A 213,211-nucleotide genomic window follows, 5' to 3' on the forward strand; every position below is an offset into this window, starting at 1 on the left:
GTTGGCTGCTGACAATTACAGAACTGCCGGGCCGGAGTGCACCGTTGACTGGGCTCAAAGCAGCATTTTTCAGTTGTAAAGTGGAAGAAGTGAGTTGTGGGCTTTGACAGCTGGATCTATAAATTATTCGAGAAATGGGCTCTCGTCCAGTTCCCTTACGTAGCTACTTACTTTGACGGAGCCGCAGCCCGTGAAACTAAAAGAACATCAACCTCCAAGGGTGCCAGACCAGATAGAATAGCCTTGAAGAAATAAATAAGAAAAGGAATATAATAATTTTATAGAAAATAAAATAAAAATTAAATTTTTAATTTGATAAAATTACAAAAAAAATTAAACTCTTCAAACCCACGAACTGGCGATAAACTTTCTAAAATTTAATAATAAATATTTATTTCAAAATTAATTTTTTAACTAATAAAAGATAAATTATCACATAATTAAATTTTATTATAAAAAAATATCTCGTTAAACCTTCAAACTGAGGCAAACAGGTAATCTTGCCAAGCTCGCAAATTAGACAATTGACTCTAAAAAGCTTAGTAAACTAATTTTTTAAAAAATTATTTTTTATTTAACTAATTTATTTTTATAATAAATAATATTGCATTGCTATGATATTTTTTAATACAAACTCACTGTTAAAATATTTTTTAAAACTACAGTAACTATATAAAAAATAAATTATTAACTCTAAATTCATCACCAAGTAGAAAGATTAACTTAAACAAAATACAAAAAACAAAAACACACTATAAATTACTATTGGTGTCCATTAAATGGTGTCGTATCAACTTCCGGTTTTACACTTCATACTTAATAATAATAAAAATAATAATGATAAAGCATAAATTGACAAAATCACCTGAAAAGTAGACTTATCTTTCCTTCTTTATTATTATTTTATAAAATAATAATAATAATAGAGCACAAAACGACAAAATCACCAAAAGAGTAAACTTTCCTTTTCTTTATTATTATTATTATTATTATTTCGGAATGGAGTTCCTAATCATTGACGTAATCATTATCAATTCACTAAGAGATTGAACATTTCAAGTTCACGAGTCACCAAACATTTTAATTTATGTTGCCGACGAGTAATTACATACCTAATCATCAGTGTTGCCCATCATAAATAATTAATCAATAACCTTAACTTAGGATTAATGTAATTATTCATTTTCCACTACGAAATGAGTGACTATATATAAACATACCAGGACACCTGATAGTGGATTTTTTATTTTAAAAATAGAATAGTTTGCTAAAATTCACGGAAAATAATACTAAAATACCCCCTTGTAGTGATAAACTTGTCATTTAAAGGATCGTCCATCCTTTACACCAAGAAATTGTAGTAACCAACACAATCTGGGTTCATAAAAACAACTGTAAACACGCAAGATTACAAAGCATGAAGCAATTACAGGATACTCGCTAGGGATACATTAATAAGTTTGGTGACGTAGCAATCAACAAATCAAATATATTAACACCTCATAATATCGCGTGCAAGCTACCTTGATAAAGACATGTTCTGCTCGGTGCTCACGCTTCCCTCATCGGTACTGCAGCGTACAATGCCCATGCCATTATTACTGATAGTTTGATAGACAGTAATTGTGCAAACATATGATAAATGGCCTAGATATTGACCTCAGCTTACCAACAAAAGATGCATGCTGATAAGTAGTTAAGAAAGATGGTTCGGCCTTCAGAACAAACTAGAACTTTAAACCATGACAATGCAACTTCTGCTCAGTGATCATGTCAATTTTTTCCACCATCTCAGCCGTGAGATAATTCATGGAATCGCCAACTTCGCCTCGTCGAAAAAAGGCCTGATGCTCCTGTCCGGAATGCAGCCTTCCGATCTTGTTCACTTCTAAATTGCTCAGGTTTTCAAAACTACACAGCTCCAAGATTTCATCCAAGACACCGCTATTCTCTTCTTCGAGGGAAAATGGACACCCCAAGAATTCAGACAGTCTCCTCAATTGAATCCTGGGCTCCCTTTTCATTTCCTCGTACTTCAAGAAAAATACCCTATGAGGCCTTTCCAGGCTCTCCTTCCAATAACCCAAAACATGGTCCCAAAATGGCCCGTACAAACTCACTCCCCTACAGAATTTATCAAAGGTCTCTTCAAGTGAACTTGCAACCCAATCTATGGGTGTCAACTTGTTACTGAAGTGCCAAAAGGACACGAAAGTGTCCTTAGGATTCCTGCACAAGTAAACAAGCTTGCAATCAGAGTCCTCCACAGATCTCGGAAGTGATGAGAGTGGAAGATGAGTTGAAAACAGCCTAGGAAAAGTGTAGTTGGTGAAGTCAAGATTCTCTTCGCCAATGTATTCCATCTCCAAGAAAGGCACAAGAGCATGAGGGTTGTTAGTGAGCAAAGGGTGTTGTTTGGTGTCAGGAAAGGAAACCCGATTCACCAAGGAAAACATCACCGCCTTTAACCAAGTAGAGCCTGATTTAGGAGTGGTGACAAGAAAGATATCGCCATCTTGGGCTTGAAAGTGTTTTTGGCAAGCTAGAATCCCTGGAAGTTGCCTCGTTGAGTACCAAAAACCGTGGTATTGATGCATATGTTTTGTAATCCAGCCTTTCTCAGTGGGCATTGAGGCTATCAAGTCTTTGAATTCTTGGGAGGTTTCATTTTCTTGCAAGAATATGGGAAGAGAAAGAGATTGCTCGGGGCTTGTCATTGCAGTTCAAGAAGAAGTGCTTTGAGATTTTTAGGGTCGAGTAATATATTTTGAAAGGGAAATAAATTTAAGTTGATCCTTAGATGATTCCCATTAACATTATATAGACCTGTAAATTCCCATTAACATTATGTAGACCTGTAAAAACCCACCTCGTTCATACTTTCAATGATATGATGACAAATAAATAAATAACAAAATAATTTATACTAAAGTACAGAAGCAGGCAAGGGAGAGGGTGAACTTGTGCCGACAACCCTTGACCTTTGGTTCCTTTTAAGATCCTTCTGAAAATCATGTTTGATTTGTTAGTTGAGAGGCTGTATTCAAAAGACCCTCCTTCATTTTTTTTTAATTATTTTATATTAAATTGGGTACAATTAAAAGGTTGAACGAAAAACCTTATGGTCTCTGGGCACCATTGCCTTGACACGTGTTGTTATGGCAATTATTTAGTCTATATTTTGCTGCGTGAATGAATGAATTTCACCATGTGATCGCCTTGCATTGATTGTTATGATTTTGCTCCAAACAATAATTTTGCCCAGCTGCCAAGCAGTATATATGCTCCAAACATTAGCATTTATCGTAGAATGACGGGTTGATGTGGACTGCCTAGCTAGAGCTTATCAAATTTATTTTTAAAAGGACCAGATATAAATATTCAGGAATTGTTTTTTTTATTCGGGTCTAAAAAGAAAACTTCAGAACACCAGGTTTTTTATTTTATTTTCTTGACGTGGATAAAAGGCACATTTAATGTTTCAATGATATTTTAATATCCCAGAGCTAGTATGTGAAGTTAATTTAAAGGTATTTTTAGCAACATTTATATCTGCTCTATCATAGGTATATGATATTAAGAAACAGAATATTCAAGATAATATTAATCTGCAGAATATTTATGGAAGGAAAATATTCAATATATGTTAATTAGTCTGAAAGGTAATTAAAATACTCTTTCAACTAACCAATTAAAAATTCACATCCTGTATTCCAGACCAAACATAACTACAGTACATTCTGTTCCGTGTAATAATATTGTTTGTTTGCATGGTTAGATCTTGTTTTTAAGATTGTTTTTTTAAAGAAATTGTGTTAAATTAATTTTTCTCGTGTTGTTAACTGTTTTAATATATTTAAATATTAAAAATAAAAAATATTGAAAAATATTTTTCTCGTAATTCTAAACACACTAATTATCTTGCCTCCGCTATCACGTCTCGTTTCTCTTGTCTTCAAATCATACTCTACCACGGGAAGGGTGGCAAAAACATGAGAGGGGACTGGGGAAGGTAGACATATTTTGACCCAGCAAGCTCACGAGGACCCAAGAAAATAGTGGGCCGGAGTGCATCGTTGATTGGGCTCTAGAAATTGAAACTGATAGTCCAAATTCATTCGCTCTAGAAAGCCCAAAGCAGCATTTTTCAGTTGTAAAGTGGAAGATGTGAGTTGTGGGCTTTGACAGCTGGATCTATAACTTATTTGAGAAATGGGCTCTCGGAACTCCCTTTCGTAGCTACTTACTTTGACGGAGCCGCAGCCCGTGAAACTAAAAGAACATCAACCTCCAAGGGTGCCAAACTAGATAGAATAGCCTTGAAGAAATAAATAAATAAAAAAAGAATATAATAATTTTATAGAAAATAAATAAAATAAATTATAAAATTTAATTTTCAATTTGATAAAATTTTAAAAAAAATTTAAAAAATTAAACTTTTCAAATACACGAAATGCCTATGAACTTTCTAAAATTTAATAATAAATTTTTTTAAAAAAATATTTTTTTAACTAATAAAAAACATAATTAATGACATAATTAAATTTTAATTGAAAAAAATATCTCCATAGACCTTTAAACTTAGATATACAAGATAATCTTGCCAAGCTCGCAAATTGAACAAATGACTCAACAAAACTTAGTAAACAAGTTTTTTTTAAAATTAATTTTTATTTAACTAATTTTTTTATAATAAAAAATATTGCATTGCTATGATATTTTTTAATACCAACTCAAAGCGAAAATATTTTTTTTATACTACAATTAACTTTAAATTCATCACAAAGTAGAAAGATTAAGTTAAAAAAAAACAATATAAAAAATGTTCAAAATAATAAATAAAAAAACACACTATAAATTACTATCGCTGTCCATTAAATGGTGTCGTATCAACTTCCGGCTTTACACTTCATACTTGATAACAATAACAATAATGAAGGAGCACAAATTGACAAAACCACAAAAAGTAGACTTGCCTTTCCTTTATTATTACTACTATTGTTATTATATTATTATTCTTATTTTGGATCGGAGTTCCTAATCATTGACGTATTATTATTATATTGTTATATTTGCCATAACGGGACACCTGGTAGTGGATTTTTTTTATAGAAATAGAATAGCTTGCCGAAAGGTATAGGACAACGACAAAAACATGTTAAAAAAATATTTGAAAAGTAATATAGTTTGAATATGAAGATGTTTAAAATATTATTTATATATATAAATGTTATTTGGAATAATAATTACATCTCAAATATGTTTTTTTACACAATTATTATTTAAAAATAGTAGTTATTCAGTGAATGTTTAAAAATATTTTAATCTTACAAATTAATTAATCTAAACAAAAATCAATCAAATAATCTATGAAGATTCAATAATCAATAGTTAAGATTAAAAATCAAATGGTTAATAAAAAAAGGTCATTAGAAACACACTTTGATCACTGGATATTCATAGAATTTTAGATTTACTTTTTATATATTAATTAAACTGAGAAAGAGATGATTTGTATAGAAACTATTATTCTCAACAACAATTATGTTCAACCATTATTCTCAATAAAAGTTGTGTTTAAATTGTGTTATTTACCAAAAAAAACTTAATATATATTTTTTTTCTAAAAGTTTTATGAAAACGCATTAAAATTCTAAAATAATCCCTTCAGTGATAAACTTGTCATTTAAAGGATCGTCCATTTTACACCAAGAAATTGTAGTAACCAACACAAACTGGGTCATAAAAATAATTGTAAACAAGCAAGATTACAAAGCATAGAGCAATGGCAGGAAACTCAGTAGGGATACGTTAATAAGTTTGGTGACGTAGCACTCAACAAATCAAATATATTAAAACCCCCGAATATCACGTGCAAGCTACCTTGATAAAGACATATTCTGCTCGGTGCTCACGCTTCCCTCATCGGTACTGCAGCGTACAATGCCCATGCCATTATTGCTGCCAGTTGTGATCGACAGTAATAGTGCAACATATGATAAATGGCGCCTAGATGTTGACCTCAGCTTACCAACAAAAGATGCATGTTGATAAACAGTAAAGGAAGATGGTGCGGCCTTCAGAACGAACTAGAACTTTAAACCATGACCATGCAACTTCTGCTCAGTGATCATGTCAATTTTTTCCACCATCTCAGCCGTGAGATAATTCATGGAATCACCAACTTCGCCTCGTCGAAAAAAGGCCTGGTGCTCCTCTCCTGAATGCAGCCTTCCGATAATATTCACTTCTAAATTGCTCAGGTTTTCAAAACTACACAGCTCCAAAATTTCATCCAAGACACCGCTATTCTCTTCTTCGAGGGAAAATGGACACCCCAAGAATTCAGACAGTCTCCTCAACTGAATCCTGGGCTCCCTTTTCATTTCCTCGTACTTCAAGAAAAATACCCTATGATGCCTTTCCAGGCTCTCCTTCCAATAACCCAAAACATGGTCCCAAAATGGCCCATACAAATTCACTCCCCTACAAAATTTATCAAAGGTCTCTTCAAGTGAACTAGCACCCCAATCAATGGGTCTCAACTTGTTAGTGAAGTGCCAAAGGGACACGAAACTGTCCTTAGGATTCCTACACAAGTAAACAAGCTTGCAATCAGAGTCCTCCACAGATCTGGGAAGTGACAAGAGTGGGAGATGAGTTGAAAACAGCCTAGGAAAAGTGTAGTTGGTGAAGTCAAGATTCTCTTTGCCAATGTATTCCATCTCCAAGAAAGGCACAAGAGCATGAGGGTTGTTAGTGAGCAAAGGGTGTTGTTTAGTGTCAGGAAAGGAAACCCGATTCACCAAGGCAAACATCACCGCCTTTAACCAAGTAGAGCCTGATTTAGGAGTGGTGACAAGAAAGATATCGCCATCTTGTGCTTGAAAGTGTTTTTGGCAAGCTAGAACCCCTTGAAGTTGCCTAGTTGTGTGCCAAAAACCTTGGTATTGATGGAGATGATTTGCAATCCAGCCCTTCTCAGTGGGTATGGAGACTATCAAGTCTCTAAATTCTTGGGAGGTTTCATTTTCTTGCAAGTATCCGGGAAGAGAAAGAGATTGCTCGGGCCTTGTCATTGCAGTTCAAGAAGAAATGCTTTGAGATTTTTAGGGTTGAGTACTATATTTGAAAGGGAAATATATTTAAGTTGATCCTTAGACCATTCCCATTACCAATATATAGACTTGTAAAAACCAACCTCACACTTTCAATGATATGATGACAAATAAATAAATAACAAAATAATATGTACAAAAGTACAGAAGCAGGCAAGGGAGAGGTGAACTTGTGCCAACAACTCTTGGACCTTTCAATGACATTAATAAGTGGCCAGTGGGTGCTGCTATTGAGGAAGGGACACCCACTAGCAAGCATAGTTACTCTGTATTTGACAGTGAATGGTCTACTCTCATAAACGAAGTGCCCTTTATGGCTGTAGAAAGTGCCCTTTATGGCTGTAGAAAGTGCCCTTATAGCTTTAGAAAAAGAATACATGATTGGATCCCAAGTGACTTCATCAACGCGTTAAAGGGAATCCTATGGTTTATTCTAGGCACGTTGATCTTTTAAAGATGCAAAAGTTCACATATGATTGACAATTATAGTCAAAATGAGAACAATATTGCATTATTTTATGTAAAGCAGCCTTTGCTCGCGCACTATAGAGAGAAGGGTTGCTTTCCAGCCACTAAGACCAAACCTGTGGGTATAACGGGTTCTGTATCATCTTGCACATGGTAATATGATATGTCCCTGCAGAAGAATGCAGTCCAGATAGATTTCTTCATACCCTAAACCTGAAGCCCAGAATGATCGTGCATAGAAGAAGATGTTTAACAAGTAAACCAGGGCAAGCTGTTCCCATTCGATAAGTTGCCTACCAAGATTTACAAGTTCGCAATGTAAAATTATCAAGATTCACACGATCTTACACAATTGGAAAAATCTGGGATAAACAGAAAGGGAGCGTTTCAAAATTCTCATTTAAGCATCGTGTCATTTGATCTGTGGAAGGATTTCATTGCTTCAAATTCAAGCATTAGCACCACAGTTACTTGCAGCTCCTTTCAAACTCTTCAAGGAACTATTTCCCTTAATGTCTAGCAAATTATGTCTGCCTCTTTGCAACACCATGACTGTCTATCACAAATATTGCAGCAAAGTTAAGAAAATAGTAGGACGATTCAAGTCAATTACTACGAAGCCCCTTTACTTGCAAAGAGCAATGACAGTACCGTAATTAAGTATTCTCGTAGCTGTTTGAACTACAGTTATCCTCCGACCGAAGAGAAAGTTAACATCTCTCATCGGCACCCTCTATGAGGTACTTTTTAAGGTTGTGCTCATAAAAAAGAACGATTGATAAATAGTAAGCGTTGGAAATAGAGAAGATTTAGAAGTTTTGGATATGTATCATTCTCTTACTAAACAAAGTGAACAACCAATCCTTCGCTTCTCACAGTTCATCCCTCGTCCACGCCCTAAGAAATCGCAATACATGTCTGGACCACTCCTTACAAACACACCCTGATAATTCATATGAAGGTTAGGTGCACTTTCACATGGATCCTGGCAATGGCACAGTGCAGGTGGTCCTAGCCATTTTCTGATCCTTGAGCTACAGGTGTAATAGACAATGAATGGTCTACTCTAATGAACGAAGTGCCCTTTATGGCTTTAGAAAAAGAGCACATGATTGGATCCCAAGTGACTTGATCAACGCGATAACGGGAAGCCTTTGGTTTATTCTAGGCGCATTGATCTCTTAAAGATGCAAAAGTTCACTTGTGATTGACAATTATAGTCAAAATGAGAACAACATTGCATTATTTTATGTAACGCAGCCTTTGCTCGCGTACCATAGAGAGAAGGGTTGCTAACCAGCCACTAAGACCACTCCTGTGGGTCTAGCGGGTTCTTTATCATATTGCACATGGTAATATGATATGTCCGTGCGGAAGAATGCAGTCCAGATAGATTTCTTCATACCCTAAACCTGAAGCCCAGAACGATTGTGCATAGAAGAAGATGTTTAACAAGTAAACCAGGGCAAGCTGTTCCCATTCGATAAGTTGCCTACCAAGATTTTTACAAGTTCGCAATGTAAAATTACCAAAATTTACACGATCTTACACAAATGGCAAACTCTGGGATAAACAGAAAGGGAGCGTTTCAAAATTCTCATTTAAGCATCGTGTCATTTGATCTTTGGAAGGATTTCATTGCTTCAAATTCAAGCATTAGCAGCACAGTTACTTGCAGCTCCTTTCAAACTCTTCAAGGAACTATTTCCCTTAAGGCCCAGCAAATTATGTCTGCCTCTTTGCAACACCATGACTGTCTATCACAAATATTGCAGCATATGAACAAACTAGATTTCCTAGGAAGTAGATTTGCAAGGAAGGGGAGGAGGTCATGTGGACAAATCTTGCCCCCATAAGTGATTCAAAATCTTTCCATTGGCAAGGTAAAAAAAAAACTTCTCTTCTAAGCATTACTGGACAAAGAGAATGCCCTGCATCAGGGGAAAATCCAGTGCAACTAGCATAAAATTAACCAAGAAAAAGGTACCGTAGGTAGTAGAAAGAGAAAAAAGTATCTCAGAGAAGAAAATACTTTATAATTCGACATCAGATACCCTCAACAAAAAAGAACTTGGCTCACTGGATCCCAGCAGCGGGGTATATTCAGATCCTCTCACATGGACACCATAGCAAGCTGCAACAATAACACGATTAAAAGATGCAGTAAAACCTGACTAGAAACATACGGAGGCAAAGTCTTCTCTGCCATTTTCTAGCTCAATTGAAAAAAATTTAACAGCCTGATAACATATGCTCATCCAAGATAATAGGTGTAAATACCAATACACTATTGTTTAATTTCAAAACATGCTGAAATGGAAGAGGACATATACAAGATACCTCCACAAAATCCTGTTTCCTTCACTTACTCTAGGAAATTAAACAGACTCATTCATGGCTTTTTACCGCTATACAGGCATCGAATTATAAGTTATAACATGTCACTTCATTAGAAGTTTGAATAAATGTCTAAACAATGCAGAAAAAAAAAAACAGCATGGATTGACAAGGATGAAAGATGTATCATGCAAAACTGTAACCACCATTGACACGAAAAATCATCATACCATTGTTATATCTTCAATGAACTGAAGATAAGCAAGCAAACACCAATATAAATACTGCTCAGGTTTAAAAACAAATTTTTATCATACTTAGAACACTATACTTTGATTAGTAATTGTCCAATCAGCCTAATTCTATTCACAATATATCAATACATGGAATTCAGGTGTGATACTACTTCAACGAGTTAACATCTTCTATACATGTGCACTTGTAAAGTAGGATATGATTAATCACTTTTCACAATTATGGGCAAGCAAATTTGAATCAAATACCATTCTCTATTTTCACCACGCTTTGGAGCATTGTATCCATCTTTGTTTTCATGTCAGAACTATCATCCATATATGGGACAATAAGGGTCAGCTCCCTGTAGATATCACGAACAAACTGACATATCTTCTTGGCATATTCAAGCTCGCCATCTGATATTCGCCCAATCGCCAATCGCATCAGCTCTCCGGTCAAATCTGCAAGCTGTACCAGCAGACTAAGCACCTCTTCCAACACACGCGCACGCAATCATGTTATTGAAAGAGTAGAACACCTTGGGAGTGTTTTGGTAATCATATATATGCTAGTATACTTTGTCAACGCAGATTTGTTTTTTAGTGCTGGAAGTGTGAGCAGCTTGCTTGGATGATAAAATGACATTGGTTCACAAGTTACTGTGCAAATATAAAGTGCTACACCCTTCAAGTGATTGATTTCATATGCTAGAAATAAGAGGCGATATCACTTAACTGTTCACAATTTCATGTTACAAGATAGAATGTCTGGAATTGGGATATAGTTCAAGCAATTACCCCCAGCAAATAGTCAAGGACATTTATTTGCAAAGGCTCAACGGATGGTTCACTTAGCGGCAACAGAGTAGCATTTATTTCATCCAGATTTAAAAGAGTCCCAGTTCTGCAGAATTTACAGAATGTTGCGGCTTCAACGTATTCCTGTACCTGCAAAGACACCAAGCATAATTAGCCAATACAATACTGCACATCTGGCCTCAATAGGGACAGGGAAAAATATACAACCCCAGGAGAGTATGCTCGTCTTAGCTTCCAGATATCGGTCCCTTGCAGTTCTTTCACCAACTTGAGCATATACTGTTCTGTCACAGCAGCTAAATCCTTTTCTGCCTTGTCAAGAACTTCGTCTCTGTTGTCCTTGCTGATTCTATTATTACATGAAGAATACAACGTTTACAATCCAGAAGAATCACAAAATCAAGAATTTGGAGTGTGTCCTAAAGTGAACCTCAACTGATATCGTATGACCCCAAAAAATGACTTAATCACACCGGGAAGGTTAAAAGCTATTATGACAAGGAAAACCAGATATCCAAAGACGTTACCTATGAACTTGAAATATGACCTTTTTGCTGTTCATGGTGATATCCCGGCTCGCTTTTACCACTCTTTCGCGTTTTTCATTCTACAAGCATACATGATTTCAGTCAAGTGTTACGGAAGCTTCAATAATTTACAGCAAGAAAATGTATCGAACTACATAATAGTTCACAATCCACTCATGCAAATTGTAGAAGTCATCTTAACAACAATGAAGCTGCCATGACACAGTGTTTGATAATGAAATCAGAGAACTCATCTCATGGACCCGACTCGACCTGACCAGACCCAGATCCATATCGACGGATTTGAAACAGCAATCTCGAATATAAAAATACCTATTTTTTTAATGAAAAATAACCATTCCTTCACGTATTATATAATAAACAGAAATAATTGCATATTTTCTTAAAATTGAAACATGATAATTAAAATAAAATGGGAAAAAAACAGAGAGAAAAGGAAATAATTATTTACAAGGTTATTGAGATAATTAGCGTAATTTCCAAACGCGTCCTTAAAGGAGGAGGAGGAAGACTCCGAAGTGCTGCTCATTGTCCTCGCTCTCTTCGCTGAGCTCTGTAACGTCGCCGCCGTCCCTGCAACTGACTGGTTAGTGTTCCATTCAGTCATTCATTTTTGTGCTAGGGTTTTTTCTTTCTTTACTGGCAATTTCTCAAAAAAAAAAAAGTAAATAGTAATTAGTTACCTTGATGGAGAAGATGAGGTTTGGGTTTATTGGCCATGGTAAAGAGCCAGTGGACAGTATAGGAGGCGAGTCTTGTCAATAACATCTCCTAGCCTTCTTTTCCTGTATTTGTTTTTTGTTTTTTTTTGTTTTTTTTTTTTTGAACGCTTTCTCCATCAAAATTTGGAAAAATGCCGCTGCTTCTTTTATTATTATTATTATTGCAGAATCAAAAGATGTAATGGGTGGGCTTATTGATGGATTTTGGACAAGGCCCACCAATTTAGCCCAAGCAGAAATTGAGCTAAATGTCCATGGGCTCCTTGTTCTTCTCTACTGTTACCACCCATTATTTTTATAAAATTATCATAAGAAGGCAATCCAATATTAACATGCTTCACAATATTGACATCCACTAAATTTGAGATTATTAATAAAGCATGATAAATTTTGTTTCTTGTCTTTCTATGATCTTACGTACTCCATAACATGTTGATAATGATGTTTTTTTCAAGATCAGCAATGAAAAATAGGTTTCGACAGGCTCCACTCTCATGGGGACTCTGGCCTTTCCTGTGTACGTACTCATGGGCCTTTTGCCTATATTCATATATCCATCAAGGTTGTTTCTGCTCCTTTAAAAAAGAAAAAAAAGTCACCGGAGCAGGCAGTGACACCGGACGTGGTGATTAACACTGTTTATAGGAGGAAAAAAAATAGGAAATTGAAGGAGAGGGTTGCCTGAATCTAGGAACTTCAGATTTCTGTCTTCTAGGTCAAGGTAACACCATGTGTGTGTATTGCTTAAAAAATCTTTATCAAAACAAGCTTTGAAATATGCAACGGGTTGCCCTGAAGACAGCGAGGAAGATCAAGGCTCCAGCAAAAAATGAATGATTAAGAGTTTTAAAAGTCAACGGGAGAACACCGTCTCTTGGTTTTATACACGCCGGAATCACTTGTTCCTTGAGTTCGAAGTTAAAAAAGGACATAGCAGTTGATATTGGAGATGAATTTAACGGTAGTTTGATACCGCGGGAGTTGTTTTTTATAAATATATTAAAATAATATTTTTTATTTTTATAAAATTATTTTTTTAATTTACAAATCAAAACCACCTAAAAACATAAAAAAATAATTTTAAATTAAAATATTTATTTTTAATAAAGTTTTATTTGAAATCATTAACGATGCCTTAAACTCACATAAAAATAAGAATAATATAATCTTGATGTGATAATTGATCAAACCTTGAGTTTGCTTCTCAATAATCAAGAGTTTTGAGTCCCCTTGGAGCTACTAAAAACTTACATGCATAGTTTTTAAACTTGGCGCGGTCCAAGGCCCGGATTCCGGGTTTTGAATGGGTCACCGAGTCAATCTCTATTTTTTTAAAAAATCAAAACGGCGTTGTTTTAGTTAAAAAAAAACAAATGTCAGCGGGTTGCAACCGGGTTTTGTCGAGTCACCCGGGTTGCCGGGTCACACCGGGTCATGGCTTATCCTATTTTTTCATCAACTCAGCCCCGTTCCAGCCCCGGGTAGGTCGGGTCCCGGGTCAACCCGCTGTGCCGGGTTTTAAAACTATGCTTATATAGTCGTTGACTTGAAGGACCGCAGAATTAATCGAGGTATGCATAAGCTGGTCTAGATATCTAAGTTAATAAAAACAATGAGTGTGTTTTATATATTTTTAAACAGCTTTTTAAAATATATTTAAATTACAAAAAATCATCTTAATATTTTCTACATGATTTTAAAAGATACTAAAAAAAACATCGCCGCATGTTTTTTCGATCCAGATAAACTTTTGTAAGAATTCCTCCACCACATTATCGGAACGCATGCTAATCGTAATCGTGCTATATCTTGTTTTTTATTGGAGTGGATGGTCATTGACCAGTGCAGTGGAAGTGTCCGATGATTTTTACACCGTAGAATATGGACGACTTATTATAAAATTATAACATGTAACCAAATATTCGAGCCTTTTCTGTTTTTGGAAGCATTTAGAATAAGGGCTTGTCTTCTTGGGCAGTAGACATCCTTTTCATCCAGTAAAGTCCAAGTCCCTGTATCCCAGCAGCTATAGAGTAGGGCGTCCAGCTGTTAATCAAGCATGAGAGGTCATTCTCCGAGTGCATGTATAATTTGAATAAAACAATTTTTTTTATTTAAATTGAACAAATATTTTGTGTGTGCGTTAAAGTATTTTAATATTTTTTATAAAAACACTCTATTCAAACCAATTGTTTTCTTCCATCCTGTGTATTTTATTCATCGAGCAATTCAAGGGATTTTACCTCGTAACGGATAAAGTTTATATTAAAAAACTAAATACCAATGTATAATTCTGTGTATTTAAGGTTTATTTTAACAATCCCGAAATAAACAAATGAAAGCCTCCCAGCTTCATAAACAGGGACGCGGGAAAGATAGCATTTCTGGTCTCTGGTCACCGTCAACGACATCTAATTCACTTCCCAGTGCAAATTGAACAAAAGAAACCAACTGTTTAGCTTCTCTTCATCTATCTTTGAATTCATTGAAGCTAGCTTGGTCTGCTGTTGTTATTTTGAAGCTCGAAAGAGCATCAATGGTGAAAAACCATTTTGACTTGTAGCGGCTGTAATTGAGATCGGTGATGATGAAGGAAAGGGGAAATTTTGAAGGAGAAGGCGAAGGTGGTGGATGGTTTGTTCGGAGAAAGGGAAAGGATTATTATAGATAAAGATCAGTCCCGATACCCGCGTTATATTGCGGCCGGACTAAAGTCTTTTCAATCGGGAAAAAAAAACATGGGGGTGGAGTTGAGTTTTTTGATAACGATGAAAACTCTCAAATGCATATTAAAAATTTGATTAGCGTGTTCAGTAAAATTAATTGATCACCAATTGCTTTAATAGATGTCATTAACAATAAATAAAATTGAGCCATGAAGCTAAGCAATGAATTTAGGTTAAAAAAAATATGATCTCGTAACGTGTCCTGTCATGCTATTCAATATATTTCTTTAATTATATGTCAGTATTTTATATGAAGAAATATAAATAAAAATTAAATCAAAACAAAATAACTTGTGATGATGGTTCCTTTGCTTTTTATTTATCTATCTTACATTGTATCTCGTGGTCTCCTGATGCCCTGGGTTTTAACTCCAATCATGTTGAAATTAGCTTGATGATGCTCGTTTGATCAAATAAGCCCAAACATGATAATGAATTATAAAGAAATAAAACAAAAATAAAAATATTTATGAACTGAAATGAAAAGAAGATATCATGGTACATGGATTGATCAATCTAAATTAACTTGTTAAATTTATGATATAAGTTGTAATATAAATATAACAAAATAATTTAATTTATCTGGTCATTTCCTTCTCTCTTTTTTTTAATATATTTGTTGGGCCTTAAATGATCTGGGATTGAATTGAATAGCTATCAAATAATTAGAAACCAGATTAAAAATTGAAGAGTTGCTAAAGATGAAATAAAAAAATTGTCTGGTTAGGGATCACCAGCAAATGAAGAAGCACGCCCGTTCAGGCAGCGCATGCCGCATGCAGCTTCTTCCCAGCTCTGTTCATGATTTTTTTATCCTGTGGGGTTCGAAACCTGGCATCCAGTTCTCCCTTCATGATGGCTCATGTCGGCGGCAAGTAAACAACATGTCTCCGGTGGTCAATTTCTATTTTTCTTCGTCTCTCCCTTCCCCGCCAGACCTGGAAAAAATAGGAGAAAATATTGTTGCCGTTCACATTGGTTTGGGAGACAGGTTATGAGAATTAGTTTTTTTATATAATTTTAAATATAATTTATAATAATAGGATAGGATTTTGGATGGATTACCAGACCAAGACAAACACCTTAAGAAAAAACATGGCCATTCAAAATAAAAATGTCGTGGCTATGGAACCACCTCTGCCTTGTTTTATATGTATAAATTACTTCTCTATCGTGGCATACGTCACACGTCAACTCACCGTCCAAGTCCATCCCATGGGAATTTCAATGAAGATCCTGAATTCCTCTATTCCACTGTGGCCATCTCCTTTTTCACTTAAATAAATCGGCTAAATATATGAATCTAACAATATTCATAGTTCGTGACACGTGTTGCGGATTAATTTGAACACTGAGACTCCTTATTTTTTATATATATAATATATATTCTTTTGCACATCATTTACGGATTAATTTGAACCTTTAAATATTTATCGGTATTTTGATGGTATATTAATTTTTAGGTAGGATAACTATGAAATCATAATCCTTTAACTCCCATTGCAATTATGATGATATTTGAAAGTATAATTATAATTGGTTTTTAAATTATTTTTTGTTTAAAAATATATTAAAATAATATTTTTTTTAGTTTTAAAAAAATATTTTTGACATCATTACATCAAAATAATATGAAAATAAAAAAATTAAAAAAAAAAAAGATAAAAAAATTATTTTTTAAAAAACTTTTTTAAAATAAAAAAACAAACAGAATCTAAATATATTTACATACATTGCTATATGGATGGAGCAATCAAGTCATTTTTTTCTCTAAATATATATATTGAAAAAAATTTGAGTTATTTTTGTGAAATAAAATGATGGATGCGACATAATAAAAAAATACTTGCTGAACACATAAATTGTTGTAATCACCGTAGCAAATAAGCATGGGTTGAATATTGATTCATAATGTGAGATCAACAATTCTGATTTTATTGCCTGATTAAAGTTTTGTAAGAGTCTGTTTAAGTGTGTAATTGCAGTTGTTTTTCAAAATACTTTTTCCTTGGAAATATATCAAAATAATATTTTTTTAAAAAAATCATTTTTGATATCAGCGCATTAAAATAATTTAAAAATATAAAAAAAAATATTAACTTGAATTAAAAAAAATAAAAAAAATATTTTTAAAAAAACCTTTTTAAAGACAAAAACAAACAATGTCTAGGTACAAATATACGAAAACGTCAAAGAAGATATGGAAATTATGTAGCACATTCCAGTCCAAGAAAAAAATACTTAGCCATGTCCCCTGCCTCTTTTTCTTTAGGACGAGACCACTACCTAACTTTTAATTAATGTTCTAGTGGGCTAGCTATGGTTTTGTGTGTGTGTACATATATATGTGATCACATTGATAAACACCGAATTAATTTTGTTTAAAGGGACTATGCTACAAACATGTTTAGAGAATAAGGTCAGGTGTATATTTCTTAGAACTATAAGAACCATCTAATTAATTTTGTTAAATTGTAGTGACTCAGTTATGATTGACTCGGAGAACAAGCATAACGTCCGATAAACTTGTCAAAAGTGTTGTCCACAACTCATTGAAGCTGCCTGCGATTATTTCAGCTGTTGTCGCTATTCGAAGAGGAAAGTCTACCCCACCCACCTGGCTATCTTTTCAGACAGTTCATTCCATGCTTTCTTTCTTTCTAACAACTCAATCCATGATCGAATTAACGAAGCATTGACCAATGACTACTAGCAACAACTACTCTTAAGCAATGAAGAAATGGAGATAAACGAAAAAACTTGGCGTGATAATGACAATTCCAGACCACTAATTAAAGAACAACGATGTAGTTAGGGAGAGTGGAGATTCTGAGTAGTCCGCTAATGCCACAGTTATATCGGTAATGAAAGCCTTCTCTTGTAAGACCCCCGAACCAAGTCCCGAACATATTGTCCGAGTCTGTTTTGTTGTTTTTTCCTTTTATTTTTTTTTCTTTTGGTTTTAAGATTTCAATTTTACTACGATACCAATATTCATTTTCTAACGTATTTAAATTATTGCAATAGAGACAAAACTTGTAGATTTTATTTTGGAAATAAATCTACGTACAATTTAATTAGTGTTCGGTTGATCATAACCCTTTTTTGATGATTCCATGACTTTCTATACTAGTTATTATCCTTACCATGCATCCGTCTGCGTCAAGTAATTGAGATTGGGACGGCATTACCCATGTCACTGCTCTCTATCGATTGATTTACAAGCAGAATATCAAACCTTTTAATAAATCACAAGGTTACGAATTAAGACCGAGATCACACAGTAGAACATTAAATTAATCAACAGTAGAAAAGAAAACGGGACTGGAATGGCAATGGATACTCGCAAGTTAAATTTTTTGGATATTCATATTCTATCCACTATTTATCAAATAAAAAATTTAGATGTTCATGAATTATCTATTATTTTTTTGGTTATCTATAAGAGTATCAATTATCTGCTATTATATATACCCTGATTGCTATCCATGGTCAAATAAAATATTTATTGAGTTTAAATTAAATTATCATAGAAAATTGCTATTGAAACAACCGGCTATTTTTTTGTTGACGAAATAACCAAAATGAAAAATCTGGGTACATCGCCATGGACCTGCAAAGTTGGGGTTTTGGAGAAGAAAGGGTGAGAGGAAAGAGAAGAACGAGGGAACGGGGATGGATGGTTTTGGGTTTTTCTCAAGAAAAAAAAAACAATTTACGTGGACCCGAATGTTTTGTAGTTTTAATTTGATGTAATAGATAGAAAGAGATGCAAGGTTATTCTACTTAATTTCACAAGTAGAATATTGACAGGCTCTGGCAGACAGACTAAAAAAGACTGTGCCTATAGCCATTCCCAAGAGAAAGCAGGAGCTGGGACTTGGGAATTTTTAGCTTCATTCTCGCATCAAGCTGACAACAATCAATGTCCTATGAAATCCAATCAAGGTTTTTAGCTTCGTTTTTTTAATCAAAAAATAAAAATAAAATCCCATCTGAATAATAAAAGATATAGTTTAACGATTTAAATTTTAAATTTGATTTTTAAAAAAATATCTATTTAAATTCTATAAATTTTAAGGTTATTGAAGTTTATAGAATCATTAATTTTAAAATTCATGAAATTAGTTGAGGTGTCCGTAAACTAACTTGAATATTATATTAATAAATAAAATAAAATAAAATCATATCATATACGAGGTTAGAACATACATGCAAGGTCCAATAATAATTGGCTGGTTTATTCCAAATGTAACCTCGGTCCCACAATCTTCGATCTGGAGACGCAAATCAACTGGGATCCAAGATTAGGTACACTGTAAACTCAAGCTTAGTGATAGGAAGTGGTCCTTGGATCTCTAATCCCGTTAATTAATTATAAAAGGGTAATGCAGCCTTGGAATCAAGTGTTTATTCACTTATTACTGTCAAAAGATGGGACGAAAATCACTTAGAGTTTTAGATATAAGTACGCGTGACGTAACAAGATATAAATGTGATGAGCAGATCGAGATCCAATTATTTGACTAGTATGATAGAAAAAAAAGCCCCGTTAAATACATAGAATGTGGTCCTTGAAATTAACTCCCATGCAATGAATGTGGATGATCGTCCATCATATAAATATTCAATGATTTAGAGCTTTTTCATATAAATATTCAATGATTTAGAGCTTTTTGAATATTCTAAGGGATTTTAGTTTTTTTCTTAGCTACATGAAATACAAAAATTATAAATTATAAAATCAAAGCTTGCTGTTTTAAGGTGCTGTTTGGCAACGTGGCTCATTATTGTTCGATAATAATTATATTTTGATGTAAAAAACAAAATTTTAAAAATAAAATAAAAAATATTATCAAACAAAAAAAACCTTAAAAAATCAATACTAAATGCTGCATAAGTCTTATGATAATAACTATAACAGCACAATTGATAGATGGACCACACGGACAAAGAAAATCAGAGCTAATCAACTTAGACCACTCAATCCAACCACAAATTTAATAATCTAGCCACATAATTAATTTGGATTAATTCCAAAATCATACTCATAAGAAATTCAGTTAAATTCAATCAATAACTTACCAATTACTCGTTGGACTGATAAATTAGCAATCCAAACATTTGATAATGATACTATGGGAATCATGTTTTGCATTGCTAAAAAAAATACTGGTTTTCAGAGTAATATTTTTTTTAAATTTTATATTAATATGAATGTTCAGGTCAGTTTGCGTCTATTTTTACTAATATCACGGGTTCTAAAATTAACAATCATATGAGTCTCCAATAATTTTAAAATTTATAAGATTCTAACTAGTAAATTTTAAAATATAAATTTAAAAACTGATAGTTAAACTTCACTTCTACAAATTTCCTTCCGATTTTTCTAATTTGAGGTCGTGGATGGATTAAAATTTCAATGCATAAAGCTTGGGTCGGGACCAGAGACTTCGGCCTTCTGAAAGAGACGCGTGGCAGAACCACAACGATATCTTGAAAAAATGTAAAATGGTACGGTAGTCCAAACTGTACCTTATCATTTCGACGCCTTGCCAATCATGTCACACGTTCTTCATTCCATATTTGTACTAACATCAGAGCAACTCCAAGGGCGTGCTATATATATATATATATATATATTATTTTAACTCTTTAATATTTCTTTTACAAGTTTCGAGAGGGCTTTAAAAAAATGTCAAAAAAAATATATTAATTAAACACTATTCGTATATATTTATTAGAAAAGCCAAAATCAATAAAACAAGGATAAAAAAATAAAGTAATTAAACACAATCATATAAAAAATAACTTTAAACTCCTTGAAGAAAAAAACATTTTATCTCTTCCGCCCTAATACAATTAGTTTTCTAAATGACTTTTTTAATTAAAACATATATAATAATAATAAGAATAACAACAACTATATTTATACTATTTAAAATACAATCTTATCAATTTTACTCGCAGTATCTCCGAGTGGAGATGCTCTCAGGTCTCAGCAAACTTTCCTTCCTTGCCCGAGTACCGGGAAAAAAAAAGAGAGAGACAGAGAGGTTGTTATCTGTTCCTCCCCCGCGCACAATAGCACACAGTGAGCACCGTGGCAACACGTGTAAGCCAGTAAGAGGACGAGATCATGGGATTCCCTGGTACAGATCCCGGAAGTCTCGTCTCCACAATCTTACTTTTTAACTCAGGGAAGCAACCCAGTGGGAATCATGCTGAAGCCCCAAGACATGACTTTCCTTGTGTATTAATTATGTTCCATTGCACAGTACCGTAACTTGCTCTTTCCTCTGGAATCAAGAGGAAATTGAAGGATCCCTGTAGAGTATACAATTAGACATGAATATTAACGTTTCAAGATTTAGTATATTAATTATGAGGTATTTTTCACGAGTTTTCTGTATTCATAATTAGGATTCTGTATTCTTTTCAAGATTCCCTGTTTCATTGTCAACCTTTCATTGCTAGAACTCTACGCCCATGCTCTTACCTGACAGGGACAGAGCTCATAGAAACCAGAATGGTACCAGCTGCATCGCATTTCAACTCATTATCATCCAAAGAAAGAAGGGGCTTTACGACACGTTTTCACGTCCTCGGTAATTTATCTATTTCACCCCAACACCACAAATTTGATTAATTAAGTCCCTCTGCTCCACACTCCGTGATTAATATGAATCTTTCTTCCGACGACATCTTACATGCCTGGGACCAGCGTTGTTCAATTTTGAGTTGGAATTTCAAAGCCGGTGAAGAAAAAATAAAAACAAAATACTAGTTTTACAATTAAAATCAATAATTTAAATCTCAGCTCTTAGTCATATGGGATCCACGCTAAGCATGCAAAAAAAGGATTGCATTGATAAAATTTGAATTAACAGGACATGAATGAATAATCGATCGAGTATAAGGATGTTTCATATCATAAACCTTTAAAGGGCAAAAAGAAAGAAAGAGCGAGAGAGGCTGGGAATGAGAGCAATCGAGCTGTTTGGGTGCGAGGGATGAAAGTATAAAACTTGAAATTCATAACTTGTGGGTCCTGCACTTTAATAAAAAAACAAAGTAAAGTAAAATAAAAATAAAAATAAAGTGGCAGTAGCTACCAGCAAAATCACCGGTAAATTCATCATGTAGTTCCTCAAGTTTTGAAACTTTGTCTATTTAACCCCTATACTTTAATTTTGAGCACGACAGCCCTCATGGTTTCAGTTCCAAGCATGTGTGGTCCTTCCATATGAAACATCCTCATTATAAGTCTGCCATGCACATGGGTGTGTTTGGGATTGCCGCTGCACCGTGTGTTTGAAAAATTTTAATTTTTTTTAATTTTAAGTTATTTTTTATATTTTGGATATTTTGATATGCATGTTAAAAATAAATTTTAAAAAATAAAAAAATATTATTTTAATATATTTTCAAATAAAAAATAATATGAAAAGGACATCTATCATAATTCTATATCACAATTCCAAATATGGACTAAATAGTTGAAAAATAGTTGAAGGGAACAAAAGTGACCACAAAATGAAAATGGGAGGGTTGATATGACCAAAGGCGAAGTAGGGGCTTCTTAAACTGATTGACATAAATAATGCGAGTGAGCCGCTGAACATACCCGCAAAATCACATATGGGAAGGGAAGGGAGGCAGGCATGGCCAGAGAGACAGGCTAGCTAAAGAAGCCACTCCTCACTCTGATCACATCATCTGCTTCTTTCACAGTCACAGCCTAACAAAACAAATCCCCTTCTTTCTTTGCCGCCACTTTTACCGGCCAAAACAAACAACCAAAGCAACAGAAAAACTCTGTATCTCCGGCGAAACGACAACAGCATCAGCACAAAAAACAAAAAACCGTTTTAACACCCCCCCCCCCCCCCCCCCCGACATCGTTGTCAGCTTTAAAATCAAGAAGAAGAAGAGTCAAACGTAGGAAACGAGAAAGAAAGTCTTGTTCGGGATTGATGCTACAACAATAAAAACCATTTCTTTATTTTTCTCGGGAAAAAGAAAACTTTGCTGTTTGGCTACTCGGAAAATCAAATCAGAGTTCAAAATAAATTAATAATAATAACCAGGTAAATAATGCTAAGGTATTCATTTTGTTGGGGAGGTATTGAATGCTGTAATTAATAAAGGGTTGTGGGGTTTGATACCGCAAACAGAGCTGCTAGCTACTCTTATGATGTGGTATTAATTACGGTCATCTGTTAGTTGTTTATATATATATAAAAAAATATTAGGGTTTGATTACTATGTAAATCTAAATTACAACTCTATCACACACATCTATCTGTCTGCTTCTCCCTTTCACTCTTCCCTGTCTCTGTTTCTCAAAATTTATTGCTTTTATTTCTAGTCTGTAAAACGCATACCTCTTTAACAAACCTTAGTTTATCACAGAATGTCTCTCTCTTAACTGCTTGAGGTCCCTTCTCTTTCTTTGTTTTTACCGTTATGCATCTTCAGTTTTTATCTATGGATCTCTCACATGTAGTTAGATGATTATGGGTTCTTGTTTATGCGTTTTCTTCATGTGTCTGTTTTTGCAGTGATGGGCCTTGAAGTGAGTGACTGTTGATTCTAAATCAGAAAAGAAAAAAAAGGTGTTCACTTTTTTTATTTGAAGCTGATAAAAAAAGGTCTGTCATTGTTAATGTTTTCTCTGTTTTGATCATTACTAATTTTTTGTGGCGTTTTTTGAGGTTGTTTATGTGGTGGGATCTGGTTTTAGATCTCTTTTATTCCTTTATTTTGGTTTCTACCGATTTTGAATATTTTTTTGGGTTTATAATGGGACTTGAGGTTAAAGTTAAAACCCATCTGGGATTTTCCCAGGATATTTCTACATTTCAGGTCCTTCTATTTTATTTTATTTTCTAATCGTCACGGTTTTAGATCTGATCGTCACCAGCTACCAAACAAAAAGGTGGTGGTGGTGGTTTCGTAAGAGGGCCAGTGAGGATTTCTTTTTCCTTTTCTTTTTTTTATGTTTAAAAATTTGGTTGTGTTATTATATTCATGTTAAAAGTTTATGTAAGCTTTTGCAAACTTTTATATTGTCCTTTTGTATGATGTAGAGGGCAGATTTAAAAATGGTTTGCCGAAAGCTTTCTTAAACACCGTTTTTTGATCATTTAATTGGACAAGCTGTAATATTTTACTGATTTTAAGCAAAGAATATAAGCTTGAACTATGATTATATTCAAGTTCAAAACACATGAACCGTGTTTTCTTTTCCTCTTCTGGTTTGCTATTCGATCACAACAACTTTCTTCTCTAGAATTATGGTATTTATTTTAGTTTTCTTTCGAATAACTAAGCCAGTTGCAGGTCTTCTCTTTGTGACAAGCTTATGCGAGTTTCTTAGTTGATTCGTTACTTGACTTCCTGTTGGTTTTTTGTCATAAAGGTAGAGAAAGTAGTTCCCACGACAGACACATGATTGCTAATTTGACACATTAATGTCAAGCTTGTTTATGATATATAGTAGTTTCAGGTTGAATGTGACTTTCTTTATAATTTTTTGCCATGAACTTGTTTTCCACCTTTTCTGCTCTTGACTTCTGTCATATTTGCTTCATTGTATTGTTTAGATGTTGGGATACTTCCCAAGCTTCCCTTGCCAGTAAAAGTTGGCTAATTATTTGTTTAGGACTTGGGCAACCTTAACCGTGAGAAATTTAGTTATTAATTCATGACAATTAGATTGCAGTTTATTTGATGGTGCTTGTTCTTTAATTTTAAACTGGAGCATCTGTACACTAATTTTATCTCCTTATTGTTAAATTTGTTTTCCAGAGTGGTTTATTTGATTTTCCCTACCAACTTTGTTTTGATGAGCAGGTTAGATTGCAGTATCCAAGTAGTATATGCTTGAAAAAACCATCCACGGAGCTTGAAGTTCTCTACACCTTCCATCTCATATAATCTAAGTGAAACATGAGACTTGGTAATTACCTGCTCATCTTCATTTGTCATGTTGTTTGTCATTGTTAGCCTAAGTTTGCTGGCTACCATATTTTTTCCTCCTAGTATATTACAAGGAGAGGTTCTACTGTTATATTCTTTGTTTTTGTATTCCATATTACTTGCTGGATGGATTGTTTTTTCTGGAAAACATGATTTATCAAAGGAAGTTTAATTACTGTGTCTTTAAGTTTTGTTCTGCTACCGAAATTTCTAAATCACTGCTATTAAATGTTGCACCTTTTGCAGATAGTGAACATGTGTTTTGCAATGGAACTATGGGCCATGAGCATGATTGTAGACCTGTCGAATATAATGATAATGTTCTGGACTCCATTGGACTCAAGTCTGGAAATGTGACTGTGAAGGAGAATGAGAATGGGGAGTTGTATGATTTGAAGGGCATGGAAGGTGATGCAGATCGATTACCAAATGTAGCACCAGTACTCTCTCCTCATTCTTCATTGAAAATGGAGCCATTCGAGGATTCGGTTTTCTATATGGACAAAAGTGTTTTGGAACGTGAGGTGCCAGAGTTAAGAGTCTGTTACAAAGAGAATACATGCCATGTCAAGGACATCTGCATTGATGAGGGAGTACCTTTGCTGGACAAGTTCTTGTTTGACACAGATGCACATGAGAAGAATGTGTGTGAATTCTTACCTTCTGCAAGGGATATGAACAATGAGATGGTTAAAGAAAAGTCTGACCTTGATATGTTGATTCCAGATGTGCTGAAATCTTCACCAGAAAAGCAAAATGCGAATATTCATTTGCCTGTTCCGGATATGCTGAAATCTACCGAAGAACAGGATTTGAAATGTGAATTATCCCTTGATTATAATCCCAAGCATTTAGTACCAACAGAGGAAGTTATGGACTATAAAACGGAGAAGGTTGCAAATGATGCACCCAAAGAGATTTTATCACTTAGAGATCTGCTTTCAATGCCAGAATTTGGTGCAAATTTTACTTCTACCAAGTCCAATCACAGCATGGATAAAGTTGAACAACATTCTCTTCAGGTAGGCACATCATTACCAAAATTATTTTGGTCTGCTCCAAATTCTCAATTAAAGAAAAATAAAGAAAAAGGAAGCCTGCCTCTATCCATTTATGATGAATTGTTATATGAATTGCTTATTATTTTCATCTAGCATTTCTCCTCTTTTCTCTTTTCATTACAGGGGAGTGTCTTTTGCATAAAAACGGGGTCTGTCACCATACTATTTGCGCTATCTGATAGATGATGGTGCGGGTATATGAGCAGCACAAAGTATGTGTGAGCGTGTGTCATTGCATTACTCAATGGACAGACCTCTGTATTTTTATCCTTAAGAGGAAGGTGTCTGGTAGAATAGCTGTGATCATCTGGTCTTGCGGGAAATTCATTCTATTTCTCATGTAAAGGGGTTGATATGTCCTCAAGTTCTTGTTTGAGAAAATCTATTTCAGCCTGGTGTTCAAACCCATTATGTATAGAGAGACAGAAAAGGTTAGGGTTTTGGGTTTGACATATTTAGATGTAATGCTGTTTGTAATCGTTTGAATGCTTGATTGCAGTGCCCGCGGGAAAATGCAATATTGGAGTCAGATTCTACAAGTGAAGAATCTGAAAATCGCAGTGAGGAAACAGTCTCAGTGACATCTACTTTGGTTTTTGCTGCTGAAGAACTTGACAGTGGCCTTGAGGCACCAACCTTGGCAATCCCTGCCAAGGATCCTGCATATCAAGAAGCAGAGCATATCCACAAGGAAGTGGTCTTGGTGAGTCCCACTCTGAATTCTGCAGCAGGAGAATCAGACAGCAGCATCGTGGAATCAAAACTGGCAAGCCATGCTTTGGATTCTATTAATGAAGAATTGACCAGTAGGATCATGGATCAGTCACCTTACGATAGTAAGGCGGAGACTGGAAGCATCACTTTTGACAATGACTCTTCTGCTCCCGCTGCGTGTGGTGGAGAGTCTCCTCGGAATGGCGACTCTCAGTGTCTCGAGCCTCAAATTTCATCCAGGCTTGAAGATCCTAATACCGTTCCATTTTCAGGTCAGCTTTGTACTGATGGAGAGTCAAGTTTCTCCGCAACAGGCTCTTTACCAGGTCTGGTAAGTTACTCGGGGCCTATTCCGTATTCTGGGAGTGTCTCTCTTCGATCAGACAGCAGCACAACCAGCACCCGCTCCTTTGCCTTCCCCGTGTAAATAACCACCAGACTATTTCTTTCATCTTTTATTGGCGCCGCGCCCCTATATAAAATCCGTGGCTAATGATTTGATTTTGAATTCAGATTACAGTCAGAATGGAACAGCAGTCCTGTAAGGATGGCGAAAGCTGACCGAAGACATTTCCAGAAAGCTAGGAGTTGGAGGCAGGGCCTTCTTTGCTGTAGATTCTGAATTCTCCTGTTCTGTCCATAAGTTGAAGTGAAAATATATACACACATTGAAATAATTTTATTTATGGTTTAGATAGTAGTGTATAGATCCATCTCTCGTTTTCTCTGGCTTGGGGTGAGTACTTGCAGCAGCTCTATATTATCGAAAGTTCTCCCGAGTTTGGGACGCTCGTACATGTCAGTTGAGATGTAAGCAATATCTTATAATTTTGCTGTCATAATTTCATCTGCCTTCATTAAATTTCATTTTTTTCCTGTTCCCTGTATAGTTAGAGATCAATTATATTTTATTTTCTATTATTGATACATTAACAAATTAAGGCGGGACTCAACGGGAGATCTCATCCCTCTTGCTCCTTCAAGAAATCTCGTAATAGAGGTTAGATCTACTAGATTTGAGATTCGATTTCTTTCTCTCCTTTTTACCAATATCATTCCTTATAGAATAGCTCGCCGTAAATGCTCTCATCGGAAGATCCTTAAATTTGATTTTGCTTAAGATTGTTTTTACGTGTTTTTTATTTTTTTTACTATAAAAAATGAGAAATTCAATTTCCTTTCTTATTTGCTTCAGAAATTGTTGTGCATTCAATTTTTCAATAGAAAATCGTGAGAAATAATTACTAGGTAACAGGAGATCAGCCAACACATCATCGAGGGGACAAGTAGTTGGAAAAAGATTGCCGAGAGTCCCTCTTTTATGGTATTAGCTACTTTGCTGGTCATTAACAAGACAATAACCTCCACGAGTTAATGGAGGATATCAAGTACGTATGTTAGGGGATTGGTGGAATCTCCGTCGACCATAGATAATTTGTTTGGTAATGTGGATAAGTTTGAATGGATGTTTAAGCAACGTGGAATAAGATCCTTTTTTAAAAAAAATATCACATTAAATTAAGCCTTTAAAAAAATGTCTAAAAATACATTAATTTAAGCAAAAAGTAATTTTAAGCAACGTGGAATAAGATCCTACTAGATGGTTATCTCCTCTCATTTTTATTTTCATTATTTGTGGTATCCCCTTATTAATGACTTAAGTAAAAAAATAATAATTTAGATTTTAAGTGAATTTGCTTCCCATGCTATTAATATTTTTGGAATTCAAGAAAAACTTGTGGGAAAAAAAACTTAATTTTCTTGAACACTCAATATATATCTGCATAATTAATAAACAATCTATCTGAAACGCAATATATACTCAATAGAAAAAAAAAGTTGTTTTAGTTTTAAAAAGGCAACCAAAATTAAAAAAGAAAAACAAAGTTTTCATGGATCGACTACACAGGCACGTGCATTGTCTTTGAAAAACGGAAATCTGCTTATTTGATTCAATTCACGCATTATGATCGATGTGGTTTTCGATTGAGGGCGTAGGTACTACTGGGATTATCCACAACTAGTTTTTTTGGATTGGATTTTTATTTTAAAATAGTAATTTAATAAAAAAACTTAAATATCTGTATTCGGGTTCTAATTATTTAATAATAAAAAATTATATATATAAAATTTGAATCGATTTTCATGTGTTGACAATATTATTTAATTATCCAAAAACAACTCCCTCGTTCAGAAAATTATGTTCATGGGGTTTGTAGCTCTCATTCATTTAGCAAGAGCATCGATCCTCTAGAAAGCATCATTCTTTTCTGGAACTAGCATCTTATTCAAGTCTTTTTTTTCAAGGGGTGGCTCCATCTTCAGAGGTTATAGAGGGCTTCATCCACATAACCTGATAAACAAGATCTCTTCCTTATTCATGGCCAACAAGCTTAAACTTCAGGTTGTTGCAGTTGAGTACTATTCAAGTGTGTTTATATGCCCAAGATCTCTCACATTCCTATATATGCTGGGATATATCGACTCCACAAATGCAACTAATACTCGGGTTGTATTTGTTTTTTTTATTTAATCTACTCTTTAAAATTAATACTTTTTAAACTATTTTTTATTTGAAAAATATTAAATTGATATTATTTTAGATTTTTTTTATAATTCTGATACATTAATATATATATATATATATATATATATATATATATATATATATATATATATATATATAAATATCCTAATAAATTTTTAATTAAAAAATATTTTTACAAACCACAGCATTATCTAAAACACACTCCTCCAAACCTGAGCTTATTTTGACGCCCTGAAAGTGAAGAATGTTCTTCCTGTGGCTTGACTTTTGGGATTTTGAAGTGACAAACTGGGTCATGTATGTATATATAATGGTCACCTTTTCCTCGCAAGAGGAACATGAGTGCATAGTTATTGCACTGGTACCGAGCCAGCGACTTGATCTGAAACTCAAAAAATAGCTTCATTTGAATTAGTTTTTTTTTTTTAAAAAAAAAATCAATTTAGATATAGGTTCAATCAAACTTGGATGACTTCTCAGTTAAATCTATAACCCGACTAAATCTATGTGAGACCCAGCTGGGTCACGGAATTTCCTTTTTAAATTTTTTTCTAAAATATCATCGTTTTATTTTTTAACTTTCTTTTATCCAAAACATGTTATCTAATGAAAAGACCACTAAAAAAATAAAAGATATCTAAAGCAGTGTTATTTTAAAATTAATTCAAATTGACTTAAAGATCTAATTAATAACCTGAGTTCTTAGCCAGGTGTGGCCACGGCACACGTTCTAACATTGCATGATTCAATGATATATGAGCTGGAAATAGCATCTTTTCAGCTAAGAACGAGAGAGGGATTCAAATATTATTTTCTCTTTAATATTGATCAGACGAAGAAAGATTGAGCAGTTGTTTATTCACAGCAGATACCTGTTTCAATGTGGGGTTGATGGAGGTATATAGATCGATTTAGTATTGAGTGCTAACATGGTTATAAAACAGAAAGCCTGTGGGCCCCTACAATACTAGCTAGGTCATGACAAAACCAACCAAGATGGTGTGATGAAGCCTCCTTAAAAGGAAGTGAAAATATAGGATTTTCAAAGCAGTTGTTTTTGGAACTCTTCATTTTGTGCTTTGTGTATGTCTGTGACTTGCTTCCCTGGTTTGATATAAGCTAGAGCTACTAGCCCTTGTGATACTATAAATTCCATCCCTCACTAGCTAGAGAAAGTCTTTCATGCAAAAATCACTTCAGCTATAAAAAATATGGACCTTATGGCCATCGTCACTGCTCTATGCATTTGTCTCTCTGTTCTTCTCGTTACACCTTCTGCTGCTATGCAAGTTCATGAGAAGCAATCATCACATCAACATGGTACGTAATCAAGTAAACAAAATCTCTGCTTCTGTACTGCTATCTCAAATGATCATGATCACGTTCTTAATATTATTATATATGTCATTGTGAGCAGCCGCCGCCGATGATAGAATCAAGTTCTCTGACCTCCCTACACTGCCAAGGAAACTCAGAGTACTCCTTGATCAGGAAGCAGCTGTATGTATCCACAACGAACAACAACTGATTGTTCTCGTCACTATTTGTTTACCTTGTTGCACACTTGCGATTTGCTGACTTTAATATCCTCAAACCTTCTTAAAAGCAGGTTAAAAGTTATGCAGCTCGAAGCTCCACTTCGCTCAATAAGCAGAAGGGAGACAATGCTCCAGGTAAATTCTGAAAAAAAACCACCCGTACATGCAAACCATAGTATTAGGAGCATCAAGTAGCTAGTGCTTGTTTTAAGGCGTTAACTCTCATCAGATACACCCGCATCATAGATAAAGGCATATATATGCACTTTAGGTGGGCAGTAGATACACTTCTGTGGAGAGAAATTTTTTTTCTTTGGGTACTTCATAGGTTCTCTATAAATTCAAGTCATAGGTTGTCTAGCTTCTCATCCCCAGAATCGCAGCTATTAGCTAACAGTACTGCACGCTAGTCGTACCAAGTAATGGCATGTTCTAACTAGTAGAGACAAGCAGTCCTTAGTACTAGTGAACAGTTAGACTTCTTGTAAGAAGAATTAACGAAGGGATTGTCTTCGCCCTAGTCTCTAATTAATTTAAACCAACTAGCATTATCATGCCAATAACACTGTATAGTACAGGATGATGTATATTATGAATAAAATCAGCGATTTGCTTCCCTTCCAACTTCCAAAATTGACCCCTTATGACCACTTCTTCCAGATAGTAGGTAGTTTTGCTCTTTGTTATTTTTTTAACTACATATTCTACTTGAATTAATGTTTCCCAATCAAACAATGACAAATTTAATTAGAGGCTGGCTATGTTCCATTAATTAATTAATAAGTGTGATATCATGTCCAGGCAAAGCATACCATAAGGAACAAAATGGGGTGCATGGAGGCAGACCAGCCGGGACATGGCGTGAATGGGTCGAGGGGACCGACACGTCCCATTTTTTTACGATGGATTATACGCAAGTTAGAAGAAGACGTCCGATACATAACAAATCCTTGCCGGTTGGTCCATAAAACATGGAGCGGGGGCCCGGCGGCGTCGATAAAATTGCTGGTTTAATCTCAGTAGTATGGTTAGAAGAAGAAACTTTTTGAGTAGCTAAGCTAGGAGGACGTAAAATTTTGGTTAAAAAGTAATGTTATTGTAATTACGGGAAGGAGGAATGTGTTTTGTTGTTATTTGTGTATTATGGCCGACATTACGGAGCAAAACCCTAAGATTTGTAGCAAACTAGGACGACCGTACTAGCTTGTCGAATTTATTTCAACTTTTTTTTTTTTAATTTTTAATTTTGTTCATGTAGTGGTCAAAATTGGGTTACCAACCCCAATATTGAGTAACATGCTCTCTCGCGAGTAACAAGCAAACCGCCTTCTATAATATTAATTCTCTACTCGGCTACGTAATTAGAATTCCAACATCACATTATTCTCGTTTGGGGTAAACAAGTCTTGTGTTGGAAGAAGTGGCTGACTATATGTTATCCTCGGTAAATTAACCCACCCTAATTAGGCCATCCATATTTGGCATATTTACTCTAGGGGTTATTTAAGTGAATTGTAGTAGTTGTTTTTTACATGTTTTTTTTTAAAATACTTTCAAATAATATATTTTTATTTTTTTAAAATATTTTTTAATATCAACATATTAAAACGATTTAAAAACATATAAAAAGACTAATTTCAATAAAAAAAATTCAATATTTTTCAAAAACATTTTTAAAACACAAAAATAAATCTACTCTAAAAAAAATATCTCTTTGAAATTAAAGCTTCACCTAGTTGCCGATTATTTTGAACAACTTGATCAAATCATAAAGGTCAAAATATCTATCCGGAAATGAACCGTGCGTGCATGATGTTGAGACAACCCATAAGAAAAAGGTCTGATTACAATCCATGAATCCAATCTTCCTCGAGTGAAAAAAAAATATTATTGAGAAACAATAAGGCATGAGCCGAGTACAAACCGAGGCCAGAAGATTTTGGTGAGCTATGGGGATAAATGGTTCGGTTTATATTTTATATAATTGATTAGTTTTTTGTAATATGTTTCTTATATTCTAAAAATAACATTAAGTTCTACAAGAACAAGACTTTGGTTTTTTTTTTAAATAAAATCTTTATTTTAAAAAAATTAAAATAACTTGAGCAGGCACATATATATTAATTCACTTCAGGCCCGCACTTGCCAGGCCTTTACGGTCTCCCACGGAAAACGACCCGCTCGGTTAAGAAAGGCCCAGATGATAACAAACCAGGCCTCACCCTCTACAGTCGAACCCCATCATAAAACTAAAGAAATTGTTTCCAAGAGTGAAAACATCAAACGGTCTCATTATATATATATATATATATATATATATATATATATATATATATATATATATATATATAAAATAGACACACACACACACACAATACAAAAAACGAGCCTCTAGTTTGGTGCTTCTTTCAAGATGCCGGGGACAAGCACTAGCAACAAAGTCCATGCATGGGAATGGCCTAAGGTGACTGGGTCTCTCTCTCTACATATACCAGCAGTTCTTTGCTTGAATCTCAGAGTCAGAGACATTATCAGTAGCTAGAAACCGGCCTGTTACAACGCTGCTGGCACGTACAGCACTGGAGTCGCTACGCTAAGACCTCCACAACTTTCTGCTCTGTCATGGATTTATATCGTGAATCCAATTTATTCTGACACGACGGAAGGTTACGAAGAAGACGGCACGCTGCTGTTGACAGGGACAAGATGGGGGAGATATATGCCATGTAGTGAATTAATTAGATCATACAGGGATTCCACTTCGAGGAAAACACAAAACAAATGCAGAGTAGGAAGGAATGGAATCAAATCCACTCGTTCTGCTCGCCCAAGTGAATAGTTTTTAACCAGCTAGTCCATGGCAACTTGTGGTGTATTTTATTTTATTTTATTTTGCTGAGCAACGAGAAAGAAGAGTTTTGTGCGGTGTTGTTTTACAAGCAAGTGATGAAATAAATGTTAATTATTAAGTTTTAATTTTTAATTTGATGATAAAATTGTATTATTAGTATTTGAGGTTTCAGTGTGGTATCGTCCTGCATGCAAGTTTTTGATAAATTATCAGATTTTTGTTTTTTTATTATTATTTTTGATAAAACTGTAATATCAGTTTGGTGAGTAAAATTGTAACATTAATATTATAGAATTCTTTAATCACTGAATAAAAAATATTAATAATCTGGTAAATAATCAAATATTTTTTTTTGAGAAAATTAAGTGGCAACTCCGTTTAAAGTATATATAAAAAATACAAACATGATCAAATTTTAAAATATTTTTTTATAATTATTCTTTTATAAAAATATCTGAAATTTCATTATTGATATTAATATAAGAAAGTCTCTATCCACCATATCTATATACTCACTTCCAAACAAAAAAACAAAATGTTTTTTTTTTAAAACACAGAAAATAAAAGTATTATCTACGATATTAAGGGGGAGTTTACTTCAATAAATAATAATAATTTAAAAAAAAAAAAACTGTTTTTGGAAAGGAAATCTGAATCCGGAAAATAGAGCACCGACAGTAAAACGTCGTTGCGTTTTTTAATCTTAGAGTGGTTAACAAACTATCTGCACCACAGGCATTTTTATCATAAAACGTAAAAACAGAAAAATAAAAGAAAGTCTATAACAAAACAAAAACACAGAAAAATGGAAGATTTATGGAACAGAGCGAAGGTATTCGCAGAAGAAGCAGCGAAGAAATCCCAAACCCTAACAACTTCTTCCAACAAGATCGCCGATTTAGTAGCTGAAACCGCCAAGAAATCCAAAGAACTTGCCTTGGAAGCCTCCAAAAAAGCCGATGAGTTCAAAGTCGCCGCTCTTAAACAAGCGGATCAGATCCAAATCAAGTCCATTTCCGATATCATCCCTCCTCAGCTGTCCTCTCTCTCCATCGTTAATACCAATGCCTTCTCTTCCTCCTCCTCCTCTTCCGGCTCTGTTGTTTCCGATTCGGAGCTCCGGAAGTTTGGTGTTACTGATGATCTGAGAGATTTTGTCAAAGGATTGACTTCTGTTACTTTTCAGAACTTTCCTGTTGAAGGTAAATTCACATCTCTTAAAATGTGATATGATTTTTTTGTTAATTGTACTCATCGGATTACAATTTTGTTCATTTTGATGGTGTAGATGAAGGAGAGCCGTCTGACGTGGAGACAACGGAGTCAAATGTACGGAAGGATCTTAGCGAATGGCAGGAGAGACATGCTACTCTTGTTCTCACCACCGTGAAGGTAATTTTGCATATTTTAATTTGAAGATGTTGTATTTTCTTTTTCTGTGTTTGAAATCAGATTATAATTCCGTGTGTTTTAACTGTATTTACAGCAAATTTCGAAGTTGCGATATGAGTTGTGTCCGCGTGTGATGAAAGAAGGGAGATTCTGGAGGATTTATTTCATTCTTGTCAGCACTCATGTTGGGCCGTATGTATTTATTCTTCTTTTTGGAGTTCCCTGTTGGTTTAATTAGTGATTGAAAAAGGTTGTTTATGCTTTTGGGTTTCCCATCACGAATGCTTAATGGTCAGACGTGAATTGAAAAAAAAAAATCCACACTGGTCATCTCGGTAAGATTTATTAAGCTACATTTCTTTGAGCTAGGAAGATCAGGAGATAAAAATTTATGCCGCTTAATCATATGTGCATGTGCAATGCAGGGAAGATAATTGCCGCATCTAGATAGCTTTTAATGTGAACAGTGAAGTTACAGCAGTTTTGATGCTTTATATGGAAATTGAAACCACTTGCTTATTTCATCCATGAATCAGTGGAACAGGAAGACTGGAGTGGTTGCTTGCATTTGATTCTCTAAAATTTTTAGGTTCAAATTAGCATGTCTATTAGAGGTGGTCATGGGATTCACAAAATAATACAGTATAGGTCTTATTTTGCCGTGTTTGCTTTCCGTGGTTAAAACTCAGGTATGAGAAGCAGTATACGGAGGAGGTTAAGCGCAAAGCAGAAGAGCAGATACAACATGAAAAGGCCAAGGAAAGTTATGTGGTTGGGGAGAATTCTTCTAAATCAGAACCAACGCCTAAGAACCTGAAAACTGAGACATCCTCGGTTGAGCAGGACTTGGACTCGTTTCTTTTGGGAGATCTTGAAGACAGCGATGGGGGTCCAGGTACATTCTTTCAACATTTAGGTTTATGAACAAGTTGGTTGCAGCACCATTAACTCCATTTGTGACTTCAAACATATTCACTCTGCTCTTTATGTTAACTACTTTGTTTGTGATGCTTACAACATGCATGGAAGGATAGTCAACATATAGAATACTTTTTCAGTAGACATAGTGTTTTTATGAAGAAACCAAGCCGAGTCTAGATTTTGGAATTCACACTGCTCCCCTAGCTGCTATCCTCTCAAGGGTCTCCGATTTTCTATTAAGTTGTTTAAATTCTTTGGACCAATGGTGAATGTACAATGGGTTGTGAGAGTTTTCCCTTAATATCAATGTGCTCTTATGCGAAATGGGCCATATATTGGAATCTTAATCCTAAAACACCCTCTTAGGTCAAAGAGACATCCATTGGGACCTCTTTGAATTTAAATTTTAATATTAGTGGCATATTATACTCTTTAAGAAACATGACTTCATAATCATGCTGATAAACCCTTTGTCATTGCTGGCATGTCCCGTACACTTTGAGGTGCTTAATCAATGGCTGATCCTTTCTTGGTAAATGCTTTGGCTGCCATCCTGTTTGACATGATTCGTGAATTGCATGGGTGCAAGTGGAATGTGGAAAGGAATGTTTGCTTAACATAATTCATAGAAAAACGATCTATGAATAGAATGACATTCAGTTTTTTTAATCTTCTCCAACGCTTCCTCTTTTGTCATTGCCTTCAGTTTTTCAATTATTTACTGTCTTTCAGATGATGGTGATGCGAGCTTTGATGATGATTTTGACAAGATTGACAATTCTGTAAGTTCATCTTATGAGTTCTTTTTTTTTAATCTCTTCCTGTCATGGCACTCTTTAAGCTAGCACCTTTTATTCCAGTTAGCATGCCTGCTCTGCAAATTACTTGATTAGGTCAGAAAGAATGGGCATGCTAGGCACTTGTACAAAATTGTACGGTTGTTTGGTAAATGAGTGAAATTCGATGGACATTGCAGGATGCTGAAGATGAGAAGCATTTGAAGAAGGCGACAGGTACTACAGATTAGCTTGATGATAATTGAAGAGATTATGGAGGGGGAGAGAGGGGGGGGAAAGCTCCTGTAAAGAATGGAAAAGGACCGGTAAAAGGAATACATAAGCACCACTTATTGGTGTATCTCAATATTCAAAATCATGGTTCTAAAGAGGTGCATAGTAGCTGGGAAATTTGTGCTTTGCTATAGATCACGTGTTCTTTCATTTGTTTCAATGGTAAGTTACGATGCCTGTTTGTCTAAAAGATTGGGGGAAGTTGACTTGCGTTGTATACTCTATTTCTTGGAACAGTTGATTCAAGAATTTTCAGTTCAATTTGGAAACATATTGAAGTATTCGGGGTGTTATGCTGTGCAAATTCCATTATTTCTTTGAAAAGGCGCTCGAGCTAAATGCGGCGCAATAGTGATTCAAGGGAATAGAATATCCTTGCTCCATGGAATCCTCCAGTCTCATCTCATGGCTGACACCAGAAGGCGCCAACTACTTGCTGTAGACTAGAGTGACGGCAATTCAAGAGATTGTGGAGAGCAAAACGCAGGGAGAACGGGAAAGGACCCCTTATTGGTGTGCAGTGATCGCAAATGAGCGGGTATGAATTAAATCATAAATAAATTATGGATAAAATATCAAGGAATCGCTATTGGCTCAGCCTGACTAAACTTTTTGTTGATGAAGTAAACCAAAATGACCTAGCTACTCTCTCTCTCCTGTTATATCCACACACACACACTCAAAAAAAAAATCTACTTAATTTCTTGAAGAAACCAAAACTGAACACCCCCTTCTGTTCTGTTCCAGTGTCGATTGTCAAATGAAGCTATCTATCTCCATGGAACCACCACCGGCTAGCATGTGAGTTAACAAATGCTGTAAAAAAAAATCAATCCTTCTTATAGATAGCCATCTCAAGATCTCACCTGAGTCGCATTAACAAATGCTGTACCAGATCATCCTATTTGCTAATGTTCCAGTCATTAACAACTGCGATCACAATCCCTAAAAAGAGTTCCTCGTCTTCGCTCCTAATTGAAATCACCATCGTTGTGGGTGAGAGACAACGTGGAGAATTCACAGCACCAAACCCGATTGCTTTCATAACAAATCCAATCTGTTCTATTAGCCAGGGAAGATTTTAAGAGGGTTGTGGAGCAATGAAGATTTTGGAAAAAAGAGATTTTTTTTTCGATTCCTCTTGATCAATGGTTAGAAAATGTGAAAGCCCATGGATTTGCAAAGTTGGAGTCTTGGAGAAGAGAGGGTGCCAGACTGGAGGAGAACGAGGGATGGAGGTGCATGGTTTTGGGTTTTTCTCGAGAAAAAAAAAACAAAAAACAACTTGTGTGGACCCGTATGTTTTGTAGTTTTAATTTCATGTAGTCCATAAAAAATGGGAAAATTTGATCATTTTGGTTATTCGATAATTGAAAATTTTATTAGGCTTTGCCAGCAACCATTCCCAAAACATTATCGTCTCCATTTATTTCTTAAATAGTTATTTAAAACCCCGACTTATTTATTTTTTAAATGAATATACATATGTAGACTTAACCCTTGTTCAGTCCAGTAACTAACATTAAACAGGAATTAAGAAAAATATCAATGAAGTTCCAGCACCAGGGCACCCACAAAAACTCATTAAGAAAAATAACAGTATTTTTCACACTAAATTTGTGGGCTCACGCGGCCGTGATATTTTTTTTATCCGTTAAAAAAAAAACATGTTTGAAATAAGCAATATAAAACGAAACTCAGAGCATGGACCCGACTGGCAAAAAAAAAAACAAGTATATTCTGGTCAGATAATACAAGAACAACATGTATGAACAATTAATAGACTGTTTTTTTTAAAAAAAAAAGAAGAAGAAGAAAATTACAGAAAAAGAACAATCACCAAAACAAAAAAAATGACAATGCTAAGGTTTCAGTTAGTCAAATGATAAAAAAAAATAATAACTTGAATCAATCTAACTAAATATGCTACATATGCGAGTTAGGTTATGCAACTAGGATAAACCAACATAAAGCAAATATATATATAAAAAAATTAATTCCAAACAATTCAAAGTAAAGGGATGGAATTGAAAAAAAAATAATTAAAAATATAACAAAAAAACAACAAGCTGGATAAGCTAACTAAACTTTGCGATCTTGATCACGTTAAAAAATTACGAAACTCAATTTCAAAACAACTCAATATTAAAAGACAGAATGTAGCAAATATTAAATAAAAAAACAATCTTAAAAAAATCGAGATAACTTAAGTTAACTCACCAAACTCGTAGTCTAAGTGATGGGATCGAGATAAACGAATAGAAAAATAATTAAAGAAAATTATAAAGTTCAATCACATAAAACTCCAACCTTTAAGGATGGAACTGAAAAAGAAAATTAATCCCCAACCAATTTAATATTAAATGATGAAATTAAATAAAAATATCAATCTTAAGAACTTGTTAGTGTAAATTCAACAAAGAACGACAAATCAAAAAAAATCAAGATAACCCAAGTTATTTTTAAAATCAGTGCAAAATTCTATAAAACCAAAACAACAAAGCTCGATCTCCAATTGAATCAATATTGAAAAGTGAAATTGAAAAAACATAAGCTAAAAAAAAGAGGGGGGGACGGGGGGGAGCAAACATGAGTGGACCTCTTGAACCTGAGTTGGTGTTTGAAATTTATAACTTGTAAAATCTTAGACTTTAGTTTAATCAATAAACTTAATTCATAATTTAATATTAAATAATAATTTTTTAAAAATCACGAGGGTGAAAAAATAAGATCAAATTTGATGGAAACAAAAACTCAAGGATGATGATGTGGACTAAGTTTAAAAGTTAAAATTAAAAAAAGAGGAGGGACGGGGGGAGCAAACATGAGTGGACCTCTTGAACCTGAGTTAGTGTCTGAAATTCATAACTTGTAAAATCTTAGATTTTAGTTTAATCAATAAGCTTAATTTATAATTTAATATTAAATGATAAATTTTTAAAAATCACGAGGGTGAAAAAATGAGATCAAATTTGACGGAAACAAAAACTCAAGGATGATGATGTGGACTAAGTTTGAAAGTTAAAATTTTAAAGTGGATGAAATTAAAAAGAAATTATAATTTCAAAAATTATTATAAATAAAATAAATACTAATCATAATAATAAGAATTTGATTAAAAGGATTAACAAAATAAAAGGTTGCTTTCATTGTTCCTAATACCTTGTTAAAAGGTTTTAGGATTGAAAGTCAAATTTATAATTATACTATTATAACAAATAGTAAAAGTCAAATTTATAATTATACATGAAGGAGTTTTAGGTTTTTGTTAATGATTATAGAAATAGCTTATGTGTGACTTGACACTATACAATTGCTTTATGTTAAAAGAAAAATCCCAAGCATTAACAGCACTTGGCTTTTTTAAATTTTCATTATTTGTTTTTTAATCTAGATTTTGATTAACACACTTTCTTTTATTTTTTTTCAAATTATTTTTTTTACATGGTAATTAATCTTCTAAATTATTTCAATAATTTTATAATACTTCAAATAAGTTATTATAGTTTATCTTTAAAATCTCTCTCTTAAGTTTTAGATAGATAAATTTTATGACATATTTATAAAAAATAAAAATCATTGATATGTAACAATCAAAATTAACCTTGATATATATAAAAAGTATAAAACAAAAGGACAACCAAAGTAAAATATTTGTGCATACATTCATCTTTTGTTTATTACAAAAAAATATCTCTTTTTTTTTATCGGTTCATATAATTTTTAATTTATTTTATTAGGTTTATGCATAACTTTTATGCTTTTAATTAAAAAATAATAATGATACTAAAAAAATGCATCTATATCACGGACTATTTATTTTTTTTAATTTAAAAATTAACTTTGAATCATTTCATGTTTTTTTTTATAGACTTATTCTTATAACTACACGTGTGAAAATGATCAATTCGTGTTTTTTTTTTTATTATTGCTGAAAATTTCTTTCACCGTAATAATAAGTTCTTATTTTAATAAAAAAAAACATTGATTTTTATATAAAAATATTTTTGCAGCAAGGAAATTGATTCTTTATTATATAAATATATTTTTTCCTCCTTGATTCAAGTAACTAAATTTTACAAGAATAATTTTTTAAGAGCCATTATTTTTTTTCCCATAGTCTAAATTGCTAATAAAAAAACATATTATTGTAAAAAATAATAGACGAATAAGAAAAGTCAATTTTCATTTAAGAAATACTTTTTTCTATCAAATTTTAGCCATTTCATTTCTTATAAACACACAGTGTAATTGAATGAAAAAGGGTCGTGACAGGGCATGGAAAAAAAATAATTATTTTCTGCATTAAATAAGGCTGCACGTCTCTTAGGCTGCAAATCCCATGTTTTCAACAATATTTTTTTTTATTCATTTGGTACGCAGGGAGCCCATTTGTTTTATGGGCCAAAGCCTCCAGTCTTGTATAATGGGCTTCATTCTCTTAGCCCCCCACCCCCAATATCTTTTTGGTAAGGCCCCCCACCCCCAATATCATTAAAAAGCTTTTCATTGATTTCACAAGGGGATGCCCGAAGTTTGTCCACAGCAGGATCTCCAAACTCCATGGCGCTTCTTTCTCTTCTAGTCTCAAAACCCTCACTCAAAACCTCCTTTCTCCCCCTCACTTCTCACTTAATTCCCATCATGCCCTCTTCCCCTCTCTCTTCTCATTGCACCACCCCCACTTTCCCATTGCCTTCTCAATCTCCTCCTGTGCCAAAGAAACGACCTTTCAATATCTCTGCTCATACCAGAACGTGGCAAGATCCTTATTATTGGATGAGAAACGCTAAAGACCCTGACTTTGTTGATTATCTCAACCAAGAAAACTCTTACGCTCAAGCTTTCATGGCTGACACTCAAAACCTGCAGAGGACTTTGCTCGAGGAAATGAAAAATCGACTGCCTACTCAGATTTCAACTCCTCCTGAGCGCTGGGGTCACTGGTTTTTCCCTTTTGTACCTATCCTTTTTAACTGTTATGACTAACTTTATAACCTTGCATTATAAATATGTGAATTTGGTTTCTTATGGGATAGAAATTAATTTGTCCAGGTGGTATGGTTCATAAGCTGTTTATTTCATCACATTTGTGTTTTTATTTCATTTGGAGGGAACCTTTCCTGGAATTAGTGAATTACTGTAATTTTATTTTTCCATTTGAGCAGGTTGTACTACCAGTACATTCCTGAGGGGAAGGAATACCCAGTTCTATGTAGAAGGTTGGAAACTGAGGAAAGTGGTTTGTTAAAGACACTTCTCAATTATGCCAAGGGACATTTTGGGATGGAGCAAGTTTTGCTTGACTGGAACCAAATTGCTGAACAATACGGCAAGCTTCTTTTTTCCCCCTTTCATTTGAGTTGGATACCCCCCCCCCCTTTTTCCTGGGGAAATTTTGACAGTGTAGCTTAAGCTTTATAGGGAGGGAAATGTATCGTTAACTCTTCCATTTGGTCATTCTTCTTCCCTGTTTTTTTCTTTGTTTAGAAGGCCAAGGGAAATGTATCTTTTAAATTGTAAAAAATCCTAATAAAACAGGTCAATAAGTGAAACAGAATTTGGCGTTGTTGATTGTGTGCTTATGTGGATGCGTCCCAAATGTGCAGGCCACATGACGCTTACATCAGACTGTTAACCCTGTCTATATGTGCGTGCATGCATGGATTTACTGTACAAACTGACTAAATCTTTGAGTTTGTTGGTAAATCAATACATTTACTTAGGGTTAGAGTAATATTTGTGCATTGATTAATAACAGAGCTTCTACATTTCATCATATCAGTGATTAATGTCGATATGTCTACTATAGCAGGTTATGTGCATGTGGGTACATGTCGGGTTTCACCAGATCACAAGTTTCTTGCATACACACTTGACATTACTGGCAATGAACAATTCTTACTTCAAGTTAAGGACCTCAGCAATGGATATATTGTTTCACGATCACAAGTTGATGGGGTTGTTAGTTTGGCATGGGCTCAAGATAGCACTACTTTGTTCTACACAGTATCGGATGAGAATCAACGACCTTACAGGCAAACTTGTTTTAATATTTCCTGGAACCTTTTTTTCTCATGGAATGGATTTTTTTTTCTCACAATTTCTTTTTTTTTTTCAGGGTTCTCTTCACAAAACTAGGATCAGATGAGATAGATGATGTCCCAGTATTTACAGAAAGTAATTCAAGTTTTTGTGTGGATATAACAAGCACAAAAGATGGCAAGTTTATCACTGTGAACTCAAATTCAAGAACTTCATCCGAGGAAGGAATTTACTTGGTTCATTTTGCATTTCTTTCCAATGATATCCTCATCTCTGTATCTGACATGTTGAGGCTTACTTCCTATTCTGTATTTTACAGGTTTATGTGATAGATGCAACCAACCCGCTGGATGGTTTACAAAGAGTACGCGAGCGTGTTTCTGGAGTGCGATATTTTTTGGAACATCACTATGGTGTGTTCTATATTCTTACAAATGCTCCATTAAGTGAAAGTGAGGACCGGTCAGATGGAAATTATTATTTGGCTCAATGCGAAGTTGAAGATATACAATCTTCTGATTGGCAGGTCAGGCTCATTTAATTATCAAATAATGAATTACTCCTCTCTTTTTTTCTTTTTTCTTTTTTCTATTATCACTATTATTTCACATAGTAATGTTATCTTACAGAATATCATCCTTCCAAGTGAAGATATGAGCTTTCAAGACATGGACATTTTTAATGGACATTTGGTCCTCTTTGTCAATAAGAAGAGCTTTCCTGCATTATGTTCTGTCAATTTGCCAATCAAGTTTAACAGTGTGGTACATAAATTTCTACTTTTATCAAATTCTGACTTACCAGGGAGTTCTAAAATGGAAATTTTTTTGGGGTTTCTATTTGCTTTGTATTTATTTTGTTATAATTCATTCATTTTTTTTGCACTATTAAATCCAGATTGGTCTAGAGGATCATCAATGCCATTAGTCATGTTGTTAGAGCTTTTCAATTTTATTTTTTTGGCTTCAAAACACAGAAACAAATGTTACTTTTGTTGTAAAAAAAGAAAAGAAAAGAAAAGGGATTGTTAATGAACAAGTATGTCATCAATCCTTTGTTTCTCACATATAGTTATTGTGTTTCAGCATCTATAGGCAGGAAGTGAATGGCTGTTTATATTAAAAAAAAAAGAAAATGTAGCAATGGGGAGGATGTTTCATGATATTTTAGCTAACAGGGAAGGGCTACTACTTGAAACTTTTACAAATTCTTTGTGCACTTGTTTTTATGCAATCTGAGGAATATCGGGATTTGCTGTAGGAGTAACCATGGTCTTGAGATCTTTAACAATGTTGCTGTTTTCTGTAAGAAATCAGTAAAATTTGGCAGATATCACATACAATCTTATATTATATACCTTCAGCATAGTTTTTCCTTGTGGTGAGCTGGTTTGAATTATTACTTCTGATGGTGGCATGGATGCTAAATACACTTTTTTTTTCACAGAAAGAAAGACTTTTACATGTCTATTTGCCAATTATCCCTAGTTGTTTTGCAGAATCAGTTGGAGATTGAGAATCTTGATCCTTGGTTTTTTCCCCTGCCCTCAAGTCAATGTAACATCGTTCCAGGATCAAACCATGACTTCATGAACCCAGTATACCGTGTGGTGCTGTCATCTCCGGTGGTATAAATTCTATCAAGCTTAATTACACATGTTGAAGTTATTAACATGTGATGCTTTATAGCTTAATGCCTCTCTCTTGTTATGTCAAGTATTTTTATCTCTGAACCAGAAGAATATTTTCCACTGCCCAGATACTGGCCCTTATCAACATGCATTCCAGAAACTATTTTCTTATATCTATATGTACAAGTTGTGGGGTATTTGTGGTCCCTTTGGGCCACCACTACTGGTTCTCCATGGCTTGGAATTAGCGGTAGTACGTCATGTCATTTCTAGGGTCAATGAGGGCTACCTTTTCTTCTTCTTTATTTCCCACTTTATGAATATACCGTCATGTCATTTCTAGGGTCAATGAGGGCTACTTTTTCTTCTTCTTTTTTTCCCACTTTATGAAGATACCGCATACCTAGTATACCACAGAATTAGAAATACAAGCTATCCAAAGGTAGGACTTGAATTCAAGACCTCCTGTATCCTAGGCCAAATCTTATGCCTTTCTGCTAACCCTTGTGAGTTGGATTGAATACATTCCAGAAACTATTACAAGGCCATAGTTGTTAGATTGGGTAATTTTATTGGATGGATGTAAGTTTCTTAAAATATGAGATGGAGGAATTAAACTGATTCATTATGATTTACTACTATCCTACTTGGTAGACCTGTGCTTATATTTAGTAGACCTACAGTGGTGTTCAGAAGAGTTGCTTTAGCTGCAATCCAATGGGATCAGAAAGTCTTGAGTTGCGATTCAGTTTTCTTTTTCTTCTTTGTTCTATTCTTTCGATGGTGTCATATTCTATTTATAATGACTGTGCTTTATACCTCTGAAGCATGTCCCTACTTTTATTTATTTTTAAAAAAAAAGGAAAAGAAAGGGGTAAGATAAGAAAAGGGTACTCTGTAACTCTTCTATCATTTCTTTCAAAATATGCAGATGCCTGGTGTGGTTGTTGACTATAACATGTCAGAACGGATATTGTCGATTGTGCAACAAGAGAAAGTAAGAGATATTTCTGGTGATTGTGGATCATGCTCACTGGCTTACGAGCTAGATACTTCTGAACATCTTGACCCACTAAACAATAAGGACAAAAATAACTTGAATATTGAATTGCAAAGATGGAAAGACTTTTCTGGTGCATATTGCTGCAAAACAAAGGAAGTCATTTCCCATGATGGTGTCAGGGTTCCTCTGACCATTTTGTACTCCCGAAAAGCCTGGCAGAGGGGTCAATCTCCTGGACTGTTAGAGGGCTATGGAGCATATGGGGAAGTTCTAGATAAAAGCTGGTGCTCAGACCGCCTGAGTTTACTTGATCGTGGTTGGGTGCTGGCCTTTGCTGATGTGAGGTTTGTTTTGTGAAGTTTATTTTATTTCTCATTGATCACAAAGTCACCTTTTGAATGGAAATAACTAGAGTTAGTTTAGGCGTAAGATTAAAGTAAACATACTACATGTTAGTTAGATGTCAACTTTCAGACAACTGTTTGTATTCATATTCTATTTACAAAGAATATTATTTTTCCAAGACCTAGTGGTACATGTATGTGAAGATTTCTTCATTGATGACATGATGTTGGTCTTTGTTAAAAAATTGGGCTACCATTTTGCTTCCAAGATTGGATCAAATTGTATCTGATAATTTCCTTCTTAAATGAAATAAAAATTACATGGCGATGCTTGATAAAATTTCTTTCTGTCATATTTGAAGAATTGACATGTACTGCATGGGCAGGGGTGGCGGTGGTCATTCTTTGTGGCATAAATACGGCAGTGGGTTGAACAAATGCAATTCAATATATGACTTCATATCATGTGGCAACTACCTAGTTTCTGAGGGCTATGTTCATAGAGATCGGCTAGGTGCCATTGGATTTAGTGCAGGGGGTCTTCTTGTTGGGGCAGCTATCAATATGAACCCAGATTTATTTCGTGCTGCCATTTTGAAGGTTAGCCCTCGTTAAATGGATATGGAGAAAAAATACTATTAAAAACCATTTGGGGTTTTAGAGGGGCATTTTGTTTCTTGTTAACATAGTTACATCATCAATACAGTGGTACTGATAGTCGGCTAACATTTCTATCAGGTTCCATTTCTTGATGCATGCAACACGTTGCTGGATCCAAGTTTGCCTCTCACCTTGCTGGACTACGAAGAATTTGGGAATCCTCAGATACAGTCGCAGTTTGAGTCTATTTTAAGTTATTCTCCTTATGATAACATTCCTCGTGATGCTTGCCTTCCATCAATGCTTGTAACTGCATCTTTTCATGACTCAAGGCAAATTCATATCTTGAACTTTCTTAATTGATAATCACGAGTGTTGATCTTTAATTTCTACTCAATTACTCATATTCATAAATAGACCTGCATATGTGTGTTCTATCCATTAACTAAGTGTTTAGTGCTCGTTTCCCAGGGTTGGAGTTTGGGAAGCTGCCAAATGGGTGGCCAGAACACGAGACATTGCATGTTCTCATTGTTCTCGTTCAGTCATTCTGAAAACAAATATGACTGGAGGGCATTTTGGTGAAGGCGGTTGCTATAGTCAATGTGAAGAAACAGCTTATGATTATGCTTTTCTGATGAAAACTATAGGAAATGTGAATGGCAATAAATAAGATAAGCTTGTCGCAGAGCTGCTTTCTGAAATTAACAGAAAGGTGCTGCTTGACTGCCTGTAAAGCATGATTTCTATGTTGCAATCCTACTTCCAGCATTCGTTTTCCCATCTTGCGGATGACTGGTCAGTACAGAAGGTAAATGTTTCTAGACGATTCTTAATTAGTTCATGGTTTTAAATTAGATGCTTTTTTCTTTTTCAGTTTCTTTTTCTGTTTCTGTACTTCGAAGATGAAATTTGTTCCTGCTGTACTTATGAAGAGAACATGAAAACAGCTGTTGAAGGTCATCGATTGCATGTTTCAATCGTCCAGTCATAGATCTTTTTCTTTCTCCACTTGAATTATTAAGATGTGCTGGCCTATCACACATGCTCGCTTAGAGATTGCTTCCATTAAGACAATTAATGATCCGAAAGTGATATATATGTGGCACTTGGAACACACAACTGTTTGATCCATCGTACCAGATTGGAGGACTTACATGGGATGCTTTCTCCTTTATAATGAAGACAGCTCATGCATATCGGGGAAACGGGGAAACCAGCGAGAAGATTCCAGGTCAGCACAGAGAAAGGGTCGTGTCTGCTACAAACAGTTGAAGCATCATTCGACATTTTTTCCTAGATGTTAGAGCCTCTTGTTCTGTAGGAGTCGTTATGACAAACAAATATCCAACAACCAGGTGGCATCCCTCATCGTATTTTGGCCTGTAGGCCTATAGATGCTGTAAAACATCAAACAATTTTAAACTATGATAAACCTTATGTATTTCGGTACGCTCTCCGTATTCATATAAGGCACTTTCTCCATCCTGTATTGACATCTATCAAGCTCAGCGGATAACGATTGGTTATGACGGAGGGCTTCATTAAATAATATACAATATAGATAAATTAAATATTATGAATTTAGTGGTTTTTTTTATACAAAGATATGATTGAAAACATGTAATATTGAAGGGTACATTAATAACTTTTCCAAAAAAAGAAGAAAAAAATTGTTCATTGAGCAGGTTTACCACACAGTAACGTGACAATGGTATGCACACGAGGGAGAAGAAAAGGGTGGTTTTACAACTAAATATCAGTATTTTTTGGTGCTCGGAGAAAATCAGTGGTTTTTGTTATTATTATTGAAATTGTTCGATCGCTCATAGCAGATGAACGATGAGATCATTTTTGTTTTTCCTTTGATGTGCAAGTGCTATTTTATCGGAACCAGGCAATCCTTGGTGTGTTAGCAAGCATGTCCCAGGAGTCCACAACTTGTGAAAATAATGTGCTAAAATGTAAATCCAGGCTCTATTTTGGATTTTAACAATGGAAATGTTCATTGTTGATCAGAAACGAGGCTGAATCTCACTCATAATCATGCTCAGCATTATTAAAATTTGCGTCTGACACACAGACCTGCCTATTCCCCACCGGCCCCCAAAATGCTCCATTACATATCTATTTAGTCTATGTACGTTACAACCACGATATGGCCACGGCGCATCAAACGACCACAAATCTGAGCAGAAACACATAATCTAAGGTGACAGCTCTTAACATGATTCCATGAACTATTTAAGAATCTGAGAAACCAAAAGACAGCATGTACAATAACCCGAGGGTTGATATCGGGAGCAAAAAAGATATCCCCAGCGCAAACTTGATAAATCCCATGCTGGTCTTATGTCTTTAGCCGTTTTTGAGCTTGATCCGAGTCCTCTCCTTCACTTGCATCCCTAAGGTGGGTCATCACTTGATTGCAATCCTGGGGATCCTAGAAAGCAATGGAAGGCACACAAAACTGGCTAGATCAGGCATAATCATAATGTTCATTAGTTTATAACTACTTACATAACAAGACCTATTGTTTATTGACCACTTTAAATTACCAGCCTCGTACCTTAGATGTTGATGTTCCAGAGGCCAGCCCTTTATTTGCCCGTTTTCCAAGATCAATCTGAACTGAGATGTTGGCCTGTGACAGATCTACACTGGCACTCTGCAATGCTTGCGTAAGGGTATTCAGCAACCTGGTTTGCACAAAATTCCATATCAATGTCCAGCTTATAACCAAACACCCAGGACTTCAAAAATATTAAAAAGATCACACGCACTCTTGAGAGTAAACACTGGAGATACTGATAGTCCCTGCTTCAATTGCCAGCTCCTGCAGGTTCAACATTTCACTGGTGATGGGGCACTCAGCTGATTGAGCATCAGAGACTGGTTGCTCAAGGGGAGGTGCAACAAGTCCATCACTTCGAGCAGGAGCAGGCATGGGAAGAGCGTTTGCTAGCTCAGGTTGACGCTCCAACACTTTGCAGGTGACATGGTCAGATTCTATTAGATTTGGAGTGCTTGGAAGCATGGCTGGGGTGAGAGTAATGTTATTCTCATCAAGTTTCCCTGGAAATGCTGCCCCTAGACCAGAAACATTTTTAGTAGCTTGAGCTTGAGGGTGACCAACAAAACTTTGAAGGCGCCAGTGGCTGTTTCTCTGTTTCAAGACGATCTAGTGAGTTATGCTGAGAATTTCCAAGTGTAAAAAAAGGTACCATATTCAAAAGCATCCACACTTTCTCTACATCACCAGCAAATTTCCAATAGAAGCAATTAATACCACTTCTCAACCAGACCTTGAAAAGCAATCAACACAAAAACCAAAATGCAAGTAATTTTAAGGAGGTCCAGAAGCAAGAGCCCCCTGTATAATTAGAACAAAATAATAACACAATGGAACAAGTCTAAAGAGAAAGGGCTCACCGTCAAAAAGAATGAGCCCCAAATCTAAACACCACTGATTGTTGCTCAACTTTGACAAGTCAAAAAACCAAAAGCTTTAATCAAATTTAGTAAAGGCATATCAAAGAAGTTACCCCACTACAAATTTTACCTTAGACAATTTTATGAAAATTGTATTATGTCAATTAATCCATAGGAAACAGGATTTGAGTCAAACATAAACAGAACCACAGTCTGGTAACAGGGTTGACATTCTGAGACTTGAGAAGAAAACATCAATTTTCAATTACTTGATTACGAATGTTCATCTCAGATTTCTTTTCTTTTTTTCAGTATATCATGAAGATTTCTTACTGTTAATTGTTCTCTAGATGAACATTCTTCCTGCCTCAGATTTATAATATAGAACATGAAGAGACACAAAAACCACACTGCACTTATTGGGTTAAGCATCATAACAGACAAGTTCGATGCTTGAGCACATCCTTAATAAATCTTATCATCAGTTCCAAATTTTCTCTCAAGTCATAAAACCATGGCACCAATTCACTTGAAGAGTGTAGCAGAATATCACAGGTGGATATGTCAACACCTGCAAATAGGCATTAACTAATGCAGATATACATGGATGAAGGTCACAAGTATACAACATAAATAGGCATTAACGCTTTACCCATGGCATCAACTTTGCTGGCTCAGGGCTCCATCCGGGATATGGACCCTCATACTTTTGCACCTTCTCCTGTAAATATTGGACATATTCAATTACCTGCAAAGGAGCATTAATATGTAGTCAACAAATTTGAATGGAAAATCTTGTCTATGGAATTGAGCAGTATGCTCTAGTTTGAGTCGCTTGTTGTGTACCTCTAATAAAAATGATGCTGTATCTCTCTTTTGATCACTATGAGGAATAAGATCTCTCAATATCTGAAATCTGAAAGAAAAAAACTCTGGTTCATAAAGCTATATCCCATTTTTACAGTTCACGAGAAAATGAAATTTTGACTGATAACCCGAATGTTTAATCAAATGCATCCTTTATTTTATGGTAAAGCAACATCTGAGATTTATATTTCTAGTAAAAAGTTTCATCGCTTGAATTGTGACCATTTGTTTAGATACCAGTATCCACGATAATGAAAGATGGCCTTGCCAGCAGACACGCACAAAAAATTGAAAGCCTCACAATCAGTATTAAGATTATGACATACTATATAAGTGTGCTTATATTTGGTAATACTGCAACATGACCAAAAGCTGATAAAAAAGGGTACAAGTTTGAACGTATGGGTCAGCAATCCTGAATACTGTCAATCAGTTAGTACCTTATCTGAAACCACTTCTAGTCAAAGTTCAAAATTTTAGTTAAAAAAACCACCAAAATTACAGGGTGAGGATAATTTGGCTGCAAAATAAGTATCGTGCTGGAAACTGGTGTCTTCAAGACTTGAAAATAACAGTTAGCAAGTGAAGTGATTCAACCCAGCTCAATTGCATAATGTAATGCATTGACTTAATTCCCTAACCATTTTGCAAAATCACTGGAAAGAAAGTTAGCTCAAACTGCCCTTCTTTCTAGGGCTCCATCAAAGTTAAATCGAATTATCCTTGAGTTTTAAATTCATCAACTAAACTAGTGTAAGACAAAAAAGCCCTGAATACCACTGATTTTTCATGTGGACTGGTCGAACTCTTTATCCATATCTCCCTTCACTGAAATGAAAGTGCGAGCAAAAGCAAAGCTGGTGATTCAAACAACAGCAAGACAGGCATGACTAACATACAGAATCATGTGAGCAGAAAAAATCAGAATTGTATTGCATACATATTCAAATGCTAGGGGTTTTTTGATATATATATATATATATATATATATATATATATATATATATATATATATATATATTTCAGGTACTAATAGTCAATCCACAAAAATAAACCAACAAACCTCTCGTTTATCTTGCTCCTCCTTTTCTGCTCAGTGACAGAATGTTTCGATCTTATTGCATTAGCCTTGTCACTATGCTTCCCATCTGCCTCCGAATCCAAATCCCAAATCATAAAAATACAGAAATAAATAAAACTCAACAACCCATTAAAAAACACACCATTTCAACAACACAATAACATAAAGCCTCCAAATTTGTGATAAGAGAAGCAAACAAATAAGAGAAATTGCACCATGCCAAACTTCAGAAATTTTTTAAGAAAAATGCAAAATCACACCACGAAGAAAGGAATGAAAGAACATAAACTGTGACAGCCTTGTAGAAAAGGAATAAAAAAAAGAGCTGGATCTAATATAGTACAGTCTAGTGTGAAAAAGAACACACCTTTACAAGAATTAGCGTTGTCTATTGTAAAATTTGAAGATGGCCCATCTTTTCTGGAACCAAATTCATCTTCCTCGTACTCTTCCTCCTCTTGATTTTGATTCCCTTTTCCTCTCATTCCAATAAGTCTAATTTATCACCACAGAAAAATTCAAAACCGAAATTCAGATTTCTTTTTCTTGAGAGAAAAAGAAGAAAAACATCTGTACACTTTAATTACAAAGACTACAAATGAAAAGGAAATGAAAAACCAGACCTGGACTGGAGTAGTCAATATACGAGAATAGATAATTTAAGGAGTTGGGTGGTTTCCGGTGAACAGAACCACCGTGTCGGAGAAAGAGTTGTGGTGGCTCCGGCGATCTGCCAACGGTATTTTCGAGTTTGTGAGTTAGGAGTTCGTGGTCTGGTCTGGTCACTCGTGTTTTTTTTCTTTTTTGCTGGAAGTGGTGCAAAGGATTCCATGCGGATTTGCTCATGTTCTTCCGTGAGCTCAGGGCTTTTTTTTTAAAAAAAAAAAATAAATTTCAAGAGTGTTTTTTTTTCACCTTTCAAGGGCATTGAATGAATGTACCCGAAATATATTACAGGGGTAATTATTAAGAAAACGTTATATAGTTGGATGGTTTTTTACTTAAAAAAAAATATATTTGATATTTTTTATAAAATAAAAATATAAAAAATATAAAAAGATGAAATTGCTTTTATATATGATAGATGAGAAACAAAAGATCTCTCTCTCTCTCGTCCTTCTTTGTATCTTCCAAAATTCCCAATTTTTCTTTGTGGATGATACAAATATGAACCCTAAAACCTATAAATTATTTAATCTCTCAACTATTATTGCATTTTATGTTTTCCATATGACTTCCTAGTTGCCAGATTCTACAATCCATTTTCTACGTGTTCTTCCTTGTTTTCATTTTCTTTGTTTTTTCTTTTCTTGTATCCTTTTAATAATCTTAGATATGGGCTTCCTTGTCTTTAGATTGTGTTGTTTAGCAATAATCCTAGGTTTCCTTTTTCTTTTTGGTTCAAGTTACAAGTTGGAAATTTTCACTCTACTCGCATTTGATTTTCTCTCAGATTCACAGCAAGATTGAACCCATTTGTCTGGAAATGAAAAGGCGTGTTGCTGTATTGAAGCAATCAAAAGAACTATCCTCGAAGACTTGACTTCCAGGTACTTATCTTGAGTAAAGAATAGCCCAGAAAAAAGAAAAAGAACACACTAGAAAAGCCTTTGGCAGGTGAATTGGAATAGGAAAGATGAAGCTTGAACTAAGCTTTCAGCCCAGCAGCCTCGGGAAAAAGATGATTTGCCAGCATTGATCGTAACACCATTGGCCAATAACATCTTTGTTTCACGTATTACCAGAGTTATTGTCTAGGTCTCTTAAGCATTCTCTCAAGATCGGGAGAGAACACAAAACTATAACCTGTAACTTTTTTTTTTGTTGAAGCAACTTAGTCGTGCTAGTGAATACGTTATATAGCGATTTGATTGTTACATATAATATTTTTTTTATTTGTGTCAAATATATTTAAGATTTTTTTATTTTTAATATTAATTTATATTTAATTAATAAATCTAATGTTTAATTGATGAATTTAAAGTAAATATAAAATTCATGAAACAAAAATGTTTTGTAAGTAAAATTATAAAGTTGTTATAATTATGAGATTTTTATTACATTAAAATAATGTTATTTATTGTCAATATTCCATTAAAATTGAATATTGATTAGAGTTGTCGAGACCGATGCATGTCATATTTGTTATATACATAAAATGAAGTAACTTCTCTTATAAATTGAGGTATGAGGAATTTGTGGAACAAATATGCAGATACTTGTCAGATGACATGTATATTTAATTAACCCGTAAGTGAATTTTATACATAGATATCATATATATCTATGAAAAAACTATTGTAATAGTTATTCAAGTGATTTTTAAATTTAAGATAACAAAGTTATTTTATATATAAAGTGTTATGCTTTGATCCTCGATATACATTATCCCAATTAAAGGCAATAAACTGACAGATATTGAATATAACATAAATTATATAAGAATATTTAAGTTATTAATAACAAACTGGTATATACTAAGTATAGCATAAATTATATTTAAATATTTAAAAAAATTAAAAAGAACTCATCATTTCATCATTTTAAGTGAATCAAGAAAAATATTTTATATATTCTTAAAATTTAGGGAAATATTATAATTTAATGGAAGTCCATATTGTTTTTTTTTTTAGTTTAACATGGGTGTCCGGGTCAGCTTGCGCACACTTCGACTAATCCCACGGGCCCTGAAGTTAACGACCATGTAAGCCTCCAGCGGCCATCATATGAGCAACCACAAGGCTCAAACCTGAGACCACAGAGGGAGCAAACCTCTTGGTTCCAAGCTCTTACCACTGGACCACCACCTAGATGGTTAGTCTATATTGTTTTTTGAAATGCTTGAAATGGATTTCATGCACATTAATAAATGAGTTCTGAAGGAATTATAAATGAAATTATTGTAATTGTTAATTATGAATGATAATTTTATTATTTGAGGCTCTAATTGCTCTTTGTTCTTTAAATTAAATATACATTAAAAATACCGGTAGAAAACGTGGTGGGCCGGAAGCACCAAGGCAACGGAGGCCGTGGAGTTCACGTGACAGGAAGGTAAAGATTCCACTCATAGAAGCTAAGAGCCCGTGAAAAGCAGGTGACACTCGCGATCTTCACATGACCACCCCACCCCACACACAACATTTGCGGAGCCTTACTCTATGGCCCGTTAAGAATCGTAGGCCCAGCCCGTTTCAACTAAGAGCATCACAGGGCCTGCCATCCAACGGCCTGCAAGCAAAGCATCAATAGAAATATGAATTAGCAGCACCGTATCATACAAGCCTCCAGGTTTTTACACCCACGATAAATCTCTTGGGTTAATTACACCATCTTTATCTTTTTTTTTTCAGTTTTTCTTTGTTTTTTTTTAATATACTTTACATCTCTTATAAACGAAAAATTTTAAATTAAACGAAATAATTAAATTACTTTTATATACAATATATTATAAATTCTCACTCGTTGCCAATTCCTTCTCTTCTCCTTCATTCTTTCATTTTCTTTTCTTTTCCCTACTAGTCTTTTTTTTTTTATTTCATTCAAAACCCTAAAACTCTAAATCAAACAAAATTGTTAAATAACTATCTCAATTCAATAATTTAAATTATTAAATAAAATTTTAACATATATATAATTTATAATATTTTCTAAATAAATTAGAAAATTTCATTAATCTCCTTCTACCTCCAATGTCATCTTTGCATAAAGTAATTAGATGAAAATTCAGAAGTGTCAACTCACTTGTGAAGAGCCCAGAGAGAAAAATCTCGCAACTAAGCTTTATCCATCTCCTTTTGAAGTTAAAGTTTAGGAATGCGGTGCATTCTCTTAAATTTTTAATTTTTTTATTTAAAATAAATTTTTTATATGTATTTTAAAATTATTTTAATATATTAATATGAAAAATAATTTTTTTAAAATGAAATTTTTTTTAATATATTTTATTAAAAAAATACTTTAAATAATTATCATTATCATACTCTCAAACATATAATAAAATTGCTTGCATCAATCTCTCCAAACATTCCAAATATGGATAAAACTGACCCAAACCAGTAAACGCACGCACATCACTCCCAACTCCACATTACACTGGAGGCCTCGAGAAATGGTTCCCGAAAATCCTCACACACCCCCACGTAACATCTACTTCCAAAGAAACCCAAAAAATGTGAAGGAAATTCATAAAGTAATGGAAACCTGATCATATGCATACTCAGTCTATAACAAATTAAATTAAAATTAAAACCATTACTAAAACTAGACAAAAAAACGAGCTCCCATAACGCCTCTACATTTTCTCCAATACCCCAATTTATTGGGACTGTTGAGCTTCTTCTCTGCTACTGCTACTCTATTAATCCCGCTACCCTTGATCTTCTTCTCTGCTACTGCTACCCTATTAATCCTGCTACCCTTTCTTCTTCCATATATTTTCTTTGCCTTCACTTTCACTTTGTTTCTCTTTGTTTTAGTTTTACCATTCTTGTGTGCTTTTATATCCTCTCGCCTGATTCTCAAGGCTGTGTCTCTAGAAATGATGTATATCCCATTTTTTGGAACAAGATTTGGTACTCCCAGGTCCAAGCCTGTTAAAGGAGGATCAAGGTGTAATATTGTTGATCATGGAAAGGTTGATGATCTGGGCCTCAATGATACGCAAGATGGCTTTGAGTCAGACCCTAGTTGGGAGTTTCCATCTTTGGACGAATCTGAAGAAAAGGAACATATAGAACAAGAAGATGATCAAGAGGTGGATGGAAGAGAAAAGTTGTGCACGTATGAGGAGGACTCTTGGCAAATTCTGGTACCAAAATCTCTTACCAAAAAGGAAGAAAACAAAACGGTATGCTTTGATCTTTTCATTGAATTTTCAAATGTGAAAAATAATAATAAAATTTCGTATTCCTTATGTTGAAGAATGGAACAAATAAATAAACATACGCATAGCAGACAATTAGTTTGTTTTCCAAACTAGCTTGAGCTGTCAATTTATTAACTATCCGTCCTTTTTTGTTCATTCTTGCAGTTTTTTGAACTCCTGTCCTTTTGGAGAAAGCAAGAGAAAGAAGAGATATGCAAGAGATTTTAATGAAGTCTGGTGGTAAACTTCAGCTCTCAGAAATTAATTGATTGTTTTTTTTTCCTTCCTCCAGTCACTGATTTGATAATATTGATGAATAATTTTGTCAAAATGTAGACCTGCTGGTTTCTGGACAAATAGCTTGCATGAACAGGGAGGGAAAACAGAGGAAGTTTTCAAAGTACAAAGACTGGGATACCAGAATTTGACTTTAAGACATTAAAAAGATTTAAATTGATGTTTTAAAATTGAAAAGGCATCCACAACTTTTTAGTTTTTTTTTTAAAAATTTTTTACATGAAGATCACAAAGCCATCAATAAATATATAAAAACAATCAATTTAAAATTTGAGTACAAAATTTCTGCCAAATTAGTGAAAAATGCCGTCGATGTTTTTTCTCTTTTCTATAAACTAAAATAGTTGCCAATGGGCCTGGTTACTTCAATGTTGTCGTAATGGGCCTGGTTACTTCAATGTTGTCGTAATGGGCCTGTGATATGGGCTGGCTCAAGTGTCCACTGAAATCGGTTATCTCTTGGAGATGAGATCAACGTGGGCTGATAGTGAAGAAACAGGCTTGCTTGATGTGCCCTTTTCTTGAAGAAATTGAACCTTCTGTCCGTGGGGCCTATCTGCAAAAGTCTTTGTTACATTCTGATTTCTGACCTTTTTACATCTGCCCAACACATGCATTCACATTCAACCCCGCTTTTGAAAGAAAATCTCTCCGTTTGTCTTTTGCTATTACGGAGGAGCTTATTTTTTATTAAAAAAAATATAATATTTTTTGCACATTCCAATTAATTGGCTACCCTCAAAAACAAAAACAAAATTAACTCTGGTCTATGGCTTCATCGGAATTTCCTTTAACCATACACAATGTAACTATTTTGATGCCCTTGAAGTGAAAACAATCTAAGGCTTTGCTCATTCAAAACTCACAATCTAATTTTACTCGTAATTTTTTTTAATTTATATTATTTTCTAATCATGTTATTAAATTAATTCGATTTAATGAATTCAATTAGACAATTTTTCAAGTTTAGATTTTTTTTTATTCTTTAAAATACTAGCTTGAGTTGTGTTATAGTATGAGCATCATTCTAGATTTGATCAAGCTATTTTTGTGAACCTTTAATAATAAATTGTTTTTTTTCATTTCAAGCATCTAATAATTGGTTAATTTAAATTGTGATTTTTAATTTATTTTGATTTGAATTCAATGGTATTATAATAGGCTCATGCCCTAGATCGAGATTTTTACGGGTTAAACATAGCTGATTCCAATCAATTCAAAATGCTAGCATCTTAATATATTTTTTCAAAAAAATATTTTTCAGTCACAATCTCAATATTTTAAAAAGTTCTTGTTTATTATACATTAAACTTTTGAATTCCTCGTATTTTTTATAATTTTTACATAATTATAAAAAATAATCTACAGGGAAGCCAAAATGTGACATTGCATGGATGGCGGTGCCCTTCAAAGCAAAGGAGATTGCTGCTACTAGATTCTGAAATTAATATGTGTATATATATATATTGCATCAAATTAAGTACTCCATCTCCATCGTGAACCTAATGCAAAATACAATCTTCAAACACGCGCTATTCCTTCTTGGACCCCATTACCAGCATCGGTCGTGACGAGGTAGCCTGATCATTCCTGGGTTCAAAGTTCTAAACATTTGCACTGCACGGCTCCTCTCTCTCTCTCTCTCTCTCTCTCTCTCTCTCTCTATATATATATATATATATATATATATATATATATATAAAGCGAAAACCCACAATTTTAGACACTATTATTGCCGACCGTTGATCCTAAATCACTGTACGTGTACATAGTCGATAATCCCATGTGTTAGGCGAAAGTCCTTGCACCTGGGCTCCATAATTTTATTTTATTTTTGTTGACTTGATTGATACTTTTATCTAGGTGATTACTCTTCGCTGGTTAAATAATTTAATATTGTATATGTGCTTATTGATATTGTACACCGCTGCTATATATAACTATGTTCATGCCTCTTGTTCTGTATTGTTTTTTTTTTCTTATTGTTTTTATTGATTCTATTCTATAATAATAATAACTAAACATTACCTACAATAATTTTAGAGTAAATATTTATATTTTAAAAAATAAAATATATAAAAACATGTCTCGTCGATTTTTATGGTCTCCATTTAAATATAATAACCAGGAACTACATTACTGAAAAAAAAATAGACTTCATCCAAATAGGAAACAAGAGGCGCGTGTGGAACCAAAAACGATCCACGTGCGACGACGTCGCAGCCCACCAGACTTGTTATTCTCCGCGGAAGTCTGAGAAACTGACAGATTCTGATTTTTTACCCAATTAAAAAGGCAATTGTTGCTGGGTCCGTGCAGCAAAACAACGTGCCATCCAATTGGAGCAATCCAATCTGTTTCCACCATGACGTGGGATGATACTATTGACTGTATTTTGTCGTTTTGTGTCTTGTATTTTGTGCATTTGGGTGCCTTGTATCTGGTCAACAGTTATCTCATTAGACTGGTGCTTCTCCTAACAATTTGCATCCTCGCGACAAAACCGTTAAGATTGGGTACCACAATGTATATAACGTAAATTATTTGTTAAAATTATTTTGTTTTGAAAATATATTAATATATTTTTTATTTTTAATATTAAAATAATTAAATATATTAAAAAATATATTAATTTGCTAGTTTTTTCAAAACAAATATATTTTTAAAACACTCAAATGCTGTTCGAAACATATTTTTAAATATATTATAAGTGTGTATTTCATATTATAGTGTATATGTGCTTATTAAAAATATTTTTTATTTGAAAATATAGTCAAACAAGTAAGGTCTATAGTGAGATCACGAACCTATTTGGCAACTCACTTGGTTGCGTGTTTGTGATTTTTTTTTAAAATTTTTTTAATGTTATAATATTAAAAGTAATTTTTAAAAATAAAAAATATTATTATTTTAATATATTTATATAAAAAAAAATTACCATAATACTAAATACTACATAGAATACAAATCATTTATTTTCTTCCCAAAAGGTGCATTTTTATCCATCCAAAACAAGGAGAAAAACATTTTGTTTTAATTGGGAGCCCAAAACCTCAATTAATACATATTTTTGAAAATTCAAAGGTCATTATATAATTTTTTATAAAGATATTTGAATCAGTTTGTATACAAATTGAAATTAAATCTCATTTAATTTATAAAAAAACACATCTTACCTAATACATTTTAAGAATAATTTCCCTGGGTAATTATAATTCCATGGTCCAGACTAAAAAATTGAACAATAAAACAAACTTTCTTAATAATTTCCACTCCAGTTTCATGACACGAGAGCACCAAATACTTCCAAGTTGACAAGCAGGAATTATTTGTAGCAACAAAATCTTCCTCTCGATCTCTCAGCACATGCATTGAAGAGCAGGTTGCTGCTTGCAAGCTGATTCGGACCTCGAGCACGTAATTAATATAATTAGCCCAGAGAGCAAGAATTCTCACGTAAATAAGTCATACTTTTTTCATCTTGTTTATACAAAACCCAGGGCACATGGCACCGGGATTTTATTATGTGGATGGCTAGCTATCTGATCGTTGAAAATTTATGATAGCAAAAAAATAATTCTGACAGAGAATACGTGGCAAGATAATACCGACTGGTCTGATAAAGAACAAAAATCTTGACTCACCGGTGCGTGCGGTGGTCATGGGATATAGCTGACCGTTCTTTCATTTGGTTCATGTACATGCACGCGTTATTATAAATTTTCACGGTAAGCATAATTCTGGTGATGAAGAAAATCTGCTCATTTCATTGATTTTTTTTTTAATTCGAGTATATGTATATAGATAGTAGAATGTTTTTAAAATATATATATATATATTTTTAAATAACTTAGCAACTCATAAATATCCTTAATCATTAAATAAAAATAAAATTATAAAACTCAAGGTATTCCGAGTAGATTTTACTCCTTAAATGTTTGTGTACGAGTATAACAAAAATTTACTTTTAATTTTTTTTTGTGTTAAAAATATATTAAAATAATATTTTTATTTTTTAAGATTTATTTATGACAATAACGTATCAAAACGATTCAAAAACAAAAAAAATAATTTGAGATAAAAAAGAAAATTCAAAATTTTTTAAAAATGTGATTTGACTGGACTCCCAAATACACCCTAGACTTAGATATCTAAACAAAATTTTTAAAAAATATTCATATTCAACACTAGTATAGGAAAAAGAAGTTGTGAGACTCCCAACTTCTTTTAAATTTTGAACCTTATACGATAACATGTTTACACGAGGCTATATCTTCGAAGACGAGTTATCTTGATAGTAGGCACACACACACAATGGATCAAGACAGCTAATAACATGATTGCACTTCTCCCATCATTCATCAAATTAGCTGACCCGTCTCTGAAACCACACAAAGATCTTTGAATCTCGACCGCCCTGCACGTCCTTTTTGCGCCATCAAATGCCGTTTTGTGTGTGTATATATATATATATGCCGTTTTTTTATGTGCCGGCCTATTGCTTGTTTAATATATACCCTATGGTATTTGTTTATCAGGACACGATACCCTAAATATGTTCTTAATTAGATTTATGAATTCCTGTAAAATAATACTATTAATGCTGGTCCTTAGTCTTTGAGATTACAGTCATCTCTTTGATCGTTGTTCCAGACTTTTGCAAGTGACCACATCACAGCCCAAATACGTGAAAAGAACTTGTGCGCTGAAAAGAATGGCAAGAATTACCCAGCCCATACGTGGTAAAGTTTATGATTCCAGACAGATGACAGGTCTGATAATTCTTTGTATTTTTTTTTATTAATTGAATCAAGATCGATGACAGGGTTGTGCTTACAGTTTGCACTAGATAAAGCATCTCCACAAAAACCACATCGTGTATCATAATCATTTGCATGTCTCTTTCAGCCTTTGATTACATGTTAGTGGGGGAAAGGACATCTATATAAAATAGACGGTTTCAAAGCTCGAAGTGCCGAGAAAGTTAGAAACAGCGTTAGGATCGACAACGCACTTTAAAACTGGTTTAACGACAGTTCTTTGCCCCTGAAATACTATTAAAGTTATGGTAAATTGAGGCTTGTAATATTCCAGACAAATATCATTCCTTCATTTAATTTATTCGACCATTGTCATTTAATTATAAGAAACTCCTCTACCAAAATATTTTTTAATATCTTAAGATATTTTTCTTACATGTTCTAGTAAAAATCCATTCTACTTTAAAAAATAATTCCAACAAAAAAAAATCATGATAAAAAAGCATTTTTTATTATTTTTAAACATTAAATAATATTAAAATTGCAAAAAAATAAAAATAATTTTGGAACGATCCCAAATCTTGATGGAGGCCCTAAAAAAATCATATAAATTTATTGTGTAGTTTTATTCGACCATTGTCATCCAGGACTTGGAGGGATGGAATATAAATCTGGTGCGTGGATGAATAAATTTAGATGAAAATATTTTCCTTCTCTTTTATTTTTGGATCCAGGTTCGCATTCATGATATAACCCATTAAAATATATAGCTTAGACTTCTTTTTTCCTAGAGTACTATCTTTTTATATATACCAGTCAATGAATAAATAAAAAAAATAATAAAAATATCCTTTTGCTCTACAATAAAAACTAAATTTATTTTCAAACGATATTACAGTACTAGTCTAATATTAGATTCTCTAGATACTAATTACAAGATGTGAATAAAAAGAAGAAGAAAAAAAGAAAACTCCCTGATTTACCATGCAATTAAATTGTTAGAATTGCAATCTCTTAGACACCAACTTTTTTAAAACTGACCATTTATAAATAGCTTCATGATAAAGAATTTCTCGTTGATATGAAATGTTAGGGTGGAAAGTATCTTGACTCGCAATTTAATGAAAGTGAAGCGTTATGCTGAGAATAACATCGTACCAATTTTCCTCGACATGGATTCTTCATCCTTTTTTTTTTATTTTTTTTCACGCCTTCCGTTTCCATTTCTTTCTCAAGGTAATTGCAAAACAAAGTTGGGTGAGCATTTGGGCTATTTTCCATCACATATATATCATCCATATTACCATGACTCAGCAGCATGCCATGCATGGTAATTCTGGTAATGTAACCCCAAGAGCAATATCGATTAATATCTCGAAATCAATTTTGCTGTGATACAGGAGAAAACACGAAGAAGAAAACAGCTTATCACCAAGCTTAAATCATTTCATCCCTTGCAAAACAAGAAAGTCCAGAACTTGAATTGTCCCGATACAGGTAAAAGATCAGAATACGTTTCTAAGATCTGATCGACAGTTTTTTTTTTTTTTTTTTACGGTAACAAAAATTACCCATCGGAGTGGTACTCTTGGTTTCCCCCCAGCAAATGTTATTTTAAACCACCACTTGTACAAAAATATTGCAAGCCTAATCCATTACGGAGACAATATATCTTCCTACATAAGATATTAAGATTCGTTTGACTAGCTAGGTTGTTCTAAGGTCTGTGCCTAAACAAGTGAAATATCCATGACCGACCAATGGACTCGAGTGCATCAATAATGATTTACCTTGAACCCATCAGTATGAGAAATTGAGAATCAACCTGTTGCCTCCATACTCATTTCATATCGCAGAATGGGGCGTGTAACATTTGCATATTATATTATAACATGTAATATTTTCTGTCTGGGGTGCATATTACTCCGACTTAATGTCATGTTATCGACAGTGACTAATTATCCTCATTTGAAAATGCATCCTAAACAGGGTTTGGTTAAATTTTATTTAAAATTATTTTTTTTTATTTTAAATAAAAAAATATTTTTAAAAACAACCACTTCTCACAAGCATATCTCGAGTTTTTTCTTCCCGATAAAAGCTACATTCTAGTTAATTCTTCATACCTGGAGATTTGGAATTTCATCATCTCGTTTCTTAGACATCTACAAGACGTGGGAAATACGTGTATGCAAGCTCTTCTACGGTCATAACTAAACTAGTTTGTACTGGCAATGTTAGGCCTTGCCAATACGTGGAATCAACAAAAGAGCCGGGCATTCCCATTTTTTTTAATATAAAAAAATGAATGCGCAGCAGACCAACTACTCAATACCCGGTATAATATCTTTTGTTTTTTTGATTTTAAAAATATATTTTTTGATTTTTGATTTACTTAAAATTAATATTTTTTTAATATTTTTTTAATATTTTAATAGATTAATATAAAAAATAATTTAAAAAAATAACTACTATTACATAACAAACAAAAACAGAAAGCGCTGCGTTTTTTTTCTGTCATCTATACAAATTTACTAGATTGTTGTCATGAGAGTTGAAGAATCTGGCAATATCCATCGACACATTTTAGTCCTTTTTTTCGATGAGGTCATCAAGGGACAGCGAGTAGCGTTTTGAAGACATCCTGCGATCTCCCTTTCTGTTCATCAAAGGAGGCAAACAAGGGAAACAAGGAAGATGACCCCTTGAATACAAAGAGGGCAAGTGTGCTGACGCACCATGAATCCATTGCTTTTCTGGGCAGAGCAGGCTTGAGGACGGTCATGCAGATTTGCCACCACATCACAGATCGAAAATGACACTTTGCATTTGAACCGTCGGATCACCCGATATGATCTTCTAAGCATGGGAGTAAGATCCCAAGAATGGAACACTTGGATCCAAAACCATCCCGGGGATGTGACCAGTGCGAAAGGACCATTGTACCTTTTCCTTTTAAGGCCCACCCGTCACTGGTTTGGTTATCTACATTGCACCTCAAATGTGTAGGATACTAATGTAGAGTCCTCGCATTTCATAAAATGTGTTTTTTTACATATATTTTTTAAAAATTATATAGAAATAGTCAATAATAATTTTTTAATTTTCTAAAAATTATTTTTAATACATAAACAAATTAATTTTAAATATACTTTTAAATTTACCCAACCCTATTTAAAACAGTAACTAGTAAATTTTATCTCGGAAGAAAAACAGTAAATGGAGAGGGATAAGGTCAACTGGCTTTTGATTTCCATATTTTACACACAGCAATAGAAAAGACGGATCAACTTGCAAACTCTATCCATGAAGCTAAATCAATCAATACTTGCACCATGAGTTGATACACCACAACTTCACCAAACTCAAACCCCGAACACCAATCAAAACTCTTGAATGCAAGGACATTTCCGTCCATTAAAGAAGCCGCTACCCATTAATCGACAAGTGGCATCAAAATAACTGCCTCCGAAAAAACGTAAATTAAAAAAAACCTGTTAAAACGGTGGCCTTATCGACGTCATCATCCAATCTTTTATCTCCATGTCACACCACCCTCTCTTGTCCTCCATCGCCATCCTAATCCAGCGGCTCAGATCTTCCTTTCTAGACTCTTCCATTTTTAATTTTTTATCCCACAAAGAAACAAAAGAAAGAGCTTCAGAGAGAGGCGGTAAATATTTAACCAGGGTTAGTTCTCAACCCACGTACGTACATAGTTAAAGAACGGTCTTGGAAGCGCACACCACAGGGGGAGAGGGAGAAAGGAAAGGAGAGAGAGATTTCTTCTTTTAATAATAAAAAGCAGGGTTTGGGTTTTTTGAGTTGGCCTTTAAAGGAGTACAAGCAGTAGAGAAATTGAAACTGAGTCAACTCTGGCGATTCTTTGTTCTTTGTTAAACCTCTGTAATTCTCTTGACTGACTCGTTTTTTTGTGACCCATCCATCACCCTTGGAAGCTAGCTAGCTATTGGGAATTAATTCAACGGTCCTGATTTTGTTTCAAAGATTCTTCTCGCAGGGTGTTGGGTTCTTCAGATCCTGCAATCTGGTTAGTTGTTTAGTGTCAGTTCAGTTCTTGATTGGGATTTAACGTATTGTTTCATCATCGGTTTTTCTTTTCTTTTCTTTCCAGGTTAGTTTTATTTCTTTTGCAATTGTAATGAGAAAATATAAATAGATTCGATTGAGGGAACATTCTTGTATTATCTTTTGTTTTAAGGTACTCTTTTTCCTTCTTTTTTTCCGAAAAAAATAGACTATAGAATCTTTTGTTTTCAGTTTTTTCCATGTTTAATGTAGTTGTTTTACTTAGGTAATTAATGTTATATTATCAACTAAACAAATATTTCGTTATGTAGTATTTTCTTGCATTCAGATGAGTTTTTTCTCGATTTTTTTCTCTTGAAACCAGTTGTTAATGATGGATTAATTCATAAGAATGTTGATAATGGAAGCTAGGTACATTCAAGATTCTATGCATGTTGAAGAAAACGGATGGAACCCCAGTGGTTGGGTGAAATGGGTGTGTATGAATCCATACATAGGAATCAGATCTATTAATTTTAATGAAATTAAGTGACTTTCAGCTATTTAGTCTGCGATCTAATAGTTTTAAAGTGTTTCTATTATTGATGCCCTTTTGTTTCTGTTTTTTTTCAGATTCTTGAGGTTTAATAGGAATGGCATGCTTAATGTAGCACCGAGGGGGACGTATTTTTCCTGGTCACTGTTTTTTTCTTTGTGGGTGGTGATTTCAGATTTTTGAGCTGATGGATGGAGTTTTGATTTGCAGTTTATAAATTGATGATTGACTGTGAACTAGATTTTTTTTTCCTACTAAATCTATTGCGATTGGCTTTGGAGTTTGGGGCTTTTTTGGGAGGGAAGAAGCTCTCTTCCTTCATTGCCGCCACTCTCACCTTCCACATAGATAGCAGGGATTTCATTCCATTTCATGTCTCGTAAACTGGACAGCCCAGTTCAAACACAGATGGCAGTGGCAGTCTTTAAGAGCCCACTTGGTGGGGAATACCATGGAAGTAAAAGAATGGAAGGGAAACAACCTGCTGGGAGGAGACGAGTTTTTGTGCAAACCGATACTGGATGTGTCTTGGGAATGGAGTTGGATCGCAGTGACAATGCTCATACAGTGAAACGAAGGTTGCAGATTGCCCTTAATGTGTCAACTGAGGAGAGTTCCTTGACTTTTGGGGATATGGTGCTGAATAACGACCTCAGTGCTGTTCGTAATGACTCACCTCTTCTTTTAACACGGAACTATCTTCATAGAAGCTCATCTACTCCCTGTCTTTCACCGACTGGAAGAGACATCCAACAGAGAGACCAGAGTCGTCCTATTGAGATATTGGGACAGTCAAATAGCTTTGCTAAAATGAAACAGGTGGTGAAGGAAAGTATCAAGGCAATTAAAAATGGTGTTGACCCACTTCCTGTTCATAGTGGGCTCGGTGGTGCATACTATTTTAGGAACAGCAGAGGTCAGAGTGTTGCCATTGTGAAGCCAACAGATGAAGAACCTTTTGCACCAAACAATCCAAAAGGTTTTGTTGGCAAAGCTCTTGGGCAACCAGGTTTGAAACGGTCTGTGCGTGTTGGGGAGACAGGGTTCAGGGAAGTGGCAGCATACCTTCTTGACTATGATCACTTTGCTAATGTGCCCCCTACTGCACTTGTGAAGATCACTCACTCAATCTTCAATGTCAATGACGGGGTAAATGGCAATAAGCCACACAAGAAGAAGAAGGTCAGCAAGATTGCGTCTTTCCAGCAGTTCATTCCACATGATTTTGATGCCAGTGATCACGGGACATCAAGCTTCCCAGTATCTTCTGTGCATCGTATTGGGATATTAGACATTAGAATTTTTAACACTGACAGACATGCTGGGAACCTTCTAGTCAGGAAGCTTGATGGTGTCGGGAGATTTGGGCAAGTGGAGCTGATTCCAATTGATCATGGGCTTTGCTTACCAGAAACATTGGAGGATCCATACTTCGAGTGGATTCATTGGCCTCAGGCTTCAATTCCGTTCTCAGATGATGAGCTTGACTATATAAAAAAACTTAACCCTGGCAACGATTGTGATATGCTGCGAATGCAGCTTCCGATGATCAGAGAGGCTTGCCTCCGGGTTCTAGTTCTCTGCACAATTTTTCTCAAGGAGGCTGCCATCCATGGTCTCTGTCTTGCTGAAATTGGTGAGATGATGAGCAGGGAGTTCCGACCTGGTGAGGAGGAACCCAGTGAGCTTGAGCTTGTGTGCATTGAGGCAAGGAGGTTGATAGCCGAGAGGGAGGCATTCTCTCCCAGGGGTGATTTGGTAGATGATCAGGAATTCCAATTTGATTTAGACTGCGATGAAACACAATACGACTTCACTGCTAAGCTAACAGCAGATGACTACATGATCAGGTCACCATTCCAATTTGGAATTGGATCTGGGAGTGGTCGTTTCCCACTCTCAAAATTGGAGGAAAGCATGGAGGAGGACGAGGAAAGTGAAGGGGAGGAAGAGCAAGAGGGTTTTGCTGCCCTGCGTACTCTTGAAAAACTCCCAACCATTTCAAAGCTTTCCATGTCATTGAAGAGTATCACGTTAGGTGACAAGAACCAGAAGTTATCAGGAACAAAGCCAGAAAATGGCTGTCTTAGTAATAGATCATCTGGGCACAGGAGTGCTAACGAGCAGCTTCCTGCAAGTATAAGTTTTGTGGAGCTGGCAGATATGACTGAGGAAGAGTGGACCTTGTTTTTGGAGAAATTTCAGGAACTGCTGTACCCAGCATTTGACAAACGCAAATCTGTCACCCTAGGTCAGAGGCAGAGACAGAGGCTTGGTACTTCATGCCAGTTTTGAGATATGAGATACCGGTATGAAGATGAATAAGACTTTATAGGTTTGTGGGAGTGAACGGCGGTTTTTAGTGTAGGTTCAGTCAATGGGTTTTCTCCCTGGAAGGTGTTGTAGCTTGGATCTACTGTAGGAGGAACTGCTGTAAATATTCTTGGCATCAGCAAAGTGAGGACTCGCTGAGTAGGAATTTGGTTGTATTTCTTGTACTTTTTTTTTTCCTTTCCATTTTTTTTTTGTTTTACCTCAACTCCAGCCATATGAACTTGTTTGATAAATAATTTGTAGAGTGAATATCCTAAAGAAAGAAAGTGTGTAAATAGTGACATCTTGGCTTTCTTGATCTTGCTATCAATCAATTATTTATCCGTTTTCTTTAATCATTCATTTAGCCAGATTGGATCTTTGTTGCAATGGCATGGTTTTCATAGTCTTGACTTTCAGACTGTCTTCTGATGTTCTTGTAAATCCCTAGTGATAAATGCAAGTTAAAGACTTGCTGCAAGCTTTACCCATAATTTAGCCGAGGATTGCAATTTCAATTGTATGCATCTCGCTTCGAGCTCTTTTGTTTCTACGAGGACTAGTTGTCAAACCAGGAGGTTCCCGGTGGCTAATCTGTTTGAAGCTCATGCCGAGGAAGAAATTTTGAATGTGTGCAAACAGATTACAAACTATTCACATGAAGAAGGCACGAGCTTGTGACTTTGAGTTGTCAAGTAAGTATGTAGTCATTTGTTTCGTATAGGAACACCAAAATTTGTTCCGCCAACTTGTTGAAGATGAAGAGGCGAAAGATGCGTGCGCCCATGTCCATACTCTCAATCCATCATCGCTATTCATAACTGCTCTGCTGGCCACCGGATGGGCGTGTAGCCCATGTTAGTGGCTGAACAAGCGACTTCTTTGGCCTTCTGCCAATACAACAGGGGTCAGTGCCGGTATTTATATGCTGGAAAATGTTATGAACAGTAGTTGCCCTTTGATTGCGATTGCGATTGGGATTGAATTTCATTTGTCCATTGTGATAGAGTTAACACGCAATGGCCGGATTGAATTCAATCAGACACGAGTGATCGACTGTCCGAGCTCATCCTATATATTTTTTTCTATGTTAAAACAACACCTGGCGCTATCATTCATAGATTATTATCGCCGTCTGAATTTGAGGGATATTATTATTGCCTTTATTACTTTTAAATTTCAATTAGAAAAAGACACAAGTCCTTGTTATGTGTCATGGTTGTTCGAAATCGACAGTTTTTTTTATGTATAATATTTTCAAGCCGTCTGAATTTGTGGGATATTATTATTGCCTTTATTACTTTTAAATTTCATTTAGAAAAAGACACAAGTCCTTGTTATGTGTCATGGTTGTTCGAAATCAACAGTTCAGGAAGAAGAGGAATTGCAAAAGAAATTGTCCATGCTCACAAAGAAAGCAAGCAAATATATTAGCAGCCATTGTAATCTATGGACCGGATCCATTATTTCCACCATTGCTATTATGTTTTCCCCCCTAAGTTTTCTTTTAAAATCAAGGATTTTTTTTTTATCAGGTCCCTAGTTTGAAGATTAACTCTTTACACTTGCACATGACCTTTAGTCTTCACTAAATAATGGCTCCAATGCTTCACTTTTTCCAAGTCTTGAGATGAATTCAACACCTCTAAAGACCTAACTTGAATTTGAACCTACTTTAATGGAATCAGTAAGTATAGCAATCGATATGGTGGGCCTTACTAGTCATTTTAGCAGTCATAGTCATGTGTACCAAATCAAGGTTATCTACGCATTAAAGTTTGGTGAAGGTCACCGGCTCAAGTTATTTGAAAAATTATAAATGAATTTTTTTAAATTTTTTTAAAAATATTTTTTTATGTATATATGATAAATTGGATTTGGAATAATTTTTTTTTGTGTTCAATATAAAACAATCCAAAAATATATTTTATTTCTTCTTGAGTGTTTATTAAGTGATGTCTTGTACCATTATCATTATAACCAGACAAGGCTTCCGAACCTTTGTTCTTCTTTTAGTTTGCTTAATTAATTTGACTACAGCTAACAGAAGGGGATTAGGAAACTAACAGTACAGAATAACGGGTTATGGACAGTGACCATCGTGGCAGCCTAATCTGATCAGATTCTCTTTGTTTTGTTTTTAAATATCCACTTGTTCCTGGAGCAGGGGTCCAGCCTGGTACTGTTTTTATTGATAGATTAAAGTTGAAGCTAAAATGATGAATCAATGTAGAGGATAGCAAAGGCAGATGCTCAAAAGTGGCCCTATATGGACTCGTCTGTCTAGTTGTTCCCTTAGTGACATTGTGAAGCAAAATCATAGTTATGTTTAACAAATATTTGATTATTTAGGTCATATAAAGACATCTGACCATGTGATCAGAAAAATCTCCAGTTATTTTACTGCTAAGGCTCTGCTTGAAATGAATAGCCTTGCCTGTGTCCTTGAGCATAATGATAATAAAGTACCCGTGTTTGGTGTAATGTGTTGAGACCTGACCTACCCTCATGTGATGATCAAGTAAATGAGAGGAAAGCTAAAGCACATGCGGATAGATGATGAGGGAAAGAAAGAAAAACTTGACCTCAAGAAACTTGGCCACATCTTGAACATTAACTTGATTGAGAAAAAGCAGCAAATTCTATTGAATATAAGAAGAAGAATAAAGAATCAAAAGCACAATAAATATCGGGAATCCGTGCATGTGAACCTCTCAGCATGAAAATGAGTGTTAAAGAAAGAGCATGGATTCTGAAGATCTATAATGACAATAATAGACATCAAATCATGGTGGTGTGAAGATCATTTCTTTCATTAGTGCAGCCCAGCTCATGATGAGCCTCGCAGCACCTGTGATTTCTGAGACTGTCTGCATATGGTTTTAACTTATTTAAACCTTGTGATCACTCCCTGAGGTTTGTTATACTGTTTAGATGCGCAACAAAGCTGACCACATTCCAAACAAATTCTCAGTTTCTGAAGTCAAGAAACATGATAAACGCATCAGGGTTTTTCATGTTCCTCCCTGTCCAGCAGGTCTTGGATCTTGATGTTAAATGTCCTCCTGTGCAGATCCATGACTGAAAACCAGGTGGCTGTATTCATGTAAGAGCATGAAAGAAGACGAGGGCAAATTTTTTGAAAGGAAGTCAATTAATGTATATATCTATGGTAATTAAAGAAGATCATAATGGGAATCTGAGAAAGTTAGATTAAAGAATTCCATTAATCAAGATTAAGGAGAAGAACTCAACGCAGAATGTCAAATGGCTAAAAAAGATAGGCTGAAAGGGCCATATACACACATAATATTCTTCCGTGCATGATCTCTCAGGTATATTATTCCAAAAAAAGAGATAAGAATTAAAGAGGATATGGTATTTTAACCCAACGTCTTAATCAACTAGGAATGGAATTTGTGTTAAGAAAGCAAACATGGGGATGATCAGTCCTTTTTATCCTGTGTTTTTCTTAGTTACTAGTCTAGAAGTTCTGTAGCAGTGGTGTAATTTCTATCCTATCAAGCTTTATTAGTCCCCACTCTCTTCATGGTTATTAGAAAAACCAATTATCGTGCATATATTTTATAATGGTTTTTTTCTCGTTACAATAGTTTTTAATCGATAAGGCTCTTATTTATTTAAATAAAATTATTTGTCCTTTAGGCTTAATCAATTCTTGAATATTATATATAAAGTTAAAAGAGCTTACAGTAAAAATATTATATCTCTGAACAACATATCTGCTAAGAGGATGGTTTGATAATTTTGTAAGGATTCAAATGTTATTGTCAGACTCCCAAGGATGATTGTTGTAGCAATCTCATATTTAAATTACTTAATTGTTCTTGAAAGTTACTTTCATTTAATTATTTTAAGGGGTATTTTCAGTATTTTACATTTTCAAGAAATGAAATCACTAAATTAACTCTAAAATCTAATTTTCTAAGCTTTGTATTAAGAGGTGTTTTGTTATTTTCTATAAATTTTTTGTTATTATTAAATTGGGTTAGTAATTTTTTTCTGTTATTATGAAATCATATAAGGTTTGGCTCAAAAAAAAAGTGATTTTACTCTGTTTTGAAGTATGGTTGTTGTTATTTTTTAAAGTACTTTTTATTTAGAAATACATTAAAACAATATTTTTTTATTTTAATCTAAAAACGTTAAAATATATTAATTTGAAATAAAAAATAAAATGATTTTAATTTTTTTAAAAAAATACTTTTACAACTGAAAAAAACAGAGTATCTCGGTTTAGGATTCACGAGGAGACCATATATAGAGGTGGATGATTTTATTTTTTAATGTATGAATGGCTTTTCTGAAACTCAATAAAAAAAAATAATTTTTAGCTATAATGTGAGAATTCTCGAGGAATAGGATGTCCACTACGTTTACAGAGCCTTTTTCCAGGACCCCATTAATTAGTGAGGGCATCAAGCTCAAGAAGTACAATTGCTGCTCGCCTTTGTATCGTTTTGGGCTCCCTAAGAGATCCTTGCTCTGTATAGATTATGGACCCTCCCTTGCCTTTTCATTCAAGCCATTCTCCTCTAAATAATGGGCTTTCCTGGATCTCAAAGTTATGGGCGGTTTTAAGATACAAAACTATGGCCTTGCTAAAAAATTTAAGATCCTGTGTTTTCAACTAGGATCCTGTGGGTCGCTAAACGTTCGAAACCATAGAAAGACCAAGCGAACGTTTAGGATAAACATAGTGTCCGATTACCATATAACTTCAAGGGATGTACGAAGGATGAAGGAGATTTTATCCCCAGCTTCGCCTGCTTCTAGCTTAAGAAGAAAGAAATGGTCTGTTTAAGTGAAAGAAACTCGATAGATTCTGGGAAAAGCCTAAGAATACCTCGATGGTTGGCGTCAATTTTGCTTTCAAATAAATTTTTATATCAATTTATTTTCCTGATAATCTTGATTTGTCAGCAGGGGTCTTCCATTAGAATTCTTTAACATAAAATGTCAAGTTTCCTACAAAAATGTATGAAAAGAAGAAGAATCTGGTTGGAAAGACTTGTAAGAGTTTCTGAGATTTGGAGGATAAAATCGATATAAATAACTGTTGAGGATAAAACTAAAGCTTCATCTCTACTTGTTTAATGAAGATTCTCACTAACGCAGACTATTATTTGGTTGCTAGATGATTTTTCCATGTTTTAATAAATAATAATAGAGCCACCTAACCCTCAAACACCAATCAGTGAAGGATCCTTCCACCATTTCCGACCAGTATTGGCCATCGTTGTTGTTTCAATCTGATACGTTTTCGTGCTTGCCCTGTTGACCTGATCAGTATCTGCCACAAGCCCAAGACCACAGCCGTCTCCTTCCAACATAATATGGAACAGTAGAAATACACTAGAAAAAAATCACAAGCATTTAGTCTTATTGATCCATGACAGTCACAGAAATGAAGGCAAATAACAGAGCAAATCACTTGTCAATGTCCAAGGAAAAAAGGGATGGTGGTGGTGGGGGGCTATGCAATCCTATTTTGTGGCTATAATTTAATTTCATGCATAACTTAGTGTGAAGAGTTATGCTTAATAAAGAAGGGCATTAATCTTCTATTTACACCTTCTGACTCCTGACAATATATTAGATATGCCTCCATGGTCTTTCTGCAAGGCTTACACATTCACTATACCTAAAACAATCGACAAGATGATCGATTGTCAACCCTGCTGCTTGCATGAATGAGTACACAATCACTGGTCCGACGAATCTAAATCCACGCTTGAGTAGATCCTTGCTAATGGCTTCTGCTTTTGGAGACCTTAAAGGAACATTTCTTGGATATTTGTATCTGTTGATTGTGGGTTTGAAATTCACATTACCCCACATGTAATTACTAAAAGATCCAAATTCCCTTGCAATCTGCGTTTTAAATCAGAAAACCAGAATCTTAAGCAAGCAGCTCAATGGGATGCCAGTGAAACCATTAGTATTGGATGGACGTTAATTTTCGAGACTTGCCTTCAGTATGCATTTGGAATTGTCCACTATGCACCTCACTCTGCTCTCAGCCAACATGATTGCCTTGTTTGAGGCTATCTCCATGACTTCTTTCTCTCCCATTTTCGCTACAATATTCGGATCGAATCCCTCGAAAGCTTCTCTATATTTTAACAAAACAATAAGCTCTTAGGTACATTATCAAAACAAATCAAATCAGAGAAGATATGTAAGAAACCAAATAACAAACAATAGTTAATTAGAGTGGTTCATAGAAATTCTTGTTTTTTGACAAATTGATGAGGAGTGGTCCAAAGACCCTACCTGAATAGTTCCTTTCTTTTCAAAATCTCTGTCCAATTATAGTCCATCAGCATACCAGACAACGCAAGCAGCTCGAACAATTGACTGTCCATTAAGTTAATCACAACTTGAACTAATTAAATTGGCATAATACTCAATGATTATGCAGGTATAGTACTAGATTAAACTCACTTACTTATCGTCGTATACTGGAACTCCCCAGCATTCATCATGAAATGCCACATAAACTTTATCTGTACCAAACCTTAGAATCAAATGTCTAAATATATAGCATCAGCAAAACTTGTTCTCTCTTATCTATTTTTAGTACTATACACCCAAAAGTTGATATAAGAATATATAGTGGGTACACATTTTGGAACCCTCTGTGGATAGCAATCATTGAAATACATTAAATATTATGGATACATGCATGTATACAATCTAAGATGCTGGACAGTTTGGTAGAGAAGTGTTTTGAAATTGTACATGGGGATAAAAACAGCAAAATGTTTTAGAACCTTATGAATCTTATTAACTCATGTTGTTACTTTCTACTGCCACAGTGATAGAAGCTTCATGAGCTTCTTTATTAAGTTTGACCTTATTTTATTTAATTATTTCACATCCTAACCACTACTGCAGCAATGTCAGTTTTTTTTTTTTTTTTATCAATGAAGCATCATGTGATGAACTAGAAACAATTGCAGAATACACACACATTTTTTTTTTATTTTTAATCTTGGGAAAAAGAATAGTTCTGTATCACAGTAAAATTAGCCTATCCTTAGATGCTGTATACATGTATGAGAAAATAAGATGGTAATTTCATGAACTTTAATATATTATACCACTGTTCTTTGTAATCCAGTTGCACCTCTTCACCTCCCCATCGTTAGAATCCTGATTCTGCTGCTGCTGCTGCTGCTGCTGTGGCTGGAAGTTTCTAGCCACCGGGACTTCTCTTCTTTCCAGTGGAGAAATTAGACGAAGTGCCAAGGATATCTTCTGTTCCAATGGAACAGCTGAAGAATCTGTGAGAGAAGAATCATTTGAGTTCTGTGACAAAGATAATGACACTGATGATAAGGATAGGGAGGAAGTGCTTCGATGCAGCCCAATTGGATAAACTCTCTTGAGGTGTTTAGAGAAGAGCCCTTGAGTATTACTTACTGGCTTCTCTTTTTCTTTGATTAAAATGTTGTTCTTCTCCAGAATTTGTTTTCTTACATTTGCCTTATACATGCCTGGAGTCTGGAGAAGATGAGACAGTTGCTGTCTTAAATTGGGGTAGATAGAAAAAGTTGGATCGAGGTATCTATAAAAGGTTCGGAGTTATAAAAAGTGGGGGGAGGGGAGCTTTATAGGTGAGGCACCTAAGTAGGTGAAATGTGAATTTCATTGTGGATTGATCACACTATGCTTCTTGGATTTTAAGTAAAATCAATATGGCTATGGGATGATATTATTTTATTTATCTCTGAAGAAATTACTTATGAATTTCTAGATGTGATTAAAGAAATAGAGAATAAGAATTGGCATGCATCAGAGTCTTGGATAGACTGTTTCTTTATAGTTTCTGGTGGTTTAGCTAGCTAATCAATCCATGTTTGTGTTTGGTATATTTTGTTCAGCAAAGAAATTCAATTTTTTTCTACTAATTAAAATAATCTCATCACTATTTAGATTCCGACTCTCACAGGCAATACCAAACTCCATATTAAGCCATTTTTATATTATTTTTCAAGAATGCCTACATCAATCTTTAAACAAACCCGTGTGCGCACTTGCAACCCCAGATATCGTTCATGTTTCCTTCCAGTATCATTCTTTTTGTCGTGCTATTGCTAGACTAGATGGTGTGAAATTAGAAGAAAAGCACTTTCATTTACTGGGTTAATGTTAGATGTTCAACATTGGGATTTGCTTTTAGTTGCGGTGTTGGTCTCAATGGAAGTGTAATGGGTCCAGAAATTATTCTTAACTTGTACTCTTGTGCCTTGAAAGTCCGAGGCATACCTGTTGCCTACATAGACAGAGAAATCCCATCGCATTCCATCAATAAAATTGCGAGCGGGTGTTGTTTACTACCATGAGGTATGGGAAAGGACACATGAACAGATTGCTAAGTGATTGTTGCTTCTCTCCTTGTATCCAAATCTGTGCAGACAGCAAGTCATTTCGTAGATTGCTGTTGCAGAGCAGCTCCATTTGGAAGAGTTTTTCTGTTTCAGTTCTCTCACAGCTCATTACCTCACTGGTGTTTTGCTGACGAACTTATAACATCAGACAAAACAAACTGCGTTGCTTGCCTTCCTCCTGAATTGCAAAACAGAAACGTGTTTGGACTCTGTGCTTAGGTTTGAATTCTAGAACACAAGTGTTTATCGTGGACACAAGATAACAAGAAATAAGTTTTAAGAAATTATGATGAGCCATTGGTTATATAGGGTTTTATGATCTGAGGATGATCTCATCAGCGTAATGATCCATGTGCGTTCTTTCTTCTTCTTCTTTTCTCTTGATTTTTAGCATGGAATAAAGCACATCAACGGTAATTTATGATTATCTTTCTTTAATATACAGGGTTTGGCGGAATTAATACGGGATCCATATCCACTAATCAAACGATTATATTTATTTATTTTTATCAAATTCCACAGTACTATTTTATTTAAAAAGACCCCACCCCACCTATACAAGGAATTAAGTTTTCTCCCTTTTCAGCATTCTATGGTTGGATGGTAGTATTTCTTAATAATATTTTGTTGACATAAACTTAATTCATGAATATTTTATGTCAAAAATAGACTTTTCGTGACATAGATAAAACAAATCATGAAAATTTTATTTATTATAAAATGGAACAAGTTAACTAATTAAATGATATAATTTTTTTTATATAATTAATGCATCAAATTGAATGTTGATGTGCGACTACTCGTACATGTGTTTATGAACTTGGATACTAGATTGATGGCATGTCCTTGGCTTCACTAAATGTTTTTCAATATAAAAAAGAATTTATATAATATCAATATTTAAAAAAATAAAAAAATCTAAGAATTTAATAACTAAAAAAAAATTATATGGTAACTAAAAAATAAATAAAACAAAGTATTATAAAACAAGCCTTTAGCTTGAACTCATGCAATTAATTTGATTTAATTACAGAATAAAACTTCTTTTAAAATAGTTAAATTCAATAAAAATTAAAAAAAATCTAAGTAAATTTTTATTACTTTCAAAGCAATAAAAAAAATTCTATAGAAAATAAATAAAAAAATATTGGTCAATGAAATAAAAAAAATATTTAAAAAAAAATCAAGCAAATTTAAGTGAGTCTTATAAATCCAGGTTAGTTTTTCATCACCTAACCACTTAAATATCAAAATATAAAATTAATAAATTTAATTTAATTAAAAATATATATTTTTTAAATAAACTAAACTTAACGGGGAAAAGAAAATTCAAAGTAAGCCGTGTAATTTTCAGAATAATAAATAAATTTTATAAATAAATAAATAAATAATATTTAAAAATAAAATTAAAACAAAAACAAGCTTAAAATATTACGTCCGTCTAACGCCACCATTTTATTTGAAAAGACCCCGCCCCACATACACAATGAATTAAATTTTCACCCTTTTTAGCATTTTGTGGTTGGATGGTATATTTTTTAACAATTTTTTTATATATAAACTTAATTCATGAATATTTTATATTTCAAAAACAGAATATTCATGACATAAATAAAAAAGAGTCAAGAGAATCTTATTTTATTATAATTTGGAACAAGTTAGCCAATTAAATGAAATCATCTTGATAGGGATTTTTTTTTCCTTCTAATTAATGCATCAAATTGAATATTAATGTGAAACCACTAGCGCTCGTGTTTATGAAATAGTTAGACATTGACAAAGTTCAATAATTATAATTATTGATAAAAAAATCACAATAATTATTATAATTTTATATTTAATCATTTGATTAATATGAAATACAAGAATAAGATTTTACGTATTATATTTTTTTATGAGATCAAGTAGCTAGAGCCATACAAGGTTGAGAAAGTCCTCAAATTTTTTTTTTATTTTTTTCCGGATATTTTCACACCCTTTTAAAAAATAGAACTAGTTCTGATTGGGGTTTATAGCTGCCTCTCATAACAAATACGCTTCCTAAAGATTGAACATGTGTTTTTATCATTGCAGGAATATAACAGTACTTTAACCGCTAGACCAATTGTTAGTTGTTAAAAAAGTTCTCAAATTAAAATTAAAAATTGTTTTTCTTTTGTATTTATTTCTGGACTTTAACTATTTTCCCTTGTTTCCAGAAAATTTCAATGAATCATTGACTTTTAATATAATAATTTTTTATACATATAATTGAAAATTATAATTCTAAATCTCGAGAATTTTTTAACAAGCTTGAAAAATCCTAATTAGCTACATATCAAGTCAAGATGTTCACTTAAGGGATATCTAATGTTCGCGTATATATATAATTCAAATTTTCGTTGAGAATTATGGGCATATGTTCTTCTCAATGTATGGAGTCTCGAAATGTTTATTTCGGTCGATAAATGGAGGAGAAGTAATTACTCTCGCTACCCAAAAATTAATGCCTTAATGTTAAAAATAAAAATAAACATAAAAAAGCCGCACATCGAGCAACTGTACATGCAATCTCAATCTCAATCTCAATCTCAATCCTAAAACCTAAACCTCTTTTTTTTTTTTTTAATAATCTCCCTCCTCATTCTTAAAACCCCTGTCTCCTTCTCTCTCTCTCTCTCTCTCTCTCAAAACCTCAAAACTGCCAGGAAGCTAACGGTTTTCTCCTCTCTAAAACCCTAAAAATTATCTATTAAAATTTCCCAAGAACCAAACAAAACGGCATCTCCTTAAAAATCTAGAACTACTTTTCTTTTCCATGCTCAACAAATGGACCAGGTCACTCTATTTTCCCGTTAAATCCCCAATTCTTACCTCTCTCTCCTCCCTCATCTTCTCTAAACTCTCTATCTCCTCCGCTGCCAATCTCGATACCACCACCATCAACACCACCACCCCTCTTGTTCAAATCTCAACGGACCCAGTTCACGCGATTCTCTCTGGCTTTAGGGACCTGGGTTTTAGACAATTTGTCAGTGGTCATTACTTCAAAGACTTGGTTTTAATGTTAAATCAGGCTCAAATGGATGATGTGATTGAGAATTTGAGCGTCGAGAATGCGGATTTTGTGGTGGATTTCTATCATTTGTCAAGGAATGAGTTTGGTTTCCAACATTCGAGGGTTTCTAGGTTTTTGGTTTCTCATGTTTTGGCGCGAAAGAGAAGGTTTAAGGACTTGCGTTTGGTTTTGGATCAAATGCTTCAAGAGGAAGGTGACTTTCTTACTTATCGAAATTAATGTCAGAAAACAATCTTTCTGGCTTCTATGATTTGAAAAGTTTTTCTTTTTTAATGAGACTAATGAGTTTGTTTACGTCAATTGATGTCTGTTTGGCAATTTCTAGATTTTAACAATTCGGGTTTAGTTTCTTGTTTGTTGAAGTTTTGAAAAATGCTAATTTTGTTGTTTATAGATTTCGTGTGATTTCTGATAGGCACCGGGTCAGCTCCTTTGCTTTGTAAGCTGCTTTTCAGTAGTTTCAAGGGCTGGGATTCGAGCAATGTGGTATGGGATATGTTGGCTTTTATTTATTCGAGATTTGAGATGGTTCATGATGCTCTTTTTGTTCTCGTGAAGATGAAAGAACAGAATTTGCGACCATCGATACAGACGTACAACAGTTTGTTGTACAACTTGAGGCATACTGATATTATGTGGGATGTCTACAATGATATCAAAGACAGTGGCACTCCTCAGAGTGCTCGCACTAGTTCCATAATTGTAGATGGGCTATGCGGACAGTCTAGATTTCGAGATGCAGTTTTGTTCCTGCGGCAGAATGATGGGAAGGAGTTTGCACCTTCTGTTGTTTCTTTTAATACCATCATGTCAAGGTACTGTAAGTTAGGTTTAGCTGATGTTGCAAAATCTTTTTTCTGTATGATGCTCAAATATGGAATACTTCCCGACACATACAGTTACAATATACTTATTCATGGGTTGATTGTAGCTGGTTCCATGGAAGAAGCTTTGGAGCTCACAAATGACATGGAGAAGCAGGGTTTACAGCCTGATATGGTAACTTACAAAATCGTTGCCAAAGGTTTCCATCTACTTGGTTTGATGAGTGGGGCCCGGGGGATCATTCAGAAGATGTTAACTGATGAAGGGCTAAAGCCAGATCTTGTTACCTATACAATACTAATATGCGGGCATTGCCAAATGGGAAATATTGAGGAAGCATTAAGGCTGAGAAGGGATCTGCTTTCAAGCGGTTTTCAGTTGAATGTCATTTTATACAGTGTGTTGCTCAGCAGCTTGTGTAAACGTGGACAAGTTGATGAAGCATTGCAATTGCTTTATGAAATGGAAGCCAACAACTTGCAACCAGATCTTGTTACATATTCTATCCTTATTCATGGCCTCTGCAAGCAAGGAAAAGTCCAACAGGCCATACAACTATATAAAGAAATGTGCTTCAACAGAATCTTTCCAAATTCTTTTGCCCAGAGCGGTATTCTAAAGGGTCTTTGTGAGAAAGGGTTGTTATCAGAAGCCAGGATGTATTTTGACTCTCTGATAATGAGTAACTTGAAGCCTGATGTCACTCTGTATAATATCATGATCGATGGGTATGTAAAACTTGGTGATGTTGAAGAGGCTGTCCGATTATACAAGAGGTTGAGAGACAAAGCAATAACTCCCAGTATAGTAACTTTTAATTCTCTTATTTATGGATTCTGCAAAAACAGAAAGGTTGTTGAGGCTAGAAGGTTGTTGGATTCAATCAAGCTGCATGGATTGGAACCAAGTGCAGTAACTTATACCACTCTCATGAATGCATACTGTGAAGAGGGTAATATAAACAAGTTGCATGAATTGCTGCTTGAGATGAATTTAAAAGACATAGAACCTACTGTTGTCACTTACACTGTAGTAATCAAAGGACTGTGCAAACAGCGGAAATTAGAAGAATCTGTCCAATTACTAGAGGATATGCGTGCTAAAGGCCTAGCTCCAGATCAAATTACATACAATACAATCATTCAGTGTTTCTGCAAGGCTAAAGACATGAGAAAAGCATTTGAATTACTTGATGACATGTTGATTCATAACCTAGAGCCTACTCCTGCTACATATAATGTTCTCATTGATGGCCTTTGTCGATACGGTGATGTAAAGGATGCTGACCGCGTACTGGTTTCTCTTCAGGACCGAAATATCAACTTGACAAAAGTTGCTTACACCACAATGATCAAAGCACATTGCGTCAAGGGTGATGCACAACAAGCAGTGAAGGTGTTCCATCAAATGGTGGAGAAGGGGTTTGAAGTATCGATCAAAGATTATAGTGCTGTGATTAATAGATTATGCAAGAGATGTCTAATAAATGAAGCCAAGTACTATTTCTGCATTATGTTATCTGATGGTGTTTCCCCTGATCAAGAAATATTTGAAATGATGCTTAATGCCTTTCACAGAGCTGGCCATGTCCACTCGGTGTTTGAACTACTAGCTGTGATGATCAAATTCGGGTTACTGCATGATTAATCCATGAAATAGTGCTGCCAATCTGGTACACTGCATCCATGCAAGAGCTGTTGGTTTTTTTAAAGGTTCGAGCACATTTGTATAAAAGGTATGGAGTAACCAGATACCTGCATATCCATTATGATCACTTTCAACCATGGAATTAACTTAAAAGGTGTGATCATGAAATTCATTGTCATGGATGATTGACAACCAATAATGTTAAGAGTATCTTGCAGATGCTTTAAGATAGGAAATGCACCATTTTAGATTTTAAATGAGGTTTCTTGGGCTGTGCCAAATTTTAGCTTACATAGGCTATTATCTGTCGTTTTATGTTTTAATCATGCAAGTAAATTCCAGAATAGCTGGGGTCACAAACATTATCAAGAAAGATACTTGCTGTGGAATATGAAATTCACAGGATAACATTGACAGCATCCCTAAGTCCACCTTCTAGGTTAATTGTATCCAGCAGATTATTACAATACCAGTTGCCAATTTTGAGTGACTATTTTGTGGAGAGCTCATAAAGAAACTTGAAAGTGCATGAAGGTATTAGAACAATCAAGTTTTCTCAGTAACCGCTTTAGTCAGAATAGAATGAAGCTGTAACCGGCAATCACAAAAATGCTACCCTATTTCTTTCTAGTTTTGATATATTTTCAGCTTTTTCTTTCTTTTTTGAGTATGTTTTTTATGCAATGAAGCATAAGAATCAGCATTTTCATGTATCTATGCACGTTTGATTGATTTCTTTCTTCCTGTTCAGAGCAGCTGGAAGAAGGCTGTCTTCGACTTTCATCAATTTTGTTTGTTTGTGAACCATGGATGATTACAAAAGCTGAAGACAATATGCTCATTGAAGATAAACAAGTTGGTTAACATTTTCGGTAGTGATCTTTCTGAGTTTTACTGAACATACAAGTTGGTTCTGAAATCTGGGAACTTTGTTGCATCTGAAACATCTGTGGTAAGAAAACACTGGACTTCATGTTTCTGAATTCTCTTTTCCTGGTGTATTTCTATATGTATCCTGCAAGTGAATATACAACAAATTATTTTCTTTCAACACCCTCCTCCAATCCTAGGTTTGAATGATACAAAATTTTGTTGCATGCTTGCAAGCATTAGAGTTAATCAGTGAATCGTGAAAGGATACGTTGTAGCTCATCTGAGATACCGCTTGGCATTGAGAAGCAGCTCCTGAAAATATATCAGGCACTTGATGGCAATGATTCAACCTTGTGCGCATCATTTAATTTTCTGAGCTTCTAATTCTAAGCTTCCGACAGTGGCGTGTGAAATTTTGGATTTGTCTGTTTGTTCTCATCTTTACATGAAATGAGTTTGCCTGAAATGCATGGTGTTTAGAAATCACTCTTTAAGTTTTGGACAAGAATGAAACTATGCGAGGATTAGAAAGATATAGGAAAAGAAATGAGAATATATTGCCGAATTCAGGGGGGAAGAACGAATAAAGGCACTTGCATATGAAATACGCATGGCAAAATAGGGAAGCGATTTATTGATATATTGATGTCTCGACTTGCTTCAATATTTTATTTTATTTCTTTTTTCTACAAATGCTTTTTAATCTCTATGCCAACAATTCTCAGATTTAAAACTGTGTTCTCTCCTCAGGTTCCTAGCCTCCTCATCTTCAAGAACTCAACAGAGCTCACTGCTAGCGATGTCTTGCAATGAGAATGGTGGAAAAAGTAACTGCATGATCTAGATTCATAACGGGGTACAAGTCGCAAAAGATAATTCGCGCTTGTTTGTGTCAAGCTTACCCCATCAATTGCCTGAGCCAGTTTAGGCCTTAAACTCGGTAATATCAAGAAAGCTTCCTGGAGATCTCAGGTTTTCGAGTAGTGATGCCAACAAGATCGTAAAGGATGGGAGAAATGCTGTTAGCTGGACATGGTTCATCTAGTTGAAGGAAGTATGTATCTCCCACCCACTTTTTAATGCAATTCAGAGCTCCCACGTTGTTTTGAACCTTATAAATGCATGTCTCGGCCTAAGCATTTCATGGCTGACAGCTTCTATACGTGATAAATACCATGCTTTCAAAATTTAAATAGCTTTGCCGCAGTACGTGAGCTAGACCAACGTTCAGGTTCCAACAAAACTCAAGGGATCAATTTCAAGTAAAATACAAAGGAGAATAAGACTAGATTTTCCATTCTTTATAAGCTACCCAACTTGTAAGACTGTCCAACTCAAGAAGCTCGTTGTCCTTGTTGCAGCTTATGGCGAACTCAAATTGTTCTTTGTTTTGGTATAAAAAATTGCTCGTATATTTCCGGTAAAAGCATCGAGACAAATCATTTTTTCGAGACAAATCATTTTTTTCAATCTCACATTTGAATGGATTCATAATTAAATTAAATTAAAAAAAAAAAACTAGAAGAAGGGAGTCTGTGTCCAGTGTCCACGTGTAATAATATCACAAAAACCCCTTCTTGAGGTGCAGCATGAGTCAATCATCTTCTCCTAATGCCATCAATAACTGGCAGTGTTGTGTTTGTTTGACCAGTTTACACCCACAGTACTGTATAGGCTCCCTCTCTACAGTGACAAAAATAGAAATCAGAAAATCTCCTTCGAAAGCGAGACAAAAAAAAAAAAAAAAGAAGCTTGTAATCACCTGTTTGTTTTATTTTTTTGTGTTTTAAATGTTTTTTTTTGAATATTTTTAATTCATTTTAATGTGTTAATATTAAAAATAAATTTTAAAAACATTTAAAAAATTATTTCAACATATCCTTAATTAAAAAATACTTTAAAAAATAATTAATAATCATTACCATAGTTCTATACGGGCTACAAAAGCTGCCCCCTCTACCGATGGACCACGGAATGAAATAATATATACGAGATTAATGAACAACACTTGCCTTATTCTCTACAATCACGAAGATGAAAGCTAGAACGATGAAAAGGGTAAAAAGATGATCGAATACAGACCCCATGGTTTGTACCAATTCACTGAACAAATTTAGGAATATATTCATTTTGATAATTTTAAACAAAGTTATGGTTCTTCGAGTCTGAGGTATATACTAATTAAGCTCATAGTTGAGGGTTGAAAACCACATTAATTGTAGCGGAGAATTTGGTGCTTTGAGAGGTAGAGTTACTGCTCCATTTTGTAACTCTCAAATTAAAATCAATATTAAGTTAACATTCTCTATATTTATTCATACATAATATTATTTATAACTGTGGAGATTATCTTCAGGAGCCCTAACTTTCGGTGATCTCTCCATTTAGAGAATAGATCTTTCTTTTTTTTATTAATTCTTTTAAAGTACGCAAAGGTTAGCTTTTTGTCTGTTATTTAGTAGTAAAGAGAAAAATCGAAAGTATAAGGACAACATTGAAAAACTGTAACCTATAGGGTAGAAATGGAAAATGGAAAAATCAATAAGGGCAAAAATACAGTTTACCTATAATAATGATAATAAAAGACAGTTAAATTACGGGAATGAGGGTTGTGTGGGAGAATAACGATATTATTAACATTAACGCATGGAATTAAAAGTGCACTTAGAGCTGTGATAATTGAAGGCATAAGTTTTTTTTCTTTCTTTCAAAAACTGAATTCAAGGCATAACTTAACAACTAAAATATGACAATTTTTGTTTTTGGTTGCTTGCAAAGAGAATCATGAAGGGGGCTCATCTTGCAATATTCGTGGTTCTTATTTTAGCTCTTTTTGCAGCCCTTGGTGCCATTATTTTTGTGTTGCTGCAAAGGTGTTTGGTAATATATTTCATTCTAAACTAATATATATATATATATATATATATATATATATATATATATATATATGTAATGCGGGTTTTTTCGTTAAGGTCCATGGTAAAAGCTCTGATATTGTGCTCTGTTTCTCTATCTCTTCTCCTTCTCTTTCAGCTTTTCTCTATCTGTGAAAATGCTAAGAACACAAAGCTTGTACCAGCCTTGTATATCTTCGGAGATTCCACCGTAGATGCAGGAAACAATAATAATCTTTCAACAGCAGCCAGAGCAATTTCTCTTCCTTATGGCATTGACTTCAATCATACTGCAACCGGACGTTTCACTAATGGCTTGACTGTGCCTGACTATTTTGGTAAAGACTAATTTCTTGTTTTCTTATTTTTGACGAAGAACCTGAGCCCATGCTTCTTGGACGTAGGGTAGATAAAGCTCAGTCAAACTCGTAGACAGCTCAGAATGATTGCTAGTTGAAACAGGATTTTATTGACCCAGTTGGTAGCTTAGAAGAATTGGGGAGAGGGATTCTCGCAGATATTAAATTTCGATTTTACAAATCCTCATCTCACCTCCCAACCAATGAGCTGCAATGAAACACACCCTTATGGATTTATCATTTTCTATTCCTTCTGGTATATGAGCAATTCTTTTTTATTTGCAGCTAGATTTCTTGGTTTACCCTTTGCACCTCCTTACATGAATCTTTCTGAACTCGAGAGACGTACGACAACTACCGGATTGAATTTTGCATCTGCCTCGTCTGGTATCCTGCCGGAAACTGGATCTTTTACGGTATGAATTACCACATCATTCGCATCATGATTATAATTAAGTTGCTAAACCCTGGGCTACACCACGCATGAACTGAGGTTCCTCTCATCTGGTGTTTAGATTAGCGTTCATTCTATCTAACCACTAAATCACTCTAAAAGACCACTAAATAATATTCAATATTTCAATATTAACACTCATTTTTTTTAATAGAAATTTTCAACCTTAAAACACTCAAATCTGATGATTCTTAGATTTCATACTGATATGAATGAACTTATATCAGTCCAACCTTTCATCTGGTGGTAGTTCGTCACTGATAGTAGATAAAACCTGATAAAGATGGTCCTAATTCAAACACTTTATAATTATTAAAATCAAAAGAAGAATATAAGAGATGCCAATGAAAACTATCTGGATTGTAGCCCTGAAATTGGATGGTCCGAAACAATTTATGTCGACATAATTATTTCTTTTGGTTTTTGTGTAGGGATCCCCCTTGACCTTGGACAACCAGACAGATTTATTCAAAATTACTGCAAAGACGTTGGATGTGCAGAACATTAGAGTGCATTTGGCCAAATCCATCTTCTTCATCTCCATCGGTTCCAATGACTACATCATGAATTATCGTAACATCGCATCTAAAATGAACAAGCTTTTCTCACCAGATTATTTTGCCAAATTCCTAACAGAGGAACTTGTCAAACGCTTGAAGGTTTTCTTTGCTTCTCTTCCACTCATTTCTTTCAATGCATTGTCTTCAATTAGTAAATTTCAACACCAACAACTCTTACAAGGTTTGGTTTCCTCACCTCTATCTTGTATAACTTGGGAAATCTTTTTGTGGGTTTTTTTTTTTACAAAAAAGAAGTTTAATTTTAAGATATCTTAGGATGGGAGGACATATAGCTCGTTGAATTAAAGGCTCATTGGTAATCCTCAAGAAAAAGCTACCGTTCTTGATAACAATTTAGTAACAGTTTAGCTACAGTGATTAGCATAGCTGTTTAGGGTATTTTATCTTCACACGGCTCAGCTTAGATGGGACAAGGTTGATGGGTTTGTGAGGAAGCCTGTGGTCCATGGACCGTGTGACCCCATGTCTAGGCTGGCTTGAGTTTCAGCCGAAAATAGGAGAATTAATTTGATTAAAAATCTAAATTTATCATTGACTTGGTTTATCCAAGAAAAATTCAGACAAAACTTGATTTTAAAAAAAATAATTTTATTTTTATTTTTTTATAAGATAAAAAAATTAAATTAATCCATAATTCAGGATTTATCCAAGTTAATTCTTAAATTAATTTTAAAAATTATACTTCGAGACTTAGCTGATCGGTCGAAGCGTAATCTTGTTGAGATTAAAAAAGTAGCAATCTTTGCATTTGCTAAGGAATCTAGTTTTCAATTGCTTAATTTTCATTTTCATTTAAAATCTGGATGGATGTAGTAATTTAATTTGCAAATCAAAATGGAAAGAAATCAAATTCCCCTCTAATGTTTGATCATGTCATTTGCCAACATGCCATATTCCATCCTGGCAGAAACTTTATTTGATAGGTGCTAGGAAGTTTGTGGTGACCGGCCTTGGACCAGTAGGATGCATCCCGGCAATTGCCAAGTCAACTCCACATGAAGGCGACTGTGCTGAATCATTCAACCAAGCCCTGCTATCCTACAACAAGGAGCTCTTCATGAAGCTATCAAAGTTGCAATCTCAACTCTATGGCTCTTTCTTCGTACACACGGACACTTTCAAGTTCTTACACGAACTGAAGGAAAATAAAGAAAAATATGGTAATTGTTAATTTTCTTGCATTTCTTTTCAAATTAATGAGGTATCTGTTGGTCTATTTAGACCTATACAACTAGTTTTTCAAGGTCTACTAAAAACCGATTAAATCATATCATGCCGGTTTTTGGATAGACGGCGACCTATTTTATTTTGTTTAGGAGAAGCCCGTCTTGCATCTTCATCTGTGATTATTATTCCCGTCCCTCAAACGCGTTTTTGTTCTTCAATCACAGGAATAACAGATACACAGAATGCTTGCTGGGATGGAAAACACGATCCATGCGCGGTGCGGGACAGATACGTCTATTTTGATTCAGCTCACCCATCTCAGATTACTAATTCAATCTTTGCAGGTCGTTGTTTTAACGAGTCATCAATATGCACTCCCATGAATGTTATGCAACTTGTGTCAGCTTGAGTTGAGTAGCGTCTAAGATTGCTAATGACTCCCGGCGTGATTTATTTGGAGTCTAGGGCGTCTTATTTTAGGCCTTTCTAGTATTTTATAACATGATTTGTGCAGCATTTATTTGTCATTTTGTCTTTCTTTGTACGGTAAATGGAGGCTCTGTGCATCTGGTAGCCAAGCAACTTTGTAGATCTCCTTCTCATGTCTGAATAAATCAAAGTGAAAAGTTATTGCTTCTTAGTAAGTATAGAGTGTTTAAATGTTTCCAGTCAATAGTCTATTCCAAATTTGATTGGTTCTGAGAATGCCATGAAAACACACTCGGAGCCACATGCCCTGTATATGATTGCGACAATGACAATGACTTCAGGCTAAATATGAGAAATTACTGGGAGAATGGCACTGGTAGCAGCTGAGAAAAGTTGCCCTTTCATCGCCGCGGAGGGCTCCGACTTTCCTGTGATTTTATCATATCGTTTGTTTTCCAATGCCCTTCCATCTACTTACTATTTTTTATGTGGTTGGGAAACCTTTTGTTATCACGACGATTTAGCTATAAAACGACACTCTATCAGGTACCTTGCCGGGGAAAAAAAGAGAGAGAGAGAGAGAGAGAAAAACACTTGTATTTTTCTACTACTTAATTATTTTTCACACCGCCACATCTATCGAGGTCTTAATTTTATCTTAGATTAACGAGAAAAACCTACAATTAGATGCTCATAGGAAAAAAAATTTATCGAGAGTGAATATCTAGAAATTTCATTAATATAAAATGTCTTTTTTCTTTCTCAATCGTACCTTGACAACCCCAAAAGCCAAATGCTAATCTTGTGGATCCCAGACGTGGCCGACGAACTTGAAGAAAGCTTACATGGAATAGTCAATGCAATAATTCCACCACCCCTCTTTATTGGATTTTTAATTTGCACAATTCCTCGATGAGCCCGTTCAAGTCATTCAAGGAGCTCCCACCCTCTTTCACGGCCTCCAATGCCTTCCTTCTCAGCTCCTTGGCCTTCATCTTCACACCCGCACCTTTTTCACTCATTGACTCACCTATCACTCTTGCCAACTCCTCCGAGTCAGGCACTGTGGCTGTCCCTTCACAGGCCCCCACTCCCGCTCCCAATTCCTCCACCAACAGTCTAGCATCAATGAACTGGTCAGCTTCCATGGGCCAGGCCAGTATCATCGCACCAGCTACTATCCCTTCTAGCATCGAGTTCCACCCACAATGACTCAAGAACCAACCAACCGCTCTGTGACTCAGTATCTTAACCTGTGGAGCCCATCCTCTTATAACCAGACCCCGACCCGCCAACCGTTCATCGAACCCATCGGGTACTACCCCGTACCCGTCTTCAACTTGTTGGGCCGTGCCTGTTTTCACGACCCAAATGAAACGGACCATACTCTTTTCGAGCCCATCAGCCAATGCCTCCATTTGTTTCTTGTTCAACAGCTTTTGACTCCCAAAACAAACATATAGCACAGACCCATCTGGACACCCATCTAGCCACTTGAGCACATTACCAGAAGAATCCGTTACCGGGTTGCCCCGATCGGTGCTTTCCGGACCCAACAAATTAATAGGGCCAACCGCATAAACCCTCTCATGCCCGAATTCTCTCTTCAAAAAACCCAAATACTCACCCTCCAAAGACTCGAAACTATTAAAAATAAATCCATAACTCAACTTATTTGCAGCCAAGCTGTCCTTGACAAGCTGACAATCCGGGTCGGATTCCCTGTACTTACGGAACACAGAAGGCAGATGCTCCTCTTTAAAAGACGGTGATCTAGGCAAATCAACAAAATCAACAACGTCCAAACCCTTTACACCCTCCAGATTACCCCAGCAATAATTTAGAATACCAGCAAAAAACGCCGCAGATGGATAAAAAGCAAAACCCCGTATGTTTAAGTGTTGGGCCAGATGTTGGGTCCAGCCAAGAAAGAAATCAGAGATGATAGCGACCGGAGGATTAGTGTGAGACTTGAACCACAGGGTAATGGGGTCAGAGAGCTTGGTAGATGCTGCAATGATGGCCAGGTTTCCAGAATTACCAAGCTCTTTGACATTTTCAACACCCGCAGGGATTAAAGGGTGAGATGGGAAGGGAAGGACTAAGGTGTGGATTTGTGGGTGAGTGGAAAGAAGAGGAGAAACGGTAGGGAGGTTTTTGGGTGTGGTCAAGATGGTGATTGTTAGGTTATGAAGAGAGAGTTGGTGTGTTAGGTCTAGAAGAGGGAGGGTGTGGCCTTGAGCTGGATAGGGAAACACTAGGACGTGTGGCGGTTGCTTGGTGGTGGTGGTGGTCATGATAGATCGATGATCAGTAGGCTAGCAAGTCTGCTGTAGCTAGTGTGAGCACTGTTGCGTAGCAGCAATCAGCTAAGGGCAAAACTTATTCGAAATTTTGAATATTCCCATGTTGTGTGATACACACACACACACACGTGTTTATATATGATTTTTATTCTCATAAATTATTTTTTATTTTTTTGTTATGTGATATATATATATATATAGATTACATACATATTAATTTTTTTTTTAATTTTTTTATATAAGCTTACCAAATATTTTTTAATTTTTCCATGTTAAATATTAAATTTTAAATATATATTTTTTTAATTTTTTAAAGATTAATTCAGATTAATTTGAGACTTGAACGCTTACCCAAATAAAATTTAATAAGTATACAAGCAAGTAGCAACAACTATATTTTTGTTTGTTTGCCTCGACAAACCTCGAAAACGCTGCTCAAGTGATGTATATAGTTTAGATTTCGCCATTAAACAGTTTTAAAATCAATTTTATCTTCGAAGTTTAAGAATCTTCAATCAGGAATTTTCTTCTATTTTTAAGAACTTCCATGCTATGTTTTTGTAATAACTACATCAAATTAAAGTCTTTTATTAAGTAATTATCACATAAGTTATTAATTAAGAAATCAAAATAATTTTAGAATAAAATACATAACAAATAGTTTGGATATAAAATTAATAGTACTATAATAATTTAATACTTTATTTTATATATATATATATCAAATAAAATATTATTTAAAATAGTATTTTGTATTTCTTTTAGTTTTTCTTTCTAATTTTATATGTTGATATCAAACTATTTTAGGAATTATTCTATCGTAATAATCTTTATTTTTTTTAGTTGGGTTATATATATCAGTCTCGTGAATTTAGTTTTTCTTTACCAATTTTCACAGTTATTTTTTTAATTTTAATTTTTAATATTGAATTTGTTAAAATAAAATTTTGTATTTTGCATATATTTGTTCAAAACTTATAATCCAAGAATAAGAAGTTAATAACTAATTTAAGATTTATTTTTCCTTGAAAAGTTGTTGTAAAGCAATCTACCTACCTACTATGTGTTTGTCAGCTTGTTCCGGTACATTTTGATTTCCCTTAAAAAATAATAATAGTAGCTCCTCCATTTTAATGGTTTTTTGGTGGCTTTTATAGTCGTGATTGTGACTTGTCTGGCTAGAAATTGCTTCTTGACTTTGGAGACCTGATTTTACTCTTGCCTTATTTATCTAATGGCTAACTGTATTTATAATTCTAATCTTAATATTTTTTATATGGAAAAAAATTATATTATTGGTAGAAAAATTGCCTGTCAAGTTGGCATCAATCGGCTACCCTATATATATATATATATATATATATATATATATATATATATATATCAACAGCATAAGTTTCATAATTTTTAAATTTTTAAGAGTTACATGACTGAGGATAGCCTAATCTTTTCAAGTCTTAAAAGTTCTGCTATTTTCAATAATGTAATTACTTAGACTGTGTTATTCTCTCTGTTTTTTTTTAAAAAAAATTATACTAATTTTTGGATTATTCCTGAGTTGTTTTGTGATGTTTTTTTTTTTTTTGCTTAAAATTATATCAGAATATTTTTTAATTTTATAAAATTTATTTTTAATATTAACACGTAAAAATAATTTAAAATAACAAAAAATTCAAAACTACTTTTTAAAAATGTAAAAATAAACATCCTCTTAAACGTGTACGAGAGAACTTTAGTTTTTGCATGGTTAGTGATTGGTAAAGTTTCTGAATCACTGTCAATTGCGAGCCAAGCGTACCATGGAAAATTTAATGGAATAAATTATAAATTAGCACAGTTAGTTTTGTACAGTGAATCGAATAGCCTTTATAATTTTAAAAACTAATTGATTAATTCCTTATTATTAATAAAAATAATTAAATCCTTGACCAATGATTATCTTAATTCGATATTATTTTGTTTATACATGTGTGTGTATTATTTTTTTATTTTAAAAAAAAATTTAAAAAAATTGACAAAAAAATTATTTAGTTTATTTTACAAAACTACCTTGTAGTTTTTAATTCCATTCATGCATGTCCTTCTTCCGACCAGGCTTATACGCTGGTTCAATATACCTGGACTCAATAATTTATCTTGGCAACTATAAATATAAAACCTGGTTTAGCTAGTGGGCTGATTAAGAATCTGAGTGACTCAGGTTTTTGAACAGGTTTTAAATGGTCAAAACCCAAGCTTATAACCAGCCTAGTCAAATTCAAGTAACTCGTTATGTCAATTCAAAATCAAATGATTCGACATAATCTAAGTGAAATCTGATTTAATTTTTAAAATTTTTCTATTAAATTTGAAAAATATAAAATAAATTTGTGAATATCTAATCTCATGTATTTTTTTATAATCTATTTTCTTATAAAATATTTCTTAATCTTTTTCTTATATTAATAGTTAATTTTCACATGGAATGCTTCTTGGTATTTTTATGTGGGATATATATATAATTGAAATATAAACTCTCGATTTTTTTAAATAATTTTTTAACAATGATGGTTTAAGATACGATTAAACTTGTTGTTACTCTAATCACGCATTTGCAAGTTTGCTACTTATCGTTTCGATAATTATACAATTAGTGTGTGATTTTTTTTAATTTTTTCTATTTTACTGTCCCTCTTTTATTTTTTTAATACAAATGCGCGTATGTCAATCAATTATGAAAACTATTGCCATCTTTATATAAGAGATTTAATGTGATTCATATGAAGAGATTTAATTAATTAATGTATAAAATAAAAACCACACGCTCGATCAATAAACACGAATTTATATAATAATAGAAAGCAAGGTGAGGTTATTAACAAAATACTGTTAAATTATTGTAGCCACGCCCATAAGATATTATTAGTTAAAATAGTATTTTATGTTTTTTTTTAAATTTTATCCCTTAATAATCTGATATTTTTTTAGTTTTATATGTTAATATCAAGTTATTTTTTCTTTTCATTAGGATATATACTAGTATTATAAATTTAGTTTTTTTTTCAAAATTTACCATCATGTTTGCTTGAACTGCGTCTTCCTAATTTTTATTTATTTGTGTTTATATGACATTAATGGAGGTTGTCGGTTTAACAAGTTGATTCAGTTTTTTTTTTCTAAATAATATTTTTTTAAAATTTTATTTTTTAATATTAAGTTGGTTGAAAAAAGAATTTTGAATTTTTTTATTTAGTTTCTATGAGGTTATCTTGATCTCATAACTCAGGTTGCAAGTTTAACATGTTGATATGTATTGATTTTATTTATCTTTTTATCCTTTTAAAACTAAATATTTTTTTAATTGGGTTTCGTAATTTTTCTCGATTTGCTTTATATGAAGTTTTTCGTAATTTATTTTGGTCCTTGCTTAATTGATTTTTTTCAATTTCACCCTCCAATAACTTAATTTGTTTTTTGTTTTACCCTTCAATATTAGATTATTTGAAAACCGGGCTTTATTTTTTTTCAATTTATTTTATTTGAGTTATCTTAATCTCATGTATTTATTTGTTTTTTTTAAGTTTAACCTTCAACATTAAATTTATTAAAAATAAAACTTCACAATTTTGATTCACTCTACTCTACTCAATAAAATTCAAAAATAGTTCCTATCACAATATATGCATCCATTATCTTGACACCAGAGCGACAACAATCAAAAAATTGTTTTTTATTTTCATGACTTCGCTTCTCTCTTTCTTTTTTTTCTCCACCATGTCCACCATCACTTCAGAGACAAACATGAACACTTCACAAAACAATACACGACGAAGACAATTTTCTTGAACAAAAAAAACCAAAGTTTTTGTCGAAGAAAGGAAAGAGATAGAAAAGAGAAGTTGTAGGGCTTTTGAGAGAAAAGAAAGAGAAGTATTTTTAAAAGATTATTATTTTTATTTGGAATTATGTGACAAATTAGAAGATCTCTTCTTTATTTTTCTCTATTTATTTTTAAATTTTGAATTTCACTTGAAATTCAAATTAATACTCTCATTAGAATTCTAGCCGCATAAGTTAATTTTAATCATTCAATTCCAAGATTCTAAAGAACATAGTAGGGAATGAAAGGCAATTACAAAAAGCCACAATCATGGAGGGTCCCTAATCCCATCAAAACTAGCCCCACCCATTCATTTACTTGGAATATTTTTCTGGGAGTCCTTAGTCCCACTCGTTCATCATTCATCCACTTTTTTCCCTACATAAATCCTTTTTTGTTTTCTCAATTGTTTTGTCCAGTCTACATTAAAGCAAGCATCATCAAGAAACCAACTTTGAACGAAGAAGTATAATTATTCAAATGGGTTTTAGAATTAGCAAAAATCATGCCAATGGAGAGGCTCAGAGGCACATTGGTCTTGGTCTGAAGAGAAAACAGGACCTTAAGCATTGCCCTTTTTGCCTCCTATGATTTAATATGTTTTTGGAGATGAATTCAAACAGCCTGAATTTATTCCTCTTAAATAACCTATAGAAATTCCTTCCTCTGATTTTGCTCTTTCCATGTTTTCTCTCACAAAGACCTTATATTCAACCATTTTTCTCGAGAACCAAACAGGAACTACTTTCTCTCAAAAAAACAGAACAAAACAAAAAGCTAAAGAAACACACACACCAAGATTTTACCATGCACTTCCCGTAGCCATTCACACCCCAAAAAGCTAATCACCTCCAAGCTCTCCATCAATATTGCTTTTGATCAAATGGGTACAGCAACATCATCCATGGCAGCGAAATTTGCTTTCTTTCCACCAAATCCACCATCTTACACCATATTAGTGGATGAAGAAACTGGAAAGCTCAGGCTCTCGTCAGACGTAATCCACCAGAGGGACAACGTCGATATTCTGAAGTTATGTACCAAGAAAGGCAATGAGATTGTTGCTACGTATGTGAAGAATCCTTCAGCTTCATTGACAGTGTTGTATTCTCATGGCAATGCTGCTGATATTGGCCAGATGTATCATGTTTTCACTGAGCTTAGCTCGCACCTTAATGTTAATCTTATGGGGTGGGTCGGTTTTATCATTTTAATTAATATGTATAAAAAATATTGAATTTCTTGGTAACAGTATTTATTTTCATACTTATGGATTTGATTCTATGATGATCTATGGCATTTTTGGAGCTATGCAGGTATGATTATTCTGGCTATGGACAGTCTTCTGGAAAGGTATAATATTCTGTCTGTTTTTATCTGACCTGATGAAGAACTTGATTGTAAAGTAGTGATCAAACTAAAATCCCAATCAATCAAGCTTACCTAGGCAAGACATCAATCAATAGAAGGTTTCTTCCTTACTTTAATGAGGAATGTTGGGTGAAAATTCTCAAAAGTCAAAACAGAGAGAATTGAAATTTGACTTTTTATGCTTTATGACAAGGCTCTTTTGTCATGTTTGCCTTCTTTACGCGGGCTTGAGCAAGATTGGTAGGCCGGCCTAACCTCGGATGCAGGGAGCTTAGGGTGCCCTTCTAATTTCTTGACAGCACACACGGAGATCATGAAAGTTCCTGCATCACAGCAGACAATAATAATTAGTGATCAGGGGTTCCTATAAAGTTGGCACTGGTAAAATGGCGATGGAGGCTAGTTTGATAGATTTTTTTATTATTTTATTTAAATTCAATGGTGTAACGATATCATATTCTAGCTATATGTTTCTAGCAACGGAGTTAAAAGCTCGAGTAAAAAACGTACTCAATTTATCCATGCCAGCAATCACAAAGTATTTTTGAAAACTTTGTTTCAGTATAATATGTCCATTTCTTTCTTTGAATTATAATAAATGAAATGACTGCTTTATGCACTCCATTGGTGTCAATTAGCCAAGCGAGCATGACACCTACTCTGACATAGAGGCTGCGTATAAATGCCTTGAAGAGACATATGGAGTGAAGGAGGAAGACACTATATTGTATGGCCAGTCAGTAGGGAGCGGACCTGCTCTTGAATTGGCTACTCATTTGCCTGGACTGAGGGCTGTAATTCTTCACAGCCCTATCCTGTCTGGCCTTCGAGTCATGTATCCTATCAAGAAAACTTTCTGGTTCGACATTTACAAGGTTCCTCTCCCACATTTTGCCTTGTAGTTTTGCTGTGTCAGATTTGACTCTTCATTTCAGGGTAACCCTTTCTTTTTTCCTCTGCAGAATATTGATAAAATTCCGCTAGTCAATTGTCCAGTTCTTGTAATTCATGTAAGTATCGTTTCCCCTTGTTTACTTGCTGAATCCAAATTTAGCCTGACGTATGTATTCAAAAAATCTTGATGCCATATTTTAAGCCTTATAGTTGACCTTTGCTTCCAAATTATATTATTCTAACATCGACACAGCATAATTTCTCATTTTGGTTTATAAATAAGGGCTGAGATTTCTGGCACAGCATTGACAAATTGAATTTTATGATATGAGTTATGTTCTTGCAAAAATACGTTGGTGTTCTGTAATGTCATTAGGATGCAGTGGAGTCTTTTTAGCAATATTTTCCTGTGATCAAACCTTGTAGTAAATAAAAAGATTTCAGCTGATTAGGCATGGGCTATGATTATGAATAACCATGATTTTTAAAGAATGGCTCAAAATGGAGCAGAACGGAACTGAACCACCGGTTCTGGAGAGCTCAAAATCCTATATTTTTCATAAAATCTTCTTACACTACCGGTGATTGCAGGGAACAGAAGATGAAGTTGTGAATTTCTCTCATGGGAAGCAGCTCTGGGAGCTTTGCAAAGAGAAGTATGAACCACTGTGGCTCAAAGGAGGAAACCACTGCAATCTGGAACTCTACCCAGAGTACTTGAAGCATCTCAAGAAGTTCACATCTGCCATCGAAAAACTGCCGCCGCATCTTCGAAACGTATCTGCACAAAGTACAGATCAACCTGAACAACCCTTGAATGCAGCAGAATACAAAGCGGATAAGCCAAGGCCAAGCACAGATCATAAAGAGAAGGCTAGGCCTAGTTTTGGACAGAGAGAAAAATCCAGGCTAAGCACAGACAATAGAGAGAAAGCAAGAGCCAGCACTGACAGAAGAGAGAGGACGCGAAAGAGCATTGATCGCGTGGGGAAGGCAAGAAATAGCACAGATCAGCAAGAGAAAGCGAGGAACAGCTTCGACCGGTTCGTTCAACTAAGGCCTGGTTTGCTGTGTTTTACGTCCTTTGCAAAGTATAAATTTGACGAATATATGATGATATTGATAATTGGATTTGGTTATGGCAGGTTGGGAGACATGGTGAGGTCTGTTGGATTGTGCAACGTTGATTGTCTTAAGCAGACAGCTGCCGAGGCCTGATCAGGTCAAGGTCAGTAATTCTAATCGGATTCCAACATCCCTTTCCAGTTCCTTGTGTGGTTGATGGCTGGAGACTGTGTGATTACTGCGTTCAATACACATACATTCACTTATCACAATCTTCCATTGTTCTATCTATTTCAGTTACCTTGTGGATTCTCAAGTCTTTGTGAAGGCTCTGGCTTAGTACAGCAACAATGTTGAACCTAAATAGTCCTGGATCACTTGAGCAAAAATGGGAAATGCCTTAGGTGCAGCCATTGGAGCTTTCAACATAGCATCTAGGCGAATGGAGTTTGGTCAGCCAGCAATCATCATCTATTCCCCGCAACTTATTTGTTTATTTATTTCCCTGAATTTCATAACCTTCCTCCTCCGTTTTGCTGTTTGCTTTTGCTTGTTGATATTCTATGTGAATACTTGTAGCTGAAATGATCATACTTGCTTTGGCAATCCAGTGAAAAATCTTCATGAAATCATGTGGGTCTTTAAAAAAGATTTAATAAAATCAAACTACATTTTTGTTCTCGCGAAATCACTCCTTCTATATCTACCACCAGTCGTCTCGTCACCTGCATTGCAACCACAACTATATTATAAGAGGATCAGGAGCAAGCATAGTGACTCGAAACCACCGCGTCGCCTGCCAAATTTATATTTGCTTTTAATTTCAACTGGCTAGCTGTGTCGCAGGTGATTCGCATAATTCTTGTTTTTTTTTTTTCGGTTTATAGAAGTCATTTTTTATTATAAATAAAGCAGATCAATTGGTTCAGATTTGGTTTCTGTGTTTTTTTAATGTGTTCTATTTTTTTTTATAGTTTCATGTGTTAATATTAAAAATAAAAATATTTTAATATATATTTTTTAAAAATATATGCATTACAATACCATAAACATACTTAGAGTTGATTTTGAACTTAAATTAATTAATATACCGGGACTTAAAGATTGAGATTGAACACTTAGCTAAAAAAATATTATATTAATATTTTTTTAATGTTTTTTAATATATTAATATAAAAAATAAAAAATAATAATCTCTTAATGCAAGATGAAAATTACTTTTAAAAAACTCTTTGTATTATTAAAAAACACATTGTACAATAAGACCAAACAAGCACCTATTTACAATGTGATTTTCATTTCGTCGAGGTTCAAATAATAAAAAATAAAAAAATTAAGAGGATATTGTGGATGCTGATGAGATGATAGCATCTAAGCCTTACAATTCCCACACACGCAACTCGAAGCACAAAACCCTGAAAGACTACTTTGGTTTTTGTTTCAAATTCGAGAACCCTCTCTTCTCCTTAAACCCCTCAAGGGTTTTCTTCCTTCTTTGCAACACTCGTGACTCTCCTACTTTCAAGTATAAAAATAGATAGATAAGAGGAAGCCTAAAAAAATCTTCTCTCTTTCTAAAACCTGCTGCTTCTACTCGCTCTATCTCTAGCTCCACCTCCACCTCCACCTCTCTAATGGCTCCAGTTCTAAGCAGAAGCTTGGCTACTTCTGCCTCTTTAATCTCCCTTTCCTCTTCTATTAGACATCCAAATAATAAAGTCTTCAGTCTCAGAAGTGTTTTCTTGCCACAAAATAATGGTCTCAGAAAGGGTTTTTCTTGTTCTGGCTTAAAATGGAAACCTGAGAAGAGAAGTGACCAGGTTTCGGTTAGGTGTAAGGCTGCTGTGGCTGAGAAGGAATCTACTGATACCTCAGGCGAGAAATTTGAGTACCAAGCTGAGGTGGGTTTCGTTTTGTTCTGTGAAACTTGGAATCTTTTTGAAGTTTTGCGAATTGGGTCTTGATTTTTCTAGTGTTTTAGTCTAATTTTGTTTTCGTCTCAGTTTGACCTATTGAAGTATTTTTATTTATTTTTGTTGGTGAATGATTGATTTTTGTGGTTTTTTTTCGTTGATATGATTGATCTTTTTCATGTTATGTTTAGTTTGGAATTAAGTTTTTGTTTCAAAAGCACTGAAAGTTGAGAAATTTAATCGTTTCAGGTTAGTCGACTGTTGGATTTGATAGTTCACAGTCTGTACAGCCACAAGGAAGTCTTCCTGAGAGAGCTTGTGAGGTGAGCATTTACTGTATTGATAGCTAGCAATTATATTAATCTTTCCTAATCTCTGGCTTTATGAGTTTGCCAATTTTCTATCTAGTTTGTTAATTTGAGCATTTGATTTTTGTGTGTGAGGCAACATGAGAAAACAGCTTTTTTGCCTTCGGTACCCATTTTACAGACCAAATGTTTTACTATTTCTTTTCTGTTGATATTATATTGTTTTCATAGCACTTCCCATTGTAGTAGACGCATTGACTTGATTCTATTACTATGATGCAGCAATGCAAGTGATGCTTTAGATAAGTTGAGATTCTTAAGTGTGACTGAACCCTCTTTGCTTGGAGATGCTGGTGACCTTGAGATACGCATCAGATCTGACCCAGACAATGGCATCATTACCGTAACGTATGCAATTATTTTTTTAATTTCATTTCCTCTGTGCAGATAAGTATGTTGGGAAGCAATTAGATCTGATTTTTCTGAATCTGCAGAGATACTGGCATTGGGATGACGAAAGAGGAGTTAGTTGACTGCCTTGGAACTATTGCTCAGAGTGGCACTTCAAAATTCCTCAAGGCTCTTAAGGTGTCTGTTTATCCTTAAGATAACATCGAATCACTGACCATTCTTAGATTTTGTTGGACATATAATTAAGTTCTCTGGCCTGTTATCGTTACAGGAAAACAAAGATGTTGGGGCAGACAATGATTTGATTGGCCAATTTGGTGTTGGTTTCTATTCTGCTTTCCTTGTAGCTGAGAAGGTGCAACGTGTTTCCTATTTTTATTTTTTTTTGTATATATCGCTCTGTCTGCTGTTTTTTAAAGTGTTTGTGACTAGGTGTTTTGTGGCAAGTTCCTGATCAAACTTGATCATGTATATTATTTGCAATCAGGTTGTTGTGTCTACAAAGAGCCCAAAGTCAGATAAGCAATATGTTTGGGAATCAGAAGCCGACAGTAGCTCATATGTCATCAAGGAAGAAACTGACCCCGAAAAGATCTTGCGTCGTGGTACTGAAATCACACTTTATTTAAAGGTATACTTGCTTCTTGGATATTATTCACAAATTACATGCAAAACATGCATTCAACCTTATTTTGAAAGGCAGTATTGTTTGCTTATGGTTCCAATACAAAACTTGAAATTCTCTCTTTGCTGGCTTGTTTTGTGTCTGGGGCTTGGGGGGACCTTGTAGGGTTCACCTGTTTTTGTTTCCAACTTTAGTAATTGTGATCACAAACAGGCTTGTACATTATTGTTCTATTGCAGGAAGATGACAAGTATGAATTCTCAGAAGCGGTCAGGATCCAGGGGTTGGTGAAGAATTACTCTCAGTTTGTTGCTTTTCCCATCTATACATGGGTTGAAAAATCAAGGACTGTTGAGGTCAGAATACTTCCCTCTCTACCATCCTGCTTACTGACAAAATTACATAAAGGTTGAAAAACTTTGGGTGGATGGAACTTTGATTTGCATGTACATTTTTGTTTGGAATTCTTAGAGGAAGTACATTACTCTTACCACTTAAAAACTGTATTGCTTTTCAACCTGGTTTCTTAGAATCGTTGTAAGAACTTGCGTTTTCAGTATCTTACAATTTTGAACGTGAGTAGTAATTTGAGCTGAATATTGCTTCTGTCATTATTAGTGCTGTTTGTCCACTTAAGCCAACACCAACTAAAGTGTCTTTACTAAATTGAAACATTGGCAGGTGGAAGAGGAGGAAGAACCAAAAGGAGAAGAGGTGCCAGAGGTAAATGCCGTCACAACCTTGATAAAGATTCTATGATTTTGGTCTAATTAACCAGTCCATTAACTGGGTTCTTGTTCCTGTTGCAGGGTGAGAAGAAAAAAACAAAGAAAACTAAAACTGAGAAGTATTGGGATTGGGAATTAGCCAACGAAACAAAACCAATCTGGGTGAGTATATATGCATCAGTTGTATTGTCAATGTAGTTAGCATATGTATTACCTTTGTTTTTGTGATTTCTTATGTGATGTGTTTTATGTTTTAGATGAGGAATCCAAAGGAAGTTGAAAAGGATGAATACCAGGAGTTCTACAAGAAGACATTTAATGAATTCTTGGATCCACTTGCATATACACACTTTACCACAGAGGTACCATAATGTTCATACTTCTTACTTGACTACCAATTGTTCAGGGTCTGAAATTTACTTAGAATTTTTTTGCAGGGAGAAGTTGAGTTTAGGAGTGTTCTATACATTCCAGGAATGGGGCCTCTTAACAACGAGGAAGTAATAAATCCAAAAACCAAGAACATTCGCTTACATGTGAAGCGGGTTTTTATCTCAGATGATTTTGATGGGGAGCTGGTAAGTGTTGTCATAAATTTTTGAAATCCAAATTTTGAATGTTTTCTGCATTTTCTTCATGCATATTTAATCATACTTGGTTATTGTATCTGAATTTTAATGAGGGAAGATCTTTGTCCATATCCATTTAATCTGTACTCTATCCCTGGTGCTAATTTTTATAGTTTTCTCCAAGGATTCAATACACTGTTTTGGGCAGCTAAGGTTGTCATAAAGTTGCAATTTTATACAAGGCCAAGCTAACTTGGTGTCTTTTCCTTTTTTTGGGCAGTTCCCACGATATTTAAGCTTTGTGAGGGGTGTGGTGGACTCTGATGATCTTCCTCTTAATGTTTCTCGAGAGATTCTCCAAGAGAGTCGGATTGTAAGGATTATGAGAAAACGACTTGTTAGGAAAGCATTTGACATGGTTCAAGATCTTTCTGAAAGTGAAAACAAAGAGGTTAGTAGCAAAGTTGTTTGTGTACATTTTTACTTTCTTCAACCTGTGATTTACTAATGAATTGGGCCTATATACGTTTTTGATTTTCAGGATTACAAAAAATTCTGGGAGAACTTTGGCAAGTTTCTGAAATTAGGATGTGTTGAAGACTCTGGTAATCACAAGCGCATAACTCCGCTTTTGCGGTTCTACACTTCCAAAAGCGAGGAAGAACTCACAAGCCTAGATGAATATGTTGAAAATATGGGAGAAAACCAGAAGGCTATCTATTACTTAGCAACAGACAGCTTGAAAAGTGCCAAGAGTGCGCCCTTCTTGGAGAAGTTGGTTCAAAAGGACATTGAGGTATGTGCAGGGTGCAGATTTGGTTTTATCATCTCTTGAATTCACATGGTAATGGCAAGTTTTTTCTGTGATGCATTTTTTAGCTGATGAAGAATGAGTGATTCAAGTTCCCATCATCCATTTTTTAGCTGTCTGATACACAACTATTAACACCTCAATAAAACAATGTGTACACAAGGCAGAAACACACAACCTTGATGATGTGTTTTATAAGAATGTAGATCTATGATATACGCTTTTGCAGAAGAAGAATGAAATAATTGAAACCCTAAATAAAAGGAGGGATTAAATTAAATTGGCTTAAGTAGGTTTAAATAATTTTATAGATTTGACTTATGAAATTCACATTCATGAATTCTAGAAAAACTGACAGGCACACTTATATAGTTTTTGTCTTCTTTTCTTTTACCTGGCCATTCCTTATAGCTGCTGTTATGATAATCTTTATTGTTGTGCCTTTTTTTTACTTCATAAGCTGTTTCAGGTTCTGTGTTGGCATATGTCGGGTATTCCATTTCAAGTTCCTGGATGGCTGATGTGGTTTGTTTGTTTGGTTCATTGTTTGTAGGTCCTTTATTTAATTGAGCCAATTGACGAAGTTGCCATCCAGAACCTGCAAACCTACAAAGAGAAGAAATTTGTTGATATCAGCAAGGAAGATCTAGAACTTGGTTAGGACTAGCAATTTCTCTGTCTATTGTGTTATTCATAGAAGCAATTCAAAAGCTTTTTCTTGGCGTAGCTCCTTTCTTCTTGGGGCTCCAGTCTCCATCTCTCTAACAAGATAGGATTTCGATGTCAGGTGATGATGATGAGGTCAAAGATAGGGAAACTAAACAAGAATACAATCTCCTATGTGATTGGATTAAGCAGCAACTTGGTGAAAAGGTGGCCAAAGTCCAAGTTTCAAAGCGTCTGAGCTCTTCTCCCTGTGTGCTCGTCTCTGGCAAGTTTGGTTGGTCTGCCAACATGGAAAGGTTAGAAATGGACTTAAATAACACCAATTTTACCCCCATTCCACCCAACCTAACCAAAGCTCAAAGCTTATTCAGTTGAACTTATTTCAAATCTTTCATACTTTTGAAGGTTGATGAAAGCACAAACCCTTGGGGATCAATCTAGCTTGGAGTTCATGAGGGGAAGGAGAATACTGGAGATTAACCCAGATCACCCAATCATTAAAGACATGAATGTAAGACAGTTGTTCTCAACACTGATTAATTTTGTGAAGCTATGCTTTTGTTGTTGTTGTTGTTCTTCTTCTTCTTCTTCTTTAATCACTGAGGAAGTAATGGAGAACCTGATAGAAACAGCTTGAAGAACTGTTGGGCATTATAATAGAGAACTTGGTAGAAACAGTTTGAAGAACTGTTGGGCATTATGTGACATACCAATCAAATGGGAAATGGAAGGTTATATAATTGTTTTAACATGAGAATATAATCATGCTGTCTAATTTTCTCAAGCAAGTTATGCTGTTTAAACTCACTGTCTATCTGTGAAACCCACCAAAAATGGACCAAATAAATTAGAAGATACTTAGGTTTTTAATGCAAAGGGAGAGCGGTTTAAACTCAGCTTGTTTGTATATGCAGGCTGCTTGCAAGAATGCACCTGACAGCGATGATGCCAAGAGAGCTGTTGACCTCCTATATGACACAGCGTTGATCTCCAGTGGATTCACTGTAAGAATGAACAATATTTTTTTCAAAAAAAAAATTCTTTTAATTGCTTAACATACGCTTGAATATGAGTAGCTTCTTGTCGTTCACAATTTTCCCTTGATGCTGCAGCCCGACAGCCCAGCTGAGCTGGGTGGTAAAATATATGAGATGATGGCCATGGCACTTGGAGGGAGATGGGGTAGATCAGATGGAGATAAGGAAGAGGCAGCAGAGGGTGATGCTGCAGAATCTGATGCCAATGCCAGTGAGGTCTCAGAGCCACAAGTAATTGAACCATCAGAAGTGAGGACGGAGAGTGATCCATGGCAAGATTGATTCTTATCTTGACACAGAAAATTAGGCATTATTTACTTTACCCTCAAGGGGAATAATGCATACAAAAGAGAGAAGTGGGGTGAACTGGAGAGAGGCAGGTGCTGATAAACTCATGACAGGAAAATACTCGTTGGAGTTGGATTGTAGGGTTTGGATCTTTATAGGATTGTATCATTTCATGGTTCAAAATAACTTTTGTAATTGCTTTTTAACCCTGCTCGATTTGATAAGCAATAGCAGGAAGAGTAGTTGGATGGGTGATAATGGCGTATTTTTTGATCTCCCATATTTGTCAAGCTTAATTACTGTATCATGTTTGCTTGTTTTCTTTGACAGTGAAACCCCAACCTGCCTCTTTCTGTTTTATTAAGAGGATAGGTGTAACCCTAAAGCCCGACTCCGTCACACGTCTGTCCTTTCATAGGACTCGTCGAGCTAGTCGTCTTCTGTCGAGTCTCTATTGTCAGGTTACTCTTCAAGAATTCTCAACTTGTTTAGCCACAAACGCCAATCCTTTCCTTCTTTGTGCACAATTCTCTCGGACACATGATTGGGAACCGAGAATCATTATTTAATCCAACGAAACCGACAGATATCCTTTTCAGTTGCTTGTGGCAAGCTTAACAAGGTGATTTGGTTCAACGCAAGAGAGCAGATTCATATTATACCTCGCCATCGTTTCAAGGTCCTTTGAAGATTACTGGGGTTTTCTGTAGTGTCCGATTTAAAATGCCAAAACAATGGTAGAGTAGTGCTAATATCTCTCAAGAATAAAGGGGAAAATATTCGACGAGATGAGAAGAGGTGATTTCTTTCGATGCTGAAAATCCTTGTACTGAATACTTAAATTGAAAATAACCAGGGTAGCATGACTCGTTTCAAAGAGTGCACCGAATAGAATAGGGTACGATCCTAACCTCTCTAGCAGATGGACTTCAAGCTAGAGCAGTTTATTAACAGTTAAATCAGTTTGCTCGACAGACGTATAAGAGAGATCTTATGACCCTCTACAACAGGAAAGAAAAGCTTCAGAATCTCAAGTAACTTCTGTTCTGTGACATGGTCACAATAAATTCTTACGAAACAATGAAATTCTATCCCACCAATCAAGCTTTTCATTTTCAATTTGTGCCAGTCTCACAATTTCTTTTCAAAACAAATAACTTCTTCTTTGTTGTGTCGATAAAGATCCAAATTATATTAGGTGATAGCGACTCTATTTTTTTAAAAAAGGAAACCAATTTTTTTTTTTGTCCAAATCAATCATATTCTAATCAAATATCACATTCTTCTATATATTTTTATACTTTGAAACCATAGCGTTATTAAATCCAGAGCGGCCCGGTGGGTCAATCCAGAACCCGGAGGTTGGACCGGTCCAGATTTATCAAAAAACCAATTAGTGCAATGACCCAGAGGGTTAACCCATGACCCGGGTGAGACTTGGTGTTTTTTTTTTAAATATAAGATTTGAAACCCATTAGTATATACTCTATGTTCCCAAGAAAAAAAGTTATATTTTTTCAATGTGAAATAAAAAACCTTTTGGTTTAAATACTTCAACTTAAAAAGATAATATAGTATCTTTTTAATATGAGATTTAAAACTTATTAGTATATATATTTTATATTTTCAAGAAAAAGCTATCTTTTTTCAATGTGAGATTTGAAACCCATTAGTATATATACTCTATATTCTCAATAAAAAAAGTTATGTTTTTTTAATGTGAGATAAAAAAACCTTTTGGTTTAAATACTTCAACTTAAAAAGATAACATAATATCTTTTTAATGTGGGATTTGAAACCCATTAGTATATATATTATATGTTCTCAAGAAAAAAACTATCTTTTTTCAATATGGAATTTGAAACCTATTAGTAAATATACTTTATGTTCTCAAGAAAAAAGTTATGTTTTTTCAATGTGGGATAAATTATTTTTAAAAATATTATTTTAAACTTCATTATTTACAATATATATAGCCTCTATTTACATGAATTTTTTCATATAAAATACTAAAACTTTATTATTTTTAATTTTTTTGGGTTGACCTATAAAACTCGAGACCTGACCTCTTGGCCGGGTCAACCCCAGATCGGATTCAATAACTATGCTTGAAACTCCAAGTTCTATAACCACCAAAATTAATTTTTTAAATTTCTTTTCCATCCTTAATGTTTAAAAACAATCAAATAATATTTCTTTTTCTCTCATTGATAAAATTTCACAAACTATTAACTCCTCCTAACTTTGATGGTCCATGGCTCCATAAGTCACACCAAAACCCATGGATCCATGCAACATAATGGAAGAAGCCCATCCCCCATAGGTTTTAAGGAGGGTTTAAAGGCGGCTAGGCTTCACGCCCCCCCGCCCCGATTCATAGATTTTGATTTTAATTCACAGTCTCCCTTTCATCACCCCCTCTCAGTCTAATTCACAGTTCCTCTCGCCCCCCTTCAAGTCTTTGTCCATGCCCATTATTATCGTCACTGCCATTTCACCTTCTTTACTACAATTAGATTATAATAATAAATCATTCATTCAAATTTCTTGCTTTCTACATCATGTGGAGAACCTTAGCCAAATATGCTCCTTCTAAAAAGCTGAGACTTACCTCAAGCTCTCGTAATCTCTTTAAAGAATCAACCTTTATTGAAAAATTCAGATGCCCAGATACCAAAACATGCTTAAATTCAACATTTTCTCTTGTGGGTTCTCGTCCGGTTGGCGTTTTACCTCAAACTGACAAATTGGACAATCCTAGTTATGGTGATTTAACAAAGTCTTTTCGTCTCTCCCCTTGTTTCTTCAAGGGGTATGCAACCGCAGCAGCTGCAGAGGTGATTTCTTCGACTGATGAATCAGACCTTTCTGGGTCTGATGACTTTCAAGGATCAATGGAGGAAATTGACGAGAATTTCCGGAAACTGGAGTCACAGCTTATGCCACAACAGAAGAAAATGATGGCAGGTATGGGGATTGGAAAGTATACGATTCTTAAAAGGAGGCAAGTAAAGATGGAGACAGAAGCATGGGAACAGACGGCACGAGAGTATCAGGAGATGTTAGAGGACATGTGCGAGCAGAAACTGGCACCTAATTTGCCTTATGTAAAGTCTCTGTTTCTTGGTTGGTTTGAGCCTTTGAGGGATGCAATTCTTGCAGAGCAAGAATTGTGTAAGGTGAACTCGAGGGTTCCTCATAGAGCCTATTTTAATGACTTGCCGGCTGATATGATGGCAGTTATTACTATGCATAAGTTGATGGGGTTGTTGATGACCGGTAATGGAGGGACTGCCAGTATTAGGGTGGTTCAAGCCGCATCTGTTGTTGGCGAAGCAATTGAAAATGAGGTGAATGACTTAGAAATTTAATTATTTTTTTTCAGTGGGATGATAGCTTGAAACTCATTAGAAGTATTCGTTTTTCTTGGATTGTGTAGAAATCTGGCCCTTTAGTTGAATTCCATGAGATAACTCATCCTCTATTCTCCCATCCCTTCAATACCTCCAATTGTGTCTTTAAAGCTCTTTTAAATGTTTCCTGCAAACTGTAGGATACTGTGCTTCTATTTTGATATTCAAATACCTTTTCATGTTTCTTCATAACATCAGTATATATCTTTCAGGTAGCACATTTTAGTAGGTTCAATTTTCAAGATAGACTTCTCTTAGTGTTTAGTAATCCCGTGATGACAAACTTGCGTGGCAGTTTTTTTTTTGTTATGGTTGCTGCATTTTTGTTCATCTTGTTCATATGGCATGCGATAACTAGTTTGTGTAGGATTCTGATATTTCTTATTATTTATTAAATTGATTTCTTGTTATTTGTTGTATAATTCTACATTTATTCGGATATGCTGTTAAAAATTATTTAGATTTAAAGAAGAAAATCAATCTTATTGGTACCGTCTAAGGTGCCAGATGTCATTTGTCTAGGAATTTCTTGAACTCCGATCAATCTTCTGCAACAGAATATAAAGACCATATTTTTGAAGAATAAGATTTGACCAGTTATAACAAAACAGAAGGATAAAAGATAAAGGAATGGGGTGCTTCCCTTTTCTGGAAGGATCATACAATAGAAGCATCATAAAATATTTTCTTGTATTTTCTTTGAAAAAAGAAATGAAGGAACAGAAAACATCAGGCCCATAGAACCAGGAATCAGTCAAAACCAAGAATCATCATTGGTGACCAAACAAATGAGTTGAGGTGCAAAGCATGATTTGCATTGCTTTCAAATCTCTTGTTGAATGAATGAATGATTTCACATAGTTTCCCTGTCTGTCATATGGTAAAGCATACAATTCTTTTGGAGACTGTCTACTTCTTAGTACTTCTTGTTGTTCCTGCGTAAGCACAGGGTACAACCAACAGAGGTAGGTGCTTTCAAGATTGGCATCTCCACAGGAATTTCTAATATTCTTCTTGTGATATACTTTAATTAAAAATGCACTTACGGTTTGGTTAAGAAATACACAAATTGCACTTCTTTATCACCTAGCAAAGTAAATAACTGCTTGTTTAGAGACATAATTTAATGACTTCATGATTATTACTAAGCAGTATGTTGTATTTCCTGGCTTTTATTGAGAGCTTGTGTGCAATTATATCTTGTGTGGATCAGGCAAAGATACACAAGTTTTTGGAGAAGACAAAGAAGAGGAAGAATTTGAAAGACAAGATATCTGAAGGTGAGTCTGGTGCTGCTATTTATGAAGGAGAGAAACTAACTAAGGAACAGGAGAAACTGAGGAAAAAAGTAACTACACTGATGAAAAAACAAAAGGTTCATCAAGTAAGGCGAATTGTGAAGGGTCATGATGATTCAATGCCTTGGGGTCAGGAAGCACATCTAAAGGTTAGTGATATCTCTTGCTGTAAATGTAGTTGCATAAGAGTGTCATTTTTTCTCCGCATTTACTCTGATGCTTACCTATCCCAGGTTGGCTCTCGCTTGATTCAATTAATGATAGAAACTGCCTATATACAACCTCCAATTGATCAAATAGGAGATGGTCCGCCTGATATTCGCCCTGCATTTGTGCATACCCTTAAAACCATCACAAAAGATACACAGTGAGAAATTGGAATCTATGACTCTCTCTCTCTCTCTCTCTCTTGCATATCACCATCTAAAATTTTTTTGGCCTACATTTGGATAGGAAAAGTAGTAGGAGATACGGTGTTATTGAGTGTGATCCACTTGTTCGCAAAGGCCTTGAGAAATCTGTAAGTAACTACAGTTTATGCTGTTGTGGCTCTGGTAATATCTATTTTGATTATGTTTAAAGATTACATCTTCCTTTAGGTATTGCGATGATACTAATTCTTGTCATCTGAACAGGCTAGGCACATGGTCATCCCTTATATGCCAATGCTGGTGCCTCCTCTAAACTGGACAGGGTATGAGTTTCAATTCTATCTTTTGACCCTTTTTCTTTTTGTTTATACCAATCCGTGTGCAAAGTTTCTAGTTAAATCTAGTTTAATGGAACAACCTGGTTCTAAGTAGTGATATATTCTCCTTGTAAGAATAATTATTAAAAATAATTTGTTTTATTTCAGTTGTTCTTGGTCAAATATTGTGCTGTCAAGCTTACTGCCTTACAAAATAAAATAACAAGACCAACCTTGTCAAATCTTCTTTAAGACAGCTAGCTAGACATTAATATCATTGGGGGTGCTGGTTTCTTTTCCCCTAACCTTTGTAATAATTTGACAGGTATGACCAAGGTGCATACTTTTTCTTACCATCCTATGTTATGCGAATCCATGGAGCAAAACAACAACGTGTCGCAATTAAAAGGGCTTCAAGGAATCAATTAGAGCCTGTTTTTAAGGTTAGAAATCACTGCTTGAGTTGATTCTATCTATTTTCCACTGACAACTATGTCACTATAATTGACACATTTTCTTGATGAATGGTGATGATTTGTAACCAACTTCATGCTTGCACCCTCACCCTCACTATAATTCTGTTTTTTTTTTTTGGTGATGAATCAGGCTCTGGATACTCTTGGAAATACCAAATGGAGAGTAAATAAAAGGATTCTTGCAGTAATTGATAGAATATGGGCTAGTGGAGGCCATCTTGCTGGCTTGGTTGACCGTGAAGATGTAGGTTATTTATACGAGCTGAAGTTCATATAATTTTCATTTAGAATAATATTTAACACTGCTTATGCCAGTTCTTACTCTTTCCCTCCTTTCTTTTATTGAACCCCTCCCCTCGAACTCCTTCGTTTTCACTTATAAAAACTTGATAGGCTCCCTTGCCTGAGGAGCCACAAACAGAAGATGAAGCTGAAATTCGGAAATGGAGGTGGAAAGTTAAAAGTGTGAAAAAGGAGAACAGTGAGCGACATTCACAGCGTTGTGATGTGGAACTAAAACTTGCGGTAAGAAGCTCCCTTGTTTCAGCAAATAACAAGTGTGTGCATGTTTTTGTAGATGGCTTGTTAAATTGCTATAACTTGGAGCAGGTAGCTAGAAAGATGAAGGACGAGGAAGGCTTCTACTATCCACACAACGTTGATTTTCGGGGTCGTGCTTACCCTATGCACCCATATTTGAATCATCTTGGCTCTGATGTGTGCCGGGGCATCCTTGAGTTTGCAGAGGGGCGACCTCTTGGAAAGTCTGGTTTGCGCTGGCTGAAGATACATTTAGCAAATCTGTATGCTGGTGGTGTAGACAAATTATCCTATGATGGTCGAATTTCATTTACTGAGAATCATCTGGATGATATCTTTGATTCTGCTGACCGGCCTCTTGAAGGACAACGCTGGTGGTTGGGTGCGGAGGATCCTTTTCAATGCTTGGCAGTATGCATTAATCTCTCAGAAGCTTTGAGAAGCCCTTCTCCAGAGACTGCTATTTCACATACACCTGTTCACCAGGTACCTTTTCTCTCTGTAGTTACTGCTTTTGAGTTCTGTGATAAAATCAAGTTGATGACTGCATATGATGAGTTGCGATGAGCTCAGGAGCAGACTTCTTGTTTCAATGTTATTCGTTGGCTGATGCTTGCTGTATTTTCTTCGAAGAAGTTTAGAGGCTTTATATTAAACCTTTGCTTTCTTTGTGATATCGTTTTTCATATTGAATGTGCAGTACAGAAACATACCATGATCAAGAATTTATTCTTATATTTCCTTTTTTTTCTTTTCCAAGGATGGTTCGTGCAATGGCTTGCAACACTATGCTGCCCTTGGAAGGGACAAGGTAAAATAGTTTTTGTTCACGTTGACTTGAGAAAACTGCAAAACGTCTCCCAATCCTAAATTTGGAAATCTGGAACTTTTTAGATTTTGCATCAAGGTTCATAAATTTTTCTTACACAACTTATACTCTGCCAGAACCATGATTTAAGTGTTTTTGAATACACAACTATGACCAAGGATTTCTAATCTTTGTTTGAATTGGAAGCATCACGTGTTCCAGTGCATGGTGTGATTTTTTTGTACTTCTTTTAAGTTTTACATTAAGCAATAAACTGAATTGAACTTTTTATCAGTTGGGAGCAGCTGCAGTAAATCTAGTTGGAGGAGGAAAACCCGCTGATGTTTACTCAGGAATTGCGGCCAGGTGGGCTCTTTCTCTTACTGCATCTCTGTGAAAATTGGGGTAGGGGTAGTGAAGGTGGTTGGGGCAGCCAACTACAATATGATGACTAAGAGCCCTTGCTATGGTTGGGCAGTGGGTGAACCTTGTTAATTAAATTGGATTTTAACATTTATCTAGGGGGAGTATGCAGGCTGACTGTCTGAAAAAAAAAGGGTAATACCATAGGAAATCCTGGAATACCAGAATCTGGTTATGACAGCAATCTGTATCTATGATTTTTAAATGTCACTTTAATTCAATATAGTAGGATTTATTGGAATTTCATCATATGTATTGCTTCTGGAACAATTGCCAGCAACTCATGTTCAACTGTACATTGAAAATTACTTAGTGTCGTTTTGTTAGCTTATCTAATGTTTAACACAATTGTTGTTTTTGATGTAGAGTTCTTGATATCATGCGAAGAGATGCAGAAATTGACCCTGCAATTAATCCAAATTCAGTGCATGCTAAGCTTTTAATCAATCAGGTTTCTGCCTGCCTTGTGTTTATTAATGGTGTTAAATATGCCTGAGATTGTTCAATTTTAACACTGTTTGAATTGCTAAATTTATGACTGATTCACAGTTTCAACAACACACACACACACAATTAATTGGGTTGTAGGATCAGGCGACTCATTTTGTAGCCAAACATTCTTGGGCATGCTTGTACACGACTCCCTATGATATATTGCTAACAGCTTTCCTTCATTATCGGAACCCAGGTGGACCGGAAGTTGGTGAAGCAGACAGTGATGACATCAGTGTATGGGGTTACTTATATTGGTGCCCGTGACCAAATCAAAAGGAGGTTAAAAGAGCGTTGTAACATTGCTGATGATCCACAGCTGTATTCTGCAGCCTGCTATGCAGCAAAAGTAAGTGGTGTGTGTTTGTGTATGCCAGTAAAAGAGGATTTTGTTAATTATTTTACTGCATGAACAGACCACCTTGACAGCCTTAGAAGAGATGTTTGAAGGCGCGAGAGGAATTATGGCTTGGCTTGGAGAATGTGCAAAGGTATGTTTCATTTATCCTGCTATCATTTGCTTTGCATAGGAGGGTAGTTTTTGCCCTGTCATGTGATGGGGGTCCCACATATGGAATCCTGATGACTCTTCATTTTGGTCATGTCCTTTTTCCTTTTATCCCCTAAAATCCTGATCCGGTAATCTATTTAATGGCTTGGAAAAGGTTTGGCCCCACTTTGGATCTCATTTATGACCTGCTTAAGTTATATCATTAATGGGCTTTGATGGATTTAGATAGTCAATGTGGGATTAAGCATATTCAATTCAACAATTCCCTTAGTTCCAGACTTCTAATGGATTTAGATGGTCAATGTGGGGATAAGCATATTCAATTCAACAATGCCCTTAGTTCCAGACTTCTAGACTCGTTAAAGCTGGTCACCTGAATCCTGTTTTCAATCCCACCTTATCTTGAATTGTCTTATCAAAGGGATGTTTTGAGATGAAATCAATTCTTATTATTTCATCTCAAGCCAATTTTTCTACCTCTCATTTGATAGTTTCCCATTTGCCTTCAGAATCATCATATATGGCTTCTTCTTTGCCAGATCATTTCCATATTCAGATCATGTTTTGTAACTGCATGATCATATAAATCAGGAGAGATTTTGTGTTGCGAGAAGGCAGTTGAATTGTTTTTTGTGGACATTGTTTCCAATGGCTGAAGGGTGGGATAAGTTGAGTAGATACAGGATTCTAATCTTTTCAACAATAAATGTAAAGGGAAGAGAATAGAGGAAAGATGTTATAGAACTTACTTTACTTGCCCAATGGATAATGTTCTATGTAATATGCATACTGTATCATCAGCACTCAAGCTTAATAGATTTTCAGAAACTTTTGAGTTTCCAGTTAAATATAGCTATTTGCTCTCATCAACACTTTGCCCTGCTTGAGAAAATCTTGCTGTGTTCTGGAATTTCTGACTGCTGAACGTAATATAAACAGGTGATAGCTTCAGAGAATCAGCCTGTGCAGTGGACCACTCCTTTTGGACTCCCTGTTGTACAGCCTTATCGAAAGTTGGGAAGGCAGCTTGTAATGTTCTAAGAAATTAATACTAATTTTAATTGGCTGATTTGTTGTTTTCAATTATATAATGAGTGTAGAAAACCAACGTTTATTTTGAAGGTGACTAAGATGCTTTCTTGATTTATATGTAGATTAAGACTTCCCTTCAGGTGCTGACGCTACAAAGAGAAACTGACAAGGTAGTGTCAGGGATTTTTTTCCTGTGTTTTTCTGATAGGCTCCAACAAACCGTGGATTGTATCTTTGGTTAGGGCACCAGATATTTTAAACCGTGGATTGTGTCTTTCTTCGATCTTAATCCTTGAAAAAAAGAGAGCAAGAGATGTAAAATCTGTGAGCAAGGGGCAAAGAACAACTTCATGTTGCACTCAGTTATTGATTCCACAATTTTGTGATTGGTATAGGTCATGGTCAAGAGGCAAAGAACAGCCTTTCCTCCAAATTTTGTCCACTCCCTTGATGGTTCTCACATGATGATGACTGCTGTTGCCTGCAAAGAGGCAGGTTTGAACTTTGCAGGTTTGTGTGGGTTAGCAGTTCTCTCTCTCCCTCCAGACACCTGGTAAATTTTTTTGGGAAATCTTATTGTTTCATTTTGATGTCCATTTACAGGGGTCCATGATTCATACTGGACACATGCATGCGATGTTGATGAAATGAACAGGATTCTGAGAGAAAAGTTTGTTGAACTCTACGAGACACCAATACTAGAGAATGTAAAGTATCTTTATCTATAAGCTCATCAAACCTTATATAAGCAGACTGCCCCTAGGAAGTAATTGTTTTCTTGGTTTTAACATGGTTCAAGCTTGTGCTTCACTAGTTCTTACTGCCAGTGTTTGCTTTCTTTTAAAATGACTTGACATGTAAGATAGTAGTTGATGACCATGATCCAGAGTAGGTAAATTGTTCTATTAAAAATTCTGCTTAGATCTTTATCTATAAACTATGAGCTCACACCTGTTGCAATGGAAGTCATGTCCTTGGGAGAGAGCAGACCTTTCGATTGGTTACTTCAATTAGCTTTTCAACATGAACTGAAGTACATTACAATTTGAACCTGCTGTTACTTCTTTTATGCGCTTTAAAGAAATAGTTTTCTAAAGTTTGAGAATTCTATTCCTTGGGTGAGCAATGAAATGGGAGGGCATTCCTAGAAATTTATCCTCTCTTTACAGCAAACCGTGATGCATTTGTTGATTCTATTTGGTGATTTGTGATCTTAACAGTGCTGCTCAATGTTCATGATGGTTTGAAATTTATTATTTTTAAACCGAGAAACTTCATGTTGAGCGATGATATCAGATTTATTGGTTTGTTTATGTGCTTGCAGTTATTGGAAAGCTTCCAAAGTTCGTTCCCCAACTTGAAATTTCCTCCCTTACCTGAGCGAGGAGACTTTGATCTAAGAGATGTCCTGCAATCAACCTATTTCTTCAACTAGTCTGAACTGGACACTAACCTTGTCAGTTACCTTAAAATTGCACTCTGCGCCTCTGGCATTTGGTCCCAAGGTGATGGCAGCTGTACTTGCTTATCAATGGGTTTAGTCTGTGATAAAAGAACCCTAAACCGCATTGAGCAGAAAAGGTTGAGAAGAATAGAAGCTCGAGGCAAGGCTACCCCTCATTTGGTATCCAATGGGCACCTTTGTACATATCCAAGCACAGGAACGTATTAATTATTAGCTGGAGATATCTGTGACACCGTCCTGCTACACACCTGATAAATGGCACCTTCTGTATCTGCTTTGTAAAAAGATAAAGAAATAGCATGATGTGACATTCAATGGCTTGAAGGATCGACACTCATTATTAAGCAAGCTGCTTTGTCATTAGTTGGCTCGGTGTAAAATGGAATTGAAGCTTCGTGCGGGAATGGATTATTATGTTGATGAAGTCATTTAAACAGTTTGAGGATGGATGAAAGCTTCGGTTGCCATATCTTCAGAGATGCTAACTGCAACAGATTTAACATAGATTTCTTAAAATAATCACGTCGACGGGGAAAGCAATCTAGTGGATGACGAGCATGTCTCTTTCGTCGTGTTTTGCCACCTTTGTATCAATTGTTGTATAGGATCTATAAATGGATGCGTAGACTGGCTATTGGTTTGTTCTGGCCATGAGTTGGATCCAAAGCCGCAAAATTTATTACAAACACAGCAAGACCAATCTATTATCTTTTTAATTAACCATAACAAGCTTTAAGGGTCCAGGTGTAATTAAGCATGAATCAAAAGTTGTACGAATTGCCATCAGCACCTTCGTCCTTGCAGAACACTACTGTCAGGAAAAGATCTGGATTTTTACATAAGCAGTTCCCAAAAAATTTGCATATTTTACTGTGTCTGCATGACATTCACACTAGAGATCTTCAAGCAGATAGTGAGAAGACCATGAAATCATGCATGTGGAGAGGGATTTCTTCTGAATAGGGCACAAACATCACTGTATATGGCCACCAAACTTGAGAATAAAGCAAGAAAAATAACGAGGACAGACATGACCTTATCCTTCTTTGCTGCTGCGAAATGGGGATCTCTGAAAGATCGTAGGTTTGAACCAACAAATGAACAAGATATTAGATAGACCACCTATCAAATTGGAAGCAATATCAGCTTTTAGTTTTGAATGCAATCAAAGTGCACTGAAACTTCGAAATGGATACGAATTTGGGATTTATGGTAGGCAACATAGAATCAGACCCACCAACCAAGATAAATGTGCTCACATGCTTGGAGAAAAATGAAAAAAATAAATATCAATGCACTAGAATCCCATCTTAGAGGTTTTAAGGCCTTCATATGTAATATTTATAAACACTATAATGTGAAATGTATTCCTCTTTTGTTCTGAAATCCGAACTATATATATGCGTAATCACAACTCCGAGCTAGAGTTAAATTATTCACCTTAAAGCAATGGCAGCTAGAAAAATAAATCCAAGACAAGCTGCAGAAGTTGCTCCAGTGAACTGGAAAGCAACCCTGATGTTGGGTATAAAGTTTGCACCCAAGAAGATGAGAGAAATGAGTGCTGTGATGATTAATGAAAACCTATGGTTATCTGAAACCAATGGCGTGGCTGAAGGAAAGAGAAGACCATCCAGATTTAGGCGCAGTGGATGGAAGATCACATGGAAAACGAGCATGAGATGCAAAGCATAGCTAATGCAAACGATATCATTGAGCAAGGAGCTGTAAGGAACGCCAAGGTCAGTGTCGAAGTTGGCCAACATATCATCAAGGGTTGAGTCACCAAATAGGAGGAAGCCAAAGAACCTTGTCATTATATGGACAGCTGAGCATAGAGCTAATGAAGTCTGCACAACTGGCTATATCATAGAGGAATCTTCAAGCTCATTTTCAGTAGTATGAACTGCAGAAGATGTATTTCTTATTGAGGTTTTCCATAATATAATTCATTTATTCGAATGCAAGTAAACTACAGAATGCTTAGCTTGAGTCAAAATATTGAAGATCATTTAAGTCAGCTTCTCTCCTCGCTGCAGAAAAGGGAGAGAAAGTACCAATCCCAGGCATCTCAGGCCTTACTCTAATCCAGTAACCATACTCTAATGCATAACAAATGCTAGCAAATACAAGATTGAGTTTGCTATAGTATAAGCCTTCCCATCCACTAATGTCAGAAATCAAGACACAAACTTTTCGTCATGCTATCATAGTAATTCTTATTCTCTAAGCATGGCTGTCCCGACATCAACACATCTACCAGCAAGGGGCTAAACCTTCCCAGGGACTACTACTGGCAGGACATAAACTTCTATCTATCAAGTATCATGCAACCAAAAAGGTATAAGTTTCTGTACAGCTTGTGCACTATGGAATCAAATTGTTAATCCTAAAAATAGCTACTTGTCAAGTACCTGGTCTTGGAGAATAGACAGAAGAGCCCAGATAAGCCTAGTCACTCCCTATCCCCGGGGGCAATTGGCATCTTTTGACCAATTTTCGTGGAAAGAACCGGTAAAGAAATTACTTCTACACATCTGCCAAAAGGATGTTACTGATGTGCCCAAATCAAACCCACAGACCAAGCAATTTAGAGGATATGAAGATCAGCCTACCCAACATTAAAATGACAGATGAATACTGTATCAAGAATGGGAACCACAGTTAAGGCACTCCAAAATAAAGTGATATCGGCAATATTAGGAAGCACCTGGGCATGTTAGCACTTCCATTAACCAATATAACCGCAGTGATTCCTGCAGTAATAACGAGAAAAACAACTGCTAGTGCAACAGCTAGGGCAGATGTGTATCTCAACGAATCTGCTTTCATTTGAAAGAAACCATCAGCGCTACACAACAAAGAGGTTTGTGCTATCGATTTCTTATTAATCTAAGCAATATATAGAAAAAAACGACTGCATTATTTAGTACTGGCCCAAATGCTTGAAACATGCCAGTGGAGAAAATATGGAAAGGGTAATGAAAAGAAGAAGAAAGGCACGGCCATTCCACCAGTGGTTTCTTCCAATGCACCAGCATGATGAACTCCACACGAAGATGTTCCAGACAACACATCAGCTTGTCATGTAAACCATTGAAACATGTAAGAATATTTGAACTTGTCTAATTGTTGGAAAGAAGACGAGAAACAAAATGCATTTTACAACCACAAGAATTTCGTACTATGGAAATCAGACTTTCCAGCAGCATCTCCCACTGAAGTTTTGGCTCGGCAACTTTAGGCATGTATTCCAATTTTACAGCCGCCATCACATGCTGTCAGCTGCACTGCTTCACTATTGCTAAGAGCTTCCAGCTTTTATGTTCGTAATTTTGGGGGGTTTTGAAAATAAAAGCACTTTAATAGTACATGTTATTTATAATCCTATTCCATTTAGCATCTCCAAAATTACGAGTTTGATGGCGCAACATATAATTGACATCAGAAAAATCAATCCGCAATCAGTTATTTAGGTCCAGATCCCTGATAATTGGTGCATTTCTAATAGCTTAGCTAATAATTCCTAATAATAAACCAAAATCGCCTACACGATTAGTTATGAATGTTTTTTGACAAGCATTGGACACAATAGATTGTGTGAACCAAAAACTTATTAATAGGTAAGAGCACATTCCAACCAATTCCCAAAAGATATAAATTTGGATTAAATTCGAACTGGTAACTAATCCCAGCATTGAAGTACACTGCCTACTGACTCCTCTACTCGTATGCAAAACAACTATCTAGAACTGCATCACCCAGTTTACATGGTAATCTCAAAACCACAAAAGAAATGGAAAAGCATGATTAGCAAACAATGATAATTCACATGCAGTTACGCGCACTGATGCGCCATAAACTTGGACACCCTCATAGATATCAGCAAATAACAGCCACTTCAATCTGAGATATCTCTGTTCTTAACCATAAGACTAAATTAAAGTGAAGCACGTAATTCACACAATTGTCTCAAACCCACGAATTAAAATGCAAATGCATAATTATCAAACCAATTATCAAGATTCATATGCAGTTACGCACACTTACCAATGATAATCATGTAAACAATGAGGACCCTGACATTGTTAAGCATCACAAAAATCTGAAGCACTCTTCTCCCAACATTCCCAAATGCATCACCCATGAGCCCACCATAAGTCTCCCGCCTTTCCAGCCTTACCACACCTTAACAGCATCTCAACAGAACAGTCAGTGAGCACAGCAACAAACACTATCAAACCAATCCAAGGCCAAGTCCAAGCACCTTCATGGTTGCAGGCAATGCCATGACCCCAGCGCCATTGATCAGTGCATTGCTAGCATTCTTATCAACACAGTTACAAAACTAGCTTTTTGGTCTCTGAAAGGACAGTTGTTTGTCCTGTTCGCTGTGTGCAGATGCCTCTTAACCCAATTAGTTACAAATTCTGGAAAAAAAAAGGGATTATCTTTTGCCATGACGTACGAGAGAAAAAGTAAATTAATCTGAATCACATTGAATTCAACGAGTTTCATAAAATATAACCAGGTAGATTGACTAATCCTACCACTAACAAATTTTACACGGTACTGAAAGTCAAAGCAGTAGTTTAATCCCCTGCAGCAAGTCTTTTTATTTTTATTTTTTAAAGGCCAATCCTTCTCTAAACATCAGATCAGAAGAGTGCCGGCATGATCAAATCAGTACCTTGAATGTACTAAAGTTGGGAGATTAAAAGCAGATATATCTGCCATAACAGCATAAAATCATCTCCAACTTCAATGAAATTATGATTCTACTCAACGCTGCAGCATCTGGAAATAAAGAGGTCTACTTGACTGAGAAAATGCATATTGACTTTGCAACAAATACCGATCCATGAAGCTTACATCTTGAAGGTTACCTGCTAAAGTCGGATAGTAACCTTAAACCAAACTACATGCAATTTGTCAACACCCCATGTCCCAATACAGTCCGCTGACTGAGTCTTCTTTTTCTATGCCTTATAGCTTCCTTTGACAAGCTGTTTATCTCAAGCATCGATATAGAAAGGATACTGTCACACTCCAAAATACGTAGTATTATTATATTTCAGTCGTTGGAGTTGGCCAGTAAATTATAGCATTCTGCGAACGTAAATCACTTGCTGGTAAGATTAGCAATAGTATAAATAAGCTATCAGAGACTTGTTCATTGGTAAAATATATTGTCTTCTGGGATGCCTTCTACAACAAGACTAAGTTGCTGCTTACCCAAGTAGAGACCGGTCAAGTGTATGTACCTGGAAGGCATCAGAAGTGGTAGCTCTGTTCGATGTCGGTATGTGATTGTCAATTGTATCTTGCTTCTGTCTAGTATTTAAAAGTTTGAGTAAGCCTCAAAAGTTTGAACTGAATTAAGCTTTAAATCAACTTCCATGTGCATACACCACTGCGTTTGATCTGGTTCGCAGGATTAGAGTTGGGTGGAAAGAGTTCAAGTTATTTTGGCTTCAAAAATTCCATTTTCAAACAAAAGAGGGAGTAGCCTGCCAAAGTTGTTCATCCACTTGGTATCAAAAAATACTAGTCAGCTATCAAATTCAGGTTTTTATTTTACAGGCACATCAATCTGGTGACCTTAAACTTCTGCTAGTTACGTTTGTTTTGTTTTGAAGCACAATTTGTGCAACAAGTCCAGAACCATGGACAACATAATCACTTAGAAACTTCAGATTTTAAGGAATTAAAATGTCAGTAAAGCACCAGAGCATGCTTGTCCTATTTTCATTCATTGAAAAGAAGGATAGAAGAAATTCTTTGACATCCTACCTCCATTTGCATGTTTTCTCAAAATGAATATGCTATGGCATCGAAGTGATTGTGTTTTTCTCTTTCCCCCCCCTATTTTGGGTTAGTTTAAACTATTACCTGGTTGAGAATATTCTCTAAATTCAGTGTCCTGCTTAAATGGAATCTACAAATTTACCTAATCTTGAATTGAGTTCCTAAGCTCTTAATTGAAGTTTCATGCCGATTATCGAACTTAAAAAAAAAAAACATCTGATCTTGAGAGGTATGGTAATCTTCTCTTCTTGTTGTTTTTTTTTTTTTTTGGTTTCTCCAGCTCAGCAAAGATTCAACTGCTATGGCTAGTGTTGCTGAATCCTTGCTGACATCAATTTCAGAGATCATTGAATCTGTAACTTGCATAGAACAAGAAAAGGAAAGCTTTGCTGAAATTGGATGCTACCTCTACCGAGTTTTCCCAGTCATAATGGAGTTGCAGACAACTGAGCACACCCCGAAAAATGCAATGGTGATACTTCAATCCCTATCCAGAAGCATCACTGAGGCCAAGGATCTTGTAAACAAATGTCAAAGAGGCACCAACTCAAATTTTGATTCTGAATTGAAAAGCACCATATCACTGCTGAAAAGGGTGATAGAAGACATGGGCGAATGCTTGAGCTCAATACCTTCATCAACATTTCAGGACCAAGAATATGCAGAAGTTGCTGTCCAAGCTCTTTCAAATGAAATGCGAAGTGCTCATTTTGAAGCTGGCCAAAGCCAAGTATTGCAGACCAAAGAGCTGGATCCACACAAGTCTTTCTCGGAGGAGGAACCAAACGAAGAACCTGTAATGGTAGAATCAGATCTCTACCCTGTCAGTCTTGAAGTGTCCACAGATAATTCCCGGTTCTTAAATACCCCACACTTCATAGAAATCCAGAAACCCACAAGTCTCAACAGGCAAAGGAAACGCAGCAGCAGCAGCTCATCAACATCATTGCTAAAGATGACCGAGTACATAGAGCCAATGTATGAAACTTTCTTCTGTCCGTTAACAAAGCAGATTATGGATGATCCAGTTACCATACAAAGTGGAGAGACATATGATAGGAAAGCAATTACCAAGTGGTTGGAAGAGTCCGAGAACTCACAAGAAATTTTCTGCCCAATTACAGGGAAGAAGCTGTTGAGTAGAGTTCTAAGGACAAACGTAGCTCTGAAGACCACAATAGAGGAATGGAAAGAAAGAAATGAAGTGGCAAGGATAAAATGTTCCCGTTCAGCTTTAGTTTTGTCCGCTTCACCAAGTATGGTTCTTGAAGCAATAAGAGATTTGCAAGAAATTTGCAAAAGGAAACAACATAACAAGATACAAGTTCACAATGCTGGAATACTTCCATTGCTTTTTAAGCTTCTGGAGTACAGAGATAGAGATGTTATCTATGAAGCGCTGGAGTTATTACGAGAATTGACCAAAGAGGACGATGTTTCCAAGGTTCATCTCTTTTTTCCTAAATTTTTTACGTAATATCATAAATAAAAGAAAAGGATAAGAGTATGTGTGTGTTTGTGGGCGTTTGTCATGTTCTTAGCGAGTCATCTGGAGGAAATTTGAAGTCACAGGTATGTTTCCGTTCTCACAATTTTGAGAATGGAGCGATGTAGAAAAAGAGAATTTTACTTGGTTACCAATTCCTGCTAATATCATCTGGTTCAAAAATTGATCAATTTCAACAACAAACCTAAATTTCTCCACCCTATTTTGCGCAAGGACTGCTAATCACTGGCCAACTCATAATCCACTAAGCCATTCCCTTGGCGGGAGGCTTTGATGTGAATCAGTCACTGGCCTGTAAGGAACCTCACCTGCAATTATTTAGCTACAAGACTACCATAATTGACCAAACCATGGCTGAAACTTTCAAAGAAGCTTCAGTGTTTCGAATTGTTCTCTTTGGTCTGAATTGAATCTAAATATGAGTGAATACAATTTTGTCTAGAAATAAGCCACTGAAATTTTCAGGAATTATAACTCAACTTCGGTGATTTTTTGTGCAGATGGTGATTTCTGAAATGGTCGACATTTCAACAGTAATCAAGATGATGTCAATTGGTCACCGGCCCATAAGGCATGCGGCATTACTGTTATTACTTGAGATATCAAGGTCCCAATCATTATGGGAAAAGATTGGGTCAGTTCCTGGAGGAATTCTGATGCTAATCAGAATTAAATATAGTCTGTCTGTCGATGCCTTCTCTTCAGAAACAGCAGATGAAATCTTAAGGAATCTAGAGAGGTCTCCAGAAAATATCAAGATGATGGCGGAAAATGGATTCTTGGAACCCCTTCTAAAGCATCTCACTGAAGGTAACTTCCATGCTCTCACACTCTACCATAAGCATAGCAAGTACAGAATGGCAAAAGAGTTTTTTTTTTTTTTTTTTGAAGATAGCGGCTAACAAATTCAAGAGACTTGGTTTTTCTGGATGGTTTAAATAATAAAAAATAATTTCCTTATGTACATACAAATAAATATGCTCTCACAACAAAGTCAATGAAGATTCAAAATCAACAGGTACTGAGGAGATGCAGACAGAAATGGCAGAATACCTAGGGGAAATTGCACTAGGACATGACAGCAAAACTTATGTGGCTGAGAGGGCCTCTCCTGCTCTCATCAAAATGGTGCATAGTGGAAACACTATGACCAGAACAGCGGCATTCAAAGCTCTAGCAGAGATTTCATCCTACCATCCTAACGCCAAAATACTTGCAAAATCTGGAATTATTCAAATCATGGTTGAAGAGATGCTCACTCGAAGAATCAATGGTGAACCAATTAACTCAAAAGGTGAAGCTGCTGCAATACTTGCAAATATATTTGAGGCTGGGATCGACCTTGAGAACCTCCAAGTAAATTATCACGGATTAGCTTCAGACTATGTTCTGTATAACATCATTGACATGATCAAACATTCCACTCCTGTTGAACTCAACATCAATCTCATTAGAGTTCTTTTGTGCCTGACAAAGTCTCCCAAATCAATGGGCACCATTGTCTCCATGGTCAAAGAGATTGAAGCAAGCAACACCCTGGTTGAACTCCTCAATAATCCCCATGAAGAACTTGGGATCGTAGCAATCAAGCTACTCATAGCGCTCATACCTTACATGGGACACTCTATAGCAGAGAGACTATGCAAAACTGCAGGTCAACCTGAGAACCTAATCCTTGGCCAAAATGAAACAGGCCGAATCACACAGAAGCAGGCAGTTTCTGCAACATTTCTTGCTAAACTCCCCCACCAGAGCCTGACACTAAATCTCGCTCTTCTCAGTAAGAAGACAGTCCCTGCAATCCTACAACAAATTAATCAAATCCAAAGAACTGGTATAAGAACAAGCAGGTATGCAATTCCTTACTTGGAAGGACTTGTGGGCATTCTAGTCAGATTCACAACCACACTTTACGAACCTCGAATTCTGTTTCTAGCAAGAAACTACAACTTCACCTCAGTACTTACAGAAATGCTCATGAAAACATCAAGTGATGAAGTTCAGAGGTTAGCAGCAGTTGGCTTGGAGAATCTCTCATTGGAATCGATAAGTCTATCAAAACCACCAGAAATAAAGAAAACCAAGTTCTTGAAACTCTTCTACCCACCAAAATTCCTATTTTCTGGTTCATCAAAGAAGAGAAAACTACCAGTCTGCCCGGTCCATAGAGGGGCTTGTTCCTCGCAAAACACATTCTGCTTAGTTGATGCAAAAGCAGTGGAGAGATTGCTGGCATGTTTGGACCACGAGAATGTTGAGGTTGTTGAAGCTGCATTGTCAGCAATATGTACTTTGTTAGATGACAAAGTCGATGTCGACAAGAGTGTTGGCATGTTGTGTGAAGTGAATGCCACGCAGCATGTTCTGAACGTTGTGAAAGAGCACAATGGAGAAAGTTTGCGGCAAAAATCCTTCTGGTTAATTGATAGATTCTTGCTGAAAGGAGGGAAAAGGCCTGCTTCAGATATATCACAGGACAGGTTGCTACCTGCCACTTTGGTCAGTGCTTTCCACCATGGAGATATTGATACAAGGCAGATGGCTGAGAAGATCCTAAGGCATTTGAATAAGATGCCTGATTTCCCTACTTCCCACTATACCATGTAGAATCCTAGTGTAATATACTGCTGCTTTTGAATGCAAACAAGTTCTGGTTTTGAGTGTAATCTCATCATGATACATGTACATCAAGCATTGGGGTGTCATCATGTGAAGTATTCAGTGTTGGCTAGGGAATGCTAAGAAATCATAGCCAAATCTTTTGTTCTCTTTATTTATTTGTTTTTACATTTGGTAGAGTTGAAAAGATGAGATAATATAGAAAAAAGCATGTGAGATGTAGTTTCATGCTTTCATGTCATTCAAAAAAAAAAAAAAGGTGCTGGGACTCGCCTTTTATTTTCAAAAAAGAAAAGGATTTTGGTGGTGTCTCAAGTTTCTGGGGAAGTTCAAAGGCACTGGTCTTGAAATGCCTTTTCCGTATTGACAAATCAAAAACATCAAGTAAGGCTGAACCGGATGTTTCGAAAAGAATGGATGCTTGAAAGAAGGCATCTGAGAAGGGCTTCATCAAATTTTCAATCGTTCGCTCTTCTTGTCCCTAAGTGTCCCAAAGTGATTCAAGAAAAGAGCGGCAATTTGAAGCACAGGTATGTCTCCCAAGTCACACAAAGCAATGGCTCATACCTTTTGGACCGAACGGCTTTTATTTATTTATTTTCAGGAGCAAATTCTATCTTCAGGACACACGTATTGCAGGCGGCAGGCAAGGATGTGAGAGGAAGCCGGGGGGGGGGGGGGGGCTGCTTACAAATTCAATAAAAATTCCACGTCACTTGCAAGACATTGGACGATATTAGACAAACGCAACATCGGCACAAAATTTCACTTATCAAATGAGGTGGGTTTCGGCCGGCAAAGGAAAACCCACCACCACTGTGGGTCAATTCTGTTATTATAATTTCAATATTCTATCGTCGTCCACTGCTTGGGTTCTTCCTGGGCCGCTTCACTTTCCTTTCTCTCAATCTCTATGGCAATCCTTTGACCGTCTCCAAGCAATGTTCTTAGTGTTCACATTGTTTCTACCTCTTGTACTTTATCCTCCATTCTCTGTCTAATATGGCATACTTTCTCATGACATGTACCACCTGATTGCAAATGTTGGTGTAAACAGGACAGGGAAATGGAGTTCAATGCTATACAAAAAGACAAAATAACTATAATTGATGATATCAAAACACTAGGTCAATCAAGTCACCAAACTGTGCGGTGTAAGGAGATTTTATAAAATATTTTCATCAACTAGGGCAGGTGTGTTGAACTTATCAAAAGATATGAAAACTTGTATAAAAGGTTTATGCCAATCCATGTTTCGTCATTAACATTGTCCAAGTAGACACTCAAGGTGTGTATTTTATATTTGAGGACAACACCAGCTTGTTCATCCAGGTCCCGTTGAGCAACAAGATAACACACTATCCTCTGCCGCTGAGGAAAATGGCTTCCTTTTCAGTGGAGGATTTTGTAGGTAATGGAGTTTTGAAGGACTTGCTTCCAACGTTGTTGGAAGAAGGTTGGGATGATATTCCGACTTTGAAGATTATGAATTCAGAGGATACAGATGCAATGAACATGACACGGCAGCAAAAGGTTGGTTACTTAGAATTTGCTTCTCGCTTTTCATTTGATCAAAATCTGTTATTTAACAAACATTGGCTTCTTCACTGTCAACTACTGGAACATGTCGAAATTTGACCCATCTCATTATAAACTATCAACTTCTAATTCTCTCTCTCTTACTCTAGGATGCGTTGGAAATCAGATCATACCTGCATGATCATGCTCTGCTGCAATATGGGGATAAGCTAGAGGCCTCTGGGAAATGTTTGCCTGAGCTTCTTAGCCTAAGCACTGGGGATCTCTCCTCTCATTTTGGGATGAAGAGAGGTCACATAGCCCGTTTCATGGACAGAACCGGTGCATGTGAAGATCCCTTGCTCAAATCATATGCTCCTCTCACTGCAAGGAAAATGAACAGCACAGTCCCAAGAAATAATAGCAATTTCAAGAGTTATGCATCTGTCAGTTCAAAAAAGATGCAAACCATTAGTAGTATGAATTATGATAAATCACTTGAACAATCACTCGCTGATTTTAAGATTAAAGATGGATACATCTTCAAAGGGATTGTAGCTGCAGGGCCAGCTGAGCTCAGAGCATGTGGTTGTGTACAACCTCCTCCAGTAGTTGACAGTGTTGCCCCTTATTCTTCTATTGAAAACATCTCAGTTCAGAAACTAACACCAGAGTATAAGATTGGGATGGAGCATTTGGTGAAAACCAAGACACCTCCAATGAAGGCTGTAGAATTATGGCGAGATAAACCAGCTGTAATCCTTTGCATCAGGCGACCTGGGTAAACACCTGTATTCTGCTTTGTTGTGGCTTTCGTGTAGATAGCCTTGCTTTATCAGCTAAACTTGTGTGATATAACACATATTTGCAAACTGTATGAGTTTATTAGAGTAATCACACATAACAATTGGATGAGAGGGTAACAAGTGGGAAACTTAAGAAATCAAAACCTCATTCAATAGGTACTGAAAAATATTTCAACTTGAATGTCTTAGAGCTACCCAATAACATGGATAAATCAACTTTCAAGAATGGTCAGCTGTCCTTTATGCAATGACATTGACATTTCTTTTACTTGTGAATTTCAAAACAGGTGCATCATGTGCAGGGCTGAAGCTCACCAGCTTTATGCCAAAAAACCCATATTTGATGCACTGGGAATTCGATTATTTGCAGTTCTCCATGAACATATAGAGTCAGAGGTATCCAGAGAATTTCAGCTTCACAATCTAATCAACTCTCTCTCTGGAAAATTGATGTGCTATTGTTGGCCTGCAGGTAAAAGACTTCAGGCCTCGATATTGGGGTGGTGTTGTGCTCTTCGATAGGAGTGTGGAGTTCTTCAAAGCTCTTGGTGGTGGGCAGCTGCTTAAGGACAAATTTATATCAGGATTTATTTTCAACCCCCGAGCTATTGCAAATTACAAGCGTGCAAAAGCTATGGGAATTGATCAAAACTTCAAAGGAGAAGGTGAAATAAAGGGTGGCCTCTTTATAGTTGGAAGGGATAAGAGTGGCATAGCTTATCAGTTTATTGAAAGGAACTTTGGTGATTGGGCTCCTGTAGCTGAAGTAATTGACATATGTAGCAAGTTGCGGGTTTCTTAGCTTCTCTAATCCCATACTGAGGTTGCCATCTATCATGCCTTTTTTTCTTTTTTCACTTTAACCAGCTTCTCTTCAACCTGATGCAGAACCAGCAACAAAGTCAAGAGGAGTCCATCAAAACATCACAGCAAGATGAATGAAGTCTGTCCTCATCATCCATGTGTTCTTCAGATTTACCTTTTGTATATTTATATTCCTTCAGATTCCAAAATGGGAAATACTCCTATTTCTTTATTATTTCATTTCTGAAAGGTAACTTGTTGTGGTCAGCGTGCGAGCCCACGGAGACTCCATGATGCAGCAGTGATATACCACCCTAATAATTTACTGATTCTTTTTCACAGATGTGGGTTGTTGCTTTGTATGGCATGTCTAGACAAATTTTCAAATTGAGTTCTGCAGACCTGCTAATAACACAGTTCAGGATCTGCTCTCAACCCAAATAAATCTATTTATTGATTTAATCAGATAAATGGAGGTGCAATGTTATTATTAAGTGTCTTAAGAAAGATAGACAGCTATATGGTAATTCTCAGCCTCACCAGTTTATCAATGTAACAGTTTTTTCACTAACAAAGTAAAATCAATGATACATGGAACTATCAGCTGCAACTTGGAGCTGACCATACTTTCTGAATCCCACTTAGGGTTTTGTGCCATACACTTCTGCTCGATTTTGGTGTGTGTGTGTGTGTGTGTGTGTGTGTGATGTCATAGAACTTATGATGCATAGAAGAAGGGCATGGGACATAGATGACATTAGAGTCACATACATGAGAATAACATCCATGGCATGGTAAATGGAACTAAATAAGATATAAAAAATGTAGCTTAAGTTTAGAGACATACCAGCATTTTTTACTATCACGGATCCTTGATTTTTTCAAGATAATAAAGACATTCTTCTAGAATCCTAGATAGAGAAAAAAGGATTCCTCAAGAACTTTAGTGATACTCCTGCAGAGCAGGCATCATCACGGTCCCACTTCACAAAAAATCTTGATCTTGGTTAACCTCTGGTGCATGCTGGGTTTTAATCTTGTTCACACAGCTTTGAACTGTAACAGAAGCATATCACCAGAAATCTCCACATGAACATGTTCCATCTTTAAATAAATGAAACCTGACAGCATCTCTTACAAGTATCTCTCTCTGAGAAATCTTGGAAATATATTTAGTTGCATTGTGGCAATCCCCACACACCCTCAGATTTTTTACCACTCGTATAGGAAGGCCATGGGGAATAAATAATAACCCAAAAGCAATAGCAAGCTTCTCACTATGGTGGTTAAGCATCTTCATTTTCTCTGAATCTTCAACATCATGAAGAACTGAACTTGCATCTGGAACATACCCCTCCTTTATCATCTTGTGGTTTAGTTTCTCCAGCTCAGCATATATCTGATCAGAAAAGGGACTTCACTGGTCATCTGCGGAGAAAATATAAACTTTGCTTTTATACTTGATCCAACTGAATCCTGGTTCCTTTCTTGCTCCCTTTTCTCTCATTCCTCTCCTTAGTAGGGCCACATTGCTCCATTTTCCTTTAGCAGCATAGATGCTGGAGAGCAAGATATAGCCTGCAGGGTTCTGGGGATCTAGTTCTAGAAGAGACTCGGCTGCCCATTTGCCGATTTCCTCATTGCCATAAAGTCTGCAAGAGCTCAGCAAAGTTGCCCAACCTATTGAATCAGGACTGAAAGGCATCTTGTTGATAAAATTTTTGGCTTCTTCTAACCTTCCTGCTCGACCAAAAAGGTCAATCATGCAGGTGTAGTGATCAGAAAAAGGAATTATTCCATGGTCCTTCAGCATTGATTCAAAATACTGTTGTCCTCTCTCTACCAACCCCGCTCTACTGCATGCTGAGAGGACTGCAATGAATGTAACAGCATCAGGTTTTAAACCTTGGACCAGCATTCTTTCAAATAAATCAATTGTCTCGTTGGCTTTTCCAAATTGTGCGTATCCTGAAACCAAAGCAGTCCAAGAAACTTCATCCCTGAAGCTCATTTCATCAAACAGCTGATTGGAATCTTCTATACTTCCACATTTACCATACAAAGTAATGAGCGCATTGGAGACTGTTATAAAAGAAATCAACCCAGACACTAGGGCTTGACAATGAAATTGTGCACCTTCTTCTAAGCTAGCTAGATTTGCACATGAGCTAATAACACTTCCTAAAGTGAAATCATCTGGCTCAATCCCATTTCTTTGCATGTCACAAAAAACCCTGACAGCTTCTTCACTGAACCCATTCTGGCCATAACCCACTAACATAGCAGTCCATGATACAACATTCTTATTTGCCATTCTCTTGAACACTGCTTCCGCGTACCGTACACTTCTACACTTGCAATACATGTCAACGAGAGCACTACCAACAAAGACATTATGGTTATATCCACTCCTAATTATAAGAGTATGAATTTCCTTTCCCTCTTTCAAAGCCCTAAGCCCTCCGCATGCAGTCAACACACTACCAAACGTATACTGATCCATCGCCATCCCTTCTTGCTTCATATCTCTAAACAAATCCATAGCTTCGGCCTCCAATCCATTTTGTATAAGCCCTGTGATCATTGTTGTCCACGAAATGGAATCTCTTTCCTTCATACCATGAAACAGCCTCTTCGAATCCTTTACCATCCCACTTCTCAGAAGCCCTGTAATCATTGTATTATACATCACCACATTCCTCTCTTGAACCTCATCAAAAACCTGACTTGCCACAGAAACTAACCCCATTTTAGCATACATATCCACCAAAGAACTCCCTACAAAAACATAAGCCCCAAACCCAAATTTCACAATCTGCCCATGAATCTGCCTACCCAAATCGACACACCCTTGACTCGACACCAACAAAAGCATAGTAGAAAATGTAATCCTGTTCAAATTTAAAACTCCATCTTTCATCATCGAGTTATAAGTTTTAACAGCCTCCACGACTGAGCCATAACACACATACCCAGAAATAAGCGAGTTCCAAGAGACCCCATCTCGATTTGGCATGATACTAAAGATCTCTTGCATTGTTGATAAATCCCCAGATTTCGAATAAGCAGAAAGCATGGTGTTCCATGAAAATGAGTTAGGTTGAGGCATTTTGTCAAACACATGGCGTGCATAGGTTACATTGCCTAATTTACTGTAAGCGTTGATGAGATTGTTATAGAGAAAGGTTTCTGGGTTTGTTAAGGACTTGATTATGAGGCAATGGAGCTTCTTGGCTTGTGTTTGGTTTCGGGTTTCGCAGCAAAGTTTTAGCAGGGAAGAGTAGTAGTTAGAGGAATTCGACATTGTTTAATTGACTATTTATCTCTGGCGGGAACGGAGAAAAAGAAACGGGTTGCAGAGTGGAATGCAACTTTACTTGTTAATATAGAAAATGAAACATTTGAAGAAAGCATAGTAATTAGGTTTTAGGTGAGTAGTGGTAAGACTCTCATATTCTGCAGCAGCAGCCCTATTCAGCTTCCGTCCTTTTTGACGATGATGCTAACGCAGAAACTCTTTTTTAGTCTACTATTCCTAAGATTTAAAAAAAGAGAGGGAGAGGGAGAGGGATTTTGTTAATGGCATATCTGTCCTAACAGAGAGCTTTAGCTCGGACGCTGACACAGCGAACATCTCTTTAAATGTTTATTATAATGCACGCATGAAGGATATTGCAGCTCCTCAGAAGGACAGCGATTTTTGAAATTAAGATTTTTAATCAAGGGAGTGTTGAACTAAATCATGGGATTGGATCCACATTTGACATGAAATCAGAAACATTTCAACTAACTAATGTAACAAAATGGATAGCAAGAAAGAAAAAAGAATAGCATTACATCCTGTCATTGACTAACAAACAAACACAATTCCCATGGTTTTGTAAATTACACGGGCTAGACAACACACGAGTTTCCCATTAGCCTATCATTTGGAAGGTCGATCTATACATTTTTAAATTCATAGCCTCAAAACTATCCATTCGCATTTCTGGTAACAAGCATTATAATGATCAAGTGATAGACGCATGGAGGTTGCGGTAGTATCAATAGCCATCCAAGCTCTCAAAACCCTGCTGGTTAACTGCAACTAACCTCCAGCTTCAAACTGATCAGCCAGAAACATCTGTAATTTCACCATCTTCAAGATTTGAAGAGAAGCACAAGTGCTCTAATCCTCAAGAATATTAATACAAGCATATGTGCCTGAATATAACGCATTGAGGCCAAGGAGAATAATTAAAGTTCAACTTTCAAATGTCCTGGTGGCAGTGGCTCTGCAACAAAAAATATATATGTATTCAACATGGGATCATTTAGCATGGGAGATATTATATAGCAAACTTCAAGAGTCATACCATTTACATCTTGGCTGTCTTGGGGAGCACTGGTTCCATAGGTCATCTGGACAACATTGTGGAGCTCATCATCCCATACATTGGGTAGCTGTCGTCAAGAATATTAACCGAAAACAAATTGTAACACAAAGGATTTGAAGAAGGCCAAGTGGAAACAATAATTTCAGTTAATTGGTATTTTATCTTTAGAGAATTTCCACTGAAGTTTGAGGTCAGAATATCACCAGTGTTTTGATTAGGAGACAGAAATATGCATGCATGGTCTGAGTTCATAATTATCCTTCAAGTGTAGCATAAAAAATTCCTAGAGACCTCTATGCCTCGGGGCTTGTTTAATTTCTATACACAATGCACCAATTTAGTTGATGTCTACGTAAATCTTTGATACAAAAATATTTCCAGCACCATGTACTACTCTGTTCCTGAAATTTTATGGGTAAATTAAAAAAAGGGATATAGATGTGTACCTGAGCAGGTTCCTTGAATCCTGCAGTCATGGCTGTCAATTGAGAATTAATAGTTCTCCGGATTATGTCAGAGTGACTCTCCATTCCAGGAAAAGCAGTGGGAATAAGCCCTGGTTGAGATTGATGTAATGCAGGATAAGCCATTGGCATTTCTGAGGAAAATGCCAGAGAGGATGGAGGAACAGCACGTGACTGAAGGATCTGACAATGCAAAGCACTTTTGTGGCTCAGATAAAGCACATGAAGTTGCATTTTACTGATCCAAGAGCAAACTCTTGGCCATGCAAACCCTGGATATGGATTGGGTGCACGCACCAGAATAAAAAACTGACTAATACTCACATCTTTTGCGAGGAGTCCTTCTATGTTAAAATCCAGCCTTGGATTCACCGTTGCAAGTTTCATTGATAGAAACTGCAAAGAGATAAAAGGCAATCTCAACAGAAGCAAAGACAAGAGAAGTTAAATAACAGCATCAGAGAGACTGTTATTTCAATTGTTTGTCCTTATGTCGAAAGCAAGAGCTTAAGAGAAAGACCAGATAAGCTACTAATTTGCTCCATTTAAAGCAAACCAGAAAATAGTTCACATAACCAGGCTCATCTATCCAAACGAACTTTTGATGACGTTAGATTGTGCATGATGCATATGTAGTGGACTATTTAAGAACCACCAAATTGGACAAAGGAACAGATTCTCACTGTCTTACCTCAACCTGCCGCTGCAGTGATTGCACATAGTTAATGATTTCATCTAGCATCACTGCCTTCCCTGTGACCTGCAAGATCCAATTCATATCATGACAAGAACTGAATTAACAATTGAGTTTCCGAAGAATATGCTTCACCTGAAGCTATCAAATCCAACAAACAAACCTTGCTGCAACCAGGAACAAGGTCCTGTAGAAACTTCATCCTTTCACTGATCTTTTCCCTTCTTACCTGCAATCAGGATCGGTCATCTTGAGCCCACTCACTGAAATAGAATTCGGTTCAGATTCCATTTATGAGTTGATAAAAAGAACTTACTCTTTCCGCGAGACTATGGCTATTTGTTGCCTGGCCTCTTCGAGCTCTGACATGAATATATTCTTCTTTTGGTTGATCTGAACCCTGAGACCCCTGTTTACCTTGTTTACCACTAGCCTTGCTGGTAGTTGAAGTTGGTTTTTGGTCTCCCTTCTGTTGAGTTTCAGGGCTACCCTTTGCAGATTGAGGGGTTCCCTTGGCCTGATCAAGCTCAGCATCCTACCACCAAAAAATGATCATTACAAGCAATTTAATCAACATACCACCAAAAAAGGAAACATGATTGCTACCTCTCCACTCCTTTTTCTTTTCTTTGAGCCAAGGCTCTTAGCTGAAAGCTCCCCACAGTTGCCCTCCAACAATGATGGCTCATCTTGACCACTACCACCACTGAATTCAGCTTCGTCAGAGTCATTACCATTACCAGACCCCCCTACACCTTTTTTTGCTTCATCGCGAGATCTTGCAAGGCTTTCTCTTTTTGTCTCATTCTTGAGAGGGCTCCCTTCAGTAGCCATATGGTCAACAGACATAGAAACATCTTTGGAAGCTTCACCGGCGTTCATAACATTCTTTTGAGCTTGTCCACCAGATACTGATTTCATCCCACTGCCCACAAACACCTCTCCTGGTCCCTGCATCATCCCACCACCCCTCGAAAAAAGACCCATAGACTCAGGAACTCCAAAAGGATTCACCATATCACCAAAATCCCCTCCATTGAAGCACGAAAACCTGGCAGCACGCTCAATGAATGCAGAATCAGCAGGAAACTGTGATAAGCTCTGTGGGAGCACCCCTGGGGCATTCGGCAAGAAAATTCCACCTTTCAGCATGGAATTAGGTGGATTCCACCCCATTTCTAGTGTTCTATCAATACCATTTCTCAATGAAGCGGGGGCTCCTTTTCCAATCCCTACTGTGTTTGAACTGCTTGCAATATTTTGAACATTAATATCACAAAAAACCAAGTTCTGTGAATTGGTGGGATGTTCCCACATGGCTGGCCCAAATGAGTCTATCACAGAAGCAGAAGAGCAAGAAGCAGCACCTACTAGATCTCCTCTACAAACTGACATCTGATTATCAATGGGAACCAAACCCAGAGATGAGTTTGGGATACTGGTACTGTTAAATCGCCAGTCTGAGGACATGCCACCAGGTGAATGGTAGTTGATAGGATTATCATTGCTCTTTCCTAACTCAAATTTATCCTTGTCACTCATATCCATCTCTCCTTGGCAAAAATAAACAAAGGTAGCCAAGAGAAACACACCTCTCACAGTTATACTTGAAATGTCAGTAACTAGTCTACAGAATTTTAGTCAAATAGAAAGTGAATCTAAAAATTAACCAGCCCCGGAATTCTCTTGTGCCTCAATATAATTAGCCGAAGATCAAAGAGACACTGACTGAAGGATGCAGGGGAAATAGGAAAATAAATTTAAACAAGAAGCTCTAGTTTCTTCTATCTATAAAAAGAAGTTCCACCTGAGACCAGACACAAACAGAAATTGAACATACAGCGTGAGAAACTTCACAATTCACAGTGGTGTCTAGATATTGCTTCAAAAGCTCAATCCACCAAACAGAAAGAAATTACCTAAAACCAAACATATCGATAGCTAACTACCTACAAGGACATCAATTATTAGAACTAAACGAGAAAGACACACTTCAATTAATGGCCTTAAAAACACCAAGGCGCTGAACTTGAAGCGACCCAGTACAAAAATATGTACCAAAATTGCCACCACTTCCTAAGCTAACCCACCAAAGAACTGAAGTGTCCTAAAAATTGGAACAAAGGAAAGTACCCCCAATGGCCAAGGACACAAGAAACAAGATAAGCAGTAAAAAAGAAAGTTTCAAGGGAAAGCTGTCAAAGTGTGCAGGAAGAAGGCAGTCAAAAAGAAAACAAAAGAACATTGATTTCAGTACAATAAATAGGCCATTCAAAACCCTAGTCAGAGTTGTGGCAGCATCAGAGACAAGCTAAAAGTAGCAGGAGAAAGATACCCATTTCAGATTCTGTGCTACTTTTGGTACCCCGCTCTTCATTGAAGCCCTTTCCCACTCAAAAACAAAACTTTATTGAATTCTTTGGGTTCTGTTCTGTTCAAAACCCTCCTACCTCAGCTTTTTTAAGGCTTCAGCTCACACACACAAACACAAACAAGTGATGTTGAAAGAGAGAGGAGGATACAACCTTTTTTACTTAGAGAGAGAGAAATGAAAGATGGGTATTCGTGTCCTTGAAGAGAGAGTGAAAGCGAAAGAGTAATGGCAAAGGTCCTGCATTTATACCCACGCTTGCATCAAAAAGAGAGCTCTTGATGATTAACCACCGCCACTGCTACCGTAAAAAATCAAGATTATTAGTAAACCTTTATCTATCCCCACCTCCTCTTTCATTACTTTATTTTTTAATACCGGAGTATTTTCAAATTAATTTACATGATAACTTAAATAATTTAGTTCATATTTTACTTTTTTTAGATTGTGTTAAAAAAACTAAGATAGCTAGACCTAATCTCTTCGATCACTGCAATTATCCTAGCACCTGGGTTAATAACTTTACTTGCTGTGAGGAATAATACTCAGTTTTGGCTTTGCTTTGCTTGGCTTAGCTAGCAACTGACATTGCCAACTTTCATTGGTGATAAAGTATCTTATTCAAGCTTGTCCTTTCATTAAAAAAATTATTGAGAGGAGAGCTTTCTTAATGAGGGGTTTGTTTGGTCAAGGGCCCAAGATCTAGCTAGTTTACCCTCATTTTCTCAAGAATTCCACTGGTACCATCAAAGTCATGTAAGCGTAATATTTTTTTTTATTTTAGCATGTTGTGCTGCTGATAGCAACGTAACCCGTTCGTCTTATAAATAATATTTCTTTCTCTTCGCTATTTTCGTGTTGTAAACAGTGAGTTATTGCTGTTCATAAATCGGAACACAACTGGCAAGTTTTGTTCCCAATTTAGTATTCTCTTTTTGGGATTGCTTGAAACTCGACACAGCACTCACCAGGATGATTAAATGCTGCATTAAAGTGGATCGACTCATGCCACTGTGGGCAGCTTGTAGCTCTTCCTCCAGGAGAAGATTCAAAAGATCAAATTGTTTTGCGAAACAAACGATTTTATAAGAAAATTTCTTGATGCAAGTTGAGATATTATAATATTTGGCTCAGATTTTTCTTGGTCAAGTGATTTAGAAAAATAGTTAAAAATCTGGATTGTGAGTTTGCAGTTCTTGATGACTCAAATTGTAAAATATTCTTTCATAGTTATTAGCCTCATTAAAATTGATTGGTGGGTTGGCAGTGATGTATTTTCCCTGACAAATTGGGGAATCACCTGCAATACTAATTGAATTCTCCCATCAAGTCGGGGTGTTTTCGAGTTTTAACTAAAGTTTTTAAAATTATATCTAAAAATATCATGAAAAATTAAAAAAAAATTAAAAGCATTTTTATTTTATTAATGTGAATTTTCGGATTAATTTGTGCATACAATATTTAAAATTAATAATTATATTTAAAATTAATAATCATATAAGTGTAAGTTTTTAATAACTTTGTAGGATTTAAACAACTGATATTTAAATAGTAAATTTAAAATCTAAATAATTAAACTATATCCTAAAAGTTATAATAAAAAATAATTATATTTTTATCATTATCTAAACTCGTTGCAATTTTATTTTTTTTTAACTCCTTTATACTGTTGATGGACTGACCCCTTCTCTTTCTCTCATGTCATTATTAGTTAGCCTTGGGACTTGCAATCTCATAGACCCAAGCTGTAAAATAATGGAATCTCTTCCCCACTTTTCTTCACCAAATCATAATCTTTTCTTAGCACCGAGCATTAAAAAATAACCATGCGAGAAGTGAAAATGATTTGCGTTGATCGGATTGGTTTTAATTACGAGGTATGTAATGTGTTAGAGAGGAGTAGCAGGAAAAAAAAAAGTGTATTAAACTCCCATAAAATGTGGACATGCATGCTACCCAGAGCTCTATTTTTCCTTTTCTTTTCTCCTTTCAAAATGCAAGAAACCCTCGTGTAAATAATAATCATATCTTTGTACATTGTACAAGACACCATGAACAAAAATCTGTGAAGGTATAGTACAAGAGAGAAGACAATGAAAATAAATTTTTTTAAAAAAATACTACCACCCTATGAAAGAAAATAAGGGATCGGATTCCTTGGTACTATTTTCTCCCATTAGATTTTGAGAAAGCCAGGAAGCTGGCAAATGGGGCATTGCCACATGTACTTGTTTGCCCTTTTATAGGAGGTCAATTAATAGGTGTCTCCATGTATATATATATCATATATATATAGTACTAGATATTTTACAATAAACTTGACATTATTTTATTCTCAAGAAAACTTAATATTATTTTTCGATATAGAATATGGTAGGAAAAGGGTTGGCTCACGGTTGGCGATGGCTCTTCTTTTGGGAAAGCTAAAACCAAGCTAGCAACCAAATCCCATCCAAAGCAACATGACATGGGATGGGATGGTTGGGGATTCGAGATCTCTTGAGCAGAGCTTTAGAATTCTTTAACCTAAATCAAAGACTGCATCATTGTTGATCTCCCTCTCTCTCTCTCTCTCTCTCTCCCTCTACAGTGCCGATGCCATGGAGATGTTAATAATTAATAAAGTGGCCTTTGGTTTTAGCTTTAATCAATTAAAGCAAGCACGTTTGAGACTTTATATTAATACACCAATCTATAATATTATTACTGTACTTGAAAATAGTTAAATTATTACGTGTTCACATCCATCGTACGATTCCTTAGATCTTATATTATCCTTAAAGCATGCTAGCTTCAAATAACGTAGCTAGGGAACTCTTAATAATAACTCAAGTAATTATCAAACTGACAACATCCACCAACTATCAGGCATACCTTCCCTCAGGTGTGTAACTCGGTACTAGCATTTTTTAAGACTCTACACAATGAATCTATACGTGGGCTCGACTGACTTTTATTGTTTTCTCTCTAAGAAAAAGGGGCTCGGGTAAAAAATCTATCAGAGGCATAAATGGTCAATGACATTGGGGATAGGAGTCTATTTACAGATTATTGGCTCAATGAATCATGTTTAATCCAAGTGCATTGAGAAGATTGATGCAGTGTAACAAAATTGCTTACTATTTAACTCGACGAGGTTGGATTTTCATAATATAACTGTGACATGATACCCTGGAAGTAACTTGAGATCATGGTTTTAGATCGTTTTTCAATAACTAATGCTTGAGATGTAAAGATCTTGAGCGGTAGAGGGGGGAGGAATGTCAGTTGGGTCTACAAAGACCATGATAAAATCGCCTTAAAGCTGCGTGAATTTCATGCAAACATCATGGCAAAGCACGATGAGATGTTGTTGAGTGTATAGTTTTCAAACTTTGGCGAGTCTCTTTTGGTCCACTTTTCTGAAACACTAATTTCACACGACTCGACCTTCTTTCTTTTTTATAATCATCAGAGGATGCCTCTTGAAAATGTTCGGACCTTTCTCGTGCTTTTCTCTGAGAATTTTCAAATATTACTCGATCTTCTTTCACCAAGTTTCTGACCATGTTTCCTGTGAAAGTAAATGTTATTATATTAGGTATGGCACCCCTTGGATAGGTTGGAGAATTGTGATAAGAGAGAGCGCCTGCTATTCCAAACTCCCTGTCCCCTCTCGATGCATATGATTGTCCCAGAGAAGAAAAAAAAGATCAAAGGGTTTATGATTTTGCAGCCCTCCCTATACACGTAGATGTGTGAAAAAACAGGCATTTGGTAGACAGCTGTCAATTCTTGAAAACCCTAGCTTGTTATGTTTTTTTTCTTTTCAAGATAACTCCAGCGTAAAGAAAATATAACACATACCTGCTGAGTGGCGCTGCTCGATCTCTTTTTTAAATGATTTGTCACATAAAATATCAAGCTAATTTTTTATGTGTTTTTTTGATAATTTTAATATACTAGTATTAATATCTATATATATATATCTATATATATATATATATATTAAATCACAATTTGAACATATATTCAACGGAGAGCATTTTTATATAAAAAAAATTATATCAAACACGGTTGTTTTCCATCGGATGATATATTATATTTCATCTGAATTTTCGACATAAATTACCCGTCGATTGCAGTTCAACGTGCTGGGAAAGAAGGCCAAGGTAATTAACGTTCTGTTTAGATGACGTAGGATTTACGCCCTTGACAATTGACATGTCCATCTGATGATCAGGCTCGCTTTATCACCTGTCTCTTTTTCATTTTTTTCGTGTCATCACAGCTGCTTTTTTCTTTAAACTTTTTTTTTTCCCAAAAAAATGATCTCATCTTTCATTGTCATGTGCTAAAATTGTTGACTCTATCAAATTTTTTAGGTTGTGTTTGGTTTTTTTAAGTAGTTTTTAAAAAATTGTTTTTTAAATTTTTTATGTTTATTTATTATTAAAAAAATTGATTAATGAAAGATATCAAAAAAATTTGGTTTGATTTTCAAAAAAAGTATTTTTTTTTATTTTGAATGGAAAATACTTTTTGAAAATTGTAAAAAATTTAAAAATATTATATTATTTATTGATTATATCAAATTTAATTCTCAAACTCAGTTTAGAGCATAGATAGAATCTTTCTCTCAAATCAATTTAAGTAGTCCAATGAAACAAAAATGACAGAAATCGAGAAATATCACAAGTGTAATGTGAATACTGTGGTTTTTGCTGTTGAATTGTCATGAAAACTAAGTTATTATAAAAAATCATGAAGAATCTATTACTAGGTGTGGTTCCTGGACATCAAAGGGGTTACATTCTCCAAAAATAACTGAAACTTTTGCATTAAAAGGAGTTTTTGAGTAACTACTTGGATTGAATTACATAAATATCATTTTGGAACTTGATGTTATATGCGTAGTTGATGATTACGTGTCTTTTTATACCAGCCAAATAAAGTATGGTCTAGCTGTTAAAAATTACCAGGCTATATCATTTGCGAATAACTTTAAAATTAGAAGTGAATATTTTATGTTCGATTTAGTTTTTTTAAAAAAAACAATTAAATTAAATTTTAAAAAAATTGAAATCGGTTCAAACTGAATAGTTTCAATTTAGTTTTTTAGGATAAAAATTAATTCAAACCGGTTTGGCTTGGTTTTTTGATTTGATTTGGTTTTTTCCGGTTCGGTTCGATTTTTTCCGTTTCAAGTTTATAAACCAAAACCAAACCAGTCAGTTTTTTAAAAATTTTAATCAATTTAATCGAGTTTTTTTTCATGGTTAGATTTTTTTGATTTTTTTTCCAGTTTTTTCCAGTTTTTTTTTTCTCATCCCTATTTTAAATTATTCATGTCAAAAGAAATACCACCAATGTGATACACTGCCTTCTTAGGTCTTCAATTAGATGTAACAGTCTAAATTCTTGGAGTTATGCTCCAGATTTTTTGTATCCTCGAGTAAACACTGTTGATCAAATAAAAATACTTCATTCTTTAGAAAAAGAAGAAGAGAGAAGGTATTGCTAGTTCACATTCCATAAAAAGGCAACGATGGCAGATTCGGACTGCTCCGCTCCGACCCGACCCGACGTCACGGACCAGGTTCGACACCGCTTTCTATAAAACATGGACCAGCGTCTTTCTGTGATAGACTAGGATTTGATACGAAGAGGAGAAGCAGTTCAAGTGGGGGTGTGCAAGAAGGGTAGTTGTAAAATGCAGTATTCATCATTGAAATTGTATTTTTTTTTTATTCACAGTAATTGAAGCATCTTACATGTATCTCAACAAATGTTTATAAACTTTAAAGTTTATAATTAGATAAACTTTCAGTAAACATTAATATTAATAACTTTAGAATTCAAACTTGAAATCATAGAAAAACAAACATTTTAATTTCAAATTCTTACCATGAAATACCTGCTATATAATTGAAAATGAACCTTTTATTTCTCCTGATCTGGGATATTCCGTGAATTCATCATGATGGACAGAGTTGGGTAAAATGCATGGTGTGAGGTTTTATAAGGAGGAATAATTTTTTATTTTTTATTTATTTATTTCTGGGCTGTGTCTGCATAACAACCGATATTTTAAATGGAATTGAAGGTGGTTCTAGCCTTTTTCTTTAATTATTATTTTTTATTTCGTTGAAAAATGAGACTTTAATTCGCCTCTACATGCCATGATCAGCATTTAACTCTAATAGAATACATTATCATTGTAAAAGTTTTACCTTAGTTGAAATCCAGTAAACTTTTAAATATTATTATTTTTTTAAAAAAAAAATCTTCCTGTCCTTTAGATTCACTTGCCATCGCACATTCGGAGATAACATTCCCACTGCACGCAAGGCTTCAAATGTTGCAAAATGGTATAATAAATATCAATCCACTGAAGTAAGTACATTCTTTTTTACATATAGTTTTTTTTTTATCTTCCTTTCTTACATATCTGTATTCTTAGATCTTCTTTACCATCACATTAAATGAAAATTAACCACCTAAAGTAAATTATAATCTTTTCTTCACTTGTATCAATAAAAAAATAAATCAACCAAATAAAATTACAAGTTATCGAATAAATAATATTTTTTCTAAATTCATGTTAAAAATAAAAATGATACATAGCTTAATAATTTATTGCAAATTTGATGGCAATACTTACAAGGAAGAAACGATCTTTTTTACATTTTACTATGTCATTATCAAACACAAATTCGTTTTTCTATAAACTCTTATCTTTTCATTTTTCTTATATTTTTGTTTCAAGTTAGAAGGTGTTTAATATTGAGTTTTAATATAATTTTTATCAAAATCTAAAATTTATTTTTATTTTAAATTATTTTTTTAGTATTTTTGTATCGATTTGATGTGTTAATGTCAAAAATAAATTATAAAAAATAAAAAATTATTTTAATATATTTTCAAGCAGAAAACACTTTAAAAAACACTTATCACTATACTTTCAAACAACCTTTTCATTAAAAATGAGACTTTAATTCGCCTTTACATGAAAAACAACAAATGATATATTAAATATAGCCGGAAGAAATAGAGCCCATAAATCTGACTTTACCTTAAATTTGTATTATCTTTTTAATTTTGAGTAAAATAGAGTATAATCGAGAGAGTGAAAAAAAATCCCGGCTCTGAATTTGGGTTGTTATGACATATATCTTTCTCCTCTGTGGCTTCTTTTTGGGTGCAATAACCCAACTTGAGCTTAACCCCGAGTTATCATCTTCACGGCTACGAAGGACTAGTGCAATCAAGTCCAGCACAGCTAGCTTAGCCATGAGCTTGAAGATTCACAATAATTCAAGTCCTTTGTACCATCACAATGCTTTTTCATTTTTTCACTGTCTTTTTTTTAGCAAACTTCGTCATGACAGAATACATTTGATTGTCGATACTCGACGATACAAGGTATCGAAGATTCAGATAAGGGAAGAGAGTCCTCACAAAGCCCATGCCCGGTAACGAATGCATTGGCCCAGCAGTGACCGAATTGCCATATCCACAGCTCAAGGCACCGACTAAACCAAAATCTCATCGTCCCGAGTATGGAAGGACGTCCATTCCACCGAGTCATCTGCAACTTGTTTCAAGATATCAACCGTGGCCCGTTGTTTCTTACGATCAAATGTAGTTAATATTTCAATCTGTATAAATCCATTTAGACTCTAAGAGTTCGGGATGATAGGCAACAAAAGTTTTGCTCAATTTTTAAAGTTAAAACATTAAAATGGAGATAATCTTAATCCATCAATGATTTCCTCACTCTCAAATTAAAAAAAGAAGTTAATCCATTAATTTTATCGAATATTTTTTTTAATGTAAGATTTTATATGGATCCACAATTTAATTTTTTTTTTAATAAACATATGCAAATATTATTTGCCGTGATTGAAATTCTCCCCGAAGATGAATCCAGGAAAAAACTTGCACAAGATCAAAACATTATTCTTCCTTCGATCTTTCCAGCTCATGTATAAGAGGATTTGATATTAGGTAATCTCATTCTCAAATGCTAGCCATTAATATTCTATTTAGCATTAAGGTTTAATTGTATTTTTGACAAATTTTTAATTTTTTTAGTTTTAAATTATTTTTTTATTTTTTTAAATTGTTTTGACATATTAATATTAAAAATAAAAAAATAATTTTTTAATATTTTTCCAAGAAAAAGACACTTTAAAACAACTTTTACTTTAAACTAAAGAGTACTTAACTTAGTGAACATGCAACAATCATGCAATAAGCAAAGCTGAAAGTGTTTTACGCTATTCCATCCATGGTCTCTCGGATCGTGGAGACATTTTAGTCTTTGGAGCATCAAAGGTAATTAAACGTAGTTGTCGATTCCTAAAATGTATTAATTCAGCAACACACTCCATCCAAATTCAAACCAAATTGAGAAAAATGAAGGGAAAGCGGCAATGGTTCTTCACAATAATGAAGAAATCATGGAATTAATGGTATTCAATCACGACCACCCAAAATTCATAAAACATATTACCTCTTTCAACCCCACCCCACGGGGAAAAAAAGATAAAAAAAGAGGAAGGATACCTTCTCTCACATCGAGTAGAGTACTCGACTACAATTTTCATTTCTGCTTTTATCTTTTTCCTCTGTCAAATAATTAGGCCAGCTAGAACGTATTTTGTATGTGTATACATGCTTTGTCAGGGCTGAAGCCCTTTTAATATTGTTGTGGTCTGAAAATAATTCAACTAGATTGTTGTGTTGTCTTTTCATCTAACGTACGCCGGAAGGGGAGCCTGTCTCAAACCAGTCCACAATCTACAGTTTGTATAGACGTTGACTAGCCAGTTCATCACGGCTCATTCTAGACTTAATCACCAGCCACACAGATCCCAGGAATACCAACGGTTTATGAAACGAGAGGGTAGTGGCAGCAGAGGTAAAGGCAGACAGACACAAGAAACTCTCTGTTCTTGGCCTGGATCCTCCTCAAACTCCATCAAGATTTCTCTCTCAAAGGTACTTTTTTTCTGTTCTGTTAGCTCAGTTTTATATGTAGGTTATTGGGTTGTTAATGAAATGTGAATCTTCTATGTTGTAGTCTTTAATACAACGCTTTAAATTGTTGGGGTTTGATTCACTAGATTCTTATGCTTTTATGAGCTGCTGGGGTGACAAGAATTGTGAGATCGGTCTTTTGTCTTTAAGAGATAGACATGGCTCAATGATGGTAGCTGGTTACTGGTGCTCTGGTAATAAAGGGGGTTCATTATTGGAGTTCATATTCATCTGATCAATATCATGTTTCAAGAGCTTGACTTGGTAAAACTATATTTAGAACAATCAAGATTTCAATGGGAACTAAAAAGTTGACAGAAAATAAAAAACAAAACATCTGAAATAAAAAACAAAACATCTGCTTGTCCGTTGGAGTCCTGTAAAAGTGAAAATTAGCAGGTTTTCCATTATTGTATCCGAGGGGGGTGAGGCGGGGTTGCCGATAATTGGGATGCTGGGAATGTTTTCAACGTTTTTTTTTTCATAATCTGAATTTGTCATTGTGCTCCAAAGGGTTGAGACAGTGTGTTAGCTCTGCTAAGAACATGAGATGCAGGAGTGAGTTTTGTAAGTAGCTAGCTAACTACTTATCATTTATATTGAATGCTTTGTGGTTCGTTGTTGAGAGTTGTTTTCTTATTGGAGACACTGAATTGAACAAAAAATCTAGCGGAATATTTACAAACAAATGTGTTTTCTATGTAAAAAATATCAGTGGTTGTAGATAGAAGTTCAACATGTGACCTGGCAATGTTGTAGAAGAATTCAGATCTTGTTGAGAAGAATTAGGTAGAGATCTGAAAGCCTTACCATGTTACTAATTAACCTTCTAGCTTGACTTTTGATGTGATTTGGATTTTCTTCGGTAATGAGGGAAACAACATCCAAGGTCAAGTGGTTGCAATGCTTCCATTGGCAAACCAGATATTAGGTGATCAGATTTCTTTTTGATCTTTATTGATACCAGACTGTAAGTGATGTGGTGCTTGTATTCTGTTGGTCAAAATATTGTGTCTATTGCTTACTATTTGGATGGAATAAGAAGTTATCTATTCTAATACTGACTGCAATATTTACTTGGAGGATAACTCTGTTAATTGTTGCTTTCTTCGACTTCACTTTCCCTTTCTCCCACTCGTATGGTAATTAGTGGGAATTCATGAAAGATCCAATGGAAAGCTTACAAGGTCTTGCTTATCTCCTTCCTTTCCCAGGTTGTGGAATTGAGTGGTAGGAATGGCGAACTATGCCATTGAGGACGCTTACAGTAGCAACCCAGAATCCAGCAAAGCTTATATGCATGAAAGAAACTCATCCAGTAGAGAAGGAATGCAAGAGGTTGAAAGTACCACGGAAGTTTTAACCAGAGTAGACTGGGACCTGGCATACTCTTCTGAGAAGTTGGTAAACTTGCATGTACTTTTAGTGCATCTATTGGCGCGAGATAATAATCTTGAGGCAAGAATGGCCACAGAAAATAGCTATATCCTGGCAATAGCCATTGAGAAGGCATTGGCGTTTGATCTTCTCTCTGGGATTTTAGATTCTGAGGTAAGAGAGGTGGAGAATTTCATGGAAAATATCCAATCAGAGATTGTTGATGCCCGTCATAAAATATCTTCTTGCAGACACTCAACAGATCTATTCACTGTGATGGAGAAGAAATTGAATAATTCGGAAGAATCTTTGATGAAGTTTCGAGAACATGTCTTAGAGGTGAAGGCACAGTCAGCAAAATTGCCAATGGCCTTTTCAGCTTTCATACTTGAGAACTGTAAGTTACATGGTTTGCTTTTCAATACAAATACATGAGAAATCTTGCTGTCATTAATAATCACCTGTCTGACATGTTTATTGACAGGGAAAGATGATAAGGCCACCGAGTTACCAGCCAGTGGGCAGATTTCAAATATGGATGCGAATTCAAAAAGGCAGACAGCTGAAAAACAAAGAAATGTCCTGAGGATGTTGGAGAAGTCTCTTAAAAGAGAAATGGATATGCAGAAGAAAATTTCTGCACTAGAACAAAATGAAGAACATCTGAAATTGAAGCTGCACTATACAGAACAGGTGTCTTTTTGCATGGAGGAAGCAGCAGAAGTCGTTTGGGGAAGATTTTTAGAGGCAGAAAATGCTTCTGAAGTGCTCATGGGGATTTCCAAAGAAATGGTTGGTCGTCTTCAGATTTTTCAATTCACTTTGAACGGTTCAATCCAACGAGAAGATGAGTTGAGTTCTAAACTGCAAGATTGTATAAAACAGCTGGATGCAAAAGATACTGTTATAAAGAAGCTTGAGAGCAGCATTTCAGAACATATTGCCAGAAGTTCTCAAGTGCCCATTTTGATGGAAAAGGTGAAATCACTTGAAGAACAGCTGAAAAAATCAGAGTTACGTCTGCAGAATGCAAATGCTTTAAATGCAGAAAGTCAAGAGCACCTAAGTGAAATGGAAAATTTGGTCGAGTCTCTGAAAGAAAGCATCTATGAAGCGGAAACGAGGGCTGAGAATGCAGAGACAAAGGTCACACAGCTAACAGATACGAACGTGGAACTTGTGGAGGAGATTAATTTTCTTAAAGGCAGTAGAGATAGTAGCACAAAGAAAGTGACTGTACTTGAGAAGCAGTTGAGGGAGTCAGAAATCCAACTACAGCATGCAAAAGTGTCATCTGAAGCAAGTCAAGAGCAACAAAACATGTTATACACTGCAATTTGGGATATGGAAACATTAATTGATGACCTGAAATCGAAGGTATCGAAAGCTGAGAGTAAGACTGATAGTGTTGAGGAGCAATGCATTGTATTATCCGAGTCTAACATGGAACTTAATAAAGAGATCAGTTTCTTAAGGTCTAGAGTGAATGCCTTGGAGATGTGTCTGGATGAAGCTAACGAATCAAAAGCTGCAAAAGCAAAAGAAATTATTGTAAGGACTGAGCTTATCATGGATACAGTCATGCAGCTAACCAGAGAGAGGGAACGCATCCAGAATCAGGTATAAAATATATTTCGTATTTACCAGATGTTTCCTGTCTCTCCCATAGCCCTAAATTAGGTTTCCATGACATTACCATCGAAACACTTCATCTTTCTTTACGGGACTTCTTTTGTTCAGTTACGTGACCCACTTTTGGAAAGAATGCATAATCTTCGATGATCAATTATAAAATACATGTATCCATCTCAAGTTCTTTGGTTATGATATTTTTTGCAGCTATTTTCTCTAACAAGGGAGAATGAAATACTGGCTGCTAAGTTAAGAGGTGCTTCATTAACCATGTTCGACAATGGACATGGTGGCGGTGGCAAGTTGGTTGCTTCCAAGAATGATTCATTGAGTGAGACTTGTGAAAAACTTTTCGAGGAAGCAATGCCCTTGAGTAAAAGTCTGAAGACTGGTACGTTTTAAGATTTTTTGCCTCGGTTCTTGATAGTAAAATTCTTCTTTTAAGTTATGTCAATCTATGCTTTTCTGAATGTGTGTTTTCAGTTATCTCAGACACAGGTCTTCTAGTTCTTAGCGCTGATTTACTTCATCTAAGTTTGAAGCTATTTGCTTCTTCTGGTTTTATTGACACAATGTTAGGATGGAAGAGAGGGGACATTTAACTAATTTTGAAGTTCTTATTTAGAGACGGTGAAGTTGAAAATGTTCTTACTTTTGATATGAATTCCTTCTTGTTTGTAAAGGGTCCATATTTTGAAAAACAATTCCTCCTTTTTGAAAGTCTAATTATTGATGCAGCACTTGGGGCTCTTTGTTGCACTTGAAGGTATGTATTGATGACCTTGATTGGGCATTAATCCACCATTTTCTGCAAAATGCTCACCATATCTTTGATTATTCAGTTGATGCACGTCCTATTTGGCTTCCCTGTGAACATGATGATACATACAGAAATTTTCTTCTGATATTGAAAGATTTTCACTCTTATCATCTCTTCGGTTAATGTAGAGTTTTTGCTCAAAACGTGATTCATTTTTTGTTTCTAAATCAGCTGGTTAAAGCATGCACCACAGCATCAGAATGAAGTGGGGATTTCCCATCCCGCAGTTGATACGGTGTTTCAAAGATTGGAGGAGGGAGGACAAAACAGGCTGCAGGACAGCTAAATGTGAAAACAATTTTTGTTGCAGTTACTGCAGTGGTAGTTCTATATTTGTTACATAAGAGAGGTTTCCTACTTGATTACATCTGAGGGCTGCTCTTTTTCGTGGTGAAAGAAGCTGTTGTTGTATAGCAGGATTGATTGGAATGGCTTTTCTCCGAGTGGAATTGATTGTGTTGAATGCTATGCACATAAAATTAGATTTGTTTTTCCTCGTTTTTTGTCAGTCGCTGGTCTCTAGCTTCTTCTTCGGATATGTTTGAGAATGTAATTATAGTCTGTTGATTTTTAAAATATTTTTAAAAATAATATTATTTTATTTTTTAAAATATTTTTAAAACATAAAAATAAATAAATGGGGTGTATGTTTCTGTGATATATGAAACCTGCAGGAAGGGCATTAAACAAACAAATAAAGCCGGAAAAATCCATTTACATTGCGATACGGCAGTCATGGAAAACGACGTCGTGCGATTGACTAAGCTTGGGTTATTATCCTCTTGTGACAATGGGTTAATTATGTATTTAGTCCCTGAAAGCTTGGTGCTTTCTTATTGTAACCCTTCAGCTCGTTATTTACTTTATCCTTCAGCTCTAGAAACATTTTTAATGTCTTTCCATGCAGTTCTTAACATGTAAAAGAAAAACATGGATGATTGTTTAGCTCATACTAGGCCATGTGTTAAGAACTAGCATGAAATTGGATGGAAATCGGTTGGAGAGATCACAACATGGAGTAGCAGAACCATCTAAATAAGAAAAAGATTAGAGAGGCCATATTTAAAATATGTCAATCGTGTAGGGACGGAATGTAGTGTTAACCATCCACCGAAGCCCTACTTCCCCAATTTAACACTATAAAACTCTCTCAAAATCCATCATTGCAATTGGCAGCCACAACCCCAAAGAAAGAACGGAAAAAAAGAAAACCACTCCGAAGGAGGCTATAATTTATCTATTTTCAGGTTCAGAGATGCACCAGATAGCCCCTTGTTTGTTCAAGTCTTAGACTTTCAAGGAATTAACGAGAAAATGGGTATTAGAGGTGCAAAATCCAAACTTTGGGCTAAAATAACACTCTCCCTTTGTGCAGTTTTATTTGAGCTTTTATAAATCTTGCATTGGAGTCTGTTTTGTCCAAAAACATATGATATTTTTAGCAGGCAAAGCAAAAATGATGAGCTCTTTTGATCCGAATTTATTTATGTGGAATCACATTTTGTTAATGGTCTTCGAAGTTCTCTGATCGCTTTGCTCGCTGCTTCATTTTTGCTGATGGTTTTGTCTTTTTCTTGTGCTCTTATTTTTTTTGGGGGGTTGGCCCGTTTTTATTTTATTTTTTGCCTGTGTTTATTGGGTCTTAAAGAATTTAGCAGATGGGTTTTGTACATCTAGTTTTTACCAAGCAGATGTTCTTTCGATTTTCTTTTTTCTATCTTTCTTTGTTGTTTTTTGTTTTTGGATTTTTAAAGGGTTGGTGTGCAAAAGCAAAATGATGAGATTAACATGGCTGAATCTGATGTGGAATTCTATATCACACTGGTCTTCAAAGTTCTCTGATCGCTTTACTGCACTGTAGTGATGTGTATACTGTTTGGTGAAATGAACTTGTTGCTTAAGGCTTTTGAATGTTCCTTTTTGCCTAATTGCAAGGTTTTGTATGCAATCAGTTGAGCAGCGGAGTTTTATTTTTATTTATCTAAAAAATACTCCATTTTATTTTGATGGTAATTCGTTCTGTTTAATTAACTCCCATTTCACAAAGAAATGCATTGGTGTTATGAGGATATGATTACTCTAGAGTCCAGATTGTTTTTTCCACATCTGCGTGATTTGGTCTAGGATCCAATTGTTCATGTTGTACTTGCGTTACTAGGATTGCCAATGTATGTTTCTATAATTGGCTTTGTTTGTGTGGTGTTTAATGAGCTTTTATTGTCATGTTGTTTTATTATTGTTCTTTGTATTCATCATCATGTCTTTTTTGAATGTGTGTAAAAGCAGTTTTTCTAATTATACCTCAAGGAAGGAAGGTCTATTGAGAATGTTTTTCCAATCTCATCTTTTACTTGCCAATGAAGGATATCAATAAATGCAGGCACCAAAATTCATAGCCTGGGATGCATATATGTTTCAGGCTGTACGAGCATGGTGCTATAACAATTTCTTTGTGATTCATTGCATCTTGACTGGTCTTTTTCACATGATCGGTTGAGCATGAACTTTGAAGAATACATTCTGCCTTCATGACTAAATACTCATTCCTTTCTCCAACAATTCTATGTCAATGTGTGGTTTGTTCAATGAGGAGTCGTTATGCTTGAAGATCCAATAATTTACCAGGCTTTTTGTTTGCGAAAGTGGACAACAGAATATGACACATGTTCATGGTTGATTTTGATATGTAATAAAAACAGAATAGTGAGTTCTGATATTTGGAGAGATTGGATCTGCACTTCTGTGGGTGTCTGTATGCCTACACAGTTATTTCCTTATTCTTCTTATACAAGGTAAACCGATCGACAGTCTCTTTCTGACTTGAGGATTTGGCATTTCCTAGCAGCCATGTTTAATTTAGATTGCAGAATCATTCTGTGTTTTCATTTGGGACCAGTAAAACCTTTTTGCTTTTCCACTTCCTGTTTACCATCAATCTCCTGCATTTTGCTGCACTCTGTTAATTGACCATTTATTCACCATCAGACAAAAAGGACTACAAAATTAAGGGAAGAAGCATTGTCTGGATATCGTTTGTTCCGTGATCTAGATTCTAAAATCATTTTTTTCTAACTGGGAATTCCCTTCATGATACGTATATGCTGAAAATTAGCGAAATAGCATCTGTCACTCAGGCTTGTGAATAGGCTTCCAAGATGGCTCCTCATGGAACTACAGTCTTGAGAACAACCCTAACACATTCTGACACTGCAAAAATCTCTCGTTCTTACGAATATTATGCAATTTTTAGATGTAAAATTGTACCATCAAAATGTATAGGTACTAAGTGAGCGTTTTCATTTGAGTGTTTTTTAAAAATTTAAATTGTTTTTATTTTTTGTTAAAAATTTAATTTTTTAATATTGATGATTTTAAAAATAGTTTTTTTTTAAATAAAAAAATATTATTTTAATATATTTTATTATAAAAAATTAACTTTAATCGTATTATTCTTAATGATATCATTAACTGGCGACTTGATGTAATTGTGTGCAGTTTGGCTACTTTTCCCAGCAGACAAGGAGTCTTGTTTCAACAAATTTACATCAAGCCTCGTTTCTTCAATGGTGCCCAAAACCATCAGCAAGAACTTCGCAATTTCGAAGCACATCCGGACACTGGATATGATAAACATCTTAAGTTGTATTTTATGATTCCTAAATATCCAATAGAGATCTGCGAGGTGATGTTGACACGCATCCAAACTCTCTATCGACAGCCTATCGAGTCTTAGATGACCAAAATGTCCTATTCCCACCATCGGCTGTCCATTACCTAAATAAAAAAGCACATGGAGGCAAATTATTTTGAATCCGACAATCAAAAGACGTGATCGTGTGCTTGTTTTTTATTTCTTTGTTATAAAATGATTTTTTAGTTTTATTTTTTAAATTTTATTTTTTATATCAGATCTAAAAATACAAAAAAAAGAAGATTTTTTTTTAAAAAGGCCGCAAAGACAAACATATGGAACTTCCCTCAATCACCCTTCATCTCTTTCAAAACTCTCTCTCGAATCTCTTTGTTATTTGCTCATATTTTCTTGGTTCCAACAAATAATTATTCGTTGAGTTCCCAAGCGGAAAGCGGTCTAGACTGTATCTATTGTCCGTATTTCTGTTTGTTTTTTCACCCCATTTTCTTCACCCATCCATCTCGGCTTTTGGGTTCTTTATCTTCATTTCCTTTCAGGAAACTTGAGAGGATAGAGTTTGGTTGTGAGTCAAGTCCCATCATTGATTTCGACCCTCGCCAATTATTGTCAAAATAGATTTGGCGATATTTCAATGCATATCCATTTTATAGGTTTGGACCAATAACCGGAATAGATTGGATTCATTTCTAATTCCATCTCTCTTAATTTGCCAATATTTTAATGAAATGATTTACGATCAGGGCAGTACATGCATGCTGTATAACGTTCTTGGTATTCTAATCCTCTCTGGTGGAATTACTTTAATCCCATTTTTGGAAGTTCAAATAAATATGAAACGCAAAATGGATAACCCTTCGATTATATTTCCATAAACTGAGCAGGGTTTGGGTGACCTCGCGTTAAAACCTGGTTTCAACTATGGGCGAGTTCATCTATATAACAAGCCTGAAAACTGAAAAGTTTTCACAGACTCCCATCAAAATTAAACAAGGTGAACACACTCATATATCAAGCACATATATCTCTCTAAGAATTAACCAAACCAGAAGATATGGGCAAGTCTTCCATTAAGTTGGCCTTCTTAGTCGTGTTCGTTTTCGCAGCTGGTAACTTCTTCTTTTATTTCTTGCTTTTATATTACAAATGCATGATTCTTTATTGACTACAATTGACGGTGATTGTTGATGGGATTTTTCTTCGGGAAAAATACTGCTTTTCGCAGAGAACTTTTTCTGATGAAAATATGTCAGGAAAAGTTTCTAATCTAGCTAGGTAGCTGCCATAAAAGGTTTCCCGATGAAATTAAAGTTCTTGTCGGGAAAGATGACTACTTTATCATACAACAATTTGTTTTGAAACAGCAAGGCCATCTCCGATGCCAGCCCCCGCTTATATATTTCCCGGCGAAATATCATCGTAAGCTTTTCCGATGATTTTTTGTCATGAAAGCTTCATTCTACCACTCGCTTTCGTCACTATAATATGTTTTTAAGACGTAACCTTTGTCACAAAAATGCCTTGTCTTGACAAGTATTTGTTTTAAACACTATTTTTTTTTTCATCAGGAAAGGTACATTTTATGACCATAACTCATTGGGAAAAGTGAGGAAATAATTTTATTTTAAAACAAGATGAAGCATCTTTAATCTTTTATAGTGTTTTATATTCTTAATTTCTTATAATTATAAGATATGATCAAGGGGTACTTCAAGATCTTTGCTGAGTCCTTGGGTTTTTTCAGACTCCAATACCACAATGGATAAGATAATTGAATTCAAATTCTATTAAAAAAACTGAAGTCTCGTAGCTGCTGACTATTCTCGATCTTTTATATTATTTTATATTTTTGTAATTACTCGATAAACTCTCTAATATCAAATCATTCTCAATCTTATATATTATTTTACATTTTTATAATTGTGAGTTAATATATCAAATAATTTTTATAGCCTCACCTAATAATTTACATTAAATTTCTTTATCCATAAAACTATATTTTTTCTCGTTAGTCTTTGCAATCATCTGGTTTCCAACAAGGGAAATTAAAAAATGGAGAAGGCTTTCTTCATCAAGTGAGATTCTTTAGACATCATCAAGATCAAATACAGTTTGTTACATATTAAGATTGCGGCTAATGCAACAGTACATATATTTGCAGTCATGTTATTTTCAGCGGTATCAAGAGCTGATGGATCCGTATTTTTGCCGTGTAAAAGTGACTCAGACTGCAAAGCTATTGAGTGTGCAGACGGCACTGCCCATTGTGTTAACAACAACTGCCGTTGCGACTCCAAGGTGGAGAGAATTAATGCAGACATCTTAGCTTCAGATTGTAAACATGACAAGGACTGCGTGAAGTTGTTCCCATAACTGTTCCTTGGGGAAATGTTTACGCGGTTCCTGGTTGCTTAGAATGTGTTGATCAATTTATTAATAATTGAAATAAGGTTTTTCAAGAGACAATGACCATTCCTCGAGATCGCTGATACTGTTATCGAGAAAACAGTCTCTTTAAGAAAAGTGTATCACGTATAAATCTAGAGAAGATAGATAATGATATCTCAATCTACCAGACAAATGAGTAAGCTCGCTTAAAGAATATTAATAAGGGTCAAGAAGCAATTGGAAAAAAACGAAGAATTTCATCAAGCTCCATCTAAACCATTCCACCACCACCAAATCGCCCACCCTCAAAGAATGGGATCTTTTCACTATCAATTTTGATACCCTTTCAGCCGTTGTGAAGGTGAACCACCACCCACTTTACGCCGCTGGGGTATGAAGGTGATTGGTTTGGTGTTTTACTGAGATTTCAGAGATGAATATTGTGGTGTATAATTTTATCTACGATGAGTGGAAGAAATGTTATGCGGTAGAAAATGTCTTGTCGGTTGTTTATATATATATATATATATATATATATATATATATATATATATATATATAAAAAAAAAAATGGTAATTTATTTATTTTTTGATTTGAAAATTTTGGTTGACTAATTATGATATAAAATGTAATCTTATTACAGAGAGTTTTATAAGAGTTATTTTAATGAAATTTATTGAGTAGATTATAACGAAAAGCTTTTTATTTTATTTTTTATTTTTCTATACCTTTTAAAATTCAGATTTATGTAAATATATATCCCAACAACTGGAATGTCAAATTAAAAAAAAAACGAGGATTGTAATATTCATCTTTTTTATGTGGGAATCATCCAAAGAATTTATCAAAGAATCAATCAATCTAAACATACAAGTTTAGAGAGTGTGTGTGTATTATCTAACAAAGCTAAACCTTAACTAGGCAGGTCCTACGAATATCAATGTGATTTCACAGCCAAGGCAACAAATCTCATGAAATCCGAAATTTACATGAATATCCAACAATCCATTTATAGATTTAATATCTCATCCAGCAGCGCATAGAAGGAAGGTTTTTTTTTTTTTTTTGAATTGGAAGGTCCCTATCGGCTATATAATCCAGAAACGGGAAAATTAGCATTACCTTACATGTATACCTAATTGAGGCCACCGTTTCAGTCCAAACAAGGAAATTTATCTACAGAAATACGCAAAGGAGATTGTTCACTCTGCTATAAATTAGTTCCACCATGATGCAATTCCTCTGCACGAACAATGGAAAATACCTCGATGAAATTGAGTCTCTCGGTCATCTTCTTTCTCATCACAACTGGTTAGCCACTTGTTTCACATGCTCGAGTATTATTACTTCATTCTTCTTGTTGTTTTTCACACGGCAAGCACTGATTGCATATACATCATAATAAAATGAGCAGGTACGTTGTTGAAGATGCCAGGAGCAGATGCAAGGGCACCAGCTCGCTGTCCTCGGATGATTGACTGCAGCTCGGTGTGTCAGGGGTTCCCCTACAAGTGCGTTGACGGCGAGTGCATCTGTGGTAAAGAGGTAATTTCCCGGTCACCTGCTTCAATCCAGCTATAAATTAGACAACTGAAGCGATGATTCCAGATGGGCATGAGACGTGCAAAGTATCTTTACAATAATATTAGTTTTCTGAAGAAATCGAGCCTTAATTTGTACTCACTACTAGTTATCCTCTTCTCTTCTATAGATGAATTGAAAGAATAAATTGCGGAACAAGCAAAATATCTCTCTTAATTGGATGAATAATCAATGCAGTTCAGACCTTGTTCTCCCTTAGATGCAAACAAATTCTAGAATGAAACGCTTGGTCGCAAGTTGGATGAATTTTTTTAAATGTAAAAAATAATGCTGAAAGCAAGGATTATGTTCTTTTAACATTATTGTTAAACCCATTTAAACGGATTGATTTTAAAACTTTTTAATTTATTTTCTTGTTTAGCTTGACTTTTTAATTTAATTTTATGTGAGTTTACTCGACGTGAATTGATTGATTTTATATATCTAAAAATAACTTAAATAACTGGTAAAAATATAACTTAACTTTTAAACAAATTTTAAGATAATAATATTTTTTAAAAAATATAAAAACGATGCTATACTGGATTGGTTATGATTATCCTACAATCCAAATTATAGACTTCACTAAATTGAATAAATTTTTTATTAGCTACTTGACCCGCATTCCACTGTAAGCAAGATATTTGTTTTTTTGAAAAAAAGTGTAGCCATTACCAACATATTTTTATATCAAGATTTTTTTTAACATGAGATTTTTTTTTTATTATGATCCAAAACAATTGTGGAGGGCTGCGGGAAAAAAAACATCATCTAATGTTATAAAAAATAATGCCATGAAAATAAAATAAAATATCAAAAAGTATTTAATCAAATAAAATAAAAAATACAGTGAACAAATAAAATCTAAAAAAAAATCGATAACATTGTCCAAAAAGAGCACTCACTAAGATAAGGCTTTAATTTCATGGATTCAAATTTCAAAGTTACCTAACAAAGAAATTTCAAATTATTTTGCCAATGAATTAATGTGTAAAATAACTTCTCATCTCATGCATTGTTCTCATATAGATTTTATTTAAGAGGTTTATCCAAGAAGTTGTGTATGTAATTGCTTTTTTCTAGAAAATAAAGTTCCATTTACGGTGTAAAATAATGAGAGAATTTTAAAAATAGAGTTATTAGCAATATATACTGGCAGTGAAATATACCAGATTTTATTGACCAACATTACTGTATGAAGAAATAATAAAACATGCTAAATTGTCGTAATGAATCTTTCAATGCCATCCCAATTATCCCCACGCAATACACATTAATCCTGCAACCTCATGAACTACAGAGAACTAATACAGAGGTTACTTCAAATATATATATATATTACACTCGAGTGTAATCAACAATAGGTATGATTTAGCTTAGTTTTTTACAGCTAATCCAATCATACATCACACGAGGGTGGACGAGGTTGTCTGTTGTTGGAATCCCTATCTTTGCTGGCCCTCCCCGTGGAGCAGAGGGCAATCACAAATGGAAGAAGTGATAGAACCCAGCAAAGGTAGGGGATCCAAATAAGACTCTCCGGTGAAAAACAAGCAATGAATCCAAAAAATGCTAACAACATGAATGCTATCCCCAGCAATTCAATGATGTTTGATGCTTCATTGCAAGTTGTTCGGAGCAAAATACCATTCCAAATCCCCACAAAGCCTAAAGCAAGAGCAATCGCCATCACGCGCAGTGCTAAAGGCTCGTTAACCAGTTTGTCTACAGAGAACAAGCCGATGGTCATGGGAACTGCTAGGATTAATACATGCCTGCCTAGTTCCTGCTGTCTAAGTGTTTCGATTATTCGATGGAAAGGCTGATTCTCAGTTGCGAGGTTTTCTTGTGTTGATGTTTGAGTCGAAGTAGAGAATGATGGAGAATTAATGGTGGTGGTTAACTCAACTCTTGCTGTTTCTACCGAAGAAGCTGAAGGGTCAGGTGAGGTGTTGGATATCATGATCGAGTTTAGTTGGATATCATGGCAGCATCTGGTTTGATCCGAGTCATTCGCTTGCGTGGATTGGTCTGGGCTGGATTCAAGATCATGATCTGGATCATCATGCCGTGTTTTAGGATTCAAAGAAAGAACGGGCAAATGTGAAACAAGAAAGAGCAAGCACTTGAGCATGTTTCCTAACCGTAACGAACCTCAAACCTCTGCTAATGCAATCGAGAAATGGGAATGGGGTCGCTAAGAACAGCTTGATATAACGGTTTAAATAAGAGCAGAGTGATGGGGATTAAGGAGAGTTTCAGGTTAATCAGGCAGATAGAAAATCTCGGACGGAAGTATGAAATTACAAGCCTAGAAGCTGGGTTCACTTGGTGAGTTGATCCTACCAGCAACTAGCCCCGTATGATCCGTAAAGAACCCTGGTCTGTGGCTACTATGAAAATTGACTCTGGTTTCAATGGATTGCGTAAAGCATCTTCTCTTCTTTCTTGTTATGAGTAGTCAAGCCCTAAAAGGTGTGGAAATCCAATATGATCCAAGGATGGATCCAGTCGGTATCGCACGGTAATTGGAGATGGGACACTGGCTACCACTGGACCGTGCAGTATAGTTGCTAAGTTCTAGAAGTGAAGTACTTGCAATTCGAAGTTCTGGAATAAATGTACGGTAGAGCGCCAGCTAGACTCAATAAAGCTCAGTCCACGTTTCAGATAAAACAACGACTAGATATGAAAATGATGGCTGCGGGTGATATATAAGGGGGGTTTGATTCGGAGGTGTGTTTGATCTTTTTTAAAGGTAGAATTTTTTAAAAGTATAAATTATATTTTATAAAAACAAAAAATATATGTTTTTTTTTAATGTGAATTCTATTAAGAAAAACCATTCATATCTCCAAGCCAAATACCTTTATAGTTAGTTTATCACAAACGTATCGCAATACGATAATATCTGCTAAAAAAGTTATTTCATGGATTAGGATTCTCGATTTAATAATGTCCAAGTGGAATAAAGATTTTTAGAAAAGAAATTAATGGCCTTCCGTGAAAAAAATAAAAATTAATAATGATAATGATAATTTTTCTGAATGAGCTGGCACTGGGTTAGATCTAATGACTGGCATCGACTAGCCTCCGAAAAAACACAGCAGCAAACTTTTCGAGAGTGAACGCTCGCTTGTGCTTAAATCAGTGTAGTTCTTTGCGTAAATACAGATAACATACCTTTTTATGCTGCCATCCATTTTCTTCTGTATGCTATCCATCAGGCGGGACATTCTTCAGTACTTGCTCTTCGAAGCACAACCTCTGTCTGAAATATCTCAAGGGCATTTGGGTCTTTTTCCTTCAGGGAGGTCCTCCTGTACCAAACACTGGCATTTTCAGCAAAAGAAAAATTATAATTATTAAGTTCTTAAGTTATGCTTTATATTTTATCTGTACGCAAGACAAACTATAATTGCAGAAGCTGATTTAGATAAGTATCTTTAATCATTAAAAACATTGTTTAAAGACGAAAAAGTAGCAATTGTGATATTATTTTACTCTACGCTAGAAATTAACTTAAAAACTTATATATGTTTATTAATACACATAATTTTTATTATATATAAGTATCAAATTTTTTTATTCATAATTATATTTATTATTCAATGTCAAAAAACTTATTAATAATACCTACAAATTATTTTTTTAATACTAGAAAAAAATAATTTGATTTGCCATAAGATAAGTTGAATAAATATATTTACATTTTGTTTTTTATATTTGTTATCGTAGATAATTCTCAATGTATTTAATTAAATGTATTCATGAGATTTTTAATTTTTAATTATATTTTTTTAAAACAAAAATATATTTGAAAACCTTGCATATCTTTTTGTTTTTTACCCAAAAAAAAAAAAGATTATCCCGCCTATCAGAAATAAAATAGAAGAAATAATAATAAAAAGGACTACAATTAGGTAAATGAAAAGGGAATATCGCAATCAATATCATCTGTTTGGAAAGCTTTCTGGCTCCTAGCAGACGGGATGACAGGATGGTGAGTTGTCAACGCATGTTGGCGGACCATAGTCTGAGAAACTGAAAACGAAATGGTGAAATCACAATATTTTAGCCTTTTGTTGCTGAAAATTAAATTTTTTTTAAAAGTAATTAAATTTTTTTTAAAAGTAATTTTTAAAAAAAATTAAATTTTTTAAAAAACAAATTATTTTTTAATATTTTATTAATATCATGAAAAATAAATTAAAAAATAATTTTTGGTGTTTAAATATATCATGAAAAATAAATTAAAAAATAAATTATTAATAATTTTTTTCAAGTTTATTAAAATTATAAGAAACAAATCTTACAAATAAAAAGTTGAATGAAAATAAATTTTTTTTAAAAATCTAATTCCATAAATTATCTCGAATAAAATAAATAATAATTAAAATAATAAAAATCAAATCTAATCAATAAAAAAGTTGAAAATGATGAAATTAAAAAAAATTATAATTTTATAAATTATTTCAAATAAAATAAATAACAATAATAAGAATCAAATCTAATAGATAAAAAATTTTAATTAATAATAAGTAAAAAACAAATAACAATCATAAAAATAAGGATTAAAGTTGATATAAAAATTAAATTAAATCAAATTCTAAAGGATAAAATTAAAAAAAAAATTCAAAACAAAATATATAACAATAAAAAATTTAAGGATCAAATTTAATATAATTAATAAATAACATAATATTTTTAAATTTTTCATAATTTTTAAAAAATATTTTCAGTCTAAAAAAACACTTTTTTAAAAATCAAATCCATTTTTTTTTGCTGATTAATTTATTGACAACAAACACAAAAAAAAAAGAAGCGTGGCTATTAAAATCACTTTCCGCTTAGTTTTTCTAGCCTTCAAAATTGGAGTTCTTTCACGCCGCCTCTCCCATTTGGTATGTTTCATGACCATGCCGATAGCGACGGGTAGGTATATGTCAATTCAGACATTCCATATCCAAACTCAACTAACGATTTTGAACTAGCACTCATATCCAGTTACAGAATTGAAAAAAGAGGAGAAAAGCCCAACAGCTCATTACTCAAATTTTCTAACTAATTGGATTGAATCTTTGATTATTTGCATCATGACCAAATGAAATATCAAGCCTCGCCTCCAAGATTAGGTTTTCACGAAGACCTCTTTTTTCCCTGTTAACGTATTTCAGCAACAAAACAATTCAAAATGAAAACAAAAAGATTCACGTTTCCACGGTCGCACCAACCCCAACTCTCTCATCTTTGCTCATAAGAGTTGCACCACTAATGTAGTGTTCTCTATCGGATCAAATCTTTAACTATACCCTAATTACAACAATCATTTCAGTTGTTTTCAGAATATCTTTAGAGCATGCATCAAAGCCTGGACCGTGGATTTCTTAGATAAAGAGGCTTCACCACCAATGGCCATATTTGGATCAGGGTCAGTCATCTGCTGTTACCGGGTAGAGCATCACAGCATTTTACTGTTGTGCTCTGAGGACTCCTTCCTCTGGTCAAAAATTTCCTCATGGCACTAATAATAGGAAGAGGGTTTTCCAAATGAACAGCATGACCACAGTTGGGAACCTCAAGTATCTCACAAATATTGTTCCCCCTGCGGTCTTCACCTTTCCTATCTTGGACAACTTCATGGAACATTTTTTGAGCAATTGACTTGAACTTCGCATCTTTCTCTCCAACAATGAGTAAAAGGGGCAAATCGCATCGCTTCAAGTCTTCCCACAATGGCCTATTGTTTGAGGATAAGGAAAGAAAAACCAATGACTAAAATTAACTTGAGACAGCAAAATTCAACTGGTTCTAACAATAACTCATCTGTTAAGAAATTTATGTTCCAGAGTGGCTGTCATGGTTCAAGTACAAATAACTCATGCTATCAAGTTGTTTTGACAAGTTGACTCATCTTCCAATGGGCATTCTTCAGATAAAAGGGATCAAGCTGATTACAGAGCACCAAGGAACGGGTAAAGTGACAGAATTAGAGAAGGTACATGATGCAGGAGTTCTTTTTTCTTCCTAATATGCAACTTTATACTAATGAGCATAACTTTCAATTCGACTGTTGGATTGGGGTGGCATTATGCAAAACGATTCCAGCGACCTTATTTCCTTTAGAGGTTAAAATATCATACCCATTAGAGTTTGTAAAGGCCTTCAAATAAGGTCTATAATTTAGTGTTTAGGATTTACTATATTTTCCTAATTGATTTATGATTTTTTTTTCCATTTGGATTAGAGCTCTTTTATTATTTTTCGGGCTTTGTTTAGGATATTTTTTCCTAGCCTTTCTAGGATTTTTATTACTTTTCTTTTAATTTCAGGTTTCATTGTTAGTCTATGCAAGTTTTTAAGCTTATTAAAGGAGTTGTAAACCTTCTAGAAAGGCAAACTACTTGAAAAGAAATATTTAGCAATAAAATTATGAATTAGTGTTGTCTATGACTACCCTATTCGGCTTCAATTATATCTTTATACCTTGTTGTCTTCTTGTTTGTGTTTCTATCTACGTTGGTACAGTTTAAGTTTTTCATATTTCACTTCATTACTTGTACTCAGTCACCTTTAAGTGTGAGACATTTCTATTCCTGAGTCAAATACCTTCAAGTTCCAGAGTTCAAACAACAATAACCTGACCTACAATTTAGCAATCATTTTAAAAGGGTCTAAAGTTGAGCAAGGTCAGAGACCTTAACTATAAGTTTACATTTCTAACAATTGGCCAACTATAAGCATAAAAAAGGGTATCCATGAAAAATGCCAGACAATAGTCAGTACACATTAGACAAGGACACAAGTTGACTTCCAAAACACATAGAAGTTGTGATAATAGTAGGGCTACATAATATAACAGAGCTCTAAAGATTTCAGATTGGAATATAATACAGGTTACAGGAGGACCTTCCTGCAATTGACCAAACTTAAATGTAGAAAAATCACAGAGAAGACTCTTCTGCTGAGAAATGTCCAGATCAATATAGAGGGTTATCCTACATTGAATTTTATTTTTAAGGAATCAAGACTTCATCTACACACCTTAGTTGTCAAATCAAGGCTCAGATCTCATATAGCAATGTTTTCAAATGCTAAATTTTGGGAGGAATCAATTCTCCGTGCAATTGATTTTCACACAGAAAAATCAAGAATGAATTTCTGTTTTCATGAAACCTAATAAAGTACTCAAAGAATTTCTTTCAGATATTCATATGAAATAAACTAAGAGCCCATCCAAGTCAAGATGTTGATCAACCATGGTATAGCAAAGGGACAAAAGGATAAGATTTTCTAATAGATCACTGGTTTATTTCTACGGAAAAAAGCATAAGCTCAATGATTATCTTCTAACATACAACTGTGGAGCTTGGCTTCCAAACAAGGCTCTGCTTCTCTGATTCCCATAGCACTGAAGCCAGATTTACATTGTGTTGGTTTACATTATATGAAACACAGCATTCTATCATCAAATGATAAAAAGCAAGAAAATAAATTCACAAGTAGACTCAATCATTCATTAAAAAGGAAAATGTCCAGATTAACTTACAGCTGGCTCCCAGTGCTGAGGCCTGACAGAGCTTTTGCAAGGCTTCGGACATCCTTGTGCACCAAGCGGCCGGCAACTATTTCCTTAAAATGGGGATGACTTCTCAGGCTGTAAATACAAATGTTCTATTCAGATTATAATTGATGAAAGCATAGAGCCCTTAAGGATGAGGGAGGCATAAAAAGTTGATACTGTAAAGAGCAAAAAACAAATCACCTCTTCCAGAGCTCTCCAGCATACCAGGAATCAAGAAAGAGTTCTAAACCATAGGCAACAAGGAAGTCTGCCCTAGAATCATCTTTAGCCTGACGGATTTTTCTTGCCATTGCATCCTTCAGGCCAGGGCTACCAGATATTATAACAGCTCCATCAATCTGTGAAATATATGTTTACATTTGTCAACTATATAACCACAAAATCCTCAGCTCAAATGGAAGGAAATCTCCAATAACAAGAGTATACCTTATGACTAAGCCTTACTGCCATGTGCAATGCAATTCTAGCTCCCATAGAATATCCAACCAGGGTAACCTTAAAAGGAGTTATGCCTTGAATCAACTTATATAATACATCTGCAACTATTTCAATTGACAAAGTTGCTTCCTCTTGGGCTCCCTTACTACCATGATTTTGTATTTTTGATCCCCCATGTCCCGGAAGATCAATTGAAATGCATTTTGCTGATCTTGAGATGGCCTTCATGATGGGGACCCAATCTTCACCAGTTCCAAGAAATCCATGAAGAAATATAACAACATTATCCTGCAAGGAAAAATAATGCCAGAGTCGGCACTGATACATGGATAAATTGAAGGCAATGTACAAGCCTACATTAATGCCTTGATAATTGGAATGAAACCATAAAAAGAGAAAACAATGGTATGGAAATTTTCAAATAGCAGACAACCACACACGTAACACAAAGCAGCTCATAACTCAAGATTGAAGATGCCACCTCAGTAAAGAGAACACTAAAAACAGCCCAAACATAATTTTTAAGAGGGTAAAAAAAAAATAAGAGCCATGTGAGACATGAAATCATGAGGCTCCTGTACTTACATTGCTTTCTTGTCCAACTTCATGAACTTTGATGGAGTAGGAAAAATTATTTGAATTCACTGTCAAATGATATCTATGAACTTGCTCTTCATTAAAAGTTTTGTGAATAACATTGTTATTGACTTGAAAGTTCTGTAGGAGTTGAATGGAAGCAGCAACAGATGCTCCGACAAAGCCTTTACATGGATCATAATGAATCCCAAGAGGTAAAGCTGTGACATCTTGTTTAAGCCATCTATAAGTTCCAAGACCATGGGCTATAGATGGCCTGGTTTCACGGTTCATAACTGTATAAACAGCATTCAGCTGCTCCAGGTAATAGGAGAATAGAATATAAGTTGACAAACCTAAGCCACTTTCAAATGCAGCACTAACAACAGCCATTTTTCCATGCTTCTGTGCCCATCGTGCAATTAATGCTGCCTTTTCAAACCCACCAACAACACTTGGTTTGATAACCTAACAGAACCATAAAACAATTTCACTTCAGGATCTAACCAATAAACTAGCTTCGATTTATTGTAGAATTCTGGGTAAGACACCCATACAGAATGAAACTAAGATATTACATTGTCTCTGAGGACTTTCAGTGCATTCATCTGATTTAAAGTTGTATAAATGGTTTTGTTTCCAAATATAAATGTTAAAAATAACAAAAATATCAATTTTCAACAGCAGATACTAATAATCGTGGATAAAATATTGGTGACAGCAATGATGAGGATCACGATAAAGACAAGGATGACAGTCATAAAACAGTCTAAAAAACAACTATGCTCTCATAATGCTGCCAGTCAGTCTTTCAAAGCTTTTCATTCCGCCATCATAAACTAATTTGAACCTGTAATTGATATTGTTGCAAATACAGCCTATTATTAATGAATATATATTGTTCTCAATACTATCAAACATATCTGGCCGGGTTAATTTCATGTCTACAAATCATCTGCCTAAACTTCTCAAGTGAGTGCTTCATCTCAGTAAAGCTAAGCTACCAGTATCTCTACTTCCACATGAATGATAATCAAGATAAAGTGAATATTCAGCACCACTAACCACAGCAACTATTCCAGGGTGAGTATACTTCGCAAGCATTTTAAGATGACTTTCTTGAAAATTGTCGATAGTTTCATCAAGAGCTGCAGGTAAGCCAGTTTCTTCACAGAACTTCACAATATCATCAACATTCTCAACAGGTTCCTGAAATATGGAAATTACTCAGTAAAAAAAAGTACAAATATTACCTATGGATAGCTTGTTAATAAGCACCATTAAGGTCCAAATTGAATGTATTGAAAGAAACATATTGTTAAATTGGCAATAGTGACTAAACTTTGCACAGAGATATCCCAAGGAGTTTTGTACAAAGTATCATGAACTAAACTGCTAAATCCTCAGGACAACGAAGCAGCATGGATCATTCACCAGTTTCCTGTAAATTATACCTCAATATATTGTAGGTCACAATCTTTTACAAGGAAGCCAAACTGGATAGCTTCTTCATAGGTCCATTTTCTGTTGGCATCCGCACGGAGTTCAATACATGGACCAACTTCCTTTCGTACTTTGCATATAACTGTAGCATCTTGAATGGGATCTGCCCGACGTGCAACCTGTTAGGAAAGAAATTCAAGCTTGTAAGCTAGTGGTAATCTAAATTGAGTTACCAATAACAATATAATAATATGAAGCAAAATTAGCTTTGTGAAAAGTTGAAAAGTTTTGTAGTTATTGACAGCATTCTAGCAGTTCCACTACGACTTACTTTGAGTTTTATTGCAGTGAATCCTTCTTCAACAAGTGAGGAAGCAATATAAGCAACCTCAGTGGGAGTCCCGTTAGAATCAATAAGGGCACATATCTTAACGCTTGACTTTTCATAAATTTCCTCATTTATCATCCAAGGTTGAAGCATACTTATAAAACTGGAACCTTGACTTGCTGCTATGGCGTTCAAGATAGCCATTTCAAGACCACATCTAACACTTGGAAAGATTGAACATTCCTGAGTAACAACAATGGATCAAATGTGCATTAGCCTACCACGGAAGGACCATGACATACATCTCATAACCTTTTCCCTCTGGTTTGCTTGAAACTAAATGCACTAGGCATGCACATATGTGCATAGAAATTGGAGATATATATACCTACCATAATTCCTAAGTTGCTCCATATCCAAGAAGTGAAAGAGCCTTTCAGAATGGGAAGGGAAACATTAATCTTGATTCCTTTAATGACATGAAGAAGAAATAGAAGCTGCTCTTCTACATCCGCCAGATTTTCTTTGTGGATTTCAAGAGGTGCAACCTGTTCAATGACAGTAACAAAGGATAAAGTAATCCTCAAATTTGGAAAAGGTTACAGAAATAAAGGACAATATTTTACATTTAACATTTCTTTCTTTTAAGGTACAGAAACGCCAAAGGATAAGGGACTTGTATGAATGTCAAAAGAGTTGAGAAATTTTAATTAAGAAAAAACCATATTCGAGAGGGGGAAGGGGTATTGACATTGTTTGCAATCATACCTAAGATATAATTTTGTGTTCCAACTCTGTTCACCTAACAAAAAGGAAAGCTAAACATGCATGCTCCTCCAATTACAATATTTCTCCCCTCTGGCTTTCTCGCCCATACAATATGCAAGTTTCTAGAAAATTGTGCTATTTCCAGGTGTCAAATGTCAATCTCAAGAAAGGAAAATTGAACTGGCATAGTTTACTAGGTTTCACAAGAGAGATGTATACCGCTTATAAATTTTGAATACATTTTATAGCATCAAACTGGCCAAAGAGCCAGGAAAAAACCATTAAGGACATGATGAATCCAAATCAATGTATGATTTCTCATGCCATATTTTATACAGCATTGTAACCATCACTCTAAATGTCTAAATAAACTACATGGCAGGTCCACTTATTTATGTTATGAGTAGAAATCTTTGGTTTGCTTTTTTACAGTAAGGAAAAGAAATCTTTTAATGCGTTTGTTTTCTAATTTCAAGTGCCTGAAATACACTACAATTCCCCAAAATTAGATGACTTGCACTTCACTGAGTCACAAGGAGATAGCAAAACTGAAATTCATAATCAATTGCTCATTGACTGAAAATTTATCACCATTGAAATGATCATATTGCTCAACATTATCTTTCAATGACCACAATCCACCAATTCTGCACAACTAAACTTTAGCAATATTAGACACAAGTACTATATGCTAACCATTCACATTCCTCCTAATAATTCAACCTCAGATAAATGAGATGTTAACCAATATACTATACATTCAATTAGAGTAGTGAAAACACCGAAATTTTTGTGTAAACAACAGCAACAAAGCAGCATGAAATGGAAACATCAGGAATACAATCTTACGAATGTCACATGTAGAGATTTTCACATGGAGCCCAATAGGAGAAGAACAAGGGAAAAAATAATAGTTGAACAAGAACTGAAAAGTTAAACCCAAAACCAACCTCACCATACCCAACACTTCCATCTTCGAGAGACACGGATAAAATATAACCTTCCCTATGGAACTCATTCTGATGATGATCAACAGAGCTCGAGGTAGGAGGAGCACAGAGTTGAATTCTGTCAAACAAAATAATAGAAACTTGCAGCCTAATAATGTAAAGTTCATGATGTGGAAGCAATTTAAAATATTTATTCGTCTTAAAAAAGCCTAACCTGTACAGTGAAAAATCCATTTTATGGATCTTGCAGAGAAATAACCCATCTGAAATGGAAACTCGAACAGAAAGCCTTGAGAGAATGCTTAAAGCATGATCTGCTGCTTGCTGTGCAGATTTTCTTAAAGTACTGAAAGAAGAACCATTTGTCATTGGACTGCACAAGGAATTAGATGTTGAATTTTTCTAAAAAGGACAATCACAAAGCAAACTTCAACCTGTGGAAGGTTGAATTGGCACCAATGCTGCTCTCCACTTCAATTACACAATCTGTCTTCTCATATTCAAATTTAAGTAAAGCTTCTTGAAGTTGCACCTTCGTCTTCACTAGTAAATGTCTCACACTGCGTGCCATTTAGTGAATTTAAATTGCATTTAAAAAAAAAACCATTTACACACACACACAGTTTCAATGGTATATTCAACAAAATGTCATTTCAAGATTTGAAAAAAATATAGAGATACACTTGGCAATTTGTATGAAGAAACAGGCAAAAAAGTGATACCCCCAATCTTAGAGAAGCAAGAACTTCATTTCTCAGACACAAAATTAGATAAATTTGAGACTATTAAGGCATGACCATAATATTTCAGAACTTCATTTCATGTCACATATGAACCATATGGCCATCACTATTTCAAGAAAATCTCTTGGCATTTTAATACTTAAAATGAACTAAATAAACCAGTAAAAATTCAGATTACATATAAAGCCATGTGATACATGACAGGAGCAAACTCAGACAAGCATATTTCAAATACAACCAGCTAAAGTTTGATTTTTTTACCTGTGTGCCGCACAAAGTTTATGAATTGATATTCTATGGGAAGTGTAGAAATACTGATCCAATATTCGAGGGTCAGTTTTATCTGCAATAGGAAGGAGGCTGAAAATTGCTCCACCATGATTGTTTATCACAAGTATCCTCATTGGTTTCCTTGACACCCTTCAGAAAGTCAATCCTTTAAAAATTAGTATAAAAATTGACATCCTTCAGAAAGTCAAATCCTTGTAAAAACTAGATGGGTTTGGCCATGTAGATTGTTTTGCATGTAACATTGTGCTGCTTAGTATAAATTAGATAATCAAGAGAACATCAATGATAAGTTAGGTGTATTGTAAGACTACTTTGAGAATGAAACCAAGCAACTGCTGCTAAATATATGAAGACACCTGAACATGAATTGTTACAAGAGTAATTGTTCCTGAGATTCTAGTTTGATTAAATTGTGACTATAGCCCTATTAAACCAACAGAATAGTTCCTGAGATACTGTGGAGTAGAACTTTAGTCCCTCCACAGTTTATCATGCCTCTTGCAACGCCACACAAGGACTACTGATGCTGGTTTTCAAAGCACAGTGATTGAAGTTAGCTGCATCAAGATCTTAAGGACTTCAAAATCATTCCTTTTACAACATCAATCAATCTCAAGAAAATCACACAAATCCACAAAATAAAAAGTATATCGTGGACCTCTGAGTCAAAATTGCCAAGCCATTTGTATCATGAAGCATAGAAACATCTCCAACCAAACAAAGCACCTACACATGATTGCCAAAGTATGAACAGATGTAAGTTCATGAAAATTATAAATACAAAATAGTGCAGACAGATATATCAACTAATAGGGTGAAAAGGAATAAATGCTTGAACTCAAGAACTGAATGAGTTAAAGTACGGACTATTACTGCAATGAAAACAAATTTTAAACACTAACTTGTTTATTGCATCCAACAGCAAAACCAATTGCTGTGCTAAGCAAACCATCAATACCACTAGCTCCCCTGTTGCCAGCCACTCTTATCCCAAGATATGGAAGTTCTGAGTCTAACATCATATGTGCAATGCTATGAGCATGAGTTTTACAATTGTGTCCATACATGTCTGCATCGCGTATTACCATGCTGTTGCCAACAAAAAGAGCAGACTCGGCTGAAAGAGCTTCTGTAATTACATGTGCAACATGAGGCTCGGTTAATGAGTTCTCTGCGTTAATTTGAAATGATATATCCCAGGCAACCTGCAAGAAAAAAGACAAAACATAAGAAAACATACATACAAACATAAGAAATAAAAACATGGCATGCTGCCATATGAGGAATGTTAACTATAATATTTGCTTATGTTGACAATGGCATCACCAACTCACATGATCATCAAACTGTCAGAAGACTAAGATCACAAGAAAGTTTAAACTACTAAAATAGCATCATAAGGTTAGATCAAATACCATTGTATTCAAAACTTGTAGAAAACAACACCATTTGCTGTTCCCGTGTGAAACTTGAGCTTTCATTAAGCTGTCAGAAAACTGACGAATGGAGCACTGCACTCTGTGTGTTACAAAATGTGATGGATCGTGACGGCACGGGTGGTTGTCAACTAAGATATATGTGCACGGAAAACATTCTTCCACCATTTGACTAACACGCTTGCTTGTTATCCGGCTTCCAATCTGTATATAATTCGGAACAAGAAGATATAATTGATGAATAAAAAGGATTAACTTGTTATGGAATCAGTACATACAGAATAAGTCCAAATAGGGTACTGTTTTCATTACAGATGTGCATAAAAATCTTTTTCTTTATTGGAGACATGTAATGGTAACTGTGGCGTGAGATAAGACTGGCAAAATTGTGAATTTCAGAGTAATACCATTTACTCGTGTCTTGCCAGCTCTTTCATCATAAACTTATCAAAGAGCACCTTTCGATGCTGCCCAGAATTTCACATCTTTTTCATGCTTAAACTTCTAAGGAAGTAATTTGAATTAAATCAAATGCAGTAAATTTAGTACTCAAATTTGACTGCTATCATCTTGGTAACCAACTTCCTTTAAGATGTCTTGAACTTCTAAGGTAGTAATTTGAATTAAAATCACACACAGTAGACTTAATAAAAAAAATAACCAATTCGTTTATACCTGAACAATCACATCAAAACGAATCCAACCCCTGACCCATTCCGACAGCAAAGCATGGTCTAGATGATCAACAAATAAAACATTCTCTTCAATTTCAGGAAGGGAAGGAAGGAGCTTTCTTAATCTTAGCCCTGATAAGATGTCAGCTACAACAGGCCAATTAAGGTGTTTAGCCAAGAGAAGCGCTGCCCATATTTCATCTTCTGTGTGAATTGCACCAAGAAGTAAAAGCCCTCTATCAGTCCCTTTAATTATTTTAAGAACCTCTGCCATTGGGACACAAGCACCATCTTTACATGCAAGAGAATTTTGCAATTGAATATATTTAGTGAATGGTTCCGCACCAGACATCCAAATATCCAATCCTTTTAAACAGCTTAACATCCAATTGTCTGAACTATCATCCAGAGGCTCTCTGAAAGGACAATTAATATGAACAGGGCCATATGGCAAAGAGGTTGCCCAATGCACAGCAGAGTCAATTGTCGTAAGCACCATCCGCGCAGGAATATTATCAGTAGGTGCAGGAAGACTGAAGGTGAACCTCACAAAAGAACCAAAATGGTTCACCTGACATACATTTCAACCATGTGGTGCATGAGTTTTTCAACCCAAAAAAAAAAAAACAATCTGTTGCGAATTGCAAATTTGGATAAAATTCATAATTGTATACCTGATTAATTGCTTGGTTTGCCCCAGCATCAAGAAGCTCAGGAGGACGATCTGCAGTCAGCAATAAAAGTGGCACAAAATCCTGACTAGCTTCCACAACCTGTAGTTGTTGCTAGTCAAAACTAATCTCATACATAATACTGAAAATGAGATGAATATTTAAAAATATAAGGTAGGAATACACTGGAAAGAAACAATAGCTCATGAAGCTGTGCATGCAAGAAAGAGAAAAAGAAGAAGAAGTTTAATGCAAAGTGTGGCAGTTAAAAATTGTGTCTCGCAACCACAAACTTGAAAGGTTGAGCCAGCCTAAAAGATGATATGGAATTAACACATGTTTTATGCATATTAGGAAAATGAGTAAATAAGTGCAAAATCATTGGACTGTGAAATGCCCTTTGCTCCCAATAAATTAAGCTTCTGGTATTATGCTTCTTCTATGAAACTCACAGCAGGAAGAAGATTTGAAACTGCAGTGCCTGATGATGTTATGATGACTGCTGGTTTATGAGACCCCTTTGAATAACCAACAGCATGAAATGCAAGAGAGCGCTCATCAAAGCATGAAATACATGTTGTTAGGGGATGAGTGGAAGCAGCGATGGCAAGAGGCGATGATCTTGAGCCTGGAGCTACACAAAAGTACTGAAAGAAAGTATCAATCAGACATGGAACAAAATAGAAATTCAACAGATGAAAATTCTTGCTCACCATTATACCAAGACGAGAACATTCTTCCACTATAAGTGAAGCCCAAACAGCATTGATAGTTGATTGATCTTGCAGAGAGTAACTTGTTTCACCAGCATCATCCAACTGATAGTCAAAAGAGAAAGATACATTGAACAATCATTTCCCAGCTTGTTCTTTCTAAATTTTCAAAATGCTTTGGTATGCAGCACATTGTTGAATTTAATCAGTTATATATCAATTAATGCATTTAGCTGGGGCCAAAGAAATGTTTGATTTTGAGCTAAATTGTCTGTCGTTTTTCTTTTTTCTTTTTGAGAATGAACTAAATTGCCTTTGCTTCTGTATGGGTTCATAAAGGTGTAGAACTTTATACCCAAGAAGCACCGAAAAACTTCCAAATTTTTGAAATTCTATTTCAATGTTTATCAGATGTGCATATATTGCCAATATTTACTGAAGATTTCTATTCTTTCAACACACAGAATATGCATGATATAGATTAGATTGACGATTTGCTTACTAAATAGGGCCTAAGCAAATATATGTTTAATTTTGAACGAAATTGTCCTTTTTTAACACTCAAATTTGAAATTCCCTTTCGATGTTTATCATGCCATATAATGTCCAATACTTACCCATGATTTCTATTCTGTCAAGAATCAGAATACTCATGCATGGCCATAGCACACTAGGTTGATGAATTACCAACAAAATAGCTAAAGGAAGTATCTTGTGATTCTGCAGTTAGACAACGAAACTGAGAAATTTCATGTCCAGCACATTCACATTTGGCCTTCAGAAGGTGCTACACTATATATTTTGTTATTAAGAGTACAAAAAGCAGAATTCACACCCTCCAAAATGAAACCAAAAAATATAATATCAATATAAGTGACCATTTAAATCCCTATTGAATCTCAGTTAAGAAACTCCTCCTAGCATGTTTTCTCACTCTAAATATCTCCAATATGCAAACAAGTTCAACAACAAAAAATTTTCAAATTAGCTAACATAACAGTAACATACCATGTTACTTGAAACACCCACCACTGGTGAAAGCCTGAAACAAAACTGAGTGGAAAATTTGGTCCTTCTCTGCAATGAAAATTTAGGAGATATAAGAATTTCAAATTGTCTATAAATGACCATCAAATTCACCACTCAATGGTAAATGTGCCGCTTTTGTAAAAAAAATTTGCATAATACCAGATAAACAAATCAGAGATCAAGAAAAAATGAAGGGATGAACAATTACCAGGAAAAAGGGGATACCAGTTCTGCGGTGTCAGCCTGATAATCCCTTCTGTCCAAAAACAAAGCATCTGTACAAGCCTGAAAAACCATACTGCTGAATTACTGAAAAGAGGAAAGACAGACATATCTGACGTTTAAGGTTATGAAAATCAGATGTATATGTGATGATTAACAATACATTAAGACACAAAAGAAGGAAATCAAAGAATCAATTAGGTTTTATGAATGGAGTATCAACTTCTGGAGGCTGTTTTCACACCCACTAGTTTAGTGACAGAATGGAGAAAAGAGGAAAGATCTCCAAATGGTTTTTATAGATGTAAAAAAAGAATACAACATGATTACAAAGGAAGATTTGTAGTGAGAGTAAAAAAAATGATGGAATAAATGTGATCTAAGAGATGAAAGAACACATGGTAACAAGGTTGGGATTATGATTGAGGGTGAGAGTAGCGAGTTTCCAATAAAAGTTGGTTTGCACTTGCTATTTGAACCTTGAAGAAAATAAAATACCAATAGACTAAACTAGAATGAGGTAATTTAAGGTACTATGGAGCATAACAAATGAGGGTTGAGAATAAGATAGAACCTATAGAATGTGACTCCAGTAAATCTAGAAATATAGCAAGTGTATACACATTGTAAAAAGTGAGTACAAACTATCATGCCTGTTAAAGAGGGACATAAAACCACTATTGAAGCCTCACCTAATAACTTGCTTTTGAATTAAGATGGTTCTTTGATTTATATCAAAGCCTTGATGATCAAACGTTCAAGAGTTCAAACCTCACCAAATCTCACCACCCCATTCTAACTAATTAAATTAATAAAAATTAAGCTCAAAATAATGGTCAGTCTCTGCAAGCTTCAAGCTTAGAGAACTTTCAATTAAGGGATGGTTCTTTGCTATTGTCATGCCATCATGACACTTTTTTTCAGCCAATAAACTTGTTTTGTTCATTATAGAAGAAGAGGAGGGAGATTATTGTAAATTGATATCATAGACTTCTTTAGGCCATTGTATGGATAACATAGCAAAAAAGACGAAAAGTGCAAAATTATTTATCAAGATCTTACGATGCATCCATGCATAAAGATGAAAAGATGAGTAACTTCAACCTACAACAAAAGTTGAGGACAACTATTGTACCTGGGGATATGCAGGTAAAGATATTTTAGCATTATGTACTCACTTGTGGCACTTTTCTTAATATACAGGTTTTTGTTTTTACAACATTTTAAGTCAGTTATTATAATTTTTTACTTCAGTTGGGTTTTTGTTTTCATATAAGGGTTGCAACACTGTAAAGTGTTCATATCTTTAAATCAATAATAAAATCAGTCATCAGCTTTGCAAATCCTATTGAGAGCTCTGAGATTTCATGGTAGAAGCCAAAAGATATATTCTCCATTTATCTGGATGAGCATGGGATAATCCAATTTCAAAACCAAATCACGAATAAACAATCAAAATTTAAAGCAAAAAAGTTATCAGTTACATCTAACATTAAACAAGGAAAGCAATTACTATATTGTATAACTTCAATAAACATTGTTGAATGCATACCATCTGGAATGTTTTAGCCTCCATCAGATTGAAATTTCTGAAGGTAGATTTTATGCACTTGGAATAGCATCTATCTGTGTCTGGCCAAAAGCAAAAACTGGCCTGAAAAGAAAAGAAAAGAAAAGAAAAGAAAGCAGGGGTACAGAATGAAATAGGAAGAAAACTCAAAGGAGGGAAAACACTATCTGAACACACTCCAGATGAAAGAGATCACATTACTTGAAATCAGGATTCAATATGAATCACACTTAGAACCAAAGAGGTTAAATGCAACTAAAGAACACGCCACAAAGTACCATGTACATCAATGAATAAATTAACAAATTTCCATATGCACACTAAGTTCTGAGATGAAAGTTTGAAGATTTAGCAAATTCACTAGGATTTAAATTAGACAACAGATAGTGGTTGGATAACTGTGCGACTGAATCAAGCAAGATGATCTGAAAAGCTACTTGACAAATAACAACATTTAGAACAAAGGTATTGAACTAAATTTATTTCACTAAAATTGGCTATAATCCATACGATATTGATACCAATGCCAGAACAACAAAAGCAGAGTTAGATGATCAACTCAATCATAAATGTCAGCTAATATTATCCTGGTAGAATCTCCTCAAATTCTTCAAGTTGTACCAAAATGTGGCACATGTACCAACATAAGAAATTACAAACTATAACACCACGGAATACCTGGTCAATGGATGACTCAAAAGATTGAATTGCTTGTTCAAAAGTCCAGCAGGAATTTTCATCCCATGCCAAAGTTATGACAAGAATAGATGCTTCTTCTTGCTCATCTAACTCAACCTGTTGAAAAATGCAACTATCTATCTAGTGATGCTCTTGATTGGATCTCAGAGAATTTACGGGAAAAGTTGCAACGTCTCCCAACCAGCATGCAAAAGAATGCTAATATACCTCAGGAATCAAGAAGTAAAACGAACCAGCCTCATGCTTGATTGAAGATGACTCCTTGTTGAATTTAATATCCATAAAACCATAAGTCATTATATGGGTGGAATCACTTGAGAGATATCTGCACACAAAATACAAGGGCAGCCTTTAGCTTTTCCTTATGAATTAAGAAAAACAATGTTGGCACACGAATCAGTCAAAAACAACCAGAGCTAAGTACTTCTACTTCCAGTAGAAGCACAAATAAAAAAAAAAAGTGCTTACAGATCTTCTTAAAAGTAACTTCTTAGCATAAAGTTTGAATGATATAAAGAGAATTTAGCACCATTTTGTTCCACATCCATTTTAGCCCCCTCCTTTTCCCTCAAGTACATTCATCATAGACCAGCTAAATACCTCTTTCAACAAAGAGGGTCATAATGCCTATGTTGCACAAGGATGGATGCCAAACCAACTCCTTAAATATAATATTTTTGTCTTATGACTTCGTTACTAAATATATAACATCAACCACAAAAGGCAATTATGATCAAAATGCAAAACGTATGAGTTCACTATGCTCAATTTGAAATCAAAACGAAAAATTCATACTAAAAAGAAGTTACGAATACCAAAAAACGAAATTAACCTTCTGATCCTCTTCAGCTTTTCTGGAGCACGGTAAGAGGACGCTTCAAAGCAAATTGCTGATCCAAGCCCGAAAACTCCACGAGTCCTATGCAAATAGAGTTTTTTGCACGACGCATCCTCTGTCTCCTTGCTTAGAAAAAAACGAGGGAACACACCATCCGACTCCGGTAGCGAGCAGAACCAATTCAAAGCTTTTGGACTCGGCGGCACAGCAACCTGCATAGGCATAGTCAAACAAAAAAGTCTAACATATATTTAAACTAAAATAAATAATAAAAACTATAGCATTCTGATTTGTAGTTTTATACCTGAAATCTGAAAACACCGTGAAGAGAACACGGAGGATTCGACTTTAAATCATCCACGGCAGCCTTAATGCTCTCTATCCCTCGCTCCAGCGTCAATGCCGGAGGCAATGTGCGCGTGATGCAAGTCTCAAGCACCAACTCACAATCCTCGCCCTCCAATTCAGTAACGTCCGTTACGGGACAATCAAATCTCACCGCTTCAACAACCTATGCAACAAAACAAAAACACATTGAATAGGAAATTAGGGTTTGGAGTCGGAGAAAGATGGAAGAAAGAAGAGTAACCTTAAATTTAGGGTTTTGGAAGCGAGGGAAGTGAATGGAAGTGTTTCTGCTGAGAAATGCGAGAGGGAGAGACTTTCTTGTTCCAAAGGGAAGATTTGGAGATGGTAAAGGGAGATTGTTTGTAAGTAATAATATGTGAGGCTTCATTGCCGATTTGCTGAGAGAATTTCTTGAACGAAAAGAAACAAGTGCAAGGAGGAGGATTTTTTCAAGAGAAGAGAAGAGATAACGGCAGGCAAAACCAGTAGTCATGGTATTAAAATTTAATTTAATTTATTTTTTAAAAAAATGATGTCATTAAGAATGGAACACTTATCACTATTCACTATAATAATATAATACTATTTTACCATTCCAATAAATTTGTTATTGGTGTCTTCAAGACCATTTAGTTGTTTTTGTCGTGATCATTATGTTAAAAATTAGGCCAGCTAGGTATTTTTGGAAATTAACAAGCCACGTCAGCTAAAGAAAGATGAGTTGGAGGGATTTGACTAAGAAAAATGGCAGGCGCGACCTAATTGGACCATAATCAGGCACGCGCCAGTCACAATTCCCTCCCTCTTTCAAATATACCCAGCTCTACGCCCAATATCACCCACAATGTCTCAGCTATAAATCCAGCTACGGTGCCATAAAGTCAAGGGCACTTGCGTCATTTTATAATTAAAATAAAGGGTTTGAATCCCTACAAACACTTCCTTAAATATCACACTTTAGTTCACTTACTTCAATATTCTCATAACTTCAACATGGCATCCTTCACAGAAAGCAATGCAATCACCATTTCTCTAATCTTGATCCTCTCATTCACATTGCCAGCATCAACATCGGCGCAACAACAATGTGATTCCTCTTCGACAGGAGGATGCCACGACGAGGCCAAATCCTTACAACTAAAGCTAATTGCCATCTTTTCAATCTTGGTTGCTAGTATGATTGGGGTGTGTTTACCATTATTTTCACGTACGATCCCTGCACTCATGCCCGATAGAGATTTATTTGTAGTGATAAAGGCATTTGCTTCAGGTGTTATCCTTGCGACGGGGTACATGCACGTGTTACCGGACTCTTTTAACGACTTGATGTCTGATTGTTTGCCGATAAATCCTTGGAAGAAGTTTCCTTTTACCACTTTTGTTGCCATGCTGTCAGCCTTACTCACTCTCATGATCGATTCTTTCGCGATGAGTTACTACAAGAAGCACGGTTTTGATAGGAAGGGTGGTGGGGTAGACGGTGAGAAAGTGAACAATGGAGAGAGAGGGTTAGGGAATGTTGAAAATGGTGGTGCACATGTTGGACATTGCGATGGATTTAATGGCGGGGCTAATGACAAGGATTCAATGTTGTTGAGGAATCGTGTTGTAGCTCAGGTATGAATACTTACTGTTGTCACGTAAATTATTGTATTAATGATTAGGTTATGTACATTTGATTTTTGTTATCGATTTCTTTGAGGATTAATTGAGTGAAAATATCGAGAAAATTTGGTGCCAACTTCAGATCTCTCATTTGCACAAGCATCGCTGATTAGAGTTCTTTTTTCTCGAAGATATTATGAGCGTGTGCAGAGACTTAAATTGACTACAATGCAATGCAATGTAATTTTCTCTTTCGTTTTTTTTTTTTTACGATGATTTTACATCATGTGCATGTGCAGGTTTTGGAGATCGGCATTGTAGTGCACTCAGTTGTAATTGGTTTATCAATGGGTGCCTCTAACAATCCGTGCACAATCAGGCCGCTCATCGCTGCTCTCTGCTTCCATCAACTCTTTGAAGGAATGGGTCTTGGAGGATGCATATTACAGGTATTTATTTATAGTCACAAATCCTCTAAATTTCTGACCCCGTATACAGTAATGTTCTGGTACTAGTAGGAGAACACTTCTCTAAGAATTGCATTTATGTGATCAGGCTGAATATGGAATGAAGATAAAAGCAATCCTGGTGTTCTTCTTCTCTACAACAACCCCATTTGGAATTGTACTAGGAATTGGTTTGTCAAATGTGTACAGTGAGAGCAGCCCAACAGCTCTAATTGTTGTGGGATTACTGAATGCATCATCTGCTGGATTACTGAATTACATGGCACTGGTGGACCTCTTAGCTGCTGACTTCATGGGGCCTAAACTTCAAGACAGTATGAGGCTTCAGGCATGGTCATTTATTGCTGTTCTACTCGGCGCAGGAGGCATGTCGCTTATGGCAAAATGGGCTTAGCTGATTTGAAGACGTAGGCAGGACTGCTAGGTTGTCATTTTGAACACAGAAAATGTCATTCTGTGTGTTCGTTCTGTGCATATTTATATCCTGGTTGAGTTTTCTGAGTTTCTTGGTTCTGGTTTTTGTTTCTAGTGAAGGAAGCCGGATTAGGTAGTGCAAATAAATTCGTTTGAACAACTATATTTGAAAAGCTGTGAAAATAAAAGTTCACATCATTTCTACTTCTTGGTAAAATCTGTGCTGGTTTTTTCTCTTCTTTTACGATAAGAAAGATTTTATTAATGCAGCAAAGATTAACATACATATTCAAATAGCATCCATACAAATTACTTCTTCCTTAAACAAGATGCACACTGACTGAAGCTAAACGAAACAGAACTTTCAGCAGAGTCTATAGGCTCTCCATCAGAGAAAAAAAAAACATAATTTAAGCGATCATAAATCTGTATCCCAGAAATTGGCTGTTTGCTTCTTCCCAGAAATTAGCTGTTTACTTCTTCCCATATCTTCACCTAGCTGAATTGCAGGCGAACCTTTAGAAATTATTCGTAAGTTACTTATCCATATCAACATCTTAGGGTTGATTTGTTGAAGATAGTAGTTTTAGTCCATTTTTATGCATAAATAAAAAATGTAGAGATCCAATAATCCTGATGCAGAGACAGAAGTTCGTTTTGATGCATTCATTTAGCTCAGGAGCTAGGGTGTAGTTGTTTGGAAGTAGAAATGGATTCAATGGAAGTGATCACGTGTGTTTTGGACCCTTCTGATGCTAGCAATCCGCATCTTGCTCTTATTATTGATATTAGAGCTCTTATCCAAGCCGATTGGCAGTTTAGGCTCAAGCATGTTCTCCGCGAAGGCAACCGATGTGATTACTTTCTAGCTCGCATGGGTTCTGGTCATGATTTTCGTGCTTCAGCAGGGGGGCTCTCCTCCTCCTGGGCTTCCCTCCTCTTTGTTAGCTGATAAGATCTAAGTTGCCTTCCTTTGTCATCAGCGCTGGTGTCTCCTTTTCTATTGTAAGGAAAAAAAAACACAGAGAGAGAGAGAGAGATCCAATAATCCTGAGCCAGAAACAGAAGTTCAGATCACTATAATCATAGTGATCTGAAGCTTGTTTTTCCAAAACCCGAAGGTGGCCGCTAGCCAGACAAAACATAGTGATTTCTCCGTAGTAGATCATAGTAAAGGATGATAAAGAACTAAATCATACTTTAAGGTTTGTCAGTGGCTACCTAAGACCTGCAAGATCAAGGACAGTGTTAAGAATGTAACTTACAGGGCAGTTTCTTTCTGACTTTCAGAGAATGGAAACTGATATGGCCTGATTAGATTAAAGGGCAACCTCAAAATCTCTTTAGTCCCAACTACAGAATCTTGAACAGACTTCAGCAGATGTATGTATTACTACTACCTAATTGGCAATACTCGGTTATAATTTAGTAAATTCCCATAACACTTTGCAATTTTGAAGGGCTATTTTGGAATGGAGTCCTGAAGATCATTATAGTTTTTTCCAGCATTCAAAACATATAAGCACATGTTTACGTTACTCAGTTATAGTTTAGCAAATTCCGGTTTCTGACGGGGTCATTAAAACATTGGTGACCGCACATTGAAAGATCAGAAGAAACCTCTTATTACTGTCATGGAGGATGAACAAATGATAATGTGGTATTGCAAGTGAAAATGCAAACACATTGAAGTTGCTAAATTCAAAAATGACGACGGTAGCAGGCCTCCTAGTGTTTCAAGATGTAATCAAAATCTGCTATGATTGCCACTTATGACCATATATTTCTTTAGCTCTTATGAGTGGCTATGGTTTGCTGTGTGAATGTAGCACTCCTCTGCTCCTCATCTGATGATATTTTTCACAAATTAGGGCCCAGTTTTTCTTGGATTATATTTGCACATTTTGGTCAACACCAAGTATATGAAGAAATGATTCCACAATTCCCCCACTACTTCAATTTTGAGCAAAGAAAATTCTTTTTTTTTATCAAATTTTTACTTGTGTAAACAAGAATACAGTGAAAAAGTTCTGCAAATGACAAAGCACAGCCTGATTTTCTTTTCCCATGTTATACAGATGGGCAAAGGATTCAACTGTCGTAAGTCCAAACTCCACTTAATTATGCCTATCATTTATTTTTTCACAAACTCTTACAAACTTACCATGATTTTATTAGATGACGTGCCATGTCTCTGCCTGTTCCAACAAAAAAAAAAAAGGGAGACCTTTCTCGTCAAATGAGGACAACTTTTTAATTAGACTCGATGGAGCACACCCAGGAAATTAATTTCACAACCAAATAGGCATCATTAAACAGAAGAATAAGTTTAGAACAGATCAAGGAAGATCTTGTGTTTGATAATGCTCGAAAAGAAACTAGTGTAATAAAGTGGCATATCATATATATGGATGATGCCACAACCATGGTTTAGGCCTAGATCCAAGCCCTAACCATAACTCATTTGAAGTGCTGTTTGGAACTCAGGGACATGATGCAATTTAACTTCCTAATGGAGACGCCAAAAAGCTTTGAAGTTGACATGCTTACGCCATGGAAATTGGGTTAGGTTCAAAGATGTTGAAGATTAGTAAAGGCTAAAGCTTCCATAATATTGTGCATTCTCCACATAGTGCCATGTCGAGTATATGGTTATGTATTTCTGTCATTAGCAAATTGGCTAGGGCATGAGTTGGTGGGGGCAAAGAGCAAAGGACTGTAGTTTGAAGAATTCTTAATACACCATTCTTCTCAGGATTCAAATAATATAGCATCTGAGTTGATTATCCCACCATACCAACCTCTTGATTTATGTCCATTCATTTTTTTGAAAGAGATGGCATGAGAGGGAAGTGACCTATCAATTACCAGGAGAAGCTTTGCACGAAATTTGTTTACCAAAGATGTGGTCTTTTGATCATTAATAACAATATTGTTTCTCCAATAGAGATAGAGATTGATCACTATGGCACGTCTACTGGTTGCAAGTTTGGCAACAATGTGACTTCCTGACAGTACCAGGAAGCAGATATGACGGTTGCCAATCCTTTCATCAAGCAAGTATCCAATGATCAAATCAGGTTACTGTCGACAAACTTTTGATCTCTCATCGCTTTGACACATGACGGAACGGAACAGTGGCAATAGCTAGGTAGGAGATAAAGAAGATGTGCTAGCTACATCGAAAAAACATGAATCAGTGACTAAACAATGGCAATTGATCCTTTAGAAACAGCTAAACAGCCTTTGATATCCACATATTATTATTAAAAAAAAAACCCTTTAATATCCACATTGTTAGTGGATTACGACCTTCAGATGATACGTAAGCAGGAACAAAAACATGCGTTCAAATTAGTAAATATTATTCTCAATGCACCATCCACCATCAGTATTATAAAACACAAAGTTATATGCTATGGACAACAATGCTATTGAGAACATTATAAAATATGTATTAGTGTAATGGTTAATTTCTTAAAGAATGTAGAGATCATGAAAAAAATTTAGCCAAGGTAGAAAGACAAATGAGTGGATGATGATGGTCGTGACCTTATCCTCTTTCAACCAATCACTACAAAAATGTGATGACCCCATTTAGAAGAGTTGTGAGGGAAAGAAAGGAAAAAATAAAAGATTTGTTTTAGTGGGGGGGAGTGGAGACAGTGCACACACGGTACAGATGACGGTACAAAAAACTAGCAAGTCCATGATGGGGATCGAAGCCTTGGAAGGTTTGAAAACAGATTTTGATGAGTGGTATCCTGTGGCCTCATGAAATTTTCAGGAGTCTCGTTTCAGGTGGCGACACGTGAACCAGAGATGATTATAGAACTGGGATTTGGAGATTAATTCATCAAATACTGCATGCGTCTTTCAAAAGCAATAAAAAACCATATTTGGTGGCCCAACTTTTAACTTCCATAGTTTCATATTAGGTTCATATTTTATTAATGTATTCATCACCATGTTACAGGTTCATTTGTTGTGAAATTAATATCGAAATCCAGGTTTAAATCTTAATAGTTATCGATTTAAGTATGCAGAAATGAATAGCTAATGGAACTTCAGGTTCTGCAGTATCCCTGCCAGAATCCTGTTTTCAGTATGCGTGTTCCTGTACATGCCATAAAAGTGAGAGTGAGAGGGAAAGATGCGAATGGCCTTTATCGGAGGTGAGTTGACAGACGGTGCGATTTGGTGGGCGAGTGGTGCGCCTGGCACCCACGGTAATATATGGACCCAGTAGGGAACATGATCAGCTGTTTCATTTTTATGCGTTACCCTCCCAAAATTGATGCTTGCTACCATATTGTAGCTGTTAAATCCAGCCCCCCTCCGTACTAGCACTTTAGTCATTTTTATGGTGCTCTCTCTTTCTGTGTCTGCGTTTTATCTATGGCTATATATGAGTTTAGACTAGCATGTATATATGAGGAATATGTAATTGTGGATAAGGAGAACAAGTTGCAGCAGCAATATTGGTTGGTGATGGTATCTTTTTTGTTTTTGTTGTTTTCCTTAAATGGTAGGACCATGAACTAGCCCTTCTCCAACATGTTTAATGATTAATCAAATCAAAGCAACTTCGTGAATTTTATGCCTGATGTGGGTTTGCATCTCCGGATAATTTCTTGGTTTATCATGTAAAATATGATCGGTGGATATCTTGATCATTTCCTAACAAGGCACTTTCCTTACTTTTCCCTGCAGCTTCTACGCAATGACTGCACGGGATATGATAACGTTAACGGTGCAGTCAATGCCATGACAACACATACATATTATAACCAGGCTGGTTAAAAAAAGCTGATTCTGCTAGAGTGATGATCATGAACGTTACAGGTCTAGCCTTGCCACCGCCACCCTGCACTAGTGTTCTGCAGCAAAAATTCAGGTCTAAAAAGTACTGTTGTTATAATTCCCGACGCTTCATGATCTCTTTTCAGAGAGGAAAATCTTACCTAAGAGGGCAGGATTAGTCCTCAGATCTTAGTAAATCGCAGTGCATTTAAATTAACATCATATATTGTACTTCATGAAATTATTGTTGGCTTGGCCTTCACCTTCCACAAATAGCATATTCTAGGTCACTCCCATTTATCGATTGTGACAATAGCATATCTTAGTTTGGTGTCCCTTCTACCACATAACTTGCTGTCGGTCGATCATGTCTTGTCCAACTTATTTCGACAGACTTTACATGGTGTAAATTATTTTCACCCTCCTTGTTCTTTTTCTTTGTAAAAAATGTTCCTTATTTACATATGGAGTGTCTGAAGTCAAGTCCTTCATGGTGAATCGCCAAAAAAAGAAGACAACTTTAGCTTCATTTATGCGGCTATAACCGAAAAATGGCGAATTGACCATGCATCAAAAGCAAGGGACATGGTCAATACAGAACCGTTTTCCCTTCTCTCTGCTTGGACTATACAAGTCATTCTTGCACTAACTACACCCCAGAAAATGACACTGCCATACAGGCCACGATCTGAGGACAGTAACCGGTGGTTCCCATCACAGCCCAGACAGATTAAGTTTTAGCAAGGAAAGATGGATTTGTTTCCTGTTCTGTTTTTCTTACCTTTGTTTCAGCTTTTGTATGCACAACCTTGTATAAATAGCAGGTTACTTTATCTGGCAGGTTGCAAAAGAAAAGTAGGAAAACAAAAAAGTGAGTGCGGAATCCATCACCAAAGCTGGCATAGTATGCACTTTATAACACAACCAATGTTAATAATTAATGAGGGGATGGATTAATAAATCTATTTGCAGCTTAATTTTCAGATCACGGCAATGCATGATGCACGATGACCAATAAGCAGGCAATAAGAGATTTCACAAAGAAACAAATAGGAGGCTGCCATATGATAACCGAACACCAGTTAGGCTTGGCCTTTTGCAGATGAGTTTCATGAAAATTCCTCGTTTAATTAATCATCCCTAACTTTTATTCTCATCTACAAAGAATTTAAGAGTTGAAAGGAGGATGAAGAAAAGTTCCATAGTGGGAGATCGCCTAAACTGAGCATATTTTATTGAATAAATTAAAGAAAAAAGAATGAAATAGAATATTCAGCTCTGTTGATAAAATACCATACAAACGCTTGCGTTTGTAAGTTGCTGCTTCCAAGTTCTGCAAGGACCTTTTTGATCTAATCTTCTTGATAATATAGTCCAAGCTAGTGGGGCTGAAGGGGATGTCGAATGAATGAGGGTGTTTTTTTTTAATTGATAACTTAAATAAAATATAAATATTAAATATTATCAGATTTAACTGTAACTAATTCAAGATATATGTATTTGTATCGTATAAATATAACATTATATATATTGTTATTTTATTTTATTTTATTTTATTTTATATTGAATAGTATTCAGACGAATATCCATATATGTCAAACACTCGATAAATAAAATATATTTTGTTTTATTATATATATATATATAATGAGGTTTTTTTCGTTTTGTTTCATTTTGTTTTGTTTTATCTCAAACTACATGATATATTTGGGATGGATCCACCGACCTGACCTGATAAATCTAGTACCCAAACCTTTAATCCGGCTAGATCCCGAGCCTGGTCTAATAAAATATGGTTTTAATTTTTTTTACACCGGAAAAGAAACCGGGGGAAAGTAGAATGATTTCAAGGAATAATTTGAGGCCATTGACTTCCGCTTCCTTCTTGTCGTGTAGGAAAATGCGAGGTTGAATGTTCAGTGGACATTGTTATAGTTTAATTAGACAACGGACAAACAAGATCGCCGACGCTAAATAGCTTTATAATGGCTTGTGATTAATTTTGCCTCGACAAAGTAAGATCAGTGAAACTTGCAAAGGGTGTTCTTGCCTTGATCAATTCAATAAATAAAAAGCCTTTGGAGAAGAAGATTAGATGAAAAGGATGGGATTAGGTACTTGTTAACTAGATAGATAATTCCTCGTTGATGGACCCTCCCATCCCAAGTTGTAAGTGCTTAATGAGTCATCGAAATAGATTAAAAATGGTTAAACCCAGATCAGCACTATTATTTAAACTTGCCTTTTAAACTGAACTTCTTTGCGTCATAGAGCACAAGGTATTATTATTGGCTGATGGAGTTTGAAGTCCGAAATGGCCCCGGTTTCCGTGGAAAACCTCCCCTGAGATTGACTCCAACATCATCTCTCAGTTTCCATCACTCCTCCTCTGATTCCAAAACATTCCCATTTATCCCCACATCACCTTCTCTGTAGCAAGCATCATATCTCAGCAAAAATATTATTTAAATCAAATTTCTATGATTGCATTATCATGCATGCGTTATAGATCAGTACTTGCATACACACACGAACACACATACATAAATAGCAAGCACGCATCATAAACTAGCATGTGTCAACGTCTTTTCACGAGGTCTAAAGACATCACCCGATCGCCTTTAGGAGAGTGAGCGGGTGTATGTATGCTTTTATATCATGCATACATGCATGAAATCTCAAGGGTTGGTCGAGTGATCAAGAAGGTATACTTCACTCATGAATTTACAAGGATTATTAGATTTTTCTAACACATCAACTATACCAAGAATATATTTTAAAATTATTAAAGAAAGAAACCTTAAATCTTAGTTGACTAGCGAAGTATTCTAATATATCCTTGGCACCGAGAAAAAAATTATGCATACATGAGATAGCATTTATGGTACCATTCACAATAATTGTTTTAATTCTGCTCACGTAAGCTTCTGATACTGTTGATACTTGTTGCTGAAATTGGCCCGCCTCATTAGCCTTTTTTCCTCCTATAAAACCCCTCAAATTCTCATGCTGTTCTTCATTGCCACAATCTCCAGAAACAAGAATACAAAACCTTGAAGTATCATCCTAGCTAGACCTCTAGCCATGCTTCCAGGTGAGCTCACAGGAATTCGCTATCTAACAGCTGATCAAAATCTGGTTCCATTTCCGGCTAATTTCGGCATGATGCAACAAAGCAACATACCATCCTTCCATTTCAACAGGCTCTTAAGCAACTTGCAGAATTCATCCTTACCTCAACCAGTTTATGAATTCGCTCCGCAGTCCTCGAGTCTCAGCAACAACTCAACTTCAGACGAATCCGAGGAACACCAACTGAGCATCATCGACGAAAGGAAGCAGCGGAGAATGATTTCCAATAGAGAGTCCGCCCGTAGGTCAAGGATGAGGAAACAGAAGCACCTAGACGAGCTATGGTCTCAGGTGGTTCGGTTGCGAACTGAGAACCACAATCTGATAGACAAGTTGAGTCATGTGTCTGAGTGTCATGACCGTGTTCTTCAAGAGAATGCAAGGCTCAAACAAGAAGCTTCTGATTTTCGCCAAATGCTTACTGACTTTCAAATTGGCAGTCCTTTCACTACTACTGCTTTAAGGGATCTTGAAGAGGTCCCCTGCAACACGGCCCATCTCAGAGCTGAATCCTCAAACCGATCCATCACTAGTTCCGTGGACTTGCTTCATTGAAAACAAGAGATCTTTTGCCATTTTAATAACTACTTCATGTTCCTTCTGTTGTGATAATTATCAATGAGTATTTGCCTTAACTTTAGCTTATATCTGCTATAACAGCTTTTTAACCATTCCCCTCCTTGGCTTAATTATCACCCCAAGTCCTTAAAACAATCAAATCCCTTTATATAACTTTCTATCAAACTTCTCGCCGCGTATGCATTAATGCAGGCGGCAAAGAAAATTACTACTTGAAAATGATATATCCTAAGGGTCCATTAGGAACATATAAAAGAATAATTATGCTTGAACAACTTTTAATCATGAACTTAAGAGCCCCACCAACCCTTAATAGAGTCCACAAGAAGTACTAATTAATCACAGATGAAATTGACGAAACCAGAAAAGGAGAAAGAAAGAAAAGAAAAGAAAGAAGGAAAAAGGAGAAAGAAACAATGATCTCTGACGTTTCGAGATTTTGTTTCATTCACTATAAGAGGAAGTAAGACTTTTCTCAGGTGGACTAAAAGATGATGAAGAAACAAGAAATTCCTGGAAGTGGTGGACCTTGTCTGAACTGGATCATTCACGCCAAGGCGAAGGGAGGTCCCATAGCTAGGTCAAGTGTTGCTCACGATTGCAGGAGCAAGAAGACAAATGGTTGTGGAGGTGCTGGTGGTAGTGGCTCATCATACAAATAACAACTACTGCTACAAGAAGCAAAAACATTTGAAAGGGCTATCCACTAAAATACCCTCAACCAGCTCAAGTACTATTCTTAGCTTTTTGTGAGGACACCATTGCCCTGCCTAACTTGGTTTGCCTGAGTAGAGTTTTCTCACCAATCCGAGGGCATCATCATAGTGGAGCCTATGTACTTCAGGTGTTGTTTTGCAAACGGTTCCTTTCTGTAATAATGGCATATAAAACTACATTGGCAAGCCTGTCTGTTCCTCGCATATCTTTCTTCTTCTTTTTTGCACACGGATTTGTTCCTACAGATACAGGAATCGAATGAAACATTTACTTGAAAATATATGTGATTTATATTATTTTTTAATATTCTCTTTCAAGTTAAATTTTTAGAGTTCCATGCTATCATTTGCTTTCTAATATAAAACAATATTAAACCATGCATTATATGAAATTTTAGAATTTAATTTATATTATTTTTTAATACTAACACGGATATATGAGGTAATATTAGTGCCCATGATGATTATATAGTTGACTTGAATAAAATGAACCGCATTTTTTTTCACAAAACTTCCATTATGTTGGGTTTTGTTTCAATCCGTAAGAAGTCTGGATGGGCTTTAGCAGATCACCTAAGAGTTCAGAAATTATTATTTTTAATGAATATTTTAGTTTCTGTACTTATTCTGAACTGTCAAAATCTCAGTTTTAATAAACAAGTTAAGAAATCAAATCAATGTGCTTAAACTTCAAAGTTCATGGAAAACCTTGGACTTGTTAATGGGGGGAAGAAATTCAGTCCATATGGCATCACAAGCTTTTTTAAAAATTAGAATGCTCGGCTAAATCAACGTGCTCTTCTTCTTTCTTTCTGTTTTAGAAAGAATTTCAGATTAAAATTGAAAGTGCATGGGTTATATTTGGTGCGCCAAGTAAGACCCGAAAGTTTTAATTTAATAGCTTAAATTTAACCAATAACTTAAATTGTTAAATAAAATCTGAAAGTTTCTCTAAAACCAATCGTTTTAACCCAATAGCTTAAATTGTTAAATGAGATCCTAGAATATAATTTATATTATTCTATAACACACCTCCTCAAATAAAAACTCTTTGAACTTGAAATTTACACAGACTCACATTACCTTGTACTTAATTTTTATTAAATAAATAAAAATGATGAGATTCGAACTCTTGACCGTTTAGCCATTAAAACTCTAATTTTATGTTAAAAAATTATTTCAATCCAATAATTTAAATTATTAAATAAAATCATAATATATAATTTATATTATTTTCTATCAGTCTTAACATCTAAAACCTAACATCTAAAACCTTGTGTTTGTATATTTAATTTATTTTCCTTTCGCTATTTTCCTTTGTGATATCTTTTGCATATATCTTTTGCTCCAGGGCTAATTGATCCATATTGGAACACGATAGGTCAGTAGATATTAAAATTAAAAAAAAATATTTTGAGCATATTGTAGTATGTTTTTTTTTTAACTAAACTTTTTAATATTACATTTTGCAATCTGAATAAAACAGATATTGAAAATCAATTAAATGATATATAATAATAATATAAATATAACTCATTTTTTTCCATTCACGCTAATCCTCTCTTCTCTCTCATGTTTTTCTTTGTCAAACACAAGTCAAAACCCAAACACAAATATAAGGTTTTAGACAAAATCAAACACAAAATCTCTACCTTCTTCTATTTTGTGGCAAACTTTCCTGCGTTTTCTATTGGGATTATTTGAAATTTGAGTCTCTTGAATGCTTAGCTGTCCGTGAAAAAGTCAAGTTGCAGGTCAAAAGGTGGGCAATTGAATACTAGTAGGATTAAATTTTTATTGGCAGAGCGAGAGATTGTGATTTCGTCTCTTTGATTGTGGTTCAAAAGGTTAAGAAAGAAAATAAAGAGAGTTTTCATTGTTGCAAAAATAAAGAGAGAGCAATTCTTTATCATCTAAGATATCAAAAGGTAGGAGGGAAAGCACTTTAGCACCTATAATTTTTACACTATTCCACTTCAGATCATTTTGTTTAGCAATTTCCAATGCCAGGCTCATAGTGTCCATTCTGTTTCATGCTTACACGAACCAATATGGGGTCCTTGCTACAGTTGCACCTCCTGCCACCTCTTTCTCCATAAAAATATGTCGAGCTGCCACGAGAAATAAAGCGGCACATTCATCTTCATCCACTGGCAAAGCCACTATCTCATTATATCGGGAAATGCATTTGTGTTTTGTGTTTTCTTTACGGAAGGATTCAGATGGGTTTTGGTTGTGTTTTCGTGTATGATTCGTGGTCCAAACTGACCGGATTTTGGGTTCAAACTAAGGCAGATCAAGGCTGTGAAATTGACTGGCATTTGAGTCAAAAAAAGGTCTGATTTCTAATTCCATTTAAGGTTAAATTGCCCAGAAAGAACGAAGGTTTTGGCAGAGATGTGATGCTGGCAACTGTGGAGAGTAGATACTAGATAGGGATAAAATAGTCAAAGAGATGGAGAATCTGTTGGAGGTGATGGGGAAAGGTTGTTGCGCAGAAGAAAGGGAGAGATACGATGGAGATGATGGTTCCCTATGTAAAAAGATGGGAGAGAAGCGCTAATTTATTTTTTTCTTCAAGTTTTTCGATGATATTTTTATTATTTCTAGTGTATGCTTTCTAGTTAGTATTTCGAATATAGTAACTAATTAATTTTTCAAATAGATATACCAGTGGGAATGTTATTTTAGTCATTGATATATATATATATGTATATATATATATATATATAAATGTTATTTAATGGGGTACCAAATAAGTGGCAAACAACAACAGGTGCCCAGATGCATAAATCATTATACTAATGCCATTTTATTGTAGAACAGTGGAAGGCGTATCACAGGAAGAGAATCTGTAACGATGAAATCTGATCGATATAAAAACTGAGTGTTCATGCTCTAGCCATTGAATGATAAAATAAAACTAATTAGTACAGAAATACCACTGGTAAAAAAGAGAGGGGGGGAAAGGGTCATGGTCCACTTATATCTTGTGTGTAGATATAGTCTGTATGATCAGCCATGGACCGTCTAATCAAACACTCTTCTTCACTTTCTAACCCAGAGCATGAGTACCCTTCATCATTGATGCTTGACTCCCCCTGCATGAACAGAAACAAGATCATTAGCTCGCAATCTTGCATCGTGATAAATAACTTAATTTTTCTTTCGGGAGACGACTAGAAATACAAGCTCACAGGTGATGATCCCGCAGGAATGTGTGAGGATGTTTCCGGCGGTGTGGATTCTGGCCTGGTGGAGGCTGAAATAGACCTGGATTTTGCACCTGAGAATAAAAGAAACAGTACCATCATTAAGAAAGTGAGCTTCCTTGGCATTTTTGTGATTAAGGCAGGAAGAGCTAGTGGAGATAAATGGAAGGCGATGGAAAGGTTTGCTACCTTATATAATTGAGGCGGTGTATCGAGAAGTGAGACCGACTTGGGATGGAGAGTAAGGGGAAGGCTCCTCCATAAATGAGCATTGAAATCATGCCACCAAAAGTCAAACATTACATCGCCAGTGCCCACTTGGGGTCAATGATTTCTATTTCTTTCTTCCTGGGAAACACCACCATTTAGAGACATCGTCGAGAACTGTTTTCCCTCTCGTCCTTTTGCCTTTTCCATGTCGATGATGCAGTCAAGGAGTTGTGCTACGTGTGATAAGAAGCTAGCTAGCTGTCCTTGCTGGTGTTTGATAAGGATCTTGCATGTGATAGACACCTACCGATCTCGGGCTCAGGATGGGAATTTATTGGCAACCTTTCATGATTTAGCTACTCTTGTAGTTTTTTAGAACTCGATTACGGTAATTTTAATTCAACATGCCGATAAGCCTGTGGCTCGATTAGCAGTAGGATCATTCTCCTCCTATCCTCTTCTTTGTAACAAAAAAATAAATAAAAAATAAATTGAATTAAACATAAATGAGAAAAGGCACACCAAATTAGGTGGATAATTTGGGCAATCGTAATGTAAAATGTAAATTAATAGATAAATGACACAAAACAAAAGGTTTTGGTAAAATATCTTTTTTTTTAGGATGTCGAAGTTACTAACCACAATATTTAACTAAATTCTTACAAACTGGTCAACCGCATCACAATAATCAATTAAACCAGCAGACAGATTACAATCGTCATTAAAATTTTATTAATTATAAAGATTGATTTAACATTAACAATAAAATTTGTATTAAGCTGATGATGGTCTTTTTAGACAAGATCGAAACACGTGTGTGTAATCCTTTTAACTTTGTTATCTCAAATGAATCTGACGTTTTATATGATATCTTCTACGTAAATATCACTTATATTCAAATGGTTGCACACATTGTAACTGAGCAAATATAGAGTTCGACCGTTAGACTTAGTATTCAACCGAATGTGCAACATGTCATTATTTAAATGTATTAACCAAATTATTTTTACTATTAATTTTTTTTTAATTTTCAAATCAGACCCTCTTGGAATGTGTTTATGGCTTAGTGCCAAGTCTATAAATAACAAAACTATACCCATGAGCATCTTCTAATTCACGAACATGAAATATGATTTCATCATCATCATCATCATTTAACAGCAAATGATTTCTTTCATTTTTGCATACAACATACCTAGATTGTCATTTAACAATAAAATGCTTCTACCATTGTATGTGATTTTACTATTCACGTCATGAACAATAACATCATGTGATTACACAACGTAAACATGTTATGAGATATTTTGTAAAAAAAATAAAACAATTTGGATTTTGGTCAATTATACATAATTTTAACTAAATTATATTACTCCCATCCTAATTGGCAAAATTCATATCAAATTTCTAACATTTAACGTTAAAGTAAATTCACTAAAAATTAAACAGAATTCATGAAACGAAATCTAATTAATCCTTTTATGCTCAATTACGTTAAATCAAACCTAAATTCATAGCAAATTATTAAATTAATATAATTCAAAGAAAACACTAAATTCATCAACTTATCAACAATTCAATGGAGCATGTAATTCATTATAATTCTACTACATTCATGATCTCTTGCATTAAATCATCAAGTATAGTTGATTACATTATTAATTGATTCCAACAATACATAAAATCCATAATTCGACAATCTAATAGTAATTAAACACAACATATAATTAATTTATTGTATTTTCATATTCAACTATATCAAAAACATTCATAGTTTACGATATTTTTAACTAATCTAACATCAATTCAACAAATTCTAAAGTCACCGTATACTTTATATTCAACTCGAATAATCATTTTATTTCAACCAAACCAAATACAAATTCATAGCAACGTAGAATGTTTACCTTGCTTGTAGGACTAGAAAACAGACTAGGGCAATGGGGACAACAAATGTAATGGTAGATTTTTAACATAAAAACATTCAAGGATGCTTAGAGACTAGGATATGTTTAATTTTTTTAATTGTGTCAAGGGAAAAAATATAAGTGTTTATTGGGTTATTTTAGAGAGAAATCGAGGGCATTGGTCGGTTTTTAAAGAGAGATGAAATGCTTGTGTGTGTTGTTTTTTTGTGTGTTCTTCTATTTTAATTAATGTTGTATTTTCGAAACACGATATATTAAGTTGTCACGTTTAAGAAGTGTAATGCTTAAACATGTCGCCCTTTCTAATAGTGACATTTACTAAATGTTTAGCTCTTGAAACGTGATATAGTCAAAGTGTGTTGTTTTACTAATTTTTTTTAAACAATGTTATTATGTAAAAATTTTAAATTTATCGTTCTAATTTTTTTTAAAAACCAAACTGGGTCAATTGATAATTAGCATCTAATTTTCGTGAATTTCATGCATCACGTGTCTAGCTCACATCTCCACATGTGATAAGTTTCGAATAAGTAAAATATCAATAAAAAAAAGCACAAAAATGAAACATCGGGGGATCCAATTTTTCCTGTCAGGAAATTGACTTCATATAATTTATAAAATTGACAACCGTTATTAATTGGCCTGTTTTAATTTTTTTTTTCTTAATCATGGAAAAAACTGATAAAAACACGAAACATTAGCACAAAAACATGACTTTTTTTTTTTTGACAGTGCTAGAATTCGGGCTGGCTATATCTAGAATTGTGTGAAAGTTTCCATGCAGTTCATTGAACTAGATGTCATCACGCTTGGCAATGCGAAACACTATAATAGGAAGAAGAGGTAATTGGCATTTAAATAGCAGAAAACAAGAGAGGGCTTCAAAAAGGCAAACATGAAGCATCTTGAACATTAATTAACAAAGATCGTGCTTCATTTAATTTGCTTATCGATCGAGGCTCTTTGACTTTTATTTTCACGTTGACTTTAGATAGCTAGATTGATTACAATTCCCATCAGATTCTACTGCTATTTCTCTAGATACACTAATCAACTCTACTGTAATTAAGATCGAAATTCGAATCCCATTACAATAAGCTGACGGCTGTATAATTTGGCAAGAACATGCGTGGAAACTAGAGAGGAAAGCTAATGTGTATGTCGACCACAACGCACCAATTAATTATTAAGAAGTGTTTAAGGAGTCTAATTATCATCCCTTCTCGTAGAAAAAGGGATGTGGTAGTTATTGCCTTTCAAGAGTGAAATTTACTAATATAACCTTTTTATAATTTTGTTTATATATTTCAAACAAATAAAAAGGGATAAGGTGAGCAAAACCCATGGAAATTACAAGGGTCCTCAACTCTCAATAATCGAGGGCAGATTTTTTCATGAGCTGGATTGGGATTTTGTGGGCCTTAGAGGCCTTGGGACGGACACTTGTATTTATGTCCTTCGAGTCTCTTTTTAATCTATGGATTTGGCCCATTGGTTATCACTTGAATTTCGAAATGTTTTGTTCCTGCTCCAAACACAGATATAAAAAAGTAAAACGGAAAGATTCTTGAAATAGCGCCAAAATCCACTCCAAGATATTTTTTTTCTCCCCCTTATCCCTCAAATAGCGAAGGAGCTGATATCCCAAAGAAACAAAACCGAACAGTTATTTGCTGGTGGTGCATTAACCATGGCATGCTCGCCATCTCTAATCTCTGCAATATCTCTCACTAACCCAACAAGGCTCAAGAGGGTCTCCTCTCCTTCTATGTTAAGCCCGAAAGCCATGGCCAAGGAAATTTACTTCAACCATGATGGTTCAACCACGAAGAAACTTCTGGTTTGCAATTCAAGACACTACGGAACCTTCCCTTTTCAAATTGAGTTTTGCCTTCGATGATGATTGGTTCGTGCTGTGCAGGCAGGGGTGGAGATGGTGTCGGAGTTATTAGGAGTGACTTTAGGACCGAAAGGAAGGAATGTGGTGTTGCAGAACAAGTATGGACCTCCCAAGATTGTTAATGATGGAGAAACTGTCCTCAAAGAGGTACTATTTACTGCAATTGCACACATATTGCCTTTTATTTTCTATATTTTGGCACAACTTCCATTCAAACTCCATGTAGAAATCAACAGCTTTTGTGATGTATCTATTTTCCATTACAGAAGCAGACTTGAATGTATCATTGTCTACAGTTTTGATATGGGTTCATGATATTTCAAATGCAACAAATTACAATTCTGTGTTTCAAATGCTTCTTCTATGCCTTTTCTTATGATAATGGATCATTATTAATTCCTTGGTATTATTATGTTCCTAGTTAACTGCTTCTTCTATGCCTGGATTAATATTTAGATTGAACTGGAGGATCCCTTGGAGAATGTTGGAGTAAAATTGGTGAGGCAAGCTGGTGCGAAAACAAATAACCTTGCTGGTGATGGTTCGACAACATCTGTGGTTCTTGCTCATGGTTTAATCGCTGAGGGTCAAAAGGTAACAACTACTTCACACAAGACAAGTGGAGCGTCTCGTGCAATGAAGTTTCAGATTTTGATAATTGAAGGCCTAGAACATGCTATTCCACTGTGGCTGAGAGTTTGTTATCTTGGAAAAAAAAATTAGTTGGCTGTTGGCATACGCTTGTCATTTATTTCACGAAGTGGATTCTAGCATTCATTTTGAATATCCTTAAATTCTTTATGAAAAGTTCTGAAAAATTTCTGCATTAAAGATTACACTGATTCCAGGTGATTGCATCTGGCATGAATCCTGTTCAAATTGCTCGTGGGATTGTGAAAACCTCGGAAGCTCTTGTATCTGAACTCAAATTGATGTCGAGGGAGGTCAGTAACACAGCTTTTCTTCTTCAATTTCGCTTGAAATAATTAATATCCAGGATAAGAGGAAGCAAAAAGCTTGTGTGAAGAGCAAAATGTATTTCTGTAGGAAAAGCAATCATACTTAAGAAACATAATGCAGGTTGAGAACGATGAGCTTGCAGATGTTGCTGCAGTTAGCGCAGGGAATGATTATACAGTGGGAAACATGATATCCGATGCAATTCAACAAGTGGGAAGAAGGGGAGTAGTCACAATTGAGAAAGGAAGGTGTACTGAGAACATCCTAGAAATTGTAGAAGGAATGCAATTCGATCGTGGATATTTGTCTCCTTACTTCGTAACTGATCGGCAAAGAATGGTAGTGGAGTTCCACAACTGCAAGGTAGGAAACTTTATACGGTCTGTCATGCTCTTCCATGAAATTATCAGAAAGTGAGAGATTTTTTGGATGCAGCTACTCTTGGTTGACAAAAAAATACAGAATGCAAAGGAGGTGTTCAAAATATTGGATAATGCAGTTAAAGAGATGTACCCAATTGTAATAGTTGCAGAGGATGTGGACCAGGAAGCTCTGGCTCCAATCATTAGGAACAAACTCAAGGGTCTATTGAAGGGAGTTGCTATTAAAGCTCCTGCCTTTGGTGAACGGAAGAGCCACTACTTGGATGACATCGCTATCTTGACAGGAGGTAGAAGATTATGTTCTCCTGTTTTTTTTTTGTTTTTTTCCTAAACTTTGTGCATCAATTCTGGCTGTTATTTATTGCATTGTTAAGTAAGTTGTCCGATTCTACCACCAGGGTTTTATGTCCGAGCTTCTAGGTTTATAAGGATAAAGGCAAGCATCTCATATATATTTTGTCCTTTTGAGTTGGGAGTCATTGAGGCAATCTTCATTCCTCTATGAGATGCCAAATGAATGTTAATTCTAATTCCATTTCCCTGTGAAACATAAGTGAATGCAAAGGAAATGTAACACACATGTATATAACTTTGGTTTCATGGATGCATTCAAGATGATTCCATGTTTTGCAGGCACTGTAATTAGAGATGATATGGGGCTGAAGCTAGAAAAGGCTGGGAAGGAGGTGTTGGGCACTGCTACTAAGGTGGTGATAACAAAAGATTCTACGTTGATAGTAACTGATGGGAGCACTCGAGAAGCTGTGGAGAAAAGGGTTTCTCAGATATGTAGTCTTGTTGAGGTGCATCTGCTCTTCACAATGTAATCCCTTCCATTATAGCATTCTCATTTCTTTCCAAGTTCCATAGTAGCATCCATTGCATGATCATCAGTGACAGTCAACTTGTACACACATTGAGTCAAATCTGTTATTCCTTTGGCCTTATAATTAGGATGATAAATGCTAGAAAAACTTTTCCACGTTGAACAGATATTCTTAGTACAAAGTTATCTTAGTTTTGGCTTATGCAGATTATCAATCCCATCATCAATCCAATCACTCTTTACAAAAAATAGGAAACCTTTTTCAGTCTTTTGATCCGTGCTTTAATCTCTCCTATGTGAGCAATTAATAGAAAGTTAATTCCTTTCAGCAACAAGAATGTTTTCCTTCGCAGAACAACATAAGTTTCTATGTTTCGGTGAAAAATCTCACTGAGTAATCAAGAGTAGGTGAAAAAATGGAATATCACAGTTTGACTATAACCTAAGACATGCATAATCCAGTTTCGAAGTTAAGGTTCCTAAAATTTTGAGAATACTTGCCACGTGGTAAAAAAATTTCCTGACAATGACGACCACCATGGAACCATTGTCCCTCGTGTTTGCAGAACACTGAAGAAAAATTTCAAAAGAAAATATTGAATGAAAGAATAGCAAGGTTATCTGGAGGGATTGCTATTCTGCAGGTAATCAAGTGCTCTGTAGTGATCAGCAACTTCTCATCTTGAAGATGTGATCGTCTCGCGTATGAAACTCCTCATTGTTCTTTTGTTATCGATTGATTTACAGGTAGGAGCACAGACACAAGTCGAGTTGAAGGACAAACTGCTGAGAATTGAGGATGCTTTAAATGCAACCAAGGTAAATTGTTGTTTTAATTCATCGATCTTTCAGGTGGTCTTTTGTTAATTATAGATAATAAGCTGCTTGCTTGTATGTTGCAGGCAGCAATTGAGGAAGGTGTAGTAGTTGGAGGTGGTTGTAGCCTTTTGAGGCTATCAACTAAGGTGGATGGTATTAAAGAACTTTTGGATAATGAAGAGCAGAAGGCATGTTTTCTTTCAAATGATTTTCTGTAATTCTTTTATTTAATTCCATTCAAAGAGCGTGGATAGTATGATAAGACTTGGAAAAGTTTGTCTGATCAATGTGAAATTCAACACCTACAATTTATATATATGCTGTAATATCTTGTCGTGTCTCATTTCAGATGGTACAAAATATTTCACCACGGATGTCAGCTCTTTCAACTGCTCACTAAAGTTAAGTGATCTTAAGTTAATTTCATGCAGATTGGAGCTGAGATCTTCAAAAGAGCTTTGAGCTATCCTGCACGATTAATAGCTAAGAATGCAGGTGTAAATGGAAATGTCGTCATAAACCAGGTCTTTGCGTGTTGATTCTTCACTGTGCTTTAAGATTATAAGAAGTTGAAATTTGAAAATCTGTGCTTCTGAATTCTTTTTAATCATTATAACAACAATTTGGTTCCAAAACTTGTGAACTTTTTAGGTTTTGTCAAATACTGATGTAAGATATGGATACAATGCTGCAACAGACACGTACGAGGATTTGATAGCTGCTGGAATTATAGATCCCACAAAGGTATTTCAATGATATGATCACGTGAATCATCCAAAAAAATGCACCTTGCTTATGACATATCCATTTTGGGTGACGAACATGGATAAGAAATTGCAACCACTACAAGAGAAAAAGGGCTTAATTTGCGACTGAATATGCAGGCCACTATGCTCTAAAGTGATGTCGCATAGTAAATAGGTATCGATGCCAGTACCTAGATAATATGTTCAAAGCAGCGCATTCAATAATTGGATGTGATTTAGTTAACAGGAAAGTATAACTGCTGAATGATATGAGTACTGGCAGATCCCACCAGAAAAGAAGAAAACTAGTGTATCTCGACTGTTGGTGTGCCAACTTTGGCTGAAGATTTATTTCTGCAACAGCTGTCTTCCCACATTTCCATTTCTTTGTTCTGTTAGAACTACCGCTTTTCTTTTCTTTTTTTGGACCATTTACTTTGCAGTTGATAACATATATTCAAGATGTCAAAATTTTCATTAATTTCAATCAATGAATTGAAAGCAGGTGGTTAGATGTTGTTTGGAGCATGCAACATCGGTGGCCAAGACATTCCTGACATCCGATGCTGTCGTAGTTGACATCAAGGAATCGGATCCCCTCCCAATGAGGAAACGAATGCCACCAGTAGCCCCTCCTCCTATGCCAAAATCCCCAGGTAAGTCTATCTACCTCATACAAATAGATACAAACTAGCGAATGCATATACGAGCATCGATGCTCCATTTATCTCCAGAAGCTTATCTGATCATGGTAAATTCTAATGAATCGTGAATCAGGTGTTGGACCAGTTGGCGTATACTTGTAGTCTGGTAACTTCAGTTTTAAATACATGCCGATTACTCCGTTTTTTATCTTTGAAATCTTGGATCATTTGAGGAAGAGAAGGAATCGGCAACGGTTATTACGTAGAAGGGGCACAACCAAACTTTCCAAGTTATCCTATAAAATGGTGTTGAATATTTAACAAAGATTAGCCAGAACCCAGTAGCTGTATGGAGTATAATTTTTTTTCATGAAGCATGCCTGGTTGCATTTAAAGAACAAGGTGTCGCCTCCTTAAATTTAGTTCAAGAGGAAATGCACTCCGTCCACAGAGTGATTTATTAAGATAAGGTGGTCGTGCAGTTTAACTCACTTCTGAAAAGAAATGACTCAAGAAGCTTGTTAGAGAGAGATGGGAAAAACAACGGGCAAGAGAGAAATGGCCACTGTTACATGATTCGCATCCAATGATCCGGACATAGTAGCTCCTTGTCACTTGCTGTGAGCTTTGCAGTATTTGCTCTGAATATTGTACATGCATTGTAGAAAGCCTTCTGTGCTCGTGATTTGAATATATATAATTCTGCTCGGCATCATTGCTTTTTAAAGGATGTTAATGAATTTGGTGGAGTTATTTTTTAAAGTATTTTTTAGATGGATTTATATTAAAATAATTTTTTTATTTTTTAAAAATAATTTTTAATATTAACACATCAAAATAATCTAAAAATAAAAAAAAATAATTTAACATAAAAAAAACACTTTTAAAACATAAAATAAATGTGATTATATAATGTTAAAATTATAGTTGAATTGCTCAAAAATCATTCAAAATTTGAAAATTAGCTCATATACTCTTAGTTTCATTTTAAACTTTTCTATATTTAATATATTTGAAAAGTCCTTCGCCTAGCAAACTAATAAAATAAATTAAATAATTTTGAAAGGTATAGCTCAACTAGTTAGGTTTTAAATTTGTTTTCTAAAAGTTACTGGTTCGAGTTCCATAAATTTCAGGGTTACTAGAGGCTTACATGATTTTTAATTTCGGGACCCGTAAGATTAGTTAAGGTATGCATAAATTAGCCCGAACACCCACATTAATAATAAAAAAATTAAATATCATCAACCTCAACAATAAAAAGTAAAAAATTAAATAATTGGGTTAAAGGTTAAAGAAGTTGAGGGTATCGAATAATGTCATTAGCTTTATATGCAAAATATGAAGAGTACAAAAGGTCAAAAGTGAAAGTATAGAAACTAATTTTCAGACAATTTTAAATTAAAATTAAAAGAAAAAGAAAAACTATGGCAGTTTAACCCAAAACTATCGCTAACAAATAACAAAAGGTAGCACAAAAACATTTGTAACTCGAAAGTTTGATCATGTGAACTTAAAAATTTATGATCAAAATGTGCTGGAAATTCCTTAGGAGAGAGAGAGAGAGGCAGTTGGATGGAGTTTGCGTGACCACAAATTTGATTAAAGAAAATGGATGGAGATGTTAACGAGCCCTAGGAAATCCTGGATTGCACGGAGGACAGAGACATTATTACTGTGGATGAGGAGGAGACCTGGTGCACATACCGATACCAAGAAAATGTATCCCAAGAAGATAAATCTTGCAGGTTTCATTGGTTTCATCGCCTCCATATCCATATCCTGATATTGTCTTTCAATCCTTTGGAATTTTACCTTTCCTGTTCAGATAAATCCTGCCAGGGGGCCACAGTCGATTCTGTAGTTCATAATTTTATGACAGGTGGATACAGTTAGTTTTTCCTTTATTATGAAAAGTGATGCTATCTTGTAACTTTAGTTCCTTCAAAGAGATTTTCTTGAGATGTCTGAGTTTTTTTCTTGAACTAAAGAAACCCACATCAGATTTCTCTCATTTTTATTGGGTTTATTTCCTTTTTATATGAAAAAGGAGTAGACAAAAACTAGTAAAGACAGGGAAGAAGAAGATGGTGCTGTTGGCGGGGTTAAGGATAATGGATTTAGTGGTAGCAGGGATTTCCTTGGTGATTGGTTTGGGTATTTTCGTTTTTATTGCTTCCATTCTTTGCTCTGCCGCTTTCCTTCACAACGCCAAGTACGTGTCTTGATTCATCTTTCAACCATCCATTGGTAATATACCTCTCTCTCTCTCTATCTCTCTGTTCATGCATTAGGATTTTCCTTTTATCAATTCTTCTGGGTTTTTTTCCCCTCCTTAATTGTGTTCATTTTAGACTGTTAATTTAAATATAACTTGTTTGTTTTGTTAAGAAAAGAAAAAACTTAAATGTAGAGAACGCTGCCCTTGACTTCAGCTTGGTCATAAAGTTGGCAGCACTAATTATTGTAATGGGGTAAACTACTACAAATTATTAGGTTGTCTAAGCAGAAGAGCCTTGATTTTTGGGATTCATTATCACTACTAATTTAGGTGTCAATTAATTTGATACTACTATTTCTTAGTTTTCCGGATTTGGTGTTACTATAATTTCTTAGGCTAAGTAGCGAACAAGCCTATTCATATTTACTTGCATTCTTTCATAACAGCATGATTTTAACAAAACATGCAACCAGTTGATGAAAAATAATGACTTAAAAAATCTTTTTTCTTGAACTGTTTTAGGTGTTCCTGAGCAAGAGTTGCGGATACAATGTTGATGACTTGTTTCTTGATGAAGCTGCTGCTTTGTGAATTGCGATTGATGTAGGCGTAGCCGCGTGGGAAGCACAGGCAACAGAATGCAGTGTGTTCTTGCGCTGGCGCAATTGTAATTCCTAAGGTATTCAATAACAAAGTATAAATGTAGTTAATTCCCTCTTTAATTGTTATGTTGATCTTGTTCATTGCTAATTTGTTTGACATGCCAGCATGGGAAGTCACAGTATTACTGCAACTCTTATCTGATCATCTGTTGAAACTTCTTTACTCGTTAATGCTCCTGTTCATTTTTGGATATGATTGGTTTACCCTGTGCTCAAGCCTCAAAGCATGTCAAAACGCTTTTCACTATAAATGGTATGGTTCTCAGATTTATAATTACCTGTTCTTTTCTCTAAGACTCAGGCTTATCGTTTCAGATAGCCTTGATCCCAAAAAAAAGAAAAAGAAAACGGAGGATCAGGTGTCGTTGATCAAGAATCGAAGGCATGCAGATTGCAGTCTCCAAGACAAGCTAACCATACCTCACCTGGACTTGCCTCAGTTGAGAGTTTTGGCCGACCTTGTCCAGCAACGTTATCCCAGTTAATACTGTTGTTTCTTCCCATGCCTTGTCGTGGTTAGGAGAAAAGGTTGCCGGAGATTTAGAATTGCACGATTTACTGCATGAATCCATATGCATACACAAACTCTGCCCTGACTCCATCTATGTCCAAATTTGAGCTTATAGTTACTTTTCCATCAACAATCACCATAGATATGCCTCTCCACTGTAGGGAGATAGATTACTAGCAAAAATTAACATTGATAAAAAAACTAACAGACGTGGGGTTTTCACTTAGGCCCCACGCTCTATGCACAAACATTGTGTATTTGCAATGCTTTTGTTTTTTAATATCAATTTTTCTCTCTGCAATTGCATCTTTTTTAATCAAATTAGTTACTATTTTCTTATAATATGCTATAGAAAAACATAATAAGAAGATAGAGGACCAAAGTATAAAAAATAGCATCACCAATCTAAAATTCACATGAAAAAGTTTTTTTTGATCCCTTATTTCCCTTCTTATTCTATCACTGATCCCTTTAGTGTTTTGAAGTTTTGTTTTAATTCAAAATTTTATTTTTCTTAATTTTTCAAACATCGGTTTAGAAGAGAAGATAAGGAAAATGAAAAAAAAAAAGAAGAAAATAGTTGGTTGGCTACATTTCATCCATGAAAAAAATTATTATTGGTGTTAAAAAAAATTCTACTTAGATGTTTTTTGTCTTTTATATTGTCTGAAAACATAAATCAAATTTGATAAATGATTATAATTTTTATTTGATTTGTGTTTTTAAACGAATTTAAAAGTGTTTTGAGTTGATTTATTTGTATAATAAAGATGTTTTTTTAGGCATTTTTAAGTAAAAATAAGTTTAAAAATAAATTTATAGATAAAAAACCCTCCATCCTTATTTTTAACTATTCTCCAGTGGCAGGAAATTAAGCAGGCGCCCTAACTTTGGTTTTTTTTTTTTTAATAGAAGCTAGCAAAAAAAAACAAAAAAAAAAGGGTTATAAGAGCGTGTCTAGCCTTGCGAGCTTACTCGCACGACCTTTTCTTTAATGGACCAGAAATGCTGGCTTAGCAGCCTGTCCTCTTTTTAACTTTATTTTTTAAGATTGAAATTAATTAAAATAGATTTTATATATATGTCTGTGGGGTTTCTCAAAGATTAATTAAAAATTTGCGGAATTTTTTAATAAAATATTATTTATTTATTACTTGGTTTATGAATAAGATTATAATATTTTTTTAAACATTAGTTGTTTTTTTGTGCAGCCTACAGAATTATTTTTCCTTGAAATTTTATTTGATTAAATAATAAATTAGTTCCAAAAAATAAAACTATTAAACATAATTGGATTAACAAACCGTATATAAAATATCTTAATTTATATTTATTTATTAAAATTTATTTTTTAGTTAGTTTTAACAGTTTTTTTTTATATTTATTAACATATGATTCTTATACTATTTAATTAAATATTTACACCAACGTTTTTTATTTACAATTATTTTTTTTATGTTAAAAAACGTGTTGAAAACGCTGCATGTTCATTTGGTTTTGTCTTTTTGTGTGAGTGTGAATACAGGCCACCTGACTGGTTTTAACTCAAATGAAACACAGCATCTTAACGGGATGATATTGCCAGGCCGGTGCTGTGAGATCTTAACGAGTGAGGTTAAACCCAATAGATTTGTTGGCCTTTGAAGGAGTTCAGAGCCTAGTCCAATATTGGCTTGAGCCCACGTATATTCCTAAAGTTTAACAGGAAATGTGGCTTTCGGTTCAAGAGAAATTATTGCACGAATAATCCGGTAAGCAAATATAAAAAATTATGAAGTTTAATATTTATTAATTTAGTATTGAAATATAAAATTAAAAAATATAATTTAAAAAAAACAAGAAAAAATCCAAGTTAATTTAAGATAATATATTAAACCTACGACCTAGATCATGCGACTGAGATAACTTCATAAAAAATTAGAAGCTCTATTTTTAACATATTTAATGTTCAAGGCTAAAACTAAGAAAAAATAGATAAATTCATGAAACAAGGATAACTATATAGAAAAAAATTAAACCAAATTATAAAGCTCAATTCCCGAACAACCTAATATTGAAGGATAAAATTAAAAAAGAAGAAGAAAATTGAGTTGCTTAAGAGTGAAATTGAAAGAAGAAATATTCAATTAAAATGGACCATAAAAAATTAACTAAGTCAAATCAGGTCAACCTGTTAAACTCATCATTCGAATTATGAAATCAAGATAACTCCATAAAAAACAATTCGAAAAACATTACGAAGCTCAATTAAAAAATATATTCAATTAAAAAATAATCAAAAAAATAAACTCATTCAATCCAAATCAACATGTTAAACTTATGCTCGGTTCATGAGATCAGAAAAATTTCATAAAAAACAAATCAAAATAAATTATGAAGTTCAATTCCTAACCAACTCAATGTTAGATGATAAAATTAAAAAAAAAATTAATTAGTAAAAAAATCCTAAATAAATAACTCCAGTGAACTCGAGTTAATCTTTTGAAATTAGGATAAATTCATATATAAAAATTAAAAAAAAATTACAAAACTCTACTCCTAATGTATCCAATTTCAAAGGTTGAAATTGAATAAGAAAACTAAATTAATGAGATCGGTGTATAAACCAACAGAAAAGAAATACTAAATATAATTTTTAAAACAATCTAATATTAAATGATAAAATTAAAAAAAAACATTGAATTATTGAAAGTTGAATTGAAAAAAAAAACACAAAAAAAAAGCAAAAATTGTTATGCACTCACTCGACAATTGCCCATGTTATCGTTGTGTTTTCGCATTACGTTCGTTGTAATGCAAGACTTGGTTTTTGAATGTAGCAAAAACTGTACAAATTCGGTTGGCTTCATTCAAGTTCTAGTTTCTCAAGCAAACTTGTAATTATTTTATTGAACTTTAAAGAAGAAAGTAGTGATCTTTTTAGTAATCTTAAGGCACAGTTTTTATGTTGTTGTTATTAATGGTATAATTTTGATAGTGGAGGTAGGGCTCTTTTCTTTTTTTTTTCTTTTTTTTTTAATGATGGCATCTATCCTTCTGCCATCAATTTTTCGATATGTTTTCTTCCAAGCTCTTTGGATATTTTTTTTCGTATGCAAACCAATTTTGAAAGTATGATTCAAGGTTTCCATCTGCCGAAACTGAAATCCAGAGCTTGAACAGGAAACTAGATATGGCTCCCTCGACTAGAATTGGCCTTGCTGTCATGGGTCAAAATCCTGCCCTCAATATTGCCGAGAAAGAATACCCTATTTCTGTTTATCATCGGACCACCTCGAAAGTTGATGAGAAAGTTGAACGAGCCAAGTAGGAGGGAGATCTTCCCTTATATGGTTTCCATGATCCTGAATCCTTCGTTAAGTCAATCCAAGAACCTCGTGTGATAATCATGCTTGTTAAAGCTGGTGCCCTAGTCGATCAAACCATCAAAACTTCGTCAGTTCATATGGAGAAAGGGGATTGTATCATAGATGGTGGTGATGAGTGGTATGAGAACACTGAGAGGAGGGAGGAAGCTATGGCTGAATTAGGTTTGCTTTATGTTGGAATGGGAGTTTCAAGTTGCGAAGAGGGTGCTTGGCATGGACCTTCTTTAATGCCCGGTGGTTCATTTGAGGCCTCCAAACACAGAAGATATCCTTCTTAAGGTGGTTGCTCAAGTCCCTGATAGTGGCTCTTGTGTCACTTATATTGGCAAAGGAGGAGCTGGAAACTTTGTTAAGATGGTTCATAATGGGATAGCATATGGTGATATGCAGCTGATTTCAGAGGCCTATGATGTGCTGAAATCGGTTGGGAAGCTCACCAACGAGGAACTACACCAGGTATTGTCTGAATGGTTCAAGGGGGAGCTGCTGAGTTTCTTGATTGAGATCACTGCAGATCAGATGTATTTGGAATTAAGGATGACAAGGGAGAAGGATATTTGGTTGACGATGTTTTGGATAAAACTGGCTTGAAGGGTACTGGTAAGTGGACAATTCAGCAAGCTGCTGAGTTGTCAGTTGCTGCTCCCCACTATAGCGTCATCCTCGATGTAAGTAAGATTCCTCGGTGGCCTGAAGGAAGAAAGAGTTGAAGCTGTAAATTTTTTTTAATCAAGCGGTGTTGGTGACATCCTAGTTGACCAAGTCGTGGATAGGGTAAAACTGATCCATAATGTGATACAAGCAATAAATGCATCTAAGATATGCAGCAATGCCCAGGGTCTGAACTTGATACGCGCAAGGAGTTCTATAAAGGGTTGGGATTTGAAACAGAGGGAGCTAGCAAGAATTTGGAAAGGCGGTTGCATTATCCATGATGTCTTTTTGGCCGTATCAAGAAGGCCTATGTTAGAAACCCAGACCTGCCTAATCTTCTTGTGGATCCGGGGTTTGCAAAAGAAATTATTGAGAGACAATCTGCTTGGCGAAGAGTTGTCTCCATTGCTATCAACTCTGGTATTAGCACCACCCCTGGTATGTCTTCTAGCCTTGCGTATTTTCACACATACAGGAGGTCCATGCTGCCTGCTAATTTGGTCCAAGCTCAAGGAGATTTTCTTGGAGCGTATACATGTGAGATGATTGATATCCCTGGATCCTTCCATACTGAATGGTTTAAAATTGCTAAAAAGTCAAAGATCTAAGTTTAGCTTTCTCTCAGTGGTAATGTAGCAATCTGCCATGCAGCCTTGGTGACTTGATGTCATCAAACCTAATAATATTGCCCGTGGCAGAAAAATCAGGATGCTTATTTTGTTATCTTGCATTGGTATTATCTCACAGAGGTAAAGGCATTTTAAGTCTGTTCAATTGTTTGGGACTCGGCTACAGGTCCAGCTGCCTTTTTTCATTTTATTTTAAAGGATCAACCTCTTACTTAGATACCCCTTCTTCAATACAATAAGATCATCTATCTTGCTTGATCTTCAAAAGAGCAGCTGTATTCCATTTGAATTATGCATGCCTATAAAAGTTCATACCCCTTGTATCGATGCTTCTTTTTCTTCTTTTTTTTATCATCCTCTTTTTAAAAATGTTTCACTGCAATTGTTAGACTTTATATTTCTCAACACTCTCATCTTTTGAGGTACAGAGAGGAATTTCTCAATGTTCTGTAACTTCTGTCCTTGTAATGCAATTGTGCCCCTTGGTAGGTAGGATGCCACTGCTGGGTTTCTATGCCTATCCTTGGGTTACTTAAAAGATTGCTTAATTAATTAGATCTTCGTAGCTGTTACAAAGAGTGGTGGTTAATTCCAGGGTGCATCCCCTCTTCCTTAAGCCCAAAGTAGCATGGTGGGTGGCTTTTCATTAGACTACTGGTTTGTTGGCTTGAGGGTTGTCACATGGCCCTTAGCCAAGAAAGCTTGTGATGAGAGCTAAAAGGAAACAAGAGTGTTTGAATCTAGTACCCTAATGATGCTTGGCAAATATTGTCAGCCATGTCATTCATTTGTCTGGCTATTTGGATGTAGTAATTAGCTCTCTCCCAAGAAAGAATTTCTCTACTTTATTAAATCTTTTGGACCGGAATGGGGGTTTAAAACAATTTTTACATCTTCATATGTTCCTTAACTTACTTCACTTGAAAACATTAAAAAGAAATACTACGTATTTCAGCATTCCTTTCCAGTAATGAAAGGCAAGACACACGGGGGGGTAGATTTAGGTTTTTATGTTTTGGGGAGCTAAAACTAAGATTTTCAGTTCTGGAACCATTACATGTAGATATGATAAGAGTTTTTGTGGGAACCATTCGGATTGAACCATGTTCTTTAATCCTCAGGATCAGCAAGGCCTCCCTGCTGATCTGTTACTAAAATATAGAACAACCACACAGCGACACGGCCGCTCTCGTGCACTGTGTCTGAGTGCATGCCCTGAATCTCATTTTTCCAGGAGGAAGAGGTAATAAATCTTCGTGCATATATGTTACCTATGAAACGCAGTTGTAATACACAATTGCATATTTCTAAAGTCTACATGAGCTTTGTAAATAACCTCCATTTACATTTCCAAGAGTCAAAGTTTGCCTTTCTAGAAAAAGGGAGGGGGAGAGAGAGAGAGAGAGAGAGAGATCCAACTTCACAGTGGAATTCTGGAAATCCAAAACAGAGTTACAGAAGCATGGAAAGTGCCTTCACT

At 35.2% G+C, this 213,211-nt stretch overlaps 26 protein-coding genes, 4 long non-coding RNA genes, 2 other non-coding genes and 1 pseudogene across 59 annotated transcripts; 23 read left to right on the forward strand and 10 right to left on the reverse strand.

Annotated features, from left to right (window-relative positions):
- Positions 1-1,284: 1,284 nt before the first annotated feature.
- Positions 1,285-2,834, reverse strand: LOC133696902 (cytosolic sulfotransferase 5-like). The gene is made up of 2 exons (XM_062119197.1): positions 1,670-2,834; positions 1,285-1,571 (listed from the first exon to the last, which is right to left on the reverse strand). The coding sequence occupies exon 1, from the start codon at positions 2,715-2,717 to the stop codon at positions 1,728-1,730; it is 990 nt and encodes a 329-aa protein (XP_061975181.1). The 5' UTR covers positions 2,718-2,834; the 3' UTR covers positions 1,285-1,571; positions 1,670-1,727.
- A 2,817-nt stretch (positions 2,835-5,651) lies between these two features.
- On the reverse strand, positions 5,652-7,311 carry LOC133696312 (cytosolic sulfotransferase 12-like). The gene has a single exon (XM_062118476.1). It carries the CDS (start codon positions 7,077-7,079, stop codon positions 6,090-6,092), a length of 990 nt encoding a protein of 329 aa, XP_061974460.1. The 5' UTR covers positions 7,080-7,311; the 3' UTR covers positions 5,652-6,089.
- Positions 7,312-9,443: 2,132 nt separating this feature from the next.
- Positions 9,444-12,371, reverse strand: LOC133696025 (uncharacterized). Of its 3 annotated transcripts, none has more exons than XM_062118039.1 (8): positions 12,210-12,371; positions 11,978-12,099; positions 11,506-11,585; positions 11,186-11,327; positions 10,958-11,107; positions 10,427-10,628; positions 9,619-9,720; positions 9,444-9,499 (listed from the first exon to the last, which is right to left on the reverse strand). In XM_062118039.1, the coding sequence occupies exons 1-7, from the start codon at positions 12,292-12,294 to the stop codon at positions 9,620-9,622; spliced, it is 882 nt and encodes a 293-aa protein (XP_061974023.1). In that variant the 5' UTR covers positions 12,295-12,371; the 3' UTR covers positions 9,444-9,499; position 9,619. The 3 variants fall into 3 exon arrangements, with proteins under 3 accessions (XP_061974023.1, XP_061974022.1, XP_061974020.1); XM_062118038.1 differs by having other exon boundaries at positions 9,444-9,517; XM_062118036.1 differs by having other exon boundaries at positions 9,444-9,720.
- A 10,211-nt stretch (positions 12,372-22,582) lies between these two features.
- On the forward strand, positions 22,583-27,600 carry LOC133697471 (uncharacterized). Of its 6 annotated transcripts, none has more exons than XM_062120036.1 (6): positions 22,583-23,064; positions 23,539-23,628; positions 24,833-24,938; positions 25,205-25,980; positions 26,519-27,156; positions 27,247-27,600. In XM_062120036.1, exons 3-6 carry the CDS (start codon positions 24,929-24,931, stop codon positions 27,353-27,355), a joined length of 1,533 nt encoding a protein of 510 aa, XP_061976020.1. In that variant the 5' UTR covers positions 22,583-23,064; positions 23,539-23,628; positions 24,833-24,928; the 3' UTR covers positions 27,356-27,600. The 6 variants fall into 6 exon arrangements, with proteins under 6 accessions (XP_061976020.1, XP_061976023.1, XP_061976024.1 ...); XM_062120039.1 differs by having other exon boundaries at positions 23,539-23,592; XM_062120037.1 differs by lacking the exon at positions 22,583-23,064 and adding an exon at positions 23,122-23,414.
- Positions 27,601-30,319: 2,719 nt separating this feature from the next.
- Positions 30,320-32,180, forward strand: LOC133695746 (protein GOLVEN 6). The gene is made up of 4 exons (XM_062117691.1): positions 30,320-30,601; positions 30,699-30,781; positions 30,891-30,954; positions 31,621-32,180. Exons 1-4 carry the CDS (start codon positions 30,493-30,495, stop codon positions 31,785-31,787), a joined length of 423 nt encoding a protein of 140 aa, XP_061973675.1. The 5' UTR covers positions 30,320-30,492; the 3' UTR covers positions 31,788-32,180.
- A 2,206-nt stretch (positions 32,181-34,386) lies between these two features.
- On the forward strand, positions 34,387-37,334 carry LOC133695629 (uncharacterized). Its single transcript, XM_062117542.1, has 6 exons — positions 34,387-34,872; positions 34,959-35,062; positions 35,157-35,254; positions 35,752-35,957; positions 36,716-36,765; positions 36,960-37,334. The coding sequence occupies exons 1-6, from the start codon at positions 34,476-34,478 to the stop codon at positions 37,008-37,010; spliced, it is 906 nt and encodes a 301-aa protein (XP_061973526.1). The 5' UTR covers positions 34,387-34,475; the 3' UTR covers positions 37,011-37,334.
- Positions 35,261-35,564, forward strand: LOC133695630 (uncharacterized). The gene is made up of 2 exons (XR_009842506.1): positions 35,261-35,397; positions 35,488-35,564. It is a non-coding gene; the product is annotated as an uncharacterized LOC133695630 (long non-coding RNA).
- Positions 37,335-41,571: 4,237 nt separating the features above from the next.
- Positions 41,572-48,160, forward strand: LOC133698042 (uncharacterized). 6 transcript variants are annotated; one of them, XR_009842986.1, is made up of 12 exons: positions 41,572-41,999; positions 42,222-42,385; positions 42,869-43,091; positions 43,175-43,317; positions 43,416-43,624; positions 43,728-43,862; positions 44,597-44,725; positions 45,660-46,075; positions 46,462-46,675; positions 46,814-47,007; positions 47,147-47,486; positions 47,611-48,160. XR_009842986.1 is itself a non-coding variant. In XM_062120918.1 (11 exons), exons 1-11 carry the CDS (start codon positions 41,617-41,619, stop codon positions 47,346-47,348), a joined length of 2,412 nt encoding a protein of 803 aa, XP_061976902.1. In that variant the 5' UTR covers positions 41,572-41,616; the 3' UTR covers positions 47,349-47,491. The 6 variants fall into 6 exon arrangements, 1 of the variants encoding a protein (XP_061976902.1); XR_009842985.1 differs by having other exon boundaries at positions 47,626-48,160; XR_009842987.1 differs by having other exon boundaries at positions 47,861-48,160.
- A 549-nt stretch (positions 48,161-48,709) lies between these two features.
- Positions 48,710-52,881, reverse strand: LOC133696040 (transcription factor BIM2). Its single transcript, XM_062118055.1, has 8 exons — positions 52,679-52,881; positions 52,423-52,550; positions 52,038-52,122; positions 50,954-51,023; positions 50,760-50,855; positions 49,459-49,841; positions 49,245-49,374; positions 48,710-49,118 (listed from the first exon to the last, which is right to left on the reverse strand). The coding sequence occupies exons 2-8, from the start codon at positions 52,538-52,540 to the stop codon at positions 49,026-49,028; spliced, it is 975 nt and encodes a 324-aa protein (XP_061974039.1). The 5' UTR covers positions 52,541-52,550; positions 52,679-52,881; the 3' UTR covers positions 48,710-49,025.
- A 12,826-nt stretch (positions 52,882-65,707) lies between these two features.
- On the forward strand, positions 65,708-69,233 carry LOC133695620 (phosphatidylinositol 4-kinase gamma 7-like). 5 transcript variants are annotated; one of them, XM_062117530.1, is made up of 3 exons: positions 65,708-66,030; positions 66,115-66,201; positions 66,642-69,233. In XM_062117530.1, the coding sequence occupies exon 3, from the start codon at positions 66,937-66,939 to the stop codon at positions 68,857-68,859; it is 1,923 nt and encodes a 640-aa protein (XP_061973514.1). In that variant the 5' UTR covers positions 65,708-66,030; positions 66,115-66,201; positions 66,642-66,936; the 3' UTR covers positions 68,860-69,233. The 5 variants fall into 5 exon arrangements, with proteins under 5 accessions (XP_061973514.1, XP_061973515.1, XP_061973513.1 ...); XM_062117531.1 differs by lacking the exon at positions 66,115-66,201 and adding an exon at positions 66,441-66,504; XM_062117529.1 differs by having other exon boundaries at positions 65,708-66,201.
- Positions 69,234-74,254: 5,021 nt separating this feature from the next.
- On the reverse strand, positions 74,255-76,505 carry LOC133696048 (uncharacterized). Its single transcript, XM_062118066.1, has 5 exons — positions 76,005-76,505; positions 75,350-75,407; positions 75,175-75,258; positions 74,872-75,013; positions 74,255-74,772 (listed from the first exon to the last, which is right to left on the reverse strand). Exons 1-5 carry the CDS (start codon positions 76,396-76,398, stop codon positions 74,494-74,496), a joined length of 957 nt encoding a protein of 318 aa, XP_061974050.1. The 5' UTR covers positions 76,399-76,505; the 3' UTR covers positions 74,255-74,493.
- A 3,436-nt stretch (positions 76,506-79,941) lies between these two features.
- On the forward strand, positions 79,942-84,892 carry LOC133695740 (putative pentatricopeptide repeat-containing protein At1g13630). 4 transcript variants are annotated; one of them, XM_062117678.1, is made up of 5 exons: positions 79,942-80,545; positions 80,768-80,838; positions 80,911-82,912; positions 83,576-83,776; positions 84,448-84,892. In XM_062117678.1, exons 1-3 carry the CDS (start codon positions 80,092-80,094, stop codon positions 82,822-82,824), a joined length of 2,439 nt encoding a protein of 812 aa, XP_061973662.1. In that variant the 5' UTR covers positions 79,942-80,091; the 3' UTR covers positions 82,825-82,912; positions 83,576-83,776; positions 84,448-84,892. The 4 variants fall into 4 exon arrangements, with proteins under 4 accessions (XP_061973662.1, XP_061973660.1, XP_061973661.1 ...); XM_062117676.1 differs by having other exon boundaries at positions 80,768-82,912; XM_062117677.1 differs by having other exon boundaries at positions 80,768-82,912; positions 83,581-83,776.
- A 1,765-nt stretch (positions 84,893-86,657) lies between these two features.
- Positions 86,658-89,796, forward strand: LOC133697529 (GDSL esterase/lipase At1g71691-like). Its single transcript, XM_062120155.1, has 5 exons — positions 86,658-86,929; positions 87,236-87,366; positions 87,836-88,063; positions 88,893-89,145; positions 89,377-89,796. Exons 1-5 carry the CDS (start codon positions 86,674-86,676, stop codon positions 89,559-89,561), a joined length of 1,053 nt encoding a protein of 350 aa, XP_061976139.1. The 5' UTR covers positions 86,658-86,673; the 3' UTR covers positions 89,562-89,796.
- Positions 89,797-90,287: 491 nt separating this feature from the next.
- Positions 90,288-91,994, reverse strand: LOC133697528 (UDP-glycosyltransferase 89A2). The gene has a single exon (XM_062120154.1). The coding sequence runs from the start codon at positions 91,876-91,878 to the stop codon at positions 90,463-90,465; it is 1,416 nt and encodes a 471-aa protein (XP_061976138.1). The 5' UTR covers positions 91,879-91,994; the 3' UTR covers positions 90,288-90,462.
- A 4,112-nt stretch (positions 91,995-96,106) lies between these two features.
- Positions 96,107-99,705, forward strand: LOC133696975 (uncharacterized). Its single transcript, XM_062119283.1, has 7 exons — positions 96,107-96,937; positions 97,063-97,099; positions 97,756-97,992; positions 98,080-98,127; positions 98,603-99,054; positions 99,157-99,239; positions 99,374-99,705. Exons 1-6 carry the CDS (start codon positions 96,630-96,632, stop codon positions 99,227-99,229), a joined length of 1,155 nt encoding a protein of 384 aa, XP_061975267.1. The 5' UTR covers positions 96,107-96,629; the 3' UTR covers positions 99,230-99,239; positions 99,374-99,705.
- Positions 99,706-100,446: 741 nt separating this feature from the next.
- LOC133696974 (heat shock protein 90-5, chloroplastic-like) lies at positions 100,447-106,707 on the forward strand. Its single transcript, XM_062119282.1, has 18 exons — positions 100,447-100,977; positions 101,239-101,312; positions 101,580-101,705; positions 101,792-101,885; positions 101,980-102,063; positions 102,196-102,339; positions 102,573-102,689; positions 103,015-103,056; positions 103,143-103,223; positions 103,319-103,423; positions 103,499-103,639; positions 103,911-104,081; positions 104,172-104,426; positions 104,995-105,097; positions 105,229-105,403; positions 105,513-105,618; positions 106,022-106,111; positions 106,220-106,707. The coding sequence occupies exons 1-18, from the start codon at positions 100,711-100,713 to the stop codon at positions 106,424-106,426; spliced, it is 2,382 nt and encodes a 793-aa protein (XP_061975266.1). The 5' UTR covers positions 100,447-100,710; the 3' UTR covers positions 106,427-106,707.
- A 2,074-nt stretch (positions 106,708-108,781) lies between these two features.
- On the forward strand, positions 108,782-118,298 carry LOC133697723 (DNA-directed RNA polymerase 1B, mitochondrial). The gene is made up of 19 exons (XM_062120473.1): positions 108,782-109,782; positions 111,059-111,292; positions 111,377-111,510; positions 111,597-111,663; positions 111,779-111,837; positions 112,157-112,274; positions 112,438-112,551; positions 112,701-112,832; positions 112,917-113,333; positions 113,608-113,658; positions 113,951-114,021; positions 114,445-114,529; positions 114,767-114,919; positions 114,987-115,061; positions 116,021-116,110; positions 116,236-116,283; positions 116,509-116,623; positions 116,717-116,820; positions 117,438-118,298. Exons 1-19 carry the CDS (start codon positions 108,994-108,996, stop codon positions 117,546-117,548), a joined length of 2,967 nt encoding a protein of 988 aa, XP_061976457.1. The 5' UTR covers positions 108,782-108,993; the 3' UTR covers positions 117,549-118,298.
- A 4,454-nt stretch (positions 118,299-122,752) lies between these two features.
- LOC133695789 (putative U-box domain-containing protein 42) lies at positions 122,753-127,666 on the forward strand. Its single transcript, XM_062117731.1, has 4 exons — positions 122,753-122,880; positions 123,667-124,830; positions 125,394-125,703; positions 125,912-127,666. Exons 1-4 carry the CDS (start codon positions 122,875-122,877, stop codon positions 127,498-127,500), a joined length of 3,069 nt encoding a protein of 1,022 aa, XP_061973715.1. The 5' UTR covers positions 122,753-122,874; the 3' UTR covers positions 127,501-127,666.
- A 536-nt stretch (positions 127,667-128,202) lies between these two features.
- LOC133695793 (uncharacterized) lies at positions 128,203-130,981 on the forward strand. Its single transcript, XM_062117735.1, has 4 exons — positions 128,203-129,045; positions 129,201-129,811; positions 130,124-130,232; positions 130,309-130,981. The coding sequence occupies exons 1-4, from the start codon at positions 128,893-128,895 to the stop codon at positions 130,636-130,638; spliced, it is 1,203 nt and encodes a 400-aa protein (XP_061973719.1). The 5' UTR covers positions 128,203-128,892; the 3' UTR covers positions 130,639-130,981.
- LOC133695790 (putative pentatricopeptide repeat-containing protein At1g68930) lies at positions 129,895-134,261 on the reverse strand. Its single transcript, XM_062117732.1, is given in 2 exon segments — positions 129,895-130,715; positions 131,488-134,261. A coding segment is annotated over 1 exon segment (2,232 nt). The 5' UTR covers positions 133,945-134,261; the 3' UTR covers positions 129,895-130,715; positions 131,488-131,712.
- A 187-nt stretch (positions 134,262-134,448) lies between these two features.
- LOC133695792 (transcription factor bHLH49) lies at positions 134,449-138,780 on the reverse strand. 2 transcript variants are annotated; one of them, XM_062117734.1, is made up of 9 exons: positions 138,510-138,780; positions 136,781-137,981; positions 136,491-136,709; positions 136,338-136,403; positions 136,172-136,240; positions 135,805-135,876; positions 135,463-135,663; positions 134,996-135,083; positions 134,449-134,914 (listed from the first exon to the last, which is right to left on the reverse strand). In XM_062117734.1, the coding sequence occupies exons 2-9, from the start codon at positions 137,720-137,722 to the stop codon at positions 134,877-134,879; spliced, it is 1,695 nt and encodes a 564-aa protein (XP_061973718.1). In that variant the 5' UTR covers positions 137,723-137,981; positions 138,510-138,780; the 3' UTR covers positions 134,449-134,876. The 2 variants fall into 2 exon arrangements, with proteins under 2 accessions (XP_061973718.1, XP_061973717.1); XM_062117733.1 differs by having other exon boundaries at positions 136,781-138,780.
- Positions 138,781-147,108: 8,328 nt separating this feature from the next.
- LOC133696337 (WPP domain-interacting tail-anchored protein 2) lies at positions 147,109-151,906 on the forward strand. Of its 2 annotated transcripts, none has more exons than XM_062118509.1 (5): positions 147,109-147,530; positions 148,784-149,343; positions 149,431-150,566; positions 150,786-150,969; positions 151,570-151,906. In XM_062118509.1, exons 2-5 carry the CDS (start codon positions 148,806-148,808, stop codon positions 151,575-151,577), a joined length of 1,866 nt encoding a protein of 621 aa, XP_061974493.1. In that variant the 5' UTR covers positions 147,109-147,530; positions 148,784-148,805; the 3' UTR covers positions 151,578-151,906. The 2 variants fall into 2 exon arrangements, with proteins under 2 accessions (XP_061974493.1, XP_061974494.1); XM_062118510.1 differs by lacking the exon at positions 147,109-147,530 and having other exon boundaries at positions 148,981-149,120; positions 149,198-149,343.
- A 539-nt stretch (positions 151,907-152,445) lies between these two features.
- LOC133696338 (uncharacterized) lies at positions 152,446-155,209 on the forward strand. Its single transcript, XR_009842657.1, has 2 exons — positions 152,446-154,190; positions 154,894-155,209. It is a non-coding gene; the product is annotated as an uncharacterized LOC133696338 (long non-coding RNA).
- Positions 152,848-152,931, forward strand: LOC133698073 (small nucleolar RNA R160). Its single transcript, XR_009842997.1, has one exon. It is a non-coding gene; the product is annotated as a small nucleolar RNA R160 (small nucleolar RNA).
- Positions 153,167-153,245, forward strand: LOC133698072 (small nucleolar RNA R160). Its single transcript, XR_009842996.1, has one exon. It is a non-coding gene; the product is annotated as a small nucleolar RNA R160 (small nucleolar RNA).
- Positions 155,210-158,538: 3,329 nt separating the features above from the next.
- LOC133696150 (uncharacterized) lies at positions 158,539-159,209 on the forward strand. Its single transcript, XR_009842629.1, has 2 exons — positions 158,539-158,750; positions 158,854-159,209. It is a non-coding gene; the product is annotated as an uncharacterized LOC133696150 (long non-coding RNA).
- A 4,947-nt stretch (positions 159,210-164,156) lies between these two features.
- Positions 164,157-180,850, reverse strand: LOC133697153 (protein PHYLLO, chloroplastic). 6 transcript variants are annotated; one of them, XM_062119545.1, is made up of 28 exons: positions 180,584-180,850; positions 180,299-180,505; positions 179,989-180,206; positions 179,364-179,481; positions 179,136-179,252; positions 178,440-178,541; positions 176,891-176,950; positions 176,645-176,713; positions 175,637-175,741; positions 175,376-175,570; positions 174,927-175,025; positions 174,254-174,823; positions 173,558-173,782; positions 173,045-173,347; positions 172,801-172,868; positions 172,113-172,271; positions 171,543-171,668; positions 171,323-171,454; positions 171,109-171,226; positions 169,783-169,938; positions 169,394-169,633; positions 169,074-169,241; positions 168,685-168,828; positions 167,629-168,087; positions 167,032-167,331; positions 166,786-166,943; positions 166,570-166,677; positions 164,157-164,760 (listed from the first exon to the last, which is right to left on the reverse strand). In XM_062119545.1, the coding sequence occupies exons 1-28, from the start codon at positions 180,833-180,835 to the stop codon at positions 164,457-164,459; spliced, it is 5,280 nt and encodes a 1,759-aa protein (XP_061975529.1). In that variant the 5' UTR covers positions 180,836-180,850; the 3' UTR covers positions 164,157-164,456. The 6 variants fall into 6 exon arrangements, with proteins under 6 accessions (XP_061975529.1, XP_061975528.1, XP_061975531.1 ...); XM_062119544.1 differs by having other exon boundaries at positions 176,645-176,708; positions 176,874-176,950; XM_062119546.1 differs by lacking the exon at positions 164,157-164,760 and adding an exon at positions 166,284-166,431 and having other exon boundaries at positions 176,645-176,708; positions 176,874-176,950.
- Positions 180,851-181,335: 485 nt separating this feature from the next.
- On the forward strand, positions 181,336-183,034 carry LOC133695910 (fe(2+) transport protein 1-like). Its single transcript, XM_062117884.1, has 3 exons — positions 181,336-181,959; positions 182,247-182,396; positions 182,503-183,034. Exons 1-3 carry the CDS (start codon positions 181,336-181,338, stop codon positions 182,806-182,808), a joined length of 1,080 nt encoding a protein of 359 aa, XP_061973868.1. The 3' UTR covers positions 182,809-183,034.
- Positions 183,035-190,565: 7,531 nt separating this feature from the next.
- LOC133695758 (basic leucine zipper 43) lies at positions 190,566-191,408 on the forward strand. Its single transcript, XM_062117700.1, has one exon. It carries the CDS (start codon positions 190,716-190,718, stop codon positions 191,316-191,318), a length of 603 nt encoding a protein of 200 aa, XP_061973684.1. The 5' UTR covers positions 190,566-190,715; the 3' UTR covers positions 191,319-191,408.
- A 3,435-nt stretch (positions 191,409-194,843) lies between these two features.
- Positions 194,844-195,695, reverse strand: LOC133695862 (phytosulfokines 1-like). The gene is made up of 2 exons (XM_062117830.1): positions 195,256-195,695; positions 194,844-195,159 (listed from the first exon to the last, which is right to left on the reverse strand). The coding sequence occupies exons 1-2, from the start codon at positions 195,568-195,570 to the stop codon at positions 195,031-195,033; spliced, it is 444 nt and encodes a 147-aa protein (XP_061973814.1). The 5' UTR covers positions 195,571-195,695; the 3' UTR covers positions 194,844-195,030.
- A 3,277-nt stretch (positions 195,696-198,972) lies between these two features.
- Positions 198,973-204,448, forward strand: LOC133695861 (chaperonin 60 subunit beta 4, chloroplastic-like). 2 transcript variants are annotated; one of them, XM_062117827.1, is made up of 14 exons: positions 198,973-199,248; positions 199,330-199,455; positions 199,765-199,902; positions 200,157-200,252; positions 200,389-200,631; positions 200,704-200,938; positions 201,285-201,454; positions 202,044-202,121; positions 202,225-202,296; positions 202,380-202,484; positions 202,728-202,820; positions 202,948-203,040; positions 203,548-203,698; positions 203,820-204,448. In XM_062117827.1, exons 1-14 carry the CDS (start codon positions 199,099-199,101, stop codon positions 203,846-203,848), a joined length of 1,779 nt encoding a protein of 592 aa, XP_061973811.1. In that variant the 5' UTR covers positions 198,973-199,098; the 3' UTR covers positions 203,849-204,448. The 2 variants fall into 2 exon arrangements, with proteins under 2 accessions (XP_061973811.1, XP_061973813.1); XM_062117829.1 differs by lacking the exons at positions 202,948-203,040; positions 203,548-203,698; positions 203,820-204,448 and having other exon boundaries at positions 202,646-202,804.
- A 1,986-nt stretch (positions 204,449-206,434) lies between these two features.
- Positions 206,435-207,381, forward strand: LOC133696938 (uncharacterized). The gene is made up of 2 exons (XR_009842768.1): positions 206,435-206,586; positions 206,885-207,381. It is a non-coding gene; the product is annotated as an uncharacterized LOC133696938 (long non-coding RNA).
- Positions 207,382-210,082: 2,701 nt separating this feature from the next.
- LOC133697010 (6-phosphogluconate dehydrogenase, decarboxylating 1-like) lies at positions 210,083-212,056 on the forward strand (annotated as a pseudogene).
- Positions 212,057-213,211: the final 1,155 nt, after the last annotated feature.

Source organism: Populus nigra, chromosome 6 (assembly GCF_951802175.1).
Source record: "Populus nigra chromosome 6, ddPopNigr1.1, whole genome shotgun sequence".
NCBI lineage: Eukaryota > Viridiplantae > Streptophyta > Magnoliopsida > Malpighiales > Salicaceae > Populus > Populus nigra.

What these genes read in the sequence shown, in the direction of transcription:
- LOC133696902 (XM_062119197.1), bottom strand. Translation starts at nt 2,717, where the DNA reads ATGACAAGCCCCGAGCAATCTCTTTCTCTTCCCATATTCTTGCAAGAA.
- LOC133696312 (XM_062118476.1), bottom strand. Translation starts at nt 7,079, where the DNA reads ATGACAAGGCCCGAGCAATCTCTTTCTCTTCCCGGATACTTGCAAGAA.
- LOC133696025 (XM_062118039.1), bottom strand. Translation starts at nt 12,294, where the DNA reads ATGTTATTGACAAGACTCGCCTCCTATACTGTCCACTGGCTCTTTACC. An exon ending in GTCATATTTCAAGTTCATAG is followed by an intron (nt 11,328 to 11,505) that starts GTAACGTCTTTG and finishes ATGTAATAATAG; the next exon opens with AATCAGCAAGGACAACAGAG. An exon ending in TCCTTGACTATTTGCTGGGG is followed by an intron (nt 10,629 to 10,957) that starts GTAATTGCTTGA and finishes CTGCTGGTACAG; the next exon opens with CTTGCAGATTTGACCGGAGA.
- LOC133697471 (XM_062120036.1), top strand. An exon ending in TTGAACAACATTCTCTTCAG is followed by an intron (nt 25,981 to 26,518) that starts GTAGGCACATCA and finishes GCTTGATTGCAG; the next exon opens with TGCCCGCGGGAAAATGCAAT. An exon ending in CGCTCCTTTGCCTTCCCCGT is followed by an intron (nt 27,157 to 27,246) that starts GTAAATAACCAC and finishes TTTTGAATTCAG; the next exon opens with ATTACAGTCAGAATGGAACA.
- LOC133695746 (XM_062117691.1), top strand. Translation starts at nt 30,493, where the DNA reads ATGGACCTTATGGCCATCGTCACTGCTCTATGCATTTGTCTCTCTGTT. An exon ending in TCCTTGATCAGGAAGCAGCT is followed by an intron (nt 30,782 to 30,890) that starts GTATGTATCCAC and finishes TCTTAAAAGCAG; the next exon opens with GTTAAAAGTTATGCAGCTCG. An exon ending in GAAGGGAGACAATGCTCCAG is followed by an intron (nt 30,955 to 31,620) that starts GTAAATTCTGAA and finishes TATCATGTCCAG; the next exon opens with GCAAAGCATACCATAAGGAA.
- LOC133695629 (XM_062117542.1), top strand. Translation starts at nt 34,476, where the DNA reads ATGGAAGATTTATGGAACAGAGCGAAGGTATTCGCAGAAGAAGCAGCG. An exon ending in TTGTTCTCACCACCGTGAAG is followed by an intron (nt 35,063 to 35,156) that starts GTAATTTTGCAT and finishes CTGTATTTACAG; the next exon opens with CAAATTTCGAAGTTGCGATA. An exon ending in GTCAGCACTCATGTTGGGCC is followed by an intron (nt 35,255 to 35,751) that starts GTATGTATTTAT and finishes GTTAAAACTCAG; the next exon opens with GTATGAGAAGCAGTATACGG.
- LOC133698042 (XM_062120918.1), top strand. Translation starts at nt 41,617, where the DNA reads ATGGCGCTTCTTTCTCTTCTAGTCTCAAAACCCTCACTCAAAACCTCC. An exon ending in TACAATCTTCTGATTGGCAG is followed by an intron (nt 43,625 to 43,727) that starts GTCAGGCTCATT and finishes GTTATCTTACAG; the next exon opens with AATATCATCCTTCCAAGTGA. An exon ending in TTCGTGCTGCCATTTTGAAG is followed by an intron (nt 46,676 to 46,813) that starts GTTAGCCCTCGT and finishes CATTTCTATCAG; the next exon opens with GTTCCATTTCTTGATGCATG.
- LOC133696040 (XM_062118055.1), bottom strand. Translation starts at nt 52,540, where the DNA reads ATGAGAGGAAAAGGGAATCAAAATCAAGAGGAGGAAGAGTACGAGGAA. An exon ending in CAACGCTAATTCTTGTAAAG is followed by an intron (nt 52,123 to 52,422) that starts GTGTGTTCTTTT and finishes ATTCGGAGGCAG; the next exon opens with ATGGGAAGCATAGTGACAAG. An exon ending in CAGCAAAGTTGATGCCATGG is followed by an intron (nt 49,842 to 50,759) that starts GTAAAGCGTTAA and finishes GTCTTGAAACAG; the next exon opens with AGAAACAGCCACTGGCGCCT.
- LOC133695620 (XM_062117529.1), top strand. Translation starts at nt 66,937, where the DNA reads ATGTCTCGTAAACTGGACAGCCCAGTTCAAACACAGATGGCAGTGGCA.
- LOC133696048 (XM_062118066.1), bottom strand. Translation starts at nt 76,398, where the DNA reads ATGTATAAGGCAAATGTAAGAAAACAAATTCTGGAGAAGAACAACATT. An exon ending in AAAAGAAAGGAACTATTCAG is followed by an intron (nt 75,014 to 75,174) that starts GTAGGGTCTTTG and finishes GTTAAAATATAG; the next exon opens with AGAAGCTTTCGAGGGATTCG. An exon ending in ATTCCAAATGCATACTGAAG is followed by an intron (nt 74,773 to 74,871) that starts GCAAGTCTCGAA and finishes TTTAAAACGCAG; the next exon opens with ATTGCAAGGGAATTTGGATC.
- LOC133695740 (XM_062117676.1), top strand. Translation starts at nt 80,092, where the DNA reads ATGCTCAACAAATGGACCAGGTCACTCTATTTTCCCGTTAAATCCCCA. An exon ending in TCAAATGCTTCAAGAGGAAG is followed by an intron (nt 80,546 to 80,767) that starts GTGACTTTCTTA and finishes GATTTCTGATAG; the next exon opens with GCACCGGGTCAGCTCCTTTG.
- LOC133697529 (XM_062120155.1), top strand. Translation starts at nt 86,674, where the DNA reads ATGGTAAAAGCTCTGATATTGTGCTCTGTTTCTCTATCTCTTCTCCTT. An exon ending in GACTGTGCCTGACTATTTTG is followed by an intron (nt 86,930 to 87,235) that starts GTAAAGACTAAT and finishes TTTTATTTGCAG; the next exon opens with CTAGATTTCTTGGTTTACCC. An exon ending in CGGAAACTGGATCTTTTACG is followed by an intron (nt 87,367 to 87,835) that starts GTATGAATTACC and finishes GTTTTTGTGTAG; the next exon opens with GGATCCCCCTTGACCTTGGA.
- LOC133697528 (XM_062120154.1), bottom strand. Translation starts at nt 91,878, where the DNA reads ATGACCACCACCACCACCAAGCAACCGCCACACGTCCTAGTGTTTCCC.
- LOC133696975 (XM_062119283.1), top strand. Translation starts at nt 96,630, where the DNA reads ATGGGTACAGCAACATCATCCATGGCAGCGAAATTTGCTTTCTTTCCA. An exon ending in ATGGACAGTCTTCTGGAAAG is followed by an intron (nt 97,100 to 97,755) that starts GTATAATATTCT and finishes GGTGTCAATTAG; the next exon opens with CCAAGCGAGCATGACACCTA. An exon ending in GTCCAGTTCTTGTAATTCAT is followed by an intron (nt 98,128 to 98,602) that starts GTAAGTATCGTT and finishes CGGTGATTGCAG; the next exon opens with GGAACAGAAGATGAAGTTGT.
- LOC133696974 (XM_062119282.1), top strand. Translation starts at nt 100,711, where the DNA reads ATGGCTCCAGTTCTAAGCAGAAGCTTGGCTACTTCTGCCTCTTTAATC. An exon ending in ATACACACTTTACCACAGAG is followed by an intron (nt 103,424 to 103,498) that starts GTACCATAATGT and finishes ATTTTTTTGCAG; the next exon opens with GGAGAAGTTGAGTTTAGGAG. An exon ending in CTGAAAGTGAAAACAAAGAG is followed by an intron (nt 104,082 to 104,171) that starts GTTAGTAGCAAA and finishes TTTGATTTTCAG; the next exon opens with GATTACAAAAAATTCTGGGA.
- LOC133697723 (XM_062120473.1), top strand. Translation starts at nt 108,994, where the DNA reads ATGTGGAGAACCTTAGCCAAATATGCTCCTTCTAAAAAGCTGAGACTT. An exon ending in CCTCCTCTAAACTGGACAGG is followed by an intron (nt 111,838 to 112,156) that starts GTATGAGTTTCA and finishes ATAATTTGACAG; the next exon opens with GTATGACCAAGGTGCATACT. An exon ending in GCTTGGTTGACCGTGAAGAT is followed by an intron (nt 112,552 to 112,700) that starts GTAGGTTATTTA and finishes AAAACTTGATAG; the next exon opens with GCTCCCTTGCCTGAGGAGCC.
- LOC133695789 (XM_062117731.1), top strand. An exon ending in AAGAGGACGATGTTTCCAAG is followed by an intron (nt 124,831 to 125,393) that starts GTTCATCTCTTT and finishes TTTTTTGTGCAG; the next exon opens with ATGGTGATTTCTGAAATGGT. An exon ending in TCTAAAGCATCTCACTGAAG is followed by an intron (nt 125,704 to 125,911) that starts GTAACTTCCATG and finishes CAAAATCAACAG; the next exon opens with GTACTGAGGAGATGCAGACA.
- LOC133695793 (XM_062117735.1), top strand. Translation starts at nt 128,893, where the DNA reads ATGGCTTCCTTTTCAGTGGAGGATTTTGTAGGTAATGGAGTTTTGAAG. An exon ending in ACATGACACGGCAGCAAAAG is followed by an intron (nt 129,046 to 129,200) that starts GTTGGTTACTTA and finishes CTCTTACTCTAG; the next exon opens with GATGCGTTGGAAATCAGATC. An exon ending in CTTTGCATCAGGCGACCTGG is followed by an intron (nt 129,812 to 130,123) that starts GTAAACACCTGT and finishes ATTTCAAAACAG; the next exon opens with GTGCATCATGTGCAGGGCTG.
- LOC133695792 (XM_062117734.1), bottom strand. Translation starts at nt 137,722, where the DNA reads ATGGATATGAGTGACAAGGATAAATTTGAGTTAGGAAAGAGCAATGAT. An exon ending in CACTGCAGCGGCAGGTTGAG is followed by an intron (nt 135,877 to 136,171) that starts GTAAGACAGTGA and finishes ATCTCTTTGCAG; the next exon opens with TTTCTATCAATGAAACTTGC. An exon ending in AAGGACTCCTCGCAAAAGAT is followed by an intron (nt 135,664 to 135,804) that starts GTGAGTATTAGT and finishes TTGCATTGTCAG; the next exon opens with ATCCTTCAGTCACGTGCTGT.
- LOC133696337 (XM_062118509.1), top strand. Translation starts at nt 148,806, where the DNA reads ATGGCGAACTATGCCATTGAGGACGCTTACAGTAGCAACCCAGAATCC. An exon ending in AGCTTTCATACTTGAGAACT is followed by an intron (nt 149,344 to 149,430) that starts GTAAGTTACATG and finishes GTTTATTGACAG; the next exon opens with GGAAAGATGATAAGGCCACC. An exon ending in GGGAACGCATCCAGAATCAG is followed by an intron (nt 150,567 to 150,785) that starts GTATAAAATATA and finishes TATTTTTTGCAG; the next exon opens with CTATTTTCTCTAACAAGGGA.
- LOC133697153 (XM_062119544.1), bottom strand. Translation starts at nt 180,835, where the DNA reads ATGACTACTGGTTTTGCCTGCCGTTATCTCTTCTCTTCTCTTGAAAAA. An exon ending in CAAACCAAGCAATTAATCAG is followed by an intron (nt 174,824 to 174,926) that starts GTATACAATTAT and finishes AATGTATGTCAG; the next exon opens with GTGAACCATTTTGGTTCTTT. An exon ending in GAAGTGTTGGGTATGGTGAG is followed by an intron (nt 169,939 to 171,108) that starts GTTGGTTTTGGG and finishes GTCATTGAACAG; the next exon opens with GTTGCACCTCTTGAAATCCA.
- LOC133695910 (XM_062117884.1), top strand. Translation starts at nt 181,336, where the DNA reads ATGGCATCCTTCACAGAAAGCAATGCAATCACCATTTCTCTAATCTTG. An exon ending in GGAATCGTGTTGTAGCTCAG is followed by an intron (nt 181,960 to 182,246) that starts GTATGAATACTT and finishes GTGCATGTGCAG; the next exon opens with GTTTTGGAGATCGGCATTGT. An exon ending in TTGGAGGATGCATATTACAG is followed by an intron (nt 182,397 to 182,502) that starts GTATTTATTTAT and finishes TTATGTGATCAG; the next exon opens with GCTGAATATGGAATGAAGAT.
- LOC133695758 (XM_062117700.1), top strand. Translation starts at nt 190,716, where the DNA reads ATGCTTCCAGGTGAGCTCACAGGAATTCGCTATCTAACAGCTGATCAA.
- LOC133695862 (XM_062117830.1), bottom strand. Translation starts at nt 195,570, where the DNA reads ATGTTTGACTTTTGGTGGCATGATTTCAATGCTCATTTATGGAGGAGC. An exon ending in TTCCTGCGGGATCATCACCT is followed by an intron (nt 195,160 to 195,255) that starts GTGAGCTTGTAT and finishes CTGTTCATGCAG; the next exon opens with GGGGAGTCAAGCATCAATGA.
- LOC133695861 (XM_062117827.1), top strand. Translation starts at nt 199,099, where the DNA reads ATGGCATGCTCGCCATCTCTAATCTCTGCAATATCTCTCACTAACCCA. An exon ending in ATGCTTTAAATGCAACCAAG is followed by an intron (nt 202,297 to 202,379) that starts GTAAATTGTTGT and finishes TGTATGTTGCAG; the next exon opens with GCAGCAATTGAGGAAGGTGT. An exon ending in TCCTATGCCAAAATCCCCAG is followed by an intron (nt 203,699 to 203,819) that starts GTAAGTCTATCT and finishes ATCGTGAATCAG; the next exon opens with GTGTTGGACCAGTTGGCGTA.